General features: G+C 36.4%; 17 protein-coding genes and 2 long non-coding RNA genes across 83 annotated transcripts; 10 read left to right on the top strand and 9 right to left on the bottom strand.

Moving 5' to 3' along the window:
* Positions 1–9,015: 9,015 nt before the first annotated feature.
* tcf19l (transcription factor 19 (SC1), like) lies at positions 9,016–14,255 on the bottom strand. Of its 2 annotated transcripts, none has more exons than XM_051873016.1 (4): positions 14,113–14,255; positions 12,715–13,320; positions 11,163–12,093; positions 9,016–10,284 (listed from the first exon to the last, which is right to left on the bottom strand). In XM_051873016.1, exons 2-4 carry the CDS (start codon positions 13,004–13,006, stop codon positions 9,945–9,947), a joined length of 1,563 nt encoding a protein of 520 aa, XP_051728976.1. In that variant the 5' UTR covers positions 13,007–13,320; positions 14,113–14,255; the 3' UTR covers positions 9,016–9,944. The 2 variants fall into 2 exon arrangements, with proteins under 2 accessions (XP_051728976.1, XP_051728977.1); XM_051873017.1 differs by having other exon boundaries at positions 14,098–14,239.
* A 395-nt stretch (positions 14,256–14,650) lies between these two features.
* On the bottom strand, positions 14,651–35,292 carry LOC127501181 (uncharacterized). 2 transcript variants are annotated; one of them, XM_051873066.1, is made up of 9 exons: positions 35,148–35,292; positions 31,995–32,053; positions 30,360–30,380; positions 29,927–30,202; positions 28,730–29,032; positions 27,797–28,084; positions 27,512–27,690; positions 21,180–21,272; positions 14,651–19,579 (listed from the first exon to the last, which is right to left on the bottom strand). In XM_051873066.1, the coding sequence occupies exons 2-9, from the start codon at positions 32,038–32,040 to the stop codon at positions 19,532–19,534; spliced, it is 1,254 nt and encodes a 417-aa protein (XP_051729026.1). In that variant the 5' UTR covers positions 32,041–32,053; positions 35,148–35,292; the 3' UTR covers positions 14,651–19,531. The 2 variants fall into 2 exon arrangements, with proteins under 2 accessions (XP_051729026.1, XP_051729027.1); XM_051873067.1 differs by lacking the exon at positions 14,651–19,579 and adding an exon at positions 25,041–25,065.
* A 3,069-nt stretch (positions 35,293–38,361) lies between these two features.
* Positions 38,362–49,012, top strand: flot1a (flotillin 1a). Of its 2 annotated transcripts, none has more exons than XM_051873062.1 (13): positions 38,362–38,536; positions 39,743–39,792; positions 39,887–39,962; positions 40,049–40,139; positions 40,355–40,498; positions 42,882–43,001; positions 43,105–43,200; positions 43,301–43,453; positions 44,243–44,424; positions 44,733–44,778; positions 44,935–45,072; positions 47,016–47,189; positions 47,309–49,012. In XM_051873062.1, the coding sequence occupies exons 2-13, from the start codon at positions 39,750–39,752 to the stop codon at positions 47,324–47,326; spliced, it is 1,281 nt and encodes a 426-aa protein (XP_051729022.1). In that variant the 5' UTR covers positions 38,362–38,536; positions 39,743–39,749; the 3' UTR covers positions 47,327–49,012. The 2 variants fall into 2 exon arrangements, with proteins under 2 accessions (XP_051729022.1, XP_051729024.1); XM_051873064.1 differs by having other exon boundaries at positions 38,364–38,536; positions 47,016–47,180.
* A 6,431-nt stretch (positions 49,013–55,443) lies between these two features.
* znf384a (zinc finger protein 384 a) lies at positions 55,444–69,546 on the bottom strand. Of its 3 annotated transcripts, XM_051873010.1 has the most exons (12): positions 69,390–69,546; positions 69,207–69,274; positions 68,574–68,871; positions 68,346–68,468; positions 66,425–66,463; positions 65,702–65,868; positions 64,938–65,014; positions 63,501–63,725; positions 60,478–60,645; positions 60,173–60,251; positions 58,928–59,086; positions 55,444–58,774 (listed from the first exon to the last, which is right to left on the bottom strand). In XM_051873010.1, exons 1-12 carry the CDS (start codon positions 69,406–69,408, stop codon positions 58,379–58,381), a joined length of 1,818 nt encoding a protein of 605 aa, XP_051728970.1. In that variant the 5' UTR covers positions 69,409–69,546; the 3' UTR covers positions 55,444–58,378. The 3 variants fall into 3 exon arrangements, with proteins under 3 accessions (XP_051728970.1, XP_051728972.1, XP_051728971.1); XM_051873012.1 differs by lacking the exon at positions 60,478–60,645; XM_051873011.1 differs by lacking the exon at positions 66,425–66,463.
* A 4,831-nt stretch (positions 69,547–74,377) lies between these two features.
* kifc1 (kinesin family member C1) lies at positions 74,378–79,914 on the top strand. Of its 2 annotated transcripts, none has more exons than XM_051873007.1 (17): positions 74,378–74,506; positions 74,813–74,839; positions 75,083–75,166; positions 75,288–75,384; positions 75,483–75,536; positions 75,852–75,887; positions 76,014–76,218; positions 76,300–76,465; positions 76,564–76,731; positions 77,226–77,345; positions 77,616–77,900; positions 78,045–78,209; positions 78,382–78,520; positions 78,712–78,851; positions 79,086–79,159; positions 79,285–79,360; positions 79,450–79,914. In XM_051873007.1, the coding sequence occupies exons 2-17, from the start codon at positions 74,828–74,830 to the stop codon at positions 79,492–79,494; spliced, it is 1,866 nt and encodes a 621-aa protein (XP_051728967.1). In that variant the 5' UTR covers positions 74,378–74,506; positions 74,813–74,827; the 3' UTR covers positions 79,495–79,914. The 2 variants fall into 2 exon arrangements, with proteins under 2 accessions (XP_051728967.1, XP_051728969.1); XM_051873009.1 differs by having other exon boundaries at positions 74,402–74,506; positions 74,810–74,839.
* Positions 79,915–83,625: 3,711 nt separating this feature from the next.
* zbtb22b (zinc finger and BTB domain containing 22b) lies at positions 83,626–92,932 on the top strand. Its single transcript, XM_051873004.1, has 4 exons — positions 83,626–84,072; positions 84,948–85,174; positions 86,719–87,594; positions 89,581–92,932. The coding sequence occupies exons 2-4, from the start codon at positions 84,950–84,952 to the stop codon at positions 90,511–90,513; spliced, it is 2,034 nt and encodes a 677-aa protein (XP_051728964.1). The 5' UTR covers positions 83,626–84,072; positions 84,948–84,949; the 3' UTR covers positions 90,514–92,932.
* A 724-nt stretch (positions 92,933–93,656) lies between these two features.
* daxx (death-domain associated protein) lies at positions 93,657–105,335 on the bottom strand. Its single transcript, XM_051872990.1, is given in 13 exon segments — positions 93,657–94,295; positions 96,168–96,297; positions 96,976–97,480; positions 97,569–97,764; positions 99,331–99,500; positions 99,706–99,937; positions 102,041–102,157; positions 102,470–102,508; positions 102,510–102,602; positions 103,333–103,701; positions 103,908–104,198; positions 104,391–104,459; positions 105,151–105,335. Coding segments are annotated over 11 exon segments (2,124 nt in total). The 5' UTR covers positions 104,121–104,198; positions 104,391–104,459; positions 105,151–105,335; the 3' UTR covers positions 93,657–94,235.
* A 92-nt stretch (positions 105,336–105,427) lies between these two features.
* On the top strand, positions 105,428–234,139 carry LOC127501176 (major histocompatibility complex class I-related gene protein). 38 transcript variants are annotated; one of them, XR_007926542.1, is made up of 13 exons: positions 105,428–105,641; positions 106,099–106,287; positions 106,539–106,799; positions 107,786–107,863; positions 143,988–144,188; positions 144,628–144,909; positions 145,491–145,601; positions 145,725–145,754; positions 146,035–146,079; positions 146,195–146,247; positions 182,829–182,965; positions 219,506–219,628; positions 233,226–234,139. XR_007926542.1 is itself a non-coding variant. In XM_051873043.1 (11 exons), exons 1-10 carry the CDS (start codon positions 105,488–105,490, stop codon positions 219,247–219,249), a joined length of 1,362 nt encoding a protein of 453 aa, XP_051729003.1. In that variant the 5' UTR covers positions 105,428–105,487; the 3' UTR covers positions 219,250–219,270; positions 219,355–220,311. The 38 variants fall into 38 exon arrangements, 21 of the variants coding, with proteins under 21 accessions (XP_051729003.1, XP_051729000.1, XP_051728997.1 ...); XR_007926545.1 differs by lacking the exons at positions 182,829–182,965; positions 219,506–219,628; positions 233,226–234,139 and adding exons at positions 146,332–146,482; positions 182,978–183,381; positions 219,915–220,311 and having other exon boundaries at positions 145,737–145,754; XR_007926543.1 differs by lacking the exons at positions 182,829–182,965; positions 219,506–219,628; positions 233,226–234,139 and adding exons at positions 146,332–146,482; positions 182,978–183,381; positions 219,915–220,311 and having other exon boundaries at positions 105,429–105,641; positions 145,500–145,601.
* On the top strand, positions 114,681–120,408 carry LOC127501187 (DNA ligase 1). Of its 2 annotated transcripts, XM_051873078.1 has the most exons (4): positions 114,681–114,898; positions 116,417–116,503; positions 118,578–118,810; positions 118,850–120,408. In XM_051873078.1, the coding sequence occupies exons 1-4, from the start codon at positions 114,847–114,849 to the stop codon at positions 119,003–119,005; spliced, it is 528 nt and encodes a 175-aa protein (XP_051729038.1). In that variant the 5' UTR covers positions 114,681–114,846; the 3' UTR covers positions 119,006–120,408. The 2 variants fall into 2 exon arrangements, with proteins under 2 accessions (XP_051729038.1, XP_051729037.1); XM_051873077.1 differs by having other exon boundaries at positions 114,684–114,898; positions 118,578–120,408.
* LOC127501178 (tapasin) lies at positions 120,868–168,188 on the bottom strand. Of its 3 annotated transcripts, none has more exons than XM_051873059.1 (8): positions 130,007–130,085; positions 123,898–124,092; positions 123,482–123,730; positions 122,968–123,327; positions 122,550–122,873; positions 121,763–121,864; positions 121,537–121,565; positions 120,868–121,408 (listed from the first exon to the last, which is right to left on the bottom strand). In XM_051873059.1, exons 1-8 carry the CDS (start codon positions 130,068–130,070, stop codon positions 121,397–121,399), a joined length of 1,335 nt encoding a protein of 444 aa, XP_051729019.1. In that variant the 5' UTR covers positions 130,071–130,085; the 3' UTR covers positions 120,868–121,396. The 3 variants fall into 3 exon arrangements, with proteins under 3 accessions (XP_051729019.1, XP_051729020.1, XP_051729021.1); XM_051873060.1 differs by lacking the exon at positions 130,007–130,085 and adding an exon at positions 124,182–124,355; XM_051873061.1 differs by lacking the exons at positions 122,968–123,327; positions 123,482–123,730; positions 123,898–124,092; positions 130,007–130,085 and adding exons at positions 167,521–167,883; positions 168,011–168,188.
* Positions 127,269–128,688, bottom strand: LOC127501188 (uncharacterized). Its single transcript, XR_007926553.1, has 3 exons — positions 127,933–128,688; positions 127,519–127,547; positions 127,269–127,421 (listed from the first exon to the last, which is right to left on the bottom strand). It is a non-coding gene; the product is annotated as an uncharacterized LOC127501188 (long non-coding RNA).
* LOC127501173 (tapasin-like) lies at positions 166,301–237,098 on the bottom strand. Of its 15 annotated transcripts, none has more exons than XR_007926535.1 (8): positions 236,943–237,098; positions 236,658–236,852; positions 236,134–236,378; positions 235,468–235,831; positions 235,005–235,328; positions 234,607–234,708; positions 233,624–234,343; positions 182,978–184,029 (listed from the first exon to the last, which is right to left on the bottom strand). XR_007926535.1 is itself a non-coding variant. In XM_051873024.1 (8 exons), exons 1-8 carry the CDS (start codon positions 237,001–237,003, stop codon positions 221,228–221,230), a joined length of 1,332 nt encoding a protein of 443 aa, XP_051728984.1. In that variant the 5' UTR covers positions 237,004–237,098; the 3' UTR covers positions 221,213–221,227. The 15 variants fall into 15 exon arrangements, 13 of the variants coding, with proteins under 13 accessions (XP_051728987.1, XP_051728986.1, XP_051728990.1 ...); XR_007926534.1 differs by lacking the exon at positions 182,978–184,029 and adding an exon at positions 219,506–220,556; XM_051873024.1 differs by lacking the exons at positions 182,978–184,029; positions 233,624–234,343 and adding exons at positions 221,213–221,239; positions 221,349–221,377.
* Positions 226,455–256,885, top strand: LOC127501183 (H-2 class I histocompatibility antigen, Q9 alpha chain-like). Of its 4 annotated transcripts, none has more exons than XM_051873072.1 (7): positions 226,455–226,681; positions 227,849–228,109; positions 228,938–229,216; positions 229,649–229,930; positions 230,750–230,780; positions 230,911–230,957; positions 231,038–232,176. In XM_051873072.1, the coding sequence occupies exons 1-6, from the start codon at positions 226,630–226,632 to the stop codon at positions 230,945–230,947; spliced, it is 942 nt and encodes a 313-aa protein (XP_051729032.1). In that variant the 5' UTR covers positions 226,455–226,629; the 3' UTR covers positions 230,948–230,957; positions 231,038–232,176. The 4 variants fall into 4 exon arrangements, with proteins under 4 accessions (XP_051729032.1, XP_051729030.1, XP_051729031.1 ...); XM_051873070.1 differs by lacking the exons at positions 228,938–229,216; positions 229,649–229,930; positions 230,750–230,780; positions 230,911–230,957; positions 231,038–232,176 and adding exons at positions 253,342–253,620; positions 254,569–254,850; positions 255,334–255,435; positions 255,822–255,839; positions 256,129–256,885 and having other exon boundaries at positions 226,456–226,681; XM_051873071.1 differs by lacking the exons at positions 229,649–229,930; positions 230,750–230,780; positions 230,911–230,957; positions 231,038–232,176 and adding exons at positions 254,569–254,850; positions 255,334–255,435; positions 255,822–255,839; positions 256,129–256,885 and having other exon boundaries at positions 226,456–226,681.
* LOC127501189 (uncharacterized) lies at positions 240,930–248,344 on the top strand. Its single transcript, XR_007926554.1, has 2 exons — positions 240,930–243,853; positions 244,266–248,344. It is a non-coding gene; the product is annotated as an uncharacterized LOC127501189 (long non-coding RNA).
* A 7,701-nt stretch (positions 256,886–264,586) lies between the features above and the next one.
* Positions 264,587–269,699, top strand: tap2a (transporter associated with antigen processing, subunit type a). 2 transcript variants are annotated; one of them, XM_051873507.1, is made up of 11 exons: positions 264,588–265,241; positions 265,329–265,443; positions 265,562–265,692; positions 265,801–266,006; positions 266,306–266,503; positions 266,844–266,972; positions 267,648–267,836; positions 268,101–268,274; positions 268,374–268,533; positions 268,728–268,864; positions 269,001–269,699. In XM_051873507.1, the coding sequence occupies exons 1-11, from the start codon at positions 264,728–264,730 to the stop codon at positions 269,226–269,228; spliced, it is 2,181 nt and encodes a 726-aa protein (XP_051729467.1). In that variant the 5' UTR covers positions 264,588–264,727; the 3' UTR covers positions 269,229–269,699. The 2 variants fall into 2 exon arrangements, with proteins under 2 accessions (XP_051729468.1, XP_051729467.1); XM_051873508.1 differs by lacking the exon at positions 266,844–266,972 and having other exon boundaries at positions 264,587–265,241.
* A 5-nt stretch (positions 269,700–269,704) lies between these two features.
* psmb9a (proteasome 20S subunit beta 9a) lies at positions 269,705–274,018 on the bottom strand. The gene is made up of 6 exons (XM_051873509.1): positions 273,822–274,018; positions 273,651–273,718; positions 273,399–273,530; positions 273,180–273,309; positions 270,213–270,354; positions 269,705–269,921 (listed from the first exon to the last, which is right to left on the bottom strand). The coding sequence occupies exons 1-6, from the start codon at positions 273,870–273,872 to the stop codon at positions 269,761–269,763; spliced, it is 684 nt and encodes a 227-aa protein (XP_051729469.1). The 5' UTR covers positions 273,873–274,018; the 3' UTR covers positions 269,705–269,760.
* A 2,095-nt stretch (positions 274,019–276,113) lies between these two features.
* On the bottom strand, positions 276,114–278,968 carry psmb12 (proteasome 20S subunit beta 12). Its single transcript, XM_051873459.1, has 6 exons — positions 278,820–278,968; positions 278,488–278,558; positions 278,279–278,410; positions 276,741–276,870; positions 276,510–276,654; positions 276,114–276,358 (listed from the first exon to the last, which is right to left on the bottom strand). Exons 1-6 carry the CDS (start codon positions 278,871–278,873, stop codon positions 276,228–276,230), a joined length of 663 nt encoding a protein of 220 aa, XP_051729419.1. The 5' UTR covers positions 278,874–278,968; the 3' UTR covers positions 276,114–276,227.
* Positions 278,964–282,897, top strand: psmb13a (proteasome 20S subunit beta 13a). Its single transcript, XM_051873458.1, has 8 exons — positions 278,964–279,101; positions 279,371–279,458; positions 279,537–279,634; positions 279,731–279,871; positions 281,341–281,456; positions 281,682–281,740; positions 281,969–282,120; positions 282,450–282,897. The coding sequence occupies exons 1-8, from the start codon at positions 279,040–279,042 to the stop codon at positions 282,556–282,558; spliced, it is 825 nt and encodes a 274-aa protein (XP_051729418.1). The 5' UTR covers positions 278,964–279,039; the 3' UTR covers positions 282,559–282,897.
* A 156-nt stretch (positions 282,898–283,053) lies between these two features.
* Positions 283,054–286,885, top strand: psmb8a (proteasome 20S subunit beta 8A). Its single transcript, XM_051873456.1, has 6 exons — positions 283,054–283,751; positions 283,994–284,147; positions 284,713–284,824; positions 286,040–286,169; positions 286,395–286,599; positions 286,725–286,885. Exons 1-6 carry the CDS (start codon positions 283,611–283,613, stop codon positions 286,811–286,813), a joined length of 831 nt encoding a protein of 276 aa, XP_051729416.1. The 5' UTR covers positions 283,054–283,610; the 3' UTR covers positions 286,814–286,885.
* The last annotated feature ends 1,473 nt before the right edge of the window (positions 286,886–288,358 follow it).

Genomic DNA, 288,358 nt, shown 5'->3' with positions numbered 1-288,358 from the left:
ATCACACCGAACAGGTAAACTCGGTCTGCTTTTACAGCCTAGTTATGCTTATAGCTGCACTCTTACAAACTATTCTAATCAAAACTTTCAGGGAAAATGTTTTTAAATAAAGACTGAAAGAGGTTTGGAAGCTTGAAACGTTGAAATCGTGCGACCGTGGTGTAGTTCGCTTAGCCTATCTTTAGCTTTTTACTTCTGGCGATTGCATTTAGGCTTCAGAATTCATAAAAGTTGTGTTCATCTGTGAAAATTATCTTGATGGACAAAATGTGTAAGTGTCATAAACTTTTGTGGATCACAGAACTTATTTTTTGCAATATTTCAAAAGCCTATGGGAAAATCCTATTGGTTTTTGTTGAGGGAAGCAGCGTGATGCTAACTGGCCTACAAAGTGACGTCATAGTTCCATCTCTCTATTTCTCCATCATTTTTAATTCGATTATGCTGTTCGCAATGCTTCATGGGACTGTAGTTCTTTTTTCCTCACTAAAACAGTCTTGTACCTTTGTCTTTTTGTCTGATTTTCAGAAACTTTTTTGCTTCAAATCAAAATTTGTAGTGTTGTGATTCACCTTGTTGCTGATTGATTTGGTTTATGCCTTATAACTCTTTAACAAAGACTATTTTAAAATCCCTATGGGATTTTCCAGAACCAGTGCCACTGAAAAAGGGTGCGGGCACTAATGTCCTCTATTAGTCATGACAGAAAATGAGCTATATTAAAATACATTCACACTCACTTTAATATGTTCAGCTCTTTAATATTTTAATACTTCCATAGGCTACTACATACACTTAATGGGCAATAATGGGCAATAAAAAGGGATATTTACCTTGAATTTTCTTTGTGTTCCAGATTATTTCATCTGAAGCATGCTCTTCATGAATGTAATGAATGTAGATTCACCAACTTCTGAAAAACTAAGTCACTTTATTAGGGTGAAATGGATAAAAGTAAAACAATGAATTCCACACATAAAAGGCATTAGAAAATTAGCAATAATATATATAAAGGTATGAAAGTGTAAGAAACGTCAGAAAAAGATTGTTATTTGAATAAAAAATGAACTCCCATGCAGTTATTATGCATTGCGAGAACTGAGTGGGCACTCATTGTGAATTCTCCACAGAGTTTGGTCTGTCTAAGAGAGTGCAATGGACATAAAACCTTTAGATTCCCCCCTGTACTTTCTGCTCACTGATCTGAAATTTAGGCATGAGTAAGACTAATGTGGCAGATATCGAAGCCATTCATCCGGATCCACAGTGGTGCTATCATCCATCCGTCTGCTCACATCAGCCCAGCGATGACTGGAGGAGAAGAGATATTTGCAGAGGCACGAGACGAGGACACCTGTGTCCTGTTCCCACCAACACACACACACACACACACTTCAAATCACCACTCAATGCATCGTATAAGGCCAGCAGAACCATATCAATAACAAAATCAATAACGTAAAATGTATTCCATCAGTTTCCCTGAATTTATTGATCTGTTTTCCCAAATATATGCACTGTGCAAAAAGTCTAATTGATGAATTAGTTCAATTGTTTTCCCTTGTTGTTTTCATAAGCAAATCTGAGTGGCGCTTCCAATGCAAAACTCACCACGGTGGTTGCCAGGGCACTGCAATGCAGTTGCTAAGGTACGGTATTCAGAGTGTTTTTAGCATGGTGATATGTGGTGGCTAGGGTGTTCTGAGTGGCTGCTTACTGCTGACGTCAAACATATGGTCCCTCTCTACATAGAGTTAAAATAACACTGAAGCAGAGTTAAAGTTAATGAGATAATATGCTGTTTGTGGAGTTGTTTAATCAGATTTCATTTCTTTTATCTTCAGTTGAGTTCATCTTAGGCTGTGGCTGGAAGTCAGTTGTAGTTCTTGTGTTTCTCTTCAGTGATTCTGTTACTGACTTGTTAACAGTAGGTGTTCATCAATAATGCTCAATCATCACTTAATTATCTCATTAACTTTAACTCTGCTTCAGTGTTACTTTAACACTATATAGAGAGGGACCATATGCACTCTGAGCAGAGTTGATTTAACTCTGGGGATTTTGCTGTGTATGATTTCACAAACATTTTGTGGTCCTGTGGAAGGCGTTTAATGAAACAGCTTCTCAAACTGTGAAACAGCTTCTTGAACAAGAAAAAATGTAAGGCAGGGCTTGATTTTGCCCAACGGGAATTGATTGGATGGTTGTGGTTTGCTATTGGGTGATCTCATGTGCGTTACAGGATGTCCCACCTGCCCCTCGAGCCAGTAAACATGCTATCAGAGAAGATAAGAGATGTCAGTGCAAGAGAGAGGGGAAGCATTTTGATTAAAGATAATGAGTGCACAAGAATTAAAAAAAATAAATAAATAATGATGTGCACAGATAAATAATTTTATTTTAAGCACTGCAATATTCCATAAAAAATAAGAATTGTCCATTTTGAGTTCATGGAGACTTTTTTTTTCTCACAGGAATGCATTTTACAAAATACTTTTTTAGGCCTATGGGAAATGCAGGTGGTGTAGAAAATCATTTGTTCCCCTGCATCATTTATAAAACAAACTACTAGCCAAACTAATGTTTGATTCAGGGCCTGACTGGTGCAGATAGGCTGTGCCCCATAAAGTTGCCCTGAGCGCTTTCGCCCTGAGGTTGCTGAGCGAAGTTGTTTTCTAGAGAGTTCTCCGCTGGCAGCCCACCCTCTCAGGGTTGAATCCCGGTCAGCAGAAAATGGATGAATTTTCAAGTGTCTCCACGCACTGCGATCCCATTAGATCCCTGTCAGTCACCCAGATGATCTGAAGCAGAGCCATGTTCAGATAACCCAACCATCTGGCTGCAGTCCATCACTGTTTAAACTGTCAGGTGGTTTATGCCTGCTTTCCAGTCTACATTATATTGCATGTTTATGCTGCACGCTATAGGCTAGATCTTCTATCATCCATACTATTTAATAATTAATATTTCTGAATGAATTATAATCTGCAAAATAGCATTGAGGCTACTTAGATAATAAAGTACTGAGAAGTGAGTTTTCAAAAGCTTTTAGCATTATACATTTTTCAAATGTATATTCATAACAAGGTTAACAAGTGACCAAAAGTCGATTTTTGTAAAAATTAAAAGATTAAAAAAGATTTGAAAAAAAAAAAAATTATATGTAGTGGTTTCTATAGTGGTCGCCAAGGCATTGTAGTTGCAAAGATATTCAGAGTGTTTTTAGCACATTCTATATATATAAATAAAATGGTTAGTTCTTGTCCTTGATTCTTTTTATTCACGATAAAACACAGCTATGACTGCTTCACCCAACGGTTCTGTGTATCACTACACAACACCCTTAGCAACCACTTTTAGCAACGTAAAATATTTGTACTCAACTGATATTGTTCATACTTTATTATGTAGAAGAGTATTACGAGAAAGAGATCGAGTGAGCAAGTTTAGTACCTGCATTCAGATTTAGCATTTTCCTTCAGGTCAGTCCTATGTTCGTAATAAAAAATCTGTTTAAATATCCGATGTATTATCTTGTCCTTTTAACAGTTAAGGGGATTTCCCCTGACTGACAGCGCTAGTCAAAGCATTTGTCAGTTGCGTCTTTTTCTGTGTTCACAACAATTCAGTCTTTTCAATGTAAAAGTCTTCACTACTGACTGACACACTTATAAAGACAGTCTTTGCCGCCATCTAATGGCGTAATAATGTAACTTCTGTTGCTGTTCACGGTCAGGGACTATTTTTTCCGGCGGAAGGAAGGCTTTTAGTGAAAGTTTACTTATGAAAGTTGCATTGATACATATTTTTGGCTTTAATATTTGTATTGTGTGGTAACCGTTTTATAAAAGCAATAAGGTACTTGAGGCTGGTGCTGCATCGTGAATAAGTCACGGCTGAAAGGGTTGCAGGCACTCCGCTTCACGTCATGCCCAATGCCCTTCGGCCATGACTTATTCACGATACAGCACAGCCTCTCATACCTTATATATATATATATTTATTTATTTTTTACTATCATATACATAGGCCTAAATACACATATCTCTGTCGGGCGGAAAACTTGTACCTCCATATTTCTTTTTTTTTTTTTTCATGAATCATTACTATTGTTTACCCTTTACATCTGTCTGTGGGTTTTGAAAATATCTAACCAATGAAAAGTGTTAAAAAGAGCTTGTGACTAAACCTGTAACTCCACTGGATCCTCAAACTGTCAGTCAAACCTCATAACTCCACCCCGCCTCTGTCGTGAATGGAGCGCTACACCCAGTTTCGACAGTCTCTGCTTGTTTGCAATGCAAGGGTAAATAAAGAACTGGTTGTTTGAATAAGTAGGCTACAGAGTTTTCTTTACTCTAGAAACACTATATAAATGCGAACAGAGAAGACTTTGCAGTCATAGCCAATAGTATTTTAACCTGTGCATAGTGCTTCCTCTTTAATAAAATGAGATTTTGGCCAAACTCAGCGACATATATTCGAGTGAAACGGCTTCGCGAACAAAAAAAAAATGAAGGGCAGCACTTGATTTTGTCGATGGGGAATTGATTGGCTGGTACATCATCCGAGAAGAGGCGAAGTTAAGGGAAGATGTGAGGGGAAGTTATTTTGATTAAAGATTTTGAGGGCACATGAGATTTAAAACAATAAATTCTTTATAATACATACTGCAATAGTCCATAAAAAATAATTGTCAATTTTGATTTCATGGTGACTAAATGCAAGTCTGAGGTAATGTTTCACCTGTTTTGGTTTGTTAGATTGATTAGAACAGTAGTAGCATAGCTCTATAATTAGAGGTCTCAGTGTGGGACGAGGAACATGCCAAATTTTAACACATCGGGGATAGAAATTATGCAAAAGTACTGAGCAATAGTATTGAGGCTCAGGCTAATGGGACAAGTTTGCCCTCTAGTGGCCAAAGAAAACTACTCACACTTACACGGATTGGCATGTGTATTAATCATCCTCTTTAAGCCATTATATTTCGCTTCATCCCTACTAGCTTAATCAGACTCTTAACTAGCACAGCAGTATTCAGCTTTGTCCTTGCATCAGTTTGTTTTCTCTTTCAGCATTTGTCTCTGTCTCACAGGTCCTGCTGCAGCCTGCCTGCCACATACTTCCATTGACTGCAAAAGGCATCGCCATGGCAACACGGACAGACTGCAATCCATTGCCCTCATTAGGAAGAACCTGAAAAGATTTCACACCTCTGTTTTATCTCTCCTTGATAACGTACACAGATGTCAGGTTGACATGGCAACCCCAACTACCCTGTACATATAGGTGCACTGGACAGACAGGTGAATTTATATGTTCAGGAATATAGTATGTACTTATAAAAAATATATATTTTTCCCTATGCTCAATGCTGGACACATAAATAACATAAATAATAGATTGTTCTGTCCTTAATTCTGCAGTGCAAATGTACTATGCAGGTTATTTTTAAATTAGTTCATTATTAATTGATAAATATCATTTCCATTGACATTATTAATTATCATTAAATATTAAATGTTAAAAATGATTATTTCCCTCCAAGAAATTTTTTTTAAATTATGCTCAGATTAAGAAGTTTCAAAAAAAGGCAACACATAAATAATTCATTATTTCTTAATGTAGAATGAAACGGAAATATATAGTTATATTAAATACTTTGAATATTAAATACATCTATTTAATTATTCTACACTATATATTAATTGTGTGTGTGTGTGTGTGTGTGTATATATATATATATATATATACATACATAAACACTATATGTGTATAAAATATATATTAATCTCATAAAATATATTGTAAAAAAAAACTATATATAAACACATATATACCTTGTATGATATAATATAGAGTTTAATATAATAATGATACAGAATCACCTATAAAATATATATTAAACTCATAAAATATATTATAAAAAACTATATATATACACACACACATACATTGTATGATATGATATAGAGTTTAATATAATGATGATACCGAATCAAACGCCCTCAGTCCTCCAGATGCACACCTACAGATGTAAAGAATAGCCAGCGTGTTTGAAATTTCACAAGACTAGATGCGCTTCACTTTATCTGAGCGGAGAACGGTTAATACAAGCCATCTATCAGAGAGACAGGATCTGTAATGCACAGGTATGAGTCTCCGCTGACCTGAAACCCACAAGGTGTTATAAATGCCTCCCAGACCAACAAGGATGTTCAAAGAATGGACAAATGTGACGGGATGTGATGTGACAATAGGTGATTCAGACATTTAGGTCACAGACTTCATAAAGGTCAGAGGAATTGTACTGGATTCCACCTGACAAACAGTCCAGCTATACGGCAGCATTGTGCAGTTGGATTTATAACAGCAGAACAACAGCAATAATGCGCTCCTGTTCAGCTGTGCTGCGAGAACGTGTTTATTGAAAATGTCAAAAATCTAACTAGGTTAGGGTAGTGGAGAAATAACATGGATCTTAAATTTTTTCAATACTGTTTGAACTTTCCACCAATGTGGGAATTTTCCTTTAGTTTCTCATAAAACACAAACATTACACAAAATACACAATTAAAGGGATAGTTCACCCAAAAGTGAAAATTCTGTCATCATTTACTCACCCTCAAGTTGTTCCCAATCTGTATAAATTTCTTTGTTCTGCTATACACAAAGAAAGATGTTTTGAAGAAAGTTTGGTTACACTATTTTAAGGTAAAGTAGTTACATTGTACTTACTCCAGTGAGTACTAAGTAATATTAATTAACTATATGTACTTACTATAGAGTTACAGTTAGGGTTAGGGTTTGGTTTAGGGTTAATTACTTGTAATTATGCAGAATTTACTGTTATTACTATAGTAAGTACATGTAGTAACATGCAACTACGTCACCTTAAAATAAAGTGTTACCGAAAGTTTGTAACCAGGCCGCTTTGGGGCACCATTAACTTCCATAGTAGGGGAAAAAAATATTATATAAGTCAATGGTGCCCCAGAACTGTTCAGTTTCCCACATTCTTCAAAATATCTTCCTTTGTGTTCAACAGAACAAAGAAATTTATACAGGTTTGGAACAATCTGAGGGTGAGTAAATGATAACATGATTTTCATTTTTGGGTGAACTATCCCTTTAAGACTCAAACAATTATCACAATCTTACAACAACTAAAAAAAACCCTACCCAATAAAAGTAATCATTCTCACAAAGATGTTTACATTTACTTCATTCTATTCAATATTCTACCTGCCACATACTTTCAAAATTATGAATTATTGTATGATTAGATAAGAGTTAATTTTAAGGGAGTGATTAGTTTTCTTTTAAACTAGCTACTTCTCATATGCTACTTAATTGTATATTAGATTATAGTTTATGTAACAAAAAATACTTATAGGCCTTTTACCTGTTCATGCATTAAAACAGGGTTCTTCCTTCAGGTCCAGAAGAACAAATTTCCTGAACAATTTAGGGTACGTTTACACGACAACGATATGGTTAAAACGGAGAAGTTTTGCCTTTGAGTTTTCCGCGTACAGACGAAACCATTGTCAAAACGATCCGTGAAAATGACTAAAAACGCTGTATTCTGCTGGCAGGCCATTAGATGGCGATGAAACGCTGTAGACTGAACGTGTAATGCGCAGGTACATGATGTAATCGTTTTCACAGATTCGCGTTTTTGTTGTTTACACAGAGACCGTTTTCAAAAACTTACAATTTGAAACCCGTTTTTAAAAGTTTGCATTTTCAGGCCACCAAAACCCCGTTGTTGTGTAAATGAACGGCCAAAACGCCTAAAAAGTTTTCCGTTTTTTAGTCGAAAACCGTGTCGTGTAAACAGCCCCTAAATTTCAGCTCTAATGAAATGCACCTGAATCAACTAATCAAGATTTTTCAGTTTACCTGAAAATTATAACCAGGTGTGTTGGACGGGTTTATACGACACAGTTTTCAACTAAAAAACTGAAAACTTTTGTATGTTCTGACAGTCATTTACACGACAAAGGCGTTTTGGGGAGCTGAAAACACAAACGTTTGAAAACAGAATTTAAAGTGCAAGTTTTTGAAAACGATACCGTTGTCTCGGTGTAAACTACTAAAACGCAAATTTGTAAAAACAATGAAGACAGTAAAGTATCTTTAAACATTCATACCACAGAAATTCTATTCTTATAGACAGATATACATCTACACAGGGTTAGTCGAGATCAGAATTAAAACTTATGTTAATAACAGGCCACATTACAATAAACAACTGACAATCGTGTGTGCGTACATAGAAATGTTTGCACTTCAAACGCAAACGTTTGAAAACAGGATTTAAAGTGCAAGTTTTTGAAAACGATACCGTTATTGTTTCGGTGTAAACTACAAAAACACAAATTTGTAAAAACAATGACATAATGCACATTACGTGTTTAGTCTATAGGCACGTAGTGTTTCTTTACAAAGTAACATCGCCAACTACTGGCCTGGCAGCAGAATGCATTAGTTTTTTTCGCGGATCCTTGTGAACGGGGATCGTATTGATAACATTGTCTTATATACGCGAAAAACGCAAAGGAAAAAAGTTTCCGTTTTTAGTACGTCGTTGTGTAAACGTACCCTGAAACGGATATAAAACAAAGATAAAAAAAAAAAAAGTGTACTGTATTCATGACATTTTTAAGTGAATAATAAATATTATATATATATATTATTCATTTAAAAAGGTTATATATATATATATATATATATATATATATATGTGTGTGTGTGTGTGTGTGTGTGTGTAGCCTATACCTACTAAATACAGCTTTAAAGTTAATATATCTCTATTTGTTCAAATCTTAGACAGGCACGACTGTGAAAGTGAGAAATGCATGTCATATTACCTTATTGCTATAATAGTATATTTATATTTATACTGACAGCTAAGATTTATTACATAAAACCTGCACTACATGTCAAATGTGTCCTGTAGTTACTAACAGCTCCTCGCTGCACCCTATACATACAACTGAGATCATATTTTAAATATAGAATTCTTTATTCAGCCCTTGATTCCCAACAAGACAAACATGGTGACAGAAGTCATTTGTCATTTTTAGAATGTTGAGTTAAAGTGAAGACAGTGAAAGTATCTTTAAACATTCATACCACAGAAATTCTATTCTTATAGACAGATATACATCTACACAGGGTTAGTCGAGATCAGAATCAAAACTTATGTTATTAACAGGCCACATTACAATAAACAACTGACAATCGTGTGTGCACACATAGAAATGTTTGCACTTCACTTCGCTTCTGGAGTGATTTCAGATTTAGCTGTTATTAAATGTTCTGAAATTAATGCTTATGAAACTCTTGAATAAGACAGCACATCTTCATAACTGCATGTGTATATTCTCATCACCCATTTAAAACCTCCCATACAGTATTTAATGATAACATATTATATACCAGCCATTATGTTGGTAACAACTTGTATCTAGTTAACAAAGCCTATCCAAGTCTAATTCAGTATTTGAATCCAAAGACTCAGTCTCTTAAATTCATAAACCCATACTTCTGAAAATATAAAATCCCACAAAAAAACATTTATATTCATACATATTTGATTTTTAGCTTTTAGAAGATTACATCCTTGTGTATACTGAATACATATATCATAAACTGTTAGAAGGCATCCAGTGTTGAGTTCTAATGGGATGCAGTGCGTACTGAAGCTGGTGTGCAAATCCAACACCCTCATATGATCCAAATCAGTTTAAATCACCATTCAAAGCAATTAGCACCACGGCAGAAAACATTAACTCGCCATCATTTGCATGGTGAATGCCAAGAAGCAACATATCTGCCAGTCCCAATGAATTTGATTGTAATAACAACATGTCTGAAAGCATTTGGTTTATTACAGAGGCTTAAATGAGAGGAAGCATTGATGATTCCTGGACTCAGCGGTTTCTGGCTCGGTGGCAGCCGCAGTGGAAGTCTGCATTGGGGTCGAACAGCAGCGAGTCTCGGTTGTGGTTGTGCGGCAGGCAGTCGAGGTGATACCAGGCGTCGCAGTCGTCACACTGGATCCACTGCACGGTGTCCTGCTGCGGGAGACGACAGTGTGCCGCTGCGCAAGGTTCCACGCCCTGCGCGACCCCCACGTCAACATCGTCATCGTCATCAGAGGATGAAGAAGAAGATGATGAGGAAGAGGAGGAGCTGGAGGAAGATGATGATGAGGGAGAAGGCAGAGAAGGCCGTGGCAGCGGGTGTTTTCTAGGCCTTCCACGTCGTCGCCTGCAGAAAAATTGTACATTAATTAATGCAATCAATTCATATCATATACTATTGATTAGAAATTGAAATCACTTTAAAAAAAATACTAAAATAATTTATGAGAGGTAATATACTTGTTTTTATATATTTTTATATTTATTTTAAAATAAAGATTGTATTAATTTCCATAAATTTTCCAGGCTTGGAAATTACAAATTTCCTGATATTTTACATTAATAAATGCAATTCTAAGAAAAATATACTGACTATTAGAAATATTGACTTTAATTTTTTTTTAAAAAGTTCCAAAAAGGCAACACATAAAGAAATTAACATACATATATATATATATATAATTAATATATAATGTAAATAACTTTATTTTCATAAAATATCTTTGTATTTAAAAAAAATTATATATTTATTTTAGAATAAAGATTTTATTAAATTTCATACATTTTCCAGGCTCGGAAATTACAAATTCCCTGATGTTTTACATTAATATATGCAATTATTAGAAAAATATGCTATTTGAAATATTATTGAATTTAATTTTATTATTTTTAAAAATTATGCTATATATATATATATATATATATATATATATATATATATATATATATATATATATATATATATATATATATGAATAAAATATATTTTATTCATTTCTATATATTTTTCAGGCCTTGAATACTTAATTGATTAGAAAAATATTCTCACTTAGAAATATTAATTTTATAAAAGACAGACAGATAAAAAGTTGAATAATTTCCATAAATTTTCTAGTCTTGGAAATCGCAAATTGATTCCTGATATTTGATACATTTTAAATATATATATATATAATTTTTTTTTTTTGGATCGTGAGACCTGTGCGACGATCCAGTATTACTCACCCAGTTGAGGCCTGAAAGCGAGAAATCACCCCCCTCGCCTTCTCTGTCTTGGTCATCCTCGCTGACGGGGAGGTCAGATTGTAATTCTCACTTCCCATCCCCAGGGAAGAGTATATTGGAGAGCTGTTTGCTCTTGGTCTCCTTCCAGGACCAGACAAGCAGGGCTTCTGCTGGCGGAGGGGAGTCAAACTGATGCCGTTTCCTGTGGTGTGACTCATGTTCACAACATGATTGAACTGCCTGTTCGGTGTCACATTGAAAACGCTGCCGGTGTGTCTCGACACATCAAACTGTGACCGGCAATTCTGCTCCAGTTTGGGTAGAGGGGGTTGAAACACCTCTGACTCTGATTTGTAAAGCCGCCGTCTTTTCTTTGCTTGTACTCTCCTCCCGTCCTCCATGTCTCTGCGGCCCGCAGGATCATCTGAACTGTCGTCCTCCAGCAGAACCGTGTGGGCTGACTTGCGTCGGCTCTTTGAGGACGGCGGGACAGACTTAGATGAAATCTCGCCAACAGCCTGGAAAGGAGGCGGGGTGGTGGGCGGGGCCAAAGCGTTGAATACTGGAGTATTCAAGGTGGTTGTTTTTTCACTTTTCTTAAAAGTCCAGCAGCTGCCGTTCATCTTGCTCAGGCTGCCGATGGAGTTGAGGATGACCGTGGCTCTGTTGATGGACAGCTTTGAAATGTCCACGGCGGGGTCTGTTTTACGGTCTGAGCACGTTCTGATTCGGTTCTTAATGTCAGAGGAGAAGGAACCCGCTTTGGGCACAGTAATGGCATCAAAGTCCAGTGGGCGAACCCGTACTTTCTGGAAGAGGAAGTAGAATTCTGGGCTAGCTCGTCCTGATTGGCCACCGATGGTCAGTGTGTCGCCATCAAAGATTTCCTTTAACACCCCTTGTTGGAGGCGCATGTCATTTACCCATGTTCCTGTGGAACAGAGAGAAACTTTTAGAAGACACTTCATATTTTACATCAGAGTTTGTAATAAAATGATCTACACTTGTCCCAGAATGCAACTGTGTAGGTCATGTTCACATAAAAATACCATTAGGTTATACAATTAAAGCAGAATATTTTGAAACAAACAAAACATTTCAGCAAGTTTACATAAAATAGTGCATTTGTAATATTTTATGTTGAAATCATCATTAAAATGGTTGTATATTGCATTACATAAATATACAGATATAAATGGATATATAGATACAACTACTTGTACTGATTTTATATATATATATATATATATATATATATTGAATTAGTATAAATGGTTTTATATATCTAAATATCCATTTGTATCTTTAGCACACATAAATGGATATATAGACAACCATTATAATGATTTCAATATAAATAAACATACATTTACTTAAATGGTCTAGCCCATATATATATATATATATATATATATATATATATATATATATATATATATATATATATATATATATATATATATATATATATATGTGTGTGTGTGTGTGTGTGTGTGTTTATATAAATATGTTTATATGGTTTATATGTTTAAATAATAAGAGTAACACCCACCATAGCTACTGCGGTCTTTCACTTGAACTTTCCAGCCCTCTTCTCCAGACACGTCAGTTTCTCTTTCCACATGGAGCTCGGCATGGATACGGGACACGATCATTGACTCCAGAGTGACATCACAGAGCTCTGTGGCCCGTCCCAACCGGAACACACACTGGGTCAGCGCGGGGCGGAAAGTGTACAGGTCACGCGCAGAGTCTGAGGACTCATTTCCATGGGCATTACTATTGTTTGTATTAGACAATCCAATCCTCAACAGCTGGAAACACGGCTGGACTCCTGACGACATTTTGACATCCCACAAATAAATGTGGCAAAAATCTGCAACACCACCGGCAACAGCTGGGCCTCTCACATAACACTGGGCTAAACGTCCTCCATCGAAGACTCTCCACTCAGAAAGACTCTTTTGAGTAGGACCCTTATAAATAAATTATTACACACAGGAAATAACATCTGACACACTAGACATTATTAAAATATCTGGAGGACACACTAAAAAGTCGCAGCACAGATATTTCTGTGCTAAATTTCTAGGTAGGGGAAGTATTAAAAGTGGATGTGCAGCGCCGGGCCAGATGCCGTCATTTGCTGGTCTTCATTCTGGAAAACAGAACAGTACAGCGCTTTAGTGATATTACTAATATTAAATTCTTTATTGCATGTCATTTTATTTATTGCAGATACTTTTTAGCATAGTGAACATTTGTCATTTAAATTAAAGTTGTGATAAAAATTAACATGCTTTAGTAGTCCTAACCACACACACACACACACACATATACATATATACATAGCATGAATAGTAGTATATTTACATATATTCTGATATATAGTATGTCTAATTATATTATACATCACAATATTTAAAGATGATGTATTGCTCTTTATACAGAGTAATAAAGAATGTAAGAAATACTATTTTCATTATAATACATTTAAAGAAATATACAAAAAGTTTCTAGGCGACGTGGACCATGGTATTGCTCCAACAATACACACATTTCTATAAAATGACAATTTATATCATGACCAAATGTCAAAGTTAGTTGCACTATCACCGTCTGATTTCCTATGATTTACACCATGCGTTGTAGCCTATAGGTTTCCTTACGAAACTATAAATCACACACAAAAAGTTGTTCAAAAACGTGGCAAAGCAGTAGTTTAAAACGTGCAACGTATTTAAAAAGAGCAGACATTTGTTTGTTAAACATATTTCGCTAAAGCACCGTGGCAAAACGAAATGTTAGTGGTCGTGAAGGCAGAGCAGTGGATGTCTCGCGCATAAAACACATTCACACAAAGCGAGTAGAAAACAGCGGTTTTATAAATACAACCATCCAATTTCGTCGAACATTACGATAATAAAACACTTACAAAAGCATGACATACCCAAATTATGAAGGTATATAATTTGTAAAACGCTACATATGTCTTTTATTTGTGCTCCGTAGTAAATCTTATCGCCTCCTCTCCCCAGGAAGTGCTTTGAAATTTGGCGCGCCAGGACCAGGACGCGTTTCCTTGCGCGAAAATCAACGCCACTTCCGTCGGTGTTGTTAAGGAGACCGTCAATGGAAAATAACAGTGCAGACATATTTTTACATGAGATTTGTTGTCGTTGTTAACATAATCATTGCGATTATTTTATGTTATAACCGAAACACTAAACATTAAATTATAAAAAATGTTTTTTATAATTATAAAAATTATATTTGTATTTAAATATATGAATGATATTAATAGAAATACTTTAAATATACTAATTTTATTTCTATTATGTAGGTTAAAGACTATTTATATCTATTCCCCTTGTTGGGAATTACTGCATGCGTCTGCTAATGCTAAAGGATACAGTTGATAGATTTCACTGAATTTCTAAATAGTAGTGATTATGCATCATAGAAAAAACAGACAAGAACATCAGCTATGAGATTTTTAAAGTTCTTTTATTTTCATCTTTCATTCACGAGGAAAAAACAAAGTTGAACTAAAGTTGTGCTTGAAGTCAAACTATGAAGCCACATGTAATACTAAATTAACAAAGCAGCCAAAAAATAAGACCCTCTGCACCATACTTTGTACATGACTGTGAAGAAGTATTGTTAATATTCATGGTTTTATGGAAATCAGTTATTTGCCTGTTATCTGGCTTAAAGCAAATACATCTGTGTGAGTTTCAATGCTCATCGGAAAGAGGAAAAATGCTATAATGTTCACAATCACAACTTTTCCGAGACAGCTGCAGATGAATAAAGCACTTTGAGAAACCTGTCTCCTGAGAACTCTTGCATGTAAGCTGACAAAAGATCAATTTAACAATGAAATCAGCATAAATCGATGAAGAAAGCACACACTCCTGAGCTCGTTTGTTAATGTGATGCCAGCATCTGTGTAAACCACTGATCAAATGTTTGGACTAACCTGAGCAGACTTACAGGATGGACTTATATTGCTACGGTTCCTTTACCAGCGAAAAAATGGACAAGTCTTTTTACCAGGCACTTTTCAGTGCAATAAGTGCATATTCTTCTGTAGAATTTGATTTATCCAGCTCAAACCACTCAGGGTAAAGTTCACTTCACCAAACACAAATGCAAATTTCAACATATTTAAAAGCAATGACTTTTATAGATCTGACTCACGCTGAACTGTGAGAGGTGAAAGCATTTGTTCAAGTATTATCAAGTTTAAACTGTTTATGCACCTTCTTGATCATCTGATAAATGATTTCTGTCCTAGTAACAGAACAATGATTACCATTTCTTTTGATTGACCAGCTAACCAGTTTTGATTTTGTTGTGCTCAGTTATGCCTGAGGATTGGAAATGTGTGCACCACTCAAAAACTGTTTGATTGTATTGCATAATCCTAAATTTGACATCCATTTTTTTTGCTAACATTGAAAATATATTCGTATTATCAGCTAAAATAACATTGACATTAAGAATACTTCTCATCAAAGGCAAAGTAATGCAATGAAATCTCATTTCTAGCAGGCAACCTTTAGTTTAACATGCTTCTGTGATGCTTTTAAATGTGTATACAGTAGATCTATGACATCAGCGCATATATATAGAGTATAATTAATAAATAGCAATAATAATATAGACTCAGTGAAATATATCTTGAGTTTTGCATTTTCAAAATCATTCTCAAGTGCAAAGATAAAAAGCAGTCAAAGCATATTGTTTTTGATTCAGTAAAGCATGACAGTGCTAAAGGTTTCTTGTTTTTTGTCATTCATTTCTTTAGATGTGTCTTATATTTTAAGGAAACGCATGAAAATCCAGCAATCATTGGATAGAAAGAGTACTGATCATTGACATGCAATATATCTATGTACAGAAGTGTGTATGTTCACACTGTTGCCACCCTCTGTGTCTGTGTCTGTGTGTGTGTGTGTGTGTGTTCAATCTCATTCATGTAACATGAGCAGGACAAATTTGTGTAAATCAATAATAAATACATTCTTAGATCAAATGTTCCAATGAATCAGGTATGAACAATAATCCAAAAATGGTTTTATGGACAGTTTACAAATAAATCTGCTCTGCTCATGTTTGATAAATGCTTTCACATTGATATTGCTTCATAAGGCCCAATAACTGCACATTCAGTCATGTGACATAAGAACAAACTGTAACAATACAACTTCTGGAGTGAAGCAATAGGAGTTTAAAAGAAGGCTTGCAAGTCAAAAATCTAGGGCTTGATCATGAAATATATGTAATAAGTATCAATGCAGTATAGAAAACTTTTTTACCTTTTATACAATGCTTTAAAATTACAATCTACACCTGTTCTGGATGCAGTTACTAAAGGGACCAACCAAAGCAAAAAGAAAAAAAAAGGGATCCATTTAATCCATAATTTAACCATGTTTTTTCCATTATTTTTTGCAAACCATTGTATTTACATTAGCTGAAATTTAATTCACATCTTCACATCTTTAATTCATATCTGCATGGATTTTGTCTTAATTGTGCTTTTTTTGACACCCTGTCTTTTTTTTTGCCAGTTTCCCACCCAAAACATGAGGTAGCAATTTTACCAGCAGTCTAAGCCACGCCCCATGATGTCAGACTCCACCCACCAGCTACAGCTCATTTTAATACTGCATTATAATCTTCCTCACACATTATTTACATAAATTAAACACGTTTATCCCGTAGAAACGAGTAGTGTTAACCTAAAAATCAAGTGTTGTAATAAGATGATATGAAAATGAAAGAGAATTAGAACACATTCACTCTAAAAAACAAAGGTTCCAAAAGGGCGTTTTGCAGCAATTCAATAGAATTACCATTTTGGGTTCCCAAAGAACATTCCAGTCAACAGGTCTTAAAAGAACCATTTTTGTCTTAGTATGAAGAACATCTAAAGAACCCTTTTCCACTATAAAGAAACTTTTGTTCGGTTCCGATGTTAAAGGTTCTTCGTGGAAGCTTCGATGCCAATAAAGAACGCTTATTTTTAAGAATGTATATAGTTCTTAAAAGAACCATTTTTTTCCATAGTGTAAAAACACTAATAATCTGAAGAACCCTTTTCCACTCTAAAGAACCTTTTGTGGATTGGAAAGTTTCAGTGGATGTTCTTCATGGAACCATCAAAGCCAATAAAGAACCTTTATTTTTAAGAGTGTATGATATGAAAGCTTTGCAAATAAGGTATATGCGATTATTAAATCTGAAGAATTTCACAATGCTTTCAGTATGTGATAATTGTGTCTAAAGAGGACCTATTATGCTTTTTTACATCTTCAACTTTCTTTAGCATGTTGCTGTTTAAGCATGTAAAAGGTCTGCAAAGTTACGAAGCACAGCGTCACTCCAAAGGGAGTTATTCTCTATATCGGTAAACAACTCCCTGAAACTCCTCAGTTGTAGCCTTGAGTTTTCCTCTGGGAACGCCAGTTGCAAAATCCCTCATTTAAATAATTCCCGCCCAAGGCATATGCAAATAAAGGGGCGAGGCCTTGTTGAGTTGCGTTAGTAGTGTGTTGAACCTCGCAGTTATGGTCAGGGGCGTGAAATTTCCCAAACACGCTCAAAGCGGTTGACCAATCACAACACACTGGTCCAGCCAACCAATTCGGCTTCGTAGAGACAAACTAAACAGAGTGTTACTGACAGATTGGGAGGAGAGGTGCTGCAACAATGTTAAATATCTAAAAAATAATGTTTTTTGCGTGAAAACCTGTTCTAAAAGGCCATAATTTGACCTCTTTAAGGAAAATTGTCATGTTTAACTAGCATGTTACAGCTAGATGAGTTTTATGCAGATTCAAGTGTACTGATTCAAACACAAATGATTCAAACCTACATTATGAAACTATATTAGATATTATGAATAAAGATTTTCCTGTACTCAGTTCCCTCTACACTCAGTCATCTCACTAAGTTCATTGCTTCTTATTGCGAATCATTCCTCATGAATAAATGTCAATGTATGTGATTCTCAAGCAAATTTATGCAAGTCTTACAAAGCTCAAAGCTCCTAAAATATATTCAAATGAGTGGGAATAAAGGATCATATGAGAAGAAAAGAGATCACCAGAAAGGCCCAGGTTGTGGAGAAACCCCAGCAGAGTCAGCACCTGAAACTGCTGAGACAAGCCGTTTCTTCAGCGGAGTTCCTCTGAACCAGGGCCAAAACCCTCCACCACAGCTGATCCTATTTACAGTGCTAAGCCACCGTATCAGATACCTGTCATCCATGCGGACCTGATTCATCAAGGTGTTTAGTCTACCATTGGCGAGGATTATCAGTACAGCACTTCAAAGCTGGCGGTCAAAAAGAGAGCATTCACACCAGGCGTAGCGCTGGGAAAGCGTGTTTGCCGGTGAGATGCATTCAGGTTGATCTTGAAATGAATGAAACTTGATGGTAAGTGACTCAACAAATGTTCTTTTGGCATTTCGTAGATGAACTGCTTGAAAAATACTTGAGTAAGATACCCATTTACAATCCACTTCAGGTGTTGCTTGAAGCGTCATTGGAGTTTCAGGCAGTTTGACACTCTAGTAAAAAGTTCAAGCTATAGTGGCATGGCTAAATAAAGTAAAAAAAAAAAAAAAAAAGTATTGTCAAGTTTCACAAGTGTGTCTTAAGATGTGTTTTTTCTTCTTCACATGCACTACATGGTCACTCTAATCTAGCACTTGGCTTTAAACTAGTCAGGAACTCCTCGGTAATTCAAAGGCATGCATAGTGCAGGACCGTTTCTCTTCTTCAAAGTTTCTTTTTAAATTTATTTTTTGTGAGTGCTGTTGTCTTCTCTTGAATTCTTCTTCTCTTTTTGCTTGTTCGACAAACCATTTGTTAAGCATCAGATGAGTACAAGCAAGATGAAGTGTCATTTGTTGTTGTGATGTTGCGAATGAAAAGTGGCCGCACTTGTGTAAAAGAAATTGGTGACTCAATTTGCAGTGCTCAGGTTGTGGTTCCATTAGTTGGATCCAACGCAGCGGCTTTCTCAGAATGTGGCGAAGCATCTTTGCTCGTCTTTGCATCCAACTCATTCACTTTGGCCATTTCCTCAGGTGTGGTTGCGCCAATCAAGTCGCCATCTATCTGAGCCCCAGATTTGGGCTGGACAACAGGGCTGGCGCTCAGAATGGAATCAGGGGTGCGAGTGGCACTGTGGTCGCCCTCAGAAATGGCCGGAGGGACGCCAGCGAGAGTGTCAGACTCAAGAAGGAACTTGTGAGAGGTGAGATTGTCGGGTACGTCTGTATCACTGTCCAGAGGAAGTGCAGATGTGGTGAACTCCACGCCTGAGTCGTTCATCTCCATGAAGTTTTTGTCAGATTGGAGAGCCTGGTACTGACCCTGGTTTTGATACCTCAAGACCCTAAAAGTAAAGTTAAATTAGAACTGCAGAACTGTAAGATGAATGAACTATTCAAATAGTAATACAAAAAACAAGTTCACCTAAAATGCAAATTCTGTCATTATTTATTTATTTTTAATTTAATTTAATTTAATTTAATTTAATATTTTGGTCTGAACTATGAACAGTTGTTTTACAAGCTGCATAACAATTCTTTAAATATTTCAAATACTGTGTTTCACGGAAACATAACTGCATACATTCCCTCTCTCAACAGTTTTATTTATTTTTTTATTTATTTTTATTGCACAAAACATAATATAAAATGACAGTAATGAATATAAAGGAAAGAGCCTATGACACAAAAAAAGAAAGACAAGGAAAGAAAAAAGGGAGGGGACAACAAAACATTGATACATAGATACAGTAATGTGCATAGGTACAGTGACAATTTATGCAATAGATTAATATAATGTAATAGTAATTACATTATAAATGCTATTATTTATGCTTTCTTGGTTCATTTTTTCTGGTAATGTTATGGACAGAAATATATATATAATCTGGGCATTTCAGGAGTTAAAGCCAATTATTACAGATATCATATTATTATAGTTATATATGTTTTATACAGTTTTTAATGTTTTATATTTTTTTAGTTTTAATTTTAGTTAATTTTTTAGTAATTTTGTTAAGTGCTTTTGTCATTTTTATTAATTTTTGTTCTTCTTAAATATTACTATTTAGGTTTAATTTGTTTTTAGGTTTAATATGGTTAAATCAGTTTTAGTTTTTATTTATTTCCAGTTAGTAATTTTAGTAATTTGTAGTAATTTTCAACTTAAAGGATTAGTCTACTTTCAAAAAAAATTTTCCTGATAATTTACACACCCCCATGTCATCCAAGATGTCCATGCTGTATGTCCTACGCCTTCCCTTATTTAACTTACGGAACAAACGCGGCGCAGTTCCGTTTTTTCCGTAAGTTGAATAGGGAAGGCGTAGGACAAACAGCGCAAGCTTTTTGAAGAATACGGAAGGCGGAATGGCGAAGCACTTGCAAGGCGATCATTTGTGTTTATAAAGCATATACATATGTATTTTTTTTTTAAGAAAATGACCGATCGTTTCGCTAGATAAGACCCTTACCCTTAAGACATTTAAAGCACTTTGAAAGCTGCACTAAAACAAATTTTGACCTTCAACCGTTTGGAGTCCATTGAAGTCCACTATATGGAGAAAAATCCTGGAATGTTTTCATCAAAAACCTTAATTTCTTTTCGACTGAAGAAAGAAGGACATGGACATCTTGGATGACATGGGGGTGAGTAAATTATCAGGAAATGTTTATTTAAAAGTGTACTAATCCGTTACTTTTCAAGGCAGCATTTCTAATTTCCATTTAGTTTAAGTTCTTCTAATATTTATATTTTATTTTAGCTTTATTTCAATTACCAAATTTTTTAATAGTTTAAGATGAATTAGATTAATTTTGTTAACAATAATAACAATGATTTGGAACGACATGAGGGTGAGAAAATGATGACCGAATTTTCATTTTAGGTGAACTATCCCTTTAAGATCATGTTGGCGGCTTCTACAGTAAAACAAAATTGCCTACTTTGATCTCAACTTCTGTGCTCTCAGTGTTGTTCTCCCATGTAGACTGCACAGTGGACTCCTCTGTGAATCTAGTATAAACTTCATGAACCACCTGAAAAACACAAATACACAAGTCAAGAATAAGCATATGTGCTGCTGGTGGTCCCACAATTGTATAAAAATCACAGCAAGGGCTTTTTCACACTAGAGATTGTGGTTCGAACCTGAGTCCATTTAAGGCGAGTTGGGCGTGAAAGCTGTTTTTGAAATTGAATACATGCTTGTTCACGAGTCTACTTGGGAGTATGATGGACATTTTATGTGGGGTATGGTAGACATTTTTGCAGAAGTGAACTGATATTGATATAGTGAAGTGAATTGTCACTTTTTGACAGTCCAAGAAGTTGCCCAATTTATCTGCATCAGTCATACCTGTTTGCCTGCAGAAATTGCCTCTGGCAAGTATCTTGCATCGTTTACTTCTCTTGCCATGACAGATGCAAGAGACGTTAAAATCTGCTAGTGAAAATCAAAGGGACTAAAATATGAATACAACAATGAATAATGAATTTGCTTTCCATTTTGGCTCCTTCTTCTGAGCTGTTATCTAGCTACAGTGGCAGACATCTGCTGTTGGTAATCACACTGCGCTGTGATGCAAATGTATCACAGTTTGGAGCCAAATAATGCAATGTTGTAATGTTGTGTGGAGGCAAGGGCAGGGGGTGGAAATGAATTCAGGTTCAGACCAACCTAATCAAACCAAGTGTGAAAACAGAAATCAGCAGATCCAGAATAAATATTCTGCACACACATTAGGGTTGTTGGAAATAGAATATACTGTATACTGTAACATTGTGAAAACTAGATGATGCAAAGGGCAAATATATCTGAATACTTCTGATTTCTATTTCAAACACACTGATGAAGTCGGCGTGTTTAAACACAACAACTCTCCTGTATTTGGCCCTTCACAGTGTCACAAAATATATACAGTATGAGCATTTTGTAAAAACCCTGAGGCACAATTACCCATAAGGCTTTGAAGGTAAACACAATGATGTCACAGACAAACACATGGACAACATGAATTTCACTGGGCTGGCAAATGATTAATTGCTAGAGTCTAGTGGCTGTATTCAGAATAGCATACTAGCATACTATTACTATTTCTGCAGTATTTAGTATATTGTGTGCAGAATGGTAAAGGAAGATAGCAGTGTGAAAATTTGATATCAGGTAAATGTTATGATTAAACTTAAACTAGTTTAATTAAACTAGTACCTACAGTTTCAATAGCAACAGCCTAACGAAAAGAATAGCCCTATAGTCGCCTAATGAAGAGTTTGCGACTAATGATTAATTAAATGAACGCATTGAAAGTCAAATGTGTTTTATAGACGCATCAAAATTACACAGGCAACACAGAATATGCACTGACAGAATACATTACCTTGACAGGAACAGTTGTGCAAAGGGCAGAACAAAAGTCAGTGGCTAATGATCTGGTTACTCAACATACATCTTCACTGTATAAAATATTAATACAGTAAACCGAACAACACAAAGGAATAAAGTTGCATTTAGAAGTCAAGACCATTATAAGAATGACTGAACACTTGAAACGGTTGAGGTTTGGCGAACAACTCGCAATTTAACCTGAGTGAAATCTATTTATTTAGTTAAAAAAAGTAAATAAAATCTAAGTTTGAAATCAAGCTTCCTTGCTTTATTCCGAGTTATTTTGCAACAAAAATTATAGCACAGCACCACCTAGCATCCAACCAGCGGTATTACCGATATCGTAGGTTTGAGGGGATATTTCACCCAAAACTGAAAATTATCCCATGATTTACCCACCCTCAAGCCATCCTAGGTGTACATGACTATCTTCTTCTATCTTCTTATTTATATTTAAAAATATCCTGTCTCTATCAAGCTTTATAATGGTAGTGAACGGGGGGGCCTGTTTTGAAGCCCCCCAAAAATGCATCCATCCATCATAAAAGTAATCCATATGGCTTCGGAGGGTTAATAAAGGCCTTCTGAAGTGAAGTGATGGGTTTTTGTAAGAAAAATATCCATATTTAAAACTTTATAAACTAAAATAACTAGCATCCGCCAGACGACCGTACGCATACTGCACAAGGTAACTTGTGCCAAATTGCCCTGTCCCAAATGGCGCACTTCATGTGCACTTTCGGTCTTGTGGACTTACAATGGCCGCTGTGTGTGCGTGTCTGTTAAGTCCACGAGACCGTAGGGTGTCTCATTTGTCATTTTAGCTTTAAGAAGGGTGCACGTGAGCGCCCCCTATGCCCCCATGCGCCCCGCTATGCGCCACTTCTGCTGAGCCCGCAAGTCTGTGAGCTACGCAAAGGACTTCTACCCGGCAGTCAAAGTGGCATTACGTCACAAAAAGGCCGACTCAGAGGAAGACCATGAGGGTTTAGGGTGGCATTTAGGACAGGGCCAATGAGTAAACCCCTGAAGCGATGTAAGACACAGGATGTAGGAGTATCGTAAGCTTAGACGCCTCTCGCAGTTCAAACAAATTTGGCTCTGTAACAAACTGAAGCACCTCTTCTCTTATATTGAAATCCTCCGACATTTCTCTTTAAAATTTCTTGTTTTAGACTTCTAATTCGCGGCTGGTGTTTTGTTTTGCTCTATCCTTTGCGCTTCCACATTCGCCAATGCATCACGCGTCAGGTCAGGGGTCACTCTTACGCCGCAAATCGATGCGTATGGCCGTCTGCCAGAAGCTAGTTATTATACTTGATAAAGTTTTCAATGTGGATATTTTTCTTACAAAAATCCATTGCTTCACTTCAGATGGCCTTTATTAACCCCCTGGAGCCATATGGATTACTTATATGATGGATGAATGCATTTTTGGGGGGGCTTCAAAGCAGGCCCCCATTCACTACCATTATAAAGCTTGGTAGAGCCAGGGTATTTTTAAATATATCTCCGATTGTGTTTGTCTGAAAGAAGATAGTCATACACCTAGGATGGCTTGAGGGTGAGTAAATCATGGGATCATTAAATTTTTAGGTGAACTATCCCTTTAAACGCGGTTGTGAAAATTACGTCATTGTGTCAAGTCTAGTGTGAAGTATGCAAATTTTCACTTCCTACATTTTTTTTTAAACAAAATTTGACTAAAATGCAAAGGAAACGTTTTTATTTCTGATATAATGTTGAGGTCATGTGAAAACAATATAGCATACTGTGGTCATTATTCAGTTTCACATAAATATGCAGTTTAAGTGTAAAAAACAAAGTTACTGTGTAATTATGTACTATGCTAGTATTCTATTCCGAACATAGTCTTATATTTATTCTCTATATTTATCTAATTTGCAAAGCTAAAAACATGAAATGTGAAAGAAAAATGGTTAACAATTACAAAATCTGCAACAAAGTAATTCAATATGAACAGGACATAATTAAAATAGAAACACATTTTAAGTGACTCTATTAATCACTGCCAACCATATGTACACATTCACACAGCAGCATATAAACAGAAGTCAGCACACATAGACACACATACACATAGATTCATATTTACCTCTCCACATATATTGCATATATGTGCATGTGTGGTTAAGCATGGCAGAAGCTTTAACACACAGGTGTATGTACCTTTATACCTATTTATATTAAGAGTTCAAATTAGGATCAGTGCAATACACCTGAAGTTACTCATCTCAGGAGATCTGAGAGGAAAACGAAGGGCATAATGGACAGATACACAGTTACTAGGAGTGACAGAAGGCTTTTGGGACTCCTATTGTGCTACCACAACACCAATACAGATTCATCAACTTAGCAATATAAGAAAATACGACACCAGAACGCAAAGCTCTCTCACCCAGCAGGGACTCCGTCAGATGATCCTTTAGGGGGAGAAATGAAGTGTTAAGCTAACCACCACAAAACCTCTTTCAAATAAATGTGTTTGGGTGAAATACACACATTCAATCTCACTTTACACTCCACAGACAAACAGACAGATTATATTTGTATTGACTGATGGGTGAAAATAGATAAGACTGGCAAGATTGGATTGCTATGTTGTTGAAAAAGGGAGGAATTTGCGAGGTTTCTAAGGGTTTGAAACAAAAGGGATTGTTTTCTTAAGGCTACAACAACATGCTACAGCAGGTTTTGTCTCATAAGGTAAAAACAGGGTAAAAGAAGATTACAAATTACCTAGGAACAGTTCAAATAATTAAAAATAACCATATAAAAATAAGAAATAATTAAAAGGGGTAAATCAGTATGTACAAAGACGAGAAGAGACTTACATAAACACACAGACATGTTATTGTTCACATAGTGTTGAATAATCACATTTGCTGAAACTGATTTAATAATCACTATATATTATATAATCACAACCTACAGTAACGTTCAAAAAGTTTTGAGTCAGTAAGACTTTAATGTTTTTGAAAGTCTCTTATGCTCACAGAGGCCGCTGTTTATTTGATCAAAAATATAGTAAAAACAGTAATATTGTGAAATATTATTACCATTTAAAATAACTGTTTTCTATTTTAATACTTTTTTTTTATATTTTATTTCTGTGATGCAAAGCTGAGTCAAACAATGTCTTTACTGTCACTTTTGATATATTTAATGCATCTGTGCTGAATAAAAGTATTAATTTATTAAAAAAAAAAAAAAAACTTACTGACCTCAAACTTTTGAACGTTTGAGTATTTTGCAACCTCTAATATACTGTCCAAATGTAGAGGAGCAGCATCTAACATATATGTGTTTTTATTGAATTGTGTTCAATAAAAAAGTAAACATTAAAGGTAGGGTAGGCAATGTTTTTCATAAACACTTTTTGTCATTCTGGTTGAAGCTCTCTTCACATCCTGATAGTATCAATAATAGAAGTGGTCTAAATATTTAAAAATGTACATATATCTTCTGTGGATGTCACAGTCACCAGCTGTAGTGCCTTTAGTTGTCCACCAGTGGGCACTCCATCATAGGATATTGTTTCTCTGTCATGGACTACACTACCCATAATCCTCTACCCTGTATCATCATCACTCATTGTCTTCAGTTGTTGCTTATTAGCCTTGTTTGTTCTGTCTAGCCTGATTCATTGCGAGGTTTTGCTTTGTTACTGTTAAGCCTGGAACACACCAAGCCTAAGCCGGCGAACTAGTGGCGACGAAAGCAGACTGCGGGGTTGGCTCACGTCGGCAGCGTCTGGGTCCAAAGTTGCCCTGACACACCAAGCTGATGCTCGACACCTGACGGCCAAGTAGCACGTCCGTTCTACGCCTGCGTAAGAAGAAATGCCTTTCCGTACCAGCAGGTGGCAGTAGCTGAACAGCCAATCAGAATGATCAGATGGCCCGACTGACCGACGAGCTCCGACGCCGATTTAACATGTTGAATCGGCCGAAAAAAAGCAGACGAGGACCAACTTCAGCCAACAGTGCGGAACACACTGAGAAAACAAAAACTGCCCAACGGCCGACTGTCGGCTTGGTGTGTTCCAGGCTTTACACTGCATCTTTGAGCATCTTCCTGGTTTTCATGACTCTTTGCCTGTCTCTTGGACTATCCTATTTGCCTCTGTTTCCTGTCTGGTTGCTTGTTTGAATCGTTTACCTGTGTTTTGACCCTTTGCCTGCTGTATTGACTAAGATTCTGGATTATTCAATAAATGCTGTGTTTGGATCCTCACTCAAGTCTCGGAGAAGTTCATAACAGTGGAAGTCTCAGGACCAAAAAATGTTTGTCCAATCATTGCAATCAGTTGGTACGATGTCCTATCTGCCCGTCAACCTATGTATTTCCATACCTCTGTGCATCCTGCTTGCGCAGACATTGCACGTCATCAGCGCATTCCATTAAGCTATGCAGAGTTGTAGACAGACAGTCACAGAGTGCCACAAACAAACAGTAGCCACTTTTACAGTTCCTCCTGAACCAAAACAATGAGCTTATGCAGTAATTACGAGATGACAACCCGTGACGTTCTACTTTGAGCTGATTTATGCATTTATATAGCAACACTATCATCGCCAAAATGAATCTGCAGCAGTCAGGTGGTACAAATAGGAGCTCTATAAGTTGTTTACATTTATTATTATTGTAATGTTATGTGCTTTGAGACATGAGGTAATTTAACCCTGTCTCTCACGTCGCTTTTGCAGTGTTTTGAAGGAGGCGTGGCTTTGGAGATGCTCTGAAGGGATGATGGGATATAATGCTTTCAAAGCTAGCTTGCTATTGCTAGCATCTCCGAAATTGCCTACCCTACCTTTAATTCAGTTTTATAATATATCTAGGGTGTCAGAAGTTGATTGGTTTTACCTGTCTGAACGCCTCTCCATCACCCTTGCCAGCCTGCTGAGCGATTAGGGAGATCTTACGTGCTCTCTCTGCCCGGCGGTGAACCTTGATCAGACAGGACAGCAGACACACCAACAGCAGGAACGCCAGCAGGGACAGCAAGGAGATGATCGCAACATAGAGCTGTGGCAGCTTATAGGCTGTTATAGGAGAGGAGAGAATCATGGGTGCAGGAAATAGACCTCAATTTATTAGTTATTAAAATCTGATTCAAACAAAATTAACAGTATGTTTTCAAATTCTCACGTTCCACATGAAGGTATACGTCAGCTATGCGGAAGCCTGAGAAGTCCATCACTCGAAAGACACCCATGTCACTGACTTTGACCTTCTTCAAATAGAATATGGATCCTTCCACAGACGCTCGACCCTCAAAAACAGACTCAACAGGCAACGTCAGCTCTCCCTGGTCCATGATGAGTCGTTCCTTGTGGTCAGAGTCTGGGATGTAGACCATTTTCACTTTGGTGTGGTCCACGTGAAGCTTGATCTTCAAGGTTTGACCATAATCCAAATGCTCAAAGATCTGATGATCTGTGAAATGGAAAAAGGCAAGGATAGCTCAGACTTAAAATTCTGATTGGATATACACAGTTATTGAATTCAATATTAATGCACCAAATTTCTATGTACCTGCAAACAGCTGACAGTAATACTAATGAATTACACTTAGAATATAAAGTTTTTTTGAATATTGTTGTCATTTATCATCTCATATATAAGAACAACCATTACCTATGTTTAAAAAATTAATAATAATAATTGTAATGCAATGTGGCAAAATGGTTTATTCCTTCAATAACCAGCTGTAGTTTTACTTTCATTTGATCATTGACTCAAGCAAAAATAGCATGTCAATACCAATAAATTCATCTTTGTGCTAGAATGGCATTTCTGTTTATTCAGCTTTGTTTTTAGAGTTGATTTTAGATTTACCCTGCCAAAATGTCAAATAAAAACTGTGGTTAGAGGGTCAGTTCCTGTCTAAGTGGACGGTTCTTGGCCAGAATAAGCTGCACTGTGGACCCAAATGAATACTGATAGTCTTTCCTTCACTTCCTCTTACACTTCCCTCTTTGTACTTTTACACCATTTAAGACTCTGACACATTAGTCATGTAAGGCTTTCTCTTTTATGAAGCACTGAAATGGTCTTCTTATATAATGCACTATAACGCACCTTTCACATTAAGGCAGGCCCTCAATCGGACTTTTTCATCACTGTCCTTGATGGTGTAGCTGCCCTCATCGGCTCCAGTAACCAGAAGGAGGTTGACCCTCTTCTCGCCCACGTTGAGGCGGTTCTCGTACTGTTCCATGGGCATTCCGGTCTGGTTAAGGAGAATCACAGGTGGTTCCTCTGTGGTCTGGTTAACTGGAGTCAGAGCTCCAGGCCTGAACTCAAGGGTGTATGGACCGATCGCAGGGTTAATCGGGATATGATACGTGTCTCCATATTTCACCACAGTCTCTAGCGCACAGTCTAGAATAAAAACACAACTGAAATATATTAACACACCTATGAGGACATTCTCTGCAAAATAAAAGTATGAATAATTTTATGTAATTTTTTTATTTGTGATTCAGTGGCTAAATTACCAAAACATTAATGGTCTCATCTTGCCTGCAAATTATATACTGCATATATAATTTTCAGCATCATTACTCCAGTCTTCAGTGTCACATGATCCTTCAGAAATCATTCTAATATGCTGATTTGCTGCTTTTTGTGGAAATCGTGGTGCGGTACCTTACAAAAGTTTGGGGTCCGATTTCTTTTCATCAAATTGATCAAAGGTGACAGTAAAAATATGGTATAATGTTACAAGAGTAACAAATAAATGCTTGTCTTTTGAACTTTCTATTCTTTAAGAATCCTGAAAAAATGTAAAAAAAAAATATTTTGTACAAAAATATTAAGCAGCAATTAATATTATCTACATATATATGTGTGTGTGTGTGTGTGTGTGTGTAGAGGTAACACTTGATTTTACAGTGTGCTTGTTACACGTTACATGTAGTCACTGTAGTAATAACTACAAATTATGTATAATTATATGTGACCCAAATAACCCTAAACCTAACCCTATAGTAAGTACATGTAGTTAATTATTATTATTCAGTACTTAAATGTATAATTGCACTGTAACACGGACACCTTAAAATAAAGTGTAAAGTATACATATAAAAAACAGTAACTTCTGCTTAATATTTTGTAATAAATTAATGTATTAACATGTAATAACTTAATGTAGTAACATACAGTGACCATAGCTTTTAATCATTTAAAAAAGAATTTTGCTGAGTGAATTCTATCCTGTCATCTATCAAATAACCAACAGAGCAAGTACTTATATAGTGGTATTGTAACTTTTACCTCTAACAACGAGAATGATTCGTCTGACATCAGCTGGGGCTGCAGAATTCTTCACCACATATGTGCCCTCATCCTCCTCGCCCACATCCTCCAGGATCAGATGGCTGATGTGATCGTTCAGTTTGGCTCTTTTATCTAGAATTGTCCTGTTCCGCAGAAGAACCCGCTCTAAAACCGGCTCCACCCTTGGCTTGAACAACACCTCTGATGTGTCTAAAGCCGGCACGGGAATATGAACATCCTCTCCAAAGAAAGCAGTGCGGTGTTCATCTTTAGCTGCACAGTGACAAGAAACATAGAAAGTCAGACAATATAATTCACTTATCAGCTACAGAAAATTAAGAAACATTAAAAAACAAAATTTATATATAGGAGATAGGGCATCTGTCCTTAGTAAGTCACTTTGTAATTATTAAAATTTCAGAATCATTACCTTTAATGGTTGATGACCAAGCTGAAAAAAAAAAAAAAATAAATAAAAAAGGTAAATGCACGTGTAGATAAATACAATTATATAGAGGCAAACAAAGCATTTCTATTCCAAATATCTAGGTGTTTTCTTCTCTTATAAAGACTACAATAAGGAGAAATACACCAACTTAAAGGGTTAGTTCACCCAAAAATTTTAAATTTTGTCATTAATTACTCACCTTCATGTTGTTCCAAACCCGTAAGACCTTTGTTCATCTTCAGATCACAAATTAAGATATTTTTCATGAAATCCATGAGCTTTCTGGCCTCCGATGGACTGCAATGTTTTAACCACTTTCAAGACCCAGAAAACTAGTACAGACATCGTTCAAATAGTCAGTGTGACTGCAGTGGTTCAACTGTTTTTACTACGTAAACAGTGTAGGAGAATGACAAGGAAGAGAAGAAATTGTTGAATAAAGTCCTTATTTTTGTTTTGTTTTTGCACACAAAAAGCATTCTCGTTGCTTCATAACATTAATGTTGAACCACTGTAGTTACATGGACTAGTTTACCGATGTCTTTACTTCCTTTCTGGGCCTTAAAAGAGGTAATAACGTTGCAGTCTATCAGAGGTCAGACAGCTCTCAGATTTCATCAAAAATATCTTAATTTGTGTTCCAAACATGAACGAAGGTCTTACGGGTTTGAAACGACATGAGGGTGAGTAATTAATGACACAAATTTCATTTTTGGGTGAACTAACCCTTTAAGTAAAATAACAGAAATCTCTGATTGACTGTTGTACTGGAATTATTCACCCTCTTGGATTCATTGTCATTAACAAAATGCTGTCAGTGCAAAAAGTACAATTTTTTTCACTCTTTGATTTCGTTTTAACTAATGCGGGTGTGTAATAATTGCTCATATCTAACTGCAAATATCAGAGTTATAAAAAAACTATATCAGTACATCCTATTAAATGATCTAAACTGTCCAAAATGCCACTGGCAACATGATAGCGTATATTTGCTCAGGTGATCAAATTTCTATTAGATCAAATTTAGCTTATCTATATAACTGCTGCAAAATAGCAACGAATTTGCCCTTATATGCTCTCACCAACTGAATCCCTTTGGACTTAAATCAGCAGTTATGAAGGAGGATAACAAGGAGACAAGTCTCTCTCTCTCTCTTTATATATATATATCTTAAATATTAACAAAATCTTAAATCCCTGACTGAAAAACTACTGTTGAAGCAATTCACTCATAACTCAAAAGACAAACACAAAAGAAAATGCAAACATGTTGTGCTTTTAAAAACCAATGGCCTGAATATACAGGCTCTAAAAATATATGCCTTTTTGCTGACAATAAAAATACACCTAGAGTTAATAGTGAATGAGTCCTATCTGGGAAAACAGTTTCCCTCCTCTGCAGCACGAACAATATAAAAGGACTATTAGGAATGCTGCCATGTCAAACTGCCAACTGTGCACTTTCAGTCCAACATCTTATGATAAATTATGCTGCAAATGTTGCCCTTGTGAAATAAAGCAATTTAGAAAACAATGTAAATGAAAAGCTAAGTCTTGTAATTGTTGTACCAACATTTATTTTTATACTTCCTTCAGAAATGTGTTTCAGTCAGTTACCTGAGCACAGGAGGGTGCTAATGACTGCCACACTCGTGATGCTCATTTCGGCTGGATATCTGTGTAAATAAATGCAACTATGAACAGTGAAACAACATAAACAAGCAAAAGTTATATGTGAAGAAATAATAATGTATGATACCTAATATGGCAAATATGCCATTTTCACTCTCTCGAGCTATGCATTTAAAATGAAAGCAAAATTTTTCGATTAAATTCAAAAAAGGATTTCATAAATTCATGATGCTAGATATAAGACGACACTAAGTGAAGAGACTTAAAAGAGATTCTTGTCATAGTCAAATAGCACTAGTTATCTAACTGACTCCTGAATCATTAATGCAAACCGAATCCAGCCTTGTACATCAAAAGAGACCACTATTGCTTTTAGGTCAAACTGTACAGCAGCGTGACAGTTTGATGAGTGTCTCTTTTAGACAGTGTAGATCTGATTAAGCGAGGTGATTGGTTGGCTGACTCTCAAAGAGTAGCTTTGTAATGGACACTGACCATAATGCCATGACATCCAGTTTCTGGCAGGTATACTTGCCCAGATTGAAGACAGCTAGTGGCAATTCTTCTTCCAAAACACCAGAAATTCAGAGTTCAAATCTGTCTCTCTATCTCTCCCCTATGAGGTTTAAAGTGTTAGATCACCCAAAAATGAAAATTTTGTCATTTATTACTCACCCTCATGTCGTTACACACCCGTAAGACCTTCGTTCATCTTCGGAACACAAATGAAGATATTTTTGATAAAATCCGATGGCTCAGTCAGGCCTCCATTGCCAGCAAGACAATTAACATGTTTAATGCCCAGAAAGCTACTAAAGACGTATTTAAAACAGTTCATGTGACTACAGTGGTTCAACCTTAATGTTATGAAGCGACGAGAATACTTTTTGTGCTCCAAAACAAAGTAACGACTTAATATCTAGTGATGGTCGATTTCAAAACACTGCTTCATGAAGCTTTGAAGCTTTACGAATCTTTTGTTTCAAATCAGTGGTTCGGAGCGTGTATCAAAATGCCAAAATTACATGATTTCAGTAAACGAGGCTTTGTTATGTCATAAGTGTTTCGAAATTTCAATGGTTCACCACTGGGGGGCGTGACTTTGGCAGTTTGACACACTCTCTGAACCACTGATTCGAAACAAAAGATTCGTAAAGCTTCGAAGCTTCATGAAGCAGTGTTTTGAAATCGACCATCACTAGATATTGTTGAATAAAGTTTTTTTTTTTTTTTTTTTTGGCGCACAAAAGTATTCTCGTCACTTCATAACATTAAGGTTGAACCACTGTAGTCACATGAACTGTTTTAAATACGTTTTTAGTAGTTTTCTGGGCATCTGAAAGTGTTAATTTTCTTGCTGGCAATGCAGGCCTCACTGAGCCATTGGATTTTATGAAAAAAAATATCTTAATTTGATGAAGATGAATGAAGGTCTTACAGGTGTGGAACATGAGGGCGAGTAATTAATGACAGAATTTTCTTTTTTGGGTGAACTAACCCTTTACGGTTTACCTTTTATAGACATTCTTTACCAATAGGTTGAGCCTAGAGGTAATTATTTTGAGCAATAGTCCGAAAAAAAAAAGAAATATTTCAGTCACTCTAAAGATTTTTTAGAATTTTTTTTCACTAAGATTTGTGGCAAAATGGTTCAAGATTGGGAGAACGAGACCATCTTCTTTGTTCTAGTCCTTTGCCAAAGTACTTTTTGGCCTCATATTGAATCAGAACTGAGCGCCTCAGCGTGAGCTGCATCTGCTCCACTTCCACTTGATTAACAATCGATTTCATAACACCGCAAATTTAGAATAAATCTATTTGGTTTTTAAGTGCACTTCACCCGAAAGCACGCGCATTTTTCATTCTTAAATACATTCTTAATGTCTTTAAGACATTGGCTCAAAAAAATAAATAAATAACTGAATGAAATGGAGTGAGGAGACTCTAATGATTGACAGGTCGTGTTTCAGGCAGCGCGTGCCTTTTAAATCGCTGACTCAGTCAGATGATTCAGAATGGTGACTGTACCAATTAAACGACCTTAATTAAATTATCTTTCATAAAGGATTCATTCTGTATAAATACTAAAGTCGCTGTCGCGTTGAGAATTACAAGGTTAACAGCTTATATTCGTGTTTTTCATCCGTGAGGGAACGTTGGGCTTTAGCCGCCTTTTTTTCGTTCTGTAGCCTATATTAACCACACGGGCCCGCTGATGCGACAAGGGCGTGTCGCAATCTTCTGTTGGACCTGTCCCATCAAAGGGAGTCTGAGGACCTCATTTAACCCGAAATAAATTGGGATTCATATCTACACACGTTACCATTCATTCGTGTTTTCGTCCTCTTATACACACATATAGCTTGATCAAAGCAGGTTATGTACAGAAATGAGAACACGCACGATAAAACGTGACGATCACTGCCGTCTTATTTAGCGAGATAATAAACAGACATTCAAATGCCGTAATGTCTGTCGGTTTTATTATGTAAACGAACTGGTACGTCGCGAAACATTGTGGTTATAGCTACAGTAGCGCTCAGCGTGGCGATAATAAAGTCACGAGTGTCCAGCAGCCTTTGAGCAGCATGTCTCGGGCAGACAGTATTCGATGTCCCACTGAGGAGGAAGCCGCATCAATCGACAATGAACTATGAATCAATATTTTCTCGTGTTACGAATACGGCCACTTCAACTGCACTGACAGGCTATACGCTACAACCAAGGTGCTAAATAATGTAGGAATTTGTTTTAAAAACAAACGAGCAAGATAACCAATATAAATGAACAGTTTCATGTCGCTATAAAGCTGCGCATAAATACAACATTCTAATAATATTTGTGGCAAAAAGATTTTACGTCTCCACACAGTTCTGCATTTCGCCTATTATAAGGATATAATAAGGATATTATAAGGCTATTAAAATTTCAAAGATGTCCCGACGCGAACTGTTTCTTCCTTGATATTATCAATAGAAACGCCCTAAATCATCTGTTATCATATATCTGCATCTAATAAAGTTATAAAGCAGTAAACCACAAAACTGCATAATTTTACCCTATTATTTATTTTGCCTGAAAGCATCCTGTAAAAAAAACATTCTTAAATATGATAAAGAAGTGCTGTAATTAGCCTACCTTTGTGTATGAAATCCAAATCAGCAAAAGGATTGGCACGATATATGGAAAAAATGGTTTAAAAGGATGGTTTTGTTCGTCCTCCTATTTCTCAAGCCTTCTTCATCGCCCCCAATCTGCCACAGAAAGACACTTCAGTTTTATAAATCGGCGTTATCTGGAGGACTTCGGCTGATTTCGTTTTAAGACAATTTAAGATCGGCTTTGTTCGGATGCTGTCGTTAATTTCCGGAAAATCCTCTTGCCAATACATTACAAAGAGCAATCATGTTTACATAATGCTTAAGCGTAAAAAAAGCAGTAAATCTGTGTAGCTCTTGGCAACATTAACTTAAATAACTACTGTTAAAATTTTAAGTCTCAACTATCTCAATTCAAATAGCTTTATTTGCATTAATATAATTACCAATACAATACTGCAGCTTGGAGTATTTGCAAAAGAAAAAAAGTCTTCCTGTAGGCAGTGGCAATGATGCCTAAATGGTGCCTTATAACCATTGGCTTATACTAGATTATAGATATAATTTGATGGATACACAATATTATGTGTGCTGTGTGTGTACAACAAAGAAAGAGGAAATATGAGCTTTTCATTTCCTTTCTCATTTCAAATCCCTGTATATAATCACATCACTCCAAAACAATCCAGTCTTTGTGCTCCTGCTCTACTGCTAAGAGCTGATGTAGCCTCTATGATATATGTGAGCTGTCAGCATCTTACATTAAAGAACTACTCAATGATTTCCTCTTATCTAGATCTCAAGAGGAATTAGAAGAGAAAAGCAGGGGAAGGAGGACAAAAAGCTATATAGGCCTATAGCTGTGCATTTCCATATGAATAAGTGCTTATGCACAGCAATAATAATAGATCATTTTACCTGTTTCTAGATAGATAGATAAAGTGGTAAAATTTTATTTTATTTTTTTGCACTTGCGTCACTTCATAAAATTGAGGTTAAAGGATTAGTTCATTTCAGAATCATCCAAGATGTTCATGTCTTTCTTTCTTCAGTCGAAAAGAAATTAAGGTTTTTGAGGAAAACATTCCAGGATTTTTCTCCATATAGTGGACTTCATTGGGCACAGTGGGTTGAAGGTCCAAATTGCAGTTTCAACACAGCTTCAAAGGGCTCTACACAATCCCAGATGAGGAATAAGGGTCTTGTCTAGCGAAACGATCATTCATTTTCTTAAAAAAAATAAAAATGTATATACTTCTTAACCACAAATGCTCGTGCACTGCCCTGCAATGCGCCACGCATGACCTAATTATGTTAGAAAGGTCACGCGTGACGTTAGGTGAAAGTACAGATCCAGTGTTTACAAAGCAAACATGCAAATACTAAGTCAAATGTCCTTTGCAAAAAAAGGTAAAACGATGTCGGGTCATTTTGAAGTTGTAGGAGAAAATGAGACGGAGTTTTTTGCCCTACTGTGGTACTTCCGCCTACGTCACTCGTGACCTTTCCAACATGATTATGTAATGCGTGGCGCATCGCAGAGCTAGTGCAAGATGAGCATTTATGGTTAAAAAGTATTTAAATTTTTATTTTTTTTTTAGAAAATGACCAATCGACAATTATTCCTCGTCTGGGATCATGTAGAGCCCTTTGAAGCTTCATTGAAACGGCAATTTGGACCTTCAACACGTTGAACCCCAGTGAAGTCAACTATATGGAGAAAAATCCTGGAACGTTTTCCTCAAAAACCTTAATTTCTTTTTGACTAAAGAAAGAAAGACATGAACATCTTGGATGATATGGGGGTGAGTAAATTATCAGAAAAATTTAATTCTGAAGTGAACTAAACTTTAAACCACTGGAGTCACATGGATTACTTTAATGATGTCTTTACTAACTTTCTGGGGCTTGAAAGTGGTAGTTGCATATGCTGTCAATGGAGGAACAGAAAGATCTCAGATTTCATTACAAAAATCTTCATTTGTGTTCCAAAGATGAACAAAAGGGAGAACGACATGAGGGTAAGCAATTAATGACATGAATTTAAATTTTTGGGTGAACTAACACTTTAATAGAGTGCTGCAGGGATGATGTATTTTGTAGGCCAAAACAAGTTAGCATTTTAGCACTTCCAGTTCCATCGCCCTGAAATTATATTTTTATTAGAAATACAGTATATTTTTGTAGTATGGATTGGGAGCAATTTGAGCAGCGTCAAGAAACTGGGAGTCTGAGAAAGCTCAATGTTTGGTTAATCATGAGCTGTCAGAAGCTTAGTGATGGTGTTGTTGAATTCATGCGATTGTAGGGTACTGAAGTTAATTTATAGCCTATGTTTAGCTTTCTTACTTCTGAAGATTGTATTTAGGCTTTAAAACTATAAAAGATTGCCCTCCAAACAAGAATTTACAGCAGATTTATCCACCCTGTCTGCTAAAATTGACCAGCAATTACTTCATCTTTTTATTAATCAGCGATGCAAACGACTCACCTTCAGCAAAATTCACTGGTTTGAGCCACCAAAATCAATGAGAAAGGATGGATGTTTGATGAACAGGCAGTCAGTGGGAAGTTCAGAGTGTCGGGTTCGACTGATTGCTCTGCTGGTTGATCACATAACTACACCATTGTGCAGGCAAAAGGCATACATCAGCTTGATGTTTGAATCATCAGATCACAAAACATTTTGGATCCTGTTTACATTTATATTGACAGATACAGGTGAAATGGACCTTAGTACCAGATGTAAATAGGGCTGTGTCTAATAGAGGAAAATACTATAGTATAGTGTAGTGTAGACAGTACTAGTATAGTAGTATAGTATAGTATAGTATAGTATAGCAAAAGGTGCATTCAAAAGATCTGTAACAGAAGCTACATCATACAATTCACAAAGCTACCAGATTAATACCCATACCTGTGATGATGAACAACCAAATTAGGCCAACATTATGACAGCTACACTGAAACTGAAGGACGATGTACGTGGTTTAAAGTTGAACTTTATGCGCGAGAATCTTCAAAAGCTGGGAACACAAAGAATAAACAAACCTACAGTCGGTGTAGAGGAAGTTTGATGATAGGCCTATACAAAACCGCGTTGTGTGTTTGCTACTTATTTTAATAATTCAACGCTCATATTTCCGATACGATAGAACAAACTGCATTATAATTTTCAAATAATTCATTTAGCCTAGGCCACGGTTTCTGAGCCCACACTTTGAGAAGAGCTGCTCTAATTAAATCTCACCAGGAGATGGCGCCAGTACGCCTGTGTGTTCCGGGCGGGGCGCCATCACTATCATCATATACGCTGCTACTAGTTACAGCCTGCTGGATTACTGCGTCTTTGTCTTACACCATTTAGAAAAGAACCCAATATCGTGCTATTATCAACTCGATTCATATTTACTAATCATTCACCCAACGGTAAGAGTTTTTCCTGATAATTATTTTCCCGTTTTCTATGCAGTCTGTTCCGAGAGCTTTTACGCTGTCGTGACGTGCTGGATGTAAACACTGGATTAATAATTCCCTTCGCTTCCCATTACAATATTGCGAGTTTATAGGCGCAGTTATTTTTCCCCCTTTCAGTTAAACAGGAAAATACAGTTTGCAGTTGCTGTAGTAGGTTAAGATATAAGGCAACATTTATTTTGGTTTTAGTACGGTTATTATAGGCTACTAATGTTATTAGGGCACCTCCTAGTTACCGTACTCGGGATCATATTTAATATTTAAAAAAAAATATGCCATAAACAAAAAAAGAACTCAAATAAAATACAAAATAAAACACAACATGAGTATATGCATATATGTGTTAATATATATATATATATATATATATATATATATGTATAGGTATAGGGATAGATAGATAGATATCACATCAGAGCTAACTGTGATAAATAACGAAAGATAAGTTCGTATTTTACTATCTGTCACGCTATATAATGTATGCTTTTTCCTGTAGAAATGTTCGGCAAACGTTAATTTAATAAGCCACCAAGCCCACCATTTCCGAGAAGCAAAATCTCATCAGTCAATCGATAGCATGCTGCTTAAATGCAAGACTGGGTTTATACAGATTTCAAGATTTTGTGCATTATTGTACACGCTGTAAATACATATTTTAATAGAATTCGAGTTTAATAGAGTTGTTTGTGGTTTTATGGGGGTCTAATTTGACCCATATTTAAATAAGTTGTTTTCACTTTGGCGTGTTATGCATATTATGTAGGCTACCTAAAATATATTTTTGTTATTCTTTGAATCATACTGGACCCAAATTATCTCACACATCTTCCCTATGACAAAGTACAGTGGGCCTTCTGGATTTACTCTTGGATTTATTTCCACTACATGACAGAAAAAACACTACAGCATTTAATTAAACACCTGTATAACTGCAGACTGCAGCAATTTGTTTTGCATAAGTACATATGACTGTGTGAGATTGAATGTTGCAATCACAATACAGATTTATTTTTTAAAAATACACCTTTACTAAAATTTAAATTACTACGAGTTGTTGTTATAAAATATGTGAGACATTAGGAAATGAATCCAATTTTTTCCTGCGCATATAATTCTCAAGTGATTTTAACTGCATTCTGTTGCTTTCCTTTCCCTTAGTTTGGAAATGTTTTACACTTGCGGTCCCAATGAGGCAATGGTGGTGTCGGGTAAGACTAAACGTCACAGGAATGTGTTTATACAGAAATATATTTTCAGTAGAAATCATAAAAACATGTTTGCATGTGTGATTTGACTCCTCAGGTTTCTGCCGCTCTCCACCGCTCATGATATCTGGTGGGAGAGTGTTTGTTATCCCGTGCATTCAGCAGATTCAAAGGTATTATTCACTCTGTGTGTTTGTTTATATGTACATGTTTGGTTTGCGTAAACAAATCTTAGCTTTTTCTCTCTCTTCCATCACAGGATCTCTCTGAACACTCTGACGCTAAATGTAAAGAGTGATAAAGTCTACACACGTCATGGAGTGCCAATCTCTGTCACTGGGATTGCACAGGTTAACACACACTCTCTAATGAGCTATAAAAACATTTCATAGGGTTTTGGAAATCAGAACCTGTTTTTGTCATATAATAAGACAATTTTTTTGTCACAGATTATTGTTACACTCTGCCTTTTATAAAATACTTCATCCTTCTTTAATAACTTTTCTGTAGAAAGTCATTCTTGTTGATTGTTGTGTGTCTAAACTGACCCTTCTCTCTCCTACAGATGAAGATTCAAGGGCAGAATAAGCAGATGTTGGCTGCAGCGTGTCAGATGTTCATGGGAAAGTCGGAGGGTGAGATTGCTCACATTGCCTTGGAAACGCTGGAGGGCCACCAGAGAGCCATCATTGCTCACCTGACCGTGGAGGTAAATGGATAAAGTGCACATATAGTGCTCACCTTGCAAGTGTATGGCACTCTGCAACATTACAAACAGTAAAACTACATATAGGGCCAGATTTACTAACAGCTTGCGTCAGCACAAACACTCTTTTGGCATTAAAAACTACTGTGAGGATTTACTAAAGAAACACAGTGAGAAGTTAGCAGTGAAAAGGCGTGGACACAGATATGTTGCTTATACATTTGTAGGAGTTTCCCTTTCAGATGCATAATTTATGGGAGGAGATTATGGATACGGCCCTGGTCTTAATCCATTTTGCACACAGAGAACAGAGAGTGTGTGATAGAAGGGAAAGAATTTTTAGGGGTTCAAGCATGTAGTGCTGAAACCCTATTGTAATTGTTAAAATTTCCAAGGATCAGCATTCTCCCCTAAAAGTGATCGGGCAGACCGAACCGCAAGTTGTAGAAACTTGAAACTTTGATAATACTCACACCGTCTAATACACCGGCCCATAACTCCTAAACCATTAGGCGTAGACTCAAGTGTCTTATATCGTTGATATCATGGATTCACTAGTTATATGTTCGGGTATATTTTGGATTTTTTGAAAAACCTACTTTTTCAAACTAGTCCTAGATGTTTGGCCCGATCGGAACCAAACCAGTGCAGCAAGATTCTCTAGAGTCTGATTGTCAATAATTATCAAAAAAGTTGAAATTTCGATTTACGGTCCCTAAGGGCCGCCAAAATGTTCGAAAGGGGCAGAACGACCTTTACTAAAATGGCTATAACTCGAAAACGGAATGAGATATTTTCACCAAACTGAATGAAGTTTGAGCAGCTATCAGACAAGGTTAAAGGGTTAGTTCACCCAAAAATGAAAATAATGTAATTTATTACTCACCCTCATGCCGTTCTACACCCGTAAGACCTTCGTTCATCTTCGGAAAACAAATTAAGATACTGTTGATGAAATCCGATGGCTTAGTAAGGCCTGCATAGACAGCAATGGTACTTCCTCTCTCAAGATCCATAAAGGTACTAAAACATATTTAAATCAGTTCATGTGACTACACTGGTTCTACCTTAATATTATATAAGATACTATAATTAATATTTTTGTGCGCCAAAAAAAACAAAATAATGACTTTTTAACAATATCTAATGATGGCCGATTTCAAAACACTGCTTCATGAAGCTTCGGAGCTTTACTAATCAAATCAGTGGTTCGGAGTGCCAGAGTCACGTGATTTCAGCAGTTTGGTGGTTTGATACTCAATCCGAATCACTGATTTGACTCAAAAGATTCATAACGCTCCGAAGCGGTGTTTTGAAATCGGCCATCACTGGATATTGTTAAAAAGTCGTTGTTTTGTTTTTTTTGGCGCACAAAAAATATTCTCGTCGCTTTATAATATTGAGATAGAACCACTGTACTCACATGAACTGTTTTAAATATGTTATGAGTACCTTTATGGATCTTGAGAGAGGAAGTACCATTGCTGTCTATGTAGGTCTCACTGAGCCATCGGATTTAATCAAAAATATCTTAATTAGTGTTCCGAAGATGAACAAAGGTCTTACGGGTGTGGAACGACATGAGGGTGAGTAATAAATTACATTATTTTCATCAGAACGAAACTCGCTGGGCCACTTTGACTCACAGCCCTAGAGGCCTGTGAGAAATTCAAAAGAAATCGGCCACCGGGGGGCGCCTTCACATTTTTCACATGCGTAAAGGATTGTGTATCACGCTATTTTGCGCACACGCCCACGACATTCATACCACATGGTAGACCTCCTCATTCTGAGCAACTTTGTCTCTAGGACCGCCGCTGTCCATTGAATCATTCGTTAAATATTGGAGATTATTTCAAAAACCAACTTTGGCGAACTAGTCCTGGGTTTTTGGCTCTACCTCAATAACCATTAAAAAGCTTAATAAACCATAAATTTCCTATGGTAAATTGCCTGTATTAGCTGTAATTGGTCTTTTCCATTTATGATCGAGATGGTTACAGCCTTGCTAATTAAAACATACCTTTTTACGCATGTGCTTTAAGGGCCTTAAATCACTTGAACCCCTCTACTTTTTTTGAAATGCCAGAGGAATCCGTTACATAGTATCCGAACATAGTAGATCACCCCCGCCTCATTACCATTGTTTTTTGTGAAAAACATTTGTGACCCTATGCTAATTTGCACTGCTCTTGGTAGATTGTGTTGGATTAATAATTGTCTTTTTTCTTTAATTTGCACATTGTCAGTCACCTGTTTTGTTAATCTGGCCCCTAGTATTCAAAATCTGCACTTTAATTCCTCATCTTGACTTCATTTAGCATGATGACTTTAATGTTTCTTTACAAGTAATGAACTAAGTAAGTGGGTTGTGTTTGTTCTTTAGGAGATCTACAAAGACCGCAAGAAGTTCTCCGAGCAGGTGTTCAAGGTGGCTTCATCTGACCTTGTCAACATGGGCATCAGTGTGGTCAGCTACACACTCAAAGATGTTCACGATGACCAGGTCTGTTAGTCTGCTGTTGTGTTTATCAAACTCAATATTTAAAATGCTCTAAAACTGTAAGAATGGTTCTGTGTGAGAGGTGAATCAAGTCTTTTTCTTTCAGGATTACCTGCACTCTTTAGGAAAGGCCCGTACGGCACAAGTGCAGAAGGATGCACGTATCGGGGAAGCCATGAACAAAAGAGATGCAGTAATCAGGGTGAGCCTTTCCTGAGCTTTATTCCAAATACAGCCTATTTTCTATATGCATATGAGTATTTATGTTAAAATGTTCTCATTTGCTCTCTTGCTCTCTGTAGGAGGCCCATGCTATGCAGGAGAAGATATCTGCTCAGTACATGAACGAGATCGAGATGGCTAAGGCTCAGAGAGACTACGAGCTAAAGAAGGCTGTCTACGACATTGAGGTCTTCACCAAAAAAGCTGAGTCTGAAATGGCCTATCAGCTCCAGGTAAAACTACAACCAAACTATTTGGTAACCATCAATGATGTGAAAGAATTTCTTGTACTTCAGTGTATCTTTGGGGTTCTTGTTAACTCTTTCCCCACCATTGATAACATTTTCCATCATTTATGACACAACGCTTCCCCTTTCCGGCAATCCGTGTTTTCACTATTAGACAGTAGGGGGCGCTGTTACATCTCCAGATCCAATAACAAGATCTGCATAAACCAGAAGGAGCAGATAGAAGTTGTTTACACACAAGTAAGCTAACGTGATCACCAATAATTCAACAGCATAAAAATCAAAACTGCTTAACGTTACAGGTGAAAATGTCGAACCCAAGACGAGGTATACGAGCTTTGGGGGTGTTGATGGACTCAATCTACATTTTAAATCCAGACAAAGTCTTTGACAAAAAAGCAATTTTCTCAGCTTTTTTGTTCAAAATGTTATGAAATCAGATTTAAGTGTTGATAAAAAAGAACAAATGAAACTAGACTAAAATGTTTCTTTTGTTGTTTAAAAGCAGAAGCTCTGTTCTTTCTTTTGATATATTGACTGTTTTCATATTCATACAAGAAAATATTCTAGCGGCCGTGAAAGTTTTGTGAGTATGATCAAAATGTTGGTGCTGGCTGGCAACTTAAAAATAAAATGCTGGCAGGTAAAGTGTTAATGGAGTAGTTAACTATTTTAGAAACATAACTATGTGGCATGATTTTTTGGTTTGGAAAATTTTTATTTATTTAGATTTATTCAGTAAATTTTTATCCTGCTCTGTAATCGTTGCATTAGGTGGCAAAGACGAAGCAGCGAATCGAGGAGGAGAAGATGCAGGTGCTAGTGGTGGAGCGCTCGCAACAAATCACACTGCAGGAACAGGAGATCACACGCAAGGAGAAAGAGCTGGAGGCCAAAGTCAAGAAACCAGCCGATGCTGAGCGATACCGGCTGGAGAAACTGGCAGAAGCCGAGCGGTGAGATGAACGTGCCTTTAAGTTCAGCTACCTGTTTGTTTGTTCACTGTGAGAAAAGAGGAGATGCTAAAATGTAAATTATGTGAAAATTGAAGTGTTTTTTGACCATAGATGCATGTAAACCTATTGTAGGAGACCTCCAAAATGAAGAACCTTTAAAAATAGCATAATAGGGAAAGCATTAAAAACACATATATGCATAACATTCAATATATTTATTAACATAACTTACATAAAAACCACTATGTAAGTTACAACTGTAAAGAGTTCATTTTCTGACATCATCTGGCTTTTTTGCTCTCCACCAGTCTTCAGCTAATCATGGAGGCTGAAGCTGAGGCCGAATCCATCAGAGTAAGTGATCGGCCAACTCTAATAAGACCTATTTTTAAAACGAAACTGTTTGTGTTATACGTTATCTGTGTCTCTAAACTTCACAAAGCAGAAATTGTGTTTGTTTGTGAATTAAGATGTGAGCTAAATGTTATCTCACACACTTACTCTGATCAGGTGAGAGGAGAGGCCGAAGCGTACGCTGTGGAGGCTAAAGGTCGGGCCGAGGCCGAGCAGATGGCGAAGAAAGCTGAGGCCTTCCAGCAGTACAAAGAAGGAGCTATGGTGGACATGCTGCTGGAGAAACTGCCACTGGTGAGATGGTGTTATTTTTGTGTGTGTGTAGGCAATATAGAAAAATATTGCATTGTGCTGCAAAAAAGGGAATCATCCTGGGTTACACTTTATTTTGATGGTCCACTTTAGACATTCTACCAACTAGGCTATAAGTAACTTTGAATCTACATTTTGCAAACTCTCGTTAGAGTACGGATCCTCTCACATGACATACAGGAAAAAAAATCGTGCGCACGATTTACTGTTCCTTTACCTCGATATGCTAAATCGTGCGTCCGACTTACTATTTCGTTTTCTCGATTTGCTAAATTGTGCGGATGATTTACTATTTCTTTATCTCGATTTGCTAAATTGTGTGCACGATTTACTATTTCATCTCGATTTTCTTAATCGTGCGCACAATTTACTATTTCTTTATCTCGATATGCTAAATCGTGCGTCCGACTTACTATTTCATTTTCTCGATTTGCTAAATCATGTCGCACAATTTACTATTTTGTTTTCTCAATTTGCTAAATTGTGCGCACAATTTACTATTTCGTTTTTCTCGATTTGCTAAATCGTGCGCACAATTTACTATTTCATTTTCTCGATTTGCTAAATCATGTCGCACAATTTACTATTTCTTTATCTCGATATGCTAAATCGTGCGCACGACTTACTATTTCGTTTTCTCGATTTGCTAAATCGTGCGCACAATTTACTATTTCATTTTCTCAATTTGCTAAATCGTGCGCACGACTTACTATTTCGTTTTCTTGATTTGCTAAATTGTGCAGTTGATTTACTATTTCTTTATCTCGATTTGCTAAATCGTGCGCACGATTTACTATTTCTTTATCTTGGTTTGCTAAATCGTGCGCACGATTTACTATTTCTTTCCTCTGATTTGCTAAATCGCGCACATGATTTACTATTTCGTTTCCTCGATTTTCTAAATCGCACGCACGATTTACTATTTTGCTTTCTTGATTTGCCAAATTGTGCGCACGATTAACTATTTAGTTTTCTCAGTTTGCTAAATCTTGCGCACGATTTACTAATTTATTTCCTTGATATATAAATTTTGTGCACCATTTACTAATTCATTCCCTTGATTTATAAATCTTGTGCATGATTTAGAAAATTGAGGGAACGAATTAGTAAATCGTGCAAACAATTTAGCCTACTATTTTTTTACTGCATGTCATGTGCAGGCCTCCGTATTAGAATATTAGTAGACTGTTAGTAGACTGTAAGGTTAGGATTAGATGTTCGGGTTTGGGTTAGTAGCATAAGTTATAGTTGCATATAGTTGCAAACATAGATATATTAACATAGATGTCTCATCAATGGCGGTTTCTATGGGCTGCTATACGTAAGCCATCCGCCATATTGAAATGGTCAAAGCCAGTCTGTGAACACTCGAGAGCAAGTGGACTGTGCGTCTGCAACTGTAGTAAGACATATATGAATATCTATATCTGCAATAGACTTTAGCAGATGATTTTGCTAAACTAACACAATACAAGACAAAGGTGTCAGCTAACATGACATTAAAAAGATACAATTTTACAACCCAGTAATATTGAGTTAATACATATAAAAACACAAACCAACACATTCTGACCTGTGAAAGGTTGTCCCATTTCTTTGGGAATTTAAATCTCGTGGTTTTTACAACCAGAAGCTGCACAATGTTGTGGCATCATTAATTCCTATTGTGAGTGAAGACACGTTGACCGTTCCTAGATGGCAGGCGCATTGACATGTCTGAAGTGGTCGAATATGGAATCTACCTATACATATCTATGGTTTCAAAGTTAGTTAAAGCTAGTACAAATGTCTAAAGTGGACCATCAAAATAAAGTGTTACCTCATCCTGCAAAGACTACAAATCCACATAGAGCAGAAAGCAGCCTGATGCTGGTTTGAGTTGACGTCATGTATTGATGGTAAATTGTGTTTTTTCTATCCATTAGGTGGCAGAGGAAATCAGTAAGCCTCTGTCAGCTGCCAATAAAGTCACCATGGTTTCCAGTGGAGGTTCAGAGGTTGGCGCAGCCAAGCTGACAGGTGAAGTGCTTGACATCATGACCAAACTGCCTGAAACCATCGAGAAACTGACTGGCATCAGTATTTCCCAGGTGAAAACAGTATGTCAAATAATATAAATACAAAAGTTGTTTTCATGCAAATTACTTTAGTTGGTTTATCATGTCGTTTATGCATATTCTTACATGTATAATTGACAGAATTTCTCTTCCTCCTTTAGGTGGCCCGAACCGGTTGAACCCATTCTCCAACGTGACATTGCTGTATGCATGCTTTATGGATCTTTCCTTTTGTAATTTTCTCTTACTCTCACTTTTCCATCACACTCTCCTCTTTCTATAACAATGCATTGCTCCTTTTATCTTTCTTGTCTTCCACACTGCATCTCTTTTTATTCTCTTTCCCATGTTTCTCTCTCTCTCAAGTCTCTACTCACACTTCCTGTCTGTCTTGCCTTGCTGCCAAAACCCAAAGTGCATTTTAATCTAAAACTCCAGGGAAGAATGCTGTTCTTTATATTTTTAATGCAATCATCATAAGAATACAGTGAAGTCCAAGGATCTGTTGAACACCATTAGACACTGCAGCTTCTGACATTTTGAAATGTTACATTCACCTTTAGTTTTTCGTATAGAGCACGCTGGTATGTGCACTAAGAGCATTTCGTTATACTTGAGCTTTCCAATAGTTAGTCAAACATGAAGGGAAACATATTTATAATGACTGATGCTGTTTTGTCATGTGTTTTTGTGGGTTGAATAGGATATACTTTCACTTTACCTCAGCAATGTGTTTTAGCTATATCTGACATAATGTAGGAATTATAGCAGTTATCTGCTTCAAATGGTACTGTGCTGCGAAATCTGAACATACTGCCAATAATGTCAGACCATCATTACCTGTGTTTCAGTGTTTATTCAAATGAACAAATGTCTTTATATGTAATGCACAAGTGTAGGTCAGTAAATATTCTATTAGTAACTTATTTATTTCACAAATATCATTTGAAGGATTTTTGTATAGTTTGAAGTGTTTTCATTGCTTGAATCAAGGGTACGATTATAGATATAATCTACATTTGTACTGTTTTGTCCTGAAGCAGACCATGTTGTGTTCATTAAAGGAGTTTGAGACTGAATTCTTATCAAAATAGTTTCAATACCCCTTTTAAGTTGTGTTTCATTAAAGGATTTTAGGAAGTTTAGTAAAAAAAACTCTAAAATGTGTTTTGTTTGTAATTATACAGTATTTAAAATTGGTTATACTATGTAGTCTTTACATCATAAACTGTTGTGATGAATGTTCATTTTTCAAATGTTTAAATGACAGTACAGTATGTTGACACTTGACTTTTTTCATTAGATTCATAAGCACTCATAATTCATGAACTGTAATGACATAATTTGTCTCTTACATTTAATAATTACTAACATTATGACATTGATGTGTAAACACTGTTAGATGTATGTAATGAAGACTAAACTAACCACACATTATGACACTTTTCTATTTGTTTCTACTATCTTCATGTTTAACGGTTTATGAATAATATTTTTGAAGTAGAATGCATTCCTTGAAGGCTAAATATGAACTCCTGTTCATTTATTATTGGTGGGCAGATATTAATTAAGCCTATACAGTAATGTTTGGGTAAATTTAGTATGCAGAGCGTTGGGTAGATCTACTGTTATGCTGTGTAGGCTAGAGCTGCTGTTAGTGTGCTGAAAGAAAAGTTGTATTCGTCAATAGATGATTTTTCTATTCTATACAGAGTATCTATACAATTATGTAAACAAATCACCAATTTCATCTGTTTCAGCATGCATGCAAAGACTAACAAACCAAAACCATTATATTGTCGATTTGTGCTTATGATGCCTTAAATTAACCTGCCTACTAAAATAAACATTTAACTAAACTGTTATTTGTTTAGTCTGTCAATTAATTTCAACACACATTCCCTGCAGGAGAATGCCAAACCCTAGTAAACGTGAACATGGTAAAGTGATTGAAGGCCTAAGCTTGTGGCCCAAAGATTACTGACACCTTTTCAACCACATTGAATCTAGTTTATTGACTTTCTAACCTAGCCATATTGAGGTCTCATTGCTTGATAAACTAGAACTCCACCTGCGCAGAGGCTCCCGTTGTCTTACAGTCTGCCATCAATCCGACACTGCATGAATAACGTGGGCACCAAATGTACAGATTCTCATGTCTAACACTTGTAATGCATTAACTGATAACATACTAAGCGTACCAGTCGTATTGTTTAAATGGTTCCAAACAAAGTCAAAGCAGAAACAACCGTGGAGTGTTTGAGCAACATGCAGTTGTTCATTCATTCATTCCTGAAAGTATCGGTGTATTGAACAAATCAGCTGAGTGAATAATTCAATCACTCATAAAAGTACTTGTTTTTTGTTTTTGTTTTTTTCCTGAATGAATCGGATCCGCCTGTCTGGAACATGATAAAAACTGACTTTAAAAATCTCTTTAAGATCATTTTAATGCAAATCTAACAAAAACACAAGTAACTAAGATATATCTCTTAACATATATGAACATGTGAGTACATAGTGAACACTAACAACATACATATTCTTGGAGAATACTAAAAATGAATACAAGTAGATGTAAATCAAACATAATAAAGGATAAACATAAATGAGTAACTCAATACTTGAATACATGATGGTTGTATACGACTCCATTTGAAGAGAAGTTGGGACATTTTGACAAATGCAATAAAATCAAGAATCTGTGATTTGTTAATTGTCTTGAACCTAACATAAGTAAAAGGAAATATCCAATGATTACACTGACCAAATTAATTGTATTTTGTAAATATAAACACATTTTGATGGATGCAACACACACCAAAAAATTTGGGACAGGCAAAATAATAGTGCAAAGGTTATAGAATATTAAACAGTTTTGAAACAGTCCACAATAAGCAGGTGAATTGGTAATAGGTGATGGTCGTGATTGTATAAAAAGGCACATCTCAGTCTCTGCAAGCTCTGCAAGATGGGTCATGGCTCACCACTTTGTGCCAAATTTCAGTACAGACAACTATAGAATAACACAAGACGCGTCACTTGTATTGTTTTGAATGGGAGAAAGTGCAACGCGCAATATGGCGGAATAAGTCCCGCCTTCTAAATAAGAGCCAATCGCCGATTGGTAAAGTCATCGCGTCACTGCAGCGGCCGTTAGAAGCTCCGGTTCCTATAGAAACAGTCAGACTCGCACCTCGAAATGAGACACAAGAGACGCTCATTTAGGACTGCGCATGCGCATTAGCTTGATCCAGCCTGAAAAATACCGTTTTTTGTCATGATTCGAACGTTTAGAAACAAAATTTATGAGACAGTTGTTGTCAGATTTCATTGGTGATTTCAAATATGAAATTTAATCGAAAGCTTGGCAAACAGCTTTGAAGAATTTGTTGTTTCCCCATTCAAAGAGATAGGAGTTGCACTTGCATGGCCGAGAGGCGTTCAAAGTTGGCTGCCGATTGAAATGACTTGTCTTAAAAGGACTTTGGTACAGATGTTGGAGTTGTCAGCAGTACTGGATAAGGGCCGGCATATTGAGAAGACATTGGCCCAAAAACTCCAACCTTTTCAATTAGAATTTCTAGTAACTACTATTAACTAACAAGAAACTCTGATTAACAAATTAGTAAGTAATAGCGCTGAGTCAAATGTGGCAGTTCACTATTAGCTAATCCATAACTACTATATGACTACTAAGAACTACTATACAGGTTCATTATTAAAGCTGCAGTCCGTAACTTTAGGCACTCCTGCGGAAGAACATTGTAGCCGGAGCTACTTTTCTCTGTTTATGTCTATAATGAATCACGCAGGTACTGGGCTACCCCACAGCGGTGCCGACCTAAAATAGTCTGAATATAAACACTTATTATAGGTGTACCGTAGTGATTCAGGATAAGACAACAACACGGTTTGGAAAATGGATTAATGATGTACTCGCTCATTATATATATATTATACATTTTAAACAAAAAATTTACGGACAGCAGCTTTAATGTGAATAATGCATAACGTAGAATTAATTCTAAAGTGAAGGTCATTGTAATGACTTTAAAGTCAGTACTGTAAAGTCACAGTAATGACTTAAAGGGTTTGTTCACCCAAAAATGAAAATAATGTCAATTATCACTCACCCTCATGTCGTTCTACACCCGTAAGACCTTCGTTCATCTTCAGAACACAAATTAAGATATTGTTGATGAAATCCGATGTCTCAGTGAGGACTCTATTGAGAGCAAAGCCATTCAAACTCTCAAGGTCCATAAAGGTACTAAAAACATATTTGAAACAGTTCATGTGAGTACAGTGGTTCTATCTCAATATTATAAAGCGACAAGAATACTTTTTGTGCGCCAAAAAAACGAAATAATGACTTTTCAACAATATCTAAATGGGCCGATTTCAAAACACTGCTTCAGAGCTTTACAAATTGAATCAGTGAATCGGAGCGCCAAAGTCACGCGATTTCAGCAGTTTAGCCGTTTGATAGGAGATCCGAATCACTGATTCGAAACCAAAGATTCATTAAGCTCAGAAGCTTCATGAAGCAGTGTTTCGAAATCGGCCCATCACTATGTACTGTTGAAAAGTTGTTATTTTTTTTAGGCGCACAAAAAGTATTCTTATCGCTTTATAATATTAAGATAGAACCAATGAACTGTTTTTAGTACCTTTATGGACCTTGAGAGTTTGAATGGCTTTGCGCTCAATAGAGGCCTCACTGAGCCATCAGATTTCAAATGTTATTACAACCTTCTAAAGGAATTACTAATTATTTTTTTCCTGTTGCTCAAGAATACCTTGTGCACGAATTCCCCATTCTAAAAAGGAAGCCCAATTATTGATGGCGGGGAGTGAAGATCTGAACAATTGAGCAAATTTGGAATTCAAAGTAGTCTTTGCTATATGCAGCACAATAGGAGAATCAAGATCTGAACCCACACGAGCCACAAACTCTTTCAGTGTGTTTGTGAGACGCTCGGTGTATTCAATAAATGATTCATTTGGACCTTGTCTGAGTGTTTGTGTTTGTATACCAGATCCAATAATACGCTGAACAGTGGCACGCAGCTCCTTGTATTGATTAATAAATTCATCTGCATTAGTGGGAGCCTGAACTGGTGGTTTCAAATTGTCTATCTGTCCTACATGTGTTTGTGGACAGAATATTTCACAGACAGAATACAAATCTTTAATAGCTAATTGATGTGTTCGTGCCATTACCCATAAACGATCCCAAAATTCAGTGTTTGTATTGTTGGATTTCATAATAGGCAGAGCAGACACAATACTCCACATGTCTGTCACATCTAGATCTTGATACACCCCAATCTGTCCATTGGCTGTTGCCTCCTGATTACCAGGAATTAAATGTCCTGGCAATGGGATAGAAATTGGAGCCATTGGAGCAGTAGGCGCTGCTTTAGCAACAGCATTGTTATATTTGCTAGTTTCATGGTTGCGGGGAGGGGATGGCACCAAAGAAGGCTTTGGGTGCTGATCACGTTTACAACAATCAGTCTTAGAATTTGCAGTTTTGCCAGGTGCATCTGCCGCTACCTGAATACCTCGGTTAGCGGAGACTTCAGTAACATCTCTGGCAGTCTTAGCCACTTCAGCTTTAAGCATTGAAGTGTATCTTTGCCATTGCAAAATATCTTCCACTGCTGGAACCTTACACGGTGCGGGCTTTGGTTCACTTGTTACTTTGGATAATATTTCCCACATATCTAGCGTGGCTTCTCTCGCAGATTTGGCCAAAATGACCGCTCTCATGACTCTCCCACTGTTATCAGTCAACACTCCCTTTGCCTGATCAACCCACATAGCACACAGAACACGTGAATATTTCTTCTCTTTTTATCTGTGACCTCTTTTATCAACCATTCACTTTGTCTACGCGGACCCCATTTTTCCTGAAATCCATCTATAACCATATTTTTCTTCATTTTAAAATCATATTTCAAAGCAATCTCAGCCACCTGAGAAGTTAGGGAGAGTGTAGGACTGCCTTTAATCTTTGTATAAGCTGTCATTACTTCGTATGCTGACACTTCCAACAAAGTTTAGGCACTAATTATTATACTCAGATATAGAGAGAATTAAAACTCAAATGAACCTTCAAACGATAAAAATGTCTATCTACTGCTGGATCTAGGTTTAATAATTTATAAGCAAGGTTTGTCTCCTGTTATCATTGATTGTTGAGTCTTTGAAATTTAGAGATTCCTTATTCTATTCGACTTATGGATCCAAATTCCTCTCGGAATATGGGACAAATGTTCTCTCAGAAGATTGGTTACTCCAAAACTTTCATGATTCGAACTCAGATAGGAATGTCATGAACGTTCTTTCTTTGTCTGCAGCCAAACTAAAAGAACTTTACTCTCAGGATATCATTCTTGAAGACTCAAACAATCATATAACAGTAGAAAATAGAAGAGATGTACTCACCTCTCTATTTTAAACCTCGCAGTGCAACTCCAATCAGCAGATCAACGATCAATGATCTCCAAAACTGATGCGGTGAGATCCAGTCAGACGAAAAAGTGAGGATGAAATTATTTTTAAAATAAAGAATAAAGTAATAACAAATGAAGAATAAATCTGAGTAACTTTTAATAAATGAGTATGAAATAAATGACAGAAATCTTAATTCAAAATAAATGAAGTAAATTCAAAGTCCAAGTTTGAGATCTGAGTATAATAATCTTGCTGAGAGAGAGAGAGAGAGAGAGAGAGTGAAGCGAAGTGAAGTGAAGCACCCATGTAGCAGAGAGCAAGTGAACAAGGGAACAAGGGAAAGAGCAGATATACAGGAAACTTACATTCTCCTATACCTGTGTTTACATCTGATAATGAAGGTCAAGTGAAACATTAGAAACATCAAATATCTCTCCTCACCCGTCATAAACCCCCTTCTCCTTACTCCATTTCCTTTCACCCTGGCTGAAAGTTCATGAAGAATGGCAATATACCTACCACATATAATGTATCTTGTGCATTCATTGCTTTTTCTCTGTCATGTTTGGTATCATTTTAAATGTCTCAGTGCAAATTTAAAATGGTCTGTTTCATAGCAGTCACATATTATGAGAAAGATTGAAGACTTAGAGGAATTCTGTTCTGCTGTTAAAAGGGTGAACTTCTCACACGGTCTCTGGTGAGAATGATCAGGCGTGACCCTTAGGTCACGGGACCCTGTTTAAACAAAATGTCTTCTGTAATTTACAACTTACGATTTGAAGATTTCTTTGTTCTGTTCTCGGTCAGCGTGAGATTCTGTGAGACATCATCGCTGGGTCAGCGGGTGGTCCTTACAATATATTAAATATGAATATATGACTAGGCTACATGATTTTAAAGATGGATTGTCATTGTACTAATAAAAAGGAAAAATCATAATTGAATAATATGGATGAGAAGATATGAATTAAGAACATTTGAATACGCCAAGATGACTTCAGTATTCAACCCTCAGATCCAGTCAACGCTGTATTTTTTCTTGAGCTAAATCAAAAACTTTATATATAGGAATAGGGTGCACTCCTGTAAACTTATGAATGGGAGAAAGTGTAACACTCAATATGGCGAATAAGCCCCGCCTTCTAAGTGAAAGAGCCAATCGTTGATTAGTAAAGTCTTCGTGTCACTGCAGCTGCGTTAGAAGCTCCAGTTGCAATAGAAACAGGCAGCGTTTTTAGACTCGCACTCATGACTGCGCATGCGCATTTAGCATGAAAAACAAGCTTTTTTAAATGCTATTTGAACACAACAAACAAGCTTTATTAGACTGTTGTCAGATTTCATTGGTGTTTTTAAAAACGAAATTTAATCGTAAGCTTAGAGAACAGTTTTGGAGAATTTGGTGTTTCCCCAAAAGATAGGAGCTACATTTGGATGCCCGAGAGACGTTTCAAAGATGGCCGCCGAGTGAAATGACTTGTCTTACAGTGAAAAATAGAAGTAAAATTAAAGCAAAAACACATTTTAGCAAAAAAAAAAGAGAGAGTGGCCTAGAGGTTTCAAGACTTAATGATTTAAAAATGCAAAAAGCTTTGTAAATACCTACACAAGTTCTAACCTTTAACGCTGTATGAAATATGTTAAAAGTTTTATCTCAGAGAACTGTGCAATTACAACAAATCAGGACTTTTTTTCAGAGGTGAAAAATTAGTATGGAACTATAAGAAATATGAGAACTCAAAAAGACATTTTTCAAGATTCTCCTAAAAAATCTAAAAATTCAAACAGCAAATTGCATTGGACAATAACATGACTATTCCAAATAAAATGTGTTTATCTTTTTTTATTGTTCATATTAGGAGAAACAGTTACGTCAGATGAATGAGTGTTGATCTATACAGCAAAGTCATCTTAAAGAGTAGTTAATAATAAGTATTAGGAGTGACAGAAGTAACATTAATAATAATATCGAGAACCGTGTTATTTTCCAAAGACATATATGGATACAGCGAGGATTATACATGGAGGATCAGCCAATCACCTGGCTGCTTACTGGACACAGATGGCATCATGTAGGTCAGTGATTGGATGGTTTAGCAATATGTTAACATCCCATACTCTGATCTCTAATGTTGCCTTTAATACATTTTTTAAAAATCATATTTCAGCTGGACCAGAAAGACAATCCTTCCCTTTTTGAATGAACACGTCATCTCTATATATATACACACACGCAGAGTAACTCTCAATGGATAATGATGATGATGATAGTAATAATTGCATAAAAAAGAACAGTTAATATAATAATAACTGGTATTAAAGGTTTTAAAAAAACACTACTAAATAGTACCTGGTAACCAAATCGTTGTCTGCACAATATTTTTCCCCCTCCCTTCCTTTCTGAAAAACAAAAAACAAAAACTCTTTGTAAGGAAGGTCAAGAAAATATAAAATGACTAAACTCTTCAGGGTTTTTTTAAAAAAAAAAGAAAAAGAAAGAAAATATGACAACTTTATAGATGTTTTCACACATTCATCTCCTTCTTAACATGTTCTCTTACATGCTCTTTCAAACAACCCTTCACACACTCAAACACATACAAACATACATACACAAGGACAATAGAAAAATACATATGATAAATGGCTAAAATGTAATGACGAAAACAGAAATAATGAATAAAAAAAGTTCATTTAAGTGCCATCTCCCATAAACCATTAGCTTGTTTTATCCTTCTCCCCTTTAGTGCAGTCTTAGCCACCTCTTTCCAACAGGTAGTGACAAACCAGTTACGCATTTACTTGAAATGTCAATCAGCAGGCCTGCAAAGCAGTGTCATAAAAGGCATTAACACTTCATAAGCGCTTACAAAGTCATACGGATTTGGAACATCATTTGGAACAGTAAATTACTTTTAATGTTTGGGTGAACTATTACTATTGACCTGTTTAAATGCTACAGGTATGAATTTGTAACATCGCTGGTTTTCACAGCTTGATAAAAGCATGTGGTAGTCTTTTTTAACTGCTACTTAAAGTCGTCATGAAACGGAAGTTGCGATAGACGACTTCTCTATTATGATGTATATCATAGTGTTTTTATTCATACTCGCACAATCCCTGAAGCAAAATTACTTTTTGTTTTGTGTGTTCATCTAGGTTGTGATGAAGAAATGTGCTATGTAGAGAAAAAAATCAGATCATGGACAAATTTTATCATAAAATAAAAAAATTGCTCAATTATCCCTTTTCCACTAACATAGTGCTTTATTCTTTGAAATGGAATCATTTGAAAACATATGTGCGATTTGATGTACTATCAATTTTATTTATATAGACTATTATGTCAAAGCCAGCTCTTCACTGAGCGCTTACACAGATACACACGGGAGCGTCTGAAAGCAGGTGTCTATCAGCGGATATATTAGGGATATTAGATGCCTGCTTTCAAACGCTCCCGTGTGTATCTGTGTAAGCGCTCGGTGAAGAGCGTAAAAGAGAAGCGCTGATGATTGTAGCCAATCACAGACATATCTGTTGAGCACGTGAACACAATGGCCAATCAGAGGGGTTTAAGAATTCAAAATGCTAGGGGGAAATGCAGTTATCGTCACATTTTTAAAAAATTCCGCACCGACTTGGTACCGAAGTTGGTACTTTTGACAACACTAGCTGGCAGTGGCATAAAGATGCTGAATCAAATTACTTGGATGTTAAAATATGTTCTCAAAATTAGGTGTAAGACCATATTTTGTTTATAGGCAGGTTATGTAGTCAGTTACGTCAATGTTTGGCTCTCAAATTATTGGAAACTCTTATGGCGCTTTTCCACTGCATGGGACGCCTCCATACGGAATGGTACGGCTCTCTTAATTAGTACCACCTGCTTGCAAACAGACTATTTTGAGGAGACAGCTGATTGCCATTAATTTGCCGCTTTGATTGCACTCGCAAAGCGCGAATACGCTGCAGGCTCACTCCTTCTCTAATCCAAGGTAAATCATCAACACTATCATCTCTTACATGTGTTATATTGAAGTAAACACATTATAATCAGCGAAAACGCATGCGCAGGTTACTTTACTTTCTGAACAAGTGCGCACCTGAGTCTGTGTTGCTTTTATATTCACGCGAACCGCGGCACAGTTCGAGTGTAACCTCCTTCAGGTAGTCTTGGGTTCTGTACCCCGGTGCGCACCCAGGTTCGCATGACAGCTTTCACAGTAGTGACTTTTCATCCGAACCGTGCCCCGTTTCAAACTAAACTGCCAGTGTGAAAGCCCCTTAAATGTGACGTGTAAACACTGCAGATCACTGATTGGTCAGAGAGAATCGTCACTACCAGTGTCATTGGATTTTAAACACGAGACACCAAACCCACTAGCAGTAACAGCCAGTATCATTTGTTCGCAAATGAATGGGATTTTTACTTCCAGAAGCCGACTGTTGCACTTTATAGTGGCAAAAGGGGTTGAGTATTGTATACATTAAAATAACTGCTAACTGAAAATAGTCATCATTACAGCTTAAGGCCTTTTTTGTGACACTGCAAAGCAAGTCTAAAGAAAGACAACTCAAAGAGTTAATTTGCTCCTCCTTCATCTCTCCTTTTCTCCTCCATCTGCCATCCTCCCCTCCCTTCGTCCTGACAGTCTGTATTTGGAAATCCTCCTCTGTCCCAAGGCAGTGTTTTTATTTCCTTCCCAACTCATGGTCCATTTCTCCTCACCCCACCTCCACGCTCTCATTCTCCTCGAGTTCTTCTACGAGTTCATGTGCTCCACTTGGATGGCAGAGGTGGAGACGGTGAGGCAGAGGTCTTTGTGGGCCGTCAGGTCGGCCACGCTGACCGGCTTGTACTGGATCTCTCCAGCCGACACGGTCTTGTACTGATGCAGGTCGAAAGGGCAGGGTATTCCCTCTGTAACAGAGTAACTGGTTGGTGGGGTGGGATTGGGCTGGTTCTGCGCTTGCACCACTGTTCCTGCCCTGGCTGCAGCAGCCCCGGCGCCCCTGCCTCGCCCGCGACCCCTGCCGCTTCCTCCGCCCGAGGGCTGAGCCGGGTTCTGGCCCTGTTGGGCTTGCTGGGCAGCCACTGCGGCCGCTACCGTCAGAGGGTCTGGGTTGTGTTTTCGCATGTGTTTCATCAGGTACGTCTCCTAGAAAAGTAACAAAAATAGAAAAATGAGTCAACATCATATCTACAACTTCTAACATTTCTGACAAACTCCTATCTGTAAGTGTAGGAGATTAAAACTGAAGAATGACAAGATAGCCGATAAATGATTCAGGTATTGTGGGTGGGATCTTACGGATGTGTATGCGCGGTTGCAGAGGCCACAGGAGTAGAGTTTGGCGTGTTTCACCGTATGTGTAGACAAGTGAACCTCCAAACTGGTCGCATCTGTGTAACCGCGGTTACAATTGTGACATTTGTATGGCTTGTCCTTGTTGTGCTGTCTTCGATGAGACTGGGTAAGAAAGAAAAAACAGTCTGAATTAATAAACAACACTTAAAAAAGTGTATTTATGAGAAAATGATTTATGTCAGTTTAGTGTCAGGTAGGGATGGGAATCACAAGGAGCGCAATGCAAATGTAATGCATTTACTGCCCTCTGTTGCCAAAGTAGGAGAATTTCTAACTACACTATGGTTCAAAAGTTTGGGGTCAATAAGTTTGTTTTTCTTTGAAAGAAATGAATTCTTTTAATGAGCAAAAGATACATTAAATTGATCAAAAGTGACAGTAAAGACTTTTATTATCAAAGTCATTTAATGTTACAAAAGATTTCTATTTCAAATAAAAGCTATGAACTTTCTATTCATTAAAAAATACTGAAAACATGTATCATAGTTTCCACAAAATATTTTCAGCATTGATAATAATCAGAAATCTTTGTTGAGCACCAAATCAGCATATTAGAATGACTTATGATGGATCATGTGACACTGAAGACTGGAGTAATGATGCTGAAAATTCAGCTTTGCCAACACACTAAACTGATTCAAGTGACAAAATAGTTGATTTATGTTTCAGTAAATGAGTCAGATCATGCAGCAACCACTCAATACTGATTCATAAGGGTTTTTGATTCACAAAAATAAACAGAAGAGTGAATAATTTTGGAATTGAATTTGCATATGCAAGTCGACTTGCACAGCATGCGTACAGCCATCTGCCAGAAGCTAGTTATTATAGTTAATAATTTTTAAATATGGACATTTTTCTTACAAAAAACCATCGCTTCGCCTCAGAAGGCCTTTATTAACACCCTAGAGCCATTTGGATTATTTTTATAATAGATGGATGCATTTTTTGGGGCTTCAAAATCTCAACCCCCATTTACTACCATTATAAAGCTTGGAAGAGGCTTTAAGTATAGCGTTCAGTCAACAGTGGAACCAAAGCTTATGAAAAATCACTTTGTACAGTATTTTAATACAAACAAACTTGGTTCACAACCACAAACAAGTTTCTTAAACCACAGGGATCAGGTAACTTATGCAGAAAGCTGAAATGTGTGAAATCATCTATAAATCAGCTGAAGATGGTTACCTGGAGGTTTGATAGTTGGGTGAAAGCTTTCTCACAGCCGGGATGAACACACTTGTACGGCCGATCACCAGTGTGAATCCTTCAAAACGAAACAGAAGCATTTAATTAGAAGTCTAGAATATAAATTTCAAGATCACATGAAAACATTTGGCAGTGTATAAAATGCCACAGAAGTTTCCAGGAAGTCTACATAATCCTCACAACTACAGCATGACAGATGACAGACAACAGAGGAGGAAGGAAAGAGGAAAAGGATGCAAGCTGTATATCATCCAGAACTGATTCTGTCTCTCCCTGTCTGTTACCTGTTATGCTGCTGTAAGTGACTGAGCTGCCTGAAGGTTTTCTGGCAGTAGGAGCAGGTGTAGGGTTTGGCCCCGCTGTGGATGCGGATGTGCTGGGACAGGTAGCTGGAGTTGGCAAACGATTTGGAGCAGTGAGGACACTTGTGCGGTTTGCCCTCTGTGTGGTTTCTAACAAGGGATGAAGGGAAGGGGATGAAAAGAGAGAAAAAAACAGAGAGAGATTCACCAATAAATCAATAAATGACCCCTATGTGGATCAAATCATGATTGTATCATAAAATGTGCTGTAGGTTTCATGCTTTTAGCAATGTGACGGAGCACTTTGTGGTGTCTGGGTTATGAAACGCAGCACACAAAAACACAAGGCACTTCATCTTATCCTCTCTCTCTCTCATTCTCTCTCTCACCAGCATCCTTTTCCCCTCCCTAACTATAGGTTTATATGAAACCATCCCAGAGCCTTTAAACCACAGCAGAATGAAGCAGATGAAACAGATTTGATGGAGATAAAGTGAGATGTAATTAAATTAAATGAATAGTTTACCCAAAAATTTAAATTATCCCATGATTTACTAACCCTCAAGCCATCCTAGGTGTATATGACTTTCTTCTTTCAGACAAACACAATCAGAGTTATATTATAAAATTTCCTGGCTCTTCCAAGCTTTGTATTGGTAGTGAATGGCACTCTTGATTTTGAAGTCGAAAAAAGTGCATCCGTCCATCATAAAAGTAATCCATACGACTCCAGTGGGTTAATAAAGGCCTTCTGAAGGGTAGTGATGGTGTTTGTAAGAAAAATATCCATATTTAATCTTTATAAACTAAAATATCTAGCTTCTGGCAGACGACCTACACAAACTGACTTACGGCGAGAGAGTGAACTCTGACGCAACGCATGACGTATTGACGAATGCAGAAGTGCAGAGGATAGAGCAAAACAAAACACAGGTCACGAATTAGAAGTCTAAAATGAGAAATAAAGAGAAATGTAAGAGGATATCGATTTAAGATGAAGAGGAGCTTGAGTTTGTTGCACAGCTCTATTTGTTTGAACTGCGAGAGGCGTCTAAACTTACGCTACTCCTACATCCTACATCATGTGTTGTGTCTGACTTCACTCTTTTGCTGTAACTCAACTTGCATAGGCCGTTGTACCGGAAGCTAGTTTTTTAGTTTATAAAGTTTTAAATATGGATATTTTTCTTACAAAAACCAATGACTTTGCTTCAGAATGCCTTTATTAACCCAACCGTATGGATGCACTTTTTTGGACTTCAAAATCTCACGCCCCATTCACTACCATTATAAAGCTTGAAAGAGCCAGAATATTTTTTAATATGTATGTGTTTGTCTAAAAGAAGATAGTCATATACACCTAGGATGGCTTGAGGGTGAGTAAATCATGGGATAATTGTCATTCTTGGGTGAACTCTCCCTTTAAAGACTCATTCTTGTCCAAGTTAGCATAAAAATGACATGGTAATGAGAGGAAAAGGACATGACACAAGCCAAATAATGTAGAGAAGAATCAGGTAATACAGAAGCAAACAAAGACAAAATGACATGCTTTTAAGCCTTCAGGCCAGCTAAGTGTATTTACTGTCAAATATGGCTCCCATTAGTTTTTACAAACTGAGTGTTAAGTCAAAAAGTGTCTTAAGTCAAAGATTATTAGGGCTGCCCCCAGTAGTCAACTAAACATTAGTCGATGAGAGGAGGCTTGGTTGATTAAATTTGATTTAGTCTGTCACAGGAAAAAAAACTCCACAGGAATTGGTGTAGTCATGCAGTGACAGATCGTAAACACGGCTGGTAATATGTCGGGCAGAATATCCAAAGTGAGGGAACATTTCAAGATGTTAAAGAATGACACAAAAAGGTGATGTGCGACCTCAAACATGACTTATCATTTAAAACGTAATGTTAGCCATTTCACATGGCTGCTCGCTCTGATGTTAACATTAACCTAGATAAATGTACACCAGTATTAGGTGCATTTCTACTCGGAGTGTGGAAGCTAAATTAGTGCCGTGCTTACTGCACAACATGTTTAACTTCCACATCCTCGCCATCGGAGTGCATCTTCTCAAAAGCCGGCTTCATTAGCTATGTTTCCATCCAAAGTTGCGAACTTAACTTACGTGCAAAATCAGAATATCGCATAAAACATTTGCATAACATGTACCATTTTCATCCCATGTGTTCAAGAGAACAAAATTGTCACTTTCGGATAAATTGGCACAAAACATCTGTAATAAAAATAGAAGTTACTTCAATCAGGGAAGCCAGTGTGGCTCTTTTTTCCTCAATCATAAATGACTTGTGTCTCAGAGCGCACAGACGAAACGCAAAAAGTGCTGTCATGTAATCTAGCTTTCAGATGCTGGTGTTTGGCAACGCAATTGTGTGAGACGCTTCTGGGAGGAAATTAAACCAAATCATTCTGATGACAGACAGGCTCAGGTGTTTCAGAATAACTAAAACAACAATTGAGATGTCGTGCAAGGAAACTGACTAACTGGTTAGTCTAGTTATCCAATCACAGCCTCTGCTGAGGCAAAGTATTTAAAATATTAAAAAAAACTTTGCGAAAGTACATAATTAAGAATACAATGTCAACATAAATGGCAACAGGACACTGACAAACCTAAAGGGTACCAAATGAAGATATTTAAAACAAAAGAAAGTTAGTCATTGTGGTGTGAAATAAGGCAAGCAGATGAATGATGAGATTAGCAAAAAAGACCTGCTTCTGTCTTCAGAGAATATACTGTCCTGTTTAAAATGGATAGCGTATCACTAGAAGTGTGTGCAAGCTCAAATGTCAGAGCATCAGGGTAGGAAAGGGCAGGGAGGTATAAAGAGAATGAGAGAATGTAAAAAGTGAAAGATAAACATGCTCATCCTAATCAAAAGCACAACTAGGCCAATTAAACAATACCCTGTGGCAAGATGCGTCTCCATCCTATAGCAGGTATAGTAGTACATCCCTTTAGCAAGTTACACACACACACACATACCGTGTATGCTGCTGTAGGTGGCTGAGCTGTCTGAAGGTTTTCTGGCAGTAGGAGCAGGTGTAGGGTTTGGCGCCACTGTGGATGCGGATGTGCTGCGCCAGATAGCTGGAGTTGGCGAAGGATTTAGAGCAGTGAGGACACTTGTGCGGCTTCGCCTCCGTGTGGGACTTGGCATGAATCTGCATGTCTGATTTGCTGAAGAACGTCACCGCACACATCCGGCACCTACAGAGAAAAATCAGCAGTGCATTTGCATTAGAAATCCTCACAAAATCATCATTTTACAAACACTAAAATAGCCTGTGATGGAAATGTTTTATTTAATGGCCTCAGAGGGGGTCAAAAGGGTATTTCAACATGGAATGTGCAGACTAAGGATGCTCAGATCAAAGACCATGTACATCTGCATACATCATATGATCAAAGAATCTAGACTTACCCAAAAAATGCTTAACATGATTGGCTTAGATCATTAAAACCAATCACCAGATCAGTATAACCAATCACAGTGAAGAAGATTTGAGTGACATTGATTTTTAGGCTATAATACTTGGAGTTAGTATTAACGATCCTGTGTTGGACAAGTGTACACCTGAGAAGGACAGTGAGAGTGTACAGGTGCTCATGTGTGGTTTGAGGTAGTGATAGTAGCATCTTGACGGGACACCATCATCATACTTCAGGAGGGGAATTACCTTGAAGTGTTGGATTGTATTGTATGTATTCGGGAAGGGAATTACCCTGAAATACTGTAGTGTTATATTGTATTATATTGGGGATGAGAATTACCCCGAGGTACTGCAGTATTGTATTGACAACTGGAGGTTGTCCGAATTGTCCATGGTGAAGCCAGATTAGTTTTGTATTTAGTAGGATGCATACGTATTGAGAATTTCCACGACAACACTTTCGAGACAGAAGTTTTTTTACTAAAAATAATGATTAAGTGACAAAAATGTATCACAATATATTTCATAATTTTTTTTTGCATTACATTTATCATCTTCATAGATGCTTTCTTACTGAAAATAATGCAATTTTTTGCAGAAAATGTCATGCAATTAAACTTATTAGATGAAAGTTCAAATAAAAGCACTAATAGACTGTTGCAGTGCACTGTAAAAAAAAATTCTGAAAAAAATGAAAAATTAACAGTATTTTACTGTAAAATTAAGATTTATTAGTTTTTCACCGTATAAAGTAAAGAAACTTGCTGTTAAACAATTAACAGGTTTTACAGTAGCATTTTACAGTTTTTTACTGTTAAAATTACAATTTTTTTTAAAAGTCTGCTAAATACACACTAAGATCAATCACGTCAGATAAAAGAGTATTAAATTAAAGCCACAAAATAATTTGCTTTCAATTTGTTGGCTATATTTTTCAATAATTCCTGGTTTAAATTAAGATATTAATTTAATTAATATTAATAGGTACCTGTAGGACTTGTTTCCATCTTTTCCTTGATGATCATCCTCATCGTTGGAGAGGTCATACGGGTCACTTGTGTTGTGCTGTAAGAGAAAAAAATGCAGTGAGCAGCTTAAAGGTGCAGTATGTAATATTGACAGCTAGTGGTTGAACTGGGTACTGCAGTCCAAATCCAAAATATTGGAGAGAGTTGTTCCTCCACCCCTCCTCCTCAGACTCAACACTCATGCTGGTTGCCAGATTAAGGACAGGCAACAGAAATGAGCGCAGTTGACAATGGAAAGAGATAAACTGATAAACACTGTAAGTTTGATCAGCTAATGTATCTGCGCTTTTATTATGCCTCAGTTCATAGAGCTTTTAGATGGATGCCAAAGCCTTTTAGGTCGGGTAGAATCTGCGATCTCTGACCCAGTTCATTTGCTGGCTTCCATGGCTGCAATATGCTGTGTTTTCCACCAAATAGAAACCCAGGGTCTCAAAATACTATTGGGTAAATTGGCAGTGGGTGGGATCACACAGACCAAAACAAAAACAGACATTTCGACACAGAACGCACATTTCAAAGTAGAATAACTGGCTGTAGCGTTGTTTTTTGGTGAAACAAATATGTGAACTTAGCATGTTTCCTAAATATCTGCAAAGATATGGTATTTTTATGCTTTACATACAACACCTTAAAGTAAATTTTTACTTATTTATCAGTCAACACCTTTAGTAGGTACTTTTTTATATGAAGGTAAAATTATGACACCTCAGCAACATCTCACCTGTCCCCCAGCGGCCAGGTGCGCAAGAATCAGCGCATCACTTCCTGTGGCGAGTGCGTGGGCTGAAACAGGACCTGCCCTTTGCATCATGGACTTCTTCTTTCTCCCCCGCTTTGCGGGAACTGGCATGACTACAGCAGGTGGGATACTGCCATCCTCTTTCTTGTCTGTTCATGTCAGGAGGGCAAAAAACAAAAGAGTAATATACTACTGATTATAAAATATAATGTGCATAATTTCTTCCTGCAACTGCATTCAGAAGATAAAGGCAATGAGGAGTTTTAAACTTATGACAGAAGCTGCACTTTTCAATGAAATGTCTGAAATTTCATGACCTACAAACTGACATTAAGGCAATTATTTAGTAAGCCTTTCAGATAAATTTCATAAAACTGGCCTAAATGTGTGCTAAAATCTTGAAAACTGGCCTAAATGTGGGCTAAAATGCAGTGTTGTAATGCCCCAATATTTAAAAGTCTACCTTGGTAAAACATTGTGGTTTCCCAAACTAATGATCTTATTATGCCTGTGTACAAAGATTTCTGACTTTTAAAGCTAAATGACTGTATTACATGACATAATTTTGCTAATCCATGTATTAAAACCACTAAAGGAACACAAGGGGTAACTAAACTGTCATTTCATTGCAATAACTGCTTTAGTGATGTGAGTGTCATTGACTGCAGGTTTCTGGTAGAGATGTACATGTGCTATTATACTTACAGTGGCTGTGGAGATAGAGGGAAGGGGGCCGGACAGCCTCTGATAGGAAAAAGCAAAACATACTCAACATATAGAGCTCGCTGTCCCTCCCTCTCTCCATCCATCATCCATCCCTTCTCACTACCTCCCACAGTCACTCTCACTTTCACTTCCTACTGCTTCTTTGGCTCTGAGAATGGCTGCATAAGCAAGCATATGTGCGTGTGTCTGCTGTTTTAGACAGTGAAAGTGAAATTAAAAAAAATATAGGGCATCTGCAGGTATCAGCACTTCCAATTTAATACTTTTTAATACAATTTTTAAGACCTTTCCAAAAAAATGTAAGACCTGCACATCACTTCCATCGACTTCTATGCAAACACACAAAATCACCTCACTCAACAGAGATATACGAGATAGCGACTTTATTCAACATTACCTAGTGATGGGCGATTTCAAAACACTGCTTCATGAAGCTTCGAAGCTTTACGAATCTTTTGTTTCGAATGAGTGGTTCGGAGCGCTTATCAAACTTATCAAAGTCACGCCCCCCCAGTGGTGAACCATTGAAATTTCAAAACACTTATGACATAACGAAGCCTCGTTTACTGAAATCACATGACTTTGGCAGTTTGATACACACTCCGAACCACTGATTCGAAACAAAAGATTTGTAAATCTTCATGAAGCAGTGTTTTGAAATCGCCCATGACTAGATATTGTTGAATAAAGTTATTTTGTTTTTGTTTTTTTACACACAAAGTATTCTCGTCGCTTCATAACATTAAGGTTGAACCACTGTAGTCACATGAACTGTTTTAAATACATCTTTAGTAGCTTTCTGGGCATTGAAAGTGTTAATTATCTTGCTGTCAATGCAGGCCTCACTGAGCCATCGGATTTTATCAAAAATATCTTAATTTGTGTTCCGAAATTGAACGAAGGTTCTACAGCAGGGAACTACAACACAATGTATAGTGTTATAAATGTATATTAAGTTAATTTAAAGAAAAAAATATTTTACATTTTTTGTGTGTGTGTGTTTATTTTTTGTTAATGTTTATTGGGCTGCTGTCACTTTAAGACCGAATGCACGGATCAAATATAATGACTGACACGCATTTGATTTTCTCCCTACTGTTTACGTTCACTTAAGACATAACCGAATGTGTTTATGTTAATACTCATCAAGTCAGGCATTTTGACACACAAGTGTTTGGCTTTCTTTTCGCATGCTTCGCATGCTTATTTTCAGTTGCTTTCTGAAATCTTAAAACTGCTTCAATGCGTTGCGCCAGGGCTGCTTAAAGTTATTGACACGTTAGAGCGATAAAGAAATGAAAGTGAATGAAAATAAAAGGCAAAATGTGCTTGATGAGTAGCTGAATACTTAATATTAAGAAATGCCTACATAACTGTTACTATTTACTGCACAAAAAACAAGACCTATGCATTTTGCTTAATAACAGGAACATTGATCACAACAGGTGATTTGAAGTCCATTAGTAATTTTCCTTAAAATGCTGGAAAATCTGAAATTATTATAAAGCTTCTTCTTCTTTTTTTTTTTTTTGGCTGTAGGGACATATTTTTATTCAAAAGGATGCATTAATTTGATTAAAAATGACAGTAAATACATTTATAATATTACAAAAGATTTCTATTTCAGTGAAAATTTAGCTTTGACATCACAGGAATAAATTACATTTTAAAATATATTCAAACTGTTAATTTAAAATGTAATATTTCACAATATTACAGTTTTTACTGTATTTTGATCAAATAAATAAGAGACTAATATGTAAATATACATAAACATATGTGTGTGTGCATAAATGTACAAAAAAATGTTATGTTACAATGAATAAATACAAATTTAATGTTACTTATAAGTTCTATACATTATAACATTCTTATTTCTAATACTCTACTTTTTGTTTACCTGTGTTTGTTGGGTGCAGAGCGGACACTATCATGGTCGTTGTTGGCGGACCAGAAACAAAAGACTGAGAAGATGCAGGAGGAGTGACCAGTGTGCCCTGAGGAGTCGTGATCACTAACCCCGCTGAGAGACAGAAGGGAAATACATGATTTTGACCAAATTTGAAGACCTCATTAACATTTGATTTTTGTAACTTTCAGTTAATATCTCTTAACTTTGAACACCCACCTGCCGTCATGATGCCAGTAGATGGTACGGGCACCACTGTGATGTTCTGGGACGTGTGAGGTGGGTGCAGGTGTGCTCCCACGGTAGTCATTTGCGCCCCTGCTGTCCCGCCCCCTCCTCCTCCACCACCACCCTCTTGCTTCGGCACCCTCCCGATGGTTCCCGTGTCCATGGCGACCGAGCCTGGCACCGTCAGCACTGCCGTAGGGTAGTGCGCCGCGGACGAGTGCGGAAAAGAAGCGCCCTTGTCCGGCCCCAGCTGTTCTTTCATCTTGTTCAGAAACATGGCGTTCTCAATCTAAAATCGCAGGGGGGAATGAATGGGGAAAAAAACAAGGAAAAAAGGGAAGAAGGAAAGAGAAAAGGAGGATGGATTGAGAGATAAACGCAGATGAAGGATGAAGGGGAAAAAGGAGAGAGCAGCGAGGGAAGGGTTACTTTTTCTCAAAGCTTGTGCTGGGTTTCCAGTGTGTAACTTTCACATGGATCAGTGCGAGGCTGGTGTTAGCCATCCCAGACTGGTATGCTTGTTTTGTTTTTTTTGATTTACTAAATTGTGCTCAATAAGCATGGTGTGTCTTTTAAAGACACAACGGTGTACTGTACAAGAGAGTCCAATAATAAGGTGTCTACCTGTCCTTGCACTGTTGGTACGGGAGACCAAAAGTATGATGAGTTGAAATGGGAATCTTCCATTATTTCTGCAATTGAAAAGCAACATAACTTGTAAAACACCCACTCTGCCTTTGGCAACAGTTGTGAAATGACACCTCGCCCTTATGTTTCTCGTGTGGCCTGAAGATTTTTTTCACTCACTTGAATAAGACGTATTCATTGTGGCACCCAAGTGCCTTGCATAACATTTATTTTCTTAATTTCTTTGAAACATTTGTTTCATGCATTTTTATCCTCTTGACTTTATTTATCTGTAGGCAAAGGACAAAGAAGCATCTGGTGGATGACAAAGTGCTTGGCAAAGAGGCGTGTTTTTGGTTTAGGAATCACGATACATGCATAAGCCAAAACGTAACTGACATGAAAAAAATAAAAATACATGCATGCACTCAGCTTGCATATTACCTCCCTACAGGAAAAAACAACTTGAACCAGGTAACCAGCCTAAGATGTTTTTTGGTCTCAGTCTAGCCAAGCTGGTGCTCAGCTGGTTTAAAGTCGGCATGAAATGGAATTTGTGCTAGTCTTTTCTTCCCTATTGTAATGTATATCCGAGGGAAACGGCTTCTCAAACAAGAAAAAATGTAGGACGGGACTTGATTTAATAAATGGAGAAATTATTGGATATTTGTGGTTTGCTATTGCTTTGATGTCATGTGAGTGACAGGTTGTCCAGTCCCCACACCAAAAAACATATCATCAGAGAAGAGGGCTGTGTCTGAAATTGCACAATTAACTGAATTTCTAATCGTGATTACAATTACGGATGCCAAATTTGCGTAATCGCTGAAAGGCGCTAATGTTGTCTAAAGTACCGACTTCGATACCAAGTCGATACTGAAACTTTAAAAATGTGACGCTTTGAGCGCTGCTGAGCGGATTCGTAAACACCTCTGATTGGCCTTTGTGTTCACGTGTTCATCAGATATGTCTGTGTTTGACTACAATGATCAACACACGGGAGCGTTTGAAAGCACACGGAAGTGTTTGAATTTGAAAACATTTTGAAAGCGGGAGCGTTTGAAAGCAGGCATCCTTTCAAACGCTCCCGTGTGTATCTGTGTAAGCGTTCAGTAAAGAGTGTCATTGATGTGTATTTACAGCATGTTTTTGAAGCGTTGATCATTGAAGCCAATCACAGACATATCTGATGAGCGTGTGAACACAATGGCCAATCAGAGGCGTTTATGAATCCACTCAACAGTGCTCAAAGTGTCACATTTTTCAAATTTCAGTATCGACTTGGTATCGAAGTCGGCACTAAAAGGCACAATTACAAAATAAATTAATAAATAAAAATGTCCACTTACATTACTCTGCGTGCTTAAGATGTTTTTTTTCTTTCAACAGGTTATCTTAAGGTTTTTTTTCCCATTGTTTTAATTGTTTTTGTCATAATCGTGCAGCCCTACTCTCTTGAGTAGGTACTTATTTTGAATAAGTAATTACTTTGTGACGCTAAAAAAGTATGTTCTATATAGCATAAATGTGTGTTGCATGAATGTAATCCTGACGTACTATCGCCATGTTGTCATTATCATATGACCTACCCGCGTCAGTTACGTCACTTAACTGCCATTCACAAATCCTCTCCTGTGGGCTCATGGGATAGTAAAGTGTCCATCATATGCACACTTCAAAATCTCGTAGGTCATCTGGATACTTTTTGCCTACTCTTTTAGGTGTTCTGTGAATTTGGACATACTTCTTTTGTCACATACTGTTTTTCACCTACTATATACACTACCGGTCAAAAGTTTGGAAACATTACTATTTTTTATGTTTTTGAACTAAGTCTCTTATACTCATTAAGGCTGCACTTATTTCATAATAAATACAGAAAAAACAATAATATTGTGAAATATTATTGCAATTTAAAATTATGGTTTTTTATTTTATTATATTTTAAAATATAATTTATTTCTGTGATGCAAAGCTGAATTTTCAGCATCATTACTCCAGTCTTCAGTGTCACATGATCCTTCAGCAATCATTCTAATATGCTGATTTGATACTCAGTTATTATCAATGCTGAAAACAGTTGTGTTGCTTAATATTTTTTAGAACCTGTGATACTTTTTTCAGGATTCATTGATGAATAAAAGGTTAAAAAGAACAGCATTTATTCAAAATATAAATCTTTTCTAACAACATAAATCTTCACTATCACTTTTTATCATTTTAACACATCCGTGCTGAATATAAGTATTAATTTCTTTCAAAAAAAAGAAAGAAAAAAAACTGACCCCACTGACTTTTGAACGGTAGTGTATATTGTTACAAAAGATCTCTATTTTAAATAAATGCTGATATTTTTAAACTTTTTATTCATCAAAGAATCCTGAAAAAGTATCACAGGTTATAAAATAATATTAAGCAGCACAACTGTTTTCAACATTGATAATAAATCAGCATATTACAATGATTGCTGAAGGATCATGTGACACTGAAGACTGGAGTAATGATGCTGACAATTCAGCTTTGCATAACAGAAATAAATTATATTTTAAAGTATATTCAAACAGAAAACCATAATTTTAAATTGTAATAATATTTCAAAATATTGTTTTTTTTCTGTATTTATTATGAAATACATGCAGCCTTAATGAGCATAAGAGACTTCGTTCAAAAACATTAAAAACAGTAATGTTTCCAAACTTTTGACCGGTAGTGTAGTAGGAAAGTGATTTAAGATAACGAAGGCACATGAATTTAAAAAAAAAAAAATTATCTGCACAGCCAAATCTTTAATAATAAACACTGCAATATAACTATTTCATGGTTTAAAGTGTCGGCCACACTTTAGTCTACCAGGTAAAACCATTCATGTCCATATTGTGGCATACATCCGAGTGTAACAGATTATGGAAAAAAAAAAAAAAAAATGTAGGGCAGGACATTTTGAGATGTGGGTGTTGCACTCAAAAGTGGAGGCAGATGAACATGAGCTTACAGGGGCGAAGTTTAAGCAAACTAAATGATTGGAGAAGTCCTGCATATGTCACCACAGAGAAGCCTATCGTTTTTACTAGAAGGTCCAGTTATGACATTTTTATTAAACATTACAAGGTCAAAAAATTAAACACATGCACTGATGAATTATTCAGAATAAAATCTATCACATCATGCATTTAGATAATAGGGTGAATTTTCATTTCATACTGACTTAAACCAGCCAACAGATTATAATGACCAAGCTGGGAGACCAGCAAACCAGCTTAAGGGTTAGTTCACCCAAAAATGAAAATCATGTCATCATTTACTCACCCTCAAGCTATTCCAAACCTGTATAAATGTCTTTCCTCTGCTGAACACAAAAGAAGATATTTGGAAGAATATGGGTAATGGAACAGTTAATGGGCACCATTGACTTCCATAGTACTGTTTGGTTACTGACATTCTTCAAAATATCTTCTTTTGTGTTCAGCAGAAGATTCATACAGGTTTGGTACAACTTAAGGCTGAGCAAATTATGACAGAATTTTAATTTTTTGGTGAACTATCCCTTTAGGCTGGTTTAAACTTTTTTTTTTCAGCAGGGCTAAATTAGTGACATTTTTATAAAAGTTGTAAAACAAAGAGGCAAAAAAGCATAACACTTAGTTTTTTAATATTTGATCTTCTTTACAAACACACAATTTGTTGTTGTCTGTTGCAACTGCACGGCAAATTGTTTAATTACACGAGAGATGCAGAAATTGCATTGAGAATCGCGCGCGCTATAAATAGGCATCAAAACAAAACCAGCGATCCTGCGCCAAATCTACGACTGCTGATCGTACGAAAACCAGATCAAATGTGCAGACCTACAAGTCAACTCTTGTGCATATCTGACCGTCTTTCATTTCATATGCATGCTAAAATAAGAACCAAGGGTGGCGAACAATGTCGCGTTTTATTCGTTTTGTAAGTGTTGCATGCGTGTTTTGCTGCAATGACAGCTCATTTTGCATGTTTCTATCTAGTGGGACAAGGATAATGACATATGCATGAACAATCTAAAGGAAAGGTAGCTGGAAATGCACAAAACCATCTATTAATGATATCAGGGCTTCCTCAACCAGCCTCCATTAAAATGTCAGCTTTTGTTATGCACGCAAAGAAAGAAGCACTATCCAAAAGCTATGCAACATGTAAACTTCCGCTTGCAAACAATAATGCCCTTATGCCTCCATCCCTCTCTCGGTTAGTCTCACTGAGAAAATAAAAAAGAAAAAAAAACTCGAGGATAAAAAAAAACGAAGAGAGAAAAAAAACGTCGACGCCAATGCGAGAGAGACGCAGCTTCATGCAGACTTCCGGCTGGCGAGACAGGGGGAGAAGCGCCCGCGTGAGTTGCTCAAATTTGGAGAAATAATTCACAATTGACTCATAACTCTGTGTTAATTACCGGTGCTGGCGATTCCCTTTCAACCCCCAGGGCTCCTCCGGGCCGGGACAGTTCGGAAACTTCGTCCAAATCCGCCCGAACCCCTTGGATTCACCGATTTTTTTCCCTCAATTTTTTTTCTATTTTTTTCTCTCGCGAAGGGCTGTCCGACTCCGCTCGACTACACTTCCTGTGAATGAGGTCAAATTACAACAAGCGTACCGCCAAACTCACTTCCGCCATGTGAGGTCATTTATTATCGCAAAAAAATTTAAAATTATGTTTAAAAAATCACGATGTATTTGCATATCATGCATCTTAATGAGTATAATTATGTGAAGAAATGTGAACATGTGCCACCTTCTCCATGAATTTATGTTTAATAATCTATATTAAATATGAATGCTTGTATATGTATGGTGCATTAACATTGTACATTTATTTTTTTAATATATATTATAGCTTTATACTTGTATTACAACATGTTCTTTTACGTATGTAAGTACTTATTCTTTATATAATGTATTTATTTATTCATTCTTGTATGATAAGATGTTTACTTACATTTGATTGTCAACAAGTACTGCTATCTTTTTGCACATTTGACAAATAAACATTTAAAAATGAAAACTGCAAAAACAAAGCTCTCAATGCATTTGCAAAAAATAATTTGAGCCTCTGAAAACTGTTTATGGGTGGGGGCCGAAGCCGCCCATGTGGGCGCGGTTATTGAATGCTTTGTATTGATTGGTTCCGATTCAACCAATGACGGATCAGCGGGAAAAGCGACTACACACGCAATTTCAATTTGAAATCCAAACGGCTACGAGAGATTATTTAGCTGAGGTGTGTTGTCTGCAATTGTAATTCTCAGTTCGCGATATAAAAGGTTTGTGGTTTTTATTTATGTACCTCAACTGCAAGGTAATTTATGCCTTTTATAGTAATTTGAAAATAAAGTTTATGGAATAAATATGAGTTTTTTTTGTAAACTCGCGCGAATGACGTCGGCTAGGCTGCGATGTTTTTAGCCACTGATTGTTTTCGTTAATTTACATTAAACCTGTTTATAAGTAATTTGCAGTTAGTTGATTTTAATTTGCTTTTGATGGACAAATTGAACTTGCTGACTAACGTTAACTAACCTTTCTAATGTTTTGGGCTTTGTATTTATTTTGGGCTTGACTTCAAGAAGAACTGAACAAGATCCATGAACAAAGAGGTGAGATTCTAAACATTATTGAAGTGCATTGGGAGAAACCGGCTCAACAAGTTAAAATCAACTTGCATGTATGCTTATGGAACCCAAGTAAACTGTCATTGCTGTTAATTTAAAGATACAGTACATTCTTAAACTAAAACTTTTTTTTTTTTTTTTTTGGATTTCATATCTCTGAAATGGCTCTGCTGTCATGTGTAGCTTTAAAAGCCTGTTTATGTCATTGTCTTTTTTTTCTTGTTGCAGAATACAACATCTCGTCTCCCTGTTATGTCTGGGAAACGGGCTCTCACCAACAGCACTGATGGGGAGCAACAACAGCCTGCGCAGGTGTGTTTTTAGTTCATTAAGACCCTCACTCATTTTTGTACCTGCAGTGTTTTTGAAGTGTCACAGTTCAACACAAATTCTCAAAATATATTTAATGAAAAATTCCCTAATTTTTCTGCAGAAGAAGATGCGGAAGGTGGAAATAGAGCCGCCTCAGCGGTTCAGACCTGCAGCTAGTGTTGCGCCCCCGAGACGGCCCGTGGCAGTCAAAGCTCCTGGTAAGTTATATTAAAATTTAAATATTTTAGTTTTAACTTTTGGGGGCCATTTGGCTAAAATAGCAAATGGGGTCTTCATGTTGTCTCTCTTCTTTCAGCCAAACCTCTTCGTCCAACTGGAGCAGCAACAGTGGCTGTTGCCCCCTCAAGAGGTATTGCAAAACGTAGCTTTTTTGGGGCATGCTTTCATGATGTGTGTCATTCATGTGTCCTTCTAATCTTTAATTAAAATGACTTCCCCTTTCTCTTGCAATGACATCTTTTCTGATGTTGTGTTTACTGGCGTGAGACAAAAGTCCTGCCCCCATCATCTTCTTTTTTTCTTTTTTTTTTCTTGTTCGAGAAGCCATTTTACTTAGATCTACAAAACAATAGGGAAGATGCAAACTTTAACTTTGATATTATACTTGCAAATAAATATCAGAAGTTGGAATATGTCAACTTAACAACATTGTCTTTCCATCAAGGTGACCAGAGAAGACCGGTTGCAGCAGTTGCTAAAGGTAAAATATATATGCTTGTATATGAGTCGAAACATTTTCCTAAGTTTCAATTTGTAAATATGTTTGAATTTACAAAACTTTAACATAATACAATTGACTACTAATGGTTCATTTATCCACTTTCAGCACCTGCAGGATCATGTATGTCACGAAGGCCAGGATGGGACCTGAAGGGCAAAGTCAGTGATATGGAGGCTAAAGTCCAGAACTACCAGAGCAAAGTAAAATTTGTAAATCAGGAAAACGAGTCTCTCAAAGAGTCCATAACCAAAGCCCAAAGGCGTAAGGCTGAAATTGAAGAGGAGAATAATAGTCTAAAAAAGCGTCTCGGGTACGTTAAATAACTCTATACCAAACCAGAATCTGGTGGTCCTTCATTTATTTTCTGATAATATTCCTGATTCTGTTGTAGGGATTGTGAAGATGAGCTGGTAAAGCTAGCTTCTGTGAAAGATGACCTGGCGCAAGCCTCTAAAGAGAGAGACGGACTTAAGAAAGACCTCAACAAGCTAACCGAGGAGCATAAGGTTTTGGAAGGACTCAGGGATCATTTGGAGTCTGAGCTCCGCAATGTACAGGTACGCATCTACACGACCCCATTCATACCTAATATAAATATCTGTGTGAAGGGATCTGATTCTATTAAACTGTAATGTCCTTGTTTTTTTTCCCTCAGACTCAGCTCGCCATTCAGACCTCTGCACTGGGCCGGTGTCAGGACAGTCTGAAGGAGAGCCAAGAACTGGTCAGGAACCTTGAGGAAACAGTGGCCCATCAACGAGAAGAGCTTCACCTTGGAGAAATGGAGCGAAGAAAACTCCACAATACCATTCAAGAGCTCAAAGTAAGATGTGTTGAAGATCTGTGTGTATATGTGTGTGTGTGTGTGTGTGTGTGTGTGTGTATATATATATATATATATATATATATATATATATATATATATATATATATATATATATATATATATATATATAATATATATATATATATATATATATATTGTCATTGTCAGTGTCTGTTTTTCACTGCCATGCACAAATCCTGTCCTGTGGCCTCATGGGATAGTAAAGTGTCCATTGTATTTGGTTTTCAGGCCTTTGGTTTTGTTTACTCCTACTCGAGTACTGTGAATTCAGAAAAAAATCTTGTCACATTTTGTTTTACCATACCGTATAATAGGGAAGTATTTGATTTCGGATACAGCCATTGTGCTGGGTAAATTTGCACAAAGTCACATGTTGTTTGTCCAAAATTCTGTAAGCTTAATCCAAAACCCATATATGTATTAATTAATCACATTATTTATTTATTTATTTATTTATTTATTTTTTTTAGGGCAACATCCGAGTCTTTTGTAGGGTCCGCCCACTGCTGACTGGCAATCAGTCTGATATTCTGCACATCCAGCTGCCGGCCCACGACAACAAGGCTCTTACGCTTGCCAAAATGGAAGAGGTAAATGCTTCCCATCATGCTTCTGGTTTTATGGATGTTTCTTCTTGGTATAACCTAAAGCAGGGCTTATCAACTCTGGCCCTCAAGATCCACTTTCCTGCAGAGTTTAGCTCCAACCAAGGTCTTCAGGATTACTAGAAAGTTACAGGTAGTTGAGTTTGGTCAAGGATGGAGCAAAACTCTGCAGGAAAGTGCAGGGATTGGAGTTGAGGACTTCTAACTTAAAGTATGTGACAAAGAACCCTTCCAATTTCCACTTCTCTTCCCCAGTCTCACACCGGTCGTACGGCTGACACACAGAAGAGCTACAACTTCAGCTTTGACCGTGTGTTTGGGCCACGTGCCTCTCAGCGTGAGGTTTTCGAAGAGATTTCCCTTCTGGTGCAGTCTGCTCTGGATGGATACAATGTTTGCTGCTTTGCTTATGGCCAAACTGGCAGCGGGAAGACCTTTACTATGGAAGGGGGCGAGCTGGAGGATGTGTGGGGGGTCATCCCACGTGCTGTCCAGCAAATCTTTAAGTCTGCCAAAGCACTCCGAGAGCAAGGGTGGCAGGTAAGGGCTATGTGGAATTTCATGTGACAAAACTATCTGTTGTCCAAAAGAGGTTAAATATGTTGTGATAGATCTTTTCAGGCCACTGAGTGTTATTGCTTTTGCCCTCATCATGGTTTATCAATGGACTGTTCTTATTTTAAGTACACCTTCACTGCCAGCTTTGTGGAGATCTACAATGAGACACTTCGAGATCTTCTCTACAAGGGAAAACCAAACAAGAGACCTGAGCATGAGATCAGGAAGATCTCCAACAATGAGATCACAGTAACCAACCTGACCTACCAAAAAGTCAACAATGAGGATGAGGTACTGCTCGTTTAAAGTGCATTGTTTAGAATAAATGATTTATCGGTGCATATTTTTTCCTCCTTTCATTTGATATTATAAGCCGTTTAACTTTGATAATTGATTTGTTTACATTTTTCATACATGCTTATTGCAGCTTATTAATGTGCCTCTTTCTTTCCTCATGTCTCAGGTGCACAACTTGATCATGTTGGCAAACCAGAACCGGTCCACTGCCCGCACGTGCATGAACGATCAATCTTCACGTTCTCACTCTGTGTTCCAGCTAGACATTGAGGGGGAAAACTCTGATCGAGACACCAAGTGCAAGTGTAAGAATCACATACTACCTGCATCTACAATAACTTCATATAATAGATGAACTGCACTTCTTAGAGGGGTGTAGATGGCAAATTTAGAGTAGTCTTCATGAGTAATATATTGAGTTTGTCCACACTTTTAAAGTCAGATATGATATTTCACATTGATACCTGACTTTAAATGTTTATTGATTTCTTTTCAGCCACGCTGTGTCTCGTGGATTTGGCCGGCAGTGAGAGAGTGCAGAAGAGTCAGTCTCAAGGAGAGCGCTTCAAGGAAATGACCGCCATCAACTCTTCACTCACCAACCTGGGAATTGTGATCGCTGCTTTGGCCAACAAGGTACATTTTTAGCTAACTATGTGGAACCTAATGCTATGTTATTGGAAAGTGTAACACTGTGATATTCTACTTATTGAATACATTTTCAAAACCAAAATTTGTTTTTCAGTCTTCTGAAATTTTTGGTACATTTATATATTACATGTAAGCTATAGATGGTTTCTACAGATAAAAAAATAAAAAAATTGCTGTATAATAATGATTTCACACTCAATTTCTTACTCAATTTTTCAGGACAGCTTTGTTCCCTACCGTAACTCAAAGCTCACGTACCTCCTCCAGAACTGCCTCGGAGGCAACAGCAAAACGTAAGCAGAATGCTCAAATACATGTTTTATAGCCTGTGATGTCATTTTCTTTGAGGTTTTGCAGAATATAATTCTTTCATTATTGCTTTAAGGAATATGTGACTTATTTCTTTACCTCTGTACAGTTTGATGTTTGTGAATATATCACCTGAGGAAGAGAGCTTTGGCGAATCACTGAATTCTCTGCGCTTTGCCAGCAAGGTGAGTGATCTCATGTGATCACATGTCAGTGTTATGAGTTTTATGAGGATATAGAACACAGTCTATAACTCATGTTTGCTGTGTTGCAGGTAAACGACTGTGTCATCGGAACAGCCTCAGCCAATCGGAAGTAGTTTAGTTGTCATTTCCGGACATCCACTGTGGTCATTTATAAATGTTTTTAACTTTTATCTGAACTTCACTTATTTCATGTTTATCCTCAACTCTCCTGTCTTTGGCATCTTTTTATATTGTTGTGATGCATTTTAATGTACAATCTTACTGGTTTTTATTAACATTTTACAACCATCAAATGCATATTGTACTTCAACTTGTAAGAGGTCAATAAATTTTCCATTTTGATCAAATGGAAGTGCAGTGGTGAGCCTGATTATGATGCCAAGTGGACAATGTTTGGAAAATTCTGCTCTTGTAAATGTTTTTTTTTTCTCTCTCTGAAAATACAAATGAGAGTTGTTTCTCTTACAAACTAATTACCAAAGTAAACATGGTTTGTCAAAATACTTGTTACTACAATAAAGCAGGTAATTTAGCCACTGTTTCATCATTTTTTTTTAATGTTTGAAAGAGATCTCATGTTAATTTTACCCTAAGGTCAGTTTTAATAAAACAGATATTAAGAACCGTTATTAATAATTGAGCACCAAGAATGATTTCTGAAGGATCATGTGACACTCAAGACTGGAGTAATGGCTGCTGAGAATTCAGTTTTGCCATCACGTGAATAAATTGCATTTAAAAATGTGCAAATAGAAAAGTTGTTTTAAATAGTTTTACATATGTGTGTGTGTGTATATATATATATATATATATATATAATGGGTCAGTGACAAAAATGGTGTGGCAAGATGAGAAATTCAAAAATCTTTTAAAAACCTGTTTTAAAAGCATGCATCAGGTACGTTAAAATGTATATTTTGTATTTATGTTGATTTTGTTAATAAAAATGTCAAATGGTGTAACTGCCAAAGAATGAGAAATATTAAATATTTTATCCACCTAGATGGCATGTACTCATAGAAATATATACTTCAATTTAAAATATCAAACGAAAAATAATTTTATTATCTCTAAATGTAAATTTTAATGTGTTTTTGCAATATTTGGTGGGACATATGCTGAAAACACATCTGTTTTCTAAATAATCTTTGACAAATTATGTAAAAATTGTTAAAAACCATGTTATTACACTAAACTAGATGATTACATTTTATTCCACATTCATTTTTCTGTATATAATTATATTTTTATGAAAAATACTGGTTACGCCAATTGACCATGTTGCTTCTACAGCCAAAGGCCATTATTTGTTGAACAAATTGACACTGAAAATCAAGCATGACAGTCAACAAGTTAAGTGGCTTCAGTGATGAAAAACAACATCTGGCAACAAGAAATAATCATAGTAATGAACAGTGAAATTATGTCTCGTATATTTTACAGTTAAAGGGTTAGTTCACCCAAAAATGAAAATTCTGTCATTAATTACTCACCCTCATGTCGTTCCACAACCATAAGACCTTCGTTCATCTTCAGAACACAAATTAAGATATTTTTGATGAAATCTGAGAGCTTTTTTTTATCTCCCATAGAAAGCAATGAAATTAACCCTTTCAAGGTCCAGAAAGGTACTAAAGACATTGTTAAAACAGTCGACGTGACTACAGTGGTTCAACCTTAATGTTATGAAGAGACGAGAATACTTTTTGTGTGCAAAAACAAAACAAAAAAAGCAACTTTATTGAACTATTTTGTCTCTTCCCTGTCATTCTCCTATGCTGTTGACGTGGTAAACACAGTGCAGCAACTCCAGGTTTTACATCAGAACACCAGCTCATTATTGCCCTGGTCCTGCGTCAGTATCACACGCATGCGCTGTGCTGATCACATGATCAGCTTTGGCCAATACTGAGCCGGCATTCAGACATATAAACACGGAAGCCTTCACTGCGCTTACTTCGTCACCTGCGTAAGGATAATGACAGGGAAGAGAAGATATTGTTGAATAAAGTTGCTATTTTTGTTTTGTTTTTGCGCACAAAAAGTATTCTCGTCTCCTCATAGCATTAAGGTTGAACCACTGCAGTCACGTTGACTGTTTTAACAATGGCTCTACAACCTTTCTGGACCTTGAATGTGGTCATTTCGTTGCTTTCTATGGGAGATAAAAAAAAAAAGCTCTCAGATTTCATCAAAAATATCTTAATTTGTGTTCTGAAAATGAACGAAGGTCTCACATGTTTGGAACGACATGAGGGTGAGTAATAAATGACAAATTTCATTTTTGGGTGAACTAACCCTTTAAGGAACAATATCTGATAACAAGAAATCATCAAAGTGATGAACAGTGAACTCATGTCTCGCATTGTTATTACAATTAAGAAAAAAATATCAGAATTTTTCTCAGAATTCAGAGATCAGAATTCACTTGTGCTCTGTGATGAGCCACTGTTTCCTTGCTTGAAACTATATCAATTTATCGGGGGAAAAGGGGCTCTTTTTAATGATAAAATATTAGAAATTTAATGAATTGTATTTTATAGATGTAAATTGTAGTCTTTGGTTAAGTGCACAATATGTAAGATTTTAAGATTTAAATATCCAAAAACCACTAGAACAATGTTATATATTTTGTTGACTTGTGTACTTATATTATGCCAGATGTTTCCAAGAATGTTTAAACCTAGAGAAATATGAAATTATAACCAGGACACGAGCCGTGTCGGTGCGTCGCCTATTAATGACATCATACCAGCGTTACCCTCGGTTTCCGGTTTTATTTTGTAGAAACCATGGCAACACCAAAGACACTTTAATATATTATGTGTTTTATTAGACAGATGAGCAACTGTTTGGATACATTCATCGACAGAAAACTCATAGCAGCCGCCAAGCAAATGCACAGTGTAGCATTATAACAAATTTCAACACAAAAATCTGTCTAATATGATAAAACAGCGCTGCTTTAACCCACATACGCTTGACCTGAAGAAGCAGAAGCGGCAACTGCGGCGTAATAAAAGCTCCACTGTTCTCGAGACATTTGTCGCGCTTGTCTCTCATTAGCAATCACTTATCTATATTGCTTAAGTTTTTAAGTGAATGGAATAGAAATAAGCATTGAAGCTAAACATTTCAATGTTAAACATTAATGTTCTAAACATTAATGTTGTGCAACATAATTATATTTTATTTTATTGACTTACAGAGCTTTAATAATAAAGTTGTGGATAAAGCACCACTTTCTCAAAAAAATGTAACATTAAACATTTGAAAATAGTTCCAAATAGTAGGTTAGTTTATATTACATCTTTAATCAGCATCATAAACTAGTGATTTTTGACTAAATTTGCCCCTAACAGAAAGGCTTGTAATAGGAGTCAAATGGTGTAACCGGTTACACCATTTGACATTTCAATTTAAAATCAAATTTGACAGGTATTATCATGGACACCTATGTAAGCACATGGCTTTGGTGGAAATATTTCAAATGTAATTTTTAAAGTTAATGCACATTTTTATAATAATGATGAATTATCAATGTATTCATGGGGTCATACCATTTGACATGTATACCTAAGAATACCTGACCATACCCTAAAAATGAGATATTATCTCATATTTTAAAGACAGTTACTAACCTTTGCATGCAGCAGTTAGTGTCACCAGTGGTCCTTCTCTGTGATATAATTTCCTGTCACATGGTTTTCTTGCACAATATTAACAAAATGGCTCCTTGAATGGTGGTTACACCACCTTGACACTTCAGGAATTTGACTTGACTCACATGATTCCCCAAATTATTTATAATATTCAGAACAATGGTGTTAAATTTATTTTTATTTTCTATTAAATTGTTCTAATGTAAGATTATGCCAAACTAGCTGATATGGTGTTTTATTGAGAATTTCACCTTTTTTAAACAAGATGAATTATTTGGTACTAAGTTTTTACGGTTACACCACATTGACACTTTTGCAATCAAATCACCAAATATTCTCTCAAAATTTTAGAAATTTTAGACTTGGTCCTCAAAAAAAGAGAATGTATGCAAGTAATTTGCTAATTTATTTTACAATTTTTACCCTTTTAAATTTATTGGACACAACTAAACTAAATGGACACAAAAAAAAATGAGCGCCAGGTCATTGACCCATATACAAACAATTAAACGTAATATATATGGAGAAAAATTAATAAAATAAAATAACGAAAGAAATGTTTGTGACACTTCAAGTAAAATGTCCTCATGATTAGTCAATTTTCGCAGTTAAATAAGCTTAGAAAGTACAAGAAAATTTTGTAAAAAATTATACCATGAGACAAATTCTAGGTAAAATGGTTTTAAAAATAGTATAGCTACTGTGACATGTCATTAACTGCTCGAATATTGCTGAAGGCAAATGTTAACACGGCAATTTTTGTAAGTGGTACATGGCTATAAATTCTATAGTTTCTGGTGCTCTGAAACAGCACTTGTTGCCATGACAATAGAAAATGGGATCCAGTGTTTGGTTCCTTTTTTAGTCGGCCGAGTCTAGAGCAGCTGTCTGGGATTTCTTAAAGGTAAAACCAGACTCCAAACCAGATGTCAGTCCACCATTACGCTCGGCATTCCCGAACGGTGGGAAACATCGATTTATCATAATGAAAATCCCGCTTTTGAGTGCCTGACGGAGATATTTAAATCGGTAAGATATCTTGCTCGATAAAAAGAGACTGATTAGTGAGACGATCCGCTTCCGTGTTTCTTAAGGCCATTCGGATTCGTTTCGCAGCGGCTGGCTAACGTAAATAAGACCAGTCCGCGAACCCCTCTGATTTCTGACGCGAACCGTTTTAAACGTATGTGCGAATTTATACATGGCGAATATCATTTTAATACAAGCTGACAGCGAGCGTGCAAAATCACAGAGTGTTTGTTGATCAAACACCAATGCAACTTTCATAGATTGCAAAATATCCACGTCATCTGAGGCATTATAACCGGATCTGAGGAAACTATTAATCAAAATTGTCATTATTAAAGAACTGAAAGGCTTCTTGACACGCCAATAAAGTGAATAAACAAAGTGTTCTTGTAATGCCTGGTCAATGCCCCTTGTTCTTTGGACCTACATTATCATTTGCTGGGTCCAAAGAGAATTAAAGCATATCTGATCAAAATTAATGCTGTATTTTGTCTGTGGAAAATCGAAACCTCAATTTTTCAGAAGCTATTCTTTTATATAGGCTATACTTATAATCTTGCTTTAATAATTATATCCTATATATTCATATTATATAAAATATGTATAACATTATATACACAGCGATTTTCCATGTCAAAGTGACTGGAAGACATTAATTTTCAATGTAAATTTCAATTGCAAATGAACTCTCACTTTCAAAATTCAGTGTGAGTCCAGAATGTAATGTGGCTGTCACTCTGGTTTACAACTAAAGTGTGTAAATGTAAATATTCTACACTTTAAAACAAGACTGACACTGCTTCTGTGTGGATGTAGCCTGTGTAATGTAAGTTTGCACTGAAATAAATGATTATGTGATGCTCATCCTCTTACAGGAATGCAGTCGGCCACAGCGGACCAAGGCTATGGTGACTCCGTGGGTTCGGCCACTGGTTCAGTGGTGCAGGTGAGCTTCCCCAGCGTGCAGACATCAGTGCTGGACAGCCTGAATCGGCAGCGTGAAGAAGGTCATCTCTGCGACCTCTCCATCCACGTTCAGGGCCAGGTGTTCAAGGCCCACCGATGTGTGCTGGCTGCATCGTCACCTTACTTCCATGACCAGGTATGTCTTTACCTAAATGCTATAAAAGAGTCATGTCCTGTTAGTTGACATTTTTGAAGTTAATTTAAATTTTAAATGACACCGCCCCCATGATTACTGTTGCTAGGTCTTACAAGATTTCTTATTCAGCTACTGAAACCACAGAAAAGGGCTTTTCACACTTGATCCTGGGAATCCTGGGTTATCTTGCTTCACGTTTCACACTTTCACATAATTTACCCGGGATTAACAATTAATCCTGGGTATTCATAAGCTGACGTTTCACATTGTACATTCCTAAACCCTGGGTTAACATCCTTATTTGCGGTGTCAGTGTCATCGATTGGGTAAGCGCAGCACGCGATCTGTTTACCAAGCTCTAGCATTGCGCATCCTGTATTGCCAACTATACTATCGAGTTTATACTGAATGGACATTTCGGACTATAAAGGTAAGAATGAAACAGTCTCTTCTTCACTCAAATTGTCGCGTTTACTATCATTTGATATTTTCCCTTTCAAACGCTGAATTTACTGTTTGTACACAATTCACAGTGTTTCTGTGACTGCCTAAAGCACGTGTTATCCGTTGCTAAGCATCTGATCTAGTTGTAACATTTTAACACCGCATCGTTTCACACTGTACAAGTTTGGCAACACAATGCAGGGTTAACACTCTGGCTGCTCCAGAGCAGGGTTTTATAACCCGGGGTTAAAAGCATTGTTTAGAACGATGATAACCTGGGGTTAAGTGCAGTGTGAAATGCCCTAAAGAAGCAGCCAGATTGAATTATATGGACTCCTTATAGCATTTGATTAATAAAGTGTCCCTTTGGAGAGTACAGTTGTCCAAGTGTTTTTTGGAAAGACAGCTAAATTTACCTTTTTTTGAGAATCACCCTTCAATCTGATAGTTTACTTTGCTGGATATAACAAATGATGACAAAATAAACACGTTAAACAAAATAAATGATCTTTGCTTAATTTCACGATAAGTATGTGATTAATTGTGATTCGACAAAAGGGTGTGGGATTAATCATGATTAAAAATGTTAATCTATTGATATATATATATACACACACACACATCAATTTTTAAAAAAAAATTAAATGTGTATTTTAACATTCTCATATTGTCTCAAAAGAAAATGAAAAGAGTCAAAGAAAATTGTTTATATATTTATAATAAAAATACAATGTAAAATGTGTATTTTATAAATATTTCATATATGATATATATTTATTAAATATAAAAGGTGCCAGAAAGTAGTACATTAAATTCATTGTGTCTCTATTACAAGTGTGTCATCAACAACATTTTACCATATTTTTGGGATTATTTCTAATATGCATTCAAAACTATTCAACCATTACACTCATTCTTCAACAGATATTACACAAGAGCAAAAACTTGCCAGACAATATGATTACAGCAGCAGTTTCCAAGGCGGGATTGCCTGTAATGTTTTTTAAGGCACAAAATAACAAGTAGCCAATTTCACAATATCAGATTAATCTCTGCAGTCTTTATTAGCCTTACAAAGTTCTCAATTTCTTGCTTGCAAGGTGCTGCTGAAGAACATGTCCACTGTCTCCATCCCTGCCGTCATGGACCCCCTGGCCTTTGAGAGTGTCCTCAGTTGTGCGTACACTGGCCAGCTGCGAATGCTCCGCGAAGACATTGTTAACTACCTCACCGTTGGCAGTGTGCTTCAAATGTGGCACATTGTGGACAAATGCACTGAGCTTCTCAGAGAGGGCAGGGGAGGTTCCAGTGGAGCTCAGGGATCTGGAGACAAGGAGAATGCAGGACACAGCGGCAGCGGCAACAAGGTCACCCAAGCGGACGGAGGAGACGCACCTTCTACTCCTCAACCTCCCAGTCGACCTTCCTTCAGCGAGAGCCAGTCCCCAAGCAGCACCAATTACTTCAGTCCTAGAGACGCAAACTTTGGCGGGGCCATGGTGACAACCGGAGCAGTAGGAGAGGGTGCCGTACACTCCACCCCGACCTACTGCATGCCCTCAGGTGGAGAGGAAGGTTTCATGATTGAAGAAGATGAAGACGACGACGACGAGCTCTTGTTTCCCAGGAAAAGTGATCGGGGAGGCAAGCGCAAGGGCTCGACCTCCGTCTCCGATCAAGAGGTTGGTGTAAGCGACAGCTTTGGAGTTTCATCGTATCAAGATGGAGATTCCTCACCAAACCAGAAGCGGCCGTCGTACAGTCAGCCGAGCATTATGCCCAGAAAACAGTGGGTGGTGGTGAAGACGGAGCACTCGAGAGACGACGACCTGATTGTGGTGTCAGGAGGAGAGGAAGGAGGTGACGATGAGGAGGAACGAGAGATGGAGATGGTCAGAGAGAGGGACAGGACATTTAACATATCAAATGTTAGGACCCTCTCTGGACTCAGAGAAAATGCTGAAATGGAGGCACAGGTGAGTCAGTAGTTTTCCTAAAATTGCACATGCAATTAGGGCTGAACAATATATTCGATACATTCTGTATGAATTTGCCTTCAACGTAAAATTCAGAATATTGTTACATTCTCCAATAACTTAGCATTAGGTTCCATATAGTTAGCTCTAAAACAAATAGTTGAGTTTAAAATAACTTCAACAGGTGAGAGCATTAAAGGATTAGTCCACTTTCAAATAAAATTTTCCTGATAATTTACTCACCCTCATGTCATCCAAGATGTCCATGTCCTTCTTTCTTCAGTCGAAAAGAAATTAAGGTTTTTGATTGAAAACATTCCAGGATTTTTCTCCTTATAGTGGACTTCAATGGACTCCAAACGGTTAAAGGTCAAAATTACAGTTTCAATGCAGCTTCAAAGGGCTTTAAACGATACCAGACGAGGAATAAGGGTCTTATCTAGCGAAACGATCAGTCATTTACTAAAAAAAATACAACTGTATATGCTTTATAAACACAAATGATCGCCTTGTAAGTGCTTCACCATTCCGCCTTCCGTATTCTTCAAAAAGCTTACGCTGTATGTCCTACACCTCCCCTATTCAACTTACGGAACGAATGCGGCGGCAGTTCCATTTTTTCCGTAAGTAGAATAGGGAAAGTGTAGGACATAGAGCGTAAGCTTTTTGAAGAATACGGAAGGCGGAATGGCAGAACCACTTGCAAGGCGATCATTTGTGTTTATAAAGCATATACATCCAATCGTTCCGCTAGATAAGACCCTTATTCCTCGTCTGGTATCGCTTAAAGCCCTTTGAAGCTGCACTGAAACTAATTTTGACCTTCAACCGTTTGGAGTCCATTGAAGGCCACTATAATCCTGGAATGTTTTAATCAAAAACCTTAATTTCTTTTTGACTGAAGAAAGAAGGACATGGACATCTTGGATGACATGGGGGTGAGTAAATTATCAGGAAATTTATATTTGAAAGTGAACTAATCCTTTAAGATGGTGGGAGGTGCTATACTAAATAGCATAACCCATACTAAATTGCTACATCTAAGCAACACAGGTGTGCAGAAAAAATGCACAATATGAAGTGAAAGTGACATGTGAAAGCCAAGTATGGTAACCTATTAGAATTTATCCTCTGCATTAAACCCATCCAAGTTAGTGCACACACATTAAGAGCAGTGGCCAGCCATTTTTGCTGTGGTGCCTGGGGAGCGTTTGGGGGTTATGTGCCTTGCTCAAGGGCACCTCAGTCATTTCCTGCTGGTATTGAGAATCAAACCCGCAACCTTCGGGTTAGTCTGACTCTCTAACCATTAGTGCCGAGCAGCCAAGACTGCCTGAAATATATGGCAATGTTTGGTTTAGTCCAAATTATGATTTTCCTGACCCTCATTTAAATACCAAAACATATAGAATATTGTCAAAAATTTGAAAGATTGAGATTTACTTTTTTTGGTGATATATTACCCAACTACATGCAACAAGACCAATACACTCATATAGTGATCCCAAAAAGTATTTGGAGAATTTCACGAGTTCACACACACATATAATCAGATAGAGTAAAGGTTAAGCGTATTATTGAGTTTTTTGACTCTATTTGAAAGGATCTTACTGTTTCTTGGAATAGAAATGTGCGCAAGATCCTATTCTTTTTGAAGATTTGAGATTGTAGTATACCCATAGATACAATTAGATTGGAATAGGAGATGCAAAGATAGTGGACGGCTTTTTAGGTAGATTAGGTCAGAGGTCTTCAACCCTGCTCCTGGGGACTCACTGTCCTGCAGAGTAGCTCCAACCCTAATCAAACACACCTGAACCAGCTAATCAAGCTCTTCAGGATCGCTTGAAAATCACAGGCAGGTGTGCTGAAGCAGGTTGGAAATAAACTTTGCAGGACAGTGGTTCCCCAGGAGCAGGGTTGAAGACTCTGGATTAGGTCAACAACTTAACTTTCTCCATTACTCAAATGTCTATTTTCCTGTAGGTTGACTATTGCCAGTCCTCGGAAGACTACCTCAAGTTTGAGAGGGGTTTGATTGACCAGACATCCTCTCAACACCCTCCTGAGAATCCCGGTCAGTGCCCCAACAGGGCCGTATCCGCCCTTCTCGGCTCGGTTCAGTCAACGGCCGCCAGAGCTCAGCTTTTCCCTCTGGATATGCAAGGAAACCAGATTCTTCTGTACAATCAAGCCGCCCTGGAGTCTACATCTCCATTAGGGCTTGCAGGAGGTATGTCCGGGGTGTCTCTAAAAGGGAGCCTCGAACATGGAGCGGTACACTTACCCGGCCAAGGTGCACTGGGTAGCGGCATGGAAGGATTAGACGGTGGTATGGCTGGCAATTCAGGCAAGGTCTTCATGTGTCATTGCGGGAAGACATTCACACACAAGAGCATGCGGGACCGCCACATCAACATGCACCTGGACTTGCGGCCCTTCCACTGCCCCGTCTGCGCCAAGAAATTCAAGATGAAGCATCACCTCACAGAGCACATGAAGACCCACACCGGTCTGAAACCCTACGACTGCCACGGCTGCGGGAAGAAGTTCATGTGGCGCGACAGCTTCATGAGGCATCGCTCGCATTGCGAGAGACGCAGCAAGGGTGACGGAAGAGCGGGATCCGAAAGATCGGTCATCTCTCCGCCACATCATCTGAAGCTCTCATCAGCCAGCGAGTCCAATCAAGGTAGTGTTGGCACCAGGAGCGGGATTCCCGTTTTGTCTCCGCAACATTCCATTAGCAGCAACGGCGTCTCGTGTCTCAGCATGGGAGCACCAGGGTCTCTTCTAGGAATCAGTTCTCAAAGTGGGCCGCACAGCCTTGGATCTGGCGTTCTGGGCATTGGTGGTAATCGTAATGGGGGTGTGGAGGAAGTCTGTGAGGGTAACGTTGACGAAAGCAGCGTCACATAGGCTGTTTCCTCCCAAGACCACCATCCCGCAAAACCTGAACACTTGTCTTTGGTTTCAAAGGGACCATGTGCACAATTGTCTGATTCTTTACCTCATGTCGGTGAGTGCGCCATACAAGATGTCCCATGTGTGCAACGACCAAGTGCCCATTGCTAGCTCACGTATGTATCTACTTAAAGACCAGGCTGCTATGGTGACTGTCAAAACCGTATTCCAGCCAGGAATTACGGGTCTGTCGCCATCACGTTCAAGCTGCCTCACTAGCACAGAACATTTGTTCACGGTTGCTCTGAAGTGCCATTCTGTTATGTTGTACAGAGTTGTACATTACTGTAACTCATTTGGTCCGTCTTGATGTGAAGTTATATTGTACTCACTCAACTATATACAGTATACTCACTTCAAAGGTCGGTAACACTTGATTTTACAGTGTCATTGTTACATACGTTACATGTAGATACTATAGTAATAACTATAAATTATGCATAATTACATGCAACTAACCCTAAACCAAATCAAACCCTAATCCTAACCCTATAATAAGTACATGTAGTTACTTAATATTACTCGGTACTTAAAGGGCTAGTTCACCCAAAAATGAAAATTCTGTCATTAATTATTCACCCTCATGTCGTTACAAACCCGTACGACCTTCATTCATCTTCGGAACACAATTTAAGATATTTTTGATGGAATCCGGAGTTTTCTGACCTCCATAGACAGCAATTTAATAACCACTTTTCAAGCCCAGAAAGGTAAAGACTCCTTTAAAAATATCTTAATTTGTGTTCCGAAGATGAACAAAGGTCTTACAGGTCTGGAACAACATGAGGGTGAGTACTTAATGACAGAAATTTCATTTTTTGGGTGAACTAACCCTTTTGAATGTATAATTACAGTGACAAAGACACCTTAAAATAAAGTGTAACCCAAAGGTTTAATGTTTTGATTTCTAAAATAAGAGATAAGATTATAGCTTCCTCTGCACTTTGGTATCTTACGGCCCCTTCACACCAAGGATGATAATTGGAACTATAAAGGCTTGTTCACACCAAAGATAACTATACCAATAACTATTACTATAAAGTTTTAATAATTGCTCTAAGAGAATAGCGAAGTTCCCACCACAATTATAATGATAACGCCATGAGAAATAATATCTTTGAAATCACTTTCCAAATACCTTTTTACAGCTGATGAACGATAAAAACATTTTACAGCCAATTTTAAAGAGCGTTAGCATTTCACAAGTTCACACTTACATAATTTACATAAGATATATTTGGTGTGCTGTCCAAGCGGAGGGCTCCGATTTTAGCCCAAACCTAGAGTATTCCCCCGGTATCCTTGGATAGGATAGTAACCAGTTGAGAGTGAGGAATTGGGTTGGTGGGGCAAAAAACTGTCGAGGAACATAGGTGAGTAGACTATGTCTATATATGCCTCCTCTCGTGCTGATTGGATAGGTAATTTGAACGTGTTCCTCCTGAACTTTGTTAATAAAACACTAAAGTGGCAGATGATAAAACCGCAACACACTTATAATTAACAGAACACTATCGTTATCATTATAGTCAGCTTTTTTGGTGTGAACAGGCCTTAAAGCTTTAATAATCATTCTAATTCTATGAAAACGTCCACACCACAACTATAATGACGGCACAGAGCAACAATACCTTTGGAATCACTTTCAGAACAATTTCTTTTCCAGTTGAAGAACAATAAAAATGTTGACAGCCAATCAGAATCCACCTGACTTTGAAGAGTTGCACATTTCAGGCAGATGACATAACTGCAGTGTGTGCTTATAATAAATAGGTTGTGTGTTGGTGTGGATGCTAATATAGTTATCGTTCTTGGTGTGATTGGACCTGTACAGCTTGTAGGGCAGGGATGCGCAGGGTTTTTTAGGTAGTTGGATCACTAAATGAATCAACTCACAGGGCAGTTTGGCTTTACTGTATGTCCTTTTACCTATTAATCCACGAGAAACATTGTCATCCCCATATTCAGATTATTGGTCAACACGACATAAGCACCTAGCATCCAACTACTGAACTCCTGCGGTATTTTTGATGTAGCCTATAGTGTGCCAATAGTGATAGTTTACATGTTTGCCTTCCATGAAGGCTGAGTTGCATTGTCTTGAAAATAGAAACGAATCGATGAAAAGCTTGAATGAAGTATGCAAATGACGTGACAAATTAGCATGAATGTCTGCAACTGCCAAGACCGTTTAAGACCTATGAAAGTGATTCAATGGATCCTGATTGGGATCCATTTAGACTGTTTGGATACGCAAATACAGTGATCAGTAGTTGCCTTGTACCACAGATGAATATTTTGACCACGAAAACCATATACCTCAAATGTTTGTGCAACTATTCAATATATTACAATAAATAAACCCGGATCTGGAGATTGTGAGCTAGAAGGAATCACATATCTGTTGCTTATCCACACATTCGTATTACTTTATATCAAACCTCTGTGCATTTCAAATTAGTCCAAGTGAGAACAATGAAGTAGAGAACATTTGAATAATAATTTTAAAATAACCAGTAGGTAAAAGCATGATTCAGTGCTCACCTGATGAGTAATCTGGTTAGACATCTGTATTTTGTACTGATAAATAAAAAATATTTGTTCCGTCTACATCTGTTGTGGTGAATCTGAACTAAATATGCGATGGGCGGTAGCAAACTACACAGTTCCCTGATGCGGACAGAGTACGTTAATGGTTTCACAAGATTCAAGATTTTAATTAAAAGAAATAAAGTATCTTGTGCACAAATTATGACTCATTCGTTCATTTCTTATTACTGTTGATTTCAAATTGAGGTGTCAGTTTTACCTTGTCTTTTCTCATGCCAGTTAAATCCTCAATTAGTTAAACAGCATAATTAAAACCCATTTTTAATATGACAATATTGATCAATTTAATAGATCAATCATCAGCATTTTACAGAAATCATTTCAATACCAAACGTCAAGTGTAGAAAGACACTTAACTCTTGTGCTTTGTCACCTGAGGCCAGTTAAAGGGATAGTTCACCCAAAAAGAAAATGTCTCTCAATATTTACTCAAGTCGTTACTGTTATTTTTCTGTATTCTACAGAAGAATAAACAAAAAACATAAGGGTGAGTTATTAATGTCTGAAATTTTATTTTTTGGGTAAACTATTCATTTAAGACGTAATCTGAAAACAAACATTCCAATGCTTGTGAGTTGCAGCATCAAGTATCTCAAAACTTCATGTGGAAAATTATTTCCACAGCTGCTTAAAAAATCCACAGTGCACTGTACAAAGTAATCAACATGTAAGTCAAACACTACACAAAATGAGAGCATTTATTGACTCGAGGAGGGAAAGCTCACTTCCCCTTATGACTCTTGGCACAAATGAGGATTGCATCCAAACCCTCAAACTAAAATCATAAATACAATACAAGATAAACCCTTGTAGTAAGAATATTTAGAGGCAAGAACCATTTACAATATACCAAAATACCCCTAAAAAGCCTTAATTAACATCGGCACGCTATTTTCCCTCATATAAAAAGTAAACAGTGACATTGCAGATAAGTGGCAATGGTTCAAATGCTGATTGAACCAGTCCAACATAAAATAAACATTTTTTGTTCTATGTTCACATTAGCAGGCACTATTGGAACAGGAAGCTGTCTGAGATGTCAGCTCAGTACCCTGTGACAGCAGAGCTCACTCTGAATCTGAGAGAACGATCACTTCCTCTGGGTCGCACTGAGTCGCCACGTTCACCTGTCAACACATGAACCACTGGAGTTAGTTTTTTGTTTAATGGGCTTGTAATGCTGTATATAATGCTGTGTTTCTGCAAACTAAAAGTATTAAAAAAAGATTGTAGTCTCTGAAAAAAATTTAGATTGAAATGAAATTAAAAAAAAAAACTTTCAGGAATATTTTATAAGCAAATATTTCAGTTAGTTGCCTAGGCACCAATTTTTTGCTTGGCTTTTAAGGCACAGTATGTAAGCTTAGCCGCTAGAGGTCACTTATTCAAAACAATAACAAAGGCGTAGCTTGATGACACCATGAATGAGTGTGGAATCATGGGAGTTGTCGTCTTCAAGTCCACAGCCGATGGAAAGCAAGAAATCATGTTCATGGATGAGCTAATGTATTCAAGTTTTATTAACCGTTTTATTACTAGCTATGTTTCCATCCACCTATTTTTATGTGCATTTTGGAATATTGCATAAAAAACGCTGGATGGAAACGGCAATATGCGCATCAATTCTAAAAATGTGCATAAAAAAACGTATGCGGTTAACTGAGCTTAAATTTTTTATGCGATACGAAAACATGCATAAACTACGATGGAAACACATTTACAGAATAAATTCCTTGATGCACATGAAAAAAGGCATGTCTGCACGACGGGACGGCATAACTGGACTATCCAGCGGACCGCTGGTTTGGTCGTTCTGAAATGCCTGAGCAAAATCTGTCCTTTCGTTCCTTTCTGCACTTTTTGAGCAATGTTGCTTGGGCACTTTCCCCTTGAGAATGGTCAACAAATTTCGATCTACAGTATCCAGATAGAAATTTGTTGCCCATTTTCAATGGGAAAGTGCCTCAGCAACATCGCTCGGCACCATTGCTCAAAAAGTTGCCCCGTGTATCATTACCTTGAGGCATGGTACAAAAATGGTATTTGGGGTAAATCAAGAAAACAAGAGATTCAAACAATAAGACTGATTAGTTTTCTGTCGATAAAAGCCTTTAGTATTTCCATGGCTTTTAAGGAAACAGGACCGGAAATCGACGGTAATGTGGATATGACGTCATTGATAGGCAAAGCAATGACAAGGGCCGTCACACTGGTTATGATTGCTTATTTCTCTGGATTTAAACATTGTTGGAAACACTTGGGATAATCTAAGTACACAATTGAACAAAATATCCAAAAACCACTAGCACAGTGTTATATATTTTAATGCAAAAATCTTACATATTGTGCCTTTAAGTTGAAGTACTAAAATTACTAAAATATAAAATGACATTTAAAAAACTAATAAAACAAAAAAATAAGTTGTTAGTAAAACTTAAACTAAAATTAAAATGAAAAATATAAAAACTAATTCAAAATATAAAAAAAATAAAAAAATAAAAAATAGTATAATACTATATTAATCATACTAAATAACACTGCAGTGTCTATTTAGACAGCTGAGAAAGTTGCAATGCAATAGACCTTTAATTCTTGACAGAAATGAAAACAAGGCTGTGCATTCAATGCATTATACTGCTGTTTAACAACATACTGAATGTTCAGCTGAAAAAACGACTTTCTGAAAAGACTTTCACTAGCTAAAATCTCCATAAGACCGTTTTAAAAGTTGAGTTATGAAATTTACATGACCTTTTATGCAGTGTGTGCCATTGTTGAGACTGTAAGTCTATCCCACGCAGCCTCGTTTTCATCTGCGTTAAATTCAATATGGCATCTAAACTGACTAAAGTCTGTACAGTCATGCTAAAATATTTCTGAGCTGTTAAAATGTGCCTTTTGCTGCTGGAATAGTGTAATAACATCCAAATGCAATTCAACAGATTCAAATAGATGTACTGAAGTTTTTCAGTGCAAGCTAAAACCAAACACACAGTCACCTTATTTCTCTTCGGCGGTGGTGTGGCTCTTGAGTTCTTGACCATGTCCTTTGTCGGAGTCCTTGTCCTCTTCCTGGTTGAGTCTTCCTGCTCAGAGCAGCAGATCACACCCATATCCAGAGGAATATCACTGAGGTGAACATGAGAAAAACAGCACTGCATAAAAAAGTAATAGTTCACAGAAAACCGCCATGTTGTTGTAAACCCGTATGGCTTTCTTTCTTCCGAGAAACAAAAAAGGAGAAAAATCTTGACATCCACAGGTCAGCAGCCATAGCTCTTCTTGCCATGTTCTCGAGAGACATGGCAATGTCCAAATCACGAACAAATCATTCTTTTAGAATCAGTTCTTTTCAGTCAAATCAAATGATCTGCTTTGCAAAAACAGTCTGAATGATATGGTTCTGAAGTTCAACTCACTTACAGTCAGTTTCTCACAGAAAACTATCGAATGGTTTCGACTCTGAATATAATGTTGTGTGGACCTTAATGACATTTATTGTGCTTTTGATTTTTTTTTTTAATTGAATGAAAAAAAAGGCCAACACAGTCTTTTATTTTTTTAATGGTGAAAAAGATATTTTCATTTCCAGGCCTAAACATCAAGATTTTCTTTAAGCTTAATAATTAAAAAGTTAGTAGCTTAAATAGTGATTTCAATTGGCCATTTTATGCCCTTTTTCAAAGTCTTGAATTTGTTTTTGGGGTCTACTAGAATAGGTTTTCATGCTTGAATGTTCAAAACTGCATTATTACAAGTGATTAAACAAATTCTCATGGTAAGTTTCTTTCTTTCCTTCAGATTTACCTGTCCTCTGTGCAATTCCCATTGTAGGAGGCAGTTTGTTTTTCAGTCGAGGTGCGTTTCCTTTTCCTGTAGTTGCCCGTCTCGTCGATTAATAAAGGGCTTGTTTGAGGTATTGGACTGCAGTTGGCTGATCTCATGTGGGTTGGCGACGAGGCCTGATTGGTGGAGACAGTCTCGGTGCAGATACTGGTGCTTTTAGAAACAGGTTTAATGTGATTAGTGGAAATAGTTTCTGCCATGACGGCAGGCAAAGAGTCCATTGTCTCTGACTGACTGATGTCCTCAGTGGACAGGGGGCTTAGTTTAGCTGGTCTGCCGTTTGTGCGCGTTTCCACAGATCCTGCCTCATGTGTGCTGCTGACTGGAGACTGCTGGTCCTCATCACCCGGATCTTCTTCTGTATCCGGTATGGATGATTTGATTGACAGAGGAGAGTTCTCATTGATTGGCTGTTCATTGTCACTGTTGTTCAACTGCTCCTCTTCGATGTCCTCTTCGTCATCATCTGAAACACATCAGAGAAGGAGAAATTGGAAGTGGACACATTAAATACAAGCAACAAGGTTTTAGATGAAGATTTGTTCACTTCATACCTGGACCAACTTGTTCTTGACTGGCTTGGATCTCCTCTTCAATATCAGGATCAGAGGAATCGTCCGTTTCTTCATCTTCCTCCTCTTCTTCTTCTTCCTCTTTTTCTTCCTGTTCCTCTTTTTCTTCCTGTTCCTCTTTTTCTTCCTGTTCCTCTTTTTCTTTTTCTTTGCTGTCAGCCTGCTGTCCATCAAGTGCCTGCAAATATGAAAGAAGGAAAATATGCACTTGCAAGCGCTCAGTTGTTCACGGCCCACGCGAAAGCTCCACTCATTTACGGCTCATGCTCACTGAAAAAGCAAAGTCCACTTAAATGACAAGCCGACATGAAATTTCTATGTAGTAGTATACTTGTTTCTGTTTGCAATTGCCTTACTGTGCTGTAACATGGTGTGGTATAGCCGTGCTGGGCAACGCTGATAAAATAACGCTACCCTCTGGTTCACTGATCCACTCCAAGCTACAATCTCTGATAATAATCAGCTTTGTAGGACTTTACATTATTTGGATAATTGGTCAAAAAAATAAATCTGTTAGATCTGATTCTGTTGCATAGAACTGAATAAAGAATAATATATTGATATTTAATATTAATATATTTTCTGTCCAATTTTAGTGTTACTTTCAATAACATTGTAGTTATTTTATGTTACTGGCTTGTATTTTTTAAATTCAGTATCATTAAAATTAATGAATTTCATTAAAAAGTCTAATATTGACACATTATACAAAACAGCTAATTTAAAATAATAAATAAATTTTTTTTAAAAAGCACTTTTGGTTTTGCTTTTCGGCCAAGTGCATCCAGAATTTTCAGTTTCAGTTTTGGCTCAGAATTTTCATTTCGGTGCATCTCTAATTTATATTTTAAAAAGTCATTATATATATTTAAATAGAATCAACAACACAGCCATATTTGCATCAAGAAACAAGTTAATTAAACAATATTAAACAATCATTTTAAATATTTAAAATTTTTATTAAATTTATTAATTAAAATAGAATATTTTAACTTTCAAAAATTATATTAATTTTATATTGTTCACAAAATAAACATAAATATTAATGTTTTTACTAATACTGTTATATTGGTAAGTATAAATACAAATAATTAAATATGTAGTAAAAACTGTTTTCTGTTTTTTTTTTTTTTTAAAACAACAAAAAACAAACAAACAAACAATGCCTGTATTTTACTTATTGCTTTAAACATTTTCATTGTACTTGGCAATTTAGGCCAAGTTTGGTTAAAAATAAAAAAATAAAAGATTCTTCTGATGAAATAAATAACTTGGAGCAAAAAAGTAAATAGATTATTATTAATTGTAATAATAAAAATATTAATAGTGAAATACTACTAACAATTATTTGAATTATTTTATTATATTTATTTTTTTAAATCATTATTTAATTTAATAATTAAAATAGAATTGAATTAAATTTAATGAATCTTTCATTTTTAGAAGTTATTAATCTCTTATTTATAAAATTAAGCAATTTCTTTGCATGAAGAATTTCATTTTATTATTTATTATATTTTTAAATATTTAAAATCATATGATTTAAATAATTACAATGCATTTCATTACATTTTAAGTACAAATTCAGTTTGATTTCATAAGCGTCTTGTGGTGTTTCTAATTTTACTGAAGAAAAACCAAATACATGAAGCTGATGCAAACCGATGAAACTTGATCCCTAAAGTGAAAACAGTAATACTCCTCTCTGTAGATTTTAGAACAAAACGAATGTACTTTCTTTTACCTCTTTTTTCTGTCTTTCTCGCTCTTGTTTTTTCCTCATTTCCTCGACCTCCATGTCTTCCTGTTTAATGGCGTATTTGTTGATCACCTCCTCCAGGCTGTTGATGGCCATGTCTCTATTAGAGCGTAGTTTGCGATGCAGTGTTGGGTCAGTGAGTGCAGGATCTAATGCTGTTAAAACACAGGCAAAGTCACCTGACCTCGCATTATTAACTTACAATCACTAAATATTATTACTGGGGTACATCCATTATTACATCAATCCAGAAATGTACATAAAACACTGATGAGTTTGTAGCATCATAGAATCAGACTAATACAATATGACTTTTCCTTATCTTCTCTAGCTAAACTGGATAGTAATTAAATTAATTACTAGGTTTGTATGAATCCGTAAGGTGGGAGCCAAAGTTGTAGACCATGTCAAGATGCCGTCTCTCCTGTAGTTTGTTGCCCGTCTCTCGGAAGGCTTCTTGAGCGATCTGGGTTATCTGTTTGCGGGCGAGCAGAAGACCGTAGCGTTCGTTGGCGCGCTGCACCACCTTCAGGATATCTGTGTAGTCTGGAGGATTGTGAAAAGCTTCTTCACTGTTAATGTAGCGTTCAATCTACAAACCAAAGAGAAAGACAGAAATACAAATAAAACATATGAAAAATATACATAAATATTAATTCTTTTGTGAATATTTGCCCTCTGGAATTCATTCCATGAACAATTTTGAAAGTTTTACAATAAAAAGATACTTTTATAAATGTAATGTACTAATTACATTTTAATAAACAAATTTTTGTCACTTTCTTTAGCATTTTTGCCTCAAGCTCATAAGTTTAAGATCAATTTCTGATGAATGAAAAACTCGCGCTGTGTGAGAGCCACTCTGCACTGTGCAAATGCGTCTATGTGTATTGCGAGTTTTCATGTGTGGTTTCGAGAACTTGCAGCACAGATGAACTGTATGTCATCTGAAGGTTTTACATCAAGTCACTGTTCTCCACCGTAGCAGCTCCCTTCAGTTTTGTGTTCTACGCGTGAGTGGCATGACTCAAATGCGTCACTCTCCACATATCCAGTAAAAGCTGCTGTCAGTTAATGAAGATCTGACGAATGAACTAGCGGCTCGCTTGGACCCTTGTCGTATCAAAAAGTGATAAGTCTTTTCAGTTTTACAGACGTCGCCATCTTTGATATTACTTTGGTCACTGTTGTGGTTACTGGTTAGAGAATTCATAGTTTTCACATGACATCACACACTTATAGGAACGCCCACCTGGAGGGCAAAACAAAACTTTCCTCCATTGACCGCAAGTCATTTTACCAGGTTTGCCAGTACTAATGTAGTAAACATTGATATTAAAAGACCAAATTCAGTATACACCTTATTGATGATGCAACCGATGTACATGCAAGCAGATGGACCCAGAATATAAACACAACCATAGAAAACCATTATAAAGAAAACGCTTAACCATTTAGCGTGTTGTGTTCATATTCTGTGCTCATCTGCTCACCTGAAAATTAGTATGCATCTTCAATAAAGTTAAACTGAATTCGATCTTTTAATATCACTGTTTTAGTACATTGAGGGACTTTTTATGTGTTTTTCATGTTAAGTGTTTTAGAACGTCCCGCTTTTTTTAGTAGTTATCCATATACAGCAAGTGCTGTATATGGCTCACAAGCACCCAAAACTTGCATTTTGTTCACGTTTTTGATATTCTTCTATTGAGATGGAAAATTGACAGGTCTGTAACCATAATTCAGTTCTATGCATGTTTTGCCCTCCAGGTTTCTGTGGCAGTCATGTGACAGAAAGCTATGAATACCGGCTTGACTCCCGTCACACGTTCACAAACAGTATTCGAGGCGCTACAGTAAGTTGTTGCTTGAACGGGACATTTTGAGACCTGTAAGTAAATAAAGTTGTCAATCCCAAAAACTGACAGCGTGAACGTAGCCTTAGTGCTTAATCCTATTCTGTACACACACAGTTCAGTAACTTACAGGAGTGATAACAGCATTCTACAACCGAATTAACTCCCGAAAAATGCAAGTAGTGACAACAGCAGAGTGCACAGAACTAGAGTTGTCAAAAGTACTGAAATTTTAAAAATGTGACGCTTTGAGAGCTGTTTAGTGGATTTGTAAACACCTCTGATTGGCCATTGTGTTCACACGCTCATCAGATATGTCTGTGATTGGCTACAATGATCAACGCACAGGAGTGTTTGAAAGCACACGGAAGTCCTTGAGTTTAAAAGAGGGAGCGTTTGAAAGCAGGCGTTTATCAGCAGACTGGTCTGGTCTGTATCTGTGTAAGCGCTCGGTGAAGAGCGTCACTGTCTATTTACAATGTTTTTGAAGCGTTGATCATTGAAGCCAATCACAGACATATCTGATGAGCGTGTGAACACAATGGCCAATCAGGTGTTTACGAATCAGCTCAAAAGTGCTCAAAGCGTCACATTTTTTAAAATTTCAGTACCAAATTGGTACCGAGGTCGGTACTTTTGACAACTCTACACAGAACTGAACTGAACAACAACTGTTAATGATGTAGTTTAATGTGCACCAGAAATGTTTCTCTCTTCTGTATGTGTGGTGTATTAAAAAAAAAAAAAAAATCACAGGTTTCAGGAGTGAGTCATGTTCCGTACACAAACGGAACGATAATTTAGGGGACTCACTCTGACTTCACAAGCAAAAGAAGAACCTTTTTGTTGATCTCTGGGTAGCGTGTTCCACTGTAGGCAATCTTCTGCTCGATCACTCGACCCGTCAGCGTGTTGCAGCCCTTCAGCTCGCACAGTTTTTCATAGATCTTCATCATCTGAGACCACAAAAAGTGCATTAAAGATAAAGATCAGAACAAGACCATATAAAACCCAATAAAATCTCATTATTTCAATGTACTTGGACTGCATTAAAACATATCATGAGGAATCAAATTGTCCTTGACCTCTTGATATAACAGTCTGATTTACTATGAAAACATACTTTAATTTCTAGAACTCAAAACTTTCTGTCCAGCCCAGTAAGACCATTTATCTACAACAACAACTTATTCTGAACTTCAACAATGGATTTATTTGAGCAAGATCTGCGAGACGAAGAATTATAAAACAAGAACAAACAGACTCACCTTGCGTTTGAGCTTGTGCTCCTGAATATAACTGGAGTCCTTCCTTCTCCAGATCTTCCACACTCAACTCCCTCTCCTGAAGCCGTCGGATCTCCTCATTATACACCTTCAACAGGTTTTCCAGGTAAGCTAACTGAAGTAAAACATGAGACACACAAATTACAATGTACATTTTGAATATATTCTCAGACAAAATCCTTCAAATAATTTAAATGTTCACAAGTATAGAAAACAACAGTGGGGTTTCCAGATGTAAACCCCATTCATTTTTTATTATTTGCTATTTTTAGCAATAACAAAAACTTTTCAACAGACCTAACATGAACAGACATTTTTAAGTACTGATATACGATACTGTAGCCTACTTATGTATTTGCATATATTGAAATAATTTTTTATATGGTAATGTCATTTTGATTTAGTTACATGCTTCATTAGATAATAGTACATTACCTCATAAAATAAAGAACATCTTGTACATTTGTTCTTTACACTTTTCAAATACTTTTTTTTTTTTGCTTCAAATCTCAGTTTGAATGATTGGTTTGTTTCATGGAAAGTCAGAATTTCCATTGTCCTACTTCGTAGACTTTGTAATTCACACAATAAAACACTTTTATGGTCAGAGGTTGTTGATTTCAAATAGGAATATCACACATCCCACTGGAAAACAGCATGCAAACTCTTTACTGAAGTTATTTTTAATGGAGAAAATTAAAATTCCCTATGGAGATAATTAATGGAAAAATAATTCCAGAACCAAAGCATGCTAAAAAAACAACAGTGACAGTATAAAATCCAAGACCACCTTCACAACATATAAAATGTGTGTATCTATGAGTTATGATGGATTGCTACAGTACCTGTCTCCTTGAAGCCCTTTTCGTTTTCTTTGATTCCTCCTCATTTTCTTGCTTTTCCTCTTCTCCTTTAACCTGTTCCTCCTCCTTTACATCCGTCCCATTGCTCTTCTCCTCAGGTTTTGCCTGAGAAGGGAGAGACTGTATGGAGCTCCGTTTCCGAGCCGTGTGCTGTTTAAGAACGGTGCAGAGTTCGTTAATGTAGACAAAGGTTTTTCCTGTGTTTGCCTGGGCCCGTGTGAGGCAGCGACCCAGAGTGTTTCGGAACTCCACCGATGACAGGAAGGTCGGCAGGGCCTTAGAGTATCTGTTCTGCAGGTAGGTCACGACCTCCGGATGATCTTGCGAGTGTTTGGAGCAATGTTCCACAAACTGGACCATGGGATGAAGGGGTGGCATTTGGTTGGATTCGAAGTGCGACAAGAAAGGAGGAAAAATACAAAGTAATTTCAATAGGATAACAGGATGAAACCACTCAAAATGTTATGTACATTATACACAAGTATATTATACACAAAATGCTCATTTTCTGCATGAAATATGTAATAACTAAAGGTAAATATTCATAACAAACGTACCTCCGCAAACAGTTTTTCATTCTCCACTTGCAGGACATGAACGTCCTTCTTTGCAGTGGCAAATGGAGACTGTGTGATATGTGTTGGACGTGGTAGCTGATTCTTCAGAGGTGTTTTTGACTGGCAGGACGTATATGAACAGGATGCAGATGTGGAAGCTTCTTCATCATCATCATCAAGGATAACAATGCTGTCCATCACTGCTCCGGCCATCCGGAAGGGAGGAGAAAGAATTTGCTGGGGAGTAACGAATGTGGAGGTGTCAGGCCTGCATTTCAACTACACCAATACCTGGAAACACACCAGTTATGTTTTAGGATTTCACTATTTGTGCAAGTGTCTCAGTAAACAGACCAGTTACATTTACTCTTGGTGATTCGGTCTCTCTGTAACTTTACCATACATATCCGAAAGTGATTTTTTAATATCTCAAAATCTATTTCAGTGTATTTTATATTTACTTGTTTAGCTTTTTGTACATACTTGAGCACTGAGCATTGAACTGGCCAAGAGCGTCAAAGTCCAAACTGAGATCCCAAAATCTGTATGTACCTGTAGAACAACATATTCATCAGTCAGTGCAATATTTCTGTATGTACGAGACAATTGTGAGTAATTATATGTAATATTATGGCCAAATAATTTCAATATTCTCAAAGACATGGTTAAAATTCGTTACAATTGTTCTGGATGGTTAGGATGTATTTATGCAAGACATGACTTCTATGCAATGACTGACACTGTCAATCAACTTGATTTACCTTACATTTCATATTAACCTTACATACAAAATCATATTAAAAACTAAAATTATTAGTAACCACTGTAATAAAAAAGAAACGAAACTACATATGATAATGATAAGCGTAGTAACTATGGTATTTTGGCGGTAACCATGTCTACAATGGTACAATTTTGTAACTGTTTAATTCCCTAGGAACCATATTTACTGCTTGACTGAGCCAATGAGATCTGGACACTGTAATAACTTCATATTATGTGGATATAAAAAGAATAATTTAGGTTATATTGCCTGCTGATTTAGGAGACTATAGCTCTTTAATTCGGCCATGCAGTACAGCTCACTTCCGTTTATTTGTTAAAAGCCTTAAAACATCGATCATAAAGAGTAACTTCACAACATGTCAAGTTCCTCACAGTCTTTACAAACGCATAATAAAAATCCCTTTCATAAAAGCTTGTTATTGATCAATCAATAAAAGGACTATTAGAAACAACTTACGCGCTCGGATCCTGAAACTCAGTGGTGGATGTATGTACAGCTCAACATGAGACGCGCTGGTTCGCTGACGGCCAGTAATCTGATCGCTCATTGGCTGAGCGCGTCGTGTTTCTTCTGCGATTTGTTTTCAACGCTGTTCATTTCAGATGCTTATCAGCGCCGCTCAGGGAGCAGGAGATCCTAACAGAAACTGAACCTATACTGTTTCAATTTAAAGTAATATGGTGTGACGTCAAACAAAATTGTATTGACCAGATGTTTAGTCAGGTGTGCGTCTTGTGTTTTGTTTCTCCAAAATCAAAACTGATACTGATCAGGTGCACAATAGCTGTGAAGGATGCAGCCTCTGAATTGGGATACAGCTGTAGTGTTATACAGTATGTTCATCTGTTTATATCACGCTGAGTTTATTTCACAAGTTAAACTAAATATTTATCTGCAGCCTGATATCATTTTAATGACCCATGAGTCAAGGGCAAGAAAACAGGCAGGTAAGATCCCTATTATTTTTTAAACACCAGCCTTTTTGAACCATCTAAAGTTGATATCTCACTTCAGTGAGCAGATAATGGTGTTATAAATTCTGCCTAATGATTATGGATTAAAATCCTCTTGCACGAAGGAAAAATCAAACTCAGTCTTCATACTCAAATAACTTAACGATAAAAGAAAAAGAAAAATATAAAAAACAGCTTTCTGTTTTGCTTTTTATTTAACATTTTTGTATTTCCCCAACCATTTATTTGTTTTTTTCTTTTATTTATTTTAGCAAATTTATTGTTATATATATATTTATTTATTCATGCACAAATATCTAGATTTATTTATTTATTATATATTTTTACATTTTTTTTGTTATTTTTGCTAAATTTGTTCTTCATACTTATGATATGTCTAACGTCTAATAATGACTTTATTTTGTTTTCACTTTTATCAATCCAATCTAAGAAAACCTCATAGTGATTGACGTTGTTCCGCTTGTCCTAAAAATCTATTGGCTGGAATTTACAACCTTGACACTGGAAAATATTTCATGCTCAATCCTGAAGAAGATGTTTTCAGTCAAAGTCCAAACATGCGGACTGTACTTCTTCTGCTCCTTGGAGTTTGTCTCGCCTGTGCAGGTGAGTACTATAAGTAAACTGTATGATTTGATATTTTAGGACTAAAACCACGTATAGTAGCTGCAGAGTCCACACAGACTTTCTTTCTTCTACAGTGGAAAGAAAGTAAGTTCTTTTTGCTTTGGACCTTATTACTTTCATTGTATGGACAAAATATTTTTGAAATATTTATAATAATTCTAAACGTATTTGAATAAGATATAAATGTATTTTTTTATCAAATCTAAATAGATTTGAAGATTTTTATTTATTTATTATCTATAGAAACACACTCTCTGAAATACTTCTTTACTGCTGTGTCTGGAGACATTGACTTCCCAGAGTTCACTATTGTTGGTCTGGTCGATGAAGGGCAGTTCATTTACTTTGACAGCAACACAATGAAAGTTGTGCCGAAGACAGAGTGGATGAGACAGAAAGAAGGAGACAGTTACTGGGACACACAAACGCAGCTTGCAGCTGGAACTCACCAGGCATTCAGAAACAACATCCAAGTCGCAAAAGAACGGTTCAACCACTCAACAGGTACATTCATCATAAACACACACTCATAAATACACACAACATACAGTCCCAGAATATAATAGTGCTTCTACTTCTTCACATGCCCTCACAATATTTAATCAGTATAGCTTCCCCACCCACTTGCAGTGACATCTTTTCTCTGATGGTGTTTACTGGCATGAGGGGGGACAACCTGTCACTCACATGAGATCGACCAATAGCAAACCACAACCATACAAGCATTCCCTGATGAACAGATTCAAGTCCTGCCCTACATTTTTTCTTGTTTGAGAAGCCATTTCACTCAGATATGTGTCACAATAGGGAGTAAAAGACTATCGCAACTTCAGTTTCATTCCGACTATATAAAGTATAGCTAAAATCTGACATTAATGGTATCATAATTGTTGTTTCTTACCCTCAAACACTAAAAAAATATATATTTCACGTTGGTCTAGCCAATGGCCAAGTGCAGTGCAGTGTAGAGCAAATGTTGAGCACAAGTTTCACATAAAGACCAGGTGGTGACTTTGCCAATTGGCTCTTTTATAGAGGTTACTATGCATACAAACTATGCATGCAGAAAATATTTATGATTTCATTTGAATTATGAATCAAAGCCAATTAAACAGTTGCTTTGCTAAAATAAGTTAAAATGAAACATCAGGATTAATAAGAAGTATTAACTGGCATCTCTTCATTCAACATACACAACATGTAACTGAGCGTGTTGTATGCTGTGTTATTGTATATTTGTTTTTGTCTGCCACTTTATATACTGGCAAATACACTGAGGAATAATTCTATATTGGCTGCAATAAAGCTATTAAATCATTATTTTTTTTACTCTGACAGTAAACAATGAGAAGCCTTTCTTTTTTCTAATTTCTGGTCAATTGAGACAAGATAAAATCATTTATTTAAACTAATATAAATTTAAGTGATTTTATTCTGACTGTATGAATTGATTTGTCATATTATATACATACATTGTCTCCTTTCCTCAGGTGTGCACACATTCCAGGAAATGTACGGCTGTGAATGGGATGATCACATTGGAGCAACAGATGCATTCCGCCAGGAAGGTTATGATGGAGAGGACTTTCTGTCTCTGGATTTGAAGGAGATGAGATGGACTTCCTCAGTGCAGTAAGGATTCAGCACTCAGAACAAGTGGAATAATAACAAAGCATATCTTGAGGGCAGAAAACATTACTTCAGCACTGTGTGCATTGAGTGGCTGAAGAAGTATGTGGAGTATGGAAGAAGCACCCTAGAGAAAACAGGTATATCAGTTCTCAGTGAGCATGTGCATGCTTTCACAAACAGACATATCACCCTGTTGCCCACTGAAGCTAAGCAGGGTGCCTGGTTGGTCAGTACCTGGATGGGAGACCTCCTGGGAAAACCAGGTTGCTGCTGGAAGAGGTGTTAGTGAGACCAGCAGGGGGCGCTCACCCTGTAGTCTGTGTGGGTACTAATGCCCCAGTATATTGACGGGGACACTACAGGTGCTGGTCATATAATTAGAATATCATCAAAAAGTTGATTTATTTCACTAATTCCATTCAAGTTGGACTGGAACTCACTAGATTGCCTTCATTGTTTTGACCTAAGCTGTATAGCTGTGTTTTGCAGTGTTCATTGTCAAACTACAAAATTATTTTTTTGATTTAAATGTATGAATTTCTAAAAAAAAAAATGCTTATCATTTTATATGAAAAAAAAGAGTCTTTTATTGACAAAATATTTTAGTTTGTCATTTTTTTCATTAAATCAGATAACATTTTAAGCTGTCATATGGTCGTGTTACAATGTGCCCCACCTGGGCATGTTTTCACATTTCACTTCCCTTCTTTCAGGCTAAATAAAGAAAAAAGTACACCCTGTATTAATTAAACAAAGCCACATATTTGTACCAGACGTGTAAAATTAATGTGGATCAAAAGACATTCTCTGAACCCTAAGTAGATTTACACAAACTCAAAAAAGTCAAAAAGTCAAAAAGCATTAGTTGTGCCTACGGTTAAATATACTGCTGGATCTTTAATGTTTGTGGACAACTTTGTTCAGATACAACATGGCATCATGGATTCTAGCAAATACCAACAGATAAAAAAAATGAAAACTTGACATCCTTTGCTAGAAATCTTATAATGAGCTGTGGTTGGGTCTTCCATCAGGACAATGATCCAAAACAAGCATCAAAATCGACACAAAAATGTGTCACTGAGCACAAAATAAAGCTTCTGCCATGGTCATCCCAGTTCCCTGACCTGAGCCCTACAAAACAAATTTGAGGAAAATAAGCACCAACACAGATCTAGGAATCTGAAGGATCTGGAGAGATTCTGTATGGAGAAATAGTCTCTGATCTCTTGTCAGGTGTTCTCCAAACTCATCAGGCATTATATGAGAAGACTCAGAGCTGTTATCTTGACAAAAGGAGGTTGCAAAAAGTATTTAACAAAAGGGTGCCAATAACTGTGGCTGTGTTTTGGAGAAAAACATTTATTTTATAACGTGAGTTTCCCCCCAGTTTCAATTCTTTTACTTCAATGAAAGGTTAGATTTTTGTGAATTTGTTTGAGTGAAAGATCAAAAGGATAAAGAATGCAGATTTATTTTTACAGTCATCTTTCATCATATTTACCAAGGGTGCCAATAATTCTGACCATGACTATATATATACAGGTGCTGGTCATATAATTAGAATATCATCAAAAAGTTCATTATTTTATTGTAAATTATTTTTAAAAATGAAACTTTCATATATTCTAGATTCCCTACATGTAAAGTAAAACATTTCAAAAGTTTTTTTTTTTTAAATTTTGATGATTAGAGCGTACAGCTCATGAAAGTCCAAAATCCAGTATCTCAAAATATTAGAATATTTCCTAAGCTCAATCAAAAAATGGATTTGCAAAACAGAAAAGTTCAAGTTCTTTAAAGTATGTTCATTTGTGCACTCAATACTTGATCGGCAGCACATATTACAGCAAATGACTTGCTCCTAGCACAAATTACAGCATCAGTGAAGTGTGGCATGGAAGTGATCAGCCTGTGGCACTGCTGAGGCACTATTGAGCCTTCAGATCATCTGTATATTGTTGAATCGACTGTTTCTCATCTTTCTCTTGAAAATATCCCATAGATTCAGGTCAGGCATGTTGGCTGGCCAATAAAGCACAGTAATATCATGGTCAGCAAACCACTTGGAAGTGGTTTTTGCACTGTGGGCAGGTGCTAAAGTCCTGCTGGAAAAGGAAATCAGCATCTCCATAAAGCTTGTCAGCAGATGGAAGCATAAAGTGCTCCAAAATCTCCTGGAAGATGGCTGCATTGACTTTGCACTTGATAAAACACAATGGACCAACACCAGCAGATATCACGGCCCCCCCAAATCATTACTGACTTCAGAAACTTCACACTAGACTTCAAGCAGCTTGGATTCTGTGCCTCTCCAGTCTTCCTTCAGACTCGGGGACCATGATTTCAACATGAAATGCAAAATTTACTTTTATCTGAAAAGAGGACTTTCGACCACTGTTCACTGTCCAGTTCTTTTTCTCCTTAGCCCAGGTAAGATGCTTCTGACACTGTTTCTGTTTCAGAAGTGGCTTGGTAGTCCTTTTCCTGAAGATGTCTCAGTGTGGTGACTCTTGATGCGCTGACTCCGGCTTCATTCTACTCATTGTGAAGCTCTCCCAAGTGTTTGAATCGGCTTTACTTGACAGTATTCTCAAGCTTGCGGTCATCCCTGTTGCTTGTGCACCTTTGCCTACCCAATTTCTTCCTTCCAGTCAACTTTGCATTTAATATGCTTTGATACATCACTCTGTAAACAGCCACCTCATTCAGTAATGACCTTCTGTGACTTACTCTCTTTGTGGAGGGTGTCAATGATTGTCTCCTGGACCATTGCCAAGTCAGCAGTCTTCCCCATTAGTGTGGTTTCAAAGAACAAGAGATACCTGGAATTTATACTGTAGGGATGGTCATTTAATGAAACTCAAATGTAAATATTCTAATATTTTGAGATACTGGATTTTGGACTTTCATTAGCTGTACGCTCTAATCAACAAATTAAAAAAAAAAAACTTTTGAAATGTTTTACTTTACATGTAGGGAATCTAGAATATATGAAAGTTTCATTTTTTAAAATAATTTACAATAAAAAAATGAACTTTTTCATGATATTCTAATTATATGACCAGCACCTGTAGGCCTCCTAGGCTAGGAGATCAAACAGAAGAATAAAGAACCCACCGGCACATGCACTCTAACCCATAGTTACCATGTTATTTGAACATAACCACAGCACACCACTACCTGTTTGTTTCTCTCATAACCCACAAACAATCACACCTCAGACCACGTGCTGCAAGATTCAGATTAGACAATTTGACTACAATTTTGAGTGCTATTAACAATAAAAATCTATGTATAGAAATGTATTTTGCAAGGTTAACTGTTGTTAACATAATAGTTTATAGCCTTAGTGATCTTTGATAGAAATGCTATGTCATACCATCTTGTTGAGAAACTGTGCATTTGTGTTCACAAGATGGCGCCAATGTCTGTGCATTAGAAATCAGATGAACCAGCATATTTGGCACCTTAAATTTGTGTGATTAATTTTGATTGGGTGCGTGATTCGTAAGAATGATCAGGTTTGAAATACCAGAAAACAATGTAAAGTGTTAATAAGCTGTATGAAAATACTTTTTTTCAGCCAACCCCCCAAAAAACTGAAGGGACTGAAAGTTAAACTGAAAGTTACTGAAGGGACTTCCCAGACTACAAGAGTTTATAGTAAATGCCGTTGTTAACCACATTTCTGTTGATGTAACCATGAAGCTACACACTCCTCCAGTTTCCCCTCTGGGAACTTTGGGGGATTATTAGTCCATTAACCGAACCAAACTGGCACAATGCCCTGTGTAGTCTCATAACCTTTTACAATTTGTATAATTGTTTGGAGTAGGCCTATGTAGGTATGTCAAGGTGAACCACACTGAGGGTAGTGCAGAAATATTCAATATTTAAAATTATTATTTACATTTAGCATATTTTATGTGCTCAGCTGCCCAAAAGTTGTTATTTGTTTATTTTGAATGTAGGTTAGACTATGCAAGTTCTCAACTGTGTTGGTACAAGTCAGGACTGTAGTTAAAAGCCCAACCCAGTGGTTTGCTTAGTTTCATTATCACAGATATTTTTGGAAATTACCTTTTTTTTGACTCATTGAAGAAGGTTCTTTCAGATCTGTACAAACCTCTTTTCAACAGGCATGCTAAAAAACAAAAGAAGAACACGCGGGAAACTCATAATGCTTTAAGGAGACAAAAAATTAGATGCTTTAAACACACTTTTGCACAGCACACTGAAAATGATGCTCTTTTGTGTTAACTTAAAGTGAACTATTGTATCATTTGTTTTGGCTGTTGTCTGTTGTTTAGTTTTTCCATAACATGTTTGTGGCTAAACTAAAAAAAAAAAAAGAAACCAAAAAGCCTGTCAGCCATTTTTATATCTCATCACTCTTCTTCCTTCCATTTTGTGTCCTGAAATTTCAGTCAGTTACCATTTAAATTTACAATAAAAAAACAATATAAAGTTACAATAGATAAAAATTTACAAAAATAGTTAATTGAAAGCCAAATAGTGGAACAGAAAAGATTAATAGCTTGAAGTTTCATAACCCCTTAAGCCTGAAGTGTACTGTTGACTTCATCGTCAGTTAGGAACCTGGGTGTGCTCTTTGATACCAATCTTTCATTTGAAAGCCATGTTTCTAGCATCTGTAAAACCGCATTCTTCCATTTAAAAAATATATATAAACTACGACATATGCTCTCAATGAAACATGCGGAACAGTTAGTTCATGCGTTCATGACCTCAAGGCTAGATTACTGTAACGCTCTACTGGGTGGTTGCCCTGCACGTCTAATAAACAAACTCCAGCTGGTCCAAAACACAGCAGCTAGAATTCTTCCTAGAACCAGGAAGTATGACCATAAAAGCCCAGTTCTGTCAACACTGCATTGGCTTCCTATTAACCATCATATAGATTTTAAAATCTTGCTTATTACTTACAAAGCACTAAATAGTTTAGCTCCCCAGTACTTGAGGTAGCTCTTAACGCATTATAGTCTTTCAGCGTCTATTGTGATCTCAGCATTATGGCCAGTTGATAATACCTAGAATATCAAAATCAACTCCAGGCAGTAGATCCTTTTCCTATTTGGCACCTAAACTTTGGAAAAACACACCTCTTTAACCTGGCATACACATAACACATTATAAATTTATATTTTCACATCTGTTAAAGCAGTGGTCTCAAACTCAATTCCTGGAGGGCCACAGCTCTGCACAGTTTTGCTCCAACCTTAATCAAACACACCTGATCCAGCTAATCAAGGTCTTCAGGATTACTAGAAACTTCCAAACAGGTGTGAGTTGGAGCTGGTTGGAGCTAAACTGTGCAGAGCTGTGGCCCTTCAGGAATTGAGTTTGAGACCACTGCTTTAAAGGATTGTTAGGCTGTTTAAGTTAGGTCAGCCGGAACCGGAAACACTTCCTATAACACCGTATGTACTCGTTAATATTAGTCTCTCTGTTTATCCCGAGGTTTACCGTAGTCAGCCGGATCAGGGCTGTTTCCAGATCAGAAGGAAGACCTGCGCCTAAACACGACCACAACGCATCCCTGAAATGTCAGCTAGATTGTGTCAACTATCCCCTGTGAAGGCCTCATCGACACAACAGCCAGTGGCACAGATCCTCAACAAACCCGTCTCCATACCGGCGTGATGAATCCGATCTTCAACCAGATGAAACTGGATTAAATATTTTGACTGTTCCGATCCCAATCTGACTTAGGCTTATGACCCGTAATGCTGCCTGAATAATCATGCACAGAGGAGAACTGGCCCCCTGACTGAGCCTGGTTTCTCCCAAGCTTTTTTTATTCTCTCTCTATTTTTGTTACCTGTTGGAGTTTGGGTTCATTGCCGCTGTCGCCTCTGGATTGCTTAGTTGGGCACAATTGATATTCAACAATGTTTTTCATCTGCCTGCATTGACACCATTGTATGTGAACTGAACTGAGCTGGATGATAACATCACTGTTTTCTGCAAAGCTGCTGCAGATAAATGAACTAAATGAATAACTAAAGATTTTTACAATGGAATAAATCAGTACTGAACTTACTTAAGCTGGACAATGGCACCATTTTCTTCTAGAGCTGCTGTGCAGCCAAAATTATTTTCCTGTTAGGTCTATTACTGTATGCTGCTTTGACACTATTGTAAAAAGTGCTATATAAATAAAGGTGACTTGACAAGCTTAAAGTGATATTTTCATAAATTACAGTAGGGTATATGTCAAGCATCTGTATTTCTCAAAGATGTAAAAAATACAAGTGGGATTGAAACACATTTGATCAACCAATTTGGGATATGTCTAAGGTTAAGGCCTTAATTATAAGACAGAGCTCTTATGATTCTAATTAGTTACTAATTAATTATCTAAAAATTAAAGTTTATGTTTCTTCAAACTTTCTGTTTATCTTTTTGGTTTTAAAGATTCTGTTAATCTTTTTAGTTCATTTTATGAACATTTGTTAATTTTATAAAGCTGTTAATTGTATATATTTCATATGTACTGTAATATAATTTTAAGCTTGTTTTGATGCAGCACCTTGACTATTCTGTTTAATATTAATTATGATGTCTATATAAGTCACATTGAGTTGATAAAGTCAAACATTCTTTAAGCTCAACCACAATTTTACGATATTGTCACCTTACTTTAACTAATAACTTGTAGTAGGCCTACTATTGCATCATTATTTTATTTTCGCTTTCGAAAACAACACAGTCTATGAAACTCGTGTTAGAGAGTGGTGAGGTGACGTTGAATCTCTCCAGAAAATCTATTGGCTGCCGGTTAGATAGAAACTATATATGTTCGCGCGGGGATTTTTTGACCAGTTTACAGACACGGAAGCGTCTAAAACAAGACTAATTCCTGCAGAACGTTTTTCAATATTCGAAAGTAAACATGAAGTCCGCAGTAGCTCTTCTGATGATCGGGGTAGCTCTCATGTATTCTGGTGAGTATGGCTTAACCGGTTAGATTCCAATTAATTACTTTGACGCTGCTTATTTAAGTTTACATCTAAAGTTTAAATGTTGCGATTGTCACTGCTTTACAATAAATCAATAAATTCGGTTTGCTGAAAAGTCGGACTTTTTTTCTTAAAGAATGGAATTTAGTTTTGATGACTGGATTAACATAATTAAGCATTGCAAAATTCAGAAAAAAAACTGTAACCTGGGGCGTTAAGAAATTAAAGCGGGGATTTCAGTCAATATCCTGACTTGAAATAACATAACAAATCAATCGGGGCTAAAGCGGTATCATAAATTTCACGCAATCTCACTAATTTGATCCAAGTTCAATCAGTCAGGATAATTTGATGTGCAGGCTATTCTTATACTGCCTTCACGTGCTTTAGGAAATTTGATTTTGATAATTCCCACACCTGAAGTCGTGATTACGAGTTTATCGCATTCAAGTTTTGACATGAGAGGGCGTTCATGTGCAATTTTATACCACGGAAACTTGTATTTAATTTACTACCGAGAGCACGTGAAGACAGCATTAAACAATTTAAAAAATTAAAACAATGGAAAAAACCTTAAGATAACATGTAAAAAGAAAAAAATATCTTAAGCACGCAGAATAATGTATATATGTAATTGCGGCATTTGTAATTGTGATCACGATTAGAAATTAGATTAATTGTGCAGCAAGTTTGTGTAATATGCTAGGCCTATATGTAGAGATTTAAGGTAGGCCTAATGTGTGCCTATAGCTATAATAATCCTGCATCTCAATGTGCATACTATCCATCCTAAATAGTATGTGACATTAGTAATTTTTCATACTATTTAGGGCGGATAGTATGCACAGTGGGATGCAGGGTTAGTCTCCGATGAATATAACCAGGAAGACTAATGGGCCAACTCTTCCCTCGAGATAATGGGGGTTTCCTTGGTAAAAAATGCACATGAACGCCCTCCCACTTCAGAACTTGAATGCGATGAGCTCGTAATCATGACTTCAGAAGTGGGAATTATCAAATTTCCGATAGCACGTGAAGCCAGCATATGCAAAACGATTCAATCGGCTTATAACTTATAAAAACAGATAAAAATAATTGTAAAAACATTTCAAACACTCTTTCTGCTGTTGTTTTGCACTAAGGAACATTCTACATTTATTGAGTTATAGGGCTACAATAATTGTAACCTTTAAAATGTTACAGTTGACAGTACAATACAGTTTATCTTTTTGCTGTTGATGCTTGAGGAAGTCCGGGATATATTAAATGTATTATTAGTGTATTATTTGGGTTGCATCAGGCAGTTAAAAAAGAAAGAAAAAAAGAAGTAAAAAAAAAAAGAAGTTTCTTAAATTACGCAATAAAGGTAATTCTGAAATCAGATCTGCAAAAAATGGTTCTACTAAATTATCTTTCACTGATAGAGGGGTGAAGGTTGAATCTCCATTAGTGCTATCACCTAAGGCATTGATTTTTTTTTCTTCTGTTTCTTTTTTCTTTCAGGAAAACCTTCCCTGCAATACTTCAAGGAAACATCAGGTTTAAAGGTTTTGACGGCACTGATGGCTCCATACCACATTTTTGACTTCGGTACGGTACCACAATCTAATACCGAATTATCAATATTAAATTGATACCATATATACAGGGTCTGAATTTTGGCATGGGTATTGGATATATTTTTATTCATTCTCGCAGTTTTCGCATTTACAAAATGCAAATTACCGCAAATGTTTATTAGTAAATTAATCAACACATTATCACAGCAAATCAGTCATTTGAAAACTTTCTTGTGAGAAGTTTCTCCCCTATCTTTTGAAATGAGCAAATAGCTTCTGGCCTCAAGACATCGAGCCTGCAAACAAGCTGTGCGCTGCGATAATCGTGTGCGCGTTTTGGGACAGCTGACGGAACACAAACACACACACAAGCTGCCTGTAAAGAGCTCAAATACACGAAAAATGTCAAAATGTCCGTCTTAGTGAGTATTCACATAAACACAGTCGGTTATAGCTTACGTGAATGTAAATAGTGTAATAGTATGCGTTATCACATATAGTGTATCGGATCTGTGAAGCCTAAAATATATGCTGGTGCACTGATTCGAAACAAAAGATTGGTAAAGCTTCGAAGCAGCGTTTTAAAATTGGCCATCATTAGATATTGTTGAAAAGTCGTTTTTTTTTTTTAATTTTTATTTATTTATTTATTTTGGCACACAAGAAGTATTCTCGTCACTTTATAATATTACGGTTGAACCACTGTAGTCACGTGAACTGTTTTAAATATGTTTTTAGTAGCTTTCTGGGCATCTGAAAGTATTAATTATCTTGCTGGCAATGGAGGCCTCACTGAGCCATCGGATTTTATCAAAAAATATCTTAATTTGTGTTCCGAAGATGAACGAAGGTCTTACGGGTGTATAATGACATGAGGGTGAGTAATTAATGATATCATTTTAATTTTTGGGTGAACTAACCATTTAAGTGCAGATATTATGAGATCTAAACATAATTGGTTCAAACGCACATGTTATCTAAACGATATGATCTTATATAAGCTTTGATCAGTGTTAAAAGAAAATAAATGATAGAAAATTAGATTGTTTGAACAAGTCAGGATGGGCAAGTGACAGATGGCAAGGTTTGTTCTTCATCAGTTTTATAAGCAAAGTAATTCCAAATTTCACGTCTACTGCTCTCATTATTAATTAGTTTTGGGCGTGCTGAGAGAAATTAAACTGCTTTATCCATTTTGTTCTGCTATGTAGTCATGCACCTGTTTCCCCTCAGTTTGGGTAGCACACTGCCACCTCTCGGTGAACTTCGGAACAGCAACATATACCGAAATTAGCAAAATCATGATATCGTAGCAATAAAATAAAAAATAAAATGAAATAAAATATATACACCAGTATTTTCATCCCTAGACAGCAGGGCCTGAACAAAACTTCATGAACAACATCAGTGTTGCCAAACATTGCTTAATCATACTGAAGGTGAGCACTAATGCACATTAAAAAATGTCATTAACAACTAGTTCAGTTTGGTTTTTTACACTGCGTAGGATTTCTGTAAATGCAGTTGTCACTACCTGTAAAAGATGCTCATCTATCTAGAATGTAGTCACATGATAGTCAAGGATGAAATATTTCACAGTTTCCACAGTATTCCAGATTTTTGAAAAAAGAAAACATGAACATTGAGAAGCACACACTATTCTGTTCTGGGTATTTTTCAACAGTCTGAAGAGTCTTGTTAATTTTGTTGAGATCAAACCAAATGGAGTTTTGTAACAAATGGGTTCTGAGACAAAGTGCAGTGAATAAGTCAAAGATTCAGCCAGTTGAGTGATTCATTTAAACTGATAATTCATGAGTTTGAAACAAAGACTCTTTTGTGCAAGTTACCAGTGAAGACATCACAACATATAGACATATTGTTTGTTTATTGCCTTTTTTTTTTATTACTCAGCACCTGGTCTTTTTCTCTTTATTATTATTTTTTTTTATAGAATGAAGGCCAAAATACCAAAAATATGTTCAGTCAGATTCATTTGATTCTGAGTCAGACATGTTGGGACTTTCTGACTGACTGATGATTTTATTCTGACTGTATGAATTGATTTTTCATACCTTTACATTCAAACTGTCTGTTTTCCTCAGGTGTGCAGGTGTGGGAAGATCAGACCGGAACAACAGATGCCTTCCGTCAGGAAGGTTATGATGGAGAGGACTCTCTGTCTCTTGATTTGAAGGAGAAAGAGTTGAAAGAGTTGGAGGAGAAAGAGATGAAAGAGTTGAAAGAGTTGGAGGAGAAAGAGTTGGAGGAGAAAGAGATGAAAGAGTTGAAAGAGTTGGAGGAGAAAGAGTTGGAGGAGAAAGAGATGAAAGAGTTGGAGGAGAAAGAGTTGGAGGAGAAAGAGATGAAAGAGTTGAAAGAGTTGGAGGAGAAAGAGTTGGAGGAGAAAGAGATGAAAGAGTTGAAAGAGTTGGAGGAGAAAGAGTTGGAGGAGAAAGAGATGAAAGAGTTGAGGGAGAATGAAGTTCTTTACTTCAGCCCTGTGTGCAGTCCCAGCAGGCGCCGGGCGTGAATATGAAGTCATTTTGATGTTGCACCCCAAAGTTAGATAGAGGTTATATTTTGGCGTTGGGTCTTACGTTGGGTTCTGACGTCAATCTGATTTTAATTTTCAACCAAAGTGCAACAATGGAGTTTGACTCAAATCGGGTTGATGTCAGAACCCAATGTATTGGAGAATCGATAATTCACTCTATGCAGGGCTGCTTCACTGTGTAATGTGAGAAAGCAGTGGTCTTTATAAAAGAAGCACTTCAGAAGTAGAAATTGCATTTATCAGGGCTCATGGGATCTTATAAAAATAATCCAAATTGCAAACTAAATTGTAATTTATCTATATTCTGGGGGCTCTATATTCTAGCGGACCCCCCAGCATGAGTTTAAAGTGACCGTTATTTTAGTACATTATTTTAGAAAGTATTAATTGCTTGGAGATGTGTCATGCAGCTGGCAGATATGTAGGTATCGCGATAAGATATGGTTTTTTTCTTTTTTATTTAAAATTTTTCCAAAAATCTTAAAGGTGGAGTCAGTAGTTTTTCAAACACACTATTTGGAAGTTAGTCGGTCCGACACCAACAACAAACGTGTAACCAATCAACAGAAGGGGGCGTATGACGGTCGAGGAGAGAGAACGAGCAAAAGGGAGATTTGAAAAGGAAAAAAAACTGCAGGAAGAGAGATGAGACACAATACAAAAGAGCTCAAAAGAATATCACTGGAATGAAGGTTTATGACTGGGCAAGCGCTTTAGGGCCCGTGTTAATATCAGAAAAGCTTTCCAGCGCTGGAGAGAGCTAAGTGGGAAGGCCTGAAAACAGATGCGGAGGCTGCTTTGATTCCACTTCTCATGTAACACAGGGTTTGAGTGTCATTGATTGTCTGGAGCTGCTGTGCTTTTGGTGACTATCAACAAACACTTTGTATTTACTCTTGTGTACTGTATTTGTGTACATTTTTTTTGTTTGTTCATTATCTGTGCTTTATTTTTCTTGAAGCATTATTTTGTTGCGCATCAGCTGTGATAAACAGACATCCACTCACATTGTGTGTAACAGCATTTTTGAAAATCTACTTACTCCATCTTTAATGTAATTCTTGTAAAAATGCACATACATGTGTGCTTTGATAATGTTATACTTTGTATCTATATATAAAAAGCAAAGCTATATGTTTGTTTGTAATAGCTTCTAGGCTGTTAATGACTTTGCCTTTCAGTGGATCTTTACTTGTTTACCTTATATAGTCAGGTTCATTTATACATATTAAATGGCATTGAAATATATTGCTTGATTTGATTAATCCATTTCATTAAACTACAAGATGTGTATGTATTGTATTCTGGAAATAAAACTTTGGCCTTCTAAAAGCTATTATATATTATAGCATTGTGGATTAAAAATGTACAGCAATTAATTTATCTGTATATGTGGTTATTGATTAGGACTTACAACTGCCATATTATTTTAATAAAAGCAGTAGATCATGTAAACTTTCATAAGATAGACTTTTCTCCCCCAAAATTTTAAATAAAATACCAATGTTTTGCAGTATATTTTTGAAATATCCTTTAACTTTGTTTTATCCAAAAGTGTTCATTTTCTTTGTACTCTGTGTTTTCTGTTCAAGCCCTGTGAAATTTCCTCCATTATAAATAACTCTTCGATCTTTCTGACATCATACATGTTTATATACAGTATTTATCATGCTTGACAACATTGTTGAAACAGAGGTTTGCAACTCAAAATCTAGGCCATATTTGACCTACAAAATTTGACTTATACAAATTAGAGCCCATAAGATCTTTTTTTTTTTTTTTTGAGTTAGTAACAGAAAATTCAATTTAGATATTACAACGAATGCAGCAATACGGTCTTTAGTTTGAGAACTGTTTAATTTACCTTGTCAGATACAGTGATAAAACAGTGAGTTTGGCATGAATGTGAGATCAGATGTGTGATCAGAACATTCCCTTCACATTTATCAGGTGACTTTACATATATTCTCTGTATTTCACCTGTTTATAACACAAATAAAAAAACATTTTCACAAATTTAATCCATCTGCTGCCTACACTACATTACTAAACAATTGAGTTTATGTTATTAATAAAGCTGTGTTCATGAAAAAGCTCAAAGTTCAGAGTTTCAAAACTAAATATCAGCAACAGTCCTGCAATATTTAAAATACAATCAATCTACATTTTTTTATTTCCAGAATTTGTACAACTGCAATTGAAATATCAGAATATAAAAATACTTGCAGAGAGTAACCGACCCAAACACAGCAATCTGAAATTATTAAGCGAAGACTGAAACAACATAAAACTATTCTGAAATAATTATTTACAAAAGCAGTTTCTCTTCACACTATTCAGCCTTCAAAATCAGCTCCAGCTCCAGGTTTACTTCTCCTTCTACAAGAGACAGATAGAAATAAGCAGACAGACAGTTATACTAGAGAACTAAAGACAGCATCAATGAAATTTAAAAATGAAATTTGAGTGTTGTTTAGCAAAAAAATAAATAAAAATACGTTATTTACCTTATTCTTTAATTCAGTGTCACTGGAGTCTATATGAAAACAAACATTGACATGCATGGATATTTAATACATTTCAGGGCATCCCATATTATTACAAACACAAATATGGTCTATACTGCAATAGACTTGTGTTTTTGTTTTGTTTTTTACACTAGAACAGGTTCTGTTGTCAGTTCACTTGTAAACAGCACTTCTGAGTTGCAGTGATGCTAGAAAACTGACTCACCAGAAGAGCTGAATGTCCAGGAAAGAAACTTTATCATGCCGTAAAGCACCAGAGCAACAGCGACCATCGCCATAGAGTCCTCAATAGAAGGAGCGCTGACACCTGATGGGAACAAAACATACAATCAAGACTTACAGAACATTCTGACTGACATAAATATTCTTTTGGAAATGCAAATATGAATCTTGAACAACTGCTTGAATGAGTTAATGATTCACTCATAAAGACTGTCACTTGTCACCACCTACTGGAGAAACCTCCAGAAAGAACCACTGAAAATCCACTAAAGCACAGTGTCTGTCTGAATATAGACAAGTGGAGTGGACTATTGGAATGTCGCAATCAAATTCAAGGGCTGAAAATAACTGGATTTCTATCTTTTATCCACTATACGAAAGCTGCGGAAGTTCTCTGTGTGTTTGCTCAATGTTGAGTCATAAATGACAGGAATACAGTCGATGGGAATGCATCTCTATCAGTTCAGGACGGAAGAAATCAGGACGGACCGAGAAATAACTGAATGTTGATGCATGTATTGCTGCAATCAAGTCATGTCAGAAAGATCGCATTTAAGAGTTGAGCACACATAAACGCCACCACAATGTTGTAGTAATTACAATATAAACTTTTTTCAAGCCCAGAATTTTCAAGATCGGGGCTTTAGTGAGAAAATATTATGGATGACATGGATAAAACTGTGTGTACATATATTACATTTTTCAGGTTTAATGATTTATCATAAACACTTTCTGAAAATGATGTGTCAGTCTATGACGGTATAACTCACCAATCACATTGAGTGCAGCAGTGGCTCGTCGTGTTCCTCCGTCATGTTTGGCTACACAGGTGATGTCACCACCACGGCCGAGCCCCAGTTTACTCGAGTCCAGCTCCAGACGGCTGCTCTGACTGAAGGTGCCATCAGACGCCTGTCTGTGACCCGTTACACCACCCTGACCCAGAGAGCAGGACTTCCCATCAGCCCCGGTGAACTCCCAGCCCAGATCCAGAGTGTGAGGAGCAAAACCAGACGCCTCACACTGGATCAGCAGCACCTGCCCAGGAACCAGCAGAGGAAGAGGAGAAGGGTAGATGGAGAGAGATGGAGGCTCTGGATAGAAAACAGGCAGTGGTTACTATTCTATATATAACTGTAGTTTAATATAACAAATGCTGTTGATAAACTAGCTGGCTGCTCATCTCACCAACTATCTCCAGGTCCACGGCTACCTGAGCCAGCAGGTGTGGAAGATACACTGTGCAGATGTAAGTTCCTGAGTGTCTCACTCGAGATTCTTCCAGAATCAGGGATGCATTTCCTGTTTCATAGAGGCCTGTGATGTCAATATCAGCTCCGGTCTCTGATGTCTCTGCAAACCGATCGTTCTTGCCATCGTAAGCGAGGACCAGCCGTCCCTCACCCCGAAACTGATAACGCCACTCGACAGAGAATCCAGAGCCGTGAACTGGAGAAGACGGGTCGACCCAGAACCCACAGTCCAACAGAACCGGTTCTCCCAGTCTAGAGCGGACCACAGGAGTTTTACTGGAGACACTGAGAATTACTTCAGGAGAGAAAGACAGAAAGCTTAATTATATAAAATAATAATTATATGAAGCATAATGTTTTACTATATATTATATATTATGTAAATATAGTATATATTATAATATACAGTTATATATTACATATTTTCTGCAATAACTTGGGCTCTTTACCTTTTGGCTCTTTAGAAGCTGAAGGCGCTCTCATAATATTGGACAATGTCAGCTGCTCGTCAAGCCCTTGTGCTGCCACTGAGAACCAATCAGCTTGCAGGTAGACTGGACTTTGGGCGGAGTCAGTGAGAGCAGATGTCCATCTGACCATGGAGGCGTGAGGCATGAAAGGGTTAATCTCACACTTTGGTTTGTTCACAGAGCCTTTGGGTGGGTTCAGAGCGGCACTACAGAACGTGCCAGCTGGATCTGGAGGAGGACAGTGCATTAAAGTGCAGTTGTCAGTTGTTTTATACTTGTATAATTGTTTTATTGCCAGGCAGTATCACACTAATATTCTATAAACATTACAGTAGATACAGACCACAAAGTGAGCACAAAATTAAAAAAATTAACTGACTCAAAATGACACTGACCAGTCACATAGTAAATCCTGGACGGGCTGATGTCTGCAGAAGGATGAAGTTCAGACATGGTCTCTTCACTGTAGGCTTCAGTTCTGATGAACATTAGAGATTTCTCTTGACTCATTGGTACTGAGAAACCTCCTCCATGACCGGGCTTCTCCTGGACAAACCAGCACTCCAGAACCGGACATCCAGAACCAGAAGCTAAACGGTAAGAGACATTGTGTTTATTGATCACACACATAGCCTACTAATGTATTAAAGACCAAGTGGTCTCGATTACGAAAACTTACCGCTACAAAACAGTGTAAATGCGATGATAGATATCTTGTATATGGTCGAAATCTCAGACATCGTTGCTTTGCTTGTTAAAATGATAACTGTGTGTTAAATAAAGGTCCGGCAGGTTTTCCCCCAAAACATCAGTGCAGCTTGCAGTAATTTACTTTCAGTTTTACAGCACATGCGCATTAACTGCTGTTTATTTTACAGCGCATGCGCATTAACTGCTGTTTATTTTGCACCAAAATATAATTCATGCAATGTAATGTATGTAACACACATTATTAATGTAACATCATGCAAAAGTCACGTGATCTCTCAGATTATACGCTAAAATAACAAATTTCTCTAAAACACGTGAATTTTAGCCTTTCTAGTTGCTATTGGTCTCCAATAGGTGGAGCTCTAAGCCCACAATAGTATTCCAAACGCACCATACGGTGTATAAATAAGAGGCGTTTGCCATGATATCACGTGCTTTCTCGGAACAGAGTGCAGCTCAGGACACAGGGAAATACTATCTCTTATTGTGACAACATCCAAACCTGTATAGCCAGTGCAGTTTTGTGCATTGTATTTATTTGCATGTCATTGAAAAAAAAAAGTGGTGTGAAGTTTGTAGGCTATAACTAAACCTGTTCAAAACAAAATTGGACAGATTTGTACAGGTTAGACAGAGTGCAGATTAGTTATGGTTTCACATCTGAGAATTTTTACTTGATCTGTCTCTTAGTAAACACGTTGTGACATTGAATAACAAACCAGTCATGTATAAATTAGAAGTTTTGAGTTATATTACTTTAAATATTTACAGTATAATGCTTTTCTTTTGCATAAATGCAGCACTTCATCCATAGTTATAAGTGCCTAATTACCTTACAGGCCTACAGTGTGACCCTTATGCCTAGAACATTAATGTCCTATTGATCCTGTCTGTAACTTCTTAATTATTTTGGCCTTGGCCTATAAGTGCCTTGGGTTTTGTTTTGTTTTTTTGTAGGCCAAACAGCCATCACTTTTTCTCTTGTTTATTGGTTAGATAAGGAGATATGATAACAATGATGAACTTAAACTGTAACTGATCCAAGAGCTGTATCATTACAAATTTATATATATATATATATATATATATATATATATATATTATAAGTATTTTTTTTACTCACAGCATGGGTCGGTTGTATCAGAAGAACAAAGGTGAGGGCAGGGTATGACAGGACGTCCTTAGTATTAAAATTTATTAAATCCACTTCAAAATTCAAGACCATACAATGTGTTAAATAACTAGCTTAAAGGTGCAATGTGTAAATTTTAGGAGGACAGAAATGTAATATAATATACATAACTATGTTTTCAGTGGTGCATAAGGACCTTACATAATGAACCGTGATGTTTTTATTACCTTAGAATGAGCCATTTCTATCTACATACGCCGCGGGTCCCCTTATATGTTAAGTCATGATTTTGCGCCGGCATGTTTCTACAGTAGCCCTAAATGGACAAACTGCTCTACAGAGTGCGTTTGCTTGACTAGCTACTCTATGCTGTCTCAGACAACAACATATTTGTCCTGTGTTGGCCACCGTAGCTTCTCTATATTGCAATTCGCAACCTCACCGCAAAATTTACACACTGCATCTTTAAAGGAACACTCCACTTTTTTTGAAAATAGGCTCATTTTCCAACTCCCCTAGAGATAAACAGTTGAGTTTTACCGTTTTCGAATCCATTCAGCCGATCTCCGGGTCTGGCGGTACCACTTTTAGCATAGCTTAGCATAGTTCATTGAATCTGATTAGACCGTTAGCATCTCGCTCAAAAATGACCAAACAGTTTTGATATTTTTCCTATCTAAAACTTGACTCTTCTGTAGTTACATCGTGTACTAAGACCGACAGAAAATGAAAAGTTGCGATTTTCTAGGCCGATATGACTAGGAACTATACTCTCATTCCGGCGTAATAATCAAGGAACTTTGCTGCCGTACCATGGGTGCAGCAGGCGCAATGATATTACTCAGCGCCTGTGACCCCCTGCTTGCACAGGGAGCGTGCCTTGCAACCATGGAGACATTTGTGAGAGACGCTGCGTAATATCATCACAATGATGCCCGAATTTAACAGTTTTTGTTTGTATTTTAATTTTTAAGGGGTATAAGGGGTATAATTCAGCCCTCCAGAAGCAAGTAAGATTAAAACAGTGCACCAGAAGTAAGATTAAAACAGTGCAAAAACAAATAATTTTCAGACAAATACAGGTTAAAACCATATTAATCAGCCCTAATTTTCTATACAGAATTAACATGCACAAGCAAACATACAATAAAAGGCTTTTCAATTCACATATCACTAATCTTACAAACGTTGATCTCACATTTACTTTGATAACACAAACTGTAGGTGCATTGGTTTTGGGCAAAAAATATTGTAAGTTTACACATATTTTATTCTATTATATTGTATTTTATTACCCCTGTGATGGTCTGGCCATCTGTCCAGAGTCAGGAGAGCACTTTAATAATGAGATGTGAATTTGGGTTGTGCATTTTGCAACGTTCCCTGTTGCTTAAAAACAATTATTTTCACATTATGATTAAAATTAGAAAAAAACTTTATTCATTTAAATTTATTCTTAAATCAAATGTAAACATTGACTTCGAATTCCTCACAAATTCATCAAAAACACAGCTAAGCTGAACACCCTTTATATGTAGTAAGATTTATATTTTAATTGGATACATTAAACAAGAATCATGTAGAAATGTCCCCATACTACTACTTAATTATTAAATACTACATTCTCTAGGGGGAAAATCTTACTCACTAAAAAAAACAAAGCCAAAAATAAAATTATAAATCACATAAACACAAATGTGTATAAACATATACAAGGAAACATAAGCATACAGACAAAACAATCCTGAAACTTAAACTTATTTGGCTTATGTAGCACAATTCAACTATTTACAATCACAGCTACACCTCTTCTTTCACCGCCTTCTCTAGCAACCTTGTCTTGAACTGTTGTGAAAAATATGGAATAGTCCAATCTCACCTAAAAACAGGTGTTTGGTTGAATCTATGAGCTGAAGATGGGTCTTTTTACAATTGATACTCTCCTGTTCAGAAATTTTTAGTAAAGATAGAAATAAAATACATTCAACTATTCTGACAGGATTATTCACAAGTTCCTTTTCAATGTTACTGCACCCTATTCAGCTTCCAGGAGCAGAAGCAGGTTTACGTCTTTTTCTACAGAAGAGAGAGAGAGACAATAAGCAGACAGACTCGTTTTAAATGACATAAATGAAATTGTTAGGGAGTAATAGTACTGCAAAAAGGTTTTTACCTTGTCCTCCAATTCAGAGTCACTGGAGTCTATATGAAAACAAAATTTAGATACAAAAAAAAAATACTTTATATTCCCTTTAATACATTTGTAAATGTAAAGCATCTTATATGACAACCACAGCTCAAGTCTACATAACAATATGGTCAGTGAGGATACTGACTACAATATTTAAAAACGTATGAATTAAAAGATTTTTTATTTTTTACTATAGAGCAGAACAGATCATTCTAATGTCAGCTCAATTATAAAGAGCTCTTCAGTGATGTAGTGATCAAACAGAAGAGCTGAATGTCCAGGAAAGAAACTTTATCATGCCGTAAAGCACCAGAGCAACAGCAACCATCGCCATAGAGTCCTCAATAGAAGGAGCGCTGACACCTGATGTGAACAAAATATACAATCAAGACTTACAGAACATTCTGATGGATGTAAATATTCGTTCAAAAATGCAAATAGAACATGCACTGAAATCTAAAAATAAAATAACAGAAGCAACACAGTAGTGGTGTTTCAATCCTGAATTAATAAGCATTTCTGAATGTACCAGTTGACTGAATAATTCACTTGTAAAGACAATCAGTTGAGACAATACCTAGACTGGCAGTATTTATACACTATATTTTTTCAGGATTCTTTGATGAATAGAAAGTTCAAAAGAACAGTTTTTATTTGAAATATAATCTTTTCTAACATTATAAATGTCTTTACTGTCACTTTTGATCGATTTAATGCATCCTTGCTGAATAAAAGTATTAATTTCTCTAATTTCTTTTCAAAAAAATTAAAATTAAAATTCTTACTGACCCCAAACTTTTGAACGGTAGTGTATAATGTTACAAAAGCTTTGTATTTCAGATAAATTCTGTTCTTTTGAACTTTCTATTCATCAAATAATCCTGAAAATAAATATTGTACACAAATATTTTGTACAATTGCACACAATAAATGTTTCATTAGCAGCAAATCATCATATTAGAATGATTTCTGAAGGATCATGTGACACTGAAGACTGGAGTAATGATGCTGAAAATTGTATATAACTGTACTTTACTAACTAATAACTGTAGTTTAATATAACAAATACTGTTGATAAATTAGCTGACTACAACATCATATATAGAGTAATATATTAAAATCTGACTTGACTATGTTCAGAGTATTCAATCATCTCACCAACTATCTCCAGGTCCACGGCTACCTGAGCCAGCAGGTGTGGAAGATACACTGTGCAGATGTAAGTTCCTGAGTGTCTCACTCGAGATTCTTCCAGAATCAGGGATGCATTTCCTGTTTCATAGAGGCCTGTGATGTCAATATCGGCTCCGGTCTCTGACGTCTCTGCAAATCGATCGTTCTTGCCATCGTAAGCGAGGACCAGCCGTCCTTCACCCCGAAACTGATAACGCCACTCGACAGAAAATCCAGAGCCGTGAACTGGAGAAGACGGGTCGACCCAGAACCCACAGTCCAACAGAACCGGTTCTCCCAGTCTAGAGCGGACCACAGGAGTTTTACTGGACGCACTGAGAATGACTTGAGAAAGAGAGAAAAAGAAAGCATAAGTGAACAAAGTATAAAAGTTGAACCCTCAATAGCACAAAAGGGATAAACAGAGTTTAGAGTTGTCTCATTTTAATTAATCAAAATATAAGATTTATGGATTGCTAAATCTAATTGGAAAGCAAATATTTTTTTATTAAAAGAAATAAAATGTGAAAATTGGAATCATTATAATATATATTATGCAAATATAGTATATATTATAATATACAGTTATATATAATATCTTTTCTGCAATATTTAAAAAATTTGGGGTTGTTACCTTTTGGTAAGGGTTAATCTCACACTTTGGTTTGTTCACAGAGCCTTTGATGGATTCAGGGCGACACTACAGAACGTACCAGCTGGATCTGGAGGAGGACAGTGCATTGAAGTGTAGTTATCATCTCATATTTGTTTTGTACTCTAGAACAGGCACTATATACTGTGTCATCTGTGAATGTAGTGTTGGATCTGGATGGTGTAGAAAGGAGATTTAAATACAGTATTTTTACTTTTCAGGCAGTATTATACTACTACACTATTTGAAACATAGCAGCAGATACAGACAACCAAGTCAGCACAACATTGAACAAATACTCTTTGACTTGAGCATGGACTTTGAGTGAGTTATTATAGAGATTATATAGTCCACAAATGTTTTTAAAAATCACATGCTGCATTGACACTGACCAGTCACAGTAAATCCTGGACGGGCTGATGTCTGTAGGAGGATGAAGTTCAGACATGGTCTCTTCACTGTAGGCTTCAGTTCTGATGAACATTAGAGATTTCTCTTGACTCATTGGTACTGAGAAACCTCCTCCATGACCGGGCTTCTCCTGGACAAACCAGCACTCCAGAACCGGAAGCTAAAAGATTATGCAAGATTAGAAATATTATGAGAGTTATGTTCACTGATCACACACATGCAGCAAAAACTTACCACGAAAACACAATATAAAAGCGATGATAGATATCTTGTATATGGTCGAAATATCAGACATCATTGCTTTAAAAGTTTAAATGATATGTCTGTACAGCTGTGCTTTTTGGCGTGTTAAAGATCATCCGTCGGATTTTTCCAAAATTTTTCGTCTTTGCGGCTTCCAGCGTTTTACTTCCAGTTCAACTGCGTGTTTAAGGCGCATGCGCTTTAACCGCAGGAACAATTTTTGTGACATTTGAAAATACTCCGCCGTCGTGGGACATATTTTTCATGTAGCATCATGTAAACATCTTTTTAGCCTCTCAAAATATACACTAAATGCTTATTGTATTAACTAACATGAACTAATAATGAGCAATACATTTGTTACAGTATTTATTAATCTGTTAACATTACTTAAAAAATACAGCTGGTCATTGTTTGTTCATGCTAGTTCACAGTGCATTAACAAATACAACTTTTGATTTAATAATGTATCAGTAAATGTTGAAATTAACATTAAGATTAATAAATGCTGTTGAAGTATTGTTCATTCTTAGTACATGTAGTTAACACATGATAACAAATGAAAGCTTATTGTAAAGTGTTACCAATATCACTATATAACAAACAAGGTAAATTAATACAATGCATTGTATCACCACTATTGAAGTGAGCTGTAACTTGTAACGCTATTTAAAAAAGATGGACATCGGTTTATATTTTGTACATGCATTTATTTTGTTAATCAAATTAATTGTTCAAAATAATTTTTATAATAACTACCAACTCCCATAAACAAACATGATATTTCTATTATGTGAACATTTTAAGTAAATGTTATATATTAAATTAAAAGAAAATCTGTTGATAAAGATGACACCAGCATGCTTTAACCTGGTCACAAATCAGATAATAACCCAGAGGAGAAATGTTGACTTTTCTAACTTTATTTATTATTTATTTACCTTTAATATGTCCTTTATATATGAACAAGACTTACACCTGCTGCCGCCACAATCCTGATCAACCCAGTTAAGGAAGTAGCTCTTAGTAACTTGTGACGTTGAACGTACCTGGAATATCTATTGGCTGGAATTTCAGAGACTATTTATCTAGGCGTTCTCTCAGAAACATTTCACCAGTATATCTCCAGACATCTGAAACGTCTAGAACAAGTATTTCAATTAATTTCTCTAGAACGATTTTTACAAAAACTGTTTATCATGCAACAGCAAGGATGCGATCTGTAGTGCTTTTGCTCCTCGGAGCTCAACTTGCCTATGCTGGTGAGTAAAATATTTTAGTATGACTGTAGCTACCATTTATTTGTAAGATTGCAGTTTGGCGAGTTATTCTATTACACTAAAAAATACCTACATAAACAGCCCATATTGAGTCAAAATTTCGTTTTATTGACACTTTCCATAAGTATGTAGCCTATTGACGCATGTTGCGTATTTTAATATGATTCTCAAAAGCATATTAACATTGAACTTTGCCTATTCATGCTAATGTATGACATTTAACAGTTATATTTTTTTTTATAAAATATGTATCCTTTACTGACAAAATATTCTTAAATGAAAAATTAAATTATACCTACTGAGAAAAAAAGGGAATTGTTGTATTCAAAAGTAGGCTATGCGTGTAAATTAAATGAATATAAAATAGCCCATAGCTGACATAGCCTAATTGTTGTACCAAATTATTTGCTTATTGGTTTGAGTTTTTTGTTAACTCAAAATGTATTTTGGAAAAAAATATACAAAACAAACAACAACAAAAAACAGCTTTATATACAGCATGCTAGTTTCCTGTATCAGAGGTATCAGTTTCATTTCTGACCTGAGAAGCGTTTTTCTTCCCGGAGACTGATGACGAACTACTTTCTAAACCCACTACACTGTGGTCTATTTTTAATTAAAAATAAAACTTATAATTTGTTTTATAATGTATTGAAATTAAAGCCCATTAATAGCAGAGAAAATGAAAATAAGGAAATTCTGCCTTTTAAAAGAACCGATTAACAATTGAAAAAAAAAAATCGTCCTGGAAAAATTGTCTTCAGTCCTTTTGTCCATTAGATGGCAATACAAGGCCACGAATCAACCCTTCCTTCCAGCCAATAATAATAATAATAATAAATATTAATTTCTTTGATATATACTCAATATTACAAATCATTATTGCAAACATTTTTGCTTTTTTCATTCCATTATTGCAGTTTTCAAATAATACATTCAGCAATACATTTGTCTTTTTTTACATTCGTTATTGCTTGCAGTGATATCTTGAAATATGTTTAACAGTATATAACTTATCCCTGTTTACTCTAGATGCATGTCTTGTTATCTTTATTCTTGTGTTATATATTGCACTCAGAGCTCCTTGGCCAATGAAGCTGTTTCTGAGTAAAGATTATTCTAATTAAAAGCACATCTTGCTATATTTTTAGTACAATAACTGACAAGGTCTCATTAAATGTGGTAACTCAGACTTTGAATATGAACATAATTACATGCATGAAGGGGAAAGAGTTTGTATCAAATGAAATATTGCAATATAGATAATAGTTTTCAACTATTATGGAATTAATTATTTTAATACAGGCAAATTAACATCTCAGTGTTCATGTAATTCTGTGAATCATTAATTTTGGACAAGCTGTATTCAGGAATGTCTAATTTGACATGATTACTAAAATCGTATTGTCCCTGTTTCTTTCTCTGTCCACAGGAACACACTCTGAAATACTTCTACACTGCTGTGTCTGGAGACATTGACTTCCCAGAGTTCACAGTGGTTGGTCTGGTGGATGATGAGCAGTTTATGTACTTTGACAGCAACATAATGAAAGCTGTGCCGAAGACAGAGTGGATGAGACAGAATGAGGGAGCAGATTACTGGGACAGAGAGACTCAGGGCCTGATTGGCACCCATCAGGCCTTCAAAAACAACATCCAGATTGCAATGGAACGGTTTAACCAGTCAAAGGGTAAGTTGGTAACAAACCCACTTACACACACAGACAAAGCTAATATGATCAAATACAGATTTTAGTTGAATTACTTCCCAGTAAAATATATTTTCCCATTCTAGTTAATTTTATAATTGTGTGTAACTAGTGCATAATTGCATGCTAATGAAAAATTACTGATAGATTTTACCTACCAGAGTATAACTACCATTTCTTTATCTTGTTGTTAGAGACCCCAAGCATGCTTGCAACAAAAAGACTGTATTTCAGATTGGGGCACACTTATAATTATAATAATAATGCTGTTAATTCATTTATCTGTGACTCAAGAAATCTCTGGCTCTCGATTTACAGTGTTACAGTATTGTGGTAAAGAGTCACTCTTCAACAGGGTGAAGAGTCTTAATAAGTATGATATCCTATTTAAGATTATTGATTTTATTGACTATATCTTTTATAAATGATAATCAGACTAACGGTTTTCCCACAGCAGATGATAAAATATCCCTTAGACATACATTGACAAAATGTTCAAACAGCCACAACTGTTCAAACACCAACTGAAATTGAAATATAACCCCCCCCCCACACACACACTGTCTTTCTGAATGACTGTCTAACTGTCTCTCTTACTGCTGGTGCTCAAGAATTATCAACTATTAAAACTATGTTAAACTTTCAGATGAGACTTTGTCAAGGCAGCATCAAGAATTCATCTTGATGAACTTTACATATCTAGTTTTGCTCTGAGATCAATGCAGATTTGGTTTGATTTTAATATCATGTAATCAGAGTAGGTCTCTTCAGAGTCGTCTGCTCTCTGCTGTCGGGAAACTGTTCTTTCTACTGTCTCCATCAGTTTATACATAGTAAAGTATACAAGAGTGTAAAAGAAGGTAAACTGATGAGCAGGGACAGGAATTTAAAGGATTTAATTGTTTCTGAGACACCATTCCAGTTCATTAACCGATTCATTAACGATTCTTTAAAAATAACTGATCCCAACTAGAATCAACAAACATACTAAACAAAAACAATACTACTTTTGGCAACATTTCTTTTTGAATTAAAGTACCATTTATTATGACAGAACGTTCTTCCTAATGTGTGTCTTTAACATCCAGTCAGTAATTTCACAGATTTAAGTCACACAAGCATAAAATACACACAACACAGTCACAGTTTACAGTTAATTTTGATTGGACATGATGAAAATCACATGACATCCGCTGCAGTGAATAATTCACCAACTGCTCGACCGATTCAGTCAGTGAGTGATTCAGTCAAACCCATGATTCAGAGCGGTTCATAAGAGTCGTTCATTCATGAGTCAGGTTACACTGATAGCGCAGTATGTTTGCTGTCGTGTTCATCCAGCGAGAACATCACAATAGAAATCATGTTGTCTGTTTATTGTCTTTGTGTTATTTCACAACACACGCTCTGTCTCTCTCATCATAATAAATTCAGATGATAAACTCACATCTCAGTTTAATAATCATTTCTGTTGCTGTAGATTCAACGGTTAGAAACACTCTCAGTATTTCAGTCTAGCGTCTGTCAGCATCAGAGGAAGACGAACAGACTGAAACAAATGTCATAAATCATTCACTTCCTTCTTTGTTTTGTAAGAAAAGAAACCAGTTCTATTTTAAAGACAGAGGAGAAAAAGAGAGATGATTCAGATGAGCTGAAGTGATGTGACAGGACGTCCTGCTGAATCAAATCATGATTGATTTTCCAAACAATCTATTTTATATGAATCACAGGAGCTTTCTGACATCAAGCGTGTTTTATATTGTATCTCCATCTCTGCCGTGGTTCCTCAGAATAAGATTGTTCTCCTGTGGTTGTTTCAGCCGCTGCTGAAGTTCAGGATCAGATGTGATTCGTCAGACGTCAGGGCTGAAATGAGGTCTGCTTTGCTCTTATTAGAGAAGCAGAATGAAGGTTGATCAGTTATTTGTTATTGATCAGAAGATCACAGTTGCTCTGAGCTCTGTGTGATCAATCATTCTCAGAGCTGACAGCTGTCCGAATTCATGCAGGTCTAAGCTGGTCTCAACAGGGTTTTCATTGTGTCTGAGTGCAGGAGAATGAGCTCGACAGAACACAAACAGAACCTCAGAGACACAGAGAGACGGACACAGAGAAACAGACACAGTGAAACAGACAGATGCCAGATTCACAGAAGATGAACAGGTCATAAATAAATGACAAATGATGTTTGAATGGCATTTAGTCGTCACATGAGACTCACAGGTCCCTATTGTGTGCTCAAGGCTCTAGTGAGAACAGACGCCACTGTTCCCAAAACACTGGTGCCAAAGACTAGATATATAAAGACGGTTCACTCGTATTACTATGATTGGGAGAAAGTGCAGAACGCAATATGGCAGAATAAGTCCCGCCTTCTAGGTAAAGGAGCCAATCATCAATTGCTAAAGTCATCGCGTCACTGCAGCTGCCGTTAGAAGCTCCGGTTGCTATAGAAACAGTCAGTGTTTATGATTGCACATGTGCATCGGCTGCTCCAGCCTGAAAAATGCAGTTTTTTGTCATGATTTGAGCGTTTAGAAACAAAATTTATGAGACAGTTGTTGTCAGATTTCATTGGTGATTTCAAATATGAAGTTTAATCATAATCTTGGTGAACAGCTTTGGAGAATTTGATGTTTCTCCATTCAAAGAGAGAGGAGCTGCACTCACATGACTGAAACAGCTGCTGAGAGGCGTTTCAAAGATGGCCACCGAGTGAAATGACTTTCCTGAAAGAGACTTTGCTGATGCAGATCACTGAACTGCTACAACAGCACAACATGTTTCCATGGTTACTGTGCATTCATCAGCTGATCCTCTGTGAAGATCAGTAACTCTGTGTGTGTGTGTGTGTGTGTGCTCATGTTGTACAACTATTTGTACAGGAAACGTAACACACAATGTCATTTCCAGTGAGAAGCTGAATTATTTAATATTATTATTCCATCCTGAAGCTCTTAATGATTGTGATCAGTGTTTCTTTCTGAGCAAAACCAGTTTCTAAAACGCTCTCGATCTTTTGAGCAGAAACCACAACAAACCAATTTAACCCAGATGAATTAATAAAATATACAGGTGCTGGTCATATAATTAGAATATCATCAAAAAGTTGATTTATTTCACTAATTCCATTCAAAAAGTGAAACTTGTATATTATATTCATTCATTACACACAGACTGATATATTTCAAATGTTTATTTCTTTTAATTTTGATGATTATAACTGACAACTAAGGAAAATCCCAAATTCAGTATCTCAGAAAATTAGAATATTGTGAAAAGGTTCAATATTGAAGACACCTGGTGCCACACTCTAATCAGCTAATTAACTCAAAACACCTGCAAAGGCCTTTAAATGGTCTCTCAGTCTAGTTCTGTAGGCTACACAATCATGGGGAAGACTGCTGACTTGACAGGTGTCCAAAAGACGACAATTGACACCTTGCACAAGGAGGGCAAGACACAAAAGGTCATTGCAAAAGAGGCTGGCTGTTCACAGAGCTCTGTGTCCAAGCACATTAATAGAGAGGCGAAGGGAAGGAAAAGATGTGGTAGAAAAAAGTGTACAAGCAATAGGGATAACCGCACCCTGGAGAGGATTGTGAAACAAAACCCATTCAAAAATGTGGGGGAGATTCACAAAGAGTGGACTGCAGCTGGAGTCAGTGCTTCAAGAACCACTACGCACAGACGTATGCAAGACATGGGTTTCAGCTGTCGCATTCCTTGTGTCAAGCCACTCTTGAACAACAGACAGCGTCAGAAGCGTCTCGCCTGGGCTAAAGACAAAAAGGACTGGACTGCTGCTGAGTGCTCCAAAGTTATGTTCTCTGATGAAAGTAAATTTTGGATTTCCTTTGGAAATCAGGGTCCCAGAGTCTGGAGGAAGAGAGGAGAGGCACACAATCCACGTTGCTTGAGGTCCAGTGTAAAGTTTCCACAGTCAGTGATGGTATGGGGTGCCATGTCATCTGCTGGTGTTGGTCCACTGTGTTTTCTGAGGTCCAAGGTCAACGCAGCTGTATACCAGGAAGTTTTAGAGCACTTCATGCTTCCTGCTGCTGACCAACTTTATGGAGATGCAGATTTCATTTTCCAACAGGACTTGGCACCTGCACACAGTGCCAAAGCTACCAGTATCTGGTTTAAGGTCCATGGTATCCCTGTTCTTAATTGGCCAGCAAACTCGCCTGACCTTAACCCCATAGAAAATCTATGGGGTATTGTGAAGAGGAAGATGTGATATGCCAGACCCAACAATGCAGAAGAGCTGAAGGCCACTATCAGAGCAACCTGGGCTCTTATATCACCTGAGCAGTGCCACAGACTGATCGACTCCATGCCACGCCGCATTGCTGCAGTAATTCAGGCAAAAGGAGCCCCAACTAAGTATTGAGTGCTGTACATGCTCATACTTTTCATGTTCATACTTTTCAGTTGGCCAAGATTTCTAAAAATCCTTTCTTTGTATTGGTCTTAAGTAATATTCTAATTTTCTGAGATACTGAATTTGGGATTTTCCTTAGTTGTCAGTTATAATCATCAAAATTAAAAGAAATAAACATTTGAAATATATCGGTCTGTGTGTAATGAATGAATATAATATACAAGTTTCACTTTTTGAATGGAATTAGTGAAATAAATCAACTTTTTGATGATATTCTAATTATATGACCAGCACCTGTACATTAATAATATTTGATTATACTTATTTATACAATTATTTTACTAAAATACATATGATTAAATAAAATATAATTAATAATAGATTAATTAATATAGAGGCCGTTACAGTTATTTTTGTGTTGCTTTCTTGAAAAGATAAAAGGATGAAGATCCTCCAGGAGTCGATCGAGTGCTGCTGATTTACTCTGTTACTGCGGTAAAATCACTCTTCAACAGTGAGAAGAGTCTTAATAAGGATGATATCCTATTTAAGATTATTAATTTTTTATATACTTTATTATGTCTTTCAGTTCAAGCACATTTAATACAGTTATACAAATGAACATTTACTTTAAAGACATAATATTTTTCACCAATAGTTATTCCTAATTTTTCCTTCTTCATTCTCTTCCTTTCACTTTTTTATCTTTTGTGATAATACCATCACCAACACATAAAAAAATAAATAATGAATAAATAAAAATAAACAAATAAATAATAATTAGAACAATAACCAATACATACACAATTAAACACTTTTACATACAAAAATAGGAGAAAAAAAAGAAAATAAAAAAATACAAGAAATACACACACAAAAATTAAACATTCACATATTCATATCAAACTCTTATAATGACACCTAATTCCTAATTCAATAGTAATTCAAATAATATTATTTAAAATCAATTAATAATAATATTAAATAAATAAAATAATAAAATAGTAAGTTGAAAGGGAGGCAGGGTTATATAAAGAGGTAATTAATATGATTCCTTTATTTTATAGTATATACTTTGATTTTAGAGGTGCCCAAATCTTTTCAAAATGTAAACTTTTGCTCTTAATTTCATGTTATCCTCTCCATGGAGCAACTTCACCGCAGCTTCTCCAACATCCTGAAAATAAATGATTATATTTGGAAGATATTTCTGGTGTTATAAAATATCGCATATTGATTTTCCAAGCATATTCTCGCCAATATGGAGATTGTGTAGTTCTTAAATGTTCTTTTAAACTTTGTTTCCAATCTCCTTCTGTTATTTTATTATCTAATTAAATTTCAAATTCATTTTGTTTCAATATTATATAAACCCGTATGTTTAATTTCTTCGAATATATTATTTATTCGTCCTATCAAGTTATCTACTCTATTAATTTTACTAACTTTAATCATAAAACACAACAGAGGGTGAATATCATCTAAAGTTTTATTTTAATCTCATCCTTTAAATAACTTCTTATTTGAAGATATTTGTAAAATAATGTCCTAGACGATACATATTTCCCCATATGCTCTCAAACGTCTCCATCTCATTGTCTCCATAAATTTGACAGAATCTCAAGTCCTTTTCCAGCCCAAACCTTCAATACATCATCAAAAGTATTTGGTTTAAATCTGGATCTCTTGCTATTTCTCTCAAACAAATCATCTCATGATCACTAATATTCATCACTTTGCAAATTCTTCTCCAACATTTAAAAGTTTCACTTATACAATAATAACTAGTATTCACCTTTTTCTTTCTTCCACAAAATATTAATGTACTAATTGCATCACGTGACCCAGTTTCCATACATTTCCACTTTGATATATTATCCGCTCGCATCCAGCTCAAAATTGGCTCAATCTGGGCTGTGTAATAATAATACTCCAGATTTGTCAATGATAACCCCACATTTCTTTACTATTTTGTAAAACCTTTAGTCTTGCTCTTGGTTTCCCCTCATCCCAGATACATTTTCTAAAAATAATATGCCTCTTTTTGAAATGACTAAGATCTTTTATTAAAGAAATCACTCGTATACTCTGCGCTGAGGGCTCGATACATAAAGCAAATATTTGAGGTGATAATTAAGGGATCCTCTTGTCTTGTCCTCCTCATTAATGCTAAATTCTCTGAATGAACTCCATTGGCTCTCACTCTTGCATTCGGTTGATTATATATATTTTTTAACTAATTTAATAAACCTTTGGTTAAAACCATATGCTTCACAAGTTTCAAAAATGAAGTGCCATGAGACCCTATCGAAAGCTTTTTCAGCATCTAATGTCATCATTAACATGTTTCTGAGTTTTAGTCGCATAATCAATAAGATTTAGTGTTCTTCGTACATTATCAAATAATACCCGATTTTTCACAAATCCTGTCTGATCTGAGTTCAGTATTGTTGGTATTATATCAGCAAGTCTAGTAGCGATTATTGATGTGAAGAACTTCTGATCTATTTAACGAGGATACAGGTCTATAGATGAACATTGTTTAGGGTCTTTCCCTTCCTGTAATATTACGGTTATAATAGATGAGTTCATGTCCGTCACTCATCCTGTTCTAATCCAGTTAAAATCCTCACACAATATTGGGGACAACAATTTATTCAATTCTTTATAAAATTCATTTGTAAATCCATCACTGCCGGGACATTTTTCTGTTTTACTTTTTTTAATATCTCTTAATCTCTTCTTCTGTTATTGGAGAGGTTAACACTTTATTTTGTTGACTTGTAATTATAGGAAGATTTAAAGAATTCAAATAATTTTTAATTTTACTGAATCCAAACATTCAGAATCTGGTTTATAAAGAGACGGGTAATAATCTCTAAAACACGAAACTATTTCTAACTTTCCCTTTCTTTCAACCGACCCTTCATCCCTTTACTCATTATTGAAGATTTTTTCTTTTTGTTTTGTTTTTGTTTTTAAATGCTAGACTTCTTAGAGATTTTGCACTATTATCATATACATTAAGTTCTTCTCAATATCTGCAATTTCTATTTTATCTAAGGACTTCTTTAACTCTTCATGAACCTCCTTACTTTTCTTGTAAACTTTTTAATTTATTTTCTAAGTTGAACTTCTCTATTTTTCCATGATCATCTGCTATTATTTCCCGTCTCATTGTGGCTTTAGCATCCTCCCACAATATAACTGCTGTCTCTTCTCCATTATTATTACTCTATATAATTTCTAAAACAGTGTATTATTTTATCTTTAAAAATATTATCCCTAAGAAGAGAATTATTAAACCTCCATATTGAAGATCCTTGATTTCTCCCAAGATCCATTTCCATTATCACTGCATGATCTACTAGTTATTGGTCAAATTTCACAGCTCTTTACCCTTAGCACATCGTTTTTTAACATAAATATATAATCTAATCTGGAATAAATATTATGATCTTCAGAGTAATATGTAAACGGCACACATCTGTCAATCCACATCTGCCCCTTTTACTGATTTGTGTTTCTTGTACTCTGAGTATCTAATTCTTCATCCATCACCAAATTGAAATCTCCTGCCATAATCATTATTCCTTTAACTTCCATTACTAACAACAATAAAATATTTTTTTAAAATTTTACATTTTTTCCCAGGTGGGTTTTACACATTAATTAAAGTTATTTTTGTCCTTCTAATTATCCGCTCACTAACAAATCTTCCCTCCTGATCTATTTCACTAAATTCACTTTTAAAATTAAAATATTCCTTAACCAATATTTCTCCTCTTTTTACTGATGTAAATGATGATGACGAATGTAAATGACGAATACTTGAGCTCCAAACAACGTTTATAATTCTTTATGTTTTTCTTTATTTAAATGTGTTTCTTGCAGAAAAATAATTTCCCCTTCATCTCTCTTAAGTTTCTAGAGTACCTCTTTTTTTTTATTGGATTGTTTAAACCATTTGTATTTACAGTTATTATTTATAAGTCCTCACATTTATTTATTTCTTTTTCCCCCCCTTAATAATATTTATATCATCATGAAGGGAAACATTAACTCTTTCATCTTGTTTTCCTCCCTCATAATCACAATCTCAAATAAACAAACACATTCACTCTTATCAATAGACTTCCAGCTGTGGCGTCCTTCACAAGTTTGCCTAATATTGTCCAAAATTTCTTTTGATTTTGGACAAAGGGGTCTACAGATTCCCAATGCATTTGCTCCTCTAACATTTAGTGGTTTTCAACTGTAAGAATAATTTCTTTTTCCTCCCCTTAAAACATTTTTACAAAACAACAAAAAAGAAAAGGGGAGAAAACTTAGAGAGAGAGGTAGAAAAAAAATAAACTAAGGGAAAAAAAAGCAATAGTAAAATCGTAAACATACAAAATGAATAAAAAATAAACAAAAATAATAATAACAGTAATAATAATAATAATAATTAAACAAAGCTCAACTTCCCTCTTTCTTCTCTCCGCCATCCTTCTTTGGTGGTTATATAATCAGTAACCTAAGATTAATACATTTCTCTAAATTAAACATTTATATTGAGATAATTTCATTATTTTATTTTCAACAAGGAAGAAAAATATAATAAATAATAAGTAAGATACATTTCTCTAAATGAAACATTTTTATTGAAATAATTTCATTCTTTTAAATAATAATAATAAAAAAACCTCCAAAATTTCAAGGAGGGAATTTAAACTCTTTAACCTTTTATTAAATTATATAGTTCATTCCACTTTTTCCCTCTTCAACTGTAATAATAATAAAAACCACTAAACGAAACTTAATTAAGTTTCCTCCTTCATCTCCCCTCCATCCTTAATTATTAAGATTATTAATTTTATTGATTATATCTTTTATAACTGATCAGACTAACAGTTTTCAGCAGATGATAAACTCACAAACATTCCATTGACTTTTATTGACAGAATTCAAACTCCAACTGAAACTCCAACTGTCAAAAAATTCAAATGTAAACAGATGTGCGCGCGCGCGCGCGCACACACACACACACACACACACTTCTGACTGTCTGTCTGTTTTTAGATCAATCAAATGCAGATTGATTGATTTTCCAGCCTGAAAAATGCATTTTTTTTGTCATGATTTAAGCATTTAGTAATAAAATTTATGATACAGTTGTTGTCAGATTTCATTGGTGATTTCAAATATGAAGTTTAATCGTAAGCTTGGTGAACAGCTTTGGAGGATTTGATGTTTCTCCATTCGAAGAGAGAGGAGCTGCACTCACATGACTGAAACAGCTGCTGAGAGGCGTTTCAAAAATGGCCGCCGAGTGAAATGACTTTCCTGAAAGAGACTTTGCTGATGCAGAACACTGAACTGCTACAACAGCACAACATGTTTCCATGGTTACTGTGTGTGTGTGCGCACAACTATTTGTACAGGAAACTAACATACAATGTCATTTTCAGTAAGAAGCTGAATTATCTAATATTATTATTCCTTATTATTCTTTGATTCAAGAAATCTCTCACTTTTCCTCCACATACATTTTAGTCAATCTCCTGCTCATCAGAAGTGTACGTTCACACACACGTGCAGTAGAGGAAGATTGATGTTGACCTGCTGAACTCAGTGTGTGTAGTCGTGTCTCCTGCAGAGTTCAGCTCCAGCTCTGCTCTCTCACACTGACTGTCATTGTTCAGTCATCCTGACACTGAGATCAGCTGATGTTTCAGTAGGACTGGAGCTCGACTCTGCAGGATGATGGTCCTCCAAGAGTAGATCGAGTATCACTGATTTACACTAAATTACTTTCCTGAGACTTAGTTTAAAGTCCAGAAAACCTAAAACAGTCAAAGATAAACAACCAATTGTGATCTGGACAATATTAATGAAGAGTGCTCTCCAGAACATGTATATGGATAGGACTTCGATCACTTAAAGGATCACAGTTTATTTTTGTAAGTAAGATAAATGCGATAAATGCTTGGGAACTTTATGGTGGCAATATAAATTCAAAGACCCAAAACACTCTTACTGTGAAAGATTGTTTGTCAGATCTGTACACTTTTCAGTTAACCATATTTATAACTCAGGTTTTATGTTTCAGTTTTGCCCAAAACGTGCTAAAACTGAAGTATACACACATACACACGTGTGTTTCTTTTTTGTCCTTCCATTGGCTTCTATAGTGAGCTACTCATATTTTTGAGTTTTCTCCTATTCCTGAACCTAATCCTCACATAAACCTTTCTGCATATTTACATTTTAATTACAATAATATTATTTAGTGTGTTTATTAAGTCATATCCTCATGGAGACTTCTGGTTGTTCTCCAAATAGTCTGTAATGCTTCAGTGTAATCAAAGTCTAGTATGAAATCAGTCACTATAGATAATATATAGATAAATTTTACATTATCCAAAGATTCTTCCAAAATATGTTGTGACTTTCTGACTGACTGATGATTTTATTGTGATTGTATGAATTGATTTTTCATACAATATACATTCATTGTCTCTTTTCCTCAGGTGTGCACACATTCCAGGAAATGTACGGCTGTGAATGGGATGATCAGACTGGAACAACAAATGGGTTCCGCCAGGAAGGTTATGATGGAGAGGACTTTCTGTCTCTGGATTTTAAGGAGATAAGATGGATTACCCCAGTGCAGCAAGGATTTCCCAGCGCACAGAAGTGGAACAATGACAGAGCTAATCTTAAGGGTAATAAAAATTACCTCAGCACTGTGTGTATTGAGTGGCTGAAGAAATATCTGGAGTATGGAAAGAGCAGCCTGCAGAAAACAGGTACATCAATTCTTATCCAGCAGTGAACATGTGTTCCTAAACAATATTGTACACTAGAAGAAGAAAAAAAATATTTATACATTTTTTTCTCTTGATGTTTAGATTATTTAAGCATTACAGATAATGTGGTCTTTGTGTTAATCAATAACAAAAATGTTCCTCAAATCAAGGATTGAATGGGAGGAACTTATTGCAAAGGATATAGAAACAGACCCTTATCTCAGGCCCTTTGTCCAGCTGTATTTCTATTATTTGTAATATATTGTATATACCTATAATTAATAATTCTGAGGTATGCTGGAGCTTGAGTGCAGTCTTGTGATCGAGCCCCTCCATTGAAAAAACAAATCAGTTTACCTTTTTCGTACTGATATATTATAGGAAAATATGAATTCTTGTTTGGAACTGTAGCAACTCTCTTTTTCTTTCTCTCTCTCAGTTTCTCCTCAGGTGTCTCTGTTGCAGAAGGATCCCTCCTCTCCAGTGACGTGTCATGCTACAGGATTTTACCCCAGAGGAATAGTAATCTCCTGGATGAAAAATGGACAAGATCATTATGAGGATGTGGATCTTGGTGAACTTCTTCCTAATGAGGACAGAACCTTCCAGAAGAGAAGCACCCTCAGTGTTACACCTGATGAGTGGAAGAAGAACGAGTTCAGCTGTGTGGTGGAACATCAGGGCAAAACCGTGACAGAGAAAAAGATCAGGACTAACAATGGTAAGAGTGATAATATGTGCAGACCATAGAACTATTTATATTCATGTTTTATGTTTCTGTTTAATATTTTCAAATAAAATAAATAATTAAACAAAGTAACTACTGCTAAATACCAATGGACCCTGAATCTGCCAATAAAGATGAACTGAAATAAATACCATTAAACCATATAAACCAGGGGTGCCTAATCCTGTTCCTGGAGATCTACCTTCCTGCAGAGTTTAGCTCCAGCCCTGCTCAATACACCTGTCTGTAATTATCAAGTGCTCCTGAAGATCTTAATTAACTGATTCAGGTGTGTTTTATCAGGGTTGGAGCTAAACTTTGCAGGTAGGTAGATCTCCAGGAACAGGGTTGGGCACCCCAATATAAACCATATATGTTCATATCCTGTCAGTTTTGGGTGATAGCATGTAATAGAGTTTAACTCTGGGTTTTTGAAAACAGATGTTGTTTATTGCACTTGTAAATACAAAATTTCATGATTTTAATTGTAGCTTCTAAATTCCTAGGGTTATTTAACTGTGACATTTTTAATCGCCGTTAATGAAATATCATTAATCACAACATCCCTAATTCAGACCCAACAGAAACATCTGTTCCCATTGCCATGATTGTTGGTGCTGTCGCTGCTGTCATCCTGTTGGTTGTCATTGGTGCTGTTGGGTTTATCGTGTATCAGATAAAAAAAGGTGAGGGCAGAAAGTATGATTTTATGTCACTATACTGACTTTACAATATGTTTCACATATTTGTGTTCTGTTTTGTTTTGATATTCTTGGGTGAAATCACTGAAATTACACTTTTCCTTTCAGGTTGTTTTTCAGGCTTTAAACCTGTCAAGCGTAAGTTTCTGATAATATCTATTTGAAGTAAATGCCTCAGTAGCAGATGGGCTCTGCCATTCTGTACACTTATGTGTGTTTATGTTAGTATCTTTATATGTCTAAATCTGTATTATTTTGGCCTTTTACAAATAATAAATATAGACATATTGTTATTTAAAATTTCTTATGTTGTAACCAATGTATTAATTCTACACACACAGCAACACTGTTCTAATCATTCTTATATAAGCAGTGGTGTTGCATTTTTTTGTTACATGTTTGTCATTTTCTCTTCCAGCCTCTGATGATTCCTCTAGTCAAAGAAGCACCAACAGCCTAATATGTAAGTGTGAAATTACTTGTCAGACAGTCCAATTGTCTATTCATGTGAGTTAACTACAACAATATATCATTCAATAGTATGAACAGATTTGAATTGTTAATTTTTTTTTTTGTAGCTTCTGGCAGTGGATCTAGCACCTCAAGTTAGACATCACATGGCCTTATATATGTAAGTGTGTTTTTATTATTCAGTACAATTTTCTCAGTCATGTGAAGTGAACCAAATGTAATGCTGTTGTTCCTGTAATTTTAGGTCACAACGTGACTGTGAGAACTGATCCTGACCAATAATGTCCAGCCTTCTGCCATAGATCTCTCAGAGAGACGAACACAAACACATTCTCTTCTTCTCTCTTTCTCTCTCTCTCTGACATGTCATAACATGTCATTGTTTTTTTTTAGTTGTTTTTTTTTTTTACTTATTATCCAGTGCTAAAAAGTCTTTTCTTTCTTAAAAAGACTAAACTGTGGCACCAGAAATAAGATGAAACAGTGCAAAAACAAATCATTTTCAGTCAAATACAGGTTAAAACCATATTAAACAGCCCTAATATTCTATACAGAATTAACACGCACAAGTAAACATACAATAGAAGGCTTTTCAATTCACATAACACTAATCTTACAAAAGTTGATCTCACATTAACTGTAGGTGCATTACTATTTGGGCAAAAATATTGTAAGTTCATACATATTATATTGTATTTTATTACCCCTGTGATGGACTGGCCATCTGTCCAGAGTGTTTCCATGCCTACGGCCTGAGATGCTGGGATTGGCTCCTGCATCCCTGCGACTCTAAACAGGTTAAACAGTTTAGGAAATAGGTGTATATATTTTAAAGTCAGGATTTTTGTAAATTGTGATTTTCCTCCTGTGTGAAATCTGTTCTGTAAATTCATTCTGCTTTTTCACCTTTTAGATCATTTAATAAGATAAAACAGGGGAAATTATGATGCCTACTTATTATGTATTGCTATTATTTTATAAGGGATTAACTAAATATTGTATATGTGTTCTTGTTATTTTTGATCATTATGGTTTCATCACTTATTGTGATCTGTGTAAATTTCCTGTTTTTTGCAATGTTTATTATGACTCTGCTGTGAAAATATATTTGTTTTGGATTCTACAATTTTTCATGATAGTATAGTTTATCTTTCATGCATCAGTTCTGTAGACAAATTAAACAATTTATTGTAACAGTAATGATGTCACTCTTTCTTCTACACCATTCAGTACATTTTACTCAGAATAAGCAGAACATCTTATCCCATCCTATCAGTTTATATGTGTAGTGTGTAGTTTATCAGGAGAGCACTTTAAAAATGAGATGTGAATTTTCGCAATTTTCCCTGTTGCTTATTTTTTTGCGAATTTTTTTTCATATTTTTATTAAAAATAGAAAAAACTTTCATTTAAATTTTATTCTTAAATCAAATGTAAACATTGACCTCGAATTCCACACAAATTCATCAAAAAAACAGCTATGAACACCCATTATGTAGTAAGATTTATATTTTAATTGGACACATTTCACAAAATCATGTAGAAATTTACCCATACTGAGTTAATTATTAAATACTACATTCTCTGGGGGGAAAATCTTACTCAGTAAAAAACAAAGCCAAAAATTAAATTATTAAGGACATAAACACAAATGTGTATAAACATATACAAAGAAACATAGGCATACAGATACAATATAAATATAGATGCTCACACGCACACATACACAAAACAATCCTGAAAGAAACTTATTTGGCTTATTCATCTATTTACAAACACAGCTACACCTCTTCTTTCACCGCCTTCTCTAGATCAACATTTGGTGTGAACTAGAGTCCTAAATCAAAAGTGTGGCAACAGCCATCTAAGTTTTTTTTAAATAAAATCAAGACACATTAACACACTTTTTGCAGTGTTTTTTATTTTCAGCATTAATACAAATAGCATTAAAATATTAAAATGTATTTTTAAAAAATCGCAGTGTAACCAATGCAAAGACATATACAGCAGTCTAAGAAATTTTGAGTAAAGATTCTGACAGGATTATTCACAAGTTCCTTTTCAATGTTACTGCACCCTATTCAGCTTCCAGGAGCAGAAGCAGGTTTACTTCTTTTTCTACAGAAGAGAGAGAGAGAGAGAGAGACAATAAGCAGACAGACTCGTTTTAGATGACATCAATGAAATATGAAACTGTTAGGGAGTTCTGTTAATAGTACAGCAAAAATGTTTTTACCTTGTCCTCTAACTCAGAGTCACTGGAGTCTACATGAAAACAAAATTTAGATACAAATAAAACACTTTATTTTCCCTTTTATACATTTGTAAATGTAAAGCATCTTATATGACAACCACAGCTCAAGTCTACATAACAGTATACTGATTACAATATTTAAAAACGTATGTACTACTTAAAAGATTATTATTATTATTTTTTACTATAGAGCAGAACAGATCATTCTAATGTCAGCTCAATTGTAAAGAGCTCTTCAGTGATGTAGTGATCAAACAGAAGAGCTGAATGTCCAGGAAAGAAACTTTATCATGCCGTAAAGCACCAGAGCAACAGCGACCATCGCCATAGAGTCCTCAATAGAAGGAGCGCTGACACCTGATGTGAACAAAATATACAATCAAGAGATACAGAACATTCTGATGGATGTAAATATTCATTTAAAAAATGCAAATAGAACATGCACTGAAATCTAAAAAATAAAACAACAGAAGCAACACAGTAGTGGTGTTTCCATCCTGAATTAATGAGCATTTCTGAATGTATCAGTTGACTGAATAATTCACTTGTAAAGACAATTACTTGTCACCACCTACTGGAGTAAACCTGACCTGCAGAAAGAGTCACTGAAAAATCCTCACAACTAATACCCAAACTGACAGTCTGTCTGGAACAATAACACAAGTGGAGTGATACAAACCGTACACACACACACACACACACACTTATACATACATACACACACATATATATCCCTTTTTGCACTTTTACCTTCCCCAAAAAAGTATACAAAACTATAATTATGTATCTATGACAGTATAACTCACTAATCACATTGAGTGCAGCAGTGGCTCGTCGTGTTCCTCCGTCATGTTTGGCTACACAGGTGATGTCACCACCATGGCCGAGCCCCAGTTTACCCGAGTCCAGCTCCAGACGGCTGCTCTGACTTTTGATACAGTGTGACCCTTATGCCTAACATTAATGTCCTATTGATCCTGTCTGTAACTTCTTAATTATTTTGGCCTTGGCCTATAAGTGCCTTGGGTTTTGTTTTGTTTTTTTGTAGGCCAAACAGCCATCACTTTTTCTCGTTTATTGGTTAGATAAGGAGATATGGTCACTTATTGAGCGAATGTGTTGTTTCTTTTATTTTGATTAGTAGGGAAGGCAGTTCTTTTGTGAGAAAGTTAGTTTCTGTTTGTTTATTGTTTTGGCATTAGCTCACCCCGGAAGATTTTGCTTTCAAATTGTTTTCTTTTTTTCAGGAAATGTTTTACACACGATAAGAATAACACCTCGAAAATGAACAAGAGAACAATAGAATAAAATAAAAAAATGAGTAATTAAGAAGTATTGTTGTGTCATTTGTTACACCCTGACTAGACCAGGGATCATAACAATGATGAACTTAAACTGTAACTGATCCAAGAGCTGTATCATTACAAATATATATACAGGTGCTGGTCATATAATTAGAATATCATCAAAAAGTCTATTTATTTCACTAATTCCATTCAAAAAGTGAAACTTGTATATTATATTCATTCATTACACACAGAATTATATATTTCAAATGTTTATTTCTTTTAATTTTGATGATTATAACTGACAACTAAGGAAAATCCCAAATTCAGTATCTCAGAAAATTAGAATATTGTGAAAAGGTTCAATATTGAAGACACCTGGTGCTACACTCTAATCAGCTAATTAACTCAAAACACCTGCAAAGGCCTTTAAATGGTCTCTCAGTCTAGTTCTGTAGGCTACACAATCATGGGGAAGACTGCTGACTTGACAGTTGTCCAAAAGATGACCATTGACACCTTGCACAAGGAGGGCAAGACACAAAAGGTCATTGCAAAAGAGGCTGGCTGTTCACAGAGCTCTGTGTCCAAGCACATTAATAGAGAGGCGAAGGGAAGAAAAAGATGTGGTAGAAAAAAAGTGTACAAGCAATAGGGATAACTGCACCCTGGAGAGGATTGTGAAAAAAAACCCATTCAAAAATGTGGGGGAGATTCACAAAGAGTGGCCTGCAGCTGGAGTCAGTGCTTCAAGAACCACTACGCACAGACGTATGCAAGACATCGCATTCCTTCTGTCAAGCCACTCTTGAACAACAGACAGTGTCAGAAGCGTCTCGCCTGGGCTAAAGACAAAAAGGACTGGACTGCTGCTGAGTGGTCCAAAGTTATGTTCTCTGATGAAAGTAAATTTTGCATTTCCTTTGGAAATCAGGGTCCCAGAGTCTGGAGGAAGAGAGGAGAGGCACACAATCCACGTTGCTTGAAGTCCAGTGTAAAGTTTCCACAGTCAGTGATGGTTTGGGGTGCCATGTCATCTGCTGGTGTTGGTCCACTGTGTTTTCTGAGGTCCAAGGTCAACGCAGCCGTATACCAGGAAGTTTTAGAGCACTTCATGCTTCCTGCTGCTGACCAACTTTATGGAGATGCAGATTTCATTTTCCAACAGGACTTGGCACCTGCACACAATGCCAAAGCTACCAGTACCTGATTTAAGGACCATGGTATCCCTGTTCTTAATTGGCCAGCAAACTCGCCTGACCTTAACCCCATAGAAAATCTATGGGGTATTGTGAAGAGGAAGATACGATATGCCAGACCCAACAATGCAGAAGAGCTGAAGGCCACTATCAGAGCAACCTGGGCTCTTATAACACCTGAGCAGTGCCACAGACTGATCGACTCCATGCCACGCCGCATTGCTGCAGTAATTCAGGCAAAAGGAGCCCCAACTAAGTATTGAGTGCTGTACATGCTCATACTTTTCATGTTCATACTTTTCAGTTGGCCAAGATTTCTAAAAATCCTTTCTTTGTATTGGTCTTAAGTAATATTCTAATTTTCTGAGATACTGAATTTGGGATTTTCCTTAGTTGTCAGTTATAATCATCAAAATTAAAAGAAATAAACATTTGAAATATATCAGTCTGTGTGTAATGAATGAATATAATATACAAGTTTCACTTTTTGAATGGAATTAGTTAAATAAATCAACTTTTTGATGATATTCTAATTATATGACCAGCACCTGTATATATATATATATATATAATAAATATTTTTTTTACTCACAGCATGGGTCGGTTGTATCAGAAGAACAAAGGTGAGGGCAGGGTATGACAGGATGTCCTTAGTATTAAAATTTATTAAATTCACATCAAAATTCAAGACCATACAATGTGTTAAATAACTAGCTTAAAGGTGCAATGTGTAAATTTTAGGAGGACAGAAATGTAATATAATATACATAACTATGTTTTCAGTGGTGCATAAGGACCTTACATAATGAACCGTGATGTTTTTATTACCTTAGAATGAGCCATTTCTATCTACATACGCCGCGGGTCCCCTTATATGTTAAGTCATGATTTTGCGCCGGCATGTTTCTACAGTAGCCCTAAACGGACAAACTGCTCTACAGAGCACGTTTGCTTGACTAGCTACTCTATGCTGTCTCAGACAACAACATATTTGTCCTGTGTTGGCCACCGTAGCTTCTCTATATTGCAATTCGCAACCTCACCGCAAAATTTACACACTGCATCTTTAAAGGAACACTCCACTTTTTTTGAAAATAGGCTCATTTTCCAACTCCCCTAGAGATAAACAGTTGAGTTTTACCGTTTTCGAATCCATTCAGCCGATCTCCGGGTCTGGCGGTACCACTTTTAGCATAGCTTAGCATAGTTCATTGAATCTGATTAGACCGTTAGCATCTCGCTCAAAAATGACAAAATGAAATTTGTGTGCTTTCCTGATTTTAGTTTTTGATAATGTTGTCATTGGCCATGATTTTGTTAATAGTGGTATCTTTATATTTCTAATTCCTAATGTAATGTTCTGGTAATGTAAATTCATATAATAAATCAAAATAGAAGTTCACAACTTTTCTCTTTAATGTGGAACTGGTAAGTATGACATGATATAAATTCAGTGGCTGCTGTGCTGATCTAAGCACAGACAAACAGTCTGTTGTGATGTTTTTGTAATACTGTTTTCTCTCGTAGCCTCTGATGATGGTTCAAACAGCTCAGCTCATACAGATCCTTAAGAAAAAGGATGCAAGTATGTTGTTATTATTATTCAGTAAAACTGTTACGGTGTGACCTGAAATCTGAATACACACCACAATATAAAGACTTTGCATCCTCATAATGTAGGTCAAACCAGTGCGCACACACACACACACACACACACACACCTGTCTTATATGATTCTAAATGATTTACATGTCAGTAAAGCTTTTAATTCACACTTTGCTCTTTTTTGGAGGTCATTCCTTATATGAACTTGCTCATTTTATGATGTAGAAATGTGACAATTTAAGAACTTATTTTGGAAAATGTATATTTTTGTGTTTGTTTTCATTCGTTTGTATTTCTGTATTAGTTTTCCTACTGTTTTAGTTTGTCATGTGCTTTAGTTTGTCAGTCTGTTAATTAGTTTAAATATGAATTCTCAGTTTGCCTGCTTGTTTGTCACCATAGTTAGGCTACAGATCGCTTAATAACATAAGGTTGTTGTTTTTTAATACTGTTTTTACTCAATTGAGCTGCATGATTCTGGAAATTGAGAATAAGACAAGAGATCACGATTCTCCCATGATTCTGAACAGACAACTAAACAAAATAACACGTCATTTGCTAGAGGTTCTGAAAAAATGTTAATTGCTGCAGTCTATTTATAAATATATATTCAAATGAATCTTTTAATCGGTTTGAATAAATGATTCACTCATAATAGGCTTGTTCGAGATGCATCAGTGTTGCGCAGACCGATCGACATATGACATCAAAGTACCGCGAGCGCGATTGGAGAGCATTCGACTCCTTATGCTTTTGAATCGCTTTCGCGGTACTTTGATGTCATACGTCGATCGGTCTGCGCAGCGCTGATGCATCTCGAACAAGCCTAACCTTCACGTGCTTCAGTACTGGATGAAAATGTTTTTGAAGGCATATCTTGAATGAATGATTCAAAGACAACATATTTTTTAAGTCACTTGTCGCCTCCTAGTGGCGCAACAATGTAATTGATACAATCTATTTGAAACGTCAAGTTACTTTCAAAATGTGATTTGGACATTCAAAACGCCGTGGACATCAGTGTTTATATCTGAACTATAAACTTTTATTCCAGTACTTCTGTGATCATTTGAATTACTGTAACACAGAAATAATGATACTGTTGTAAAAACTTTGTGGAGATGTCACATATAGGCTTTCTAAAGGCTACATAATTGCTCTCCCTTGCTCAGTGCAGCGCCAACATAGATCTGAATGTTTGCTGTGATCATGTTCGTCAAAGCTTTAATAAACGAACCACTGTCATTTAGGAATAAGATTGCGTGAGTGTTTGATCTTGATGATTAATCGTGCAGCTCTGTGTGTCTCATAACGGAAACACAGTCTCTTTTCAGGCTAGACATCATTATTAGACAGAGTTTGCATTAAAGGAACACTCCACTTTTTTTTTTTTTTTTTTTGAAAATAGGCTCATTTTCCAACTCCCCTAGAGATAAACAGTTGAGTTTTACAGTTTTCGAATCCATTCAGCCGATCTCTGGGTCTGGCGGTACCACTTTTAGCATAGCTTAGCATAGTTCATTGAATCTGATTAGACCGTTAGCATCTTGCTCAAAAATGACCAAACAGTTTTGATATTTTTCCTATTTAAAACTTGACTCTTCTGTAGGTACATCATGTACTAAGACTGACGTAAAATGAAAAGTTGTGATTTTCTAGGCCAATATGGCTAGGAACTATACTCTCATTCCGGCGTAATAATCAAGGAAAATTGATTATTACACCGGAATGAGAGTATAGTTCCTAGCCATATCGGTCTTGGTACACAATGTAACTACAGAAGAGTAAAGTTTTAAATAGGAAAAATATCGAAACTCTTTGGTCATTTTTGAGCGAGATGCTAACGGTCTAATCAGATTCAATGAACTATGCTAAGCTATGCTAAAAGTGGTACCGCCAGACCGGGAGATCGGCTGAATGGATTCGAAAACGGTAAAACTCAACTGTTTATCTCTAGGGGAGTTGGAAAATGAGCCTATTTTCAAAAAAGGTGGAGAGTTCCTTTAATAATTTCAGATATGTAACGCTGTTTTATCCATATCAAATTTAAAGTCAAAATTTAAAGTAACGGTTTCTGTTCTCAGTTCAACCCAGTGAATTTACCTGAAGTGTATTGCTCCGTTGGTCGGTTCTGAGAACGCGCACTGACAGAAGCATGCACTGGCTGCAACCTGCAGATATTTGGCCAATCACGAAAGTCGATTGCGCAACCAAATGAATACATCCCTGCATTAATATATATATTTTATTGCGCTATGTTTTTGTGCTGAATTCGTATCGCTTTCATAGGCTATTGAGTAAATAAAATAAAGAAATCCTTTTCATTTCCTTAAAAAAATCTAGCCAATTTGAACTGGAATGCCGATCCCCCCTCGAAATTCACTCCCCAGACTCCGTCCCCCCGCGTTATCCCCCATTTCCAGAGCTTGTTTAGGCGTTAGCGTTTCACCAGTTCAAAGTCGAAAATTAACACCGACGTTTGGTACAAATATTTCAAGTAATTTCTCTAAAACGATTTTAATCTGAGCTGTCTCTCAGGACTATGCAATGATGCGGGTCGTAGTGATTGTGCTTCTTGGAGTTCATCTAGCCTATGCTGGTGAGTAGGCATAGGTTATTTTAATTTTACAGTATAGTGCCAGAGTAAGCTTTCTCTTAACAAATAGTGCCACTCTATGATATTATTATATTCCCTTGAAAGAGACCTAAAAGAAGAATGCGTATCAATAGTACGCGTTTGTAATCTCGTGCAATATATTCGTCAAAATGGGTTTTGGCATGCGTATGATACGCATTTTTCGCGTGCATATGATACGCACTTTATGGCGTGTAATACGCACGAGCCCCACACCACGAACCCTATAAGACTACCAAGCGTATTATATACACGCCATAAAGTGCGTATCATATGCACGCGAAAGCTCATTTTGACGAGATTATATTCCACGAGATTACAAACGCGTACTACTGATACACATTCTCAAGTGAACGGGTTGGTTTCAGATACAGATCAGTTTCATTTCTAACCTGAGAAACGCTTTTTTGCCCAGAGACTTATGATGACCAACTTGCTAAACCCACAATAGGCTACTGATTGTTTTGTTCAAATAATAAATCTAAAAACAGCCTGTAACAGCAGAATAAATAATATATATATTTTTTTCATTTCTTTTTTAGTAGATCCACGGTTCTTGGGGGAAAAATTAACTCGGAGAATTTGACTGCAGTCTTTATGGCCACTAGATGGCAGTACAAGGGCACGAACAACCTTATTCTTGCCTCCGAAATAAGAATTTATAAAAATATATATCTTTCTGTAAAATAGTGGGATCAAAAACAAGTGGAAAAGGGTGTACTGCAAAGTATTTTTGGTGTTTTCATTACAATATTGCACAGTCTTCAAATAATACATTCAATAGGCTAAATGTCGTTCTTACATACATGTGAGATCTAATGCTCACACCTGTCTGTGTCAAATGTTCATTTACTGGGTCTAAATATGTTATTTGTTGTATATTGTAAGTACTCAGAGCTCATATGAACTAAAACAAAATTCCCTGCATATTCTAATAAAGTTTGGCTAATAAAGTTGTTTCTGACTAAATGCTTCTAATTCAAATATAGTAGACCTGCATCTTGCAAAAGATATTCCAATAACTGGCAAGATCCCATTAAATATACATTTAACATGTAACAATGTTTAATTTAAGAAGATGATTAAAATTTTTCTCTCTGTTTGTGTCTCTGTCCACAGGAACACACTCTCTGAAATACTTCTACACTGGTGCGTCTGGAGACATTGACTTCCCAGAGTTCACGGCGGTTGGTCTGGTGGATGATGGGCAGTTTATGTACTTTGACAGCAACATAAAGAAAGCTGTGCCAAAGACAGAGTGGATCAGACAGAATGAGGGAGAAGATTACTGGGACAGAGAGACTCAGGTCCTGATTGGCAGCCGTCAGGTCTTCAAATACAATATCCAGATTGCAAAGGAACGGTTTAACCAGTCAAAGGGTAAGTTGGAAACAAACCCACTTACACACACAAATGATCTAGAGATTTCTGTAGTATAATGTGTGTGTGTGTGTGTGTGTGTGTGTGAATGAATAGTGCATCACACATACAGTATAGTATACATAGTATGCAAAACACAGACTAATTTCTTTGTTACGAGACAACGAGAATGACTGATTTAGTCAGATTTAGTCCCCATCTGATTATCAGGTGTGCCTAACAGAGAAATATTAATGTACTATTAAACTAAGAAAATTATTCACAATATATAAGTTTTGAGTGTTATGCACTGAATGAATAGGGCAGTCTCAGCTTTTTAATGATATAATGATGTTCTCCAAACCGCCGTCGAGTTATAATCATTTAAATTGTGGCTGTCAACTTCTTTTTGTTGAGAAAATGGCCTCAAAGATTCCAAACAATTTTTAGTCATTTTTGGCAAAATTAGAGATTTATTCAAACTACAAACACTAAATTAAGACCAATAAATATATATATTTATAATTTTAGAAATATGCACTTCCCTAACTGATAATTTTGTACTGATGATGTAAACAATCTTCCAAATTACCTTAACCATCAGGTCCAGCAGCTAAACCAGCTCTAAACCAGCACTAACACATAAGCAAGCCTGATCTGGTCTGTAAATGTATGCAGGTCTAAGCTGGTCTTTCAGCAGGGCTTTCATACAGCTGAGTGCAGGAGATTGAGCTCTACTGAACACACATGCAAATAGTCTGTAATGCTTCAGTGTAATCATAGTATGAAATCAGTCACTATAGAGAACCTATATTTTACATTATCCAAAGATTCTTCCAAAATATGTTGTGACTTTCTGACTGACTGATGATTTTATTCAGACTATATGAACTGAGTTTTCATATAATATACATTCATCGTCTGTTTTCCTCAGGTGCGCACACAGTTCAGATAATGTACGGCTGTGAATGGGATGATCAGACTGGAGAAACAGATGGGTTCCGCCAGTACGGTTATGATGGAGAGGATTTTCTGTCTCTGGATTTGAAGGAGATGAGATGGATTTCCCCAGTACCACAAGGAGTCCCCACTGTACATAAGTGGAACAATGACAGAGCTGATCTTGAGGGCAGAAAACATTACCTCAGCACTGTGTGTATTGAGTGGCTGAAGAAGTATCTGGAGTATGGAAAGAGCAGCCTGCAGAAAACAGGTACATCAGTTCTTATCCAGCAGTGAACATGTGTTCCTAAACAATATTGTTCACTAGAAGAAGAAAAAAAATATTTATACATTTTGTCTCTTGATATTTAGATTATTTAAGCATTACAGATAATGTGGTCTTTGTGTTAATGAATAATAAAAATGTTCCTCAAATCAAGGATTGAATGGGAGGAACTTATTGCAAAGGATATAGAAACAGACCCTTATCTCAGGCCCTTTGTCCAGCTGTATTTCTATTATTTGTAATATATTGTATATACCTATAATTAATTATTCAGAGGTATGCTGGAGCTTGAGTGCAGTCTTGTGATCGAGCCCCTCCATTGAAAAAACAAATCAGTTTACCTTTTTCGTACTACTATTATTATTATAAAAATATGAATTCTTGTTTGGAACTGTAGCAACTCTCTTTTTCTTTCTCTCTCTCTCTCAGTTTCTCCTCAGGTGTCTCTGTTGCAGAAGGATCCCTCTTCTCCAGTGACGTGTCATGCTACAGGTTTTTACCCCAGTGGAGTAACAATTACCTGGATGAAAAATGGACAAGAGCATCATGAGGATGTGGATCTTGGTGAACTTCTTCCTAATGAGGACGGAACCTTCCAGAGGACGAGCACCATCAGAGTTACACCTGATGAGTGGAAGAAGAACGAGTTCAGCTGTGTGGTGGAACATCAGGGCAAGACCCTGACAGAGAAAAAGATCAGGGCGAACAATGGTAAGAGTGATAATATGTGCAGACCATAGAACTATTTATATTCATGTTTTATGTTTATGTTTTATTTTTTTAAATAAAATAACTAATAAAACAAGATAACTATTGCTAAATGCCAGTGGACCCTGAATCTGCCGATAAAGATGAAATGAAATAAATACCATTTAAACCATATAAACCACATGTGTTTATATTCTGTCATTTTTGGGTGATAGCATGTAATAAAGTATTTTTTACATTGTTACTGTATATTTTTTGAGTATCTGAACTCTATCAGAGTATTTTACTTTTGGGAAACTTCTATTTCCCTACATTCAAAAGCATTACTTATTAGTCCAGATAAATGATTCTTCCATTATTTCGAACTGAAGAAATCGAGACCCACTCCAAGATGTGATAGCGATGTCTGACTTGTGAACAAATCATTCTTTGTAGCCAATTCTTTTCAAATGATACTTTTAAATCTGTTCTCATATTGCTACACTGTAAAAAATTATTTTCATGATTTGTTATCACAACATTTTTTCTTTTGTCAAATCAACTTAGATAATTAATGTGGTTCAGATAACATAATATGCTGCATTTTTTGTTACATCTTTGTCATTTTCTCTTCCAGCCCCTGATGATTCCTCTAGTCAAAGAAGCAGGTGAGTGAACCACAACGATATATCTTTCTGTCATTTTAAAGACACAAGATGAAAATACTGAACTTGAAAAATAATGCTTAGCATCATTCAATAGGATGAACAGATTTGAATTGTTAATTTTTTGTTGTAGCTTCTGGCAGTGGCTCTGGAACTTCAAATCACAATGACCTAATATATGTAAGTGTGTTGTTATTATTCAGTACGACTGTCTTATGTGAAGTGAACCAAATGTAATGCTGTTCCTGTAATTTTAGGTCACAACGTGATTGAGAGAACTGATCCTGACAAATAATGTCCAGCCTTCTGCCATAGATCTCTCAGAGAGACGAACACAAACACATTCTCTTCCTCTCGTCTCTCTCTCTATAGAGGAGGAAACAATCGAAATATAGAAGATGTTTCCTAATTTGACTGTATTAGCAAAACAAGTTAGTTGTAAGGGTCCTTTGTTAGTTACTGAAAGACCCATGTGTTTACATTTGTGTACAATTGAGTACTGGTAAAGCATTTTATAAAATGTGTGTTAAAGTTTTTAATTAAAAGAGTAGAGTAGATACCTTGGCATACGGTATTGAATGTGGAAGGAAATGTGAAACCTGAGTGGAGGTCTCTGTATAAGCCACCACTAAAAAAAGGAAAGGAGATATACAGTAGTGACTTCTTCATTGTTTTTCATGGAGTGTGATAGACTGAAGCATTTATTTTTGGTTTTGCAAAAATTGTTCAATTCCTTTAACGAAGTGTTTTCCACGATAACCTTTATTTTTGGTTTTAAATTTGCTAAAAAGTAGAGTGTCACAGACACGCCAGGCTCCACCGCTCACCAATCACAACGCACTGACTCTCCAGAGTACTGATCACCCGCACCTGCACCTCATCATCACCGCAATCACCACCAGTATAAAGAGCACTCACACACACAGCCACATTGTCCGGTCTCGTTTGCATTACGTCTTACCTGAATGCTTACCTCAAGGACTCCAACCGAACTACTTACCTGTCTCCAGCGTCTCCATTTCTCCTCGTGTGATTCCTATCTGTGTGTGAGTGTTCCTGGTCTCCAGTGTCTAGTTTCTCCAGCGTCTTCCGAATCCACCCGTGTCTACAATCAACAAGGACAGTATCACTTCTCTGCACTCTCCACTTCATTCATTCCATCACATATCATTCACCTGCACAACTGTTTGCTCGTATTGGTATCAATAAACATCTCTACCTGTTATATCTGCCTCGGTCCCTTCTGTATTGTAACAGAAGACCGGACCATAACAGCAAGATACCAGCATGAGCCACCCGGACCCGTTTCAAGAGCTCGTGGACGCCCTACGCCGAGCACTCACCTCCAGTTCACCATCACCCGCTCCAGCGATCACGCCCGCAAACACCGTCTCCACTCCTTCACCGCCGGTTCACGCCAGTCCCATGGCCAAACCAGCACCCTACTCTGGCTCGGCGGAGGACTGCAGCGGATTCCTCCTGCAGTGCGCACTGGTCCTGGAGATGCAACCGCACCTCTACCCCACCGATACCACCAAGGTAGCGTTCATAATTTCTCACCTGCAAGGCAAAGTGCTGCAGTGGGCCGACTCCATCTGGTCCCAGAACAGTCCAGTCACACAATCCTATTCCAGTTTCGTCACTCATTTCCAGGAGGTCTTCGGAAGACCCACGTCTGATTCTTCGATCGGTGAGAAATTATATAACTTAAAACAAGGCTCCATGACTGTGAATGAGTATGCTTTGCAGTTTAGAACGCTAGCTGCCTCCAGTGGATGGAACGAACAGGCGTTAATTACCACCTTTCGTCAAGGTTTGGATCCTCATCTCGCTGCATACGAGGATTCCATCGGCCTCGAGCGCTTCATCCAGCTTTCCATCCGCTTCGCCACCCGTATGCAGTCGTGTATCGAAGAACACCAGGGCCAGTCGCTATTCAACACTCTCCTCCGTCGACCAGAGCCCGTCAGCCCTCCAGAACCAGCCAACGAGCCTATGCAAGTGGAAAACTCTCGTTTATCGTCTGCAGAGAGACAACGGCGGCTGACCCTGAATCTTTGTTTGTACTGTGGTTTACCTGGGCATGTACTCTCCTCATGCCCAACCCGTCCTCCGCGTCCCATGGTGAGTGCAATCCTTCCCTCCATGAATAAATTGAAACCACTCACCACTATTGTAAACCTTACTGCCGCTGATGTGTCTCTTCCAGTGGTGGCGCTCCTCGACTCAGGGTCAGCCGGCAACTTCATCTCCGGCGCCCTCTGCAGACAACTCAAGCTCAAGACCACGCCTTCTCCGACTATCTACCAGATCCACTCTGTAACGGGAAGACTTCTCACTAAGAAGCGTGTGAGTCGCTGTGCTGGCCCTCTCCAGCTGCGGATCGGCGTGTTGCACCAAGAGACCATCTATCTGCTGGTTCTGGAGGATTCCACCTCTGACGTGATCCTAGGGCGTCCCTGGTTGGAGCAACATAACCCTGTCATCTCCTGGGGCAGCGGCGAGATCCTGAAGTGGGGCGAAACCTGTTTCTCCTCCTGTATCTCCAGAGTTCCCGTTCCATTGCCTCCTCGCTCCGAAGAAATCTCCCTCTGCGCCACGTCCATCGAGAGCCCTGTGGAGAAACGCTCTGTTGAGATACCATCCTGTTACGCCCCCTTCAGCGACGTCTTCTGCCCGCAGCGAGCCTCCAAGCTGCCTCCTCATCGGCCATGGGACTGTGCTATTGATCTGCTTCCGGGTGAGCCAGTGCCCAGGGGAAGGATCTACCCCCTGTCCATCCCGGAGGAGAAGGCCATGGAGGAATACATCAAGGAAGCTCTAGACCAGGGATACATCCGTCCGTCTACTTCCCCTGCTGCTTCGAGCTTCTTTTTTGTGGCAAAGAAGGACGGAGGCTTGCGGCCCTGCATCGACTACCGTTCACTCAACAAAATAACAGTCAAGTTCCGTTATCCCCTTCCTCTCGTCCCAGCGGCCCTGGAACATCTCCGTGGTGCCACTGTGTTCACGAAGCTGGACCTCCGCAGCGCGTACAACCTCATCCGGATACGTGAGGGGGACGAGTGGAAGACCGCCTTCGTGACACCTACTGGCCACTACGAATATCTCGTTATGCCGTATGGCCTGGTCAACGCCCCCTCCGTATTCCAGGATTTCATCCACGAGGTGCTCCGGGAGTTCCTCCATCGATTTGTCCTGGTCTACATCGACGACATCCTGATATACTCCCGGAGCTTGGCCGAACATCGCCACCACGTTGCGGAGGTCCTCAAACAGCTCAGGAAATTCCACCTCTTCCTCAAAGCCGAGAAGTGCTCATTCCATCAGCCCTCCGTGCACTTCTTAGGCTACATCATTGACCACAGTGGCATCCGGATGGACGAGGGGAAGGTGGAAGTCATCAAGACCTGGCCCACTCCATCCACAGTCAAAGAACTCCAACGTTTCCTCGGATTTGCAAACTTCTATCGCCGGTTTATCAAAGATTACAGCTCCATCGCCCATCCACTCACCAACCTTCTCAAGAATAAGCCCAAGTCTCTGTCCTGGACTCCAGCTGCCACCAACGCCTTCGAAGCTCTGAAAGAAGCCTTCACCACCGCTCCCCTCCTCGTCCACCCTAACCCAGACCTGCCCTTCGTGGTAGAGGTGGACGCTTCCACCACCGGAGTGGGGGCGGTACTCTCCCAGCAGCAGGGGAATCCAAGTAGACTTCACCCATGCGCCTTCTCCCGCAAGCTCAACCCGGCGAAGGCCAATTACGACATTGGAAACCGCGAGCTGCTGGCCGTGAAGTTGGCCCTGGAAGAGTGGAGGCATTGGTTGGAGGGAGCCAAACACCCCTTCCTGGTTCTCACCGACTACAAGAATTTGGAATATCTCAAGGCTGCTAAGAGATTGAACCCACGACAAGCCCGTTGGGCTTTATTCTTCACCCGCTTTGACTTTTCTATCTCCTACCGACCAGGTTCCAAAAATGTTAAAGCGGATGCCCTCTCTCGACTCCATGCTCCTGACGAACCTCCAGAGGAACCAGAAACCATCCTCCCAAGATCCATCCTTGTAAGCCCCATCACCTGGTCGGAGGAGACTTTACCCTCCTCCAATGCCTCCACCAACGCTCCGTCGGGTTGTCCACCAGGCTTGCGCTACACCACCAGGACACAGCGCACTCCACTGATTCACTCTGCTCACACGTCACTTGGCACTGGCCACCCGGGGGTCAATGAAACCCTCTCGTTGCTCAAAGAATGCTTCTGGTGGCCCAACATGGCATCGGATGTCAGAAGGTACGTGCAGGGCTGTAGGGAGTGCGCCATCTCCAAGAGCCCACGCCATCTTCCATCCGGCAAGCTCCATCCTCTGCCCGTTCCCAATCGACCCTGGTCACACCTAGGAGTAGATTTTATCACCGACCTGCCAGTATCCGATGGTTTCACCTGCATCCTCGTCATCGTAGATCGTTTCTCCAAATCATGTCGTTTGATTCCCCTGAGGGGTTTACCCACTGCGATGGAGACAGCTGAACTGATGTTCAATCACGTGTTCAGATACTTCGGAATCCCCGAGGACATCGTCTCTGACAGGGGACCCCAATTCACCTCACGGGTGTGGAAGGCTTTCTTCTCGCTCCTAGGTGTGGCCGTCAGTCTCTCATCGGGCTACCATCCCCAATCGAACGGGCAGACGGAGAGGAAGATCCAGGAGATCGGCCGCTTCCTCCGTACCTTCTGTCACGGCCACCAGAACTCTTGGAGCCAGTACCTGGGTTGGGCCGAGTACGCGCAAAACTCCCTGCGTCAGCCATCTACTGGACTCACCACTTTTTAGTGCGTACTCGGTTTCCAACCCCCTCTGTTCCCATGGACCGGGGAACCATCAGACGTGCCAGCAGTGGATTACTGGTTCCGAGAGAGCGAGAGGGTCTGGGACTCAGCTCACCACCAACTACAGCGGGCCCTGCGCAGACGCAGGATGACAGCCGACCTTCGTCGTTCCAAAGCTCCCTCCTACCAACCGGGACAGAAGGTCTGGCTGTCAACACGGGACATCAGACTGCGTCTGCCCTGCAAAAAATTGAGTCCCAGATTCATTGGCCCATTCACCATCACCAAGCAGATCAACCCTGTCACTTACAGGGGGGGGGTACTGTCACAGACACGCCAGGCTCCACCGCTCACCAATCACAACGCACTGACTCTCCAGAGTACTGATCACCCACACCTGCACCTCATCATCACCGCAATCACCACCAGTATAAAGAGCACTCACACACACAGCCACATTGTCCGGTCTCGTTTGCATTACGTCTTGTAATCACTTGTAATCAAAGTATCACTTCTCTGCACTCTCCACTTCATTCATTCCATCACATATCATTCACCTGCACAACTGTTTGCTCGTGTTGGTATCAATAAACATCTCTACTTGTTATATCTGCCTCGGTCCCTTCTGTATTGTAACATAGAGTTGCATTTGTCAGTTGTTGAATTTTATTTTAGGACAGGCCAAACTAGCATGTATGTGAGCAGGAAAAATAAGATTGAAAGGTTGTCGGGGGAGGATGTATTGTTAATGTTTATAAATATGGTAAAAGCAAGAGTATTAATTGATTTTTATTTTTATAAGTCAATGAAAGATCTGTTAACATTTGAGATGAAGTGGTTTGTAAATGGATTTTTGTGCTTTGTTGTTGATGAAGAGCTGTTTTTTACTCATTTGTTGTAACTTTTTTTTCTTCTTTTGATGATTTCTTTGGCACTTATGTGGTAATTGGATAGTTTTTTTTTTTTTTAGAAAAAAATGTATTACTGATGTATGATTTATTATAATAAAATGAATTTTTAAAATTTTCTCAAGTTGAAGTTGCTTTCTTTGTTGCTTTCTCACGTCATTTAGAGTAAAGAATGAAAAATTCAGTGCTGCAAATTGTGGAAAAAATATTTCCCTTGCAGTGATGTACTTGGGACAGACAAGAAGAAAGTGTTTCTTATCCTCTATTTGATTCAAATCACAGTGTCTGCATATTCTCTGTTCTCTTGGTATCCAGCAGTTTTTATGTCTTCCTTTCTCTATTTCTAAGTCATGGTCACTGAGTCGATATTTTGAAAGAATTTGTCTTTATTTTAATGGTTTAATTGAGAAGTAATTTGCCAGTTTGGTGGTTCTGTTTTAGGCAGAATAACACTTTGAGTTCAGTTTGGAGGTCAAATTAGTTTTTTAATTTTTTTATCATAATTATACTTTAGATGTTTGTCAGTCTCTTTATAAATGTCAAGTTGTGGTTGGAGTCAGACAGCTTGAGTTTCATTAATTAGTTTAAGCGTGTGTATATTTAGAGGATGAGACACTGTGGGGGTTTCATTGGCAAGGAGGGCTTTATATTTATTAGATTCAATATCAGATTGGCTGAGGTGATGCCCAAATTAAACAGCTCTTGTTTGTATTTCCATTTTTAAGGGGTATAAGCCCAACCCCTGTGATGGACTGGCCATCTGTCCAGAGTTTTTCCTTGCCTATGGCCTGAGATGCTGGGATAGGTTCCTGCATCCCTATGACTCTAAACAGGAGTAAACAGTTTGGGAAATGGGTGTATTATTTTAAAGTCTGGATTTTCGTAAATTGTGATTTTCCTCCTGCATGAAATCTGTTCTGTAAATTCATTTCTGCTTTTTCACCTTTTAGATCATTTAATATGGTAAAACTGTTATTATGATATTATGATGCCTACTTATTATGTATTGCTATTAGTTTATAAAGTATAAACTAAATATTGTATATGTGTCTCTTGTTATTTTTGATCATTATGGTTTCTCTGCTGTAAAATATATTTGTTTTGGATTCTACAATTTTTCATGATAGTATAGTTTATCTTTCACGCATCAATTCTGTAGACAAATTAAATAGCAATTTGTTGTAACAGTAATGATGTCACTGCTTCTTCTAAACCATTTAGTACATTTTACTCAGAGTAAACAGAACATCTTATCTCACACATCTCATCAGTTTATATGATGTGTAGTGTAGTTTATCAGGAGAGCACTTTAATAATGAGATGTGAATTTGGGTTGTGCATTTCGCAACTTTCCCTGTTGCTTAAAAACAATCATTTTCACATTTTTATTAAACTTTCTTCATTTAAATTTACTCTTAAGTCAAATGTAAACATTCACTTCGAATTCCTCACAAATTCATCAAAAATATAGTGGAATAGTCCAATCTCACCTAAAAACAGGGGTGTTTGGATGAATCTATGTGCTGAAGATGGGTCTTTTCACAAGTTCCTTTTCAATGTTACTGCACCCTATTCAGATTTCAGGAGCAGAAGCAGGTTTACTGCTGTCTAGGGAGACAAACAATAAGCAGACAGACTCGTTTTAGATGACATCAATGAAATATGAAACTGTTAATAGTACAGCAAATATGTTTTTACCTTGTCCTTTAACTCAGAGTCACTGGAGTATATGAAAAAAAAATTAGATACAAATAAAAGACTTTATCTTCCCTTTTATACATTTATATATGTAAAGCATCTTGTATGACAACCCCAGCTGTAGTCTATATATACAACAATATGGTCAGTGAGGATACTGACTACAATATTTAAAAATCTATGCATTATAATTTTTTTTTTTTTTTTACTATAGAGCAGAACAGATCATTCTAATGCCAGCTCAATTGTAAAGAGCTCTTCAGTGATGTAGTGATCAGACTGAACTGACTCACCAGAAGGGCTGAATGTCCAGGAAAGAAACTTTATCATGCTGTAAAGCAGCAGAGCTACAGCGACCATCGCCATAGAGTCCTCAATAGAAGGAGCGCTGACACCTGATGGGAACAAAATATACAATCAAGACTTACAGAACATTCTGACTGATATAAATATTCATAAATATTCATCCAAAAGATGCAAATAGAACATGCACTGAAATCTAAAAAATAAAATAACAGAAGCAACACAGTAGTGGTGTTTCGATACCAATAACCATTTCTGAATTTATCAGTTGACTGAATAATTCACTTGTAAAGACAATCAGTTGTCACCACCTACTGGAGTAAACCTAACCTACAGGAAGAGTCACTGAAAAATCCTCACGCGGAGTCACAGCTAATACCCAAACTGACAGTCTGTCTGGAACAATAACACACAAGTGGAGTGATTCAAACAGTGTGTGTATATATATATATATATATATATATCTATATATCATCTTCCCCAGAAAAGTATAGAAAACTCTAATTATGTATCAATGACCGTATAACTCACCAATCACATTGAGTGTAGCAGTGGCTCGTCGTGTTCCTCCGTCATGTTTGGCTACACAGGAGAAGGGTAGATGGAGAGAGATGGAGGCTCTGGAAAGAAAACAGGCAGTGGTTATTATTCTTTATATAACTGTAGTTTAATATAACAAATACTGTTGATAAACTAGCTGGCTGAAACATCATATCCATAATAAGTTATCCAAATTTGACTTGGCTATGGCAGGATCAGAGTATTCAATCATCTCACCAACTATCTCCAGGTCCACGGCTACCTGAGCCAGCAGGTGTGGAAGATACACTGTGCAGACGTAAGTTCCTGAGTGTCTCACTCGAGATTCTTCCAGAATCAGGGATGCATTTCCTGTTTCATAGAGGCCTGTGATGTCAATATCAGCTCCGGTCTCTGACGTCTCTGCAAACCGATCGTTCTTGCCATCGTAAGCGAGGACCAGCCGTCCCTCACCCCGAAACTGATAACGCCACTCGACAGAGAATCCAGAGCCGTGAACTGGAGAAGACGGGTCGACCCAGAACCCACAGTCTAACAGAACCGGTTCTCCTAGTCTAGAGCGGACCACAGGAGTTTTACTGGACACACTGAGAATGACTTGAGAAAGAGATAAATAGAAAGCTTAAGTGAGCAAAGTACAATAAAAATAACTATTATTATTAATTATATAATATGCTATCAATATCTTTTCTGCAACATCTAAGAAACTTGGGCTCTTTACCTTTTTTTGGTTCTTTAGAAGCTGAAGGTGCTCTCATAATATTGGACAATGTCAGCTGCTCGTCAAGCCCTTGTGCTGCCACTGAAAACCAATCAGCTTGCAGGTAGACTGGACTTTGGGCGGAGTCAGTGAGAGCAGATGTCCATCTGACCATGGAGGCGTGAGGCATGAAAGGGTTAATCTCACACTTTGCTTTGTTCACAGAGCCTTTGGGTGGGTTCAGAGTGGGACTACAGAACGTTCCAGCTGGATCTGGAGGAAGACAGTCAATTAATAAAGTGTAGCTATCATCTAATTGTTGTTTTATTTACACTCAATAACAGGTAGCATTACACTATGATATCTGTAGCTGAAGTGTTGGATCTGGTTGGTGAAGAAAAGGGATTTAATACAGCATTTTTAAATTGCCAGGCTGTATCACACTACTTTTCTATAAACATTACAATAGATACAGATCACAAAGTGAACACAACAGATTCTCTATGACTTGAGGATGGACATTGTGAGTTATAATAACAGATTATATAGTCCACAAATCTTTTTAAAATCACGTGCTGCATTGACACTGACCAGTCACAGTAAATCCTGGACGGGCTGATGTCTGCAGGAGGATGAAGTTCAGACATGGTCTCTTCACTGTAGGCTTCAGTTCTGATGAACATTAGAGATTTCTCTTGACTCATTGGTACTGAGAAACCTCCTCCATGACCGGGCTTCTCCTGGACAAACCAGCACTCCAGAACCGGACATCCGGAACCGGAAGCTGAAAGATAAGAGACATTATGAGAATTGTGTTTATTGATCACACACATACCTTAATGCATTAAGGATCAAGTGGTCTCGATTACCAAAACCTACCACCACAAAACAATGTAAATGCGATGATAGATATCTTAAGAATCGTCGAAATCTCAGACATTGTCGTTTTTCTTGTTAAAATGAGAACTGTATGTAGACGTGCTGTTTGGTTTGTTAAAGGTCAGATTTTCCCAAAATTTCAGTGCAGCTTACAGTACTTCACTTTCAGTTTGTTTACAGCGCATATGCGTAGCCTATTGACTGCTGTTTATTTTGCGCCAAAATATAATTCAGGCCATTCATGTAAATAATCTAATACACATTATTAATAACATCATGCAAAGGCCTTGTGAACCTCTCAGATTATAAAATAACTAAAATCATAAATTTCTCTAGTCTAACACACGAAAATTTTGGCATTTATAGTAGCTATTAGTCTCCACTAAGTGGCGCTCTCAGCCAACAATAGTATTCCTAACGCGCCATTCTGTGGATAAGAAGCTGATGGTTTTGCCATGATATCACGTGGTTTCTCGGAAGCGAGTGCATTTAAGGACACGGGGAGTACCATCTCTTATTGTAGTATGGTAACAACAGATACCCAATCCTGTGTATAACCTGTGTAGTTGTATCCAACATATTTATCTGCATATTCATTTTTCAATGTATCTTTTTCCAGTAGCCCTATTGAAGTTTGTGCAGTTTGTGTAACATTCTCACAACAAGTTGATGGATTTATACAAAAAAAAATCTGAGTGTAATTTTGTTGGTGTGTCACATTGGAGAATGTTTACTTGGTCTGTCTCTTGGCAAAACTTTGTGCCTTGTATAAAATGGAGGGTTTGAGTTCTTATACGTTCAGAACTCATAAGTCTTCACAGACATTTTTATGTTTAATCATGGATAATGAATAAAAATGTCTCAGTAAAGCACATTGTATCTTCCATGATGGAATAATTAGCTGTCTCAAGCTGCTTCATTACAAACATTTTTGTAATTGTTTGTATAAAAATGCAGTTAGATACCGTTGTAAATCAGATGCTTTTGTAATTCTAATGCATCAAGATCTGGTCCTTTTATGCTCCATACAGGCCAGCTTCACAGCATGAAATGATTAACTCATAAAACCCTAAAGCAGGTTAATGAATTAAGAGTCACATCTAATTGTTGTTATTGAATTTCCTCCCAGATTTATATTTTTTGTATGTGCTGGTCAACAAAAGTTGTATAGTATGTAGCCTAAAAAAAAGTTTAATTGTTGTTTACACAACATGCTAAAGAAAAAAAACATCACAATACTGGAATTGTAGTTTGGAGGACAAAATTCATTAAAAAAATACTCTAATTTAAGAGGGTTTCAAACTTGATGTTTAAATTTGTTCACATTTTGTTGCGTGCTAAAACGTTTAACATAGTGACCTAAAGTGAGCTGACACTATAGGTTGCGCTTGAATGTTTGATTGACTTTATCAACTCACTGAGACTTATAGATAATAAACAGAATAGTCGAAGTGTTGCATTAAATCAGCTTCAGTTTGAAAAACAAAACAAGCTTAAAATTATATTTTCAAAAATTACAGTAGAGTAATATCAAGCATCTGTATCTCATAAAGATGTTAAGAAGGATGGGATTGAAACACATTTGATCGACCACTTTGGGAGGATATGTTTGCCTCAATGATTTTAAGTGCCTTAAAATACTGTATTTTGTTTTCACTTTCGCATACAACCCAGTGTATGAAACTCATCTTAGAGACTGATGACGTCGAGTCTCTCTAGAATATCTATTGGCTGTCGCTCCAAGAGCTATATATGTGTTCTCGCAGGGACATTTCGACAGTTCGCAGACAGACATTGAGGAGTCTTTAACAAGACTGTCTAATTCCTGTAGAACGTTTGTCTTTAATAAAAAAAAGTAAAGATGCAGTCCGTAGCTCTTCTTCTCATCGGGATACAGCTCGTTTATGCTGGTGAGTAGATGGCTTGACGGTTTACGTTGCAATTCCATGATTTCTTCCATAAAGTTAATTACATTGACGCCGCTTATTTGTACAATTTAAATCTAAGTTTTAATGTTGCGATTTTCACTGATTTAAAATTAATCCTTAAAAGATTCAAAAAATCACGAATCAATAAAAGCAGTAATTATAGGCTAAAAAGAATTTATAAATGAAATATCAATCTATCAATAGGCCTAAATGGTTCAAATTAAAAAAGGATTTAAAAACAACATAAAACACTCAATAAATACATCATTTAAAAATACATTAATGAATTCATAAATTAATAGTGGAATTTCAAACTGTATTTGAAAATGCAATTTTAAAAGAGAAATAAGTAATTGGATTTAGAAATTGAATTACAAATATAGGTTTTAATTGGCCTTTAAAAGGGGCAATTACTTTACCCATTTACATTTCTATTTCCATTTCGCTGTTTTTCCTTTTTCTATTAGCTATTTAGCCTTCTATTTAGCCTTTCCTTGACACTTTGGGCCTTTCACTGGTGAAATGCGGTAACACAATGCAAATTAACTATGGAGGGATGGATGTAACAAGCTCTCTGGCTATCACCTGGCAGTGACACTTGTGGTTCTCCATAGACTGTGAGCATTTGTAACTTAAATATTAAATAATAGGCCTAATAGAAATAGAAACCATGCACTGGTTGCTTTTTTAATGCGTATACGAATTTATTGTGTAATAGACTATTCTAGGCCTATATGTACAGATTTAATGTAGGCCTATATAGCAATAAATAATTGATTACTCACAACTTTTTCTGCTGATAAACATGTTTTAGTACAGGCATCATTGAGGTTAATTAGTAGAGAAAATTTCAGTTTCTAATGGCCTGAAGTTGTTCACGTAGTCCACTGTAGGAGTGGACGTCCTTACCTAAAATGCATTGGACTTGAGTTTCTAACATTTCAGCTTGAGCAGTTTGAGAGTCCTACACTCGGGTCATACACTTCTTAAATGAAGGCGGATACTACTGTAGACATAACTTGGTTTTTCTTTTTTTCCTTCATGTGTAGGGCAAGAGCTGGTAAGATTTCATTATCACGTAATGTTTTGTACATTATTTATTTTTAGGTTTGCAAACAATATATTTACAGATAATAATAATAATAATTTTTCCTTTTCCCCTTTATTTTTATTTCACGCGGTATGCTGTTCGAATGTAATTGGCATCATATGACAGATCCATTATTGTATATCTCCTTTTTTTATTATTTCTGTACTTAGATTTGCCTTCAGTATTATAGGGTATTATATTAAATATCTAAACATTTTATTTTAAATACATTAAAATAATAATAATAAAAAATTTTTTTAAATACTTTATTCGGTATGTTGTTTCACAATAAGGATAACTCTACATTTTTTGGAGTAATAGAGGTACATTAATTGTAATCTTTAAAGTGTTACAGTTTACAGTACAATTGTTTGTCCTCAGTCGCTTTGGTACCTCTCTCAAATCATCCTTATAATTTTGTAAACCCTTTATCAAAACAATTCATACATATACAGCTCAATACAATAGATTACCTGCAAAAGCCTGTAACTTGCTCAAAATCCTTAGTTTATCTCTCCAAAGTAAATGTTTATGTCATTAAATATATCAGTATCATCAGAATGACAAGTTCTTGTGTCATTTATCACAAACAAGATCATAATGCTTAGCCATGTTGTCAATATAACCGTGTACTCTGTCAATATTTCCTTGTTAAAAATATGGCTATGGTTTGGATGACAATGATTGAAAATGCACAAGGCTGCACTTTTTCTGTATGGTTTGTATCAGTTTCAACAGGACAAAGTTACACAACCATTTTAACTGTAAATGGGATATTGACTTAAAGAGATTGGACAGAATTCACATGTACTGTTGGTCTGCCATTATGGTACAATGTCATTGTGATGCAGTAAAGAAAAAGACAAAAACTATTTTAAAGCTCAAAGGGAAAAAAATACGAAATTAGAAAGATAAAAATAATATGGGGAATTACAGTGCGGTCTTTTTAGAGGCCACAGATTCTCATCCACAAAACAAAACAGATATTTTATCTTGCAATGCAGCTTGGAAATAATTTGGGAATATTATATCAACCACATTCCCCTTCATTAGTAAAAAGTCAAGATTCACCAGGAATTTATCAATTCAGGACACATTTACAAAAATGTGTAATAGAAATGCATAGAAAATATTCTTGACAAATTATGACAACTGGTTTAACCATTTTGCATTTATTGACTTTTATCATGTGCACTGATGCACTGATGGTGTGGAGGTTGAACTCCAGACTATGTTTTTTGCTGTTGACACTAGAGGGTAGTGCGGGATATATTAACATTTATTATTAGTGTCGAAAACACTTTGGGTTGTATCAGGCAATTCACAGAAAAAAGAAGTTTAAGTTTACACAATAAAAGTAATTCTGCCATCAGATCTGCAAAGATGTCTCTACCAAATTATCTTTCAATGATAGAGAGTGAAGGTAATCTCAATTATCATTGTCATTATTGAGGCATTGTGTTTTTCTTGTTTGATTCATTTTTCTTTCAGGAAAACATTCCCTCCAATACTTCTACACAGCAACATCAGGCTTACCAAATTTTCCACAGTTTGTGTCAGTAGGGCTTGTAGATGAACAGCCTTTCACATATTATGACAGTAACATTCGCAGAGAGACTCCCAGGCAAGACTGGATGGCTAAATCTGAGGGAGACGACTACTGGGAGCGACAGACTCAGATCCTGACTGGCACAGAGCAGAGCTTCAAGAACAACATCAATGTTGTCAAAGAACGCTTTAATCAGACTGGAGGTGAGCACTGCTGTATGATATTAGAAATATAAGTAAAAAATACAAATAAATCAATAAATGAAGGGATGTAATTTCAGAGAGGAGTATTGATTAGGCTACTATACAAGATTTGCATTAACATTCTTTTACTGCTCTGACCTTTTACAAACTTATAATATTTCTTTACTTTAACTTATAACAAATTTATTTGTGCCTTTTTGTGCATTACTTTTCTGCACATAAGCTGCATTATTTTTAGAGGCATCTGGGGTGAACACAAAAGATTTTACTTGAAACATTACATGTTTATTAAATTTTGGTATTCTAGGCCTTGCAGTTACACTCCACTTGTTACAGGAAGTATATTATTATTCAAACTTTGAGGTTGTTAATACAGAAAGTTCTGTATATATATACAGAGCTGCAGATTAAAGTGTCATGAAAGTTGCACTGAATTAGGGGAGTTTTGATATGTATGTTTACACAGGTAGACAGATATGTACTTAGGGCCTGTCCTAGGAGATCTGTGATACTAAGAGAGCTATCCATTAGAATTACCATTGATCTCATTAGTAGTTGCAAGTTTGGAAAGATGTTTGGCACGTGTTGCTTGTCAAATGCATGTTTTAATCCACATTATAACGTTATATCCTGGCTCAGATGCCAGGAGTTTATGGAGACTCATATTTTTACTATCATAGCCATTAACAGATAAGTGATAATGTTTACATAGCTGAGACATATCATGAGCTCAGGGACGGTCGTTCTTCTGTCCTGCAGAGTTTTGCTCCGGCCCAACTCACCTTCCTTCACGTAGCTTTAGTAATCCTGAAGACATTCAAGTGTGTTTGATCAGGGTTGTAGCTAAATTGTGCAGGACAGCTGCTGCTGCACTCCAGGACCAGCTGGTACACTATTGTGAAAACAATGGCGGCGCCGTGGGTGGAAACATACAGATTCAGGGGGCGGTAATATTATAATAAGTTCCCCTTCCTACGTCACAAGGGGTGCAAAATCTGAGCGATTTACTGCTGATTTACTCTGTTACTGCGGTAAAATCACTCTTCAACAGTGAGAAGAGTCTTAATAAGTATGATATCCTATTTAAGATTATAAATTTTTTATATACTTTATTATATCTTTCAGTTCAAGCACATTTAATACAGTTATACAAACGAACATTTCCTTTAAAGGCATAATATTTTTTACCGATAGTTATTCCTCATTTTTCCTTCTTCATTCTCTTCCTTTCACTTTTTTATCTTTTGTGATAATACCATCACTGACACATAAAAAAATAAATAATAAATAAATAAAAATAAACAAATAAATAATAATTAGAACAATAACCAATACATACACAATTAAACACTTTTACATACAAAAATAGGAGAAAAAAAAGAAAATAAAAAAATACAAGAAATACACACACAAAAATTAAACATTCACATATTCATATCAAACTCTTATAATGACACCTAATTCCTAATAAGTAATTCAAATAATATTATTTAAAACCAATTAATAATAATATTAAATAAATAAAATAATAAGTTGAAAGGGAGGCAGGGTTATATAAAGAGGTAATAAATGTATTCCTTTATTTTATAGTATATACTTTGATTTTAGAGGTGCCCAAATCTTTTCAAAATGTAAACTTTTGCTCTTAATTTCATGTTATCCTCTCCATGGAGCGACTTTAGAAAGTAAATCAAAAAATCATTTAAAACTGGAGATTCTTGCCTTCTCCAAAATCGTGTTATTGTTTTAAAAGCTGTAATTCTCAGTATTATAGATAAATATAACTCATCTTCACTCAGTAGCATATGTCCTGTACCTGTACCTTTATTATATTTGATTTCTTATTATATTACCTGAATTACTTCTGTCCAAAACTGTTTTATTATTTTACAAGTATAAAATATATGAGTGTAATGAGCTTTAAGTTCACCGCAGCTTCTCCAACATCCTGAAAATAAATGATTATATTTGGAAGATATTTCTGGTGTTATAAAATATCGCATATTGATTTTTCCAAGCATATTCTTGCCAATATGGAGATTGCGTAGTTCTTAAATGTTCTTTTAAACTTTGTTTCCAATCTCCTTCTGTTATTTTATTATCTAATTCAATTTCCCATTTTGTTTTAATATTATATAAACCCGTACGCTTAATTTCTTTGAATATATTATTTATTCGTCCTATCAAGTTATCTACTCTATTAATTTTACTAACTTTAATCATAAAACACAACAGAGGGTGAATATCATCTAAAGTTTTTATTTTAATCTCATCCTTTAAATAACTTCTTATTTGAAGATATTTGTAAAATAATGTCCTAGACGATACATATTTCCCCATATGCTCTCAAACGTCTCCCATCTCATTGTCTCCATAAATTTGACAGAATCTCAAGTCCTTTTCCAGCCCAAACCTTCAATACATCATCAAAAGTATTTGGTTTAAAATCTGGATCTCTTGATATTTCTCTCAAACAAATCATCTCATGATCACTAATATTCATCACTTTGCAAATTCTTCTCCAACATTTTAAAAGTTTCACTTGTACAATAATAACTAGTATTCACCTTTTTCTTTCTTCCACAAAATATTAATGTACTAATTGCATCACGTGACCCAGTTTCCATACATTTCCACTTTGATATATTATCCGCTCGCATCCAGCTCAAAATTGGCTCAGTCTGGGCTGCGTAATAATAATACTCCAGATTTGTCAATGATAACCCCACATTTCTTTACTATTTTGTAAAACCTTTAGTCTTGCTCTTGGTTTCCCCCTCATCCCAGATACATTTTCTAAAAAATAATATGCCACTTTTTGAAATGACTAAGATCTTTTATTACAGAAATCACTCGTATACTCTGCGCTGAGGGCTCGATACATAAAGCAAATATTTGAGGTGATAATTAAGGGATCCTCTTGTCTTGTCCTCCTCATTAATGCTAAATTCTCTGAATGAACTCCATTGGCTCTCACTCTTGCATTCGGTTGATTATATATTTTTTTAACTAATTTAATAAACCTTATGCTTCACAAGTTTCAAAAATGAAGTGCCGTGAGACCCATCGAAAGCTTTTTCAGCATCTAATGTCATCATTAACATTTGCTTCTTAGTTTTAGTCGCATAATCAATAAGATTTAGTGTTCTTCGTACATTATCAAATAATACCCGATTTTTCACAAATCCTGTCTGATCTGAGTTCAGTATTGTTGGTATTATATCAGCAAGTCTAGTAGCGATTATTGATGTGAAGAACTTCTGATCTATTAACGAGGATACAGGTCTATAGATGACCATTGTTTAGGGTCTTTCCCTTCCTGTAATATTACGGTTATAATAGATGAGTTCATGTCCGTCACTCATCCTGTTCTAATCCAGTTAAAATCCTCACACAATATGGGGACAACAATTTATTCATTTCTTTATAAAATTCATTTGTAATCCATCACTGCCGGGACATTTTTCTGTTTTTACTTGTTTTAATATCTCTTAAAATCTCTTCTTCTGTTATTGGAGAGGGTTAACACTTTATTTTGTTGACTTGTAATTGTAAGGAAGATTCAAAGAATTCAAATAATTTTTAATTTTACTGAATCCAAACATCAAACATTCAGAATCTGGTTTATAAAAGAGACGGGTAATAATCTCTAAAACACAAAACTATTTCTAACTTTCCCTTTCTTTCAACGAAACCCTTCATCCCTTATACTCATTACTGCAGATTTTTTCTTTTTGTTTTGTTTTTTTAATTTAAACGCTAGACTTCTTAGAGATTTTGCACTATTATCATATACATTAAGTTCTTCTCAATATCTGCAATTGCTATTTTATCTAAGGACTTCTTTAACTCTTCATGAACCTCCTTATACTTTTCTTGTAAACTTTTTAATTTATTTTCTAAGTTGAACTTCTCTATTTTTCCATGATCATCTGCTATTATTTCCCGTCTTCATTGTGGCTTTAGCATCCTCCCACAATAACTGCTGTCTCTTCTCCATTATTATTACTCTATATTATTTCTAAAACAGTGTATTATTTTATCTTTAAAAATATTATCCCTAAGAAGAGAATTATTAAACCTCCATATTGAAGATCCTTGATGTGAATACTTGAGCTCCAGCTTTTCTCATTTTTTATGTTTTTCTTTATTTAAATGTAGTTTCTTGCAGAAAATAATTTCCCCCTTCATCTCTCAAGTTTCTGGAGTACCTCTTTCTTTTTATTGGATTGTTTAAAACCATTTGTATTTACAGTTATTATTTTAAGTCCTCCCATTTATTTATTTCTTTTTTCCCCCCTTAATAATATTTATATCATCATGAAGGGAAACATAAACTCTTTCACCTCGTTTCCTCCTCATAATCACAATCTCAAATAAAGAAAAAATGACACATTCACTCTTATCAATAGACTTCCAGCTGTGCGTCCTTCACAAGTTTGCCCTAATATTGTCCAACATTTCTTTTGATTTTGGATAAAGGGGTCTACAGATTCCCAATGCATTTGCTCCCTTAACATTTAGTGTTTTTCAAGCTGTAAGAATAATTTACTCTTTCCTCCCCTTAAAACAATTTTTACAAAACAACAAAAAAACAAAAGGAGAGAAACTTGGAGAGAGAGGTAGGAAAAAAAAAATAAACTAAGAAATAAAAACATAATAGTACAATCATGAACATACAAAATGAATAAAAAATAAACCAAAATAATAGTAACAGTAATAATAATAATAATAATTAAAACAAAGCTCAACTTCCCTCATTCATCTCTCCGCCATCCTTCTTTGAGGGTTTTATAATCAATAACCTAAGATTAATACATTTCTCTAATTAAACATTTATATTGAGATAATTTCATTCTTTTAAATAAAACAATAACAAACAACAAAAAACCTCCAAAACTTCAAGGAGGGAATTTAAACTCTTTAACCCTTATTAAATTAAATAGTTCATTCCACTTTTCCCCCTCTTCAACTGTAATAATAATAAAACCACTAAACAAAACTTAATTAAGTTTCCTCCTTCATCTCCCCTCCATCCTTCTTTATTAATTAAGATTAAAAATTTTTATTGACTATATCTTTATAACTGATCAGACTAACAGTTTTCAGCAGATGATAAACTCACAAACATTCCATAGAGTTACACTGACAGAATTCAAACTCCAACTGAAACTCCAACTGTCAAAAAATTCAAATGTAAACAGACGCGCACACACACGCACGCGAACACCACAACGCACACACACACACACACACACACACTTCTGACTGTCTGTCTGTTTTTAGATCAATCAAATGCAGATTGATTGATTTTCCAGCCTGAAAAATGCATTTTTTTTTTTTGTCATGATTTAAGCACTTAGTAATAAAATTTATGAGGACAGTTGTTGTCAGATTTCATTGGTGATTTCAATATGAAGTTAATCGTAAGCTTGGTGAACAGCTTTGGAGAATTTGATGTTTCCCCATTCAAAGAGAGAGGAGCTGCACTCACATGACTGAAACAGCTGCTGAGAGCGTTTCAAAGATGGCCGCCGAGTGAAATGTCTTTCCTGAAAGAGACTTTGCTGATGCAGAACACTGAACTGCTACAACAGCACAACATGGTTTCCATGGTTACTGTGCGTTCATCAGCTGATCTCTGTGAAGATCAGTAACTCTGTGTGTGTGTGTGTTGCTCATGTTGTACAACTATTTGTACAGGAAACTAACACACAATGTCATTTTCAGTAAGAAGCCGAATTATTTAATATTATTATTCCATCCTGAAGCTCTTAATGATTTGTGATCAGTTTCCTGTTGATTTTGTTCTTTCTGAGCAAAACCACTTTCTAAAACGCTCTCGATCTTTTAAGCAGAAACACCAACAAACCAATTTAACCCAAATGAATTAATAAAAAATGAATCAATAATAATTGATTATACTAATTTATACAATTTTTTTTTATAAAAATACTAAAATACATATGATTAAATAAAATATTAATTAATTGATTAATTAATATAGAGGCTGTTAGTTATTTTTGTGTTGCTTTCTTGAAAAGAAAGATAAAAACTCAAGCGCTGTTCTAGTAGGCATCATTTCAAGATTGTATTTACACACAGCTTCTCACATCTTCATTTTTAAGACTGTAGATGGACTCTGATAAAACGCTGTTCATTCATCTTTGATTCAAGAAATCTCTCACTTTTCCTCCACATATGTTTTAGTCAATCTCCTGCTCATCAGAAGGGTACGAACTTTATGGTGGCAATATAAATTCAAAGACCCAAAACACTCTTACTGTGAAAGATTGTTTGTCAGATCTGTACACTTTTCAGTTAACCATATTTATAACTCAGGTTTTATGTTTCAGTTTTGCCCAAAACGTGCTAAAACTGAAGTATACACACATACACACGTGTGTTTCTTTTTTGTCCTTCCATTGGCTTCTATAGTGAGCTACTCATATTTTTTTTTATCTCCTGTTCCTGAACCTAATCCTCACACAAACCTTTCTGCATATTTACATTTTAATTACAATAATATTATTTAGTGTGTTTATTAAGTCATATCCTCATGGAGACTTCTGGTTGTTCTCCAAATAGTCTGTAATGCTTCAGTGTAATCAAAGTCTAGTATGAAATCAATCACTATAGATAATATATAGATACATTTTACATTATCCAAAGATTCTTCCAAAATATGTTGTGACTTTCTGACTGACTGATGATTTTATTGTGATTGTATGAATTGATTTTTCATACAATATACATTCATTGTCTCTTTTCCTCAGGTGTGCACACATTCCAGGAAATGTACGGCTGTGAATGGGATGATCAGACTGAACAACAAATGGTTCCGCCAGGAAGGTTATGATGGAGAGGACTTTCTGTCTCTGGATTTTAAGGAGATAAGATGGATTACCCCAGTGCAGCAAGGATTTCCCAGCGCACAGAAGGGAACAATGACAGAGCTAATCTTAAGGGTAATAAAAATTACCTCAGCACTGTGTGTATTGAGTGGCTGAAGAAATATCTGGAGTATGGAAAGAGCAGCCTGCAGAAAACAGGTACATCAATTCTTATCCAGCAGTGAACATGTGTTCCTAAACAATATTGTACACTAGAAGAAGAAAAAAATATTTATACATTTTTTTCTCTTGATGTTTAGATTATTTTAAGCATTACAGATAATGTGGTCTTTGTGTTAATCAATAACAAAAATGTTCCTCAAATCAAGGATTGAATGGGAGGAAACTTATTGCAAAGGATATAGAAACAGACCCTTATCTCAGGCCCTTTGTCCAGCTGTATTTCTATTATTTAGTAATATATTGTATATACCTATAATTAATAATTCTGAGGTATGCTGGAGCTTGAGTGCAGTCTTGTGATCGAGCCCCTCCATTGAAAAAACAAATCAGTTTACCTTTTTCGTACTGATATATTATAGGAAAATATGAATTCTTGTTTGGAACTGTAGCAAACTCTCTTTTTCTTTCTCTCTCTCAGTTTCTCCTCAGGTGTCTCTGTTGCAGAAGGATCCCTCCTCTCCAGTGACGTGTCATGCTACAGGATTTTACCCCAGAGGAATAGTAATCTCCTGGATGAAAAATGGACAAGATCATTATGAGGATGTGGATCTTGGTGAACTTCTTCCTATGAGGACAGAACCTTCCAGAAGAGAAGCACCCTCAGTGTTACACCTGATGAGTGGAAGAAGAACTAGTTCAGCTGTGTGGTGGAACATCAGGGCAAACCGTGACAGAGAAAAAGATCAGGACCTAACAATGGTAAGAGTGATAATATGTGCAGACCATAGAACTATTTATATCATGTTTTATGTTTCTGTTTAATATTTCAAATAAAATAAATAATTAAACAAAGTAACTACTGCTAAATACCAATGGACCCTGAATCTGCCAATAAAGATGAACTGAAATAAATACCATTAAACCATATAAACCAGGGGTGGCCTAATCCTGTTCCTGGAGATCTACCTTCCTGCAGAGTTTAGCTCCAGCCCTGCTCAATACACCTGTCTGTAATTATCAAGTGCTCCTGAAGATCTTAATAACTGATTCAGGTGTGTTTTATCGGGTTGGAGCTAAACTTTGCAGGTAGGTAGATCTCCAGGAACAGGGTTGGGCACCCCAATATAAACCATATATGTTCATATCCTGTCAGTTTTGGGTGATAGCATGTAATAGAGTTTTAACTCTGGGTTTTTGAAAACAGATGTTGTTTATTGCACTTGTAAATACAAAATTTCATGATTTTAATGTAGCTTCTAAATTCCTAGGGTTATTTAACTGTGACATTTTTAATCGCCGTTAATGAAATATCAGTAATCACAACATCCCTAATTCAGACCCAACAGAAACATCTGTTCCCCATCTGCCATGATTGTTGGTGCTGTCGCTGCTGTCATCCTGTTGGTTGTCATTGGTGCTGTTGGTTTATCGTGTATCAGATAAAAAAAAGGTGAGGGCAGAAAGTATGATTTTATGTCACTATACTGACTTTACAATATGTTTCACATATTTGTGTTCTGTTTTGTTTTGATATTCTTGGGTGAAATCACTGAAATTACACTTTTCCTTTCAGGTTGTTTTTCAGGCTTTAAACCTGTCAAGCGTAAGTTTCTGATAATATCTATTTGAAGTAAATGCCTCAGTAGCAGATGGGCTCTGCCATTCTGTACACTTATGTGTGTTTATGTTAGTATCTTTATATGTCTAAATCTGTATTATTTGGCCTTTTACAAATAATAAATATAGACATATTGTTATTTAAAATTTCTTATGTTGTAACCAATGTATTAATTCTACACACACAGCAACACTGTTCTAATCATTCTTATATAAGCAGTGGTGTTGCATTTTTTTTGTTACATGTTTGTCATTTTCTCTTCCAGCCTCTGATGATTCCTCTAGTCAAAGAAGCACCAACAGCCTAATATGTAAGTGTGAAATTACTTGTCAGACAGTCCAATTGTCTATTCATGTGAGTTAACTACAACAATATATCATTCAATAGTATGAACAGATTTGAATTGTTAATTTTTTTTTTTTGTAGCTTCTGCAGTGGATCTAGCACCTCAAGTTAGACATCACATGGCCTTATATATGTAAGTGTGTTTTTATTATTCAGTACAATTTTCTCAGTCATGTGAAGTGAACCAAATGTAATGCTGTTGTTCCTGTAATTTTAGGTCACAACGTGACTGTGAGAACTGATCCTGACCAATAATGTCCAGCCTTCTGCCATAGATCTCTCAGAGAGACGAACACAAACACATTCTCTTCTTCTCTCTTTCTCTCTCTCTCTGACATGTCATAACATGTCATTGTTTTTTTTTAGTTGTTTTTTTTTTTTACTTATTATCCAGTGCTAAAAAGTCTTTTCTTTCTTAAAAAGACTAAACTGTGGCACCAGAAATAAGATGAAACAGTGCAAAAACAAATCATTTTCAGTCAAATACAGGTTAAAACCATATTAAACAGCCCTAATATTCTATACAGAATTAACACGCACAAGTAAACATACAATAGAAGGCTTTTCAATTCACATAACACTAATCTTACAAAAGTTGATCTCACATTAACTGTAGGTGCATTACTATTTGGGCAAAAATATTGTAAGTTCATACATATTATATTGTATTTTATTACCCCTGTGATGGACTGGCCATCTGTCCAGAGTGTTTCCATGCCTACGGCCTGAGATGCTGGGATTGGCTCCTGCATCCCTGCGACTCTAAACAGGTTAAACAGTTTAGGAAATAGGTGTATATATTTTAAAGTCAGGATTTTTGTAAATTGTGATTTTCCTCCTGTGTGAAATCTGTTCTGTAAATTCATTCTGCTTTTTCACCTTTTAGATCATTTAATAAGATAAAACAGGGGAAATTATGATGCCTACTTATTATGTATTGCTATTATTTTATAAGGGATTAACTAAATATTGTATATGTGTTCTTGTTATTTTTGATCATTATGGTTTCATCACTTATTGTGATCTGTGTAAATTTCCTGTTTTTTGCAATGTTTATTATGACTCTGCTGTGAAAATATATTTGTTTTGGATTCTACAATTTTTCATGATAGTATAGTTTATCTTTCATGCATCAGTTCTGTAGACAAATTAAACAATTTATTGTAACAGTAATGATGTCACTCTTTCTTCTACACCATTCAGTACATTTTACTCAGAATAAGCAGAACATCTTATCCCATCCTATCAGTTTATATGTGTAGTGTGTAGTTTATCAGGAGAGCACTTTAAAAATGAGATGTGAATTTTCGCAATTTTCCCTGTTGCTTATTTTTTTGCGAATTTTTTTTCATATTTTTATTAAAAATAGAAAAAACTTTCATTTAAATTTTATTCTTAAATCAAATGTAAACATTGACCTCGAATTCCACACAAATTCATCAAAAAAACAGCTATGAACACCCATTATGTAGTAAGATTTATATTTTAATTGGACACATTTCACAAAATCATGTAGAAATTTACCCATACTGAGTTAATTATTAAATACTACATTCTCTGGGGGGAAAATCTTACTCAGTAAAAAACAAAGCCAAAAATTAAATTATTAAGGACATAAACACAAATGTGTATAAACATATACAAAGAAACATAGGCATACAGATACAATATAAATATAGATGCTCACACGCACACATACACAAAACAATCCTGAAAGAAACTTATTTGGCTTATTCATCTATTTACAAACACAGCTACACCTCTTCTTTCACCGCCTTCTCTAGATCAACATTTGGTGTGAACTAGAGTCCTAAATCAAAAGTGTGGCAACAGCCATCTAAGTTTTTTTTAAATAAAATCAAGACACATTAACACACTTTTTGCAGTGTTTTTTATTTTCAGCATTAATACAAATAGCATTAAAATATTAAAATGTATTTTAAAAAATCGCAGTGTAACCAATGCAAAGACATATACAGCAGTCTAAGAAATTTTGAGTAAAGATTCTGACAGGATTATTCACAAGTTCCTTTTCAATGTTACTGCACCCTATTCAGCTTCCAGGAGCAGAAGCAGGTTTACTTCTTTTTCTACAGAAGAGAGAGAGAGAGAGAGAGACAATAAGCAGACAGACTCGTTTTAGATGACATCAATGAAATATGAAACTGTTAGGGAGTTCTGTTAATAGTACAGCAAAAATGTTTTTACCTTGTCCTCTAACTCAGAGTCACTGGAGTCTACATGAAAACAAAATTTAGATACAAATAAAACACTTTATTTTCCCTTTTATACATTTGTAAATGTAAAGCATCTTATATGACAACCACAGCTCAAGTCTACATAACAGTATACTGATTACAATATTTAAAAACGTATGTACTACTTAAAAGATTATTATTATTATTTTTTACTATAGAGCAGAACAGATCATTCTAATGTCAGCTCAATTGTAAAGAGCTCTTCAGTGATGTAGTGATCAAACAGAAGAGCTGAATGTCCAGGAAAGAAACTTTATCATGCCGTAAAGCACCAGAGCAACAGCGACCATCGCCATAGAGTCCTCAATAGAAGGAGCGCTGACACCTGATGTGAACAAAATATACAATCAAGAGATACAGAACATTCTGATGGATGTAAATATTCATTTAAAAAATGCAAATAGAACATGCACTGAAATCTAAAAAATAAAACAACAGAAGCAACACAGTAGTGGTGTTTCCATCCTGAATTAATGAGCATTTCTGAATGTATCAGTTGACTGAATAATTCACTTGTAAAGACAATTACTTGTCACCACCTACTGGAGTAAACCTGACCTGCAGAAAGAGTCACTGAAAAATCCTCACAACTAATACCCAAACTGACAGTCTGTCTGGAACAATAACACAAGTGGAGTGATACAAACCGTACACACACACACACACACACACTTATACATACATACACACACATATATATCCCTTTTTGCACTTTTACCTTCCCCAAAAAAGTATACAAAACTATAATTATGTATCTATGACAGTATAACTCACTAATCACATTGAGTGCAGCAGTGGCTCGTCGTGTTCCTCCGTCATGTTTGGCTACACAGGTGATGTCACCACCATGGCCGAGCCCCAGTTTACCCGAGTCCAGCTCCAGACGGCTGCTCTGACTTTTGATACAGTGTGACCCTTATGCCTAACATTAATGTCCTATTGATCCTGTCTGTAACTTCTTAATTATTTTGGCCTTGGCCTATAAGTGCCTTGGGTTTTGTTTTGTTTTTTTGTAGGCCAAACAGCCATCACTTTTTCTCGTTTATTGGTTAGATAAGGAGATATGGTCACTTATTGAGCGAATGTGTTGTTTCTTTTATTTTGATTAGTAGGGAAGGCAGTTCTTTTGTGAGAAAGTTAGTTTCTGTTTGTTTATTGTTTTGGCATTAGCTCACCCCGGAAGATTTTGCTTTCAAATTGTTTTCTTTTTTTCAGGAAATGTTTTACACACGATAAGAATAACACCTCGAAAATGAACAAGAGAACAATAGAATAAAATAAAAAAATGAGTAATTAAGAAGTATTGTTGTGTCATTTGTTACACCCTGACTAGACCAGGGATCATAACAATGATGAACTTAAACTGTAACTGATCCAAGAGCTGTATCATTACAATATATTATACAGGTGCTGGTCATATAATTAGAATATCATCAAAAAGTCTATTTATTTCACTAATTCCATTCAAAAAGTGAAACTTGTATATTATATTCATTCATTACACACAGAATTATATATTTCAATGTTTATTTCTTTTAATTTTGATGATTATAACTGACAACTAAGGAAAATCCCAAATTCAGTATCTCAGAAAATTAGAATATTGTTAGAAAAGGTTCAATATTGAAGACACCTGGTGCTACACTCTAATCAGCTAATTAACTCAAAACACCTGCAAAGGCCTTTAATGGTCTCTCAGTCTAGTTCTGTAGGCTACACAATCATGGGGAAGACTGCTGACTTGACAGTTGTCCAAAAGATGACCATTGACACCTTGCACAAGGAGGGCAAGACACAAAAGGTCATTGCAAAAGAGGCTGGCTGTTCACAGAGCTCTGTGTCCAAGCACATTAATAGAGAGGCGAAGGGAAGAAAAAGATGTGGTAGAAAAAAAGTGTACAAGCAATAGGGATAACTGCACCCTGGAGAGGATTGTGAAAAAAAACCCATTCAAAAATGTGGGGGAGATTCACAAAGAGTGGCCTGCAGCTGGAGTCAGTGCTTCAAGAACCACTACGCACAGACGTATGCAAGACATCGCATTCCTTCTGTCAAGCCACTCTTGAACAACAGACAGTGTCAGAAGCGTCTCGCCTGGGCTAAAGACAAAAAGGACTGGACTGCTGCTGAGTGGTCCAAAGTTATGTTCTCTGATGAAAGTAAATTTTGCATTTCCTTTGGAAATCAGGGTCCCAGAGTCTGGAGGAAGAGAGGAGAGGCACACAATCCACGTTGCTTGAAGTCCAGTGTAAAGTTTCCACAGTCAGTGATGGTTTGGGGTGCCATGTCATCTGCTGGTGTTGGTCCACTGTGTTTTCTGAGGTCCAAGGTCAACGCAGCCGTATACCAGGAAGTTTTAGAGCACTTCATGCTTCCTGCTGCTGACCAACTTTATGGAGATGCAGATTTCATTTTCCAACAGGACTTGGCACCTGCACACAATGCCAAAGCTACCAGTACCTGATTTAAGGACCATGGTATCCCTGTTCTTAATTGGCCAGCAAACTCGCCTGACCTTAACCCCATAGAAAATCTATGGGGTATTGTGAAGAGGAAGATACGATATGCCAGACCCAACAATGCAGAAGAGCTGAAGGCCACTATCAGAGCAACCTGGGCTCTTATAACACCTGAGCAGTGCCACAGACTGATCGACTCCATGCCACGCCGCATTGCTGCAGTAAATTCAGGCAAAAGGAGCCCCAACTAAGTATTGAGTGCTGTACATGCTCATACTTTTCATGTTCATACTTTTCAGTTGGCCAAGATTTCTAAAAATCCTTTCTTTGTATTGGTCTTAAGTAATATTCTAATTTTCTGAGATACTGAATTTGGGATTTTCCTTAGTTGTCAGTTATAATCATCAAAATTAAAAGAAATAAACATTTGAAATATATCAGTCTGTGTGTAATGAATGAATATAATATACAAGTTTCACTTTTTGAATGGAATTAGTTAAATAAATCACTTTTTGATGATATTCTAATTATATGACCAGCACCTGTATATATATAATATATATATAATAAATATTTTTTTTACTCACAGCATGGGTCGGTTGTATCAGAAGAACAAAGGTGAGGGCAGGGTATGACAGGATGTCCCTTAGTATTAAAAATTTATTAACTTCACATCAAAATTCAAGACCATACAATGTGTTAAATAACTAGCTTAAAGGTGCAATGTGTAAATTTTAGGAGGACAGAAATGTAATATAATATACATAACTATGTTTTCAGTGGTGCATAAGGACCTTACATAATGAACCGTGATGTTTTTATTACCTTAGAATGAGCCATTTCTATCTACATACGCCGCGGGTCCCCTTATATGTTAAGTCATGATTTTGCGCCGGCATGTTTCTACAGTAGCCCTAAACGGACAAACTGCTCTACAGAGCACGTTTGCTTGACTAGCTACTCTATGCTGTCTCAGGACAACAACATATTTGTCCCTGTGTTGGCCACCGTAGCTTCTCTATATTGCAATTCGCACCTCACCGCAAAATTAACACACTGCATCTTTAAAAGGAACACTCCACTTTTTTTGAAAATAGGCTCATTTTCCCAAACTCCCCTAGAGATAAACAGTTGAGTTTTACCGTTTTCGAATCCATTCAGCCGATCTCCGGGTCTGGCGGTACCACTTTTAGCATAGCTTAGCATAGTTCATTGAATCTGATTAGACCGTTTCGCATCTCGCTCAAAACTGACACAAATGAAATTTGTGTGCTTTCCTGATTTTTCGTTTTTGATAATGTTGTCATTGGCCATGACTTTTGTTAATAGTGGTATCTTTATATTTCTAATTCCTAATGTAATGTTCTGGTAATGTAAATTCATATAATAAATCAAAATAGAAGTTCACAACTTTTCTCTTTAATGTGGAACTGGTAAGTATGACATGATATAAATTCAGTGGCTGCTGTGCTGATCTAAGCACAGACAAACAGTCTGTTGTGATGTTTTTGTAATACTGTTTTCTCTCGTAGCCTCTGATGATGGTTCAAACAGCTCAGCTCATACAGATCCTTAAGAAAAAGGATGCAAGTATGTTGTTATTATTATTCAGTAAAACTGTTACGGTGTGACCTGAAATCTGAATACACACCACAATATAAAGACTTTGCATCCTCATAATGTAGGTCAAACCAGTGCGCACACACACACACACACACACACACACCTGTCTTATATGATTCTAAATGATTTACATGTCAGTAAAGCTTTTAATTCACACTTTGCTCTTTTTTGGAGGTCATTCCTTATATGAACTTGCTCATTTTATGATGTAGAAATGTGACAATTTAAGAACTTATTTTGGAAAATGTATATTTTTGTGTTTGTTTTCATTCGTTTGTATTTCTGTATTAGTTTTCCTACTGTTTTAGTTTGTCATGTGCTTTAGTTTGTCAGTCTGTTAATTAGTTTAAATATGAATTCTCAGTTTGCCTGCTTGTTTGTCACCATAGTTAGGCTACAGATCGCTTAATAACATAAGGTTGTTGTTTTTTAATACTGTTTTTACTCAATTGAGCTGCATGATTCTGGAAATTGAGAATAAGACAAGAGATCACGATTCTCCCATGATTCTGAACAGACAACTAAACAAAATAACACGTCATTTGCTAGAGGTTCTGAAAAAATGTTAATTGCTGCAGTCTATTTATAAATATATATTCAAATGAATCTTTTAATCGGTTTGAATAAATGATTCACTCATAATAGGCTTGTTCGAGATGCATCAGTGTTGCGCAGACCGATCGACATATGACATCAAAGTACCGCGAGCGCGATTGGAGAGCATTCGACTCCTTATGCTTTTGAATCGCTTTCGCGGTACTTTGATGTCATACGTCGATCGGTCTGCGCAGCGCTGATGCATCTCGAACAAGCCTAACCTTCACGTGCTTCAGTACTGGATGAAAATGTTTTTGAAGGCATATCTTGAATGAATGATTCAAAGACAACATATTTTTTAAGTCACTTGTCGCCTCCTAGTGGCGCAACAATGTAATTGATACAATCTATTTGAAACGTCAAGTTACTTTCAAAATGTGATTTGGACATTCAAAACGCCGTGGACATCAGTGTTTATATCTGAACTATAAACTTTTATTCCAGTACTTCTGTGATCATTTGAATTACTGTAACACAGAAATAATGATACTGTTGTAAAAACTTTGTGGAGATGTCACATATAGGCTTTCTAAAGGCTACATAATTGCTCTCCCTTGCTCAGTGCAGCGCCAACATAGATCTGAATGTTTGCTGTGATCATGTTCGTCAAAGCTTTAATAAACGAACCACTGTCATTTAGGAATAAGATTGCGTGAGTGTTTGATCTTGATGATTAATCGTGCAGCTCTGTGTGTCTCATAACGGAAACACAGTCTCTTTTCAGGCTAGACATCATTATTAGACAGAGTTTGCATTAAAGGAACACTCCACTTTTTTTTTTTTTTTTTTGAAAATAGGCTCATTTTCCAACTCCCCTAGAGATAAACAGTTGAGTTTTACAGTTTTCGAATCCATTCAGCCGATCTCTGGGTCTGGCGGTACCACTTTTAGCATAGCTTAGCATAGTTCATTGAATCTGATTAGACCGTTAGCATCTTGCTCAAAAATGACCAAACAGTTTTGATATTTTTCCTATTTAAAACTTGACTCTTCTGTAGGTACATCATGTACTAAGACTGACGTAAAATGAAAAGTTGTGATTTTCTAGGCCAATATGGCTAGGAACTATACTCTCATTCCGGCGTAATAATCAAGGAAAATTGATTATTACACCGGAATGAGAGTATAGTTCCTAGCCATATCGGTCTTGGTACACAATGTAACTACAGAAGAGTAAAGTTTTAAATAGGAAAAATATCGAAACTCTTTGGTCATTTTTGAGCGAGATGCTAACGGTCTAATCAGATTCAATGAACTATGCTAAGCTATGCTAAAAGTGGTACCGCCAGACCGGGAGATCGGCTGAATGGATTCGAAAACGGTAAAACTCAACTGTTTATCTCTAGGGGAGTTGGAAAATGAGCCTATTTTCAAAAAAGGTGGAGAGTTCCTTTAATAATTTCAGATATGTAACGCTGTTTTATCCATATCAAATTTAAAGTCAAAATTTAAAGTAACGGTTTCTGTTCTCAGTTCAACCCAGTGAATTTACCTGAAGTGTTATTGCTCCGTTGGTCGGTTCTGAGAACGCGCACTGACAGAAGCATGCACTGGCTGCAACCTGCAGATATTTGGCCCAATCACGAAAGTCGATTGCGCAACCAAATGAAATACATCCCTGCTATTAATAGATATATTTTATTGCGCTATGTTTTTGTGCTGAATTCGTATCGCTTTCATAGGCTATTGAGTAAATAAAATAAAGAAATCCTTCTTTTTCATTTCCTTTAAAAAAAATCTAGCCAATTTGAACTGGAAAGCCGATCCCCCCTCGAAATTCACTCCCCAGACTCCGTCCCCCCGCGTTATCCCCCATTTCCAGAGCTTGTTTAGGCGTTAGCGTTTCACCAGTTCAAAGTCGAAAATTAACACCGACGTTTGGTACAAATATTTCAAGTAATTTCTCTAAAACGATTTTAATCTGAGCTGTCTCTCAGGACTATGCAATGATGCGGGTCGTAGTGATTGTGCTTCTTGGAGTTCATCTAGCCTATGCTGGTGAGTAGGCATAGGTTATTTTAATTTTACAGTATAGTGCCAGAGTAAGCTTTCTCTTAACAAATAGTGCCACTCTATGATATTATTATATTCCCTTGAAAGAGACCTAAAAGAAGAATGCGTATCAATAGTACGCGTTTGTAATCTCGTGCAATATATTCGTCAAAATGGGTTTTGGCATGCGTATGATACGCATTTTTCGCGTGCATATGATACGCACTTTATGGCGTGTAATACGCACGAGCCCCACACCACGAACCCTATAAGACTACCAAGCGTATTATATACACGCCATAAAGTGCGTATCATATGCACGCGAAAGCTCATTTTGACGAGATTATATTCCACGAGATTACAAACGCGTACTACTGATACACATTCTCAAGTGAACGGGTTGGTTTCAGATACAGATCAGTTTCATTTCTAACCTGAGAAACGCTTTTTTGCCCAGAGACTTATGATGACCAACTTGCTAAACCCACAATAGGCTACTGATTGTTTTGTTCAAATAATAAATCTAAAACAGCCTGTAACAGCAGAATAAATAATATATATATTTTTTCTCATTTCTTTTTTAGTAGATCCACGGTTCTTGGGGGAAAAATTAACTCGGAGAATTTGACTGCAGTCTTTATGGCCACTGATGGCAGTACAAGGGCACGAACAACCTTATTCTTGCCTCCGAAATAAGAATTTATAAAAATATATATCTTTCTGTAAAATAGTGGGATCAAAACAAGTGGAAAAGGGTGTACTGCAAAGTATTTTTGGTGTTTTCATTACAATATTGCACAGTCTTCAAATAATACATTCAATAGGCTAAATGTCGTTCTTACATACATGTGAGATCTAATGCTCACACCTGTCTGTGTCAAATGTTCATTTACTGGTCTAAAATATGTTATTTGTTGTATATTGTAAGTACTCAGAGCTCATATGAACTAAAACAAAATTCCCTGCTATTCTAATAAAGTTTGGCTAATAAAGTTGTTTCTGACTAAATGCTTCTAATTCAAATATAGTAGACCTGCATCTTGCAAAAGATATTCCAATAACTGGCAAGATCCCATTAAATATACATTTAACATGTAACAATGTTAATTTAAGAAGATGATTAAAATTTTTCTCTCTGTTTGTGTCTCTGTCCACAGGAACACACTCTCTGAAATACTTCTACACTGGTGCGTCTGGAGACAATGACTTCCCAGAGTTCACGGCGGTTGGTCTGGTGGATGATGGGCAGTTTATGTACTTTGACAGCAACATAAAGAAAGCTGTGCCAAAGACAGAGTGGATCAGACAGAATGAGGGAGAAGATTACTGGGACAGAGAGACTCAGGTCCTGATTGGCAGCCGTCAGGTCTTCAAATACAATATCCAGATTGCAAAGGAACGGTTTAACCAGTCAAAGGGTAAGTTGGAAACAAACCCACTTACACACACAAATGATCTAGAGATTTCTGTAGTATATGTGTGTGTGTGTGTGTGTGTGTGTGTGTGAATGAATAGTGCATCACACATACAGTATAGTATACATAGTATGCAAAACACAGACCTAATTTCTTTGTTACGAGACAACGAGAATGACTGATTTAGTCAGATTTAGTCCCCATCTGATTATCCAGGTGTGCCTAACAGAGAAATATTAATGTACTATTAAACTAAGAAAATATTCACAATATATAAGTTTTGAGTGTTATGCACTGAATGAATAGGGCAGTCTCAGCTTTTTAATGATATAATGATGTTCTCCAAACCGCCGTCGAGTTATAATCATTTAAATTGTGGCTGTCAACTTCTTTTTGTTGAGAAAATGGCCTCAAAGATTCCAAACAATTTTTAGTCATTTTTGGCAAAATTAGAGATTTATTCAAACTACAAACACTAAATTAAGACCAATAAATATATATATTTATAATTTTAGAAATATGCACTTCCCTAACTGATAATTTTGTACTGATGATGTAAACAATCTTCCAAATTACCTTAACCATCAGGTCCAGCAGCTAAACCAGCTCTAAACCAGCACTAACACATAAGCAAGCCTGATCTGGTCTGTAAATGTATGCAGGTCTAAGCTGGTCTTTCAGCAGGGCTTTCATACAGCTGAGTGCAGGAGATTGAGCTCTACTGAACACACATGCAAATAGTCTGTAATGCTTCAGTGTAATCATAGTATGAAATCAGTCACTATAGAGAACCTATATTTTACATTATCCAAAGATTCTTCCAAAATATGTTGTGACTTTCTGACTGACTGATGATTTTATTCAGACTATATGAACTGAGTTTTCATATAATATACATTCATCGTCTGTTTTCCTCAGGTGCGCACACAGTTCAGATAATGTACGGCTGTGAACTGGGATGATCAGACTGGAGAAACAGATGGGTTCCGCCAGTACGGTTATGATGGAGAGGATTTTCTGTCTCTGGATTTGAAGGAGATGAGATGGATTTCCCCAGTACCACAAGGAGTCCCCACTGTACATAAGTGGAACAATGACAGAGCTGATCTTGAGGGCAGAAAACATTACCTCAGCACTGTGTGTATTGAGTGGCTGAAGAAGTATCTGGAGTATGGAAAGAGCAGCCTGCAGAAAACAGGTACATCAGTTCTTATCCAGCAGTGAACATGTGTTCCTAAACAATATTGTTCACTAGAAGAAGAAAAAAAATATTTATACATTTTGTCTCTTGATATTTAGATTATTTAAGCATTACAGATAATGTGGTCTTTGTGTTAATGAATAATAAAAATGTTCCTCAAATCAAGGATTGAATGGGAGGAACTTATTGCAAAGGATATAGAAACAGACCCTTATCTCAGGCCCTTTGTCCAGCTGTATTTCTATTATTTGTAATATATTGTATATACCTATAATTAATTATTCAGAGGTATGCTGGAGCTTGAGTGCAGTCTTGTGATCGAGCCCCTCCATTGAAAAAACAAATCAGTTTACCTTTTTCGTACTACTATTATTATTATAAAAATATGAATTCTTGTTTGGAACTGTAGCAACTCTCTTTTTCTTTCTCTCTCTCTCTCAGTTTCTCCTCAGGTGTCTCTGTTGCAGAAGGATCCCTCTTCTCCAGTGACGTGTCATGCTACAGGTTTTTACCCCAGTGGAGTAACAATTACCTGGATGAAAAATGGACAAGAGCATCATGAGGATGTGGATCTTGGTGAACTTCTTCCTAATGAGGACGGAACCTTCCAGAGGACGAGCACCATCAGAGTTACACCTGATGAGTGGAAGAAGAACGAGTTCAGCTGTGTGGTGGAACATCAGGGCAAGACCCTGACAGAGAAAAAGATCAGGGCGAACAATGGTAAGAGTGATAATATGTGCAGACCATAGAACTATTTATATTCATGTTTTATGTTTATGTTTTATTTTTTTAAATAAAATAACTAATAAAACAAGATAACTATTGCTAAATGCCAGTGGACCCTGAATCTGCCGATAAAGATGAAATGAAATAAATACCATTTAAACCATATAAACCACATGTGTTTATATTCTGTCATTTTTGGGTGATAGCATGTAATAAAGTATTTTTTACATTGTTACTGTATATTTTTTGAGTATCTGAACTCTATCAGAGTATTTTACTTTTGGGAAACTTCTATTTCCCTACATTCAAAAGCATTACTTATTAGTCCAGATAAATGATTCTTCCATTATTTCGAACTGAAGAAATCGAGACCCACTCCAAGATGTGATAGCGATGTCTGACTTGTGAACAAATCATTCTTTGTAGCCAATTCTTTTCAAATGATACTTTTAAATCTGTTCTCATATTGCTACACTGTAAAAAATTATTTTCATGATTTGTTATCACAACATTTTTTCTTTTGTCAAATCAACTTAGATAATTAATGTGGTTCAGATAACATAATATGCTGCATTTTTTGTTACATCTTTGTCATTTTCTCTTCCAGCCCCTGATGATTCCTCTAGTCAAAGAAGCAGGTGAGTGAACCACAACGATATATCTTTCTGTCATTTTAAAGACACAAGATGAAAATACTGAACTTGAAAAATAATGCTTAGCATCATTCAATAGGATGAACAGATTTGAATTGTTAATTTTTTGTTGTAGCTTCTGGCAGTGGCTCTGGAACTTCAAATCACAATGACCTAATATATGTAAGTGTGTTGTTATTATTCAGTACGACTGTCTTATGTGAAGTGAACCAAATGTAATGCTGTTCCTGTAATTTTAGGTCACAACGTGATTGAGAGAACTGATCCTGACAAATAATGTCCAGCCTTCTGCCATAGATCTCTCAGAGAGACGAACACAAACACATTCTCTTCCTCTCGTCTCTCTCTCTATAGAGGAGGAAACAATCGAAATATAGAAGATGTTTCCTAATTTGACTGTATTAGCAAAACAAGTTAGTTGTAAGGGTCCTTTGTTAGTTACTGAAAGACCCATGTGTTTACATTTGTGTACAATTGAGTACTGGTAAAGCATTTTATAAAATGTGTGTTAAAGTTTTTAATTAAAAGAGTAGAGTAGATACCTTGGCATACGGTATTGAATGTGGAAGGAAATGTGAAACCTGAGTGGAGGTCTCTGTATAAGCCACCACTAAAAAAAGGAAAGGAGATATACAGTAGTGACTTCTTCATTGTTTTTCATGGAGTGTGATAGACTGAAGCATTTATTTTTGGTTTTGCAAAAATTGTTCAATTCCTTTAACGAAGTGTTTTCCACGATAACCTTTATTTTTGGTTTTAAATTTGCTAAAAAGTAGAGTGTCACAGACACGCCAGGCTCCACCGCTCACCAATCACAACGCACTGACTCTCCAGAGTACTGATCACCCGCACCTGCACCTCATCATCACCGCAATCACCACCAGTATAAAGAGCACTCACACACACAGCCACATTGTCCGGTCTCGTTTGCATTACGTCTTACCTGAATGCTTACCTCAAGGACTCCAACCGAACTACTTACCTGTCTCCAGCGTCTCCATTTCTCCTCGTGTGATTCCTATCTGTGTGTGAGTGTTCCTGGTCTCCAGTGTCTAGTTTCTCCAGCGTCTTCCGAATCCACCCGTGTCTACAATCAACAAGGACAGTATCACTTCTCTGCACTCTCCACTTCATTCATTCCATCACATATCATTCACCTGCACAACTGTTTGCTCGTATTGGTATCAATAAACATCTCTACCTGTTATATCTGCCTCGGTCCCTTCTGTATTGTAACAGAAGACCGGACCATAACAGCAAGATACCAGCATGAGCCACCCGGGACCCGTTTCAAGAGCTCGTGGACGCCCTACGCCGAGCACTCACCTCCAGTTCACCATCACCCGCTCCAGCGATCACGCCCGCAAACACCGTCTCCACTCCTTCACCGCCGGTTCACACGCCAGTCCCATGGCCAAACCAGCACCCTACTCTGGCTCGGCGGAGGACTGCAGCGGATTCCTCCTGCAGTGCGCACTGGTCCTGGAGATGCAACCGCACCTCTACCCCACCGATACCACCAAGGTAGCGTTCATAATTTCTCACCTGCAAGGCAAAGTGCTGCAGTGGGCCGACTCCATCTGGTCCCAGAACAGTCCAGTCACACAATCCTATTCCAGTTTCGTCACTCATTTCCAGGAGGTCTTCGGAAGACCCACGTCTGATTCTTCGATCGGTGAGAAATTATATAACTTAAAACAAGGCTCCATGACTGTGAATGAGTATGCTTTGCAGTTTAGAACGCTAGCTGCCTCCAGTGGATGGAACGAACAGGCGTTAATTACCACCTTTCGTCAAGGTTTGGATCCTCATCTCGCTGCATACGAGGATTCCATCGGCCTCGAGCGCTTCATCCAGCTTTCCATCCGCTTCGCCACCCGTATGCAGTCGTGTATCGAAGAACACCAGGGGCCAGTCGCTATTCAACACTCTCCTCCGTCGACCAGAGCCCGTCAGCCCTCCAGAACCAGCCAACGAGCCTATGCAAGTGGAAAACTCTCGTTTATCGTCTGCAGAGAGACAACGGCCGGCTGACCCTGAATCTTTGTTTGTACTGTGGTTTACCTGGGCATGTACTCTCCTCATGCCCAACCCGTCCTCCGCGTCCCATGGTGAGTGCAATCCTTCCCTCCATGAATAAATTGAAACCACTCACCACTATTGTAAACCTTACTGCCGCTGATGTGTCTCTTCCAGTGGTGGCGCTCCTCGACTCAGGGTCAGCCGGCAACTTCATCTCCGGCGCCCTCTGCAGACAACTCAAGCTCAAGACCACGCCTTCTCCGACTATCTACCAGATCCACTCTGTAACGGGAAGACTTCTCACTAAGAAGCGTGTGAGTCGCTGTGCTGGCCCTCTCCAGCTGCGGATCGGCGTGTTGCACCAAGAGACCATCTATCTGCTGGTTCTGGAGGATTCCACCTCTGACGTGATCCTAGGGCGTCCCTGGTTGGAGCAACATAACCCTGTCATCTCCTGGGGCAGCGGCGAGATCCTGAAGTGGGGCGAAACCTGTTTCTCCTCCTGTATCTCCAGAGTTCCCGTTCCATTGCCTCCTCGCTCCGAAGAAATCTCCCTCTGCGCCACGTCCATCGAGAGCCCTGTGGAGAAACGCTCTGTTGAGATACCATCCTGTTACGCCCCCTTCAGCGACGTCTTCTGCCCGCAGCGAGCCTCCAAGCTGCCTCCTCATCGGCCATGGGACTGTGCTATTGATCTGCTTCCGGGTGAGCCAGTGCCCAGGGGAAGGATCTACCCCCTGTCCATCCCGGAGGAGAAGGCCATGGAGGAATACATCAAGGAAGCTCTAGACCAGGGATACATCCGTCCGTCTACTTCCCCTGCTGCTTCGAGCTTCTTTTTTGTGGCAAAGAAGGACGGAGGCTTGCGGCCCTGCATCGACTACCGTTCACTCAACAAAATAACAGTCAAGTTCCGTTATCCCCTTCCTCTCGTCCCAGCGGCCCTGGAACATCTCCGTGGTGCCACTGTGTTCACGAAGCTGGACCTCCGCAGCGCGTACAACCTCATCCGGATACGTGAGGGGGACGAGTGGAAGACCGCCTTCGTGACACCTACTGGCCACTACGAATATCTCGTTATGCCGTATGGCCTGGTCAACGCCCCCCTCCGTATTCCAGGATTTCATCCACGAGGTGCTCCGGGAGTTCCTCCATCGATTTGTCCTGGTCTACATCGACGACATCCTGATATACTCCCGGAGCTTGGCCGAACATCGCCACCACGTTGCGGAGGTCCTCAAACAGCTCAGGAAATTCCACCTCTTCCTCAAAGCCGAGAAGTGCTCATTCCATCAGCCCTCCGTGCACTTCTTAGGCTACATCATTGACCACAGTGGCATCCGGATGGACGAGGGGAAGGTGGAAGTCATCAAGACCTGGCCCACTCCATCCACAGTCAAAGAACTCCAACGTTTCCTCGGATTTGCAAACTTCTATCGCCGGTTTATCAAAGATTACAGCTCCATCGCCCATCCACTCACCAACCTTCTCAAGAATAAGCCCAAGTCTCTGTCCTGGACTCCAGCTGCCACCAACGCCTTCGAAGCTCTGAAAGAAGCCTTCACCACCGCTCCCCTCCTCGTCCACCCTAACCCAGACCTGCCCTTCGTGGTAGAGGTGGACGCTTCCACCACCGGAGTGGGGGGCGGTACTCTCCCAGCAGCAGGGGAATCCAAGTAGACTTCACCCATGCGCCTTCTCCCGCAAGCTCAACCCGGCGAAGGCCAATTACGACATTGGAAACCGCGAGCTGCTGGCCGTGAAGTTGGCCCTGGAAGAGTGGAGGCATTGGTTGGAGGGAGCCAAACACCCCTTCCTGGTTCTCACCGACTACAAGAATTTGGAATATCTCAAGGCTGCTAAGAGATTGAACCCACGACAAGCCCGTTGGGCTTTATTCTTCACCCGCTTTGACTTTTCTATCTCCTACCGACCAGGTTCCAAAAATGTTAAAGCGGATGCCCTCTCTCGACTCCATGCTCCTGACGAACCTCCAGAGGAACCAGAAACCATCCTCCCAAGATCCATCCTTGTAAGCCCCATCACCTGGTCGGAGGAGACTTTACCCTCCTCCAATGCCTCCACCAACGCTCCGTCGGGTTGTCCACCAGGCTTGCGCTACACCACCAGGACACAGCGCACTCCACTGATTCACTCTGCTCACACGTCACTTGGCACTGGCCACCCGGGGGTCAATGAAACCCTCTCGTTGCTCAAAGAATGCTTCTGGTGGCCCAACATGGCATCGGATGTCAGAAGGTACGTGCAGGGCTGTAGGGAGTGCGCCATCTCCAAGAGCCCACGCCATCTTCCATCCGGCAAGCTCCATCCTCTGCCCGTTCCCAATCGACCCTGGTCACACCTAGGAGTAGATTTTATCACCGACCTGCCAGTATCCGATGGTTTCACCTGCATCCTCGTCATCGTAGATCGTTTCTCCAAATCATGTCGTTTGATTCCCCTGAGGGGTTTACCCACTGCGATGGAGACAGCTGAACTGATGTTCAATCACGTGTTCAGATACTTCGGAATCCCCGAGGACATCGTCTCTGACAGGGGACCCCAATTCACCTCACGGGTGTGGAAGGCTTTCTTCTCGCTCCTAGGTGTGGCCGTCAGTCTCTCATCGGGCTACCATCCCCAATCGAACGGGCAGACGGAGAGGAAGATCCAGGAGATCGGCCGCTTCCTCCGTACCTTCTGTCACGGCCACCAGAACTCTTGGAGCCAGTACCTGGGTTGGGCCGAGTACGCGCAAAACTCCCTGCGTCAGCCATCTACTGGACTCACCACTTTTTAGTGCGTACTCGGTTTCCAACCCCCTCTGTTCCCATGGACCGGGGAACCATCAGACGTGCCAGCAGTGGATTACTGGTTCCGAGAGAGCGAGAGGGTCTGGGACTCAGCTCACCACCAACTACAGCGGGCCCTGCGCAGACGCAGGATGACAGCCGACCTTCGTCGTTCCAAAGCTCCCTCCTACCAACCGGGACAGAAGGTCTGGCTGTCAACACGGGACATCAGACTGCGTCTGCCCTGCAAAAAATTGAGTCCCAGATTCATTGGCCCATTCACCATCACCAAGCAGATCAACCCTGTCACTTACAGGGGGGGGGGTACTGTCACAGACACGCCAGGCTCCACCGCTCACCAATCACAACGCACTGACTCTCCAGAGTACTGATCACCCACACCTGCACCTCATCATCACCGCAATCACCACCAGTATAAAGAGCACTCACACACACAGCCACATTGTCCGGTCTCGTTTGCATTACGTCTTGTAATCACTTGTAATCAAAGTATCACTTCTCTGCACTCTCCACTTCATTCATTCCATCACATATCATTCACCTGCACAACTGTTTGCTCGTGTTGGTATCAATAAACATCTCTACTTGTTATATCTGCCTCGGTCCCTTCTGTATTGTAACATAGAGTTGCATTTGTCAGTTGTTGAATTTTATTTTAGGACAGGCCAAACTAGCATGTATGTGAGCAGGGAAAAATAAGATTGAAAGGTTGTCGGGGGAGGATGTATTGTTAATGTTTATAAATATGGTAAAAGCAAGAGTATTAATTGATTTTTATTTTTATAAGTCAATGAAAGATCTGTTAACATTTGAGATGAAGTGGTTTGTAAATGGATTTTTGTGCTTTGTTGTTGATGAAGAGCTGTTTTTTACTCATTTGTTGTAACTTTTTTTTCTTCTTTTGATGATTTCTTTGGCACTTATGTGGTAATTGGATAGTTTTTTTTTTTTTTTAGAAAAAAATGTATTACTGATGTATGATTTATTATAATAAAATGAATTTTTAAAATTTTCTCAAGTTGAAGTTGCTTTCTTTGTTGCTTTCTCACGTCATTTAGAGTAAAGAATGAAAAATTCAGTGCTGCAAATTGTGGAAAAAATATTTCCCTTGCAGTGATGTACTTGGGACAGACAAGAAGAAAGTGTTTCTTATCCTCTATTTGATTCAAATCACAGTGTCTGCATATTCTCTGTTCTCTTGGTATCCAGCAGTTTTTATGTCTTCCTTTCTCTATTTCTAAGTCATGGTCACTGAGTCGATATTTTGAAAGAATTTGTCTTTATTTTAATGGTTTAATTGAGAAGTAATTTGCCAGTTTGGTGGTTCTGTTTTAGGCAGAATAACACTTTGAGTTCAGTTTGGAGGTCAAATTAGTTTTTTAATTTTTTTATCATAATTATACTTTAGATGTTTGTCAGTCTCTTTATAAATGTCAAGTTGTGGTTGGAGTCAGACAGCTTGAGTTTCATTAATTAGTTTAAGCGTGTGTATATTTAGAGGATGAGACACTGTGGGGGTTTCATTGGCAAGGAGGGCTTTATATTTATTAGATTCAATATCAGATTGGCTGAGGTGATGCCCAAATTAAACAGCTCTTGTTTGTATTTCCATTTTTAAGGGGTATAAGCCCAACCCCTGTGATGGACTGGCCATCTGTCCAGAGTTTTTCCTTGCCTATGGCCTGAGATGCTGGGATAGGTTCCTGCATCCCTATGACTCTAAACAGGAGTAAACAGTTTGGGAAATGGGTGTATTATTTTAAAGTCTGGATTTTCGTAAATTGTGATTTTCCTCCTGCATGAAATCTGTTCTGTAAATTCATTTCTGCTTTTTCACCTTTTAGATCATTTAATATGGTAAAACTGTTATTATGATATTATGATGCCTACTTATTATGTATTGCTATTAGTTTATAAAGTATAAACTAAATATTGTATATGTGTCTCTTGTTATTTTTGATCATTATGGTTTCTCTGCTGTAAAATATATTTGTTTTGGATTCTACAATTTTTCATGATAGTATAGTTTATCTTTCACGCATCAATTCTGTAGACAAATTAAATAGCAATTTGTTGTAACAGTAATGATGTCACTGCTTCTTCTAAACCATTTAGTACATTTTACTCAGAGTAAACAGAACATCTTATCTCACACATCTCATCAGTTTATATGATGTGTAGTGTAGTTTATCAGGAGAGCACTTTAATAATGAGATGTGAATTTGGGTTGTGCATTTCGCAACTTTCCCTGTTGCTTAAAAACAATCATTTTCACATTTTTATTAAACTTTCTTCATTTAAATTTACTCTTAAGTCAAATGTAAACATTCACTTCGAATTCCTCACAAATTCATCAAAAATATAGTGGAATAGTCCAATCTCACCTAAAAACAGGGGTGTTTGGATGAATCTATGTGCTGAAGATGGGTCTTTTCACAAGTTCCTTTTCAATGTTACTGCACCCTATTCAGATTTCAGGAGCAGAAGCAGGTTTACTGCTGTCTAGGGAGACAAACAATAAGCAGACAGACTCGTTTTAGATGACATCAATGAAATATGAAACTGTTAATAGTACAGCAAATATGTTTTTACCTTGTCCTTTAACTCAGAGTCACTGGAGTATATGAAAAAAAAATTAGATACAAATAAAAGACTTTATCTTCCCTTTTATACATTTATATATGTAAAGCATCTTGTATGACAACCCCAGCTGTAGTCTATATATACAACAATATGGTCAGTGAGGATACTGACTACAATATTTAAAAATCTATGCATTATAATTTTTTTTTTTTTTTTACTATAGAGCAGAACAGATCATTCTAATGCCAGCTCAATTGTAAAGAGCTCTTCAGTGATGTAGTGATCAGACTGAACTGACTCACCAGAAGGGCTGAATGTCCAGGAAAGAAACTTTATCATGCTGTAAAGCAGCAGAGCTACAGCGACCATCGCCATAGAGTCCTCAATAGAAGGAGCGCTGACACCTGATGGGAACAAAATATACAATCAAGACTTACAGAACATTCTGACTGATATAAATATTCATAAATATTCATCCAAAAGATGCAAATAGAACATGCACTGAAATCTAAAAAATAAAATAACAGAAGCAACACAGTAGTGGTGTTTCGATACCAATAACCATTTCTGAATTTATCAGTTGACTGAATAATTCACTTGTAAAGACAATCAGTTGTCACCACCTACTGGAGTAAACCTAACCTACAGGAAGAGTCACTGAAAAATCCTCACGCGGAGTCACAGCTAATACCCAAACTGACAGTCTGTCTGGAACAATAACACACAAGTGGAGTGATTCAAACAGTGTGTGTATATATATATATATATATATATATCTATATATCATCTTCCCCAGAAAAGTATAGAAAACTCTAATTATGTATCAATGACCGTATAACTCACCAATCACATTGAGTGTAGCAGTGGCTCGTCGTGTTCCTCCGTCATGTTTGGCTACACAGGAGAAGGGTAGATGGAGAGAGATGGAGGCTCTGGAAAGAAAACAGGCAGTGGTTATTATTCTTTATATAACTGTAGTTTAATATAACAAATACTGTTGATAAACTAGCTGGCTGAAACATCATATCCATAATAAGTTATCCAAATTTGACTTGGCTATGGCAGGATCAGAGTATTCAATCATCTCACCAACTATCTCCAGGTCCACGGCTACCTGAGCCAGCAGGTGTGGAAGATACACTGTGCAGACGTAAGTTCCTGAGTGTCTCACTCGAGATTCTTCCAGAATCAGGGATGCATTTCCTGTTTCATAGAGGCCTGTGATGTCAATATCAGCTCCGGTCTCTGACGTCTCTGCAAACCGATCGTTCTTGCCATCGTAAGCGAGGACCAGCCGTCCCTCACCCCGAAACTGATAACGCCACTCGACAGAGAATCCAGAGCCGTGAACTGGAGAAGACGGGTCGACCCAGAACCCACAGTCTAACAGAACCGGTTCTCCTAGTCTAGAGCGGACCACAGGAGTTTTACTGGACACACTGAGAATGACTTGAGAAAGAGATAAATAGAAAGCTTAAGTGAGCAAAGTACAATAAAAATAACTATTATTATTAATTATATAATATGCTATCAATATCTTTTCTGCAACATCTAAGAAACTTGGGCTCTTTACCTTTTTTTGGTTCTTTAGAAGCTGAAGGTGCTCTCATAATATTGGACAATGTCAGCTGCTCGTCAAGCCCTTGTGCTGCCACTGAAAACCAATCAGCTTGCAGGTAGACTGGACTTTGGGCGGAGTCAGTGAGAGCAGATGTCCATCTGACCATGGAGGCGTGAGGCATGAAAGGGTTAATCTCACACTTTGCTTTGTTCACAGAGCCTTTGGGTGGGTTCAGAGTGGGACTACAGAACGTTCCAGCTGGATCTGGAGGAAGACAGTCAATTAATAAAGTGTAGCTATCATCTAATTGTTGTTTTATTTACACTCAATAACAGGTAGCATTACACTATGATATCTGTAGCTGAAGTGTTGGATCTGGTTGGTGAAGAAAAGGGATTTAATACAGCATTTTTAAATTGCCAGGCTGTATCACACTACTTTTCTATAAACATTACAATAGATACAGATCACAAAGTGAACACAACAGATTCTCTATGACTTGAGGATGGACATTGTGAGTTATAATAACAGATTATATAGTCCACAAATCTTTTTAAAATCACGTGCTGCATTGACACTGACCAGTCACAGTAAATCCTGGACGGGCTGATGTCTGCAGGAGGATGAAGTTCAGACATGGTCTCTTCACTGTAGGCTTCAGTTCTGATGAACATTAGAGATTTCTCTTGACTCATTGGTACTGAGAAACCTCCTCCATGACCGGGCTTCTCCTGGACAAACCAGCACTCCAGAACCGGACATCCGGAACCGGAAGCTGAAAGATAAGAGACATTATGAGAATTGTGTTTATTGATCACACACATACCTTAATGCATTAAGGATCAAGTGGTCTCGATTACCAAAACCTACCACCACAAAACAATGTAAATGCGATGATAGATATCTTAAGAATCGTCGAAATCTCAGACATTGTCGTTTTTCTTGTTAAAATGAGAACTGTATGTAGACGTGCTGTTTGGTTTGTTAAAGGTCAGATTTTCCCAAAATTTCAGTGCAGCTTACAGTACTTCACTTTCAGTTTGTTTACAGCGCATATGCGTAGCCTATTGACTGCTGTTTATTTTGCGCCAAAATATAATTCAGGCCATTCATGTAAATAATCTAATACACATTATTAATAACATCATGCAAAGGCCTTGTGAACCTCTCAGATTATAAAATAACTAAAATCATAAATTTCTCTAGTCTAACACACGAAAATTTTGGCATTTATAGTAGCTATTAGTCTCCACTAAGTGGCGCTCTCAGCCAACAATAGTATTCCTAACGCGCCATTCTGTGGATAAGAAGCTGATGGTTTTGCCATGATATCACGTGGTTTCTCGGAAGCGAGTGCATTTAAGGACACGGGGAGTACCATCTCTTATTGTAGTATGGTAACAACAGATACCCAATCCTGTGTATAACCTGTGTAGTTGTATCCAACATATTTATCTGCATATTCATTTTTCAATGTATCTTTTTCCAGTAGCCCTATTGAAGTTTGTGCAGTTTGTGTAACATTCTCACAACAAGTTGATGGATTTATACAAAAAAAAATCTGAGTGTAATTTTGTTGGTGTGTCACATTGGAGAATGTTTACTTGGTCTGTCTCTTGGCAAAACTTTGTGCCTTGTATAAAATGGAGGGTTTGAGTTCTTATACGTTCAGAACTCATAAGTCTTCACAGACATTTTTATGTTTAATCATGGATAATGAATAAAAATGTCTCAGTAAAGCACATTGTATCTTCCATGATGGAATAATTAGCTGTCTCAAGCTGCTTCATTACAAACATTTTTGTAATTGTTTGTATAAAAATGCAGTTAGATACCGTTGTAAATCAGATGCTTTTGTAATTCTAATGCATCAAGATCTGGTCCTTTTATGCTCCATACAGGCCAGCTTCACAGCATGAAATGATTAACTCATAAAACCCTAAAGCAGGTTAATGAATTAAGAGTCACATCTAATTGTTGTTATTGAATTTCCTCCCAGATTTATATTTTTTGTATGTGCTGGTCAACAAAAGTTGTATAGTATGTAGCCTAAAAAAAAGTTTAATTGTTGTTTACACAACATGCTAAAGAAAAAAAACATCACAATACTGGAATTGTAGTTTGGAGGACAAAATTCATTAAAAAAATACTCTAATTTAAGAGGGTTTCAAACTTGATGTTTAAATTTGTTCACATTTTGTTGCGTGCTAAAACGTTTAACATAGTGACCTAAAGTGAGCTGACACTATAGGTTGCGCTTGAATGTTTGATTGACTTTATCAACTCACTGAGACTTATAGATAATAAACAGAATAGTCGAAGTGTTGCATTAAATCAGCTTCAGTTTGAAAAACAAAACAAGCTTAAAATTATATTTTCAAAAATTACAGTAGAGTAATATCAAGCATCTGTATCTCATAAAGATGTTAAGAAGGATGGGATTGAAACACATTTGATCGACCACTTTGGGAGGATATGTTTGCCTCAATGATTTTAAGTGCCTTAAAATACTGTATTTTGTTTTCACTTTCGCATACAACCCAGTGTATGAAACTCATCTTAGAGACTGATGACGTCGAGTCTCTCTAGAATATCTATTGGCTGTCGCTCCAAGAGCTATATATGTGTTCTCGCAGGGACATTTCGACAGTTCGCAGACAGACATTGAGGAGTCTTTAACAAGACTGTCTAATTCCTGTAGAACGTTTGTCTTTAATAAAAAAAAGTAAAGATGCAGTCCGTAGCTCTTCTTCTCATCGGGATACAGCTCGTTTATGCTGGTGAGTAGATGGCTTGACGGTTTACGTTGCAATTCCATGATTTCTTCCATAAAGTTAATTACATTGACGCCGCTTATTTGTACAATTTAAATCTAAGTTTTAATGTTGCGATTTTCACTGATTTAAAATTAATCCTTAAAAGATTCAAAAAATCACGAATCAATAAAAGCAGTAATTATAGGCTAAAAAGAATTTATAAATGAAATATCAATCTATCAATAGGCCTAAATGGTTCAAATTAAAAAAGGATTTAAAAACAACATAAAACACTCAATAAATACATCATTTAAAAATACATTAATGAATTCATAAATTAATAGTGGAATTTCAAACTGTATTTGAAAATGCAATTTTAAAAGAGAAATAAGTAATTGGATTTAGAAATTGAATTACAAATATAGGTTTTAATTGGCCTTTAAAAGGGGCAATTACTTTACCCATTTACATTTCTATTTCCATTTCGCTGTTTTTCCTTTTTCTATTAGCTATTTAGCCTTCTATTTAGCCTTTCCTTGACACTTTGGGCCTTTCACTGGTGAAATGCGGTAACACAATGCAAATTAACTATGGAGGGATGGATGTAACAAGCTCTCTGGCTATCACCTGGCAGTGACACTTGTGGTTCTCCATAGACTGTGAGCATTTGTAACTTAAATATTAAATAATAGGCCTAATAGAAATAGAAACCATGCACTGGTTGCTTTTTTAATGCGTATACGAATTTATTGTGTAATAGACTATTCTAGGCCTATATGTACAGATTTAATGTAGGCCTATATAGCAATAAATAATTGATTACTCACAACTTTTTCTGCTGATAAACATGTTTTAGTACAGGCATCATTGAGGTTAATTAGTAGAGAAAATTTCAGTTTCTAATGGCCTGAAGTTGTTCACGTAGTCCACTGTAGGAGTGGACGTCCTTACCTAAAATGCATTGGACTTGAGTTTCTAACATTTCAGCTTGAGCAGTTTGAGAGTCCTACACTCGGGTCATACACTTCTTAAATGAAGGCGGATACTACTGTAGACATAACTTGGTTTTTCTTTTTTTCCTTCATGTGTAGGGCAAGAGCTGGTAAGATTTCATTATCACGTAATGTTTTGTACATTATTTATTTTTAGGTTTGCAAACAATATATTTACAGATAATAATAATAATAATTTTTCCTTTTCCCCTTTATTTTTATTTCACGCGGTATGCTGTTCGAATGTAATTGGCATCATATGACAGATCCATTATTGTATATCTCCTTTTTTTATTATTTCTGTACTTAGATTTGCCTTCAGTATTATAGGGTATTATATTAAATATCTAAACATTTTATTTTAAATACATTAAAATAATAATAATAAAAAATTTTTTTAAATACTTTATTCGGTATGTTGTTTCACAATAAGGATAACTCTACATTTTTTGGAGTAATAGAGGTACATTAATTGTAATCTTTAAAGTGTTACAGTTTACAGTACAATTGTTTGTCCTCAGTCGCTTTGGTACCTCTCTCAAATCATCCTTATAATTTTGTAAACCCTTTATCAAAACAATTCATACATATACAGCTCAATACAATAGATTACCTGCAAAAGCCTGTAACTTGCTCAAAATCCTTAGTTTATCTCTCCAAAGTAAATGTTTATGTCATTAAATATATCAGTATCATCAGAATGACAAGTTCTTGTGTCATTTATCACAAACAAGATCATAATGCTTAGCCATGTTGTCAATATAACCGTGTACTCTGTCAATATTTCCTTGTTAAAAATATGGCTATGGTTTGGATGACAATGATTGAAAATGCACAAGGCTGCACTTTTTCTGTATGGTTTGTATCAGTTTCAACAGGACAAAGTTACACAACCATTTTAACTGTAAATGGGATATTGACTTAAAGAGATTGGACAGAATTCACATGTACTGTTGGTCTGCCATTATGGTACAATGTCATTGTGATGCAGTAAAGAAAAAGACAAAAACTATTTTAAAGCTCAAAGGGAAAAAAATACGAAATTAGAAAGATAAAAATAATATGGGGAATTACAGTGCGGTCTTTTTAGAGGCCACAGATTCTCATCCACAAAACAAAACAGATATTTTATCTTGCAATGCAGCTTGGAAATAATTTGGGAATATTATATCAACCACATTCCCCTTCATTAGTAAAAAGTCAAGATTCACCAGGAATTTATCAATTCAGGACACATTTACAAAAATGTGTAATAGAAATGCATAGAAAATATTCTTGACAAATTATGACAACTGGTTTAACCATTTTGCATTTATTGACTTTTATCATGTGCACTGATGCACTGATGGTGTGGAGGTTGAACTCCAGACTATGTTTTTTGCTGTTGACACTAGAGGGTAGTGCGGGATATATTAACATTTATTATTAGTGTCGAAAACACTTTGGGTTGTATCAGGCAATTCACAGAAAAAAGAAGTTTAAGTTTACACAATAAAAGTAATTCTGCCATCAGATCTGCAAAGATGTCTCTACCAAATTATCTTTCAATGATAGAGAGTGAAGGTAATCTCAATTATCATTGTCATTATTGAGGCATTGTGTTTTTCTTGTTTGATTCATTTTTCTTTCAGGAAAACATTCCCTCCAATACTTCTACACAGCAACATCAGGCTTACCAAATTTTCCACAGTTTGTGTCAGTAGGGCTTGTAGATGAACAGCCTTTCACATATTATGACAGTAACATTCGCAGAGAGACTCCCAGGCAAGACTGGATGGCTAAATCTGAGGGAGACGACTACTGGGAGCGACAGACTCAGATCCTGACTGGCACAGAGCAGAGCTTCAAGAACAACATCAATGTTGTCAAAGAACGCTTTAATCAGACTGGAGGTGAGCACTGCTGTATGATATTAGAAATATAAGTAAAAAATACAAATAAATCAATAAATGAAGGGATGTAATTTCAGAGAGGAGTATTGATTAGGCTACTATACAAGATTTGCATTAACATTCTTTTACTGCTCTGACCTTTTACAAACTTATAATATTTCTTTACTTTAACTTATAACAAATTTATTTGTGCCTTTTTGTGCATTACTTTTCTGCACATAAGCTGCATTATTTTTAGAGGCATCTGGGGTGAACACAAAAGATTTTACTTGAAACATTACATGTTTATTAAATTTTGGTATTCTAGGCCTTGCAGTTACACTCCACTTGTTACAGGAAGTATATTATTATTCAAACTTTGAGGTTGTTAATACAGAAAGTTCTGTATATATATACAGAGCTGCAGATTAAAGTGTCATGAAAGTTGCACTGAATTAGGGGAGTTTTGATATGTATGTTTACACAGGTAGACAGATATGTACTTAGGGCCTGTCCTAGGAGATCTGTGATACTAAGAGAGCTATCCATTAGAATTACCATTGATCTCATTAGTAGTTGCAAGTTTGGAAAGATGTTTGGCACGTGTTGCTTGTCAAATGCATGTTTTAATCCACATTATAACGTTATATCCTGGCTCAGATGCCAGGAGTTTATGGAGACTCATATTTTTACTATCATAGCCATTAACAGATAAGTGATAATGTTTACATAGCTGAGACATATCATGAGCTCAGGGACGGTCGTTCTTCTGTCCTGCAGAGTTTTGCTCCGGCCCAACTCACCTTCCTTCACGTAGCTTTAGTAATCCTGAAGACATTCAAGTGTGTTTGATCAGGGTTGTAGCTAAATTGTGCAGGACAGCTGCTGCTGCACTCCAGGACCAGCTGGTACACTATTGTGAAAACAATGGCGGCGCCGTGGGTGGAAACATACAGATTCAGGGGGCGGTAATATTATAATAAGTTCCCCTTCCTACGTCACAAGGGGTGCAAAATCTGAGCGATTTACTGCTGATTTACTCTGTTACTGCGGTAAAATCACTCTTCAACAGTGAGAAGAGTCTTAATAAGTATGATATCCTATTTAAGATTATAAATTTTTTATATACTTTATTATATCTTTCAGTTCAAGCACATTTAATACAGTTATACAAACGAACATTTCCTTTAAAGGCATAATATTTTTTACCGATAGTTATTCCTCATTTTTCCTTCTTCATTCTCTTCCTTTCACTTTTTTATCTTTTGTGATAATACCATCACTGACACATAAAAAAATAAATAATAAATAAATAAAAATAAACAAATAAATAATAATTAGAACAATAACCAATACATACACAATTAAACACTTTTACATACAAAAATAGGAGAAAAAAAAGAAAATAAAAAAATACAAGAAATACACACACAAAAATTAAACATTCACATATTCATATCAAACTCTTATAATGACACCTAATTCCTAATAAGTAATTCAAATAATATTATTTAAAACCAATTAATAATAATATTAAATAAATAAAATAATAAGTTGAAAGGGAGGCAGGGTTATATAAAGAGGTAATAAATGTATTCCTTTATTTTATAGTATATACTTTGATTTTAGAGGTGCCCAAATCTTTTCAAAATGTAAACTTTTGCTCTTAATTTCATGTTATCCTCTCCATGGAGCGACTTTAGAAAGTAAATCAAAAAATCATTTAAAACTGGAGATTCTTGCCTTCTCCAAAATCGTGTTATTGTTTTAAAAGCTGTAATTCTCAGTATTATAGATAAATATAACTCATCTTCACTCAGTAGCATATGTCCTGTACCTGTACCTTTATTATATTTGATTTCTTATTATATTACCTGAATTACTTCTGTCCAAAACTGTTTTATTATTTTACAAGTATAAAATATATGAGTGTAATGAGCTTTAAGTTCACCGCAGCTTCTCCAACATCCTGAAAATAAATGATTATATTTGGAAGATATTTCTGGTGTTATAAAATATCGCATATTGATTTTCCAAGCATATTCTTGCCAATATGGAGATTGCGTAGTTCTTAAATGTTCTTTTAAACTTTGTTTCCAATCTCCTTCTGTTATTTTATTATCTAATTCAATTTCCCATTTTGTTTTAATATTATATAAACCCGTACGCTTAATTTCTTTGAATATATTATTTATTCGTCCTATCAAGTTATCTACTCTATTAATTTTACTAACTTTAATCATAAAACACAACAGAGGGTGAATATCATCTAAAGTTTTTATTTTAATCTCATCCTTTAAATAACTTCTTATTTGAAGATATTTGTAAAATAATGTCCTAGACGATACATATTTCCCCATATGCTCTCAAACGTCTCCATCTCATTGTCTCCATAAATTTGACAGAATCTCAAGTCCTTTTCCAGCCCAAACCTTCAATACATCATCAAAAGTATTTGGTTTAAAATCTGGATCTCTTGATATTTCTCTCAAACAAATCATCTCATGATCACTAATATTCATCACTTTGCAAATTCTTCTCCAACATTTAAAAGTTTCACTTGTACAATAATAACTAGTATTCACCTTTTTCTTTCTTCCACAAAATATTAATGTACTAATTGCATCACGTGACCCAGTTTCCATACATTTCCACTTTGATATATTATCCGCTCGCATCCAGCTCAAAATTGGCTCAGTCTGGGCTGCGTAATAATAATACTCCAGATTTGTCAATGATAACCCCACATTTCTTTACTATTTTGTAAAACCTTTAGTCTTGCTCTTGGTTTCCCCTCATCCCAGATACATTTTCTAAAAATAATATGCCACTTTTTGAAATGACTAAGATCTTTTATTACAGAAATCACTCGTATACTCTGCGCTGAGGGCTCGATACATAAAGCAAATATTTGAGGTGATAATTAAGGGATCCTCTTGTCTTGTCCTCCTCATTAATGCTAAATTCTCTGAATGAACTCCATTGGCTCTCACTCTTGCATTCGGTTGATTATATATTTTTTTAACTAATTTAATAAACCTTATGCTTCACAAGTTTCAAAAATGAAGTGCCGTGAGACCCCATCGAAAGCTTTTTCAGCATCTAATGTCATCATTAACATTTGCTTCTTAGTTTTAGTCGCATAATCAATAAGATTTAGTGTTCTTCGTACATTATCAAATAATACCCGATTTTTCACAAATCCTGTCTGATCTGAGTTCAGTATTGTTGGTATTATATCAGCAAGTCTAGTAGCGATTATTGATGTGAAGAACTTCTGATCTATTTAACGAGGATACAGGTCTATAGATGAACATTGTTTAGGGTCTTTCCCTTCCTGTAATATTACGGTTATAATAGATGAGTTCATGTCCGTCACTCATCCTGTTCTAATCCAGTTAAAATCCTCACACAATATTGGGGACAACAATTTATTCAATTCTTTATAAAATTCATTTGTAAATCCATCACTGCCGGGACATTTTTCTGTTTTACTTGTTTTAATATCTCTTAAAATCTCTTCTTCTGTTATTGGAGAGGTTAACACTTTATTTTGTTGACTTGTAATTGTAGGAAGATTCAAAGAATTCAAATAATTTTTAATTTTACTGAATCCAAACATCAAACATTCAGAATCTGGTTTATAAAGAGACGGGTAATAATCTCTAAAACACAAAACTATTTCTAACTTTCCCTTTCTTTCAACGAACCCTTCATCCCTTATACTCATTACTGCAGATTTTTTCTTTTTGTTTTGTTTTTTTAATTTAAACGCTAGACTTCTTAGAGATTTTGCACTATTATCATATACATTAAGTTCTTCTCAATATCTGCAATTGCTATTTTATCTAAGGACTTCTTTAACTCTTCATGAACCTCCTTATACTTTTCTTGTAAACTTTTTAATTTATTTTCTAAGTTGAACTTCTCTATTTTTCCATGATCATCTGCTATTATTTCCCGTCTCATTGTGGCTTTAGCATCCTCCCACAATATAACTGCTGTCTCTTCTCCATTATTATTACTCTATATTATTTCTAAAACAGTGTATTATTTTATCTTTAAAAATATTATCCCTAAGAAGAGAATTATTAAACCTCCATATTGAAGATCCTTGATGTGAATACTTGAGCTCCAGCTTTTCTCATTTTTTATGTTTTTCTTTATTTAAATGTGTTTCTTGCAGAAAAATAATTTCCCCTTCATCTCTCAAGTTTCTGGAGTACCTCTTTCTTTTTATTGGATTGTTTAAACCATTTGTATTTACAGTTATTATTTTAAGTCCTCCCATTTATTTATTTCTTTTTTCCCCCCTTAATAATATTTATATCATCATGAAGGGAAACATTAAACTCTTTCACCTCGTTTTCCTCCCTCATAATCACAATCTCAAATAAAGAAAAAAATGACACATTCACTCTTATCAATAGACTTCCAGCTGTGGCGTCCTTCACAAGTTTGCCTAATATTGTCCAACATTTCTTTTGATTTTGGATAAAGGGGTCTACAGATTCCCAATGCATTTGCTCCCTTAACATTTAGTGTTTTTCAACTGTAAGAATAATTTCTCTTTCCTCCCCTTAAAACATTTTTACAAAACAACAAAAAACAAAAGGAGAGAAAACTTGGAGAGAGAGGTAGGAAAAAAAAAATAAACTAAGAAATAAAAACATAATAGTACAATCATGAACATACAAAATGAATAAAAAATAAACCAAAATAATAGTAACAGTAATAATAATAATAATAATTAAACAAAGCTCAACTTCCCTCATTCATCTCTCCGCCATCCTTCTTTGAGGGTTTTATAATCAATAACCTAAGATTAATACATTTCTCTAAATTAAACATTTATATTGAGATAATTTCATTCTTTTAAATAAAACAAAACAAACAACAAAAAACCTCCAAAACTTCAAGGAGGGAATTTAAACTCTTTAACCCTTATTAAATTAAATAGTTCATTCCACTTTTCCCCTCTTCAACTGTAATAATAATAAAACCACTAAACAAAACTTAATTAAGTTTCCTCCTTCATCTCCCCTCCATCCTTCTTTATTAATTAAGATTAAAAATTTTATTGACTATATCTTTATAACTGATCAGACTAACAGTTTTCAGCAGATGATAAACTCACAAACATTCCATAGAGTTACACTGACAGAATTCAAACTCCAACTGAAACTCCAACTGTCAAAAAATTCAAATGTAAACAGACGCGCACACACACGCACGCGCACACACACACGCACACACACACACACACACACACACTTCTGACTGTCTGTCTGTTTTTAGATCAATCAAATGCAGATTGATTGATTTTCCAGCCTGAAAAATGCATTTTTTTTTTTTGTCATGATTTAAGCACTTAGTAATAAAATTTATGAGACAGTTGTTGTCAGATTTCATTGGTGATTTCAAATATGAAGTTAATCGTAAGCTTGGTGAACAGCTTTGGAGAATTTGATGTTTCCCCATTCAAAGAGAGAGGAGCTGCACTCACATGACTGAAACAGCTGCTGAGAGCGTTTCAAAGATGGCCGCCGAGTGAAATGACTTTCCTGAAAGAGACTTTGCTGATGCAGAACACTGAACTGCTACAACAGCACAACATGTTTCCATGGTTACTGTGCGTTCATCAGCTGATCCTCTGTGAAGATCAGTAACTCTGTGTGTGTGTGTGTGTGCTCATGTTGTACAACTATTTGTACAGGAAACTAACACACAATGTCATTTTCAGTAAGAAGCCGAATTATTTAATATTATTATTCCATCCTGAAGCTCTTAATGATTTGTGATCAGTGTTTCCTGTTGATTTTGTTCTTTCTGAGCAAAACCACTTTCTAAAACGCTCTCGATCTTTTAAGCAGAAACACCAACAAACCAATTTAACCCAAATGAATTAATAAAAAATGAATCAATAATAATTGATTATACTAATTTATACAATTTTTTTTTATAAAAATACTAAAATACATATGATTAAATAAAATATTAATTAATTGATTAATTAATATAGAGGCTGTTAGTTATTTTTGTGTTGCTTTCTTGAAAAGAAAGATAAAAACTCAAGCGCTGTTCTAGTAGGCATCATTTCAAGATTGTATTTACACACAGCTTCTCACATCTTCATTTTTAAGACTGTAGATGGACTCTGATAAAACGCTGTTCATTCATCTTTGATTCAAGAAATCTCTCACTTTTCCTCCACATATGTTTTAGTCAATCTCCTGCTCATCAGAAGGGTACGAACTTTATGGTGGCAATATAAATTCAAAGACCCAAAACACTCTTACTGTGAAAGATTGTTTGTCAGATCTGTACACTTTTCAGTTAACCATATTTATAACTCAGGTTTTATGTTTCAGTTTTGCCCAAAACGTGCTAAAACTGAAGTATACACACATACACACGTGTGTTTCTTTTTTGTCCTTCCATTGGCTTCTATAGTGAGCTACTCATATTTTTTTTTATCTCCTGTTCCTGAACCTAATCCTCACACAAACCTTTCTGCATATTTACATTTTAATTACAATAATATTATTTAGTGTGTTTATTAAGTCATATCCTCATGGAGACTTCTGGTTGTTCTCCAAATAGTCTGTAATGCTTCAGTGTAATCAAAGTCTAGTATGAAATCAATCACTATAGATAATATATAGATACATTTTACATTATCCAAAGATTCTTCCAAAATATGTTGTGACTTTCTGACTGACTGATGATTTTATTGTGATTGTATGAATAGATTTTTCATACAATATACATTCATTGTCTCTTTTCCTCAGGTGTGCACATACTTCAGGAAATGTACGGCTGTGAATGGGATGATCAGACTGGAGAAACAGATGGGTTCCGCCAGGAAGGTTATGATGGAGAGGACTTTCTGTCTCTGGATTTGAAGGATAAAAGATGGATTTCCCCAGTGCAGCAAGGATTTCCCAGCGCACAGAAATTGAACAATTACAGAGCTAATCTTGAGGGTAATAAACATTACTTCAGCACTGTGTGTATTGAGTGGCTGAAGAAATATCTGGAGTATGGAAAGAGCAGCCTGCAGAAAACAGGTACATCAATTCTTATCCAGCAATGAACATGTGTTCCTAAACAATATTGTTCACTAGAAGAAGAAAAAAATTTATACATTTTGTCTCTTGATGTTTAGATTATTTAAGCATTACAGATAATGTGGTCTTTGTGTTAATGAATAATAAAAATGTTCCTCAAATCGAGGATTGAATGGGAGGAACTTATTGCAAAGGATATAGAAACAGACCCTTATCTCAGGCCCTTTGTCCAGCTGTATTTCTATTATTTGTAATATATTGTATATACCTATAATTAATTATTCAGAGGTATGGTGAAGCTTGAGTGCAGTCTTGTGATCGAGCCCCTCCATTGAAAAAACAAATCAGTTTACCTTTTTCGTACTGATATTATAGGAAAATATGAATTCTTGTTTGGAACTGTAGCAACTCTCTTTTTCTTTCTCTCTCTCAGTTTCTCCTCAGGTGTCTCTGTTGCAAAAGGATCCCTCCTCTCCAGTGACGTGTCATGCTACAGGTTTTTACCCCAGTGGAGTAACAATCACCTGGATGAAAAATGGACAAGAGCATCATGAGGATGTGGATCTTGGTGAACTTCTTCCTAATGAGGACGGAACCTTCCAGAGGACGAGCACCATCAGAGTTACACCTGATGAGTGGAAGAAGAACAGGTTCAGCTGTGTGGTGGAACATCAGGGCAAAACCGTGACAGAGAAAAAGATCAGGACCAACAAAGGTAAGAGTGATAATATGTGCAGACCATAGAACTATTTATATTCATGTTTTATGTTTCTGTTTAATATTTTCAAATAAAATAAATAATTAAACAAAGTAACTGTTGCTAAATACCAATGGACCCTGCATCTGCCAATAAAGATGAACTGAAATAAATACCATTAAACCATATAAACCAGGGGTGCCTAATCCTGTTCCTGGAGATCTACCTTCCTGCAGAGTTTAGCTCCAGCCCTGCTCAATACACCTGTCTGTAATTATCAAGTGCTCCTGAAGATCTTAATTAGCTGATTCAGGTGTTTTTTATCAGGGTTGGAGCTAAACTTTGCAGGTAGGTAGATCTCCAGGAACAGGGCTGGGCACCCCAATATAAACCATATATGTTCATATCATGTCATTTTTGGGTGATAGCATGTAATAGAGTTTAACTCTGGGTTTTTGAAAACAGATGTTGTTTATTGCACTTGTAAATACAACATTTCATGATTTTAATTGTAGCTTCTAAATTCCTAGGGTTATTTAAGTGTGACATTTTTAATCGCCGTTAATCCTGAAACATCATTAATCACAACATCCCTAAATCTGACCCAACAGAAACATCTGTTCCCATTGCCATCATTGTTGGTGCTGTCACTGCTGTCACTGCTGTCATCCTGTTGGTTGTCATTGGTGTTGCTGGGTTTATGGTGTATCGGAAGAAAAAAGGTGAGGGCAGAAATGTATGATTTTATGTCACTATACTGACTTTTACAATATGTTTCACATATTTGTGTTCTGTTTTGTTTTGATATTCTTGGGTGAAATCACTGAAATTACAGTTCTCCTTTTTGGTTGTTTTTCAGGCTTCAAACCTGTCAAGCGTAAGTTTCTCATAATATCTGTTTGAAGTAAATGCCTCAGTAGCAGATGGGCTCTGCCATTCTGCACTTATGTGTGTTTATGTTAGTATCTTTATATGTCTAAATCTGTACTATTTTGGCCTTTTACAAATAATAAATACAGACATATTGTAATTTAAAATCTCTTATGTTGTAACCAATGTATTAATTCTACACACACAGCAACACTGTTCTAATCATTCTTATATAAGCAGTGGTGTTGCATTTTTTTGTTACATGTTTGTCATTTTCTCTTCCAGCCTCTGATGATTCCTCTAGTCAAAGAAGCACCAACACCCTAATATGTAAGTGTGAAATTACTTGTCAGACAGTCCAATTGTCTATCCATGTGAGTTAACTACGACAATATATCATTCATAGTATGAACAGATTTGAATTGTTAATTTTTTTTGTTGTAGCTTCTGGCAGTGGATCTAGCACCTCAAGTTAGACATCTCATGGCCTTATATATGTAAGTGTGTTTTTATTATTCAGTACAATTTTCTCAGTCATGTGAAGTGAACCAAATGTAATGCTGTTGTTCCTGTAATTTTAGGTCACAACGTGACTGAGAGAACTGATCCTGACAAATAATGTCCAGCCTTCTGCCATAGATCTCTCAGAGAGACGAACACAAACACATTCTCTTCTTCTCTCTTTCTCTCTCTCTCTGACATGTCATAACATGTCATTGTTTTTTTTTTTAGTTGTTTTTTTTTTTTACTTATTATCCAGTGCTAAAAAGTCTTTTCTTTCTTAAAAAGACTAAACTGTGGCACCAGAAATAAGATGAAACAGTGCAAAAACAAATCATTTTCAGTCAAATACAGGTTAAAACCATATTAAACAGCCCTAATATTCTATACAGAATTAACATGCACAAGTAAACATACAATAGAAGGCTTTTCAATTCACATAACACTAATCTTACAAAAGTTGATCTCACATTAACTGTAGGTGCATTACTATTTGGGCAAAAATATTGTAAGTTCATACATATTATATTATATTGTATTTTATTACCCCTGTGATGGACTGGCCATCTGTCCAGAGTGTTTCCATGCCTACGGCCTGAGATGCTGGGATTGGCTCCTGCATCCCTGCGACTCTAAACAGGATAAACAGTTTAGGAAATGGGTGTATATATTTTAAAGTCAGGATTTTTGTAAATTGTGATTTTCCTCCTGTGTGAAATCTGTTCTATAAATTCATTCTGCTTTTTCACCTTTTAGATCATTTAATAAGATAAAACGGGAAATTATGATGCCTACTTATTATGTATTGCTATTATTTTATAAGGGATTAACTAAATATTGTATATGTGTTCTTGTTATTTTTGATCATTATGGTTTCATCACTTATTGTGATCTGTGTAAATTTCCTGTTTTTTGCAATGTTATGACTCTGCTGTGAAAATATATTTGTTTTGGATTCTACAATTTTTCATGATCGTATAGTTTATCTTTCATGCATCAGTTTTGTAGACAAATTAAACAATTTGTTGTAACAGTAATGATGTCACTCTTTCTTCTACACCATTCAGTACATTTTACTCAGAATAAGCAGAACATCTTATCCCATCCTATCAGTTTATATGTGTAGTGTGTAGTTTATCAGGAGAGCACTTTAAAAATGAGATGTGAATTTTCACAATTTTCCCTGTTGCTTAAAAAAAATTTTTTTTTTCATATTTTTATTAAAAATAGAAAAAACTTTCTTCATTTAAATTTTATTCTTAAATCAAATGTAAACATTGACCTCGAATTCCTCACAAATTCATCAAAAACACAGCTATGAACACCCATTATGTAGTAAGATTTATATTTTAATTGGACACATTTCACAAAATCATGTAGAAATTTACCCATACTGAGTTAATTATTAAATACTACATTCTCTGGGGGGAAAATCTTACTCAGTAAAAAACAAAGCCAAAAATTAAATTATTAAGGACATAAACACAAATGTGTATAAACATATACAAAGAAACATAGGCATACAGATACAATATAAATATAGATGCTCACACGCACACATACACAAAACAATCCTGAAAGAAACTTATTTGGCTTATTTAGCACAGTTCAACTATTTACAAACACAGCTACACCTCTTCTTTCACCGCCTTCTCTAGATCAACATTTGGTGTGAACTAGAGTCCTAAATCAAAAGTGTGGCAACAGCCATCTAAGTTTTTTTGAAATAAAATCAAGACACATTAACACACATTTTGCAGTGTTTTTTATTTTCAGCATTAATACAAATAGCATTAAAATATTAAAATGTATTTTTAAAAAATCGCAGTGTAACCAATGCAAAGACATATACAGCAGTCTAAGAAATTTTGAGTAAAGATTCTGACAGGATTATTCACAAGTTCCTTTTCAATGTTACTGCACCCTATTCAGCTTCCAGGAGCAGAAGCAGGTTTACTTCTTTTTCTACAGAAGAGAGAGAGACAATAAGCAGACAGACTCGTTTTAGATGACATCAATGAAATATGAAACTGTTAGGGAGTTCTGTTAATAGTACAGCAAAAAATGTTTTTACCTTGTCCTCTAACTCAGAGTCACTGGAGTCTACATGAAAACAAAATTTAGATACAAATAAAACACTTTATTTTCCCTTTTATACATTTGTAAATGTAAAGCATCTTATATGACAACCACAGCTCAAGTCTACATAACAGTATACTGATTACAATATTTAAAAATGTATGTATTACTTAAAAGATTATTATTATTATTTTTTACTATAGAGCAGAACAGATCATTCTAATGTCAGCTCAAAGAGTAAAGAGCTCTTCAGTGATGTAGTGATCAAACAGAAGAGCTGAATGTCCAGGAAAGAAACTTTATCATGCCGTAAAGCACCAGAGCAACAGCGACCATCGCCATAGAGTCCTCAATAGAAGGAGCGCTGACACCTGATGGGAACAAAATATACAATCAAGAGATACAGAACATTCTGATGGATGTAAATATTCGTTTAAAAAATGCAAATAGAACATGCACTGAAATCTAAAAAATAAAAAAAGAGAAGCAACACAGTAGTGGTGTTTCAATCCTGAATTAATGAGCATTTCTGAATGTATCAGTTGACTGAATAATTCACTTGTAAAGACAATTACTTGTCACCACCCACTGGAGTAAACCTGACCTGCAGAAAGAGTCACTGAAAAATCCTCACAACTAATACCCAAACTGACAGTCTGTCTGGAACAATAACACAAGTGGAGTGATACAAACCGTACACACACACACACACACACACACACACACTTATACATACATACACACACATATATATCCCTTTTTGCACTTTTACCTTCCCCAAGAAAGTATACAAAACTATAATCATATATCTATGACAGTATGACTCACCAATCACATTGAGTGCAGCAGTGGCTCGCCGTGTTCCTCCATCATGTTTGGCTACACAGGTGATGTCACCACCACGGCCGAGCCCCAGTTTACCCGAGTCCAGCTCCAGACGGCTGCTCTGACTTTTGATACAGTGTGACCCTTATGCCTAGAACATTAATGTCCTATTGATCTTGTCTGTAACTTCTTAATTATTTTGGCCTTGGCCTATAAGTGCCTTGGGTTTTGTTTTGTTTTTTTGTAGGCCAAACAGCCATCACTTTTTCTCTTGTTTATTGGTTAGATAAGGAGATATGGTCACTTATTGAGCGAATGTGTTGTTTCTTTTATTTTGATTAGTAGGGAAGGCAGTTCTTTTGTGAGAAAGTTAGTTTCTGTTTGTTTATTGTTTTGGCATTAGCTCACCCCGGAAGATTTTGCTTTCAAATTGTTTTCTTTTTTTCAGGAAATGTTTTACACACGATAAGAATAACGCCTCAAAAACGAACAAGAGAACAATAAAATAAAATAAAAAATGAGTAATTAAGAAGTATTGTTGTGTCATTTGTTACACCCTGACTAGACCAGAGATCATAACAATGATGAACTTAAACTGTAACTGACCCAAGAGCTGTATCATTACAAATATATGCAAGTAAAGTCCAGTCATAAGTATGAGATTGTTTGTTTGTATTATACAGGAAAGCTGTGAATGAGAGAATGGTGAAAATTTTGTGCACTAACTTTATAATTATAGTTCTTCTAAGCCACGTTATTGTCGTCAGTTTTATGCTCTATAGGCCAACTTCATAGCATTAAATGATACATGTATAAAAGCCCAACCAATTAATTAGGAGTCATAGCTAACAATGAACCAGCATACTGAATCAAAACCCAAACCAACTTTTTAAATGTATATTTTAAAATCTTTTTTTACTCACAGCATGGGTCGGTTGTATCAGAAGAACAAAGGTGAGGGCAGGGTATGACAGGACATCCTTAGTATTAAAATTTATTAAATTAAAATTCAAGACCATACAAAGTGTTAAATAACTAGCTTAAAGGTGCAATGTGTAAATTTTAGGAGGATCTATTGACAGAAATGCAATATAATATACATAACTATGTTTTCAGTGGTGTATAAAGACCTTACATAATGAACCGTGATGTTTTTATTACCTTAGAATGCACCTTTAAGTCTTAAATGTTGTTTGGGGAAGGTGTTAAATTTGTTGATGGAAAAAGTTTAGAGGACTGTGAGGTTATATATTTTTAATCTTTGTTGTGTTACAAAATGTTAAGATTATTTCCAAATTTGCATTAAAAAGAAATAAAATGTCTTAAATTGAATTTGTTTAAAGATAAAGAAACCGTGTGTAAATTTGTCACTGTACTGATTTTAATGTTTTACACATTTGTGTGCTTTCCTGATTTTAGTTTTTGATAATGTTGTCATTGGCCATGATTTTGTTAATAGTGGTATCTTTATATTTCTAATTCCTAATGTAATGTTCTGGTAATGTAAATTCAAATAATAAATCAAAATAGAAGTTCATAACTTTTCTCTTTAATGTGGAACTGGTAAGTATGACATGATATAAATTCAATGGCTGCTGTGCTGATCTAAGCACAGACAAACAGTCTGTTGTGATGTTTTTGTAATACTGTTTTCTCTTGTAGCCTCTGATGATGGTTCAAACAGCTCAGCTCATACAGATCCTTAAGAAAAAGGATGCAAGTATGTTGTTATTATTATTCAGTGAAACTGTTACGGTGTGACCTGAAATCTGAATACACACCACAATATAAAGACTTTGCATCCTCATAATGTAGGTCAAACCAGTGCGCACACACACACACACACACACACACACACACACACCTGTCTTATATGATTCTAAATGATTTACATGTCAGTAAAGCTTTTAATTCACACTTTGCTCTTTTTTGGAGGTCATTCCTTATATGAACTTGCTCATTTTATGATGTAGAAATGTGACAATTTAAGAACTTATTTTGGAAAATGTATATTTTTGTGTTTGTTTTCATTCGTTTGTATTTCTGTATTAGTTTTCCTACTGTTTTAGTTTGTCATGTGCTTTAGTTTGTCAGTCTGTTAATTAGTTTAAATATGAATTCTCAGTTTGCCTGCCTGTTTGTCACCATAGTTAGGCTACAGATCGCTTAATAACATAAGGTTGTTGTTTTTTAATACTGTTTTTACTCAATTGAGCTGCATGATTCTGGAAATTGATAATAAGACAAGAGATCACGATTCTCCCATGATTCTGAACAGACAACTAAACAAAATAACATGTCATTTACTAGAGGTTCTGAAAAAATGTTAATTGCTGCAGTCTATTTAAAAATATGGATTCAAATGAATCTTTTAATCGGTTTGAATAAATGATTCACTCATAATAGGCTTGTTCGAGATGCATCAGCGTTGCGCAGACCGATCGACACATGACATCAAAGTACCGCGAGCGCGATTGGAGAGCATTCGACTCCTTATGCTTTTGAATCGCTTTCGCGGTACTTTGATGTCATACGTCGATCGGTCTGCGCGGTGCCGATGCATCTCGAACAAGCCTAACCTTCACGTGCTTCAGTACTGGATGAAAATGTTTTTGAACGCATATCTTGAATGAATGATTCAAAGACAACATATTTTTTAACAGTCACTTGTCGCCTCCTAGTGGCGCAACAATGTAATTGATACAATCTATTTGAAACGTCAAGTTACTTTCAAAATGTGATTTGGACATTCAAAATGCCGTGGACATCAGTGTTTATATCTGAACTATAAACTTTTATTCCAGTACTTCTGTGATCATTTGAATTACTGTAACACAGAAATAATGATACTGTTGTAAAAACTTTGTGGAGATGTTGCATATAGGCTTTCTAAAGGCTACATAATTGCTCTCCCTTGCTCAGTGCAGCGCCAACATAGATCTGAATGTTTGCTGTGATCATATTCGTCAAAGCTTTAATAGACGAACCACTGTCATTTAGGAATAAGATTGCGTGAGTGTTTGATCTTGATGATTAATCGTGCAGCTCTGTGTGTCTCATAACGGAAACGCAGTCTCTTCTCAGGCTAGACATCATTATTAGACAGAGTTTGCATTAAAGGAACACTCCACTTTTTTTTTTGAAAATAGGCTCATTTTCCAACTCCCCTAGAGATAAACAGTTGAGTTTTACCGTTTTCGAATCCATTCAGCCGATCTCTGGGTCTGGCGGTACCACTTTTAGCATAGCTTAGCATAGTCCATTGAATCTGATTAGACCGTTAGCATCTCGCTCAAAAATGACCAAACAGTTTTGATATTTTTCCTATTTAAAACTTGACTCTTCTGTAGTTACATCGTGTACTAAGACCGACAGAAAATGAAAAGTTGCGATTTTCTAGGCCGATATGGCTAGAAACTATACTCTCATTCCGGTGTAATAATCAAGGAACTTTGCTGCCGTACCATGGCTGCAGCAGGCGCAATGATATTACTCAGCGCCTGTGACCCCCTGCTTGCACAGGGAGCGTGCCTTGCAACCATGGAGACATTTGTGAAAGATGCTGCATAATATCATTGCGCCTGCTGCAGCCATGGTACGGCAGCAAAGTTCCTTGATTATTACACTGGAATGAGAGTATAGTTCCTAGCCATATCGGTCTTGGTACACAATGTAACTACAGAAGAGTCAAGTTTTAAATAGGAAAAATATCGAAACTCTTTGGTCATTTTTGAGCGAGATGCTAACGGTCTAATCAGATTCAATGAACTATGCTAAGCTATGCTAAAAGTGGTACCGCCAGACCCGGAGATCGGCTGAATGGATTCGAAAACGGTAAAACTCAACTGTTCAACTCTAGGGGAGTTGGAAAAAGAGCCTATTTTCAAAAAAAGTGGAGTGTTCCTTTAATAATTTCAGATATGTAACGCTGTTTTATCCATATCATATTTAAAGTCAAAATTTAAAGTAACGGTTTCTGTTCTCAGTTCAACCCAGTGAATTTACCTCAAGTGTATTGCTCCGTTGGTCGGTTCTGAGAACGCGCACTGATAGAAGCATGCACTGGCTGCAACCTGCAGATATTTGGCCAATCACGAAAGTTGATTGCGCAACCAAATGTTGAATACATCCCTGCATTAATATATATATTTTTATTGCGCTATGTTATTGTGCTGAATTCGTATCGCTTTCATAGACTATTGAGTAAATAAAATGAAGAAATCCTAGCCAATCCTAGCCAAATCTAGCCAATTTGAACTGGAATGCCGATCCCCCCTCGAAATTCACTCCCCGGACTCCGTCCCCCCGCGTTATCCCCCATTTCCAGAGCTTGTTTAGGCGTTAGCGTTTCACCAGTTCCAAGTCGAAAATTAACACCGACGTTTGGTACAAATATTTCAAGTAATTTCTCTAAAACGATTTTAATCTGAGCTGTCTCTCAGGACTATGCAATGATGCGGGTCGTAGTGATTGTGCTTCTTGGAGTTCATCTAGCCTATGCTGGTGAGTAGGCATAGGTTATTTTAATTTTACAGTATAGTGGCAGAGTAAGCTTTCTCTTAAAAAATAGTGCCACTCTATGATATTATTATATTCCCTTGAAAGAGACCTAAAAGAAGAATGCGTAACAATAGTACGCGTTTGTGATCTCGTGGAATATATTCGCCAAAATGGGTTTTGGCATGCATATGATACGCATTTTTCGCGTGCATATGATGCGCACTTTATGGCGTGTAATACGCACGAGCCCCACACCACGAACCCTATAAGACTACCAAGCGTATTATATACACGCCATAAAGTGCGTATCATGTGCACGCGAAAGCTCATTTTGACGAGATTATATTCCACGAGATTACAAACGCGTACTACTGATACACATTCTCAAGTGAACGGGTTGGTTTCAGATACAGATCAGTTTCATTTCTAACCTGAGAAACGCTTTTTTGCCCAGAGACTGATGATGACCAACTTGCTAAACCCACAATAGGCTATTGATTGCTTTGTTCAAATAATAAATCTAAAAACAGCCTATAACAGCAGAATAAATAATATAATTTTTTCTTTTTTTTTTTTTTCATTTCTTTTTTAGTAGATCCACGGTTCTTGGGGGAAAAAATTAACTTGGGGAATTTGACTGCAGTCTTTATGGCCACTAGATGGCAGTACAAGAGCACGAACAACCTTATTCTTGCCTCCGAAATAATAATTTATAAAAATATATATCTTTCTGTAAAATAGTGGGATCAAAAACAAGTGGAAAAGGGTGTACTGCAAAGTATTTTTGGTGTTTTCATTACAATATTGCACAGTCTTCAAATAATACATTCAATAGGCTAAATGTCGTTCTTATATACATGTGAGATCTAATGCTCACACCTGTCTGTATCAAATGTTCATTTACTGGGTCTAAATATGTTATTTGTTGTATATTGTAAGTACTTAGAGCTCATATGAACTAAAACAAAATTCCCTGCATATTCTAATAAAGTTTGGCTAATAAAGCTGTTTCTGACTAAATGCTTCTAATTCAAATATAGTAGACCTACATCTTGCAAAAGTTATTCCAATAACTGGCAAGATCCCATTAAATGTACATTTAACATGTAACAATGTTTAATGTAAGAAGATGATTACAATTTTTCTCTCTGTTTGTGTCTCTGTCCACAGGAACACACTCTCTGAAATACTTCTACACTGGTGCGTCTGGAGACATTGACTTCCCAGAGTTCACAGCGGTTGGTCTGGTGGATGATGGGCAGTTTATGTACTTTGACAGCAACATAAAGAAAGCTGTGCCAAAGACAGAGTGGATCAGACAGAATGAGGGAGCAGATTACTGGGACAGAGAGACTCAGGTCCTGATTGGCAGCCGTCAGGTCTTCAAAGACAACATCCAGATTGCAAAGGAACGGTTTAACCAGTCAAAGGGTAAGTTGGTAACAAACCCACTTACACACACAAATGATCTAGAGATTTCTGTAGTATAATGTGTGTGTGTGTGTGTGTGTGTGTGTGTGTGTGAATGAATAGTGCATCACACATACAGTATAGTATACATAGTATGCAAAACACAGACTAATTTCTTTGTTACGAGACAACGAGAATGACTGATTTAGTCAGATTTAGTCCCCATCTGATTATCAGGTGTGCCTAACAGAGAAATATTAATGTACTATTAAACTAAGAAAATTATGTACAATATATAAGTTTTGAGTGTTATGCACTGAATGAATAGGGCAGTCTCAGCTTTTTAATGATATAATGATGTTCTCCAAACCGCCGTCGAGTTATAATCATTTAAATTGTGGCTGTCAACTTCTTTTTGTTGAGAAAATGGCCTCAAAGATTCCAAACAATTTTTAGTCATTTTTGGCAAAATTTTGTACTGATGATGTCACCAATCTTCCAAATGACCTTAACCATCAGGTCCAGCAGCTAAACCAGCTCTAAACCAGCACTAACACGTAAGCAAGCCTGATCTGGTCTGTAAATGTATGCAGGTCTAAGCTGGTCTTTCAGCAGGACTTTCATACAGCTGAGTGCAGGAGATTGAGCTCTACTGAACACACATGCAGATAGTCTGTAATGCTTCAGTGTAATCATAGTATGAAATCAGTCACTATAGATAACCTATATTTTACATTATCCAAACATTCTTCCAAAATATGTTGTGACTTTCTGACTGACTGATGATTTTATTCAGACTATATGAACTGAGTTTTCATATAATATACATTCATCGTCTGTTTTCCTCAGGTGCACACACAGTTCAGATAATGTACGGCTGTGAATGGGATGATCAGACTGGAGAAACAGATGGGTTCTGCCAGTACGGTTATGATGGAGAGGACTTTCTGTCTCTGGATTTGAAGGAGATGAGATGGATCACCCCAGTACCACAAGGAGTCCCCACTGTACATAAGTGGAACAATGACAGAGCTGATCTTGAGGGCAGAAAACATTACTTCAGCACTGTGTGTATTGAGTGGCTGAAGAAGTATCTGGAGTATGGAAAGAGCAGCCTGCAGAAAACAGGTACATCAATTCTTATCCAGCAGTGAACATGTGTTCCTAAACAATATTGTTCACTAGAAGAAGAAAAAAATTATTTATACATTTTGTCTCTTGATATTTAGATTATTTAAGCATTACAGATAATGTGGTCTTTGTGTTAATGAATAATAAAGGTGTTCCTCAAATCAAGGATTGAATGGGAGGAACTTATCTCTTACCTTATCTCTTACCTTATCTCAGGCCCTTTGTCCAGCTGTATTTCTATTTGTAATATTTTGTATATACCTATCATTTATTAATTCAGAGGTATGCTGGAGCTTGAGTGCAGTCTTGTGATTGAGCCCCTCCATTGAAAAAACAAATCAGTTTACCTTTTTATTACTGATATATTATAGGAAAATATGAATTCTTGTTTGGAACTGTAGCAACTCTCTTTTTCTTTCTCTCTCTCAGTTTCTCCTCAGGTGTTTCTGTTGCAGAAGGATCCCTCCTCTCCAGTGACGTGTCATGCTACAGGATTTTACCCCAGTGGAGTAACAATCTCCTGGATGAAAAATGGACAAGAGCATCATGAGGATGTGGATCTTGGTGAACTTCTTCCTAATGAGGACGGAACCTTCCAGAGGACGAGCACCATCAGAGTTACACCTGATGAGTGGAAGAAGAACGAGTTCATCTGTGTGGTGGAACATCAGGGCAAGACCGTGACAGAGAAAAAGATCAGGGCGAAGAATGGTAAGAGTGATAATATGTGCAGACCATAGAACTATTTATATTCATGTTTTATGTTTATGTTTTATTTTTTAAAATAAAATAACTAATAAAACAAGATAACTATTGCTAAATGCCAGTGGACCCTGAATCTGCCGATAAAGATTAAATGAAATAAATACCATTTAAACCATATAAACCACATATGTTTATATTCTGTCATTTTTGGGTGATAGCATGTAATAAAGTATTTTTTACATTGTTACTGTATATTTTTCGAGTATCTGAACTCTATCAGAGTATTTTACTTTTGGGAAACTTCTACTTCCCGACATTCAAAAGCATTACTTATTACTCCAAATAAATGATTCTTTCATTATTTTGAACTGAAGAAATCGAGACCCACTCCAAGATGTGATAGCCATGTCTGACTTGTGAACAAATCATTCTTTGTAGCCAATTCTTTTCAAATGATCCTGTTAAATCTGTTCTCATATTGCTACACTGTAAAAAAAATTATTTTCATGATTTGTTATCACAACATTTTTTCTTTTGTCAAATCAACTTAGATAATTAATGTGGTTCAGATAACATAATATTTTGAGTTTCTGTTTATTAAACCAATCGCCTTCATTGTATTAACTCAACATTTTTATTTTAATGAACTCAAAATTTTAAGGCAACCAGGTAACTTACTTTTTAAGTTAAACCAACAATTCTTTTTTACAGTGCATGAGCGATTAAAAGTATTAATTCTACACACACAGCAACACTGCTCTAATCATTCTTGTGTAAGCAGTGGTGCTGCATTTTTTGTTACATCTTTGTCATTTTCTCTTCCAGCCCCTGATGACTCCTCTAGTCAAAGAAGCAGGTGAGTGAACCACAACGATATATCTTTCTGTCATTTTAAAGACACAAGATGAAAATACTGAACTTGAAAAATAATGCTTAGCATCATTCAATAGGATGAACAGATTTGAATTGTTAATTTTTTGTTGTAGCTTCTGGCAGTGGCTCTGGAACTTCAAATCACAATGACCTAATATATGTAAGTGTGTTGTTATTATTCAGTACGACTGTCTTATGTGAAGTGAACCAAATGTAATGCTGTTGTTCATGTAATTTTAGGTCACAACGTGATTGAGAGAACTGATCCTGACAAATAATGTCCAGCCTTCTGCCATAGATCTCTCAGAGAGACGAACACAAACACATTCTCTTCTTCTGTCTCTCTCTATATAGAGGAGGAAACAATCGAAATATAGAAGATGTTTCCTAATTTGACTGTATTAGCAAAACAAGTTAGTTGTAAGGGTCCTTTGTTAGTTACTGAAAGACCCATGTGTTTAGATTTGTGTACAAGTACTGGTAAAGCATTTTATAAAATGTGTGTTAAAGTTTTTAATTAAAAGAGTAGAGTAGATACCTTGGCATACGGTATTGAATGTGGAAGGGAATGTGAAACCTGAGTGGAGGTCTCTGTATAAACCACTGTTAAAAAAAGGAAAGGGGATATACAGTAGTGACTTCTTCATTGTTTTTCATGGAGTGTGATAGACAGAAGCTTTTATTTTTGGTTTTGCAAAAATTGTTCAATTCCTTTGAAGTGTTTTCCATGATAACCTTTATTTTTGGTTTTAAATTTGTTAAAAAGAAGAGCTGCATTTGTCAGTTGTTGAATTTTATTTTAGGACAGGCCAAACTAGCCATCTGTGAGCAGGAAAAATAAGGTTGAAAGGCTGTCGGGGGAGGATGCAGTGTTAATGTTTATAAATATGGTAAAAGCAAGAGTATTAATTGATTTTTATTTTTATAAGTCAATGAAAGATCTTTTAACATTTGAGATTAAGTGGTTTGTAAATGGAGTGTTGGCGCTGCCATCTCAATTAGAGCTAGGTAACCGGTAATACATGACGAAGGATTAAAAGACTTGCAACTCAGACACTATCTAGCGTTTAGCCTGCACACCCGCACAAGAGAGCAGCGGCCATTTTATTAATGATTGCACACCTGTGTATGTTACTCCACCCACTTCATGAAAACAGATCACAGTCAATTAGAGAACATATACAATTACATAAGTCAACATGGAGTTTTGTGCTTTGTTGTTGATGAAGAGCTGTTTTTTACTCTTTGGTTGTAACTTTTTTTTCTTCTTTTGATGATTTCTTTGGCACTTATGTGGTAATTGGATATTTTTTTTTAGAAAAAAAATGTATTAATGATGTATGATTTATTATAATAAAATTAATTTTTAAAATTCTTAAGTTCAAGTTGATTTCTTGGCATGACATTTGGAATATTGTTTTGCCAAAACATTTTATATTTATATTTAAGTATATTTAAATACAGAATAGAATTACATTACCAAAGTAATAATAGGGAAAACAAGAAAGAAAAAACAAACAAACAGAAGAGGAACAGTAGATATTACAAAACAAACAAAAATCAGCGGATAGTATCTCCATCCTAATATTAATTATAAATAATTACAATTATATACAATAAAGAATATGTAAAATATAGCAAACAAATAAAATGGATTAACCATTTCGTAGGTGTGTATGGTATGTACATATTTTGCAGCTAGTTTGGCTGTCATGTCATTCTCTCTGAGCTTATAGTGGAGTTTCTCTGAATCATTTAGAGTAAAGAATGAACAATTCAGTGCTGCAAATTGTGGAAAAAATATTTCCTTTGCAGTGGTGTACTTGGGACAGACAAGAAGAAAGTGTTTCTCATCCTCTATTGATACAAATCACAGTGTCTGCATATTCTCTGTTCTCTTGGTATCCAGCAGTTTTTATGTCTTGCTTTCTCCATTTCTTAGTCACTGAGTCGATATTTTGAAAGAATTTGTCTTTCTTTTAATGGTTTAATTGATAAGTAATTTGCCAGGTTGGTAGTTCTGTTTAAGGCCGAATAACACTTGAGTTCGGTTTGGAGGTCAAAGTAGATTTTTTTTAAAAATTTTTATCATAATTATACTTTAGATGTATGTCAGTCTCTTTTGTCTGATCCACAATGTCAGGGTTGTGGTTGGAGTCAGGCTTATAGGTTGAGTTTCATTAATTAGTTTATATTTAGAGGATGAGACACTGTGGGGGTTTCATTGGCAAGGAGGGCTTTATATTGAATAGATTCAGTATCGGATTGGCTGAGGTGATGCCCGAATTTAACAGCTTTTGTTTGTATTTCAATTTTTAAGGGGTATAAGGGGTATAATTCAGCCCTCCAGAAGCAAGTAAGATTAAAACAGTGCACCAGAAGTAAAATTAAAACAGTGCAAAAACAAATAATTTTCAGTCAAATACAGGTTAAAACCATATTAAACAGCCCTAATATTCTATACAGAATTAACATGCACAAGCAAACATACAATAAAAGGCTTTTCAATTCACATATCACTAATCTTACAAACATTGATCTCACATTTACTTTGATAACACAAACTGTAGGTGCATTGGTTTTGGGCAAAAAATATTGTAAGTTCACACTTATTTTATTCTATTATATTGTATTTTATTACCCCTGTGATGGACTGGCCATCTGTCCAGAGTCAGGAGAGCACTTTAATAATGAGATGTGAATTTGGGTTGTGCATTTTGCAACGTCCCCTGTTGCTTAAAAACAATTATTTTCACATTATAATTAAAATTAGAAAAAAAACTTTATTCATTTAAATTTATCCTTAAATCAAATGTCAACATTGACTTCGAATTCCTCACAAATTCATCAAATACACAGCTAAGCTGAACACCCTTTATGTAGTAAGATTTATATTTTAATTGGATACATTAAACAAGAATCATGTAGAAATGTCCCCATACTACTACTTAATTATTAAATACTACATTCTCTAGGGGGAAAATCTTACTCACTAAAAAAACAAAGCCAAAAATAAAGTTATAAATCACATAAACACAAATGTGTATAAACATATACAAAGAAACATAAGCATACAGACAAAACAATCCTGAAACTTAAACTTATTTTTCTTATGTAGCACAATTCAACTATTTACAATCACAGCTACACCTCTTCTTTCACCGCCTTCTCTAGCAACCTTGTCTTGAACTGTTGTGAAAAATATGGAATAGTCCAATCTCACCTAAAAACAGGGGTGTTTGGGTGAATCTATGAGCTGAAGATGGGTCTTTTTACAATTGATACTCTCCTGTTCAGAATTTTTTAGTACAGATAGAAATAAAATACATTCAACTATTCTGACAGGATTATTCACATGTTCCTTTTCAATGTTACTGCACCCTATTCAGATTTCAGGAGCAGAAGCAGGTTTACGTCTTTTTCTACAGAAGAGAGAGAGACAATAAGCAGACAGACTCGTTTTAGATGACATCAATGAAATTATTAGGGAGTAATAGTACTGCAAAAATGTTTTTACCTTGTCTTCTAACTCAGAGTCACTGGAGTCTACATGAAAACAAAATTTAGATACAAAAAAACCCAAAAACTTTATTTTCCCTTTTATACATTTGTAAATGTAAAGCATCTTGTATGACAACCACAGCTGTAGTCTATATATACAACAATATGGTCAGTGAGGATACTGACTACAATATTTAAAAATGTATGTATTATTAAAAGATTTTATTTTTTTTTTTACTATAGAGCAGAACAGATCATTCTAATGTCAGCTCAATTGTAAAGAGCTCTTCAGTGATGTAGTGATCAACCAGAAGAGCTGAATGTCCAGGAAAGAAACTTTATCATGCTGTAAAGCAGCAGAGCAACAGCGACCATCGCCATAGAGTCCTCAATAGAAGGAGCGCTGACACCTGATGGGAACAAAATATACAATCAAGACTTACAGAACATTCTGATGGATGTAAATATTCGTTCAAAAATGCAAATAGAACATGCGCTGAAATCTAAAAAAAAAATGACAGAAGCAACACAGTAGTGCTGTTTCAATCCTGAATTAATGAGCATTTCTGAATGTACCAGTTGACTGAATAATTCACTTGTAAAGACAATCAGTTGTCACCACCTACTGGAGTAAACCTGACCTGCAGAAAGAGTCACTGAAAAGTATACAAAACTATAATCATGTATCTATGACCATTTAACTCACCAATCACATTGAGTGTAGCAGTGGCTCGCCGTGTTCCTCCGTCATGTTTGGCTACACAGGTGATGTCACCACCACGGCCGAGCCCCAGTTTACTCGAGTCCAGCTCCAGACGGCTGCTCTGACTGAAGGTGCCATCAGACGCCTGTCTGTGACCCGTTACACCACCCTGACCCAGAGAGCGGGACTTCCCATCAGCCCCGGTGAACTCCCAGCCCAGATCCAGAGTGTGAGGAGCAAAACCAGACGCCTCACACTGGATCAGCAGCACCTGCCCAGGAACCAGCAGAGGAAGAGGAGAAGGGTAGATGGAGAGAGATGGAGGCTCTGGAAAGAAAACAGGCAGTGGTTATTATTCTATTAAACTAGTTGGCTGCAACATCATATATAGAGTAATATATGCAAATTTGACTTGGCTATGTCAGGTTCAGAGTATTCAATCTTCTCACCAACTATCTCATCTCACCAACTATCTCCAGGTCCACGGCTACCTGAGCCAGCAGGTGTGGAAGATACACTGTGCAGATGTAAGTTCCTGAGTGTCTCACTCGAGATTCTTCCAGAATCAGGGATGCATTTCCTGTTTCATAGAGGCCTGTAATGTCAATATCTGCTCCAGTCTCTGACGTCTCTGCAAACCGATCGTTCTTGCCATCGTAAGCGAGGACCAGCCGTCCCTCACCCCGAAACTGATAACGCCACTCGACAGAGAATCCAGAGCCGTGAACTGGAGAAGACGGGTCGACCCAGAACCCACAGTCTAACAGAACCGGTTCTCCCAGTCTAGAGCGCACCACAGGAGATTTACTGGACACACTGAGAATGACTTTAAGAAAGAGAGAAAAATCGAAAGCACAAATAAGCAAAGTAAGAAAGTGTTTAACCATCATCAGCACAGAAGAGTTAAACAGAGTTTGGGTTTTATTTTAATGAACCAAAATATAAGATAAATGGATTGCAAAATCTAATGGGAATGCAAATATTTATTTTTTTATTCAAATGCAAATAAAAATTTAAATAGCATATTATGTATAATGATAATAATTAATAATTATTATTATAAAGTACTCTTATAATATATAATATTTTTTGCAACTTATACATTATATATATTTGTAAAAAAAAACCCTTTTGGCTCTTTAGAAGCTGAAGGCGCTCTCATAATATTGGACAATGTCAGCTGCTCGTCAAGCCCTTGTGCTGCCACTGAGAACCAATCAGCTTGCAGGTAGACTGGACTTTGGGCGGAGTCAGTGAGAGCAGATGTCCATCTGACCATGGAGGCGTGAGGCATGAAAGGGTTAATCTCACACTTTGGTTTGTTCACAGAGCCTTTGGGTGGGTTCAGAGCGGCACTACAGAACGTTCCAGCTGGATCTGGAGGAGGACAGTGCATAATAAGTCTAATAGTTTTTTATACTCTAGAACAGTTATGACATATGTGGCTGTAGTGTTGGATCTGGTTGGAGAAAATATTGCCAGGCTGTATCATACTACTATTCTATAAACATTAAAGTAGATACAGACCACAAAGTGAGCATAATATTAAACAAATTCACTTTCACTTGAGGATAGTCTTAGTTACTTACAGTAAATGACATTATGTAGTCCACAAATCAAAACAAATCTAAAATCACATGCTGCATTGACACTGACCAGTCACATAGTAAATCCTGGACGGGCTGATGTCTGCAGGAGGATGAAGTTCAGACATGGTCTCTTCACTGTAGGCTTCAGTTCTGATGAACATTAGAGATTTCTCTTGACTCATTGGTACTGAGAAACCTCCTCCATGACCGGGCTTCTCCTGGACAAACCAGCACTCCAGAACCGGACATCCAGAACCGGAAGCTGCAAGGTAAGAGTCATTATGAGAATTTTGTTTATTCATCACACTCATAATGTATTAAAGACCAAGTGGTCTCGATTAGGAAAACTTACCGCTACAAAACAATGTAAATGCGATGATAGATATCTTGTATATGGTCGAAATCTCAGACATCGTTGCTTTGCTTGTTAAATTGATAACTGTGTGTTAAAGGCTCGGGTTTCCCCCAAAACATCAGTGCAACTTGCAGTAATTTACTTTCAGTTTTTTTTTTACAGCGCATGCGCATTAACTGCTGTTTGTTTTTCGCCAAAATATAATTCATGCCATGTAATGTATGTAAGACACATTATTAATGTAACGTAATTCAAAGGTCATGTGACCTCTCAGATTATACACTAAAAGAACTAAAAATATACATTTCTCTAGAATACGTGAATTTTAACCTTTCTAGTTCCTATTGGTCTCCACTAGGTGGCGCTCTAAGCCCACAATAGCCACAATATTCCAAACGCGCCATACGGCGAATAAATAAGAAGCGTTTGCCATGATATCACGTGGTTTCTCAGAACAGAGTGCAGCTCAGGACACAGGGAAATATTGAAACAAAAGATACCCAAACCTGTATAGCCAGTGCAGTTTTATGCATTGTGTTTATTTGCATGTCATTATTTAAAGTGGTGTGAAGACTGTAGGCTAGCTAAACCAGATCAAAACAAAAGTGGACAGATTTGTACAGGTTAGACAGAGTGCAGATTAGTTATGGTTTCACATTTGAGCATTTTTACTTGATCTGTCTCTTAGTAAACACGTTGTGACATTGAATAACAAAGTAGTCATGTATAAATTGGAGGTTTTGAGTTCTCCTACTTTAAATATTTATAATTATTTTCTTTTTCATCCATAGCTATCAGTGCTTAATTACCTTAAATATTTTGTAGATAAACCACATTGTATCTTCCTTGATGATGAACTTAAACTGTAATATGACCCAAGAGCTGCATCATTACAAACATATGCAAGTAAAGTTCAGTCATAAGTATGAGATTGTTTGTTTATATTTTACAGGAAAGCTGTGAATGAGAGAACAGGGATAATTTTGTGCAGTAACTTTATAATTCTAGTTCTTCTAAGCCAAGTTATTGTCCTCAGTTTTATGCTATAGGTCAACTTCATAGCATTAAATGATACACGTATGAAAGCCCTATTAATTTAGAGTCAGAGCTACCAATGAACCAGCATATTGAATCAAAACCCAAACCAAATAATTTTTTATTTGTATGTTTTAAATCTTTTTTACTTACAGCATGGATCTCAAGCATTAGTCACTGGAAAGGAGAATGCTTTCTAGCTTCTTCTAGCCCTTATGTCACTGATACTTAAACTTCAGTCAGTTCCACTCCACCACACAATATTGACAATACTCTGTTTACTATATTACTTTATATTATTAATAATTCCTATTTATTGAGAATTGTTTCTGTGTTATTTTTTAGTGTGAGGAGGTTTTTTAATGGTGACCTGCCAAGGGACTGAGAATTAGCCATAGGCTAAATCTACAATGCATTAAATGGAAACAATTATGTTAAATATTGTACATGGTCCGTTTCCAAATAAATCAATAAACTGCCTTTTCTGCTCTTTCACACATATCTATTCTAGCTTGTGCTTTTTTTTAGAAACTAGCAGCATGTCATATGTTATGTTTTCTTTAGATTAATTTTATCTGTGTTGTAGCATTCTTTTTTGTATATCACTGACATTGATAAATTTGTCATTTAACAAACTGATTTGTTTTTAGCCCCATTTCACCAAGCCAACAAGCAACTGATACAACAATTAACAAAAAGTTGAAAAGCTGTCTATGTTGTCAGTTGTTTGCAATCTAATAGTGAACATATAAAATTTAATTCATGAACACATATGTATGAGCTGCTAATGATGCATTTATTATACCTGACACTGAAGACCATGAAATGCTTGTTTTTATGATTAGTTATTGTGTATTTTGAAGTTTGGTAATAGAATGTGAAGGTAAATGAAAAATATTCTCCTTATCCTCTGTAGGGACACAAAAATTTATACTAAATGTAACTCCTTATTTGCATCTTTATTTTACTCTCTTATAATGTACTGTTACTGTATTACATAAACGCAGTTTACATGAGATAGTACACATGCACACATGTAATGAGACATGTATAATACAAGCTAATATGTGTATGATTTGTGTATGCGCACAGACAGAACTCATTATTCAAACACACATACATTGGTTTTACTAAAAGTACTAACAAGTTTGATAGTGGTTTACATTTTTAGCAATTTAAGTAACATCTACATTTCAAACAATTACTGTATCTTGGATTCAAACATGAAAAGATGATCCAGAATCTTTAGCTCAGAAAGGCAGAACAGAATGAAAATACAGTTCCATGACAGTATATCTACTGATCTCCATTCTTTCACTTTCAAAGTCATCCTGGGTTTGGAAAATCGCCCTAGCGACTTCTGATGTATACCAGCTCTGGGTTTCTATTGGCCAGTATTTGCTTGCCTATTGCATTGAAGGCGGGGTTAGAGGTTCATATTTCTCTGTCTGGTCTGGAAAGAGGACAATTGCGCTTGAGGACTGTGAAGGGAAGAAGCTGGTGCACTGAATCTGAAGAAAATATTAATATGCAGTCTGTAATTCTACTGGTCGTCGCTCTACATGTTGCTAGTGGTGGTAAGTTTGACAAGTTCTTTTAAATGTAGATGTTAGAAATTAACTAATTATCAAGCGCATAAAATAATCGCAAAAGTTAATAATATCGCGATGACTTAGCAAATCCTATAATTACCAAAGAAAATTTAAAATTAATATCGAGTTCACTTTTTGTTGTTGTTGTTGTATTTTGTAAGGAATAGCCTGTGGTCGTTCCCCTATATGGTTGCTCCAAGAAAATATTGTTTTGTGCATTTTTAGCATCCTCCTATTGACATAATATTAAAAACAATAAGGGTTAAATTAACAAATAACGAATCATTAAATTAACATTAAACGTAACATTAATATAGGTTTTTTTGTGGGAAATGTAGCCTATGGCTATTGTGCGTCTTTAAAATTAATGTAGATTATCTCTATCCTCATCTTAACAAACAAGGCAGGTTTTTTGAGCAAAAGTTCGCTTAGTTTTGTATTTAAAAATTTCAGTACTGTAGCCTACTTTTATTATTATTGTATCGGATGTACGGACATTGTCATGGCCACAAATAATCAGGCATGATGTTATTCAATTGCAATAGTACCCACTAGATGGCAGTAAAACAAAAGCTATTAGCCAATTTAGATTTTTTTTTCTATCTTCAAATAAATTTTGACTCGGATAGAAACTTGTGTGTGTGTGTGTATATATATATATATATATATATATATATATATATAGGCTATATATATAATGACTGATCAATTACAGTGTTGAGCGGTCAAATATTTCTGAATCTGAAAATAAATAAATGATACATGGATTTTAATGTCTTAACTATATTTAATTATTTTATATATTAGATTTTATATTCATAATTTCATAATTTCTTTAGGCCTAAACTTGTAATTCAGTATCAGTGGATAGAGGCCCTCAGCCCTGCCTGTTCTATATTTCCATGTTGCTGTAAATATAAATTTTGAGACCAGGCAGGTTTAACATAGTATTTTGTATAGCATTGTATTTATTGTGTTGAATATTAATGATTTTCAGTCAATGTATTGCTGTTTTCTTCAGTGAAAATATGCCTTTTATGTTGAATCTTTAGTTTATATAAGCTCAACACATTTTATTGTTTCAGCAATCCACAGCTGGAAAGCCTATTACACTGGAACAACTGGCTTGAGTGAGTTTCCAGAGTTTGTTGCACTGAATCTCATTGATGATCAGTTGATGGGATATTTCGACAGCAATACCAACCGCTTTAAGAGCCAATTTAAATGGATGGAAGACAATCTTGGGAAAAATTATGATGAGCAAGAGACTAACACTCTTCAGGGCTACCCTGCAGCATTCAAGAACAATATTAAAGTTGTTATGGAGCGCTTCAACCAAACCCAAGGTATGATTAATTGTTTCGGCTGTATTATTTCTTGTCTTTAGGACTTTTAGGATTTTCTTCTTATTTTTTTTTACAATAGATAAAACAATAAATAAATAATTGTGTACTTTATATTATTTCAGTAAAGCTGGACATAAATAGCTGTTGGCTTTTTTTTTCAGGTCAGGTCAAGTTAAGTTTATTTATCAAGCACATTTTAAAAACAAGGAATTTGAAACAAATCGACAAGAAAATCAGTTATCATTTTTATCATTCGTCAATTGAAGTTGCAGGTTTAGAACGTAACTCTCTGTCAGTCTTCAGATACCATTCAGACTTGATTACTGATTAACCTTTAAGGCAAGGGTGTCAAACTCATTTTCTCCCCGGGCCACGTGAGTGAAATCTGTACCCTTAAAAGGGCCAACTGAAAATCTAAGACCAATTTCATTACTCATAAGGGAAATTTCTAGAGTTTGATCATTATGGGAGAATATGTTTTTGTTTCTTTGTTTTTTTTTTTTGTTTGTTTTTTTTTTTCAAAGCATTTTTTTTTCTGGTTATTTTGGGAGTATCTTTTGTTAATTATATTAATAAAACATAAATTAAAAAAAATAATAAAATATATGATCAAATAAACTTAATAAATTATACTAATAATGATCTATAATTATATATTTGTAATTTATAAAATTATATAATTATAAATATAATTATCTAATAATTAACTTTAATTCAATTATAATTTATTTAAAAAATGATATAATTTATAATAAATGAATTAATCTAGAGACCATTACTTTTATTTTTCTGTATTACTGTTACTGTGGTAAAGTTGAATCACTCTTCAACAGTGTGAAGAGTCTTAATAAATATGATATCCTATTTAAGATTATTAATTTTATTGACTATGCAGTTGTTAAGTCTGACGTCACGCGGCAGCACTTCCGGGTCTAAACGCTCTGTCTCATACCACAAGTTCTTTTCTAATTGATCAGACAGTTTTCAGCAGATGATAAACTCACAAGAATTCCATAGACTTTCATTGACAGAATTCAAACTCCAACTGAAACTCCAACTGTCAAAAAATTCAAATGTAACTACACACACACACACTGTTTCTGACTGTCTAACTGTCTCTCTTTAGGTGCTCCAGAATGATTAAACTATGTTAAACTATGTTAAACTTTCAGACAATGCTTTGTCAAGGCAGCATCAGAATTTATCTTGATGAACTTTACCTAATTAGTTTTGTTCTGAGATCAGTCTGATACCGATTTGGTTTAATTTTAATACCGTATAATCAGAGTAGGTCACTTCAGTCGTCTGCTCTCTGCTGTCAGGAACACTGTCATTTCTAATGGCTCCATCAGTTTATACATAGTAAAGTTATACAAGAGTGTAAAAGAAGGTAAATAGATGAGCAGGGACAGGAACTGTAAAGAATTTAACTATTCTGTTTCTGAGACACAGTTCCAGTTCATTAACCGACCCATTAATGATTTTTTTTTTTTTAAATAATTGATCCTTGAATCAACAAACAAACTAAACAAACAAAAAAAAATTCTTTTGGCAACATTTCTTTGTAAATTTAAGTACCATTTATTATGACAATGTTCTTCCTAATGTGTGTCTTTAACATCCAGTCAGTAACTTCACTGATTAGAGTCACACAAGCCTAAAATACACACAACACAGTCACAGTTTACAGTTCAATTTGATTGGACATGATGAAAATCATATAACATCCGCTGCAGTGAATAATTCAACAACTGCTCCGACTGATTCAGTCAGTGAGTGATTCAGTCAAACCCATAATTCAGAGCGGTTCATCAGAGTCGTTCATTCGTGAGTCAGGTTACACTGATAGCGCAGTATGTTTGCTGTCGTGTTCATCCAGTGAGGACATCACAATAGAAATCATGTTGTCTGTTTATTGTCTCTGTGTTATTTCACAGCACCTGCTTTTCTCTCTCATCATAATAAATTCAGACGATAAACTCACATCTCAGTTAAATGATCATTTCTGTTGCTGTGCTGCTGTAGATTCAGCGGTTAGAAAACACTGTCAGAGTATTTCAGTTCAGCGTCTGTCAGCATCAGTGGAAGACAATCCGACTGAAACAAATGTCACGAATCATTTACTTCCTTTTTTGTTTTGTAAGAAAAGAAACCAGTTCTGTTTAAAGACAGAGGAGAAAAAGTGAAACAGTTTGAGCAGTGGAGGTTCAGATGAGCTGAAGTGATGTGACAGGACGTCCTGCTTTATCAGTTCATGATTGATTATCCAAACAATCTATTATATATGAATCACAGGAGCTTTACGATGTTTTCATGATGTTTGAATGGCATTTAGTTCAGACGTCACATGAGACTCACAGGTCCCTATTGTGTGCTCAAGGCTCTAGTGAGAACAGACGCCGCTGTTCCCAAAACACTGATGCCAAACACTAGATATATAAAGACGGTGCTCTCGTATTACTATGATTGGGAGAAAGTGCAAAGCGCAATATGGCAGAATAAGTCCCGCCTTCTAAGTAAAAAAGAGCCAATCATCAATTACTAAAGTCATCGCGTCACTGCAGCTGCCGTTAGAAGCTCCGGTTGCTATAGAAACAGTGAGTGTTTATGCCTGCACATGTGCATCTGCTGCTCCAGCCTGAAAAATGCAGTTTTTTGTCATGATTTGAGCATTTAGAAACAAAATTTATGAGACAGTGTGGTCAGATTTCATTGGTGATTTCAAATATGAAGTTTAATCGTAATCTTGGTGAACAGCTTTGGAGAATTTGATGTTTCCCCATTCAAAGAGAGAGGAGCTGCACTCACATGACTGAAACAGCTGCTGAGAGGCGTTTCAAAGATGGCCACCGAGTGAAATGACTTTCCTGAAAGAGACTTTGCTGATGCAGATCACTGAACTGCTACAACAGCACAACATGTTTCCATGGTTACTGTGCGTTCATCAGCTGATCCTCTGTGAAGATCAGTAACTCTGTGTGTGTGTGTGTGTGTGTGTGTGTGCTCATGTTGTACAACTATTTGTACAGGAAACTAACACACAATGTCATTTTCAGTAAGAAGCTGAATTATTTAATATTATTATTCCATCCTGAAGCTCTTAATGATTGTGATCAGTGTTTCTCGCTGAGCAAAACCAGTTTCTAAAACGCTCTCGATCTTTTGAGCAGAAACCACAACAAACCAATTTAACCCAGATGAATTAATAAAATATAAATTAATAATAATTGATTATACTTATTTATACAATTATTTTACTAAAATACATATGATTAAATAAAATATAATTAATAATAGATTAATTAATATAGTTATTTTTCAGTTATTTTTGTGTCTCTCTTGAAAAGATAAAAGGATGAAGATCCTCCAGGAGTCGATCGAGTGCTGCTGATTTACTCTGTTACTGCGGTAAAATCACTCTTCAACAGTGAGAAGAGTCTTAATAAGTGTGATATCCTATTTAAGATTATTAATTTTTTATATACTTTATTATGTCTTTCAGTTCAAGCACATTTAATACAGTTATACAAACGAACATTTCCTTTAAAGACATAATATTTTTTACCGATAGTTATTCCTCATTTTTCCTTCTTCATTCTCTTCCTTTCACTTTTTTATCTTTTGTGATAATACCATCACCAACACATAAAAAATAAATAATAAATAAATAAAAATAAACAAATAAATAATAATTAGAACAATAACCAATACATACACAATTAAACACTTTTACATACAAAAATAGGAGAAAAAAAAGAAAATAAAAAATACAAGAAATACACACACAAAAATTAAACATTCACATATTCATATCAAACTCTTATAATGACACCTAATTCCTAATAAGTAATTCAAATAATATTATTTAAAACCAATTAATAATAATATTAAATAAATAAAATAATAAGTTAAAAGGGAGGCAGGGTTATATAAAGAGGTAATTAATAAATGTATTCCTTTATTTTATAGTATATACTTTGATTTTAGAGGTGCCCAAATCTTTTCAAAATGTAAACTTTTGCTCTTAATTTCATGTTATCCTCTCCATGGAGCGACTTTAGAAAGTAAATCAAACAATCATTTAAAACTGGAGATTCTTGCCTTCTCCAAAATCGTGTTATTGTTTTAAAAGCTGTAATTCTCAGTATTATAGATAAATATAACTCATCTTCACTCAGTAGCATATGTCCTATACCTGTACCTTTATTATATTTGATTTCTTATTATATTACCTGAATTACTTCTGTCCAAAACTGTTTTATTATTTTACAAGTATAAAATATATGAGTGTAATGAGCTTTAAGTTCACCGCAGCTTCTCCAACATCCTGAAAATAAATGATTATATTTGGAAGATATTTCTGGTGTTATAAAATATCGCATATTGATTTTCCAAGCATATTCTTGCCAATATGGAGATTGCGTAGTTCTTAAATGTTCTTTTAAACTTTGTTTCCAATCTCCTTCTGTTATTTTATTATCTAATTCAATTTCCCATTTTGTTTTAATATTATATAAACCCGTACGCTTAATTTCTTTGAATATATTATTTATTCGTCCTATCAAGTTATCTACTCTATTAGTTTTACTAACTTTAATCATAAAACACAACAGAGGGTGAATATCATCTAAAGTTTTTATTTTAATCTCATCCTTTAAATAACTTCTTATTTGAAGATATTTGTAAAATAATGTCCTAGACGATACATATTTCCCCGTATGCTCTCAAACGTCTCCATCTCATTGTCTCCATAAATTTGACAGAATCTCAAGTCCTTTTCCAGCCCAAACCTTCAATACATCATCAAAAGTATTTGGTTTTAAATCTGGATCTCTTGCTGTTTCTCTCAAACAAATCATCTCATGATCACTAATATTCATCACTTTGCAAATTCTTCTCCAACATTTAAAAGTTTCACTTGTACAATAATAACTAGTATTCACCTTTTTCTTTCTTCCACAAAATATTAATGTACTAATTGCATCACGTGACCCAGTTTCCATACATTTCCACTTTGATATATTATCCGCTCGCATCCAGCTCAAAATTGGCTCAATCTGGGCTGCGTAATAATAATACTCCAGATTTGTCAATGATAACCCCACATTTCTTTACTATTTTGTAAAACCTTTAGTTTTGCTCTTGGTTTCCCCTCATCACAGATACATTTTCTAAAAATAATATGCCACTTTTTGAAATGACTAAGATCTTTTATTAAAGAAATCACTCGTATACTCTGCGCCGAGGGCTCGATACATAAAGCAAATATTTGAGGTGATAATTAAGGGATCCTCTTGTCTTGTCCTCCTCATTAATGCTAAATTCTCTGAATGAACTCCATTGGCTCTCAGTCTTACATTCGGTTGATTATATATTTTTTTTAACTAATTTAATAAACCTTATGCTTCACAAGTTTCAAAGATGAAGTGCCATGAGACCCCATCGAAAGCTTTTTCAGCATCTAATGTCATCATTAACATTTGTTTCTTAGTTTTAGTCGCATAATCAATAAGATTTAGTGTTCTTCGTACATTATCAAATAATACCCGGTTTTTCACAAATCCTGTCTGATCTGAGTTCAGTATTGTTGGTATTATATCAGCAAGTCTAGTAGCGATTATTGATGTGAAGAACTTCTGATCTATTTAACGAGGATACAGGTCTATAGATGAACATTGTTTAGGGTCTTTCTCTTCCTGTAATATTACGGTTATAATAGATGAGTTCATGTCCGTCACTCATCCTGTTCTAATCCAGTTAAAATCCTCACACAATATTGGGGACAACAATTTATTCAATTCTTTATAAAATTCATTTGTAAATCCATCACTACCGGGACATTTTTCTGTTTTACTTGTTTTAATATCTCTTAAAATCTCTTCTTCTGTTATTGGAGAGGTTAACACTTTATTTTGTTGACTTGTAATTGTAGGAAGATTCAAAGAATTCAAATAATTTTTAATTTTACTGAATCCAAACATTCAGGATCTGGTTTCTAAAGAGACGGGTAATAATCTCTAAAACACGAAACTATTTCTAACTTTCCCTTTCTTTCAACTAATCCTTCATCCCTTATACTCATTATTGCAGATTTTTTCTTTTTGTTTTGTTTTTTTTATTTAAATGCTAGACTCCTAGAGATTTTGCACTATTATCATATACATTAAGTTCTTCTCAATATCTGCAATTGCTGTTTTATCTAAGGACTTCTTTAACTCTTCATGAACCTTCTTACTTTTCTTGTAAACTTTTTAATTTATTTTCTAAGTTGAACTTCTCTATTTTTCATGATCATCTGCTATTATTTCCCGTCTCATTGTGGCTTTAGCATCCTCCCACAATATCACTGCTGTCTCTTCTCCATTATTATTACTCTATATAATTTCTAAAACAGTGTATTATTTTATCTTTAAAAATATTATCCCTAAGAAGAGAATTATTAAACCTCCATATTGAAGTTCCTTGTTTATTCCCAAGATCCATTTCCATTATCACTGCATGATCTGCTACAGTTATTGGTCAAATTTCACAGCTCTTTACCCTTAGCACATCATTTTTGAACATAAATATATAATCTAATCTGGAATAAATATTATGAGCTTCAGAGTAATATGTAAACTCCTGAATCTGTGGATGAAACGCCACACATCTGTCAATCCACATCTGCCCCTTTTACTGATTTGTGTTTTCTTGTACTCTGAGTATCTAATTCTTCTTCCATCACCAAATTTAAATCTCCTGCCATAATCATTATTCCTTTAACTTCCATTACTAACAACAATAAAATAATTTTAAAAAAAATTTTCCCCAGGTGGGTTTTATACATTAATTAAAGTTACTTTTCGTCCTTCTAATTCTCTGCTCACTAATACATATCTTCCCTCCGGATCTATTTTACTAAATTCACTTTTAAAATTCAAATATCCCTTAATCAATATTTCTCCTCATTTTGCTGATGCAAATGATGATGCGAATACTTGAGCTCCAGACAACTTTAATAATTTTTTATCTTCTTCTTTATTTAAATGTGTTTCTTGCAGAAAAATAATTTCCCCTTCATCTCTCTTAAGTTTCTGAAGTACCTCTTTCTTTTTATTGGATTGTTTAAACCGTTTGTATTTACAGTTATTATTTTAAGTCCTCCCATTTATTTATTTATTTATTTATTTTCCCCCCTTAATAATATTTATATCATCATGAAGGGAAACATTAAACTCTTTCACCTCGTTTTCCTCCCTCATAATCACAATCTCAAATAAACAAAAAATGACACATTCACTCTTATCAATAGACTTCCAGCTGTGGCGTCCTTCACAAGTTTGCCTAATATTGTCCAAAATTTCTTTTGATTTTGGACAAAGGGGTCTACAGATTCCCAATGCATTTGCTCCTCTAATATTTAGTGGTTTTCAACTGTAAGAATAATTTCTCTTTCCTCCCCTTAAAACATTTTTACAAAACAACAAAAAAGAAAAGGAGAGAACTTGGAGAGAGAGGTAGAAAAGAAAAACTAAGAAAAAAAACATAATAGTACAATCATAAACATACAAAATGAATAAAAAACAAACAAAAATAATAATAACAGTAATAATAATTAAACAAAGCTCTACTTCCCTCATTCTTCTCTCCGCCATCCTTCTTTGGGGGTTATATAATCAGTAACCTAAGATTAATACATTTCTCTAAATTAAACATTTATATTGAGATAATTTCATTATTTTATTTTCAACAAGGAAGAAAAACATAATAAATAGTAAGTAAAATTTATACATTTCTCTAAATTAAAAATTTTTTATTGAATTAATTTCATTCTTTTAAATAATAAAATAAAAATAAAAAATTCAAAGAGAGAATTTAAACTCTTTAACAAAACTAACAAAACTTAAGTTCCCTCCTTCATCTCCCCTCCATCCTTCTTTATTAATTATTTAGATTATTAATTTTATTGACTATATCTTTATAACTGATCAGACTAACAGTTTTCAGCAGATGATAAACTCACAAACATTCCACAGACTTACACTGACAGAATTCAAACTCCAACTGAAACTCCAACTGTCAAAAAATTCAAATGTAAACACACACACACACACACACACACACACACACACACACATCTGACTGTCTAACTGTTTTGAGATCAATCAAATGCAGATTTGGTTTGATATATCATGTAACCAGAGTAGGTCACTTCAGAGTCGTCTGCTCTCTGCTGTCAGGAAACTGTTCTTTCTTCTATCTCCATCAGTTTATAGTTGTGATGTCCGCCATATGATACATGATAGAAACACAAGACGAGATGAATATGCAAACTCATGTCAGACTTCACTCAACAGAAGTTCACTAAACATACAGACAAAACCAAACAAACCCAGAGCATGGATTTGAAAACAGACCTCAATAATTGAACAAAGATGTCTGCTGTGCTGATTCACAACAATAATGAAGGATACAAGAGTGTAAAAGAAGGTAAATAGATGAACAGGGACGGGAATCATAAATAATTTAACAATTCTGTTTCTGAGCAACAGTTCCAGTTCATTTAACTGATCCATTAACGATTCTTTAAGAATAACTGATCCTAATTAGAATCAACAAACATAATAAACAAAAACAATATTACTTTTGGCAACATTTCTTTGTAAATTTAAGCACTATTTATTAAGGCAGAACGTTCTTCCTAATGTTTGTCTTTAACATCCAGTCAGTAACTTCACTGATTTAAGTCAAACAAGCCTAAAATACACACAACACAGTCACAGTTTATGGTTCAATTCGATTGGACATAATGAAAATCATATGACATCCACTGCAGTGAATAAGTCAACAACTGCTTCGATTGATTCAGATCATGTTGTCTGTTTATTGTCTTTGTGTCAGGGGTGGATCTAGAAAATTATTTATAGGGTGGCAAAAGGGTGGCATGAGGTCCATGAGGGGTGGCAACACCAAAGCAAGCACCCATGCATAGTTTTTGGAGATTTATGGCCTGACATACACAATTGTGTTCACAAACATTGCATTACCACAAAGTAGTCATTTATATACTGTTTAAAATGAAAAATAAATAACAAGATTTCAATATCCATCATGGCACCAAGTAAAGACACTTTATGAAAAACATCAACAGATTCTAAATGAGGCTGAGCTTGTAAAGGAGATGAGCAGTTTCATTCATATTACACAGGCTACTTCGATGGTATAAATCACATGTTTAGTGCAAGTTAAAGAGCAACAAAAACTTGTTTTTTGCAAACAATTTTTGAGTTTCTGTTATTAACAGAGGTGGGAATGTCTGTGTGTGTTCACCCAGAACACCCTATCAACTACATACTCTAGCAAAACCCCAGCAACTGCATAGCAAGAGCCTAGCAACCACCCAGAATCTCCTAGCAACCACCTAGCAACACTTTAGCAATCACCCAGAACATCTATATTCTGGCCTAACTGACCAAACTATTTACATTTTTTAAACAAGACTTTAAGTTGGCTTATTGACAAGCCAGCATAATTTTTTCTTTCAAACTTTTCAGTCTAGTTATTGTTTTTCTTGATTGCTAACACACAATTCATGAAACAATTCAACATTTTCTCACAACTATAAACACAATCTCAAAACTATACACCAACTTGTACAAACCTCAAACTTCCAGGTCAAAAAAAAAAAAAAAAAAATTCCAGTCAAAAATTTATTCCTGTCTGACAAAATCAAACTTTGGCCTCAGATGACACACAAAACGTAACAAATACACAGACTGCTGCACTTCCCAGTGAACACTAGTGAGATCAATTCATTTAACACTGTAACAAAAACCTCTTATTGGGATTCAGGAATTATTTTGCAGCTCAATGTCTACTACACTATACAAAAATAAATTTACAGATGCAGATACAGTAAAATACAGCAATGACCTTTTGGAGGGAATTTTTTTTTTCATTTTACTATTGTAAAGTGATCTTACAGTAGATGAAAAGCATGAGAAAAATACGTATGAATTTGGTATGCACCACAATGCAGTATACTATCAATTACAGTGCAGTAAAGAAAAAAAAAAGTGAATTCTCAAATGGCTACAAAGAAAGTTGACAATCACAGGTTTGAGGGTGTACAACATGTGCTACAGTTTACTGTACATAGAATAGTGAAATTTCCCTCATCTAAAGTACTGGTACTGTGTAAGTTTAAAACGTAAAATGATTCTTTCAGCTCTCTCTCAGATTTTGACTGGTGTGTCATCAGTTTTGCTACCTGATTTTGTCATTGTTAAACGTTTTGAGAAATGTGTCTTTGTTTTGAGAACTGAACAAATGGTTTGGGAAACTGGGCCAACTGAATCACTTATAATGTGTTAGCAATCGAGAAAAACTAAAATAAAACTGTGTTATTTCTATCTATCAGCAAGCATGGTATATGAAACATGCTAGCAATATGATAATACATACTAGCAACACCCTAGCAACCACCCTTAGCATCCTAGCAACTGCATAGGAAGACCCTAACAACCTCCCAGAGTATCATAGCAACCGCATAGCAACCACCCCAAGAACCATAGCAACTGCTTAGCAACAGTCTAGTAACTACCTTGAACACCCTAGTAACTGCATAGTAAGACCCTAGCAACTACCCTGAGTATCCAAGCAACCAAATAGCAATACCCTAGCAACCACCCAAAATATGCTAGCAACCGCATAGCAACACTATAGCAACCACCCTGAATACACTAGCAACCGCATAGCAACACCTTAGCAACCACCCAGAGTACCCTAGCAACCGCATAGCAACACACTAGCAACCACCCCAAGTACCTTAGCAACCACATAGCAGCATCCTAGCAAACACCCATAATACCTTTGCAATGCCATAGCAACCACTCTTAATACCCTAGCAACCACATAGCAAACATCTAGAACAACCCAACAACTGCATAGCAGCACCCTAGAAACCACCCAGAATGCCCTAGCTACTGTATAGCAACACCCAGATAAACATCCAGCAATTATTCAGAACACTCTAGAGACTGCATAGCAAACACCCAGAATACCTTTGCAATGCCATAGCAACCACCCTTAATACCCTAGCAACCACATAGCAACCATCCAGTACACCCTAGCAACTGCATAGCAACCATGCAGAACACCTTAGCAACTGCCTAGCAACAACAAAGCATCACAATAGCAACCACCTAGCAACCACCTAGAACATCCTAGGCATATTTATTTGTCTCTCTGAGAGCACAAATGTCAAAACACCTCCAGGACCAAGAGCTTTTATAACTGCTTCAAACTTTCAGGCATTGCTTTTGTTTTTTTCTCTCTCTGCTGTTTTAAAGTGCTCTGAGTCGCTCTCACTGTTGGCCGTTGAGAGAGTAAATATCACAGCAGCTTTGAGATCTGTGCTGAAGTTGTTGAGACATGTGAGCTGCTCTGTGAAGGATGATGGGAAGTTTGTGACATGTGTCTTTCCAACAGAACTCACTCAGACCACCTCAAATCAGTCAGACTCACTGACCTTGTGAACTTTAATGGCATTTACATGCTATTTTAATACTGCTGGAATACAATTGGGATATAAAAGCAAACAAACGCATGTTGTTCATTTATTAATGTTTAAATCCATTTTGGAGGTTCTGCCCACTTTTGGAGTTCACGCCCCATTTTGGAGATCTCCGGGCTGCAGTTACACCTACTTGGAGAAATATGTTGAGCGCCCAGCGCTTGACTGTGAAAAAGACACTCAGTGCCTCGTTGCGCTCCTGGCGTTTAAAAAACACGGTACTCCCATTTAAAACTATTGGGAAAAGTACAGAGCCCCGGACATGACATGCAGGAAAAAAATAGTAGGCTAAATCATGCCCACGATTTACCATTTCGTTCCCTCAATTTACTAAAACGTGCTCACGATTTACTAATTCGTTCCCTCGATTTATAAAACATGCGCATGATTTATAAATCGAGGGAACGAAATAGTAAATTGTGCGCACAATTGTTTTTTTTCTTGCATGTCATGTGCGGGGCTCCGTAGAAAAGTATGCTAGCCCTTGGAAAAAACGCGTTGGTGGACACACAGCCTAAGAACCATTTATTGCCATTATTATTGAATACAGTGACTGTGCAGTATGATTTGCGTATACTCTTTTGTGTAACCAGTGAAAACATCACAATATAAAAACATGTTGTTTGTTTATTGATTTTGTTTTATTTCTCAGCACCTGGTCTTTTTCTCCCTGTCAGTAAACTCACAACTTAGCTAAATATTATTTATATATTATTTTTATAGAATAGAGACCAACATATAAAAAATAAGTTCGATCAGGTTTATTTGATGTCCAACATGTTGGGACTTTATGACTGACTGAAGGCTTTATTCTGACTGTATGAATTGATTATTCATACAGATACATTCAAACTGTCACTCTTCCTCAGGTGTGCACACATTCCAGGAAATGTACGGCTGTGAATGGGATGATCAGACTCGAGCAACAAATGGTTTCATCCAGGACGGTTATGATGGAGAGGACTTTCTGTCTCTGGATTTGAAGGAGATGAGATGGATTTCCCCAGTGCAGCAAGGATTCATCACTGTACAGAAGTGGAACAAAGACAGTGCCTATATTGAGAGTGATAAAAATTATTTCAGCAGCGTGTGCATTGAGTGGCTGAAGAAGTATCTGGAGTATGGAAAGAGCAGCCTGCAGAAAACAGGTACATCAGTTCTTATCCAGCAGTGAACGTATAGCTCTTCATGTTTTATTAAACAATCATGTACACTAGAAGTCATTGTAAAAAATATTTTGTCACTTGAGATATCTTAAACAGTCATAGTGTTGTTTCTTTCAGAGTAAATTGTTTTAATTATTTTAAGCAATACATATCATGTGGTTTGTTTGTAGAGATGAATAACAAATGTATTCTCTAAATGGATTACTAAACAAATGTTCAGGAGGAGCTTTTTCATCTAATCCTGCCAATTGTGAACTGGCTAGAAAAGTATATGCTAATGCAGACATGTAGGTATGATGTTGTAGTGGCTAAAGCTCAGTGTTCAGAAATAACCAAGTTAAAAAAAACTCTTAGATTACTTATAGTATTTATTTACTCAATATGACAAAGTTTCATTGAAGACCAAGCACCGCAGGAAGTGATTAGATGATTAGAGTCTGGATAAAGAGATGTTTAGCATACTTAGATAGGAAGAATCTGATCTTCCTGTTGTAGAGCACAAATACACATAACCAGGCAGTCATAGCAAAGTAGTCTGTGAAGTTAATTTCCAGGTTCCTGCCTGACCTAGAGGACATTACTGTTGTCAAACTTATCAGAATGGGTACGCTGTGCTAAATTACTAGACTAGTTCTAAACATTGAAAGTCTATAGAAAATGGTTGCATAGAGTGAATATACAAAGCTTTATTCAGCTCTTGCTAAGTGCCTTAGTGGAAAACAGAGATATTAAAGCAGAACCTCTAGCAGACACTTATAGTGCTGGCATTTATCTTGGCAGTTCCACCACACATTATACAATGAAGTGAATAAAGACCAACATTCACTATGAGGTTGGTTTACAAAGGTCTTGTTTGGTTAGACCTCAAAAATGTGTGGAATGACACATGTCTCTCTCTCTCTCTCAATCTCTCTCTCTCTCTCTGTCCAGTCTCTCCTCAGGTGTCTCTGTTGCAGAAGGATCCCTCCTCTCCAGTGACATGTCATGCTACAGGATTTTACCCCAGTGGAGTAACAATCACCTGGATGAAAAATGGACAAGAGCATCATGAGGATGTGGATCTTGGTGAACTTCTTCCTAATGAGGACGGAACCTTCCAGAAGACGAGCACCATCAGAGTTACACCTGATGAGTGGAAGAAGAACGAGTTCAGCTGTGTGGTGGAACATCAGGGCAAGACTGTGACAGAGGATAAGATCAGGACTAACAATGGTAAGAGAAATTAAATGAGCGAACTATGAATGTAGTCCATCCTGTGATCCCCATCTTTGAATCTGTTTAGGCATGTTTTGACTTACCAAAAAATAAATCCAAAATATGTCTTTTTCATTAAAAACAGATAAATGCTTTATTAACAAGGATGTTTATTAAAATTAAGAATAAAATTAGGATGAAATTAGATTATTTCTCAAAGAAACTATGGCATGTGAGTGTGGTCATTCTCAGTCAGATTGGCTTTTTCTCTTTAACAAACAGCTTGACCTGCAGAGAGGAAACAATCACAAAACAATAGAGCACAAATACAATATGATTATTGTTTTTATCTAGTTGTACATTGTCAGTATGCTGGTAATATACATATGTATATACTGTTGATATCACAGTCAGAGACTCTGTTTGTGATTTTTCACCAGTACTGGTTAGTAACATTATCATCCTCTTTGAGTAATCTGATGTTTTCCTCTGATCAAACAGGAGAGTCTGTTTCCATTGGCATCATTGTTGGAGCTCTTGCTGCTGTCGTCCTGTTGATTATCATTGCTGTCGCTGGGTATGTGGTGTATAAGAAGAAACAAGGTGAGGACAAATACTTATGACTGTGTCCAAAGGTCCTTAAATTATTAAAATGCCTAAAATACATTTTTCAAAACTTAAGGCCAGTTTTAAATATCTTAAATAGCATACAAGAAATATTAAATGTGGTTTGTGAAGTGCTTAAACTAAATTGAAATTGCATTACAATCAATTGCTTTACTGATTGTAATCTTAGTTTTGATAATGTTTACTTTTGTGGTTGAATATAAAAAGAAATATACTGTGTGTGTGTATATATATATATATATATATATATATATATATATATATAAAATATTTATGTTCTACTTTCCTTTGGATTGGGTGTTGACTTTTTTCATTGATTGAAATCGCTGAACTTACAGTTCACTTCTATGATTGTTTTTCAGGCTTTAAACCTGTCAGTGGTAAGTTCCTTATAATCACAAATTATGAAAATGATTATGAAAATCATGATGAGATCTACCATTGGTCATGATGTGGTTAATAATAGTATCTTCATTTATCTAAATTCATAATGCAATGTTTTGATAATGTAAAATAATACAGTAAATAAAGTTTTGTCCTAAAACGTTTCTCTCTAATGTAAAATTGTAAATATAATACAGTATAGATACAGAGTCACTGCTGTGCTGATCTAAACAGTCTTGTTCGAGCAGTCTGATGTTTTTGTTTTAATGTTGTTTTCTGTTTTAGGCTCTGATGATGGTTCAAACAGCTCAGCTCAAGCAGTTCCACAAGCATAAAGATGTGTGTTTCATCCATCAATGAAACTGTCTCAATCATGTGAAATGAATGAAATGTTGTTTCAACGAAGTTGAAAAAATTATGTTTGTCGTGCTGTCTCGCTTACAAAAATGCACATAAACACACTCACTCATGCGCGCGCGTACACACACAGATTCTCTCATAAATTTCTGGGATTGGGATAAAGATCTGTTTTATGGTTCTGAATTAATTACATATAAAAAGTAATGTTTATGTTTCTTCACACTTTCTGCTCATCTTATGGTCAACTCTTAAATTTTACCATGTGGAAATACAACACATTGATCACAAAACCTGAATTATAAAATGTGTATATTTTTCTTTAGTGATCAAAGAAAAAATATAAATCACTGATTGGCAGGATTAATTGAATTAGTAGTATTTGAGAAAGATTGATCTGTAGATTTGTGATGTCAGTACTGAACATTAAAAAGAAATATAGTCACCTGGGTAGAACAGCCTCTCAAATTAAATTAAATAATCTTTATGTCTGTATTGTTTCTAGGGATACATTTCCTGTGGGAGCTAGAATATGAAATAAATCAGGGGAAAAGTGCTAACAAGTCCTGGAAAACTGTTTATCTACTGCAACATTTATATAACTTTAATTAAACTTAAAAATGATATAGATTGAATGATTTGTGAAATTGGTCTTTTCCATCAATAAATTAATATGTAAATTTCATATTTTATTCCTTGTATGGATTTTTTGGGCTTTTTCTGTTTGTATATTTACTTCTTTTTTATTACCTTATTATTTTTATATTATTTAGATAAGCTGTAGTACAGAATAATAGCTGACTCTTGTGAAATAATTATAGACACTGTGCTATTAAACATATATATCTGAACAGTACAGTAAAATATAGATATTTTCCTTTCTTTGAGGTTACTAAATCTAAATTATGTGAATGTTTTTTGTATATTGGTTGCATTCAAAAGTTGTAATGTTTTGATTCTTTTGAAATAAATAAACCTCACAAAAAGGAGTGAGTGTCTTTCACTCTTTTCAAATAGCAGAATTCATATTTTATCAGAATCTATTAAGTAACTATTGAATGAAGATCCAAAAAGGTCATAAACTCAAATATAGTAAACAGAAAGCTAAAAAATAAATAAAAATGTAAAGATGACAACAGTGACTGTGGTGGTTCAGTATCACAAAACATGCATTTAGTCCACAAGATAGAAATATAATTACAGGTCCAGTAATTTTCTATTTTTAAGAAAGGGAAATAGTGCACTGTAAAAAGTGTGAATGTGCAATTGTTACCTCAAAGTACTATTTCTACCGGATCCTGCCTAAAATTTTTGACTTCAAAAACCAAAAGCCAATAACTATTTTCTATTAACAATATTGTTGTTACAGTTATGGTTGTAAGCATACGCACGACGAGGAAGATTCAAGAATAACAGTATTTTAATAAATCCACAGGCAAGGAAATCCACAAACTGGTAAACAGGAAACACAACCACACATAGCACGAACGATACTGGACAACACTGAACTGAAAACACAAGGCTTAAATACACAGACAAACTAGGTGGTGACTGAACACAGCTGAGTGTGATGATTAAGGTGATCAGTAACTATAGTGACAGGAAACTAGTGGCGGGAAATGGTACAACACAGAAGTCCAAAACAGAGTGAACATGTAACATATCGCCCCCTCCCAGAAAGGCGCGTCCTCGCACCTACAGATGGAGGTTACTGAGGGGGACGTAAGTCCGGGAGAGGGCTGGAGTAGAGTGAAGTCCAGGGAGGTGCAGACGGTGGTGACATCCAGGGGGTAGCCTTGAGCAGGAAAGTCCAGATGGTGCTCCAGGCCACAGCCAGGACGGCGTCCCACGGCGGCGTTGCTGGATGGAGGAGCTATGGTGGTGAGAGTCTCCACACAACCCTAGATACGAGTGGAAGCAACGCAGCCGATGGAGGTGGAGCTTTAGGCGAAGACAGAGAGCCAAAGGAGTGGAGTGATGCTGATGGTCTCTGAGTCCGCGACGGAGTCGCAGCGACGCCCCCCGAGACGGAAGCAGGGTACCGGAGGGCTGAGGTGGAACTGGAACGACTGAGGGCTGAGGCGGAGCCTGAAGGAAGGCGGAGCCAAACGGAGCCGTAGGGGTGGAGGGCCGGAGAGCAACGAACGACCCGTAAGTCCGTGGCAATGAGATGGCGATGTCTGAGCCAGGTGGAGTCGAGGGTCCGAGGGAGTCCAGTGGAGCTGAAAGCTTGATGGTAGCTGCTGTAGTCGAGGGAGGAAGGAGCAAAGGCGGAGGAGTCAGGACAATGGGCCGAGGTGGCATGACGGAATCTGAGGCCGGGGTGGCGGAGCCACAGGATCTTCACCGCCAGAAGCTGTCTCACAGCAGGCCCCAGGTGTAGCCACGCCACTGAGAGGAGGCTGGTGTAGAACCGGGGGAATGATGGGAGACAGCAAGGGCTGGGTAGCAGGCATGGCTGAGGGCTGGAGAAGGGACTGGTGAACAGAGGGACTGGAGAAAAATAAAAAATTCTGGGTAGAGATATGGAGAGGAGGATGGAGAGGAGGTTGGAGAGGGAGGCTGGGCGGGACCAGTTCATCCATTATAGAACAGACAGGTTCGGGAGGGATTAAAGGGGGTAGCGAATACTCTCCAAAATCAAAACAAAAGTTTATAGTGTCTGCCTGGAACTCACTCTCAGTGGCGGGTGTGTGGGCGGGGCTCCATTCCATACCCTCGCGCTCATCACTAACTCCCTCGGCGACGGATGTTGCAGCAAACTCGCACACCTGGTCAGATTCGCTGTGCTCCGGCTCCGCGGCGAGGTTTCGCTCAGTCGTTCCGTTCGTCGCTGGCTCCTGCATCGCGGTGGAGGCGGGCTCTCTGTCTCCGGTGGCGTCGCGCTGCCATTCCACGCCGTCTGGAGGTTCCTGGCTGGGCACTGGAGTGGGAGTGGGGCTGGTGTCGTTGTCCTCGAGTCCAACGGTTAAAGATGATCCACATGATGCCAGCACCCACTCCACGTATTCGGGGAAGCTCCCTCGAGGCCCTTCCCCGGACAGCTGCGCTTTGGTGGCGGTGTTGAGGCCGGTGTTCTGTCGATTTGTCCTACCTTGTCAGATTTTCCTACCGTAGCGCAAAATTGTAGCTATATCTATCGATCCATCCTACCGCATCGAAAAATCCTACTGCGTGTTAGCGTTTGTGACTACGTAAAATAATTCAGAGTAACTTTACCGAAGATTCTTATTAGGGAAGACGATTCGACAGTGCACAATACCCCATCAGATTGTCCTACCAGTATAAAATAAAAAGACAGGATACAAAATAAAAGGGTAAGATGATTTAACAGTTCAAAATACCCCATCAGATTGTCCTACTAGTGTGAAATAAACAGGTAGGATGATTTTAGTTCAAAATACCCCATCAGATTGTCCTACCAGTATAAAAATAAACAGTTAGGATATAAAATAAACGGGTAGGATGATTTTACAGTTTAAGTTTTTAATATGTAGCTCCTGGACAGATGTTACAAACTTACCCTATAAACAGGCAATATGTAAATATAAATTTTGAATTAGATTATCTCAGTAACTAATTTATAATCATGCAGATGGAAGTATAAAAGAGAATATTAATGTTAATAAATTATTTAAAAATTAAAAATACACAGAAACACATAATAAAAATGCAAAACAATAAAAGTAGTTATTAATGGAAATATAGACTAAAGAACACAGTGTGCTGTATATTGTATAGTATGTGCATAATTATTAGGCAAGTTGTTTTTTTGATCATTTTTTTTTTTCCAAATACATTTTACCAATTCCGAACCACATTAATCTTAATAGCTACTCTTTATTTTGTATTTAATCATTTATAAGTGATATATAATTGTTCATGAAGGCGGGAAGTGATAAACGCCTTATATTCAGGTGTGCATAATTATTAGGCAGGTTTTCTTTTACAGATAAAATGAAGCAAAAAAAAAAAAAAAAAAGAGATTTAACTCAGACTGAAAAGTCAAAAATGAATAAATGCCCATGAGAAGGATGCAATACTAGAAATTGCAAAGTTAAGGCATGACCTTTGGACAGCAAATTGCTCATTGGGTCAGAAAAACAGGTGGAGAAAAAAAAAAAAAAAAAGATGAATGTTAACTGAAAAAGAATTAAGATGTGAAATCATTGGGAACCTTTTAGTCTCCAGCGCCAGCATTTTCCAGAACTGCAAGGTGTCAGGATCTCAGAGACTTAGGTTAGGTAAAGAATCCAAGAAATGACCCCCACTTATTAAGAGTCGCAAGCTTAAGTGTTGTAAAATACATGAAGACTGTTTTTATAGGCTTTATAGATGGATAGATTGAGAGTGACTTTTGAAAGACCAGCACCACATCCTCTTGTACCACTGTCTGTAGAATTTATCTTTCAGAATCTGGCAGGAAGTTTTGGAAGATCATTTTTAGTCCATCTCCTATCCTGAAAAGTCTGTCTTGCAGAGATGGTCTAAAATGATCTCCAGGTAGCTGACACCGGTGTCCTGACATTACATCCTACCCATCAGATTGTCCTACCAGGGCTTACTGCACGTGCGCACATCATTACATCATTTTTGTCATGATAAATAACACAAAATTACTGTATTTGCATTATTGTAAGGTATAGGTTTAGTGTTGGGGTAGGTGTAAATATAGTTTATTTTACAAAGTTTGGGAGGAACATGTTCAGATAATCTACCCAATCAGAAGAGGCCTATATATAGCCGACTCACCTCTGTCCCACAACAGTTTTCCAGCATCCTTCCACCACCTCAACTCCTCACACTCGACTGTTCCTATCCCAGCCTGGGATATAATGGAGTACACTGGGTTCAAGACAAATTCCTAGCTTGGAGCCCTCCCTCGAACAGCACGCCAAATATGCATACTCCTTACTCTGATTATATGTTATATGTACGGGTGAACTCGTGAATAGTTTGTGTCGGAAGGAGACAGAAGATGAACTCAATGGTGTGTTTACTCAAAGTTAAATGGAGATGCAGGATATGCAGATGAGTAGCAGAGTGATGGAGAACACAAGGGAAACACTTAACTTGGGAATAACAGTTCTTTGTACTTCAGAACAGATGAGCTCACAAGGATGCCAGATGATAGGAGCTGACACAACACAGAATAGTGATGGGTCATTCATGAACGGTATGTCTATTGCCTCTGTCACATGATAAATGAACATTATGGGAACTTTATTTTTAAATGTTGTCTGAACACACTAGGGTGGTACCTTTTCTAAAGGGTGCATATTAGTACCTAAAGTGTACATATTAGTATCTAAAAGGTAAAAATGTGTAGCTTTTACCGCCCCAGTGACAGCTTTTGTACCTTTTTTTTTCTGAGAGTGAACATTCTGAAAGAACAAGTAACATTTAAAAACATTTAAAAATGTAATATATATATATATATATATATATATATTTTTTTTTTCAAACCTGGAGGGCTAATGGGAACACAGAATATGTTAGGCTAATTTATGTTTACATTGTTTCAATAAGCAGATTTCTCTGGGAGTTCCGAGACACATATTCTTGTCATATAAGCAAATCAACCTTTAAAATGCCCTTTTAATTACCTATCCCAACTGCTGAAAAAAGTCTATAAAAAGTCTGAAAATAAGGGTTTGTGTATCAATTGATATTTTTGGATTAATCTGTTTAACATGGTCTGAGATTTTCACCTATGTTTGGGTGCAATCACATGCTTCTCATCGTCCACAGGTACTGCAAATTCCTGGCATTTGGTTCAAAAACTACTGGGAATTCAATAAGTGTTATACCAAATTCTGTGACCATTGTGGGGGAAATTTTGAGTTTCTGTATAATTTCCATATGATTTTACTTACACGCTTATGGTTAAATGATTTTGTTTTTCTCAGAAGTGTTTAAGTATGCATTCTTTGGGTGACAAGTGGAAAACACTGAAGTGGTAAACATGTTCCTAATATGGTAAAAGGACAGAGGCTTCAGCCTTGGAGGTCAGAGATATAAAAGTGAAGGGAAGCTTTCATTCTTTGTCTTACACTCTGCAGCTACTTGTGTTTCTGTATGACTGTCTGACCTTTCTTGCAAGAAATAAAACTTTCGAAAGACAATTGGATGTGTTTATCTCTTATGCAGTAGAGTCAGTGTTGATTTTTTGCCACAACACCATAGAATTATGTGAGTAGGCACTGTTGTCACCCTAACCCTAACCCCTATACCATCACTACAGCACCTTCTATCTATGGTGATATGGTCACAGAATTTGATGGTCAAAGATTTTGGTGTAACACCTGTCAAGAAGATGTGTTTGCTTAAAGCCAAGCTATAATGTGGAAGTATATTTATATCCACTTACATCCAAAAGAGCCATTCTTTATATAAAGAAAGTACAATTAAATTAGTTCAAACAATAAAAGTAAAATGACCTAAGTATATGCCTATATATTTTACATGAAGGAAATACGATTCTCCATGTAAATTAAGTTCTTACACTTGCCTATGTTCTTAAGAGTAGGCCTAGATAAACATGAACATTTTGTGATTCTTGAGGAAAAAGCTGCACACTGCTGGTTGAGCATGAGTCTTTCAGCATCATCAGTATGCAGATTCATCTGATGCAGGTTAACACCATAGACAACACTAATCTATGTCTATGGTTAACACTAACAGGTGTAGCATTGGTAAGTACGGAAACAAATCTGGACACACCCTATTCCAAAACTCATCATTATACAGACAGGTTAAACATGTTACAAATAGCTGTTTTTTCATATATGTCAACTAGCCTAAATTAACTGACCATATAGGCTATGAATGTATCAGGACAATGAGTTGTTGATGTTTTTTTAATGGTAGGTTGCATAGATTTGCAAGTAAACTGAAAGGTTTTACTTCATTTTATGTCCAAAAACAATGGTGCAAATAACACTTTTACACAACTGAATATTATTCAAATTTGTGGATAAATTGTACACAGTTTTCTACTCTTGAATCAGTACTTGAGAACTCTATATAAATACAACAAATAATTCAAAGTAATACAATTTAGAGTTTTCATTTGTACATATTTAAATTGAGCACACAAGTAGAATATGCTTATTGCTTAATTTTAAAGTTCATGTTTTAACCAACTTATTAAATGTAGAAAATATTTTTTTTCCTGTTGAATTTACTTCATCTTGAGCTACAGGAACACAGGGATATTGACAGAACCTTACAATAAGCAGCTAGGTTCAACAAAAAAGCAACTTACATCCATGTTTACTTCATAGGAGCTAGATCACCAAATCCTTAAAATGCAGAAACATAGCTGTCATGAGCTCGATTAGCACATTCCTAATGATTAAGTTTATCAATCATCAATTGGATGTCACATACCCATGGCTGGATATGGCACCTGCATGATCCCATAAGGGCCAACTGTGTACAGGTGACTGCCAGTGCAGTCAACACCCCCTAAAATTAGCTCCGATCATACCTCGATACCTGAGAGACAGTAGCACAAGCAATTAAACGTTAATGTTTGAGTGACATCACATAAAATGCAGCCTGATGTTTGGTGCAAACATATATGATCACAGTGTAGCCTATGTGTGATAACAGATGATTATAATACACCACCAAGTCTGCACACACCTGAAGAGCATGTCTTGTATTATGTTAACTGCCATGATGACTCTTGGGTTCCTGCCACTGTTAATGGAGAAATTAATGAGGTTTGATGACAGTATATTTGATGTCTTCTCTGTGTCTGCGGCTGTTCCTGTGCCACAACAACATAAAATAAAATGATTTTGACTAATGTATATGCATTTTATGTGCTTTATAAATTATGTTATTCAATGTTTTTAAAAAGGCCATAGACAGGTTTTTTTATAACAAGTGCAATGGATATTTAATCAATATTATTTTAGCTGCAATGGCACATACACACACTTAAGTTGTTCATCAGACAATATGTACATACAAAATATTATGTTTTGATAAATGATTCAGAAGAGGGGAAAAACAAAGCACCAAGCCCCATGAAACATGTACTACGCATGTTTCATGGGGCTTGGTGCTTTGTTTTTCCCCTCTTCTGAATCATTGTAATGAATCGAGCAGGTCATGACAGGAGATAATTTTAATTAAAACGTTTTATATATTAGGCCTACTATTGTGGCAATATCAAGTTTTATGTTTGCTCTTGTATTATGTGTTATTATGATTTTGAAAATAATAGCTGCATTAATATCCTGCTCGATTGGCTTGGGTTTTGGTCTTTAATTCCAGTCTCTGAATTACCAAGCACAGAAAAGCTTTTATTGGCCCGAATGAACAAAAGTAGTCTAGGCCTACGCCTCCTCATGGGAATCCCCACAGTGTAGGCTAAACGAAACCGAAACTATATCAGAGCATCGAGAGGAAAATGCGAATTTGAAGGAACCTACCATGGGCTATAGCTCGTCTTCGATAAAGACACAATTCCTTCCTTTATTAGGCTATTTGTGCTTAGAAATAAACAAACGGGATGGAGTTCAAAATGCATCATGCTAAAGCGCTGCTCGTGGACCTGGCGATAAGCTGTGTGCTACATTACAGCACAAGTACATTGTTAAAGAATAACAGCAGTGTATTTCTCTTGTCTCATCTCTGGTTCGTGGCTGGTGTGAAGTGGGTAAGTCTCAGGTGTTTTCTGCTAAGCAGCTGGAAAGATGTGTCCGTGCGGCGTTGTGTGGCGGTGACATGCTTGATGTGTCCGGTTTATGAAAGCGTACTGTCGCTCCTCATGAACACTCAGCCGGAGTACTGGAGCGGGTCTTTGTCTTGCCCTGGAAAAACTATTACTTCTACAGCTGCAACACTTATAGCGTGTTTGTTCTGGGAAGTAAGTTTTCCCGACACAAAAAGGAAAGCGGAAAGTTCAGAATGCGCGGAGACGAAACAGAGAAACCGGGCGCTCTTCATGCGAGTGGTCCGTTATTCCAAGCCCGACGCCCCCTTACTGAGTGGAGCTTTTGTGTTTCTTTCACTTGCTGTCATATGTAAGTAAGAGGAGAGAGTCTTTGTAAACAGACCTTTCAAATTAAGTTCAATACTGTAAATGCTTTTCTTCGTTTTATGTTTTAAAGGTGACATGTGCATTCCATATTACACGGGAAAGGTCATAGACATCCTGGGAGAACATTACCAACCAAACAGCTTCATGTCAGCAATCTTTCTCATGGGTCTCCTCTCACTGGGCAGGTATATAAAATTAATCAATGACCTATCACAGTTAATGGTTGTGTCAAAAGGTTTGTGTCAAAAACATATGTGGTCCAATAAATTGAAAGATGTAGGCTAATCCTGTCCTCATCCATAGCTCTTTGTCCTCTGGGTTGCGTGGAGGTCTCTTCATGTGCACTCTGTCCAGACTGAACAAGAGAGTTCGTCTTATGCTCTTTAATTCTTTGGTCAATCAGGAGATAGGATTTTTTGAGGATAAAAAGACAGGTAGGGCTAATTAGTGTTTGTGAATTAAAGATTATATGCATATGCTTATTACAAATTTGAAGGCTTTGTGTTCAGTTATTATGTCAAACTGTTTTTATCTGTTGTCAGGGGACTTGACATCACGTCTGTCTGTCGACACCAAGCTAATGAGCCAATCAGTGGCAATGAACGTGAACATCCTCCTCCGCAGCTTAATCAAAAGTGTTGGCGTCCTGTATCTGATGGTCAGCCTGTCCTGGAAACTCACGCTGGTCACTTTCATCGAAGCTCCTCTGATTGCCATCACTCAAAAGATCTACAACACACACTATGAGGTCAGATGAACTGACTGAGGTATTTAAATATAGCAATGTAGCTCAGAGGTAAAATTACAGTAATTATAAAGCACATTTTAGATCACCACTTATCTAAGTTGATATTCAAATATAAGATAATTTTTAGGCATCTCATTCTGACCTTTGCCCTCTTTTTCATCAAGCCTTGCTTCCTTAACATTTCATATTGTTGACATTTCTTGGAGAATTTACTCTTGATTAATACATTCTCTGTATCAAAATGTGTATCATTTTTCTTTTAAACATTTACACTCAATCAAAACCATCTTGTTGTGCAGCAATTATCAAAAGAAGTTCAGGACTCGGTAGCCAGAGCCAATGAGACAGCAGGAGAAGCGGTTGCCGGGGTGAGGACTGTACGCAGTTTCCGCATGGAATCTAGTGAAGCCTGTCGTTATGACGAACGTTTGACTGACACTCACAACCTGAAGACTCGAAGAGATACAGTGAGGGCTGTCTACCTATTAGTGCGACGGGTGGGTCTGCTGCATAGGATTCTATCCTTATATCGTTCAATTTAAATACATAAAATTTAACTAATTTATTTTATTAAATATATTATTTTAATGTATTTCTAATAGTTAACATATTGTAAAATACAATGTTAGCATATATTGCGATATATTTTAATATACAGTACAGTAGCTTAAATATAGCTACAATATATTAATAAAGTCAAATATATCACACACTAATCATAGTTCACACTCTGAACTTTTCTAAGAGTACACAATAATTGATGTTTGTTTTCTTTACACCATCAGTCTGAGCATGACATGCAGCATTAGGTTTTATTTAACTGTATTATTTTTGCAGCTGATGTCGTTAGGAATTCAAGTTCTGATGATGTATTATGGTCGTCAGCTCATCAAATCAGGCTGCATGAGTACAGGCAACCTTGTGTCCTTCATCCTCTACCAGGGTGACCTGGGATCATACATTGGGGTATGGACTCATTATGTTCTTATATAGCCACTGTCTCTTTCTTGGTGCGTTCATTCAAAGCCCTATCTAGACCTGAATAGTTTTCCTGAGGAAGTCGGGCACAATTGTGTTTTACAGATTTTGTGGTTGAATAAATTTGAATAAAATAACAATTCAAATTACCTGCTGTTTTTAGTTAACTCAGGGGTCATCTGAGAAATCTAATCCAATACGGAAATTGTGGTGTGTATATATATATATGTACATTCATGTATCCTGAATGTTTTTATTTTTACCTTCATAAGATACTATATATAAAAAGTGAATTAAAGTGTCTGAACGAATAGTATAGTAGCAGTGTTAAATGTGATCCTTAATCTTAATATATTCATTTGCTTAATTAGTTACATAATGTTTATTTACATGTCCAGACAAAAGCCCTCATTTTAGTGTTTAAGGCTGATTCATACTGCACTGACAGACACAGACAGATGGCAACAGACACTTATCGAGTTTTGTTGTGCTGTAATCAGGTGACTGTCGGTGTTGGTCTGCGTCTGTCAGTGCTGTGTAAATTGGCCTTTAGTAAAATTTCCATCCATATAATATTATAAATCCCAATACAAATTTGCCACTATTTTTTATATTTTGTACAATACTGTGCAGTCAGTGAACTCTTGTTCTGTCTTTCCACAGTCTCTTGTCTACATGTATTCTAACATGCTAAACTCTGTGGGAGCGGCTGCTAAAGTTTTTGAGTACCTGGACAGAAAGCCACTGGTGGGTATGGATGGAAGTCTTCATCCTGAAACCTTGACTGGCAAAGTCCACTTCAAAAACCTCAACTTCTTCTATCCAACTCGACCTGATCAACCAGCCCTCAAGGTACAATAAACTCAGAATGTGCAGTATTATATTATAAACAATATATATGAAATTGTTTCTTTAATTTTAGATCATTAATTTGTGGATTAATCTAACCACAATTAGATAATTAGATGAATTAATGTAACTTTTGAGTTCATATTTATTTTTAGCCACTAAAAAAACTTTATATTTTATATATCCTATTTATCTCCAAATAAATGTGTTTACATATTGTATACAAATTCTGTATTTTTGTTTTAATTAATATGCTGTGTTTTTCAGAACTTCTCTCTGGAGTTGAAGCCGGGTCAGATGACGGCTCTGGTGGGAATGTCAGGTGGGGGGAAGAGCACCTGTGTGAGTCTTCTGGAGAGGTTCTACCAGCCTCAGCAGGGACAGATTCTGTTAGATGGACAACCACTGCAAAACTACCAACATAAATATTTGCACCAGAAGGTAACAGTCATTTCGGGCTCTTATTAAGTCATGACATTGCAATAGTATGTCCATTGTGTAAGTGCAACCATTGACACTAATTGCTCATTTATACCATAGGTGGCCATGGTAGGTCAGGACCCTGTGCTTTTTTCTGGCTCCATCAGGGACAACATAGCTTACGGTTTGACTGATTGTGATCAGAAAAAGGTGGAGGATGCAGCCAAAGAAGCCAATGCCCATGATTTCATCAGTCGACTAGAAAAAAAATATGATACAGGTACACCTAAAGAATCATTCTTCCATTGATGTGCATATATGCATTGCAATTACCATTTGTCTTTCTGGAAATTATATTTTCAAATGTAGAGTATTTAACATACCATGTCTCCTATTTATTTTGTCATGTTACTTACTGACATATTACAGTTGTTATGACCTTTCATTAAGTCTGTGACTGTGTATGGGTATTAGATGTTGGAGAGCGTGGCTGTCTTCTCTCTGGTGGTCAGAAGCAGCGCATTGCTATCGCCAGAGCTTTAATCAGACAACCTCAGGTGCTCATACTGGATGAGGTGACCAGCAGCCTGGACACTGAGAGCGAACGCATGGTACATTTTTTGTCACCTCTTCTTTACTACATTTCAAAACAATCTGTTGTATTACTAAAAAGAAGCCAATTGATACTTATCTCAACAGCTTTTCACTTACTTTTTTATGCCACATTGCTTTATTTTTAATTAATAGGTTCAAGATGCTCTGGCCCGTCGTCCCAACCAGACCTTGCTGGTGATCGCACATAGGCTGAAAACAATTGAAAGGGCAGACCAGATCATTGTGATTGACAAAGGGGAGGTTGTGGAGCAAGGGACGCACCAGGAACTGATGGAGAAGAAAGGCAATTACTATAAACTGAGAGAGAGGCTCTTCACTGCGGAAAAAGAAGCTGATGAGGAGGAGGCCAAACAGGAATGAGTTTCTTATTATAAGCATTTTCCAAGAATACATTACTATTTATAATAACAGGTATCATATTCAAAAATTAAACAGAATTTGTTTCCTTTTAAAATAGCATTGTATTCTTTAAACATTTTGCTTTTTGTTGGCTAACCGTTTGTATTTTTTCCACTTTGAATGAATTTTGAACGTTAAACATTAAGTTAATGAATGCTCTCTCTTGTTTGAAAGTCTAAGAAAATCAGTAAAATATAAAACGGCAATCAATGCCAAAATTGATTTATGTGTATCATATCAATGCACACTTCTTATTGTATGTGAATATACACCAATATTTGTGTTTCATGACTCATTCTGTCATTCTGATTAATATACATATGTTCTTGTGAAATGTTTTCATTTACCTTCATTTACAATTATCTGCATGTTCTCTAGGTTAACACAAAGTGCATCAAGAGTTACAAAATATTAAAGATGAACATTGCACAAAGAAAAAAGAGAGAATGTTTTTATTTATAAAGCATACAAATGCATCGAACATCATTCTTGTTCACACTTTTGCTGCCTTGGCTGGCTCCATTATATCTGGATCATAGAATGTAGGAAGCTGGTTTCCCAGAACACATTTCTCTTCCACGCCTTCACTGTCAATGGTAACAAGATAAGCCACACCCCCACTGGAACCATCTCTGCTCATTGCCAGCGTCAGACCTTGAAGTACAAGGCACATTGTCAATTAGAAAAGATTCACAATCCAAATACTGCACATAATATAATTTTGGAAAGAATTTAAGGCCAAATAATAATGTTGTTGACTGTTCACACACTGATATCCATGATAATTTTGCAATAGGCAATTTTTAACTAGGCCTAACCTAAGTGTGTCCCTTATACAGTAAATTGCTCTGGTAAAACAATTAAGCAAAGAATGTGACTCATAGGACAAGATGCGTAGCTTTGAAATACAACTATAGAAAGAAAACTGATTTATATGTGACGCACTGTTGATCACAAACTCTTGGCTCTCCTGTCTGGTCATGCCTGGTCTGTATTCAGCATCCACAAAGCCATAGATATAGAAACTTCCAGATCCACCCACTGCAAACGGCTGTCTGGTAAGTAGCCCATTAAGGGTTGCGTAGACCTGCAAAGGCAAACACAAAGTAATGATTTACATTCATTAAATCTGTAAAAATGAATGAAAATCCATTACTGAGAGAGGACATAAAAACCAGTGCTCTGCCTTATCCAGATTAATATGGTGATCCTACAATCTTATTTGACATTTTTAGATATTTGATCTTTTTTAAATTGAACCATAAACACACAACACAAAGAATTTATAGATATAACAAGACATCCAATTAGAGACTACAGAGGGTTTAAGAAGTAAAAAATAAAATGGACAATTCAAAGTTTTAATTTTTAATTAACTTTAACTCTTTAGCAAATATAATTTTATGTAGATTTTTAGATCAATGTATTTAAGAAAGTCAATAAACTTAAGAAATGTATCCATAAAAACCTTAAACATGGTTTAAAATTAGTCCTTATGCTCGTCCACCAAATAAAATCATTCACCATTAACAGATTAACAAATATATTTTTGATTTAAAATATATAAAAACACCTTTGCAAGTTGTCAAATTATGCCCAGATATCTGTTGAACAAAAGTTGAAAAGTAAACAACTTTCATCAATGTCCAAAGATTTTGGTAATGAGCTATGGGGTCTCATTTCAAAAGAAAATTATGGATTAACATCATGTCTGTAAAAAAAGAATGTCCAGCTACTTATTCGTGTATGAATGTTGAGGAGTGGTTGAAGCTCGACAAAAAGTGTTGTTACGTAGAATTTGAACTAGTCGAGTAGCACACAATGGCTGTGTCCGTAATCTTAAAAATGCTGCCTTCGGAGGACACATTCCAAGGTAGGAAGGCACGTCAGAATGCCTTCTGAAGGCAGCATAGATGCATCCTTCGCTGGCTTTGATATCCCACAATCCTGTGCGTTCCATTCCGTCACATTTAAAGGGATATTTAACCCAAAAATGAAAATTATCCCATTATTTACACACCCTTGAGCTATCCTAGGTGTATATGACAATCTTCTTTCAGACGATCACAATCGACGATTTTTGGAAGTGCCAGGTTATTTAAAAATAGCCTGGCTCTTCCAAGCTTTATAATGTTAGTGAATAAGAAGTGTTTTGAAATCCCAAATAAATGCATCCATCCATCCATCATAAATATAATCCATATGGCTCCAGGGGGTTAATAAAGGCCTTCTGAAGTAAAGTGACAAGTTTTTGTAAGAAATTTTTTTTAAACTTTATTAACTATAATAACTAGCTTCAGGCAGATGGCCGTAAGCATCAATTTGCGGCAGAAGGGTAACCCCTGACCCGATGCATGACATAATGATGAACGCGGAAGCTCAGAGGATAGAGCAAAACAAAACACCGGTCATGAATTAGAAGTCTAAAACGAGAAATTTTAAAGAGAAATGTTGGAGGATTTTGATATAACATAAGAGGAGCTTCAGTTTGTTGCCCCTATTTGTTTGAACGGCGATAGGCGTCTAAGCTTATGATACTCCTACATCCTACATCCTGCGTCATACATCGCGTCAAGGGTTACTCTTGTGCTCGACTTCAACTTGTGCAGTATGCATACGATCGTCTGCCGTAAGCTAGTTATTTTAGATAATAAAGTTTTAAATATGGATATTTTTCTTACAAAAACCCATCGCTTCGCTTCAGAAGGCATTTAATAACCCTCTGGAGCTGTATGGATTATTTTTATTATGGACGGATGCATTTTTGGGGGGCTTCAAAATGCCCCCTGTTCACCACCATTATAAAGCTTGGAAGGGCAAGGATATTTTTAATATAGCTAACTTTGATTGTGTTCGTCTGAAAGAAGATAGTCATACACACCTAGGATGGTTTGAGGGCGAGTAAATCATGGGATAATTTTCATTTTTGGGTTTAAGCAAAAAAAGAAAGATGGCATCTGAAAGTTGTGGTTCCTGGTCAGTTTGTGTGTAAATGTACGTCTTTGACCAACGTTTTCCACTTTTGATGTCATTTTTAGCAAGAAATTACTATTGTGGTAATTAAACATTCGCTTAGTTTTCACCAAAGCTTGCTCTATTTTGCTGTAAATCATTAACCATTACGCTGCCTCAGAAGCCTTTCCGAAAATCAGTTTTGTGAGCTTGCTTTGTGTGCAAACGCTGCCTGCAAAGTCATTGCCTGATAGGCAGCGAGGCAACAAGTGAGCTGCCTAAGTTTTCGGATGCAGCCAATGACATTTCTGAATGCTAACTCTCTTAAACCTATGGGGAATCAACCACTGTGAAAAAAAGAACATAGAACCGCAAAGAGCATTCAGTCAAAAGGTGAAAGTGACAGAGGCCGAAAACAAGATCTGAACCACAGCGGTGGATGTAAATCCTGCTCATATGGCATTTTATGGTCATCAGGATTTCTCCAACCATCAGATCATCCGCTCATGAGAGCTTCTCCTCAAGTATGCAATTTTATGTTTCAACCACAGATGGCCATATAGAGGCCAAAGTTCTGTAGTGAAGTCACCACGAAATCAAAATTGCCAGTTCTTATTTTTTTATGGAATACTACAGTATTTATTATAAAATAATAAAAAAAAATATATATGCCTAAAAAATAATCTAATATTTAATCAAAAAATATTCTCTTCTCTAATGATGTGTTCATTGGCGTGAGGGCGGGACAACCTGTCAGTCACATGAGATCACAGCAATAGCAAACCACAACCATCCAATCAATTCCATATGGCCAAAATCAAGTTCAAAAGACTTTTCACTTTGATATAGGCCTACATCAAAATATATAGGGAAGAAAAGGCAATCACAATTTCATTTAGTTTCTTAACACATACACACACATGCAAAGCCTACGCGTAAACACAAATAACCACTTCGTACCTGTCCCCCTTCTTTCTTGTCCCATCCACCCACAATGAGATGAGCAGAAAGTTCTTCTTTGTATTTGTAAGAGATGTTTTTAACAAGAGTTGCTGCTGAGCACACCAAGGGGTCCTCATCCACCTCAATGCTGATAAACAGAGAGAGAAAATTCAACATTATAAAATGTATAGTATTCCTATAAGTGAAATACCTTCTGTATGAAAGTGGTCTGTTTACCTGTGAACATCCAGTTGGTAGTTGACTATTTCAGCAATGGTTTGAGCATCCGCTGCTGATCCAGACAGAGCACAGTAGATCTTGTCATGGAGGGGGGAGAGCTTGTTCATCACACGATTCACCACCGAGGCCCTGGGGAAAAACACGATTAAAGTAGGCCTACAATACATGAATCTAAAGATCCATACTACAAGAGATGCTTAGCGACTAGTAGCAGGTAAAATGTCAGCCGGTCCATCGAGTTACACTCACCCTGCAGAAACTCTAGAGTCGGAACCAAGCACTACTCCACCATCGAACTCTATGGCTATTATTGTCGTCTAAAGATAGAATAAAAGGAAACTGCGTTTAAATATTTAATTATGAAAAAATGACACTAGAAAAGATATATTCTGTTTGACGGAATAATTGAGATCGACTTACTCCCATTTTGAGTCCTTTGGACCCGCCATAGTCGCAATTACTCCCTTGCATCGTGTCTGACTGTGATGGCTGTATGAACAATTACAAAATATCTGGTTACGCGGGTTAATTCTTTAAAAACTGATTGAAATGTGTCGGCAAACAGACAACTCGACAGCCTACTTTCACTTTCGTGTGCTAACGCGTCACGACGCTGAGCTGCGCTTCATTGGGCACAAACGGCATCCACGTCCTCGTTTTACGCCATCTGCTTAACCATTGTTTGGTTTAAATTAAAATATCAAGTCATTTAAAAGTTGTTTTCTTTCTGTCATTTCATGTCATTTTGCACATAGACTCTTAATAGCAAATAGGCATTTAAGAACCAAAAAGGAATTTCTTAGCTATGCCATAGAACTATTTAAAAACCTTAAAAGGTACTTATAAAGAACCTTCAATTGAGCTTTTGAGTGTGAAGAATAAAGTATATATATATATATATATATATATATATATATATATATATAATGTATTTATTTATTTATTTACAAAATGTACACTGTAAAAAAAAAAAAAAAAAAAAAAGATGTTGAGAAAACTCAAAAACTTGAGGCAACCTGCTTCAGGACTTATTTAACCTTACTCAATTTACGGCAAAATTGTTGTATCAACTAAACTCATTGTTATATCTATAAACTAAAAATTAATAATGCTTTTTACTTGTAGATCTACGTTACTTGGAGATCTACGTTTTGATGTAGGCTTAATTGTGATATAGAACTTTCTTAGTTTGTCCAACTTGTGTATCAGATTGTGAGCAAACTGAAAAAGTTGTATAGAATTACTTCTACACACCAAAGCACATTATATGTGCTGAAATGAAAGAGATATCACTGAAGAGAACACTAATCACTCTAATGGCGACTTGAAACGTAACTCTTATACAACAAAATATAATCAAAATCACTATGCTAAAACATGCTTTGACCAAAGACACAAATTATTCAAGTGCACAAACAAACTGTGCATGCTTAGTTTGCCCCTCGCCACCAAACTTGACGTTGTAAGTTCTTGCTGTTTAATATTTGAAGTTGCTCAAACTAAAAGACCAAAAGAATTTACTTTATTTAATATTTGATGTAATGTTATCTTTTTTCAAATTCGATAGTTCAATCTACCTTTAAAATAGCATTTGTCTGACAAAATGAATAGTTTTTTTTTTTTTTTTTTTTTTTACAGTGTATAGGATGGTCAGGAAGTTAATTATTACTGTGCAGGCATTTGCACAGATATTCCTTATTGTGTAAAGCTCATGTTGACTGAACATAAGTTGCAGTAGCCTATTTTAATTAATTGAACAAGCAGTAAAAACATTTTGTTTTGAGTCATGTATGTTAAAGAGTCTTTAAGTAACCACACACCATGACGAAGAACAAGTTAGAGATAGTTCGCCCAAAAATGAAAAATCATTTACTCAACCTCAAGTTGTTCCAAACCTTAATTTCTTTCTTCTGCTGAACACAAAAGAAGATATTTTGAAGAATATGGGTAACCAAACAGTTGATGAGCACCACTGACTTCCATTGTATATACTGAAGAAAAAAAATACTATGGAAGTCAATGACTATACCGTAAACTGTTTAAGTCTGACATTCTTCAAAATATCTTCTTTTGTGTTCAGCAGAAGAAAGAAATTCAGACAAGCTTAGGACAACTTGAGAGCGAGTAAATGATGACAGAATTTTCATTTTTGGGCGAACTATCCCTTTAAGAGCCTTTAACCAGATGTTGTTACATGGGTTGAGTTGTAACACCAAATTTAACCAATTAGAAATTTACTACAGGGGTGGCATCACTACATGTGATGCAGAGTGGTTTAAAATATCTGTAATCATTTTTCATTCAAGTAAATTTGACTAACAAATTATATTCAAGAACATAATGTAAACTGATATTGTTTTCTATATTGTCTGTTTCTATATAAAATTGTGTATAAAAGTTTGAGGCACACATAACAAAAAACACTTTAACATGTTTAAGTAAAAGTGTTACTTCGCGGTCTCCTTTATCAATTCTATACCATTAATTTCTGGTTTTAGTAAAAGTGTTTAGGAACTGTATCATGTACTGGATTTATTAACTGTGAAAATGACAGCACGTATAAGCAAATGTATCTAATAACATCAACTTGAGCTATTTCTGAAAATATTTTTCCCAATATTTGGGTTTATTCTACAACGATTACAAATGATTTTATGACACACTACATATACGTGTTTGCAAGCATGCACGTTCACAAAGAAACACAAAAAGTATGTTTTTGGCCTATTTAATGACTTACTGATTGATGTAATGATCAATGTTTACAGTGCAAAATTCATAAGAATACACACAAGTGAAAACAACAACAGGTAAAGATGCTGACACTTATGTCAAGCGCTGTAGAACAGGCAGTTTGTTGCCAGGAATCAGTTGCCTCTCTGCACCCTTCTCCGTCACAATGGCAAGATGCACGACGCCGCCACTCACATTGTCCCTGTCCATAGCTAATGAAAGGGCTGGGAAAAATAATTAACAATATGTTAATAGTTCTGTGTTACTGAGACAAAAGGCAGAGTGAAAAAGAGAGTAGTAAGAGGGACAGATAGATGGAAAGGGAGTGAGTGCAGCTGTCAGCGCACATAAAATAAACTCTGCAATTATCCATACCATTAGTTGTGAAAGTGAGACACTCTTCTTTGGTCATTCCAGGCTTGAATTTGGCATCTGCATATCCATAGATAAAGGTGCTACCAGACCCACCAATAGTAAACTCTTGCTCCACAATCATGCCTCCAAGAGACACTGTGAACACCTTTGAAAAAAAAGTAATAAAAGTCTCGTTATTTTTATATTTAAAATTGAAAAACACAATATGAAATGAAAAATGGCATTACAGACCTGAGGGCCCCTCTTGCGATCCCAACCAGCCACAATAAATCCGGCACTAAGTTCGTCTCGATGGGTATAGCAGAAGCTCCTCATAATGGCTGCAGCAGATTGGACCAAGGGGGGTTCCTCCATTTGCATGCTAAAACAAATTTATCAACAGCTAGCGTTAAATATAAAGTAAGTCATTAGTCTATACCAGGGGTGCCAAACTCAGTTTCTGGAGGGCCACAGCCCTGCAGAGTTTAGTTCCAACCCTGCTCCAAACATACATATCTGTAGTTTTCAAATAGGCCTGAAGGGTTTGATTAGCTGAATCAGGTGCGTTTAATTAGGGTTGAAGCTAAACTCTACAGGGCTGTGGCCCTCCAGGAACTGAGTTTGACACCTGTGGTCTATTCAGATGATGACAGGTTGGTTGCCATGGCATATGGGAATATTTATGCTCTTTTAGCCATTATTGTCTCTAGGATAATTGTGTAGGCCAGTGGTTCCCAATCCTGGTCCTGGAGGCACCCCAACACTGCACATTTTGCATGTCTCCTTAATCAAACACACCTGATCCAGGTCATCAGCTTATCAGTAAACTCCAAGCAAAGCCACTGGAAGGCAAGGCTGCAACCTTTAGCCAAAAAGGGTAACGGCTAATGCTAACGCTCCGGCTGTGGCGGTACCAGAGATTGTATATTATAGGGAGATGAGAGGGTCTGTATCTCTTACCATTGGAGAAAGCGTAACGGCTCTCAGCCTATTGGGTAATGGCAGTGACATCAGTGCCCACCGTTCAAAACGCCTTCCCTGCGTACCGCCACAGCCGGAGCATTAGCATTAGCCGTTACGCTTTTTTGGCTAAAGGTGGCAGGCATGCCTTCCGGTGGCTTTGACACAACATCTATTATTCTATCTGTTAAACAGTAATGCAGCACATTTGCTGTTGGTAATGCCGTAAATGAGTCCTACCTGTCGCAACATTCCCTAGTCTGCCTTCTCTTAAAAAAATACACTTTTATCAAGCTAAAATCTACATATAGTTCCCAACGAAAGTATTGTTTAGTGTAAAACATGCTGAAGATTAGCAGACAGGCTGTCGATTAATTAAATGATTAGCTATTTCCCCACAAAAGCTGTTTAATCAGCATAGTGAAGCCTCTCATCCATTGACATCCATTCAAAAAACGGCCTCTGGTCTCCTTCCCTGTGTATCGGCAGAGGCGGAGCATTAGCGTTAGCCGTTACGCTTTTTTGGCTAAAGCTTGCAGGCTTGCCTTCCAATGGCTTTGGCGGTACGCAGGGAAGGAGACCAGAGGCCATTACATGATAGGCTGAGAGGTGCCGCACATGATTAAGTTAGCCGTTACGCTTTCTCCAATGTTAAGAGATACAGGCTCTCTCATCTCCCTATAATAAATCTCTGCTCCAAGACCTGAAAAGGGTCTGTCAGAGAAAGGAGATATGCAAAATGTGCAATGTTGTGGTGCCTCCAGGACCAGGATTGGGAACCACTGGTGTAGGCTACTGTCACTGCTGCAAAGATCAAATTATATGCTCACCTGTGAAAACTAAGCTGATGGATGACAGCATTTGTGACCGCTTGAGCATCAGCCAGGGATCCAGCCATACAGCAGAATATCTTGTCATGAACCTGGATAACTTTGTTGATCACTCTTGATGATACATATTCTCTGAAAACAGAAATATCCACAGCATTAGATAAAAGTGGTTCATGTGTAACTTAAAAGAAAGAAGAAAGAACACTTACTCTCCCATTGAGGCTCGTGAATCAGATCCAATCACCACTCCTCCGTCATATCTCACCGCTATAATTGTTGTCTAAAATGTAATACATTAAGATATCAGCATGTTATTGTCTTACGAGTCTAGCGTGCATATTATGCTTTCGCTTTCAATTTGCATGTTTAAAACTCAAAAATGTGGCGAGATTTAAGTTATTTACAAATGAGATTTTATGTTTTAATAGTGAATATTATGCACTAATACATAACACAAGGCTGGTCAAAGTTGAACACTTGTCGAAAAACATCTTTACAGCGACTCCGATTAAACGTGTAGATTTCAAATCGATCGTCTTACCCCTGTGCTGACTTTGGATGACCGCCATTCGCCATTAACACTCATTTCACTCATTTTTTGTTTTATTTAAGGCTTTTCTACCGTCGACGTTGCACCTTCGGACACCTTCGCTGTTTGATGACGGTTTTAGAGAGCTGTGACGAATTTCCTTATAGTGCGTGCGCCGCCATTCGGTCTGACATCGTTTCATTCGGGATCAGTTGCGCCGGGAAGGGTGACAATGTCTTCTCCTTGCGTACTCGAGATCGGTAGTGGTGGCTTCAGTTTTGAAAACTGTATCAGGTAGGTTTTACAGACTAGTCAATCGTAATCGCAGACTTTAAACATTTGTGATAACTGATAATATGGATAAGTTTGTAGAAGCAAGCTAGACGAAAGTGAAAGGAAATCACGCAGAAAGTCGTGTTTAAACTGGGGGGGTCTGTTTTTAAAGAATTTTAACAAGAGATAATTGTAGTAAACGTGCATTCTCATTAAAAGAACCAAATAAACGTGCTAAATAGTGAACTTTAAGAATATGTAGCTAATGAAACAGCATGTGTTGTCAATAGAAACTCAAGGCTTCAGGCTTCAGGGGAGAAGAACACTAAGTTCAAGGTTACAAAAACTGGAACAACAATCGCTGGAGTCATTTTCAAGGTACAACAGTTTGCATAATTGTACAATAATTGGCCACAATGACATGTAATGAGTGTTTTGTATTTCTTTCCTGCTCAGGATGGAGTGGTTCTTGGTGCAGATACTCGGGCAACATCTGGAGAGGTTGTGGCAGATAAAAACTGCAGCAAAATTCACTACATAGCCCCGAATATTTAGTAAGCATCAATTGTTGACAAATGTATTGCAAATATTTTCCAGGAGATAGACACTAAAATTATGTAATGTTACTCTTGTGCCATTGCCTCCTGCAGTTGTTGTGGTGCTGGTACTGCTGCAGATACAGAGAAAACGACAGATATGCTGCGCTCCAATCTTGCTCTCCAGATTCTCTCCATGGGCCGCAACCCTCGCCTCATTATGGCCAGTCGCATTTTGCAGGACTTTCTTTTCAGGTAAAGATTGATTGCATTGGAGAATTGTACGACTGTTGGCCTAATGTTTTCCCATGTTTATCATAATAGCATATGAACCCTTTCCACAGTGATGATCCACTTAAACATTGTAAATATAGTGATGTTTATGTGTACATTTATAACACTGTACTTTGTGTTGTATTACATTGGCATTAATTTACAGAAAACTAGTTAAAGGGTTAGTTGTTCATGCTGTTCATGTGAGCAGCACGACACATGCCTGTGATGCTGACAGAGGAGCCGGCCAATACTGAGCCGGCGTTCTGACGTAGAACCCAGAAGACTGCACAACGTAAACAGCATAGAAGAATGACAGGGAAGAGAAGAAATTGTTGAATAAAGTCGGTATTTTTGTTTTGTTTTTGCGCACAAAGCGTATTTTCGTCGCTTCATAACATTGAGGTTGAACCACTGTAGTCACGTTGACTATTTTAATGATGTATTTACTACTTCTCTGGGCCTTGAATGTGGTAATTACGTTGCGTTTTATGGGGGATAAAAAAATACCTCTTGGATTTCGTCAAAAATATCTTAATTTGTGTTCCAAAGACAAACAAAGGTCTTACGGGTTTGGAACGACATTAGGGTGAGTAATTAATGACAGAAATTTTATTTTTGTGTGAACTAACCCTTTAATATTGCTTCAAGGGTGTTTCTAAAACAACGGCCAATGGAGTCATGGCAAATTTGACATTTTTCTTCAGACTCCTGTAATCAATCTCTTGATTTTTATTGTTTTATTTTTTATTTTTTTATTTTTTTTTTGCTCTTTTGGAAAGTCATAGAAACGCTACGGTGGATTTTTCTTTTACTATTGAATCAATGACTTCCACCTCTGAGAACTCTGTAATGTCTTGATATTTTTTTTCCTCTACAAAGTCATAGAAATTCTGTAATTTTTCTTTTGCTATTAGAGCAAACGGGAATGCAACAATTATATTTGTTGTAGTTTCCATTCACTACTATGGAAGTTTACCCAACTATGAAGACTTACACTCTGAGAACCATATGGGAGAGTTATATGATCTGAACAAACAGCGCTGAAATGCACATTTCCAGGATTCTCGGGAGCAGAAGTCATTGCTCCAACAGCAAAAGAAAAATCCACAATAGCCTTTTTTTATGACTTTCCAAAAGAGGAAAAATATCGAGAGATTGATTAGGAGGGTCAGAAGAGAGAAAAATGTCAGATTTGCTGTCATTCCTTCAGCTGTTGTATTAGAAACACCCTCGCAGCAGTGTTAGCTAGTTTTCTGTAATTTTTTGTCAAGGTACTATAACACAAAGTATAGTGTTAAAAAATGAACTACATATAATTAATTCAGTTGTCTTTTAATGAAATGTAGATCCATCAGAACAATAAATATCACTGGGGATTCTTAATTAATATTAACTTGCACAACAAAACATTAAAAGACCTTATCTTGTTTTTTCTCTTTTAAATGTAGGCACAAGGGCCAAATCAGTGCCATGCTGCTGTTAGGTGGGGTGGACTGCACAGGACCTCATATCTTTACTGTTGGTCCCTATGGCTCTGTCAACAAAGCTCCATTTGCAACAATGGGTTGGTATCTCATGTTAATTTCCCCATGCATCTCTTACTCATAAGACATTAATAATATGTTCAGACAACAAACAAGGGTTCTTCACTTCAAATGAACTTAAAATAAAACCTTGAAAAAAATCAATAATATTCTGTAGTTAACTATATGTTGTATTATTGTTTTTGGGAAACATATACTGTATAGAAGAAAAGCTCTGCAATTAAGTGTTTTTCCCTCACTTGTAGGATCTGGTGATCTGCCAGCTTTGGCTGTCTTTGAAGACCGTTTCAAACCCAATATGACAGTAGGTTGCTGAAGTGTAATGTTGTTATCCCATACTCTGCATAAATGTGGTGTGTATGCATTGTAAAGACCACAACAACCCTATAACTTAAAACTCTGTAACTCAATCTCAATGAAAATTAGAGTAAAGTAGTCTTAAACTATCCACTATAGGGAAAATAACAATTTCAACCCTCACTCTCTCTTTCTCTCACTCACTCTCTCTCTGTGTGTGTGTGTGTGTACACAGGAGGAGGATGCAAAGCTGCTGGTTCGGGATGCAATAAGTGCAGGAATCATGAATGATCTTGGCTCTGGAAGCAATGTAGACCTGTGTGTCATTAGAAAGAATGGGACAGAGTACATACGACCATTTGAGAGCTCAAACTTCAAAAGTGAAAGGTAAAAAAATGATCTTGCCTTCTGTTTCTTTTTTTCATTATAACCACAAAAGCATGATATAGTGATTAAATTGGTAAAGCTGAGCAATGCTTTCATTATATTTTTCAAGTGAGTATTGGCAAGTTTGAACAGAGACACTATGTTTAGTAACATAAACATAAGCCAGATCAAATGGCAGTTCTGCATAAAAAAGTTTTTTTTCTTCTTTAATTCTATTAGCATTTTTGTCATTATTTCAGTCACACTGCCATAGAAATGCTAAACAAATATCTAACTTTTGCAAATGAAGACTAATATTCTTAATAATTGTCCATCTTTATAACCAACAGGCAGAGAAAATACAAATATCCAGAAGGAACAACTCCTGTCATCAAGGAACAAATAAAAAAACTGGATTTAGTAGAGGAGACAGTGCAGCAAATGGAAGTAGCACAGTAGATCAATATTTTATATTGAAACGATATTTGTGCTTATGGTCACCATGATATTGTTTTGTTCAAGAGTTTATATGAATCTTACTGCAATTCAGTATACGTTAGTTAACTATAAAATATGATAACTGGTACATAATTCCATTCTCCCTTTGTAGTACACATTTCAATGCTTTGGGGAAAGACTGTTTTGCCAATGTCATAAACACAATGCAAATTTCCAAATTTTTTTTTTTTTTTCGAAAGTATCATGGTGAACATTTTTTATAAAAGATGTGCTCTATGTCTAAAAGTAAATGGATTAGGTTATTTTCCTTACTTTAAATATACTCATTATTCAATTAAATGTGTGCATTTGTGTTCTTGTGTGCTTTTGTGTTCTTTGTCCTTACAAAGAATAGTAGGCTAGCCTGCCTTACAGACCCAAGTTACCCCCCCCCCCCCCCAAAAAAAAAACAAAAAAAAAATCAGGCAATCTTAGTGCACCTACTTATTTCCACATGATTGTGCTGACTGAACCTAGAATTTCAACTACTGCCAAGTAACCGATTGCATCAGTGACCATACTCTTCTCTGATTCGCTTATGATTTTGGCATATTTGTTGTCATAGAACTACAAAAAAAAAAAAAAAAAAAAAAAAAAATCAGCGAGATCAGAACTTATTTCTACGCAGAAATTTTTTAATATAAATGTAATATATATAATAATATTGAAATATATAATAGTTACATAAAGCTAGTACTACACAATGCACATTTAGTATAACTATCGGCTGGCACACTGAATGCAGGAGTGTGCACTGTGCACATAGGCTAACTGGGTTCTTAATAAAGAATAAAAGTCAGTGCGGCAGTTTTTTTTTTATGTTTGACCTATTAAGACAAAAATAGCATGTTAAAACATTGTGTTAAAACATATTAAAAAAAACTTTCATGCCTGAGTATAGCAACGAATAGCATCAGATGCGAAATGCACTGCAATGATAATTTCAGTTTCGATTTTAAAGCGGGGGAACAAGGAAGACATATATCCGTTGCAGGTAGTCATATTAACTGAAAATGGCTCTTCTAGACGTTTGTGGAATATCAGACTGGGTGAAAGAAGATTCTTTCAGCCCAGAGAATGCTTCACTTGACAGAGTTAATCACTTTAATTTCGCAGCACGAGAGCCAGAGTTGGCAGTTCCGATCGGAGTGGACGTGAGTGGCATCTTTCATTATCATTCTGAACCACGAGTCGCTTCATGTAATTATTGTATCAATGACTCTTTTTTTGATATGATCGTTGGGAAAAGTGATATCTCTGCAGTGTAGGCTACTTGTTACAAACTTAAATTGTTAACTCTTTGTGGGTGTTGAACATAGCATTGATATGTAGCGCTGTATGGTTTCTAGACTATCCAATTGTTTTGATTTTTTTTTTTTTTTTTTTTTTTTTTCAGCCAGCAGAGTTTCTAAAACCTTTTACGGACTGTGAGGATGGGGTTGAGGGGGTCACCATTAAGCTGGAACATGGCACCACCACTCTGGCCTTTAAATTTCAGCATGGGGTAATGGTGGCTGTGGATTCAAGAGCTTCTGCAGGGTCTTACGTTAGTAAGTGATGAGCACTGTACAATAAAACACTTTTACTCACACTCTTAAAAATAAAAGTTCTTTATTGACATGTATGATCCTATAAAGAACCTTTAACATCCATAGAACCTTTCCATTGCACAAAAGGATTTTTATAGTGATAATAGATTCTTTAGATTTTTAAAATGTTGTTCACTAAGAAAAAAATTGTTCTTTTAAGAAGTGTTTACTTAAGTTTTTTTGGGAACCAAAATTGTTTTTTCTATGGCATCACCACAAAAACCCTCTTTTGGAACCATTTTTAAGAGTGCATAGAGACATAAACATACTGACAAACAAAGAGACACATTTACCTTTCAGCGTACCAGTAGAGGTATGCAGTCAGAAACAAGAAATACATGCAGGTGTAAAATGTTTATTTATTTGCAGAAAAATATTTTGTAAAATATATTTAAAACTCCCACACTGACACTATTGATGAGTGCAAATTTAGACAACACAGACATCATGCATGCATAGCTTATGGAATTTTATGCTTAAATTAATGTAGCCTGAATTCATGTCTGCTTGACTTGACTTTTTCCAGGCACTCAGATGTTCAAGAAGGTGATTGAGATCAATCCCTACCTACTGGGAACCATGTCTGGAAGTGCAGCAGATTGTGTGTACTGGGAGAGGGTCCTGGCCAGAGAGTGCAGGTGAGCATCAGTCAGGACTATTCATGCGAATGTGAATGGGCTGATGTCAAATACAGACTAAAAGAAACATCTTACATGTTACATTGGACATATCTTTCCATTTAAAGTATTTTTTATTTGTAACGTGTTCAAGGTGTCAGATTGATTTGGAAAAAGATTATTTTTTAATTTGAAATGCCCCTCTTGTGCTAATTTAAAGGTTCCTAATTTTGTTTTGGATGTCTCCTACAATGTATCCAAGGTCAAAAAACACTTTCATTTTCTTATAATATACATTGGAGCATCAACTCTTCACTCACAGCGTCTGAAACGGTTCGATCAAGGATCCAGTCTTTCTAAACCCTCCTTTCAGAGAGCTACTCTGCTCTGATTGGTCAGATGGCCTAGTCTATTGTGACTGGTCTACCACTTACAGCACGTGTTTTACACAAAACACCGGTCCCACTTTATATTAGGTGGCCTCATTAACTTATAAACTTATCATTTGATACAATGCATCTATTGTGTACATACATGTTTTTGCATTGTACTTATATATTAAAAAATACCTGCATGTAATAACATCTTTAATTAATTTCTGTAATTACATCTATAATTACACTGTTGACCCATCCCTTACACCTTAACTACTATGTACTTACACCAAAAAATAAGTACAATGTACTTATTGTGTTCATATTGTACTGCAAAACACTTTTTCTGCTATTGAGGTCGGATACGGGTAAGGCTAGGGACAGGTTTGGTGGTAAAACACTTTTTCTGCTATTGAGGTCGGATACGGGTAAGGCTAGGGACAGGTTTGGTGGTACGGGTAGGTTTAACCTCCCCATACCACCAAACCTGTCCCTAGCCAACAATGCTGGCGGTTTTACCATATCAATTTGAGCCAGAGCCTTCATCCTTGAAGTACATACTTGCTTATGCAGCACAGAAAACAGTGTCTTCTCAGCATGTTGACAAAACTCTTTCAGACCTCAGCTTTCATGCACTTTGCAGACCTTTTACATTCACAAACAGATATAACACGCCTACATGAAAGGTAATATCTGAAAAAAAAAAACATTATAGGGGCATTTTAATAGCATGTTGACATACTCAGTCTTATACTAAATGAAGTATAATATTTCTATAATTCCTGCTGATGTTGAATAGTATGAGAATAAGTTGAAATTAAACTGTTTAACTTATATGAACTTATTGCAAAATTTCCTTCAGGATTTACAAGCTGAGGAACAAGGAAAGGATTTCTGTATCTGCTGCCTCTAAGCTGCTGGCTAATATGGTAGCAAATTATAGGGGCATGGGTCTTTCTATGGGTACCATGATCTGTGGCTGGGACAAGAAGGCAAGTGATTAATTCTACATGAAACACAACAGGTTCCTGGACTATCATTCAAATAAATTAAGAACATTTTCTACCATGTTCCATATCTTAAAGCTGCTATGTGTAAATTCTGAATCTGTTAGCTGAGTACAATTTCACAATATATTCTTTTAACTGTGTTCTTAATCACAACATAAACATTACATTCAATTTATGTATTTACCATGCCAAAACGGATCATTTCAGGGTCCTGGGTTATACTACGTTGATGACAACGGGTTAAGGCTGAGCGGGAACATGTTCTCCACGGGGTCTGGGAACCCTTATGCCTATGGTGTGATGGACAGTGGTTATCGTTATGACCTGACGGTGCCAGAAGCCTATGATTTGGCCCAGCGAGCTATATTTCATGCCACACACAGAGATGCTTACTCTGGAGGAACAGTGAACAGTAAGTGCAAAAAAATAAGTTTTATGAAGAATGTTATAATGAGATTCTTATGACAAGGGAAATGTTTTGAAATGATTGTCATCATACCTTCACAAGTCCATATAACAAAGTGTTTTCTCTCACAGTGTACCACATGCAAGAGACCGGCTGGATTAAAGTCTCTCAGGAGGATGTTGGGGACCTGTATCACCGTTTTGCTGCAGAGAAAAAATAAGAATTGCCATTTACACACTTTTAGTTGTTGATTTACAGTAGTGAATATACAATAAACACTATGAAAAACAAACCTTGTGTGTTATTTGACAACTTATTTGTCTTTTGTTATAGCTCACCTTAGTAATTATCTGTTATCTTTGTTCTCCTTTTCATTGTACATTTCCTAATTTGTTGTTTTATCCAGTAACATTAATCAATGATATTTTACTGTACATTATCTTAATACAAGTTCCTTAAAAATTTAAGATATTGTGACCATAAATTAATTTGTAACAACTGATCATTTAATATAGAGTGTGTATTTAAGAATATTTATTGAATATGTATTGTTTTTACATATTTTTACATGTTTTTCCCCCAAACTTAACACTTTTAATTAATTGAACTTGTCTCAAACATTGTCTAACAGTTCCAGCAACTGTCTTCTAAGGTGAACTGACTAGAGCAGGACCGTTTATAAAATAACAATGGACCAATATTTACCTCAACTCACCCTTACAATGTATAAAAGCATGTGAAAGCATATCCACTATGGTTTGGTATTTGCACAGCATATTAAGCTCTTATTTTTTCAGTTTATATTAAAATATTTAATATTTGGTTTGCTAAAAGAATATAAAAAGTATTGTGATGACATAAGGAAAATTTAAATGGCAGACAACAATAAGGATTGCCATCAGTAATACATCTTTTGTCACATTGTATGAAATAGTATTAATCCTATTTCTGTTTTCCTTAACATTCAAATGAAGAAGCATGTATTTTAATATATCATGGATCCGCTTAGATTCTTGAAACATCACAAAATTGCAGTTGTGAATCAGTAAAGATCTATGCATATTTATAATATTTTAACATTATTTTAATAATATACCTTAATTACCTTACCTTGTCATATTCTTTACCTCGAAACAAAAAATATATATATAATCAACCAGGAAAATGAAAAGAACTGTAAATAATATCTCTCTTAGATAGCAATGGAGACTGTACTTTTGTCTAGTACTGTATGAGACAACATCACCAATGGTCTGTCCGGCTGCTATAGCCAACAAATTTAATGCCCATCATGCCTTCATCTGCAAACTGGAAAATGACTATGACACAGGAAAATGAACTGTTTTTATTTTCAGTTTTTCATTCTCATATTTTAATAATTTTATTAAATGTCAAATCCCCCTACACTGATGAGTGTACAAAAAAAGATAAAAAAAGATACACAGTCATTGGCCTCATCCAGGATGGAGACGAGTCTGAGTCTGGTTGAACAGCTGGCTGTTTGGTGCAGTCACAATAACCTGGAGCTGAACATGCTCAAAACAGTGGAGATGATAGTGGACTTTAGGAGAAACCCCCCTGCACTCCACCCACTCTGCATCGTGAACAGCACCGTGAAGGCAGTGGAGTCATTCAGGTTCCTGAGCAACATCATCTCTCAGGACCTGAAGTGGGACAATCACATTGACTCCACTCCGAAAAAGGAGCCAGATGAGGAGGTTCAACCTGCCACAGGTGCTGCGGACACAGTTTTACTCAGCTGTTA

This window comes from Ctenopharyngodon idella, chromosome 19 (genome assembly GCF_019924925.1).
Source record: "Ctenopharyngodon idella isolate HZGC_01 chromosome 19, HZGC01, whole genome shotgun sequence".
NCBI classification, from domain to species: domain Eukaryota; kingdom Metazoa; phylum Chordata; class Actinopteri; order Cypriniformes; family Xenocyprididae; genus Ctenopharyngodon; species Ctenopharyngodon idella.
Note: the sequence above shows the minus strand (reverse complement) of the source record. Positions and strands in the feature narration are given on the sequence as shown.

Excerpts from the sequence above, each read along its gene's own strand:
- tcf19l (XM_051873016.1), bottom strand. The coding sequence starts at position 13,006 with ATGTCGTCAGGAGTCCAGCCGTGTTTCCAGCTGTTGAGGATTGGATTG. Across the intron at positions 12,094-12,714 it reads GAAAGACCGCAGTAGCTATG|GAACATGGGTAAATGACATG; the intron begins GTGGGTGTTACT and ends TCTGTTCCACAG. Across the intron at positions 10,285-11,162 it reads CGCTTTCAGGCCTCAACTGG|GCGACGACGTGGAAGGCCTA; the intron begins GTGAGTAATACT and ends ATTTTTCTGCAG.
- LOC127501181 (XM_051873066.1), bottom strand. The coding sequence starts at position 32,040 with ATGAGCATCACGAGTGTGGCAGTCATTAGCACCCTCCTGTGCTCAG. Across the intron at positions 29,033-29,926 it reads AATCATTCTCGTTGTTAGAG|ACTGTGCGCTAGAGACTGTG; the intron begins GTAAAAGTTACA and ends TTTTTATTCTAG. Across the intron at positions 21,273-27,511 it reads ATGGAGAGGCGTTCAGACAG|GTGGTTCATGAAGTTTATAC; the intron begins GTAAAACCAATC and ends TGTGTTTTTCAG.
- flot1a (XM_051873062.1), top strand. The coding sequence starts at position 39,750 with ATGTTTTACACTTGCGGTCCCAATGAGGCAATGGTGGTGTCGG. Across the intron at positions 40,140-40,354 it reads CTGTCACTGGGATTGCACAG|ATGAAGATTCAAGGGCAGAA; the intron begins GTTAACACACAC and ends TCTCTCCTACAG. Across the intron at positions 43,201-43,300 it reads AAAGAGATGCAGTAATCAGG|GAGGCCCATGCTATGCAGGA; the intron begins GTGAGCCTTTCC and ends TGCTCTCTGTAG.
- znf384a (XM_051873010.1), bottom strand. Across the intron at positions 65,869-66,424 it reads CCTCTATCTCCACAGCCACT|ACAAGAAAGAGGATGGCAGT; the intron begins GTAAGTATAATA and ends TGACATGAACAG. Across the intron at positions 60,646-63,500 it reads CACCTACAGCAGCATACACG|AAACCACACAGAGGGCAAAC; the intron begins GTATGTGTGTGT and ends ATCCCTTGTTAG.
- kifc1 (XM_051873007.1), top strand. Across the intron at positions 78,521-78,711 it reads TCGAGACACCAAGTGCAAGT|CCACGCTGTGTCTCGTGGAT; the intron begins GTAAGAATCACA and ends ATTTCTTTTCAG. Across the intron at positions 78,852-79,085 it reads TCGCTGCTTTGGCCAACAAG|GACAGCTTTGTTCCCTACCG; the intron begins GTACATTTTTAG and ends TCAATTTTTCAG.
- zbtb22b (XM_051873004.1), top strand. The coding sequence starts at position 84,950 with ATGCAGTCGGCCACAGCGGACCAAGGCTATGGTGACTCCGTGGGTTCG. Across the intron at positions 85,175-86,718 it reads CACCTTACTTCCATGACCAG|GTGCTGCTGAAGAACATGTC; the intron begins GTATGTCTTTAC and ends CTTGCTTGCAAG. Across the intron at positions 87,595-89,580 it reads ATGCTGAAATGGAGGCACAG|GTTGACTATTGCCAGTCCTC; the intron begins GTGAGTCAGTAG and ends ATTTTCCTGTAG.
- LOC127501176 (XM_051873037.1), top strand. The coding sequence starts at position 105,488 with ATGCAGCCTCTGAATTGGGATACAGCTGTAGTGTTATACAGTATGTTC. Across the intron at positions 106,288-106,538 it reads TGTGCAGGTGAGTACTATAA|AAACACACTCTCTGAAATAC; the intron begins GTAAACTGTATG and ends TATTATCTATAG. Across the intron at positions 219,104-219,217 it reads AAGCACCAACACCCTAATAT|CTTCTGGCAGTGGATCTAGC; the intron begins GTAAGTGTGAAA and ends TTTTTGTTGTAG.
- LOC127501187 (XM_051873077.1), top strand. The coding sequence starts at position 114,847 with ATGAAGTCCGCAGTAGCTCTTCTGATGATCGGGGTAGCTCTCATGTAT. Across the intron at positions 114,899-116,416 it reads GGTAGCTCTCATGTATTCTG|GAAAACCTTCCCTGCAATAC; the intron begins GTGAGTATGGCT and ends TTTTTCTTTCAG. Across the intron at positions 116,504-118,577 it reads ATACCACATTTTTGACTTCG|GTGTGCAGGTGTGGGAAGAT; the intron begins GTACGGTACCAC and ends TGTTTTCCTCAG.
- LOC127501178 (XM_051873059.1), bottom strand. The coding sequence starts at position 130,070 with ATGATGTCTGATATTTCGACCATATACAAGATATCTATCATCGCTTTT. Across the intron at positions 123,731-123,897 it reads CAGGATTTACTATGTGACTG|ATCCAGCTGGCACGTTCTGT; the intron begins GTCAGTGTCATT and ends GTCCTCCTCCAG. Across the intron at positions 121,865-122,549 it reads TGCTGCACTCAATGTGATTG|GTGTCAGCGCTCCTTCTATT; the intron begins GTGAGTTATACC and ends TGTTCCCATCAG.
- LOC127501183 (XM_051873070.1), top strand. The coding sequence starts at position 226,630 with ATGATGCGGGTCGTAGTGATTGTGCTTCTTGGAGTTCATCTAGCCTAT. Across the intron at positions 226,682-227,848 it reads AGTTCATCTAGCCTATGCTG|GAACACACTCTCTGAAATAC; the intron begins GTGAGTAGGCAT and ends CTCTGTCCACAG. Across the intron at positions 254,851-255,333 it reads TAAGATCAGGACTAACAATG|GAGAGTCTGTTTCCATTGGC; the intron begins GTAAGAGAAATT and ends CTGATCAAACAG.
- LOC127501173 (XM_051873022.1), bottom strand. The coding sequence starts at position 237,003 with ATGTCTGAGATTTCGACCATATACAAGATATCTATCATCGCATTTACA. Across the intron at positions 236,379-236,657 it reads CAGGATTTACTATGTGACTG|ATCCAGCTGGAACGTTCTGT; the intron begins GTCAGTGTCAAT and ends GTCCTCCTCCAG. Across the intron at positions 235,832-236,133 it reads CTTCAGCTTCTAAAGAGCCA|AAAGTCATTCTCAGTGTGTC; the intron begins AAAGGGTTTTTT and ends TCTCTCTTTCTT.
- tap2a (XM_051873507.1), top strand. The coding sequence starts at position 264,728 with ATGGAGTTCAAAATGCATCATGCTAAAGCGCTGCTCGTGGACCTGGCG. Across the intron at positions 266,973-267,647 it reads ACCTGGGATCATACATTGGG|TCTCTTGTCTACATGTATTC; the intron begins GTATGGACTCAT and ends GTCTTTCCACAG. Across the intron at positions 268,275-268,373 it reads ATAAATATTTGCACCAGAAG|GTGGCCATGGTAGGTCAGGA; the intron begins GTAACAGTCATT and ends TTTATACCATAG.
- psmb9a (XM_051873509.1), bottom strand. The coding sequence starts at position 273,872 with ATGCAAGGGAGTAATTGCGACTATGGCGGGTCCAAAGGACTCAAAATG. Across the intron at positions 270,355-273,179 it reads ACAAGAAAGAAGGGGGACAG|GTCTACGCAACCCTTAATGG; the intron begins GTACGAAGTGGT and ends TTGCCTTTGCAG. Across the intron at positions 269,922-270,212 it reads CCAAGAGTTTGTGATCAACA|GTCTGACGCTGGCAATGAGC; the intron begins GTGCGTCACATA and ends TTGTACTTCAAG.
- psmb12 (XM_051873459.1), bottom strand. The coding sequence starts at position 278,873 with ATGAGTGAAATGAGTGTTAATGGCGAATGGCGGTCATCCAAAGTCAGC. Across the intron at positions 278,411-278,487 it reads TCACGAGCCTCAATGGGAGA|AGAATATGTATCATCAAGAG; the intron begins GTAAGTGTTCTT and ends TTCTGTTTTCAG. Across the intron at positions 276,655-276,740 it reads ATCGCAAGAGGGGCCCTCAG|GTGTTCACAGTGTCTCTTGG; the intron begins GTCTGTAATGCC and ends TTTTTTTCAAAG.
- psmb13a (XM_051873458.1), top strand. The coding sequence starts at position 279,040 with ATGTCTTCTCCTTGCGTACTCGAGATCGGTAGTGGTGGCTTCAGTTTT. Across the intron at positions 279,635-279,730 it reads TACATAGCCCCGAATATTTA|TTGTTGTGGTGCTGGTACTG; the intron begins GTAAGCATCAAT and ends TGCCTCCTGCAG. Across the intron at positions 279,872-281,340 it reads TTGCAGGACTTTCTTTTCAG|GCACAAGGGCCAAATCAGTG; the intron begins GTAAAGATTGAT and ends TTTTAAATGTAG.
- psmb8a (XM_051873456.1), top strand. The coding sequence starts at position 283,611 with ATGGCTCTTCTAGACGTTTGTGGAATATCAGACTGGGTGAAAGAAGAT. Across the intron at positions 284,148-284,712 it reads TTCTGCAGGGTCTTACGTTA|GCACTCAGATGTTCAAGAAG; the intron begins GTAAGTGATGAG and ends GACTTTTTCCAG. Across the intron at positions 286,170-286,394 it reads TCTGTGGCTGGGACAAGAAG|GGTCCTGGGTTATACTACGT; the intron begins GCAAGTGATTAA and ends GGATCATTTCAG.